Source organism: Excalfactoria chinensis, chromosome 3 (genome assembly GCF_039878825.1).
Source record: "Excalfactoria chinensis isolate bCotChi1 chromosome 3, bCotChi1.hap2, whole genome shotgun sequence".
Taxonomy (NCBI): Eukaryota; Metazoa; Chordata; class Aves; order Galliformes; family Phasianidae; genus Excalfactoria; species Excalfactoria chinensis.
In genome coordinates, this window is record NC_092827.1 from 68,740,163 (window position 1) to 69,028,520 (window position 288,358).

The 288,358-nt window shown below is 42.6% G+C and overlaps 4 protein-coding genes and 1 long non-coding RNA gene across 8 annotated transcripts; 3 read left to right on the forward strand and 2 right to left on the reverse strand.

Annotated features, from left to right (window-relative positions):
* Positions 1–35,938: 35,938 nt before the first annotated feature.
* On the forward strand, positions 35,939–39,345 carry LOC140250504 (uncharacterized). Its single transcript, XR_011903187.1, has 3 exons — positions 35,939–36,045; positions 37,709–37,788; positions 37,905–39,345. It is a non-coding gene; the product is annotated as an uncharacterized lncRNA (long non-coding RNA).
* A 1,202-nt stretch (positions 39,346–40,547) lies between these two features.
* On the forward strand, positions 40,548–184,269 carry SLC35F3 (solute carrier family 35 member F3). 4 transcript variants are annotated; one of them, XM_072333368.1, is made up of 8 exons: positions 40,548–40,824; positions 40,979–41,208; positions 152,052–152,376; positions 178,171–178,390; positions 179,744–179,869; positions 180,048–180,240; positions 181,433–181,522; positions 182,620–184,269. In XM_072333368.1, the coding sequence occupies exons 1-8, from the start codon at positions 40,772–40,774 to the stop codon at positions 182,862–182,864; spliced, it is 1,482 nt and encodes a 493-aa protein (XP_072189469.1). In that variant the 5' UTR covers positions 40,548–40,771; the 3' UTR covers positions 182,865–184,269. The 4 variants fall into 4 exon arrangements, with proteins under 4 accessions (XP_072189469.1, XP_072189471.1, XP_072189472.1 ...); XM_072333370.1 differs by having other exon boundaries at positions 40,548–40,706; XM_072333371.1 differs by having other exon boundaries at positions 182,657–184,263.
* Positions 184,270–189,124: 4,855 nt separating this feature from the next.
* Positions 189,125–190,077, forward strand: COA6 (cytochrome c oxidase assembly factor 6). The gene is made up of 2 exons (XM_072332171.1): positions 189,125–189,331; positions 189,610–190,077. Exons 1-2 carry the CDS (start codon positions 189,188–189,190, stop codon positions 189,703–189,705), a joined length of 240 nt encoding a protein of 79 aa, XP_072188272.1. The 5' UTR covers positions 189,125–189,187; the 3' UTR covers positions 189,706–190,077.
* A 540-nt stretch (positions 190,078–190,617) lies between these two features.
* On the reverse strand, positions 190,618–220,042 carry TARBP1 (tRNA guanosine 2 -O-methyltransferase TARBP1). Its single transcript, XM_072332170.1, has 30 exons — positions 219,206–220,042; positions 218,086–218,183; positions 217,142–217,211; positions 216,419–216,567; positions 215,848–215,900; positions 215,191–215,288; positions 214,428–214,563; positions 213,438–213,534; positions 212,222–212,311; positions 210,989–211,127; positions 209,366–209,462; positions 208,896–209,071; positions 206,530–206,627; positions 205,670–205,831; positions 204,380–204,573; positions 203,397–203,655; positions 203,127–203,315; positions 200,130–200,329; positions 199,920–199,991; positions 198,940–199,060; positions 197,723–197,833; positions 196,440–196,589; positions 195,814–195,900; positions 194,870–195,066; positions 194,425–194,506; positions 193,740–193,911; positions 193,306–193,497; positions 192,471–192,595; positions 191,662–191,798; positions 190,618–190,986 (listed from the first exon to the last, which is right to left on the reverse strand). Exons 1-30 carry the CDS (start codon positions 220,032–220,034, stop codon positions 190,821–190,823), a joined length of 4,746 nt encoding a protein of 1,581 aa, XP_072188271.1. The 5' UTR covers positions 220,035–220,042; the 3' UTR covers positions 190,618–190,820.
* Positions 220,043–273,603: 53,561 nt separating this feature from the next.
* Positions 273,604–278,385, reverse strand: IRF2BP2 (interferon regulatory factor 2 binding protein 2). The gene is made up of 2 exons (XM_072333096.1): positions 277,252–278,385; positions 273,604–277,073 (listed from the first exon to the last, which is right to left on the reverse strand). The coding sequence occupies exons 1-2, from the start codon at positions 278,261–278,263 to the stop codon at positions 276,358–276,360; spliced, it is 1,728 nt and encodes a 575-aa protein (XP_072189197.1). The 5' UTR covers positions 278,264–278,385; the 3' UTR covers positions 273,604–276,357.
* Between the last annotated feature and the right edge of the window lie 9,973 nt (positions 278,386–288,358).

The window sequence follows — 288,358 nt, forward strand, 5'->3', positions numbered from 1 at the left end:
TGTCAGCTTTTATCTGAATGGAAATAGTTCCTTTCCCTTCCTGTGTTTGTTGCTCATATGTAATCCAGCCCTCTCTCTGTCCTCTTTTTATACCGCTACACGAGACAGGCTATTTAATCTGCCCTCACAAGATTAATCTTGTCTCTGCATGATCCGTGCAGCCCTTTCCCTGCTTGTCTGTTTAATGTACTCCTTTTGTAAGGCAGGTGATGAGCAGTGCGTGCTGACCTCTAAGAGAGGCTGTGACTATGCCTCAGAGCTCAGCACCGGGTCCTTTCCTGCCATTGAGGCACATTTCACCTCATGCCCCCTGGCTCTCCAATACAAGTGTGTGTTTCACCATGTGTCCAGATCAGCTTCCTCTGGCATCCCTTGAAAACATCCTATCAAGCAGCAACATACCTTGTTCTTTGACCTCAGGTAAGTTATGCCACGCTTATTCCATCACACTTCATACTTCCAATGACTACAGGACTGTATATTTCTTCCTGTAAAATAATGCAGCTATCCATTATAAACACCTGCCTTGTCTTGCACCATAAACATCACGGGAACTGGGCTGCTTTGTGACCTGAGATACCTCTGTGTGCTGGTCGTGCCTCTACTAATTAATCTCCTTGGAATACCTTTTTCCTCAAGCCTTTGCTCTCTTTGTAGCTCTCATAACACCTCCTACTTTTACAAACAAGTCCTTGAGAGTCACTGCACTGAATTCTTCTCTGTCGATGTGGCCAACGGATCTGTACTGATTACTGAAAATCTCTTACTCTGCCATTGTTCCATCCATTACAACCATCACCTCAAATGTGTGCAGCTTGGCTTGTGAGGGGCACATCCAGCTTTTTCCAGGTTGGAGGATGTCAGTGGTTTAAGCAAGTTTGTTTTACTGTGCACAAAGGGGCTCGCTCACAGATGGGTATAGAAGGGAGAGCGGTCACTGGTTTCTACCTGAGAAGAGGCAGAGACTGGCCAGTATTCTCACCCATTTTGGTGTGGTCACAGTTCTTGAATGTGGTGGTGTGGGAAGGTGTGTGCTGCCATGCCAAGAGATGGAGTGTTCGGAGACAGCCTGTGAATGACCTCCCTGGTGAGGCAGCCTCCTCAAAGGCAGTGAATCCTCAGGGGAGACTCTTCATAACTCCCTGAAGGCAGCTATGTGACCCCATGCACCCACTGTATTGTTTGTGGCAGTTCATGGAGTGCCCTGGAGATGCCTTCAGTCCCCATATACCAATAGGCTTGTATGGAAGATTGGTAATCACAGCCTGAACCTCTGATTAATCAGCTGAGGCAAGTGTGGGGTCAGCTGTGGGAGCACAGGTGAGAGTGATGTAGCTGTGCTCCTGGAAGGGGTGGAGCTCGACTCCATCCTCTCTGAGACCTCATTTAAGGGCTGACTCCCACTGAGGCAGCAACTCTTGGAGATTGCTCACCAGTGAGGACTGCCCCAGCTTCTTCAGCCAAGGCACCACCACTGGTGAGTTTTCCTTTGCTTATTCCTTCTGTACATTTGCTACCATCTGTATATTAACAACCAATACAAGGCTGTATCTCACCTCCTCTTGTCTACACAAGGAACAGCATCCTGGCCAGGGCTGGCTATGTGCCCATAGCTGCTGAGCTCTCTGGCTTCTCACATGGGGGGAGGATCGCAGATGGGTCTGGAAAATCAAAGCTCCTTCCTCACCAGCCCAGCCCATCTCCCTGCATCTTTATTGATAAAAAATATTCATGTTGCTTCTCTCAGAAAGGTCAAAAATACACTAACTAACAGCTAACACCAGCTCATTTCCCCCCAGTCATTGCATGCATTGATTCACTGGTGCTTCAGCTCTGCCAGCTCTCCACGTTTCCCACAGAAAAAGGCTGCATCTCCACACTGGTTCTCCTTAAACCATTTCCTCCTCAGAGTGGGGGTTTGTTTGTTTGTTTGCTTAATCATCTCCTGCTCGGTTGTGCTGAGCTCTAGCCTCATGCCTTCTGTTATTCCTGGCACCCAACTATCTGGTAGATAATCAGCCTGTGTTTTACAGACAGACGTTTGTTCCACTGTCCACTTGCATTTCAGTTCCTGCTCTGAGGCTGGCTGCTGCTCTGCTCTCTGCCTGCAGCTTCAGTTGCTGTGCCATGTGCTGCAGCACTTCTATGTGTGTATAGGGGCAGCTCCATGCCCAGAGCTGTGTCCCTGCTTCCTGCACAGATATTGTGGCAATTGCCCTCTTGCATCTGCGGGCTTATGTGGTTATCCTTCTGTATAGAATATTTATTAGTTTTAAGCCTAATATGATTAACTATTAAACAAATGCCTCCTGACAGGCATGTTCATACATTATAAAGCAGCAGCCTGGTTGTTTTAATGTAGAGCTGTTTTTGTATGTTCTGGTTTTGATAATCAAAATCCTAAAAACCTATTTCACTCAATTCACGCTTTTCCAGATCTGTGATTCGTTGATCACTAACAGTGTGTAAGTGTAGCTGCAGGAGCATTCATGTACGTAATGGCTATGCTAGGCTTTGGCATGGAGGTGTCAGCCCACAGGACTGGATCAGGCTCTGTTTCTTGTGGATAAGACCACAGTTAAAATAATCTTTGGAAAAAGCTGGTTTCTAAATGTCATCATTCCACCTCTCACACTCAGAGCTCTCTAGGTCACATTTAAGGCAGCCTACCTATTGTCTAAACAAATACCTACAACATGGAAGGCACCTTTGACCGCCTTTGTCGGGGGGGGGGGGGGGGGGGGGGGTTGAGGATTTCATCATCCAGCTTACAAGAAAAATGTCCTGAATAGGGCTGTGCAGCCAGGAGGAGCACTCCAAGTAGAGAAGCAGAACAGTAAAGCTGAGTATAGATTGTTTTCTAAAGAAGTTTCTCAGATGTAAGAAGCACTGAGCTAAGCCATTAAAAATCAAAGGAGAACCGCAATTCTTTCCTTTTGATGTTGTGACTAAGGATGAGATAGAAGAGTTGACAAAGGATAAAATATTCTAAAAGAGATAAGATGTAGCAGTTCATTTAAAAATAATTAAAGAAGACAGCCTGGATCCCATGATAAGGAAATTGAGGATGCAAAAGGCGTTGTGAGCTCAGTGAGAGTCTGGCAGCTCTTTTGTGTGGCCTGATGTGTTTTCAGAACTGGGTAATATTGTCTGTTGGGCAGATGCTGATGGAGGGTAAATATAGCTGTATTTTTAGCAGCAGATAAAACAGATATTATCTTAAAGCGGGAGTAATTATTCCTCAGTGGACCAAACCCCGCCCCCACCCAAACCGTACTCTATGCTCTCTTTTCAATGTTGTCATTTTCTTTAAGCTAAACCTGTTCACTAACTTCAGCAGATTAAATGTGAGTGAATGAATGAGCACAGGGCGATCTGCCAGGCTCCTTAAAACAAGGAAATGTTTCTCCTCTGGGGGTCAGGCAGTCCTGCCTGGAGGTGGGTTGGGCAGGCATGGGCATTCATTAAGGCCAGGAGAGGCCTGCAGTGCATTCAGAGCAGCTTGTCCTCTGAGGAGGGTCAGGCTGGGAAGGGATGTCACAGCAATCTAAGCGGAGTGCAGGGGAGCGCCACCTGGCACCACTGGTGGCCTTTGCTGTGAGCAAGGACTTGCAGTGCAGAGTGATGGCAGCTGTTAATGGTGATGGCAGCTGTTAGCTGTGCTGGCAGGCTGCCTCTCCGGTTCAGTGTAGCTGTGTGCGAGCAGAGGCTCTGGAGGAGGAAGGCAATGGCCAGGCCTGCTTGCTGCACCTTTCTCCAAGCTTAGGGCTGGTGTTGCAGAGCCCATCCTGCTCCTTGTGTGTTGCTGTGCCCATTGGGGTGTGCTGTTACTTAGGGCAGCTCTGAGGGCTGGGGATAGTGCTGGGAGTGGGACACGAGGTGGGGGGAAGGCAGAGGGCTGGGCTAGGGACAGGTGTGAGCCGGGGGTCTGCTTCTGCTCGGGTTTTCATTGGTGCTGTTTGGAGACCTAGGGAGAAAGGCTGAATATCCTTTTAAGGGATGAGTTCTTTTTTGTGGCAAGGCAAGGACAAAACCCTCACTAGGAGAGTAGCCAAATATATTTCTTTAACTTAGCTGGGTTTAAACCTCATCCATATGTTCATTAATCCCATTTTACCTGAGCCATATGCCTTCTTGTATCTGCATTTCTCTTAACATATAGCAATGGAAAAGACTCAAAATGCCTAAAGCATAAAATCCCAGCTGCCACTCCTATCAGGGTTATAAGTACATCACTGCCCAAAGTCCTTCTTACCCTACACTGGTTGCCCACTCCTTGCTCCACTTAGTCCTTTTTTCCCCTTTACCTACAACTGATCTTCTCCTAAGAGCATGCTCAGCTTGGTTTACGTCAGATGAAATCTCACAGAGCAAATATGTTTCCTACATGCAACAATCTGAATGCCTTTCCTGCTTGGTGCTAGCTGGTACAAGTAGGACAAAAGAAACTGTGTTTTGTGTGTGGAGCCTGCAAGGAAGTGGTCATTGATTAATGAGTCTTTGAGCATACAAAAGAGCAAGTGTGCGAGCCAGGCTGGGTATGAGCCAGTATGAAAGTAGCACTCAGCTGAGTGCTTCACTCAGCCGAGGGAAAGCACCAAACCCAACATCTAGTGGGGTGTACATTAGGAAGATCATTTATGTTAAAGCAGTGCTGAGTGCATCTTTCATCCCCTCTCACCCTCTGGACCCCTTTGTTATCAGGTAAGCAAGCCAGATGAATGTGGTATTGTTAGGACAACAGATTTATTGTGTGGCTTCAGGCTGTCTTGATCAGTACATGGATGTGACAGGTAATCTGTAGAACCCCAGATGGAAGAGTTGCTTTTTGTAGTAATCCATTTTCATGTCTTTTTCTTCCTCAAATAAACAGCCTGTTTCTGTTTTATCTTTTCCCATTGGTCCCAGATATGCTGTTTTGGTCTTAGTGACAGCCACTAAGCCAGCATCTCCCAGTCTCTTGAGATTTCCCCTAAAGAGTGTTCCTAATACCCCTCTTTCATGATCTGAATCTCCTCATAGCTTTTCCAGTTTCTGCTTTGTTAGTGCACTCCCAGGTGTGATCAGATGGCTGCTTTTCCCTTCCTTCATCTGCAGTATTTGGCTATTTTCCACGCTGCTCTCCTATGAATTCAGCCTTGGGTCAGGGCTGGCCATCTGTATGCATACCTTAACGGCTGATGCTTCCTCCTGGAGACTACAGAGCACAAACCCTTTCTGACGATGCTCAGGTTTGTTGCTTTCAAAAATGACAAAAAATGCTGCTGCGTATTTCTTTCAACCTCTCTTCTTCCAAAATGTGGGCCAAGTGAAAGGAAAAAAGGCAAAGGAATACTCATCTCAATCTTCCGAATTTCATGAGCATTAAGCCAGTGTCTCACAAGCTGTTCACCTGGCACAAGCTTGAAGCACTTTGCTTCAAGGTTTCACACATTTGTAATTTCGGGGGGGCTATTAATTATACTTCCCTTCAAGTCCACATCAGACTTTGTAGTAAAGATTTGTTTTGTTTTTGTTTTATTGGAAGAAGTAAGATCCCTTCAGGCACGCAGCTCCAAGTTTTCAGCTCACCAGTGTCTGGGCTGTTTGACTTTGTGCCCTGTGTGGCCTCACTTGCTCTTTGTGCCCTGCCTTTGCTGTGAGCACAATTGTGCCTCATGCTGTCAGCAAGTCGGCTGGGTGCTCAGGGACTGTTCAAGGCAGAATCAATTGTTTTGATTTTCGATCTTGGCTATGGGTTGAGAAAATCCACTCTCTTGACTTTCTGCCCAAGTCTGTAACAACTCCAAATGTTGATTTACACTCTGATGTATTTGGGCTCAAGCACTGCAGGAAGTGCTGGCAGAGCTGGGTGAAGTCCTGTGTGAGAGTCCAGTGTTCTGGAAATCTGGAAATCATGTTGCTTTGCCTAGTGGAGAGATGCAGTTAAGAAGGTGTTCTGAGCCTATGAGAGAAAGCTCCCTGGCAGTGAAATGCTGGCATCAGTCGAAGAACTGCCCACAAGCTTTTCCACCCCGTACTGTGCTGCTGCCTGTATTGCTGCTTTGAGGCTGTGTGCACTCTCAGGAGCTGTCAGAGTGGCCTTATTTTAAAATTAGCATGGACAGCCACTTAGTAAGTGTGGCATAGTTACTTCTGCAAGCCATCAACAGAGCCATAAATAAAGCTTTGTCTGCATGCTTGTGCCATTACTAGGAAGCATACAAGCATACATCCATATTCACCTGGGTTCTTTCCAGGCTGACATATTGCAGAGCCTGCCCCCTCCTTCACCAATGATATTATTTGTGTTGCTGCTCCCATACAAAAGCTGACACCCCTCATTTTGCTGTGCAGACAAATCCTTTAATATATACCTCTTTTCATGGTGTAAGACTTATGAAAGCACTGAACACTTAAGCACACAAATCACACAGCTAGGAACTGGGCTTCAAATCTGGAGGTTGTGCCAAGATGATGTACTGCTGGGCTACAAGAGGGATAGAGCATGTAAATACTGCAAATAATATCTATAAGGTAAAATCCTTTGTGGCTCTTCCAGCACTACTATTTTGTCTAGAATACCTCAGTTAAGTTCAAGCATCACCATGTACCAACCATACCTATTGTTACAGAGCTATAGAATTATCACGTGTTACAAGTCCATGTAATGTAAGTGCTCTCAAAGGAGAAATCCTGTCTGTCTGAAGTTGCTAATGCAGTGAATGGTTGGTCTGACATTTAAATTCCTTGGTCCTGATCCTCCATCTCTAAAAAGGAAGAGAAAGGAAGAGAGTCCAGCACCCCTACAGTACTGTGACAGTGAGCATACACTTGTTTATGATATGTTCAGAACTTACATGCACAGAAAAGTACAATAAAAGCAACAATTCCCTATCATGAAAGAAGAGACATACTGTGTGGTTAGACAAGGCAATGAAGGTAAGATAAAGATTTGGATAGCTGTACTAAGTGAGCTCCTCCTTTATTCAGTGTACAAATGAGCCTTGAAGAGCAAAGCAAAATAAAAGCAAAAAGGATCCTGTAATCCAATACATTGTTTGAACAAATTACCTTTACTGTGGTGTCTCCTAGGATCTGAATAGTTCAAGTAGCATTACAGGACCATTAATGTCATAGGGTGTGCTTTATGATACTCATAATCTGAGAAAAGGGAAGGAGAAAACATATTTATCACAGGCACGTTTGGCAGAAATTCTGTACAAAAGTACATGGTTGGGGTTCCAGGAGATGGCCTGTCTTGAATTTATGGCACTCACCCTAGGATTGTAGGACTGAACAGCAGCAGCACTGCAAATGCCATGCATTATGCTGCTTATTTGTCATAGTGCTTAAAAAGAAGGATATAAACAATGGTGACATAGACAAAACAACAGCCTAACAGAGGGTGCACAGGGGATGGTGAAGCACTGGAACATTTTGCCCAAGGAGGTTGTGGATGCCCCATCCCTGGATGTGTGCAAGGCCAGGCTGGATGTGGCTCTGGGCAGCTTGGTCTGGTGGTTGGTGACCCTGCACATAGCAGGAGAGTTGAAATGAGATGATCATTGTGGTCCTTTTCAACCCAGGCCATTCTATGGTTCTATGGTTCTGTGATTCTATGATTCTATGAGCAGGATTTTGGAAATGGATTTCAGTGTGGGAAAGCATAGGCTGACAGAAGGTGTAGGGGAAGGGACAAGGAAAAGATGGCCATGGGCTTGGTTTTACTTTCTCCTGTTTATCATTCAGTTACTCTACATGGTCAGTTTTACACAAAGCTCCCTCATGCAGAAGGTCATCATCTTTTATCCTTTGTGCTCAGCTAAGAGGCTTTCCTTATCTGTTTGATACAGTTAGGCTGAACAGTCTTCATGTTGTCTGTCCAGAAGAGCATGGTTTACAGTATGCAGGATATTAAAGTAGTGTAGGGTACTTGATATGATGGACACAAGTGGATGACATATATTATCCTTACATACTTTTTGCCTTACTTCATAATCTTAGGTGAGGTGCATCTACTGATAGACAAGGAGTTCTCCTACTGAATAAAAAATGGAGGTGAAGACATGCACAATGTAGAAAGCTGGAAATAAATAGCCAGCAACTGTGTTCATGCAAATATAACGTATAAAAGTGGTGTGTGGAACTAAATAGAATTTATAAATCCAATTAGCTCCTGAAAGAACAGCCTTCTGGGATCACAGAGTCTTGATTGCAAACTTCATTGTATTTGTCACATAGATGAATTTTCTAATGCCTCAAGTAAGAAAGAAAGCAGCCTGGGGTTCAAAAGCTCCAGACCACTTGTGGTTTTCAGAAGTCCAAATAGGCTCTTGAATGCCTAATGAAGATTTTGAATAACAAACTCTAATAAACAGGATGTTCTGTATAATAACATGGAAATTCTTGCATAAGTCTCCTTTCCACTGATGTGGAAAAAGAAATCCAGTAAAAACTGCATGCAAATAGTTGTTATAAAGTCTTAACATGCTGTGCTACCTATCATCTTCAGCTGGACCTAAATCTGAATGCATAGTGGAGTCGTGATTTCTTTTTTGAAGTATACACTCTCCGTGCTAATAAAGAAATTAAATGAGCCCCCAGTGAACTGCTGCCTGGTGGGAGGCAGAAGGGACTGTCACTTGGCATAGGACTACTTGCAGTAATCACTGACAAATGGAAAGAGAGAGCATCTGGCTGGATGGGGTGACCTGCTGCCAGAGAGCGCTACCATGCCCAGCCATAGGAAGGACCTCAACAGGATCTCCTTCACATGCAGACAGGACTTGCATTATAGTGGGGAAGTTCAAGTCTGATGAGTCCTGCCGTCGCGCTGTCTCTATGAATAGCAAAATGCATGCTTAATCTCTAAATATATTGATTTTCCAAAACAAGTTATTTCCACTTGCTCAGAATTAGTCGGTGTCTGTGAGATAGATTTGTCTCTAAAAATGTTCCAAATTTAATGACTAGTGCCTGCAGCTACCTATAAGCAAGGCGTGATATCAATGCACCTTCATGGAGGAACAGAGTGTGGTTCTGGTGTTAATCAGAGAAACTCAGAGCTGTGCTCAAAGGACAAACATGCTGAAGGGAAGCTGAAAGGGTGAGAAATGTGGCCAAAATAAAGACTGCTCAGTTACTCTTTTGCTATCTAAAAAAAAAAAAAGTTTTATTTCAGAATAATATGTACACAAGCATATATTTCACATACACCTATTTACATGCATATATTTATATATGTATATGAAAACGTCTTTGCTTATTAAGATATTTACATAATGGAAATAGAGGGAGTATTCAGTCAAGACTTGAGGCCAGACAGAACGAGGCTCCAAGCAACCTGATCTAGCTATAGGACCCTGTTCTTGCAGTGCAGTTGGTCTAGATGGCCTTTAAGTGTCCCTTCCAACTCAAACAGTTCTATGATGATTCTGTGATAAGATATTAAACAGACCTTTTTTGTCTTCTGTAAACAGTAATTAATTGTTAAATAACAACAGTCTATTGTTGATTGATACTAAGGACCAAAAGAGGAACAGGGACTAGATTAATTAAGAGGTTTGTGTTTTGTGAGTGATAGGGAATCACCCAGAGCACTGCACTGCTCTGTGATAACAGAGCATCCGCCTGGCACGGTGTAAGAGGATACGTAAGCAGGGTAGTATCACATGAGCGTGTTGTTTCTGAACAGGATAATAATGTCATCCCCACAGGAATATAATGGCTTGCTTTAGGGCTAATATTTTTTCTCTGTGTGCTTTGTGCAAAAGGATGCAAAAAATATTTTTTAACTGGAGGAAAAGATACCAAATTTTAGCTATTCACTTACAGCAGATGAAGGTTAGGAGGTGGTCTGATCACAATCCACGTGCACATGAGTAAGAGATGGAGCTGAGTGTTTAGAGAGGAAAACATCAGAAAGAAACCTTCAGTGCTTTCCTGATAACCCATCACATCTCTACTGTCTCTGCTCAGTTTGAATTCAGAGAACGTCCATATTTGACCTGAAATGTGGTCATCCAGACGAAAAGAGTGAAGGCCTGTAAGTTAAAAAGGCCTCAAAACTTTATTATGAGCATGTGCTTACTCGATTTGCTCTGCAGAAAGGTTCTGCAGCCACTGCCACTGCAGCAGAGCAGCCAAGTCTTCATAAATAATATTGCAAAAGCAGCAATAGGGAAGAATCTGAAAGTGAAAGACTTTTCTGAGGAAAGGGGTGATACATATAAAATAAGTCACTAACTTGAGAGGAAGTGGTTATTAAAAATGGGTCTGTGTGGCCAAGGCCTGCTGAGTGAGAGCTGAAAAGTCCCCTGCAGATAAGCTGGTAAGTTCTGTAACGCCTGGATGAAGAAGCACTGCAAATGTGTTCCCTAACTTGTGTCTCATTTGCCAGGAAACAGGATAACTTCTATGCATATATTTAACTCGCCTTGACAAAACCAGCTTCTCTATTCAGTATTCAACCTTTCACACCCTTTTCAGTGATTGTAGTGCAAAAACTCAAATAACTTTAAAACCTGCAACAGCTCTGGTAACTTGTCTCAGAAATGTACCAATACAGACCCTGCATGACACATACTTCATCCTACTCAGATGCAGGGAAGATGAATATAAGCAACACAAAAGATTGTGGTAGGCTATTTTCACTGGAGCTACACTGTGTATATCTGGTGGATCTGACAGAAAGTTCTGTTTTTCTGTCATGAAATATAGATATTTTAGGCTCACTTTTAGGTGTTTCAGGCTCAAATTTTATCCTTTCAGTAGGTTTACAGCAGTCAGCACGATTACTTGTGGCAGGGATCATTTTCTCTGCACACAAATGCTTTGTGAAAGAATAGACCAGATTATCAGTCTTATCTCATGTGAAAGTGCTAGCTGTTCATTACGCATTTTCAGGCTGATACATATGATCCAATGCTAATTAAGCCCCTGCGATCTCTGCTACTGTGAAAAGTGACTCCCTGATGTTTCTTGCTGTCTTTCATTTGCAATTATGGGAACTCAACAGGAATCAGCTTTTTTTCCCCTTCTTTTGTATCACACAATTTATATTCTTAACTTGCAAAATGATTATCTGCAGAACTGTCGTGATCGCTCTGAAAATTGCACCTAGCTCATGAATGCTGCAATTGCTTTAAAAATGGTGTCTATTGTTACTTCCTGCAATCTCAGAGCAGGCCTGAATGCACTACACTTTGTCTAAATTTACTGGGCAGCTCTGTAGAAGTGCCTCATTTGCTGGAACCAGTGGTTTTCATTTGCAAATTTTAATGAATCTGTGACCTCCCACAGTATCAGCTTGCATCTCCTAGTCATACTAATAGGAGTTGCTTTGAGAGAGTAATGGCTTTGTAAGAGTATTTATGTGCAAGGATTTTCATGTAGCTATTGAATAAGTCTTCTGTGCTGCATTACCACCAGCGATACCCAAATAAATACAGTTCAGTAAAGTGTTCCTGTTCAAATTGATTTCAACTCCTTTTCCCTTTCATCCAATGGTAGTCATGGTAGCCCACCCTGTTTCAGATCTTCAGTCTCCTTTGTCCTACTCTCCTCTCTCTTAGCAACTATGGAAATCTGAGAGTGAAATGTTACCATCTCAGTCTATGTGGATGTGTTATTTGTGAACAATTATGTAGAAGAATTCAGGCAACCTGCAGTATAACTCAAGATACATCTCTCTGATGTCTTGTTGAAAAACCTTAACAATAGTTAAGTTAATAGTGAGTTAAATACACCTGCCAGTGAACTCTTCTCATCATGCTAGATACTACTCCCACAGTGGAGCCAGCAAATAGCTAAAAACTGAGTGGCTGAGCTTATCACTCAGTCAACATGTCCACTGACACATTTGATCTGGCAAGCTTAATGCTGCTGTATTTTTCCCCCTGTCAATGCATAGCAAAACAGCATATTTATATCCCAGTGTGGAACTCAGGCTTAGTGCAGTTCTGGTAAGTGTGATGCTGCAGTTGTTGCCTGAGCTGTAAATACAGTGTTTTGTAGAACAGCCAGTTATTTCTCCCTTGATGAGCTGAAATGATATTTTGATGCAGTGTTGGGTTGTTTTGTTGTTGTTGTTTTTCATCAGCATCTCCATGAAGGTCAAAATTGCTTCTCTCATACTACTCTGGCACTGCTGCAGCAGCCATTTACATGAACACTCAGTGCAGTGACTATGATCCTTTGCTTGCCATCCCAAATGAGCTACAGACTGTTAGGAATGAGCATTTTGTGTTTGATAGATCAAGATCCAAGTGTGCTGGTGATGTAATGGATATATCCAGAAAGAGCCATACCCCCTGAGTCAAAATTACCCATGTGCTGTACATTCTCATACATGAATTTACTGCAGTGGGGTAGAGGGAGGTGATCTGCCCTGGTGAGGCCACATCAGCAGCACTGTGTCCAGTTCTGGGCTCCCTAGTTCTAGAAAGACAGGGAAGTGCTGTAGAGGGTGCAGGGGCCTGGAGCACCTCAAGTATGAGGAAAGATTGAGCAACCTGAGAATGTTCAGCCTAGAAAGGGAAGGCTAGGAAGAGATCTTATCAATACTTATAAATATCTAAAGGGTGTGTGTCAAGGGGGCAATGGGCACAAACGGGAACACAGAAAGTTCCGTGTGAACATGAGGAAAAACTTCTTTACTGTGAGGGTAACAAGAGCATTGGAAAAGGCTGCCCAGAGATGTTGTAGTCTCCTTCTCTAAAGATAGTCAAACCCACCTGGACACTTTCCTGTGTAATTTACTGTAGGGAACCTTCTTTAGCATGAGGGTTGGGCAAGATGATCTCCAGAGGTCCTTTCCCAGCCCTATGTTCTATGATTCTGTGAACCAGGGATCAGGACCAGCTTCAGGGTGGAAGGACTCCTCTGACACCTGGCTATAAACAGCTTTTGTTCAAGGCATATGTGCTCCCCTGCATGGAGTGCACTAGGCTCTGGCTCATCTCTGTGTGCTGGATCAGTGTTCATAGTCCCATTTACCACTTGAAAAATGCTGAGGAGACTGCACTGCGCATAGTCTTGAGTGATCATAAGGTTCAAGGAAAGCACAAAAAATTATATTGCCTATTATCTTGGAATCTACACAAAAGAGGAAAATTAATTTGGAAATAAGTCACATTAGAGTATTCTGATATATATATTGAGTACTAAAGAGCTTTTGCCATTGCTCTATGGATGGTTATGCTGCAGTTCTTTTCTCTTAGGATTATCAGATGTGCCCTGAATGAACAACCAAGGCAGTGCATGAGCTTGTAAAGTAACAACTTTTATTGCACATGAGTTGCTAGGAGCACGAGTTGTTTGCAACGTGATTCACAGATGTGATTGCCTTGAAAACTCATACCTTCCAAGAAAAGGTGTAACATTTCCAATACATCTTTCACAAGTCATATGTGACAATGCACGTGGGTTAAAGCTCAGCCTCTTTGATAGTGCTTTCTTCAACAACACAGACTCTGGGCAGCCAACTTAGCAATTTCAACAGCAGCACATTGGTATAGTTTGGCTTTTGTGTCTGTTTCTGCCAGTCTCTACATTTACGAAGGTGAATTTTTGAATGCTATAACTGTACAGTGCCTTTTTAGAGCTTTTTAAACTTGCCAGTAAAGTGAGCTAATGCCATGTCTTCTCACCTGCATACTCTTAGTCATTGTTCTTAATCTGGCTTGAAAAAATACAGTCCAGCAAATCACATTTGATCCTGTGAATCTTAACCTGCTGAAATAATTAGAGAGTGATTCAAACACTCAGATTTACACATCTACTGCATTTCAGGGCCTCCTAGAAATACCTCCTCATGTAGGCAGATGTGATTCAGATGTTAGGGGGCACCTTGACCTCTCAGAGCTCAAGGTCAGCTGGGGTACCTTCAGGCAACTGCAACAGTGCTATGTGGTGTTTAACCTCATTTAAGGTTTGGCAGTGGATGTAAGGAGATTTTGCTGGAGATCCCTGCCTACCTGCCTGAGGTCTTCCAACAGTAAGCAGCTCTTTTATTTCTGCATCCATGGCTGTGGCTCACTGTCATTTACAGTAGCCAAAGGCTTTGCCACCCTACTATTTTTATCCCATTATAGCGTTACTCTGTCAAAACTCAAATGGAACTCAAATGGACCTCTGCACACATTCTTTCCCCTGTAAGTGAGCTCCAAATCCAAGTATGGGTTTAGTGTGACCAGCTGGTCTGTTTGAGAGCCCAGAACCATTTGCATCTGAGCACTGAGGCAAACAAGCCCCCGAATCACACCTAACACAGCTCATTAAAGCACACAGAGTTGTATGAAGTGACTTGTGTCACTTCAGCCATCTGTGGCAGAGGTGGTAATAGCAAAATAGTACTCTGGGCTGCATTAATCTGTCTTACCTGTGAGCTCATCCTGTCTGACTCACCTTCTCTGCACTTTGCAGTTCCCTCAGCAGATGCAGGAGCTGTTTTCAGTCCTTTTCCTCACACAGCTTCAGTTGGTTCCTAGAGCATCCTCTGTCTGATCTGAGCAAAGGAGGTCCCATGCAAAGCACTGGCTGCAAGCACATCACAGCCCTTAATAACCTGTATCCATACACAAAACCAGAGGAAGACTACATGGGCTATATTAATTCTCCCAGCTGATTTCCAAGCACTTCCCAACTCTCTATTCTTCTACACATTCTGGTGTAAAATCATCTTAGGTGCAATTTCTCACCTTCCCATACTGAGCAGTCACTGCCACATAAACAGCCTGAAAAGTGAAATAAATTGTGCTGAATCAAAAAATGAGATCTGCCCTGCTAGGGATATGCAAGTCCACCGCTTCATCTGTTCTTTTTCTTGCCTGAAGGATTTACTGCATCCCCAAACTCCTGCTGCTGCCTCAGGAAGTGCGTGAAGAAAGACAACAACATGTATCCAGGTGTAATATTCTGTACCATAGGCAGATGGCTACAATTATACTTCTAAATATCCTTTTGTCTTTACACAGACTCAAAATTAAATATTATTCTCATATGATAAAAGTCAATGAAAACATGATGCAAGTACAGGCTTAATGCAGGCATGAAATGACTGAATGAGTCATACAAGCTTCTCTTTGATAATAAGAAATCCTTTTTATTTTATTTTTTTTCTGCCTTCAGTCTGTCATAGCTCTTTAACTTCATCCTCCCTCAGATAATGCTATTTGAATAAAGGGTTGTTTTTGTGAAAAGTCTTGTGACAGGGAAGAGTTATATTAAAATAACACAGTTAATGGTAAGGCAGCACACTCCTTTACTTTACATGTGATGTTGGCAGTGAGCAGACCCCAAGCTGGTCTTGTACTTTGGAATTGGGTGGTCTCATGGCTTAAAAATCTCGGTGATTTTCTTTCTTATTCTTTAACATATTCATAACATATTCTTTAACTCAGCTTGCTGCTCCATTGGGAGTTGTTGAGAGTTTAGATATATAGAGCTAGATCCCAACAAATTTCAGAAGGACTTAGATTGGAGAGTTTTCTGTTTGGAAAGCAGATGGGATACTGTATGGGAAATTGGTAATCACAGCCTGAACCTCTGATTAATCAGCTGAGGCAAGTGTTGGGTCAGCTGTGGGAGCACAGGTGAGAGTAATTTAGATGTGCTCCTAGAAGGGGTGGATCTTGACTCCACCTCCTCTAGACCTCATTTAAGGGCTGACCACCACTAAAGCAGCATCTCTTGAGATTGCTCCTTGGTGGAGATTGCCTCAGCAGTTCCCAGCAGACTGATGTCTTCCATATGGGTGAGTTTTTCCTGTAAATAATCTCTTGGGTATTTACAACTACTATCTTTTCATTATTGTTACCGTACAGATACCCTTCCAAAATGTTTGCTTGGCCTTCATCAGCTCAACCTGTCACAACCTGAACCTTTAAAGGGTACAGTTTCTGTTTCAGGCAGTGAAGAGAACTTGGCCAGTAAGACAGAGAATGTGTATATTGAACAGAGAATGCTTAAATACTTCTATGGACTGAAGTAAAAGCGAATAGCCATCTTTAAATAAAAACAGACTGTTTTCTCAAGAAGAAGTTTTATTTCTGCCTACTTCCTTGGATCTCCCTGATACTTCAGCTTTCCATCTGTACCAACAGGAACACCTCATTATGCACAATCACTGTGAAGTTGTCCCTCCACTTCTCCGTCTTACTTTCATTACCCAAAGCAAAACATATTTATAGTGATGTTTCCCACACAAATTCTGCAGTGAATCTCTTTTAGGAGATGAGAAAATTTCACGTGTTCCTGTTCAGTACTAACACTAGGGGAAAAAAATGTGATTCTTCAGCATATTTTATGGGTTCCAATATAAAAGATGCTGAACCTGGAAAATTCAAAGCCTTGAGATTCTTACACCAGTTTTCAGTTGGTCTTCAGGCTTCATACCAGTTTTTAATTGTTATGGACCTGAGTTCAAATATCAAAGGTATGGATCTGAAAAGAAAGAAAACAGTGTATTAGGCTGAAATCTGGCACATTTCTATCTTAGAAACAACTTGCTATGATTTGGAGGAAAAGATAATCTGGCATGTTTGGACGTAATAAGAGAACTGGTGGTAGAAATTTTGTTTTCTCTCTATCTCTGAAAGATAACTACTGAGAAAATACTTAAAACCAGGACAAATTTAGCACCTACAGATAGCACCATGTTTTCTTACACAAGGTTATTCTGCAAAATCACCCCTGAGAAGACATTTGGCTCCATGTGTATGAGCCATGACATTGAAATTGGTCATATTCACAGGTGTAGATGACTTACACTCTTTTCCACTAACACAAGTCACTGGTTTCTTGATGCTCATTGTGACAGCTTTGGCTTGCCCATATTCATGCTGCTGTCAGATCAGAGGTGTTTTACAGAGTACTAGCTGCAGAAAATTGTGGGGCACATTGCATTTGCAGTGGCTTCTTGCACACAGCTTGGGATCTCTCTGTGTTTGGGCATTTCTGCTTGCTATCTGATTTCAGAAACAACACCCTTCTGGATGTTTTGTGTCTCTGCATGTTTAATACACTTGACTAGTAATAATGAAAAATGCAATGCTGCATTAATATATGTATATTAAATATATATATATAATTTAATTCAAAAATAGTAATAAAAAAATGACCTGTGCTCTGTCTTTTCCAGATCCCTGCAGGAGCAAAAGACAGGACAACAGCCTGTTGGGGGGCATCTGCCAGAGCTCTACTGCTCATCTGGTTTTCTGTAATAAGGAGAACTGTGTTTTCCCAGATGAAATCTGCACATCCTCTGTAATGCCTTTGTATTCCCCCTTGCATACTGTCACCTGACAAGCTCTCTGCAGCAGTCAGCAGCATGTCTTTGCACAAAATGAGCATGTGTAACAAGAAGCCTTGGCCTGATCTTACAGTTTTGAGGTATGTGTGGGAAGGGAAGAAATGAAACCCTTAGATCACAGAATAAGTAGTTGAGGCTAGAGTCAACTCTGGAGATATCTAGTCAGTCTGCCTGCTCAGCCATGGTCAAACACAGCAGGTGACCTGGGACCACATCCAGATTTGGTAGAGCTTTTAAAACAAAGATCAGAATAGTCTCCAACATATAGGACAAGGGGAAATGGTTTCAAACTAAAGGAGGGAGACTGAGACTCAATATAAAGAAGTTTTTTACAATAAGTGTGATGAGGCACTGGAACAGGCTGCCCAGAGATATGATGGATTCACTGTCCTTGGAGACACTCAGGGTGAGGCTGGATGGGGCTCTGAGCAACTGGATCTCACTGTAGGTGTCCTTGTTAGTTCATTGCAGGGGAGCTGGACTAGGTGGCCTTTAAGGGTCCCTTCCATCTCAAACAATTCTATGATTCTAATGTGTGTATGTTTAATATAATTTTCATGGTTAAAATGCTTCAAAATGTTTCAGGGTTTAGGGTTTTTTTTTTTAGGTTTTTATCTTCCTAGTATTCTCACAGCCAGTTCAGAGGGCAGGATATACACCAGACCTTGATTGCTGCACAGCCCTAGCAGATGTCTGGGGTATTCCGTAGATCAAACTCACAGATTCATGTAGGTAACTGCACTGAGCCTCAATGTTTACAAAGTAGCGAAGGGAGCCTTAGTATACAGCTCATTTAGAAGTTGGATAGTTTAGGTCACCTTTTTCTCTTAAGAGATATTAAAACAGGAAGAAACAATCAATCTTTATTCTTTTAAAGCATGAAAAGAAACAGAAGGAGTTAGTTCTCTGCTCCACAAAACTATTTCAGTGCAATGCAGAGACTGATTCTGAAAAACACTGATCCTTCCTGAAAGTGTGGAGGACCCCTTGAAAACAGCCAGTATGAAGGAGCTGAATTGTGTGATTTTTCTGTTGTCAGGGCAATGCAAAAGAATGTCAAAGTGTTCCTGGAAATGCAGGCAGTTCGTATATCACACTGACATAAAAATACACGTTCCTAAATGTCTGTGTGAATGCATCTGCAAACAAGAAAAGTGATTGTTAAAACTGGCACTCTATGGAAGATACCGTGTGGCATTCTGGAATGTGTAGAACGGTTTAGTTATGAAAGAATGTAATGAGAAAGACTAATCCCTTCTCCCATTTTTATAGGCGTGTTTCAGAGATACTCCTCTCACTCTTGGCTATATTGGAGTGGGAAGGGTTGGTTTAGAGTGTTGTAGGCATTGCAGAATTGTAAAAATGTCCTATTTTAGCAGTATTTAGTGCCAATCAAAATGCTGTTTAGTCTTGGTTCTCCTTTAAGAGGGAAACAACAATCTATTTTGTTCTTGTGGAACAGAAAGATGCTTTAAATTCCAAATACTGTGAGATTCAATAGAATTAATCCAAGAGATAAACCATCAAATTCTTCCGAAGACTTTATTGTTACTATAGAAACCTGCTTAAATGCAGAACCTCACTGTGAGATAAAAAGGAAGAATTTGCTCCATTAATCATCTTTGCTCCTCTATCATTATGTGCTGGATTGGGCTCTGGAAACCACATCAGAGCTATAGTGGGATGCAAGTGTTTCCTGCCCTCTCCAGAAGAAACGGATTAGTACAGAGGCAAGTTCTTCGTTAGAGCTGGGGATAAAGGGACTCCTCTTTTCAGCAACCAGGTTGTATGTTACAGGAAATAAACACCAAAAAAGGTCCATCTCACCTTCCATTGTGAGACAGCTGCAACTTCATAGGTATTAGTTCAAGATTAGAAGTGTCAGCCTGAACCTCTTGTGATCTTGGAACACTGGCACAGCCCTGTTTTCTTGCCTCCTTACCCAAAAGGGGCATCTGATGCTTCTTTAAGCAGTTATTCATTAGCGAGTGGATTGTGCTGTTGCAGGTCAATGGGGCAAGTGCTGAAGAGAGAATCTAAAAAGTGGATGGACAATTTCATCACTAAAATTTTGTCTGATGTGGGCACAGGCAAAAATGAGTCTAAATTGTGTTTCAGGGAGCGTGGCTGCTTTCCTCTGCTGCTCCACTATTGTGCTCTGTCTTGTTTTTGCAGCACTGTACATATACTTCCACCTTGCATGTTGTGTTTTCCCAAGACCATGAGAGGTAGACCTGTATGAAGACAGAACACCTCCAAGAGACAGAGCTGGTCCATTATTACTCTTAAGAACCACGTCAGTGATCTAGGTAGAAAGTAGGAGGGTATGAGTCATGCTGCCAACCAAAAAGAGCACAAAAAGGCAAAGCAAGAGTGTAACCTGGAACGGCATGGAGACATGCAGTGGTTTGCTTCTATCTCCCCATGGCAGCTTCCAGAAGTAGGGTCATGCCAAAATGAATATCAGCAGCACTGGCACTCGTGGCACTCCTTGCTGGGGGCAAAGGCTTGCTTGCTGAGGTGACAGCTGTGCGCTCTGGTACAGACTTTTGTTTGGCTGGGGGCTGTTGGATTTGGGAGTGAGGGAGCTGGGAGCACTCAAAATATGCCCTTTGAACTTCTTGTTGAATTTGTTGTATACTCCCTGCAAAGTAACACAGCAAACCTTGCACGAAGACAGAAAAAGCCCTTTGTGCACAGTTATCTGGGGCCGAGTTAGACAGGAGAGGGTACATGCAATGATCCCTAGTGTGTCACCTGCATAGTGTCAGACAATGTAATGTTCCAGAGGGAGGCAAACGGAGCTGCTGACTCCTCTCAGCACATCCTGAAAGAAGGTAAAGGTAAGTAAAATTATGCAAAAACTGATGTGACTTCAATCATAGTTAAGCTTTCTTGGGAAGATCTTTATTGGGTTTAATAAAGATTAAACCAGTAGACTGCTTGACAAACTATTGTAATAACTACAGAAGTTAATAAGAAAAACCTTCTCTATTGAGCTATTTCAAGAGTACCAGTTTAAAACTGCCATTGGAAGGATGATTTAAGTTTGTCACAGATATTCAGTAGGCTCTAAGGATTTCTACTATGGAGTTAAAACCCATTAACTTTTTTGTCAGGCTCTCTAGGAATCTTCCATAAATTGATTAACATCCAGAACTGGAAGTACATAACATTGCTTATATTTCTACTGAGAATAAGTTTATTTCCATCTTCTTGGTCCTAAAAGCCATTTAGAAATCTACTGTTTTTCTAGAATAAGGTGTCAGAAATAAGGTTTCTGCCCAAATCACAACCAGGAGTCAAAAACTACCTTTATTTTTAATAAAATTTGAAGTATTAATATTCTAATATTTATGATTTTATAATGAAACTTTGTTTTTCTGAAGGCACAGATGTATGATGTTTTATGTGAATGATAAAAGAAACCACTGTCAAGTTATAATATCAGACATAATGAAGATGAAAACTGAAAAAGAAGGAATCCATTGACTTTCTTGGTGGGTGGTTTCTTGAAAATTATGTTTCACGCTAAGTTAAAACATGAGGCTTCTCATTTGCATTTTCTAATACATCCAGATTACAGTATTAATGAATACTGTTTGGCTTTTCTCCTTATGCAGACAGCTGAGCACCGTAGTCAATATCCTTGTCAGACTGTTTGTTAACAAAATAAATAAGCTACTTCTTAAATTATTTCACTCTGAAGAATTTCCTCCAACCCTTGAATTGCTCTGCAGCAGTTCTATGCAGTCACTTGATTTTGCAACATCCTTTGAAAGAAATGGGAATAGCTGAGCTGAATGCTACCTTGTCACATCAGCCTCACCTGCCCTAGAGACATTTTCCTGCATTCTGTTTTTTTTTTTTACCCCTCTTCTTGCCTAAATTGCCAATTAAGAACAGCTGCTTTAAAAAGAAGTTCTGAAAGCTCATGTGAGATGCAGCTGGAGATTGCTTTGCAGAGTAGGGAGTGAGAGGGACAGAGGGAGGCTGCTTAGAGAATACTGAGGAGAGGTGTTTGAGTGTAGAAGATAGAAAAGCGGTCTGGGAGAAGGGCTGATTAACGTGGTACTTGTGTGTAAGAAATGAATGTAACAGAATATGCAGCAGGGCCCTATGAAAGGGGAAACCAACTGTGTGATCTCTTTGAATACTGGGATTGGGATGCTGGTTGTCTGTGCCCCGACAATCTAGATGAGTCTGAGCACTAAACAGCTTTTCTTGGGGGATGTTGCAAGAAGCTATGGGAAAAGCAAAGCATTTCTAGATGATGAAAAAGATGGAGGTGCTCAGAGGAGATAATGTGACCACAGGTGGAAGGTTTCAGCTTTGGGTCCCTGCTCAGAAGTAGTGTAATTGGCAGAGCTGTGCTTCAGCAAGCCACTAAATTGCTATCCTAGTTACTGGCTACTCCTCATCTCATTTTAAAAAGCCTAAGTTAAAGCATGGAGCAAAAAGTGGAAGAAGAGAGCTTCTGGCAGGTAAAACTAATTACTGTTGTGGGTCTTTTGGTCTCTGTCTACCTTCACATATGAGCTCTCTTCTAGGCTGTCAGGCTAGAGAAGCCTCTGGCCATTGCCTCCTTCCAAGGATCAGTAGTTGGCATGTTATTACTCAGTGTGTGGGAGACTGCTGTTCCCCGTCCCCAGTTTATCTGGTATAAATATGTTATGAAAAATGATAAAAGACCAGGATTGAAAAGAAATGATTGACAGCTATTATCAGTTGAACTTAACATTTTGTTAGTGATCCTGGTTTTTTTACTCAACCCTGTTACTGCAAGGATCCTGCACAAGTGGCAATAGCAACTTAGGAATATTACATTTAAAATAATAAGAAGTAAAAGTTTCTCAAGCTGTCTTTTTAGGGCATATTACATTATTTGTTTTATGGATTTTTGTTGTTGTTGTTGTTGTTCTTTTGGTAATAAAGAGAATTTAATATATATGTTACTGAGTATTACTGTCGTTCAGGAGATTATTCTTTTTGTCAGAAAAAGCTACTGTGCTTCTGGCAGTGTTAGTTTGTGAATCTGTGTACAAATTGTTTGTGTGGATTCCAGAGAGACCTCAACTCATCTGTTAGGTCATGGCTTATGTTACAGAGCATTCGTTTGTTTTCTTCCTTTGTTTTTCATAACGCTCTGACAGTGGTCCAGGTTACAAAGAACTTCACAGATATACCAACAGAGATCTGCCTCTCCATCATGCAAGAATCAATTATGTATCAAGATGACTGATATTTCCTCAGTTCCCTACTCACTCCACTTAACATTTTCTGAGTATTGTACAAATTGATTAAAGCAAAATATCCTGACACTGGCTAACTTGCTGAACAACAACTACTCTCATTAAATATTTTAGTACCTTATCAGTCCATGTTAATCACATAGAGGGTAGGGAAAGATTTGAGGGACCGGAGAAGGGAAGGCTTGAACTTTACCTTTAAGACCCATGGGTTCAGTCTCCTTTTCTAATGATTCTACCTCCCTTGCATAACAGGAAGCAATGGAGTGGACCTTTGAAATTGTACACATAAAGAAATAGTCTGATGAGGTTTGAGGGAGACAACTCCATGTACTAGTGCAGTAAGGCCATGAATTTTTTTGGCTGAATGTATGCCTCAAGGGAAACAAATATGTTTGAGATGGGTGCTTCCTAGGGAGTAATATGGGTAGGTTATATATGATTTACCATAGGTTGAAACAGAGTACATATTTAAATATTTACCTTTATGCTATACATAAGATCTCTGCATTCCTTCGAGTCTTTCAAAGGTGCCCAACCAGAACAAATTCAGAATCTACCAGATGATAAGGAACATGCTTTTCTGAAGTTTGAGCTAGAGATTCAAAAGTTGTGTATTCTTTCTTTCCAGTTGACGTGGCAGTTATACGAGTATCTGAAGAAATTTTTTTTGTGGAGTTTAAGAACAGCAACTAGAATTTCGTGGCCTTATGTTGTATGGTATGTATATCCAAAATAGCTGTGGATGTGGGTTCTGGATGTGCAGAGTACCTTGTGCTCTGGAGTAAAATGAAGTCAAATGCATTCTTGGAAGTGTACCTAATTTCTTTGCTAGAAGAGAGGTTTTTATCTGGACCTCTCCTAAGGCACAGATTTACTGAAATGTGTGCAAAACATCTTCTATTAAGGATGCAGAGCTCTGCTAGAAACTGCTTTTGTTGTATGCAAGTTGGCATGCCCTCCTACAAAGAGATGATAAAGAGCTACACAATGGGGTGCACGAAAGATTTCTTCTGAGATTAGCCTCTGAGATTTTTGTCAAATGCTTCAGCAGTGATTTTAAGCTTGATTGAATTTTCTAAATGTGTTAACAACAAACCATTAAGTTTGTTTTCTAATACACTTCAGTGCTCAGTATAAAATACAGTAAGGATTGAATTATATGGGTATGTGATTATGCTTGTGAAAATGTATTGCAATAAGCTTTTCAATTTGTAAGTAGGAAATGAAGCTCTGCAATTATGGGATAACATAAAAATTAGAGCAGTAAAATTGGAATGTAGTCATTTCTTTTCTAGGTCTACTGTCAGCAAACATGAACTTGGCCCGTTCACATTTTCCCCATAGCTTTAAAAAGAATTCTGGTGAGAATTCAGTGGGAAAGTGGTAATTTAAAAGCTTCTGAAGAGTACGTCATAGCTTAGAATATGCAAAGCCCCAGCACTGGCAAACTGCTGGGTAATGCCCCATGGTACCTCAGCTCCCTTGCTGAAGCATGAGCTCAGTCAGGAAATAAGCACTTATTCGAACTGCAGTAAAGCACTACTCAGTAAAAATCATTCTGATCTAGTTTTGGAATCTGCTCCATTCTGAGCTGAGATGATGCCATAAGATGTTCTCTGCCAACTATACATGCAACAATCCTCGCTTACCAAATCAGCTACCAGTGACTCAGCCAGGACTTTAAATTGTAAGCCACAGAGCCTGAACCTGTTGACCGCTTCATAGAGCTTAATCATTATGAAAATGTGATGTACAGAATAGAATGGTGATATCAAGAGGACTTGACAGAACCACTTCCATGACATGAAATAGATCTTCATATGACATAAATAGAACAGTTTATAGAAAAATTGCGAAAAGAATACCAAACTGATACTTAACGAATTATTCATTAATTTTACTGAGGAGAAAAATAGAACATTTAATGAGAAATATGCCAACAGTATAATGTACTTTTCAGTGATAGTCTGTAAAGCATAGCTTCCTTTAAAGAATAATAGTTACTTTTGCATTTCCCTGGACCGTCCTCTGGTCTTGCTGCTTCTGTGTGAAGATGCTGTGCTATCAAAGAGTTGATTTTCAGAATAAGAAGAGTAGAGTCTGAATCACACAATCCTTAGAGCTGGAAGGGACTTTTAAAGGTTATCTAGTCCAACTCTCCTGCAATGTACAGGGGTATCCACAGCTAGAACAAATTGCCCAGAGCCTGATTCAGCCTTGCCTTGAAAGTCTCCAGGAACAGGGCATCAACCACATATTTAGGGAACCTGTTCCAGTGCCTCACCACTCTCACTGTAAAAGACTATTTCCTTATGTCTAAGCCATGTCTACCTACTTTAAGCTTGATACCATTTTCTCTTGTTCTGTCACCACAGGCCCTGCTTAAGAGTCTGTCCCCTTCTTTCCTGTAGCTCCCCTTTAGATATTGAAAGGCTACTCTCAGGTCCCCAGAGCCTTCTCTTTTCCAGGCTAAACAGCCCCAACTCTTTCAGCTTGTCCTTCTATAAGAAGTGTTCCACCCTTGAAGCATTTTTGTGGCCCTCCCCTGGACACGCTCCAACAGGTCTACGAATCTCCTGTACTGAGGACTCCATATGTGGATGCAGTGCTCCAGGTGAGACTTCACCAGTGCAGAGTAGGGGGACAGGATCACCTCCCTTGACCTCACTAAGAATGAATACACCTGCTAGGAACAGTTCATCAGCTGAAGTAATCCATGGCTACCTTTGTGAACAGAGATTTGAAAAGAAATAGAAAAATGTCTTTGGTTATGGCTGATAGAGGAGCATGCACAGATCTGGAAACCGGTGGCTGAAAGAGGCTGGGCTGCCAGGGGGACTCCTTCCTGGCAGTGTCTGCATTTGGGCTATGAGTGATAGGGATCTTACCCTCAAGCTCAATTAGGGATACACTGAGAGATACTGGTGATGGATCTAGGACAGGACTAGCTTGTCAAAAATACAGGAACGCAGTTAGTTGCTAGCAAAACACAACCCCTCTGTTTTCATTTTAAATCAGCTCTTATGAAGAGGTGCTCTTACCGACCTGCCCCCTTGTTTGTCAGGCACTGGATCAGAAGCTGGCGTGCTTTACTAAAACACCTTGTAGTTGAAGCTCTCCAGGAGTGTTTCTAGTTCTCTGTAAGATGTTTTACATGACTACTGCAAATTAACTGCTTTCTACTAGCAAACTGCAGTACTTATTCATTAAGAGGATCAATGCTGATTTTTTTATTTTATTTATTTTATTTTCAGCTTCATAATTTTAAATGAAATTTCTTTGTACTTGTGTAATTGTTCTCAGTAATTTGAGAACAGAGGGGTACTTGTGGTTCAAACACTCAGTCTTGATTAGGCTGCTAAGGGAAGTCATCGGGCACATGCATAATGCATTACTGAGCTATAAAAGCTTTTGAATCGGTGTTCCCTAACCAGTATTCTCTGTTACGCTGCTGTTAGTGTTAAGGTCTACTTGGTTTCATAGGAAGAAAGCATTAATGACTTTTTAAAAAACTATCTTAACAAGAACTCTAGATGTTCTATATTTTTCTCATGCACATTGAAACCAGCAAATATAAATACTCATTTTGTCAGGAAGAAATAGGGTCTTTCTGTCATATGGGTTACTGAATATTGGATTATAGGTGTTTGATGTGGAAAATAGAAATTGCATAATCTGTTTGTGTTAGTAATATGGAACCTTTCAGATGCCTCAAATTCTACTGCAAATGAAAGCAGACTGCACATCTTCTATTCAGATGGATCATATGTACTCAAGTGCTGTTTTGTTTCCTCTTTGCAAAAGAGGACAAGACAATCAAAGATAAATAGAGCTAACAGTAATGCATGCCAAACACTGGCAGATTATTGTTGGAGCCTTTTCTCCTACCCAGAGTAAGGGGGAGTAACACAGCTCAATTAATAAGACTTGCCTTATGTGATCTGTGTGCTCTAAATTGTCTGCAGATGCTCTAGGTTACTGTTACCACTTTTGGGTACCCACTTGAACCGTAACCTAGACAAACTGTGAAGAAACTATATCTGAATCTCAGTTTGGTTGGAAATGAAGCATAAGCGCTGTGTCTTGCAAGCTGCAGTACAAAATCAGTGAGTGAGATGTCTGCTCCAGTGAACTCTGATCTGATGGATCTAAAATTAAGAGATTTGCCTTCTAATGCTAGGGGAGCTTTCAAATAAGCTTGATAAAGGGACTCTCTATAAGCAGTCTGCTTTTGTTTTCCCATGCATCCTGGTTTCTTAGATTGTCTTCTGCTCTAAGAAAAGCAGGAGGCAGAACTGCCAGACCTCCTTGATACTGCGGTATTTTTTTCCCTCACTTCTGAAGAGAAAGACTACAGAAAGTATTTCTGAAAGCCATATAGTCTGCTGAACAAACAAGAGCTGATTTACCTTCTCAGTGATCTTAGAGGATCTGCTTGAGCTTAAATCCCAGCAATTCTACATAACTGTCACTGGACATGCTTATTGGGGGTTTTTCAGCATCCTTAGACAGCTTGGGAGTCTAGCTAGCACCTAAAGCACGATGAGCTCTTCACTGAGCCCTGAATGATTAACTGTTCTAGGTGACTGCTGCTGAATACAGTAGTTAGCCTTCTTAAATTCTCCTAAACAGGCAAGAGTACTTATATACACACACAGGAAGAGCAGCTGACTTTATAATTCCTGATTGTTCTATTTTGTTAAGGTATATATACCTTTACCTATACTCTTTAATCTTCTGGATATATATATTGTAGTTAATGCAAACACCATTTGTAACTAAACATTTCCAAAAAGTACTACTGAAGACCTAAATAAGCTCAAATACGAACTGTCTTGAATAACTACAATACTTGTCTAAATTATCCTCTATATTTGTGCTCCCTCTGTTTAAACTGTTGATGTATTTGTGATATAGTAAGAAGGCAGTTCCATTCTACCGTATTCTAAAAGAACGTAAAATAAACACTTAAGCAGTTTAGAATCAGTAAAACCATGTTTTCTTTGTTTTATTGTTTTCAATTTTAAGGGCAAGTGCTTTGAGAACCAAAAGTTGGGTCCCATCTTTGTAGCTTCAGAGTGATATTTGAGCTTTCAGCTCATGCCAGAACAGTGAGTAGCCACACGCTCATGCCATGAAGTTTCCTATAGGTTGTATTTTGTATGTTAGAGCAATTTTTCTACTTAATATATTGACATTTATTGGTATTTATAAATGTCATCTATAAAAAATGTACTTTCTGATGACATTCAGAACTTTATGAATGCTCAAGCAAATCATTTTAGAGGTGTTAATTGCACCATTCATCTCAATAGGATTTTAGTGTCAGCCCAACAGCAACAGCCTTTTTTAATTTCCTCACAGCTGATCAAAGCAATCAAGAAAAAAGACATTTTGTTGAATATTCTTTAAGGCCTTGATAAAATCTTATTTAGCTTCGGCAAGTGGATGGTATTTTGGAAAGCACTGCAAAATCAGATCTGCTTTCCCAGCTGTTTGGATGTATTTTTTCCCCATTAATGGAACAGATACGCAAGCGCCAATGTCAGTCTTGACAAGCAAAACAATTCTTAACATTCAGGTAGCTCAATACTTTTTAATACTGAGATTCTTTGTATTGATTTTTGAGTAGTAAAGCATTCTTACACTTCTCTCAAACTACCATTTAGATAAATGTAAGCAGCTTTGAAATTAGATGTCTTATCTTCAGCTTGGCTCCTAACAGGTCGCAGAAGACCAGAGGAGTTGCTTGATTTGTTTAAAAATTATTTTGAAGCGTAAGCCATGTATGTGTAACTTTGTAAGACCAACACAGACAACTTGCAGTGCACCATGAAAATGATCTGAGAACATTTCTGCTCATACCCTTCTATGTTCTGAAACAGAGCAGTTCACACCAGTTATGTGTTTTTCCTACAATGTGCTCTGCTGGAGTCTTATTCTTAAGTCTTGATTTGGGTTTTCCTGGGCCAGTCAAACAGGAGAAACAGATCTAAGCTGAGAGCCTTAGATCCTTCAGAAGTTGCTGAAGGCTCGGAACGGTTTGTGCAAGCACTTCTCACAAAACTGTTCTGTGCTCTGAGTAGGGGTGTGCTAACTTTGGAGACAAATTGGTCATAAAAGAACAAAACTTTAACATCACATTCATTTATTTGCTACTAAGCATTGCTCTGCTTCCATTTCTTAGACCAAATGTAAGGTGTCCTAAACACAATGCAACAAATATTGGAGCTTAGAAGCATACTGCTAAGTAGGTGAAAGTAAGTTCCTTTGGAACTTGCTTATTAAAGGCTCAGGGTCTTTGACTTTTAATATCTTTAAAGACACCCAGAGTTTATATTTAATACAACATTATTTAATGATTGCTGTATTCTATAATGTTTCCTAGTGTTGGAAAATTTAGACCAGTTGTCAGTTAAAGATCTTAAGGCAGAATTGCAAGTGCTGGGGAAAAGAGTACTGCAGTGTTTTCATGTTGACCCATTGTAGGTGCAAAGATAAATGAGTGCCAAGCTCCCTGGCCGTAGAAAATGGATTACAGCTCACACTGAGTTTAGCCCTGTAATGTGATCAAGGATCGTTTCTGATGTTCTTATTGAATTTCTGTGATGGACAAAGAGGATGTTTAGTCCTATTTGCAAAAACAAACAAAAAAAGAATTTGATTGCAATATTCTAAAAGCTGCCTTTACCATATTGGTGTATGTTCCTCTGATAAGAAAGGTACTTTGCTCTCTTATGGATTTTTCATTGCTTTAGGTTTAAAGTGCTACCATTCTACCTCTCCTACGTGCATTCTAGAAATAGGAGATCTAATTTTTCATATGTCTGTGTCCATAAGGAAGCTGCTGTAGGGTTTTTCCTTCTCATGCTGAAGGTAGTAGTTGAGTAGCACAGTCATCATGATAGTCCAGTCCTGGAATTCCAGGACTCTGTCAGTCTCTTGTGCCCTGTACCTTCATTTCATTCTTGCAGCTTCTCTCTCATCTTTGTTCTGATTATGTTTTTGTTTGGAACTTTACTTTCTCTGTGCTCTTCAAGCTGTTTTCAGATACTTGTAACAAATTCTCTGCAGTGAGTTGTCAAACTTTGAAATGTGGAGTTGAGCAGCTTTGAAGCATGAAAGTGTGTGTGGATCCAGGCCACTAAAGCCTCTTAACACTTTGAAAAATAACACTAGACTAAATTTCTGGTTTTACATTTCTCCTTTGCTTTGTTACATAATAGATTAAACACAAGTGCTACTCTCTACAATTTGAGTCATATGATTAACCTGGCAAATAACATCTCCCAGGTATGAATCAGTGTAAGCATGGAGTGCTGGTTTTCACAGTTGGAGTGACCTGATTCAAATCCTTGTGTGTTTGGTTCTAGTAGCCTTTGTCTTGTTTCCAGCTTACTCCAAAATGTAGATTCAATTTCTTCAGCTCTATGTAGAGCTTTGATATGTGAACGATATGAAAATACTATAAAGAATGAGAAACAGAACAACTTATAGGGACAGCAGGCAAAAAAAGCTAAAACAATGAGCAATTTAATGTAGAATATCCTGTATGGAGCTTCCTGCTGAATTTATCCATTCAAAGCTTTGATTTTGAACTATCTGGAGGTTGGAGGCTTCTTTGGTTCAAACTTCTCCAAAGTGAATGATTCTTTCCCCTTTGTCTATTAAGACAGCACACTGATTTGGTGCTATTTAGCACCAAAACTCCTTTCACTGGGATTCCTCTTTGCCTTTGCCCCATGCCACCAGAAATGCCTCTTTAAAGAATGTGTATTACATTACCAATGCTACTTTGCTAAGCATAATGGTCCTCTGCTATTTTCCCTGTGTTTTTTTTTCTGACAGTGAATTATTGTGCTACTGTTTGAATACCAAACTTTTCTCATAATCTCTTGACATTAGATGAGGTTGCCCGAGGAGACCACTACTTATGGAGCTTTTACTTTTTTAGCCAAGTTAAACAAACTGATCCTATAGCTGAGTGGACAGGACTAGCATCAGCTCCAGTGCAAAGTGTGTGTATGGAGCTTCACTGCCATTTACTAGTGAAGTGAATGCATAAGTGCTACAATTAAGAACTGGGTTTTCATTTCTGTGTCCACCACAAAGTTTTGATGATATTAATTAAATCTCTATTATACCACATTGTCACCATCTTAAAAAACAGAACTGAAACTACCTACAGTAAAGAGAAATGTTGTTTTCATAGAACTGATTCTTGTACAGAAAGTGTCATAGAAGTACCAGTGATGTAGAGTCTGCCAATTCCCAACACCTTCCAACATGAAGCATGCACAGAAACGTGAAATAAAAATTCAGAAATTGCTTCAGCTCACCTTAAGCATATCCTGAAGAGGTTTTTTTCCTGCATCTTTAACTAGGTCCTTAATTACCTGCATCTATGACCTGTCAGCCTAGAATTGTAAGGAAGTTATTATACTGAGTATAGTGAACAAGCTGCCCTGGGATGGATTTATGACTTTAATGAGCCCCAAAAGAGGTGTTATCTTGTGGCAGATTAGCTAGTACTGCTAATTCATTAATAAATGTGGATAATGCTTCTAATTGCCTAGAAATTATTTAAACAATTTTAAAAGCTTGTTTCTAGAGTGAAACGAAATCTTTGTTTTCAGCTAACACCTTCCACCAATATAATGCTTACAAAAAAAAACCACTAACACAAGCGTTTAGCGATAAATGACCTGCCCTTTTTGAAATGGGCTAATTCCATTTATACTATATAACCCATGAAGTTAGAGTGTGGGAGAAAGAAGGCATTATTTTCAGAAGCTTCCTTGTAGCTTGACAATCCAGGCAGTAAAAAACTCAAGTTAGAAGCTGAATAATGAATTGCTAATGCTTGCAAACCTTCATCTGAAGTGGACCTGAAACCTTCAGGTTGCTCTGTTAAGCATGGAGGCTCCCTGGCCTCTTGCCCAAAAAGAACAGGTCCTCCTCAAAGGCTTTGGCACTTTCCTGCAGAGAACAGACTCAGAATGCAAGCTGTCACCTGCCCATAGTTCTGCAGAACTTGATACCATTTCAACTGATGGTAGCTTAGCATCCCTAGTAAATGTTGTTATGGTGACGGTGGAATTCTAACTCTGAGCACTACATCTGTCTGCTTATCTAGAAGTAACAATCCTGCTGTGTACTACTTCAAAAGGAAGGGAAACTGAGTTGTTTTTTGAACCTCCTCAATAATCAAAGAGAAGGGATTTAAGAAATTTTCTTTCTTTTAAAAATTTAATGCTGGAGTTTGATCTCAGGACAGGAAGGAAGGGAACATAAGCCTTTTTATACACCTTTACAGCTAGGCTCCTTGCTTACTTAAGGCAGAGTTTTGTTCCTGAAGAAGATGGAAGAATACTCAGCCCCAGTGTAGGCAACCTTCAAAGGGGCTGATGACTGATGCAGCAGTGTGTGCATGTGCATGTCTGAGAAAATGGCATACTAGTAACTGTTGCTGCTGGCAGACACCTATAACCCTTCTTGTCTGATACTTCAGCAATCTAGAATCCATGGTATTCAAATCAAGTTCATAGGGATGTTTAGGGTTGTCATATTTTTCCTTCTAGAGCCTCTTTTCCCAGTTCTAAGCAGTGTCAGGAGGTTCTTTGTTTCTACTGGTACTTTCTACTTGCACTGGAGGCTGATGAAATGACAGTTAACATTTGTCCATGTAGTGGAAATGGTAGGTCATGTCCTGAAGCAGTGATTGAGCACCTGGTGGGAAGGCAGGGCCAACCCAAAGGAGCTCAGGTGTATACAATGCACCTGAGTGCCAGAAGGGGTGGAGCCAGGATCCATCCCTTTCCAGACCTCCCTTAAGGGCTGGCAGTGGAGGTGAGGGTATCTCTCTGGAGATCCCTGCATACCTGAGGCCTTAATGGTAAGTAGATTCTTTCCTTTGTTTGTGTGCCTATGGCTGTTGCGTTTGAGTATATCCTTACTGCAGCCTAAGACCTTCCTACCCTACTGCTGTTGCTGTGCTTTCCATCATACTACGTCACAACAGTCCAGAAACTGTTCCTTTGTGATTTTTATTTCTTTTTTCAGTGGGTCATTTTAATGGTTTCCTTTTGCCTGTGTCCAAATTGCAGCCAGGGAAACATACAAGCAGTGCTTCCCCTTGTGCCCCTCAGCACTGCAGCTGCAGGGAAATCATTTTGTGTTTCATCTGTATACTTAGAAAATATCACCAAAAGATATCTTCAAAATCTACAGAGCTACAAACTGCCTTTCTGAAAGGCACAACACAGATAATAGTCTCTGAAGCTCTGAGTTGGGTCGCATGAGATAGAGCTTATGAAAACCCATGGGGAAGAGATGAGAATTGAGAGTAACTTAATTTTATCAGATGAAATGATAGCTCAGCTCTGGGAGGGGGAGGGATAGTGGAGAAGAGTTCATTTTTAATGAGAGAATAAATATTCAGAAAAGGGAGAACAACTCATTAACCAACCTCTAGGATTTAGTTCTTTTTTGACAATTGAAATGTAATAAAAAGGAAAACTAAGCTGCTAATGATGAGGTAGCTACTGACTAATACAACAAAACATCATGTGCAATTAGGAGCAACTGCAGCAACACTTCTCCAGAAATCTAGTATAGTCCGTGTGTTTTCTGGTGTGGTTTTGGCTTGGCATGTGAAATAGCTACTGCTAAGTGAGCAGTGAACTCTGAAGCATCCATTGTGGAGAACAAAGCTGCACAGCTTGGGATTCTTTCCTTGACAGATACACATTTAGCTTCTCAAATACCAGTGGTGGAGGCTCCAGCAAACTTACTAAGTTGTATTAGACAAAGATTGGTTCAGTATCTAAATTGAGAGGTCTTTTTGCTGGGATGAAAGACCCTTATTTCTTCGCCTTTCCTAAGCAAACAGGAAGATTAATGCGCTGCCTCTTTCTCATAACAAATAGCTTTAAGAGTTTCATGCTAATCTTCCTTTTCCCCCCACAGCCTAAAAGCTGTAACTTAGTTAGACTGTGTGAAGATGACATCTTCATGCCACATCTATTTATAATCTGATCTGCCAACTCAAGTAAAAGATGTGACCCTGTGCAGTGCTATTGCCCTCAAAAAAAAAACAAAAACAACTGAAAATAAGTTTTCTTTTTTTTAATCTCCCTTGAGTGATAACTATTTCCTAAATAGTGAACTTAGTGAATTTGCTATGATGAGCATGTAGAATCATAGAACCCTTAGAGTTGGAAGGGACTTTTAAAGGTTATCTGTTCCAACTCTCCTGCAGTGAACAGGGGTTATCCATCAAGTTGGCCAAAGCCTGATCCAACTTTGCCTTGAATGTCCCCAGGAATGGGGCATCCATGACATCTCTGGACAACCTGTTCCAGTGCCTCTCTGCCCTCACTGGATAAGACATTTTCCTTCTATCTAGTCTAAATCTACCATCTTTAAGCTCGCAACCATTTCCACTTGCCCTATCAAAACAGACCTTGTTAAAGAGTCTATCCCCTTCTTTCCTGTACCTTCTCTTCAGTTCAATATCCGGCTGCTATCAGGTTACCTTGGAGCCTTCTCCAGGCTGAACAGCCCCAGATCTCTTAGCCTGTCCCTTTACAAGACATGTTCCATCCCTTGGATCCTATTTGTGGCCCTCCTCTGGATGTGCTCCAACAGATCCAAGACTCTGCTGTGCTGAAGCCTCCATACCTGGATGCAGTACTCCAGGTGAGGCCTCTCCAGCACAGAGTAGAGAGGGAGGGAGGATCACCTTCCTCATTCTACTGGCCACGATCCTTTAGATGCAGAACAGGATGCAGTTGCTTTTCTGGACTGTGAGGGCACGTTACTAGCTCATGTTCAGCTTCCTATCCACTAGTACCCCCAAATCCTTTAAAGCAGAGCTGTGCTCAGTGCTTTCATCCCTCAGCTTGTATTTGTTGTGGGCATTGCCTCAATGCTGGAGCAGGATCTTGTACCTAGATTTGTGGAACCTCATGAGGTTCTCCTGGGCTTACTGCTCACGCCTGTCTGGAAACACTGTATTTAAAGTCACAAGATGTTAATTGTAGTCATGGCTGATAGCTAAAACATGATTGATATAAACTTGTGAATGCTGGGGGATGGCAAAATGCTATATGAAGTTCAGTGCTCAGGATGTAATGACTGTGTTTTATAGGTGCTACTATAATTCACTTCCACTGTGTACAAAGAATACATTGGAAGTTATATAAAAATCCCATGCAGGATACCAAGGACACAAACTGGTTTTCAACTGCATAGTAAAGCATAAAATACTATATTTTTTCAACTTATTGTGTGAAATCACAACTGATCCATCTATATGCCATGTACTGGGGAAAATAATGAGTTATTCTAATTATTCATTCCTCATTTATTTGATATAATTAAAATGGATATTTCTGGCTGATATTACAGACTTCCCTAATATGATTTTTTTTTAATCTCTTTTTTTTTGTTGTTTTTTTGTTTTTTACAAATTCTAAAAGCAGAGTGTTTGTATTATTTGTATAGTATTTGTATTTCAAGTTAGTCAAAGCAATTGTCTCTTTTCCACTGAGCTTATCCTAGTATGAAGTAATCTCCTCTTCACCTTCACTACTGGTTACATGTTTGCATTTGATGTTGCTGATATGGCTTGATTTCATGCTTGGGAGGAATTCCTCAGGTGCCCCTATTTTTGCTTGACTAGAAATCTTACACAGGCCAACAAAGGAAAGCTTACATACATGGGAAACTTAAAGCTCAAAACCAAACATGGTAGCCTAGAGATAGGAATTTAAAATACACTTTAGAAGAAACATCACCAGTAATGGAACTCAGGGCTTACAGATTTTTGAGAAGTCGTGCTTAGTTTAAGCAAAGTTGGAAATTAAGGTATTATAGTAGAGAAAACATCTGTTGCAGCCACGTTTCTATTGAAAATATGATTGTGATCACAAATATCATGCCACCCTTCAAAATAATTGGCTACCTATATAGCTGTACGTTGGAGGCAACTCCATTAAACTAGTAGAATTCCTCCAGTATGAAATAATCCATCAGTCCAGGTTGGTAGATAACACCGCTTTAAATTTTAAATCATTAAAACTTGTCTGAATAGTACTTCCTTTGACAGATGCTGTTGCTTTTTTCTACGTACAAAAGACTGTTTTCACATAGAAAATCAGTTGTAAAGCATATTTTCGTTATTTAAAATGCACAATACAGAATAAATACCCATTGCGAGTAATCTAAATGGTATTTTGAAAAGAGTTTGAGTTTGAGAACAATTTCATAGGCTGTTCTGTGTGAGAATTATGAAGCAGTTTACTTGTTAACTTTCTGTAGCTGTATTTACCATACGTGAATGATTTTAAATAGCAGTGATAACATTCATCTTGATCTTTGTGATGTTTCAGTAGGCATGATTCTGCACAGCTGCTGGCGCTTTTCATCCATTTTCTCCATGTCCTTCTGATTTGTAAATTTTAATGCAAAGTGTGAGGCCCTGCTGAAAGCAATGTGGTGAGTCTGACAGGTATTGTACACAAAAATTTGCCTTTAGACCAGGTGACTTAATTATAAACTAGGTGATGACAGTATATTTTCAGCTACTAAAAACCCTAGGGAGTTCTAGCATGTGTAGCTTTCTCCAGCCTAAGCTTTTGTATCTGGCTTCCCCATCAACATTCACAGCAAAATCAATCTATATGCATTTAAAGCAGCCTTATTATTTAATGTTGTTCTGTTAAGTAAGTAGCTCTAGGATATGTGGGGAAGGGGGAAATTCTTCTGGACAGTTCAGGACTACAGCTTTTGCAAGGTCATCTTCTCTTGTCTCAACCTTTAAGAATGATTTAAAAGCTTTTTGACTTTCCTCAGCAAATACCCTTTGGCAGGATTAAACTGTACTGTTGCCAATCCAGCTTACTACCAAGCATGTTAATGAGGCGTCTTGGCCTTTTTATTAATTCTACAAGCAAGGTAGTCCATTCAGCAGTGACTGAGAAAGTTTAATCAAATAATCTCGTTGTTTCTAATTTATCACCACAATAAAATACTCTACTAAAGAAATAACCCATTTTCCAATGCTATACGGTTTCATGCAGAGATGCAGTACTGCTTTGAGGCTCACTGTATTGCTTGCACCAGCCCTGATGTTTGTATACAATTAATACAGATGTCACTGCGTACAAATGAATGCTAGGAGGGACATGCACAGCACCTCTGTGAATTGTCTGCCTGTAGTTCTTAGTGTTCTTCTTCTCGCTGCAAACTTATATTGTTAACAGATTTATTTTTAATGAAGTCTTAAAAAGAAAAAAGCTGGAAATAAAATGCAGTAAGATTCTAATATTTCACGTATTTGAACAGCTACAAACAGCTGCCATTAACCCTATACAATAAAAGCTGCCTGTTTAAATCAGTGTCTAAGCCTTCAGAGATTACCTTGCTGTGAAGGCTGCACTGTCCAAGACTACTGATGCATCAAAAAATGGTAATTTTAAAAGCCACCTCCAAAAGTAGAGAAATAAAAGTTTATCCAAAGGGTGAGAATGATCAGATTTTATTTGGGGCTGGCACACTTTCCAGATAAGCAACTTTAAACACAGTATGAATGTCATGCTCTGATTCACGAAAGCAACAGCCTTTCCTCAGCAGAAATCCATTAAGTTTTCTTTTGCACTCTATTTATAGTCTTTCGCTGAATCTTTGTGGCTGCCTTTCTATTTCTTTCCATGGGATAGCCATGGTAGAGAGCCATTGCTATCATTTTCCCTTTTTCCTTATTCCCTGGTCATTTGGCTCTCCTTTCAGTCTCAAACACATGCTATGGTCAGCGAAGTGAAAAGCACCAAGTAGAAATGACAGGAAAAAATAGAGAAACTTTTATGATTGGTAACTAGTCTTTCCTTTATCTTTGTTTTGTAGTCCATTATTTCTGTACTAAGTTACTTGACATAGCAGAATGTAGTGCAAGATACCAAGTCCATACAGAGCGCAGATTGACTTTGAGATTCATGCCTCAGGCATTTCTTAAAATACAGGATATTGAAAAGATCTACTGTTCTGTATTTTCTGTCTCTGACACCTCCTACAGTCCTTTTGCGGTTTCCTGCTGAAGGAGGAAAATGAGGAAGGGGATGCTATTGTTTCTCAAATGGCATTTTTGTGTTTTGCATTTCAGTTTTCTGTTTGAATCGGGAAGAGACGAAGGCAGTATTCGCACACTACAAAGAAATGATGAGATGCCCTAAAAAGTAAAAGGTGTGTGGGTTTTTTTTCTGAGCTTCTCATCTAACAATAAGTAGCAAAACAATCATTAGGTCTATTTTCAATTTCTAATGAAAGGCACTTTTATTTTCTACTGTTTGACAAAGAAGAATACTGAAGAGTTTATATTCAACAACACTGAAGTGGCAGATTAAAATCAGCTTTATATAAAGCACCTTACCTCCCAGAAACCAAGACACAGGCACTGCATGTCCCTTTGTGACTACAGCAAGCAACTACATCATAGTTTTCAGTGCTTTCTGGATGCTTTTAGCAAGGAGTCATGTCTGAAATCCTGATACTTGTTTGGTTTTGCCTTCAAGTTGCAAGAATCTAAGAGCTATTCAGGAATTTACATGAAAGATATGTTGCAACTTGTCTTAAAGTCATCCAACTGTAATTGCTGAAGCAGGTTCCCTCTCTCTACTTGAGGAAGTGTGAAGTGGTTGACGGTGGTTGGGCTGATTTATTTGGTTTTGCATTTGGATATTTTCTGTCATCTCAAGCAGTCTTTCTTGGTTTTCTGAATTTATTTAAATATAAAGATAGATAGATAGATAGATACTTCAAAAAGTGAATGCAAGCAAGATGACCTGGGGAAAAACTCACAAGTTTTCAACTATGGCAATATTTTTTGTTGTCTCTTCAAATTTTGCATATTAAATAGATTATATTCATCTAATCAGAATAGCATACGAACCTTAAGTTAGTCCTGCTGATCTAGCTGGAGCCACTTGACTATATGGTAGCATTATATTCATGTGGATGTCAGAAATGCCCCAGTAAGAGAAAGTAATTTTGCCATAGAGGTGTTTCCATATATTATGTGTGACTTTTATCATGTACATTGTATTTCTGTCTAATATCCAACAACCGTTGGGGCAGGAAAACCAGATTAATGGCTCAGGGGTACACCTTCAGTAATGAGGATAAAAACGTTAAGGAGTGAGGACATATATCAGCGTACTTGCTTAAGAAGTGGGCTGGAACTCTGAGTTCCTACAGCTGTTTGAAAGTTACTAGTCCTGCATGTGATGGAAGTAATATTTCAGATATGAGTAGTATTTATCCATCTTGGATAAACTTTTACTAAGTCAGTTAATAATGGGAAACGAAAATAGAGTTTAGATGACATTTTCCTCTCACATAGCGTCACAGTGTCAACAATGTAGTACTGATATGTCTTGATGGGTGTATTTAAGAGCTGAGTAGCAGTCAAGCAGGGTGCAGCTAATAGGACAGTAAGTCACCGTACTCTGCAATAAATACAAACTGTTCCCTCTTACAGAGCTCTGTCATTTTAAAAAGTACACTGTTTCCTAACTCAGGCTTGATTGTAGGTGTTTTATTGATTTAGAAGTCATAAAAGGTTCAGAAAAGCCGTTCATAGCATCACCAGTTTGGTGCTACATAGAACACGGGGTGGCTCCTACCTACACTAACTCAAATCCCGCTCAGTTTTGTTTACTGAATAGTCATTATACTGTGTATAAATATATAAAACATCTACTAAATGTTTTCTCTTTATCTTGCTGCTTACTCTTGCATAGCATTACTGGCTTATTAGTTTTTCTCTCCTTGTATTAAAAGTTGTAAATCAGCTCCACAAATCCACAATAAACTGATGCCTTCTGCCTGTGGTGGAATCGCTGTCCCTGGAGGTGCCCAGGGTGACATGCGGATGTGGCACTGAAGGATGCGGTTAGTGGGCATGGTGGGATGAGCTGGTGGGTGATCTTAGCAGTCTTCTCCAGTCTTAATGGTTCAATGACATTCAAAATCATGTGGATTTATCTTTCGGCATTCAATTCCACGCAGCGTATTTCAGATCCAACTACAATACTTCAACAGGATTAAAATAGTAGACAGAAGAGTTCTTCCCTGAGTATTTGCAGCAGCTTTTAAGAAGCAGCATTGTTTGTAGCAAGATTTGGTAAGATCTGAGCAGCTGTAATTTTGAAATGCTGTTTAATTAAGCATCTCGGTACATGTTACATCATTCTCTCCCATGCATTTCCTTTTCTCTCACGAGATGCATGCTCACTTCAAGCCTGCCGGCAGTGCCACTCAAGCTGTCCCAAGTCACTCAGCGTCTGCATGACAGGGGAAAGTGTTATTGCACATCTATCATCCAATTTACACCTTGAAATGACAGCAGCTGGCAAAGAAGAAAACAGCAGCAAAACAATCTCTTGGAGGAATGAGTGTGGAATGAGGTGATTCTGGAATATCAAAGTGGAGAAACATGCAACAGGGGCTCTGAATTCCGTGGCAGCTCTCTGTGAACGCATGTAGAATGAGACTGGACGTTGGTGGTCTGAGTGAAAAGCCTAATCCCGTTCTTGCTTTTAACCACTACTGCTGATCTGACCTTCTGAAGGGGCTGACGTGAAGCTGCTCCTCTCTCACCTGCACCTGAGCACAGGTCATATATGTTTGTATAGAGCGCACATCCACAGAGTGCACATCCATACTGACGTTCATTTAAGCTTATATATTAGCTGAGTGCATCCGCAGGCCTGCTTTGATGCGTCAGGTTAGGCTGCGTGTAAAACTCGTGCTCGAGAGACGGGCCGGCTGCCGCTTCCCTCACGCTCCCAGCTCCCGGTCAGCGGGCTCCCCCGAGGCGCGGCCGGCCGACAGGGGGCGCGCGTCGCGGCCGTCACCCGGCGACTGGCTGCGCGCGCGGGGCTCCCCCTGGCGGCGGCCGGCGGCAGAGCGGGGGGCGCGGGGCGGCGGCGGGGGCCGGGCAGGGCGCGCTCCGCAGCCGGCAGCGCCTCGCAGCCGGCAGCGGCGGCCCGCCCCTCTCTTGCCCGCCTCTCCTCGCCGGGCAGCGCCGTGCCCGGGGACCCTCCGCGGTGGCCGCCGCCTCCTCGCCCGCTCCGTGCCTCCTTCCCTCCTGGTACCTGCCGGTGAGCGCCGCCGGCTCGCCCCGCCGTGAAGTCTGGGCGCCCCGCAGCCCTCGCTGCTTCTCCCCATGGGGATCCGGGAGTTCCCCAACGGCTCCGCGCGGGGCAAAGCAGCCACTCTGTGAGTACGGCCGCGGGGCGGGGCGGGAGGGACCGGGACACCCACCCACCCCAGCCCATTTAGCGGCACCTGCGGGGAAAGTTGTCGGAGCCGTGGGGCCGCCGCGCGTGGTTCGGAGGGCGGCGGCCCCTGACGGCCCTCTCCCGTCCCCCAGCGGTATGCGGCGCTCCCCCGATGTCAGCCCGCGGCGGCTGTCCGACATCAGCCCGCAGCTGCGGCAGCTCAAGTACCTGGTGGTGGACGAGGCTATCAAAGAGGACTTGAAGTGGTCCCGCTCCGTAGAGGATCTCACCAGCGCTTCGGTGGGGCTCACCTCCATCGAGGAGAGGATCCTCCGCATCACCGGCTACTACGGCTACCAGCCCTGGGCCGCCAGCTACAAACGTGAGTTGAGGCGCGGGGCTGCCGGGGTGGGGGGGGGTTGAGTTTGAGCCTGTAGCCACGAGTTATGCTGCTGAGAACGAGGGACGGGTACTGCTGGCAGTGCTGCGGGCGCACCTGGGATGCTGATCACTGTGTTTGTGGCGGCTGTGAAAAAGCCCCTCTGCGTCCACCCGCACGCTGTTTTCCAAAGTGATGTTTTAGGAGCCTGTCAGGTTTTCACAGTGTTTAATCTCGGTTTTTTGGTGTTTTGTTTTGTTTTTTTATGCCTTTCTTGTGCCTATGGATCTGTTTCTTCCATATGCTTACACTTGAGCAAGAAACTTACTACGCTATCAGCGAGGAGAAGCCCAGCTGTGTGCCCCATAGGCATGACTTAGAAAGGCAGCGAGACCTCAGGGGGGCTATGATACAGCAGCTAGTGCTTTTTGCATGTAACGCTCCCTGTCGCTTGCCTGTCTTTTATCTCCACGGGGATAGCTGCATGACTTCAGGAGTTCTAAAAATAAGTTGCCCATTAATTGAAGTCATAAAAGTGTGTCTTTGGTTGTTTTAATGTTGTTTGTGCCGTCACAGGGCTTTTGTTGTTGAAACGATCGGGCTGTAACAGAAACGGTCGCTTTGCTGGGCATGTGAGCTCTGACCAAGTGGTTGTTTTCACGTTGTGCTTTCCTAAGTACAATGTGTAAACATCCTGAGATGTTTGCTGGTGGATGATCTCCTTGTAAGTGTGCTTCATCATGAAAGTGATGCAAGAAGGAGTGTTACACAGTATTTGCTCCATTTATCACCGAGAAAGAGCTACTTCTGATTGCTTGATAAATAAGGCTTTACTGATGGAAATTCTTCTGTAAGAGCCCTTTTTTTTTTTTTTTTTTTTTTTTTTTCCTTCATATTTTTCAACGCAAGTATCTGATATTCACTACTTCACTCATAGGGAGTATGGGATTTCTGTAGGAGCAATTTCATTGCGTGGATGGGGACCATTCTTGAGAGTAAAGCTTATTCAGGTCAGTTTTCAGGATCAGATGGTGTGTTGGTGCCAGATTCAGTTGGTTATTGGTGCCTGCATCTGACACAGTGACTAATAGTCCAGCTGAAGTCTCACTGAGCCACTGTGGCAGATCCTTCTGAAATAATAAAGGTCATGCTAACTCCTCAGTTACAACTTTGTGTTGAAACTGTGTCTGAAAAAGTTGATTGCAAACCTAATCTTGCTAGTCTCATTATGTTTTCTCTTGGAGCTCATTCTGAATAACAAAAATGCATAGTGGAGTTGAAATGGAACACAAATACCCAAATTATCTGAGTCTCTTAAGTTTGTGCCTAACAACAATAGGTGATAGGAAGTCACTGTCAGTTTTAAATCTGGGTTGGTAGAGATGTAGGAAAAACAACAACACCACACTCAAAAAAGAAGTCTCATCTCTCTAGCTGATATGAGATGGCATGGCTGAAGCAGAGCTGTGTTGATGTACATCAGCTGAAGAGCTGACCAAATGCCTGTAAATGGGGTGAATCATCTGAAGGGGGAAAATAACTTTGGAAAAGCTACTCTTTAAGTAGTCCATCAATTTGGGCTTAGGCAGTTAGGCTTGGGATATGGATTTCCCTCGTGACTTTCAATTTAAGAGGTTTAATTGGCCCAAGAACTGCAATCAAACAATTTTTATTAAGCTCAAATTGCTCCCTTGTGCTTTTTGTCATCTTATTGTGTTTGCTTGTAGACGTTTGTGTTGTTGGCACTCTGTAAATAATGAGTGTAATTAATGAATTGCATGAATAATGAGCCTGCATTCTGGAAAACAAGTCAGTAATCTTGTCTGATCTGATCAAATGCTATCTGCATTTTTCTATGACGTTATTATTGCAATTAAATCACATGAAGGTCTAGACCTCTTTTTTTCCACACAAGGCAGTATTCCTCATATGCGTCATTTAGACTGTTTATATGTATTTAAAACTGAGACATACAGGAAGCTCTGCTAGTTTCTAATGAAACTCCATAAGGGTAATCACCAAAAGGTAATCAGGGAGTATGTTGCCATGATCCCCAAATTGTCTTGGAGACTACTTCTGTTGGGGTAGAGGATGGACCTTTTGAAACAGATTGGGGTATCACTATGTTACAGACCAACTCCTGTGTTTAATATACTCATAAATAAGATGGAAGAAGGGGAGGAGGAAGTGAAAATTTGCTGAAATCATAAAATATAGATTGGATAGAAAAGGAAAGGACTCTGCATTGCTCTAGGAGAACTGATTGAGTCAGATGAATAGCCCAGATGTTAGCAGACGACACTCAGTATCACAAATAGAAGCCTCCTGTTCCCTGGAACTGCTAAAATGACCAGCGCAGCCTATGAAGTTTCACATCACTTCATCAGCTTGTGAGAGGGAATAGGCTGGGACTGTATGCCGCTCAGTGAAGACCTCTGCTGTTTGTCTGTACTTGCAAACCAGATTTTAGGAACTGGAATAATGTTATGTGCTTTTGTGTCATTATGACGCCTTCAGAGAATTTAGTGGTACAGCCCGGTGAAATATTGTGGAATATTGGTTATTTTAAAAAAAGTAAAGATTAAAGAAGGCTCTGAGATGAGCAAGGGAAAGAATACAGTCTATAAAGAGTCTCGAGAGTTTTGGCTGTTCATCTTAAAGAGGTAAGGACAGCAGTGTGTAAGGTACTGGTGCATGTTACTCAGGCCTACAGAGAGTTTTTCTTCTTATTGCTTCATAAGAGGAAAAGCAGACGGATGTTCAAGCTGGAAAGCCTTCAGTTAATATGAAGAAAAATGTTTTTAAAGGAACACATCAAATACAAGGGACTGTTGATTTTGCCACTGCTGTAAGTTACAATAGTTCGGGAAAATACTGGAGAGAACATTAAGCTTCACTGTTCATAATACAAATCAGTGGGAGAGGTGGGCCATATTCTTCCTGAGGGTCTCTTGCACTTTCCTCCATAGCCTCTGCCCATCTTCAGAAAGAGGATAGGAGTGTGGCATTATCCAACGTAGCAGTTCTTTCTTTTCTGAATCTCTTGCTACTGAGTTCCAGTGTAAGGAAATATGGGAATAACTGCTCTTGAGTCTAAATCAAGTATTTGTAATTTTTCCCATGGGGATAGTTTGCAGCATCTGACTTAAATTCTCAAGATGCAGTAGAATCATAGTCTGATACAGGTGCGTCAATGCTAGAACTCAGTATTTATGCAATCCTTGATATCAATGAGAAGTATGGTAATTGATGGTTGTTTGTTTGTTTTTAACAAGTACACAGTGATCAAAGAATTAAATTTAAAAATTAAAAAAGCAAACAAACAAACAAAAAAACACAACACAAAATTTGTAGCTTCCAGTGACAGCCTATTTGTTGTTTGGAGATCAAACCATTGTTAGAGCTGTATCATCAGTGCGGTTCTCTTTCATGGGGGTGAAATAAATTACCATGGCTTCTCTAAAAGCTTGTGAGTTATGTTTGACAGAAAAGACAAGGTGAACAGCCGTATTTTAAGTTTCCATTTGGCACCACTGGGAATTAGGCTTCTAAGTGTTTTTTAGAAGTATATTACCTAAGAACTTTTCTGCACTTGAAACATGCAGCTGTCACGGAACTGTTGAACTGTCTTGCTGACCGTGTGGAAGACTGTCTATTAGAATTACTGTAGCAGTTGATGGGAAGCTTGTTTCCACCTGAAACACACACAGCACCATTATCAAGTATTATTTTCTACGTTGGCTAAGACTGTCCTGTAGTTATTTAATATCACAGTCTGTCGTGGTGTGATTGGTATTTTAAATACATTCATGTGGATTTGAGTCAGCTATCCCAGTTTTGCAGTCTGCCCATTCCTACAGATCATCTACAAACATCTGCTCCTTGTTTAAGATTAGGATCTGTCACCTAAAGGAGGGACTTTTGGGTATCCTTAGGATGTGTTCTTCAATACATTGACAGACTCATTACAGACAAATCAGAGTTGTTGTTGTCCCTCCTTTCAGATGCCTGAGAGACCTCTTAGCATTATGCTTCTATTCAGTTTACATACATCCAGGTCGTTGCAGTGACTCCTTTTAAGTGGCCTGCTGTTGTTCAAGTGGAATGGAAAGATCACGGCCATCAGTTTTGAATACTTCCTGCTCTACTCCTCCCTACTAGCTAAAGAGTGGCTCTCTATTTTCAGTGTTTCTCTATTGCTACTTCAACAACACAACAAGCTGTGTGGTTTTAATGCCCAGATTATCAACCTACTATTCATACAGCATGTAGCACAGAAGGTCTTGACCTGAAGATGGAATTACTGCTATTACCAGTGTAATATAAACAACATGTTGGAACACATTAGCTTACAAATCTTTAGAATGTTTCTCAGAAAGCATGAATGTCTGACTATTAAAATGTCACAATTACTGAACTTAGATACCCTTTCAAGGGAGTATTGGTTTCAACTAATTAAAAGTATGAGATTTTAGCCAAACAAATGGAAGCTATACAGCTGAAGACCAGTGTTTACAGCTGATTCTCTTTGTGGTCTGCTTTTCACATGGAATTTACATTAAATGCTGTAATTTTCACAGTTGTTAAAAGCAAATCCAATGGGGTTATGAATCAGGATAAAAATATTAATGTGTGAAATCTGTGAAAATACTGTTTTTGTAGTATTTACAGCTGAGTGAGAACTTAACTTGTTTTTGAGCTGGCATACAGGAATCTCCAGAAGTTGAAAGACAGAAACTGCGGAGCAGTTCTCTCTGGGAAAAGCCATCTTCAGGCCAACTGTGAACACGTAATTTGAAACTGATACTTGTTTTCTGTTACATAAATATAAAAGTCTTATTACTCTCACTCTTATATATGCTCTTATAACTGATACAGTACTTTGAGGATACCCTTCATGTTGCTGTTCCTGAGCTCAAGTGATTACGTGGGAATTGTGGTTTTCAGGTGAAAACAATGACTAACTTCTAGACATTTTACTCTGGGAGAACGACTTTGATATATGTCCTGGTGTCAATTTATAGGTCAGAATGCCCCAGGAGTTTAAAAGAGAAGTAAAAATATGTGCCTTACCTCATTGTTTTAAGCCAGATTTATGGTTTTTAAGGCTTAATTTGTTTTTTCTTCTTGATGCTCTTTGGCAATACTAACAGAACTAATTGTTCCATTAGCAGATAAAGCTAAACAAATCCTGGTTACTCTTACAGGTGAAATGAAAGAATAGTAATTGATTACATTGCAACTTTAAAAGTATTGTGGCATAGTTGACTCAACTGTCACTTTAGTTGTCTGTTACAAGCTAAATGTATATGTGATTTTACATAAACCAGGACTGTTACTGGCTTACATCCACGTGACAGCTCACGCATAAGGTCCTGGAGCCATTTCCCCATATGTATGGCACTCACTGTAGCTGAGAGTAACTGTTCTCAGAAATAGTTTATCAAAACACAGCAGAGACCCGATCCTAAGTTTGCAGTGGATGTCCCAAAATGTTAAGGGAGACTCTTCTTTCTTTTATGTTTTATTTTTCTATTGGCAAGAGAGCTCCTTGGCTCCTATGGGCTTTAACACTCTGGGTGGCCTTGCAGTTGAAAATGAGAGTGGAAGAGCAAAATCTGGCCAGAAGAGACAGGACAAAGGAGTACAGGGAGTACTGCTGAGCACCCACAGAGATTCTGTACAAATATTGAGGCAGAGGTCAACCAGCCTGTTATAAGTTTCTTCTTCAAGACAATTCCAATGGAGAAAAGACCTGAGGTTTCCTGAGATTTTCAGGTGGTAAGGAAAATAGCTTTGGGTCAATGCTAAGCAGAAAGCTACTTCCTCTTATAATTTGGCCTTCATTAATCATGGATTTCAAGTTTTAAACTGTCTATGGGCTAATCAAGCAAATTGCAATTAAATCTGATTTACTAAACATTTTGAATTATTTAGTGAATGTTTGGCAAATTGCAAATGGTTAGCGAATGTGTTTACTAAACACATTGTAGTTAAGTAAATAAATACTGCAATAGTGTAGTGTTACCACCACTTTTAGCTAGGCAGTCAAGTAATCTTTTATATATATAGAGAGAGAGAGTTTTTACAGTGAAGAAACTAGAAACTGCAACTCCAAAATGCATACTTTGTTGTTTGTTGATTATTTCAACAAATTAATTGGTTGCATTTTTTTTCTTCTATGCAGCTCTAATTAGCATGCTACACATGGCATGTACTTATGTATAACAGTTCGTGGAACAGTAATTAGGGAGCTCTTGGCTTTCAGCATTACCTTTATATCCCTTAGCATGAATGTTACCAATGAATGTTGGTTTGTTTTTTTTCAGTGGAATGTACCACTGAAGTTTCTATTGTGAAAAGCTATTTATGTTAGTGAAGCCAGGGCTCAGGTTAGCAAGTTTGAGGAAGTGTTAACTGGCATTTGAAACTCCTTTTACTGGTGAACTGTGTGTGTATGTATATGTAGATATGTGTATGCTTATATTTAAAACAGAAACCCGAATGTGTTGAGTAATCAATGTCTTGAATCCATAATAATGGGTTATTAGTAAAAAGACAGCCTATTGATATAGAATAATGAGGGAGTAAACTAGTTTGCTTGAACTGTATTTGGGAACTATTACTGGTTAAGCAAACATTTATTTTTGAAGCAATTTTGCATAAAGTTTTTGAAGCTGTATTTGTCTTTATTGAGGAGTCCTTCCTATGTCAAGGACATTTCTGCAGTAGATCTGGAGTGTACCATCTGATATGTGTAGCAGCATTGCAAGCTGGCTGCAAAGTTTGTGCTGAAATATTGTAATATCAGATATTGCTGTGTAAAGGGAATATTACTGAAAGACAAAAAGATAAGGAAAGGACTGTTGGTTCCAGATGTTTATCTTCTTGAAATTGCTTAGTGCATTGCCTCTGAAGCCCATTAGCCTCAATGGTAATTTCACCAGATTCTAGTTGCCATGATCTAATCTGTCTTAAATATAATGAGGTGTTTTTGTTTCATAGTGCTGATATAAATCAGAAGCTACTAGTACCTGCTGCCCGCTAATGGAAGTCAAATACTTTTCAGGATGAAAAGAAGGAGATGTGGGGATGATGTTCCCTGAGTTCATTTTCTTTAAACTCTGGATGCTGCACTTGGCATTTCCCCTTATGAAGAAGAAAAGTTCATTTTAAGTGATTTCAGACTCCTCAGTTTTCTCCTGACCTTAAGGATCATAGGGTTCATTTCTGTACCAAATGTTTTATTTTACATCCAGTTGGATTTTTTCTCCTATTACTATTTCTGGTCAATGTAAGAATCAGGCTTTTTCTGACAATGCCTATTTCAGTAGTTTAGGGATTTAGGTGCCTTAACATTTGGAAAAATAAGGATGACATCACATAGCCAACAGGAAATATTAGCTCATTAAGTCTGTCATACAAGGCAAGGTAATTTGATTCTTTGAGCTCCTCCAGAACCAGGGCATGTAACTGGCTGCAAGTTAAAAAGTTGCATTCTTCCTAATAAGGCCTTGATCTTGCAATTAACTTATTCTCATTGCTGTAATTGGTTCTTGTGCAATAGTTTGTGAAAACAGACCTTAACATCTAAACAGAGCAACCTTGTTTTCCATTTTGAAAAGTATTGCAAAATCCTGACAGTCCTGCTGCTATATAAATAATAGCTAGTAGAGGTAATCCAATAGTAATATTCCAAAGAGTTTTATCTTTTCTTTCTCTGCTTTGACATTGGAAATAGGACTGATTTGGTGCTCTTCCTCAGTGTCTTCTACACAGCAGCTAAGGTACCAAAGTAGTGTGGAAGTTGAATTTGTCTGCTTTCTGTCTATGCTGGAGCAAGCCTGTATATTTTACTTTTAACTTGGCTGCCAGTGATGCTGTTTGTGAGCCCCAGCATACTGTGTTGTGGCTTTGTCAGGTCCATGTAGTGGTATGAATGGATCATGGGCTTGTACTCAGGTGCAAAGTAAACTAAGAGCCCACCTATCCCTTCTGAGATCTTGAGCTTACAAAATGCTGTCTTAATGGTCATGTCCTGAATCCTTATATTCAGTAGGAGTAGCTGCTTACAGACTTGAACGCTAGCTGATGTAGTGCCAGAATTCAGGTCACTCATCTGCTACTTGCACCATTACTTGCCAGGAAATAAGGATTCATCATGGCTTTATGACTTCATTGGTTCTCCTTCTCACTTCGTGCAAGACTTTAGAAAGCTTTGAGGCTGATTTGTTGAAATATAGAACCATTCATACCTGTACTTTTTAGGGCAAACTAACATGGTAATATAGTCTTTCTGGTAATTATCTTAAATATGTCAGTGTATCCAGACAGTTGTTATCGCTTATGGAATATACTGTCTGAAACCATGGAGCAGTAATTAATAACAGCAAATGTGTTTTTCCTTGTCTTTCTGCTGAAACTGTTTTTTGCTATTCAGGGTTTGACTTTACAATATCCTGCTGTCCTGGTGACTTCGCAGTTGAGGATCTTTCTTCCTCCCAGAAACAAGAAGCTTGTAATGTAAAGAAGTGCATTTCAGTTGCTAGCTAAATAGGAGAAATTGCAAAGTACTGCCTAGGAAAAGGTGGACGTACTGTTGAAGTTCTGCTCTAACTATATGAGCATGCGTTTGTGTACATAAATTAACACGGAAAAATAGAGCTACCATTGCACAGCACAAGGGACTTCAGGTGGCTATCTGACAACTGGTCAGTTTTTCCAGCTTGCCATGTTATCCTGAGAGAATGTATGAGGAGGGCTCCAATACATCATGTATAAATCATGTATTTCCATGGTTTGCTTGTAAGGCTTATAATAATCCTCTTAGAGGTGCAACACAGAATTTGACCTCCAGCTCCTGCTCATAAAATTATTTTGCTTTCATTGGAAGTCCTTAATAAAAATTGCCCCAGAAAGCTAAAAATCAAAGAAGAATTTTGATATTTTATTGTTACTTTTTTTTTTTTTTTTGCAAACAAAAACAAAAGCAAAAACTTGTTCAAAGTTCTTTCCTAGCTGCAATGTTTATTTAATAAACAACTTCTGTATTTGCTTTTCTTGTGTCACATAGAAAGGAAATATATTTTGGTGTTGTAAACTTTATACCCTAGTTACACGTCATTCAGAATCTGTAGAAAATTATTCTGGCAAATAGGGAAGTTAACAAGTAGGAGGCTCTATATGTGTTTGGACTTTGTATACTGAGGAGTATTCTTCTGTTTAATATTTCTCCAAATAGAAACAAAAATGGGATGTAAAAGTGGGGGTGTGAAGAATTGCGTTCTCAGCAGAGAAATATAGGGACAAGAAACAAATACAGATCACAAGTATTGTACTGGGTTCAATACTTGGGACCTTCTGTTTTGATTAATTGTTCTTTAGAAATTGAATCTCACTGGAAATAGTTCTGGAAACAATATTAGGCATCCCGTATTTATTCCTAGAAAGTTCAGAAGATGAAAACATTTTTGCATGGCATCTTCATAGGAATCTTTTCTAGCGATATTACTTTAAAATGACATATAGCAGATGATGATTTCTTTCTGCATGTCAAATTGTTCAACATCCTACGCTTCTTTAGAAGTGCGTTATCTCTTGTCTACATAATAAAAATGCATTAGAAGTAGGAATTATATCAGTATCTCCAGAGTGTAAACCTAGACTTTCTTATGACTCCCTGGGAATGTTTTGCTTCTTGATGAAATTACTGCACAAAGGAAACTGTGTTTCCACTAGAACACTTCTGGCTCAAAGTAATATAATATTCAGCTCTATGCTCACAAAAATGAGAAAATTAGAAAAACTGTATGAGATTAATCCCTGCCAAGTCTGTGACGCTTTTTGCACGAGCCTTATTCAAGCCGGGCTCATCAGGTTTAAGTCTTTGAGTTTGTCTTTTAAACTGGCTTTCTGCTTTATGTGCTGATCATCTGTTCCTAAGGCAACTGCATCATATTACACCTACCCATACATGGTCTTTATTGTATGTTCCTGAGGACTACCGAGAAGCTCTGTTTAAATTATAGAATAATGATTTCTTTTAATAGATGTGCAATTTTAATTTTCCTTCATCTCAAAGTTAGTATTTAATTAGCACTTAATAGCTTGTCCCAACATGGGTAGAAAGCATCTACAGCAAGTAAGAAGAGACTATTCTATTTTTTATTGTCTAGAAAGCCAGCTACTCAGAGCAGAGTGTTGTAAGGAGGAAGAACACATCTTACAGCCATTTGTAGTTTTAGGATTTGAGGATTGACACCTCTAAAAGAGCACACAATGGGAGCAATGGAACAGGAGGAGAAAGTCCAGAAACAGGGCTGTTACCAAACAGAAAATAGCTCGTTCCCTGGGCCCAACTCCTTCATTTTTCCTAAATGCTAAATCACTGATAGCGTCTTTCCACTTCAGAGGAGGACATGTGCTAGCTTGGGGGACAGTGGATGGATTTGGTGCTGGAGCCTTCTGGAATAGTAACAGGAAGGCGTTCTTGTTTATCAGCAAGGAAAGTGATTAGGCTTTGATAACTCTAACTCAATCAATTTAGGTGTGAGAGAAACACACAGAAACAGAGCTCCATGCAAATATAGGCACAGAACAGCGTGTAGTATTTTCCTGAAGAAATGCGAAGTGACACTGAAGTAACAATGTTCAGATTAGGTTTCTGGTGGTTGTTAAAGAACCCTACTGTAGAAACATACAAGTAGCCTACAAAATCTTGAAGAGACTTCCTGGTAAACTTCAAAATCTATCTAACAAAGCTGGTTGGTTGGGTCAACTATTTGTGTCTGTTTTATTTTCATAGATTGAAATCACAAAGACCTCTTATTGGTAAAAGTCTGAAAGAAGCCAAGATGAATTTTGCCTGACTAAAATGAGCAACTAATGGTCTGCTGGATACTGCAGCCCTGAATGGAAATTAAGGTTCTGATCTCAGTGTGGTTGTAGTAGGTCTGTAAAAACTTGGCAGTTTGTTGAGCTTGGACACTCTTACACTTCCAGATAATCTCAGGAGTAGTAAACTAGCTGAAGTATTTTCACAAATACGATGTGCTGTCCCAAGTTCAGCATCTTCTCTATTCTAATGCCTTTTTGCACTTTTCAAATGCAAGTGAGAAGTGACTGGATCTGGTCCCAGCTTGCAGCTGAAAGCATTCCCATTATAACTGTTTATGTAAGCACGTACAGTAAATTCATTTTCAGCTAAATTCACTTCCATCATAGCTAATTTGTCAGTCCAATAAATTCTTTTGTTTTCTTCACTTTGTTTCCATGCAAGAGGCAATTCAACAGTGTGTGTGTGTGTGTGTGTGTGCGTGTTTATGTGATCCCCAATTATAAAAAAATGACTTCCTTATTTAAGGCTCTTATATTCTTTTCACCTAGCTTACCTCTTCTTGTTTTGAACCAATCTAATCATAAATGTTGTGACAAATCTGATTTTAAACTTCTGGAGTTTTGACAGAAACTTAGCCCAAGTAGCATGCTTAGCTGTAGGAACTGTACAAAAATTAAGAGATCTATACCAGGAGAGTTGTTATTAGTCAGTACCTTGGATATGAACTGCTCCATCTGAATCACTGTGCATTGCCATGTAATTGGAAGATACAAAACCATCAGCTCATTGCAGAAAGGCTTCTTTCACTTTAAATGTGTATTTCTCAGATAGCACAAGGTAAAAGCAGCTGCACTGTGATCTGCTTTCTGCAATGGCAGCTAATTTTACTAAAAACAAATGAGTTGTACAGGGCTGAGCTCATTGTTGAAGCTAGACAATTTATCTGACAATAGCCAACCTTTTAACACCTAATCTTTCTTGCTTTTTTTGTCACTGTTTGTTTATGTCTGATAGATTAAATAACTGCTATCTCTGAAGTATATTTTCATTACATCCTGTTTCAGAGTTAAAATTGGAACAATTCCTATCCATTACCTACTTCAAATAGTATTTCTCAGCATTGCTTTTATAAGCCTTGGAGACTACCTATTGAACAAATTTTAAGCCTTAGTGTAGTTACTTTTCATCTCTCATCATTTTTAATGTAGTAGTGTTACACTATTAAAATATTAAGGACTTAATCCAGTAATCAAGATAATAACTGAAATTACCTGTGGGTGCAAGTACAGAGTAATACATGTGCTTGATACTTAAAGGATAGGTCTTCAAATTCCTTTTTTCCCATGGTTAAATAACTAGCTGGTTTTATTTCCTTTGAGCTTCGGAGTTCTGAGGAAATGTTTCTGCAGCTATTAATACATGAGCTTCAAGCCTGGAAAAGAAGTATGTGCGAGTAACTTAAGCTTCCTAGCAGCTGTGACTAAAGTTGTTAATTTGTTTCTGTAAACTTCTAGTATGCTAATTATTTCTATTGCTCCAGATAACTGATTTCTACTGACTGTTAGTGATACAGTTTGTGGAAAATACCAATCTATTATTCTTCATTACACAAAACATTGTTTTTGTTTGTCTGTGGTAATTACAGTAATCTAGAAGATTTCATCATTGTTGTTTTGTACGTATTGAAAGTCAATTTCTGTGTAAATAAAGCAAATATTTTTTCTGAGCACACGTAACTGATTTAATTGTGGTTCAAAATAATGCAGTTCTCAGTTCATTTTGTGCATCCCAACATAATAACACAATCATTGTTTTTGCTGTTCGGTTGCTTTTTTTTTTCTTCCCAACAATCTGGCCTTGTCAGTTTTCCAGAATATAACATAATCCAAAGTAATTCACATGTGTAGAGAAATTAAGTTTGATACAACAGTCTGTATATAAGGAAAAATCCTTGCAAAGGGGGTTCTTTGCAATTTATTTAATGCAAATTAGTAATTTATGAAGAAGTTGATGGATGCTTGAGTTACGTGAGGGGAAAAGTATGTTTTTCTTGGTAGTGTCTCTGAGTAATTAGACATAGCACCAAAATTAGGCCTTTGATATCCTGTTTGTAAGAAGTTCTGTTTCCTTAGGTGTGAAACACTCTTCAAACCAAATACATAATTTGACTTATTTAAATTGATTCTCTGTTGATTTCAGTGGAATCAAATACTACTTGAGCAGTAATCTACAGTATTCTCTCCCTTCCTTTGCTTACTGATTTAGTCTGTACATGCATAAGACCACGTGTCCAAGTCAAAATTGTAATCCTGATGTTACGGTACTCTGGACTTTTTCAACGTTTTGGGTATAAACACGTTGATTCAAACAAATCTGTGTGCTTGCAGTGCTAGCTTGTGCTATTAGGATTCTAACAGTGCTACCTTGGTAAAAACTGTCTGTGAATAGAAACAGTTAAGTTTTCTCATAACAAGTACCCTGAGAGAACATTATGTAATGATCCACACTGACATGTTTGGGTAGTTTCTTTGCACTGCCTGATTGTTCTTACAGCCCATTTTCCCTCTCCCTTTCTAATCATTTAATTCATTTGCTTGTATAAAGCCCATTAGTTTTGCACTGAATTTATTGTCTGTTTCATAGCTATAGATTTGTTCATCTAAGGCATTTTACAGAAGTCCTAATTTAGCCTTTTCTGTGGTTGCAGCACTGAATATTGTGGGTTGACAGGCAGTTATTTCGAAATGCATACAGCACTCCTTGGTTTTATCCAAGATCCTTGTTTTTTCAAAGCAAAAAATGGAAAAATGAGTAAGGAATCCTGAAGTCTATGTAATGTCCTTACTTATTACTTACTTACTTATACTTACCTTACTTATGCTTGTCTAGGAAGGCAGAAGGAAGGCATCAGAAAATAACTGTGCTATTTTCCTATGACTAAACCTTAGCCTGTTTTAGCTGCTGTGCTAAGAAGTCTGTAAGAATGTACAACGTATTTAAAATGGCAGAAAGTTCCCTGGCTTGAGTACTGAGTAGAACTCAGAGGCAGATGTTTTAATGCAGAAATGTGCATTGAAAAATGATTTTAAAATACTCCAGAAGTTTTTGTGACAGACACAATGCATAATGTTGAATGTGAGACGGATCAACTTAGTATAATTTGAAATAATGCAGTGATAACACTGGGTGATAATGTGCCATCGAGTATGAAACACAGAAATATAACACAAGCTACTTCCTGAAAGGGAAGAATGTCTTGCTCCAGTTACATAAACACCTCTTTCAACACAACCTAAGGGGGTTTTGTGTGCAATCAATTTATAAATTTATATTATATTAAATATATATTATTTATAAATGGCTTCTTGTTCAATAAGCTCTAGGATCCACAGACTGGATACTGGAACTAAAAAGTATAATTTCAATGAGCTCATTTGCCAAATCCCAAATCAGACATGTTTACTCTGAGCTGGTATTCCTGTAAATCTAGACTTTATAACACTAAGATATAACTGCAGCATTTTACTGCAGTAGTATTATTTCTGGGTAGAAACATAACTTTTCCACTACTTGGGAATTTCCATGATTGATAGGAATGTTTTGGCAGCTGATGTCTCACGGGTTTGGATATAGCTTTAAAATAATCCGATTGCTTGACTGAATGCTGTGACATAACAGAAAGGTACTGTATAATTCATGATAAATGAAATGGGATCATTTGCTTTGGCCATGCAAAATACAGGGGAGATTACAGTTGAGTTTCCCATTGATTCACTTCAGAATGACTGAAAAGGTAGAATGGGATTTAGATAATGATAGCAAATTGGTCATGAAATGATATTTTGCTAATTAGTATTTGCTTTGCAACTGAAGTGATAAACGAAGAATAACAGAACATGGTATCATCCTACTTGCATCTTATAATAACAAACCAACCTGTCTGAAGTAAGAGCAAGAAAAAGTCATCCAGTTAAAGGAGCTTAACCTAAAGTATTCCTGTATCTTGAAAATAAAAACAAGTGCCTATACTGATAACTAGGCATTTCATGTCATTTTGACGAATGCTTAATGAACACAGTCTAACAGGATTGATCTTAACAAGCAACACAGTGTTGTAGAGTTTTGAAAAAGAAATGTTCATATAAAGCTAGTGGCAGACACCTTTGGAAAAAGCCCAAACCCACACGTTATACCTAAATCCTTGTGCACACATACCCTAATTACAAGAAGCACCTCTACAATATTTCTCTTCCGTGCTTTTTATAAAAGTATTATAACCTGTCCATAGAAAGAGGCTTTGAACATTGCTGCTCGCTTGGCAGGAATAAGGTATATTCTCTTTATTTTTGCCATTTTCAGCCCACCTCTTTTCAATCTGCCATTTTTTTATACTCTTTCACATTGTTTAACTTGTTTGCTATCAAGGGAAAGTACTTCAAAGATTGGTGTTTTAACATATGCAATACTGATGGTTCCAGTTTAGCTGGGTTCTGATAACACGTGCCTACAAATCTTGCTGCTGAGGGTCAGTGTAGTTCTGATCTGGCTCAGGGGAGGCTGTGCCTGCAGGACAGTACAATGAGAGCTCTTATGACATGTCTGGGAAGGGAGGACTGTTTGTGGTTCCATACTAACGTGCAAAAACATTGTGGATTTTCCTGGCTTTCCTGGAAAAGAAACATCTGTATTAGTTGCATAAATGTTTCTTGTTTCTTTACAGAAAAAGGTACTTGAGAGAACTTTCCTGTTTATAACATCTATAAATAGGCGATTGTTTGGGTTTGCTGTAGAAGGCTATTAGGTAGTGAATAGCAGTACAGTACTAATGTCTTTGTGGCCTGTGGGATGGCTCAGACCTTCATGTTATAGCTCAGGGGAGATCTGATGGTCACATTTCTGTTGAGGGTGACCTCAAATCAGTGTGAAAGCTGGGTCTCTTTCACCTGCATATGGCTCGACAGTCTGTCTTTTACAGAGTTCTTAATTTTGCTTCTCTAATTCTAAAGTGACTAATGCGTTCCTGTATTAATTAACAAGCAGTATTTAACAATGCATTCTTTCCCAGAGTGGAAATGTAAAGTGCAGGAAAACAAGTCAGTGCCTTGTGCAGTCAGGCTCTGAGATGTGAAGTGGCCAGTGAAGAGATAAAAGAGAATCTCATTTTTTATGAGTAAGCTAAAGCACATCTGTATTTGCTGTGAGCGTAAGTTCAAGAGAAAGGGGACTAAGTTCAGCAGTGACTTTTCCTTTGCTCCTAGCTGTTCTTGGCAGGATTTTTTAACACCTGGTCATCTGGCCTGCAAACAGGTATGTTCAGGGAACCGGGGCAGCTTAGCATGGGAAATAAACAGCTTGAATCATAGACTCTTCCATCTCTGCCTGTAGCTGATGTCTCCCGTCTGTGTGATTATTATTTTTTTCCCCTGTGATTTAGTTCCTACATGCATTGCAAAGGTAAGAGAGCACGCTGGGAATTATCTTCCAGGAGGATTTCTTTCTTTGGACTTCATGCTTTTACAAATGATAGCATCTAGAAAGAAGACATCTCATGTTTTTTGTATCAGGTTTGACTAACTACTGTATGATATGGTTGAAACATATTTCTCATTATGTGTTCTGCAAATTTAGTCTTCTTAGGGATGTGCATGCTGAGGCAATCTGAAAGCTGTGCAGTAACAAAACGGCGCTTCAATTCAGAAGTGTGCTGAGACAGTATCTGAAAGTGGGAGATTGCATCAGTCTGGATAAAATGAACAGACTCGTTCAGTTAGCGACGCTGCATTGCATTTTCTTCCTTCTACAACAAAGAGAGATTTTCAAAAGCCGAAAGTGGTCCTGACATCTCCGTTTTTTTTGTTTATTTTTGTTTGCTATTGTTTTAGCAGACTGTATGCTACGCATCTTCCCTGTGCCCTTGAAAGTTTATTGAATCATGTCACTTTCTTAAACGAAATTGAACTGTGCCTTGACTCCAACTTCAGAACTGTGGGTTCTTACCTTAATATTAGAAGTGTCAGTGATGGACATGGTGAAAGACAATAAATTTGCTTCTATATAATCTTAAAAGAAAAAAAAATCTGTAGCTTTCATTATTTAATGTCATATCATAGGATGTCCTGGGTTTCAACCCCCTTGCTATGTGCAATGTCACCAACCACCAGACCAGGCTGCCCAGAGCCATATCTAGCCTGGCCTTGAATGTCTTCAGGGATGGGGCATCGACAACCTCCTTGGGCAACCTGTTCCAATGTATCATCACCCTCAGGGGGAAAAATTTCCTCCTAATATCCAATCTAAACCTCCCCTGTCTCAGTTTAAAACCATTCCCCCTTGTCCTGTCAATGTCCACTCTCGTAAACAGGCATTGTCCCTCCCATTATATATGATCCCTTCAAGTACTGGAAGGCCACAATCAGGTCTCCCCAGAGCTTTCTCTTCTCCGAGCTAAACAAGCTCAGTTCCCTAAACCTTTCCTCATAGGAGAGGTGCTCTAGCCCTCTGATCATCTTAGTGGCCCTCTTGGAACCAATCTAAGAGCTCCATGTCCTTCCTGTACTGGGGCCCCCAGGCCTGGACGCAGTACTCCAGATGGGGCCTCACAAGTGCCGAGTAGAGGGGGACAATCACCTCCCTCTCCTTGCTGGCCACCCCTTATTTAATGCAGCCTAGAACATAGTTGGCCTTCTGGGCCGCAAGCACACACTGCTGGCTGATGTCCAGCTTCTCATCCACCAGGATCCCCAAGTCCATGTCCGCAGGGCTGCTCTCAAAGGGTTCTTTTGCTCAGTCTGTATAAACACCTGGGATAAATGTACTATGAAAGAATCCCTTTAAGTAAATAATAAGAAAATACATTATTATCCACTCAGATAATTACAGGTGAATTTCTAAAATACAGTAGTTAGCAGATTTGTTGTTAAAGATTTGAGAAGTGTCAATCAGGAAAGAGTCCACAGTTGTCCTTAGCAGTGGCAGTACTTTTTTCTTTTTCTTTAAATAGCTGAGCCCACTTTTGGTGTTTGTAGTCTTTTCTGGATGAGTAGAAAAACTTTCACTTGATTCAGTAAATCAAATACTAAGTTCAGAAGCAGAAGATAATGTGTTTTTGCTGTTGTTGCTTTGTTTTAAATTTCAGTTTATGAAAGAAGATGCAGCCTGTGTTCTATTTTGGTTGTTTGTTTTCCAAGAATATACTTGCTCTAGATTCTCAAACGAGACAGTTCTGTTTATGACAATAATTTAATTTCTATGCAGAGTGAAATGTTTTAAAATTCAATATATGTTACGAGAAATTAGCTTTTTGCCCCACAGAACCCCCCTTCACTTAAGGTATTTTAATTAAATGTAACAGTGAGATTTTTATGCTAGTTTTGCAACTTCTGCATCAAATTCCTGTTTTCATCCAACAGCATCATGATGAAACCATAACATAAAAGATTAATCATCATAAATGTCAAGCAGCAATTCTATTACTAATTAAGAATCTGAGTAATTTACATAATTATTTAAATTACTATATATATTTATAACTTGTTAAAGACATGGGAAATGTAAAGGTCATCTTTGGTATTTTCTTTTTTAAAGAAGTATTTTTAAAGAAATTTATCAGAAGTATACTGCAGCTTTAACCTGAGATGACACAAATTAGAATTAGGTGAGAAAAATGAAACAATATTAGAAGGCTACAAAAAAGATCATTAATCTGATTAATCTGATATTTCCTATAAGTATAGAATTATTTATTCCATGTTCAATTAAATGGTCAAGGCAACAACTTTCAAACAGCCATTAAAAGACTTGTTTAGATTTTTCTTTTCTTTTCTCCACCTTTGTCCTATAACCCTGGGTATGTGGAGGCCAAAAATTAACAGAACCAAGATGTTTATGGAGAATGGATCTGCTGCTAGTGTTGGTCTAGATGCAGTCTCTAATTTGAGTCATAGAATCATAGAATCATAAGGTTGGAAAGGACCTACAAGATCATCTAGTCCAACCGTCTTCCTATTATCATAGCTACAGTAAACCACTAAACCATATCTTGGAGTTTCTCATCCAGACGCCTCTTGAACACTGCCAGGGATGGAGACTCCACCACCTCCTTGGGCAGCCATTCCAGTGCGTGACCACTCTCTGAGAAAAAAAGTTCCTTCTTATGTCCAATCTAAACCTCTTCTGGTACAACTTGTGACCATTTCCTTGGGTCCTGTTTGTTGCTTGGGAGAAGAGGCCAAACCCTTCCTCATCATAGCCTCCCTTCAGGAAGTTTTCGAGTGCAATGAGGTCTTCCCCGAGCCTCTTCTTCTCCAGGCTAAACAATCCCAGCTCCTTAAGCCACTCCTCATAAGACTTGTGCTCCAGACCCCTCACCAGTTTTGTTGCCCTTCTTTGGACGTGTTCCAGGATGTCAATGTCTTTCTTGTTGAGGGGCCCAGGTAGAGATGTTCCCAAATAGCAGCTCAGAAGCTGCCTGGAGCTTACAGAAGGCATGGCGAGAAGCATGGATGATGTCCAGACAGAATTGTAGAAGCGAGGTAGAAGTTGGTAGGGCTGAATATGACAGTGATTGAGAAGGCTTTGCTGTCCAGGGGAGTCTGAAAATAGAAAAGGGCAGCTCTTCTCTGCTGGAACGAGCCAGCAGCAGGCACTGCTGCACTTTGGCTGCCTGTCAGTCTTTGTCCTCACTCACTGGTGGCAGTTTGTAAGCCAGCATCACTTAAACCATTGTCATTGCCTGTTTTAAACTGGAGTTCTTCAATCTCTTGAATCAGAAAAGGAAAATGTCTCTCTGGTCCTTTTATGTGGTTGTGTCTTTTGTTTTCAGTGTATGAAAATGACCGGATTGGAGGGTTGACAGTAAAATCCAAAGAGGAATATGTTGTACCTATATACCTTCGAAGCTTCAAAATCTCTCACTCTCAAGTAGGACTTGGATCAGGGTATCCTTTTATTTTCTGGTTGTTTTTTTTGTTTGTTTGGGTTTTTTGTTGTTGTTGTTGTTTGTTTTTTTTGTGTGTGTGTGTTTGTTTTTTGTTTGTTTAGTTGTTTTTTGTTGTTGTTGTTTTTGTTTTTGCTTTTTGCTTTTTGTCTGTTTTTGTTTTGTTCTTTAGTTGAGGTTGGTCAGGGTGACTAGGTTGACTGCACTGGTTGGAGGACCCCCGAAGTATTGTGAAGATTAGTTCACAGCGAGTGATTACCTTGTTGTAGCAAGTTTATATTAAACAGGTTTAAGCAGAAAATAAAAGTAAACAAAAAAATTTAAATAACCTGACTTAATGTCTCTTTCTTCTTAATGAGAAGCTGCAGAAGTCAGAAGCAGCTGTACTTTGTTCTGTCATGATTTCTTGCTCCTATTATTTTTCAGTTATCCAGCAAAACACAAGGAATGTAGAGCTATATTTAATGAAAGAAATGAGGAGAAACACCCTTCATGGTCTGTTATTTAATACCTCCTTCAAAGTATCCTTCCTTCTTTGGAAAGCAGTCACCAGCATTATTTCCTTTGTTTGCTTTCTGCTATGCTAGTTATCCCTCTACCAGTTTCTTTTTGTCAGTACCTGAAAATGCTTCCCTTTCAGACTCAGTTGTGCAAGTGATATTTTTTTTCTTGATAAGAGGACTTCTATGGGTAAGTACAGATAGATTTAAGTGCTGATTTACAGGTTGGATTCCTTGTTTCATTCTGCCTTTTCTGGGATGTTGAGACCCTACCCATTTTGTTGGTTAAAGCAGCTACCTACAAAATGACACTTACTTGCACACTTCACTGCAAAGCTTTGTGAGCAGCGAGTAAAGTTTGGTTTGGCAAAATCAGTTTGAATAAAATTATCAAAAATGCTGGTGAAGATAATTATGTGGCTTTCCTTCAGTTTTTGTGTACTGCTAAAATATAAACTCTGTCATTGATTTGGTACGAGAGAAACAATGGAATAGAACAGTGAATCCAGTTAACTGCTGTACTTGCTCATTAAATTATTTGCTTTTTATTCCCTTGGTTACTGGAATAAATTGACTGTGAATATATGTTTATCTGACATTGGTTTTGTTCCATTTCCTTTTTTAAAAATATTTTTGCTTTGTTGCTCTATTTTAGATTCTTCTTAGCCCCTTCTGTTTCTCTGCCTCTGCACATTTCCTTCTTACATAAAAGCATGGATAATTTCATTTTTTGTTAGTTCCATTCTGGACCTAGGATGTAAGGTTTTTTTCTAAATGAACAGGGAGACAGGAATATCTCTAACCCTAATGGACTTTTTAGATGATCTATTGAATTACTGATACAAAAACAAAATAAATTTTCATTTAGACTTTTATCTGCAAGTTCTGGCTTTTTTCCCTCTTTCTTCTTAGACTAACTCTGTTTCTTCCATCATGGTTCCTCTTAATACTTAGGACCTACTGTACGGTTTTTGTCCTTTAATTGTTCTGCATCCAAAGCAGTAAGATATGCATAGAGCTGATTTTTTTGGATAGGTTGGGGTCCCAGCAGTTAGTTATGTGCCTAAATCTGTCAATTTCCAGAAATGCTCTTACTTGCGCTCTTTAAATGGATCTTAAACATCATGGCTACTCCCCTATTGCAGCTTTCCTGCTCTTCTTCATAAACTGCAGCTGACATGACGTTGTTGTTAATCTTTGGTTTCAGTACATCTGTACTATTAATGCAACCAGAAGGTCGGAGCTGCTTGTCAAATGCAGGAGTCTAAATTACTTCTTTATCACTTGAGATTGTTGGTACCATTATGCTTTCCCAGCAGTACTGTTCTTTACAAGCGCTTCAAGGTTTTAATATCATTGCTTAATTGAATATTTATCAGATGCCAACCCAAAATATTGTGTAGAGCTTCTATAATTAAGTTTTAGAACTGATGAAATCATCTGCTTACAATTAGTGTAGAGGAATTGTTTATTTTGCATAACTTTACATATTTTTGTTGCAAGCATGTCAAGGGGATTTGGAGGATGCATTTCTGTGATGCATTCAGATTACATTCTTGCCAAATTGTGTGTGTGTGTGTGCTGGAAATTAGTTTATGTATTTTAAATCTTATTACACAATCATCAGTACCTGTGAAGGTGTTCTCCTAATTGAGCAACAGAAAACAATTAATGCTGCAATGGCCAACATTTTGAAAGGACATTGTCTGCAAAAATACTAAAGTTGTTCTCCTGGCAGAATTAAACAGTTTAATTTAGAAAAATCCCAGAATGGTTTACGTTGGCTTTAGGTTTAGTTCACACATCTCTGCCATGGGCAGGGATGCCTCCCACTAGACCAGGTTGCTCAAAGTTCCATTCTGCCTGACCTTGAACACTTCATGCATTTTCAGCCAACTTGGAGCAAAGTCAATTGATGCCATGATGGAACTGAACTGAATATATACTTGGTTTGGTTATTGGTGGGTTCTATCAAACCTGAGCAAACCCAAGGGTAGAAACATATTTGTATTAGGTGACTGGAGGGAACCAGCTTGGAGTGAAAGGTAACAAGATTGACTATTTTTTAAACATTATTTAGCTTGATTAAAAATAAAGAAAAAAAAGGACAGAAGGACAGTTTAGCATTTACATCACGTGGAAGTAGTAAAGGGACAGTGATTCTGCCATTTTCCACATATATTATCAGAATCAGTGTTGCCTGAGGAAAATGCATTCAGTAGCATATTGGATGTGCTTTCTAGCCTGTGAAGTATCACACCTATTGGAAGGAAATATTTTAGGAGATCATCTTGGAGTTGAATGTCTTTGGTCAGCTGGCAGACACCACATCTTCTGTAAAACAGCTGCTGAGCCCTGCACTGTGTAGGATCATAGAATCATAGAATTACTCAGGTTGGAAAAGACCTTGAAGATCATCAAGTCCAACCGCAGCCTAGCCAGTAGCCTATCTCTTAAAAAACAACCACAAAACAATACCACAACAACAAACCTCTGCTAAATCATATCCCTGAGTACCACATCCAAGCGGCTCTTAAACACATCCAGGGATGGCGATTCAACCACCTCCTTGGGGAGCCCATTCCAGTACCTAACCACCCTTTCTGTAAAGAAGTTCTTTCTAATATCCAACCTAAACTTGCCCTGGCGCAACTTGAGGCCATTTCCCCTCGTCCTGTCACAAGTCAGTAGTGAGAATAGACCTGCCCCACTCTCACTGTAAGAACCTTTCAGGTACTGGAAGACAGCAATAAGGTCTCCCCTCAGCCTCCTCTTCCTCAGGCTAAACAGCCCCAGCTTCCTTAGTCTCTCCTCATAGGGCTGATTCTCCAAGCCCTTAACAAGCCTCGTTGCCCTTCTCTGGACCTGCTCCAGTACCTCCATGTCCTTCTTGTGCTGAGGTGCCCAAAACTGGACACAGTACTCGAGGTGAGGCCTCACCAATGCTGAGTACAGGGGCAGGATGACTTCCTTAGTCCTGCTCACCACACCATTCCTGATACAAGCCAGGATGCCATTGGCCTTCTTGGCCACCTGGGCACACTGCTGGCTCATATTCAGCCGACTGTCCATCAGCACACCAAGGTCCCTTTCCGTCTGGGAGCTTTCCAGCCACACCTCCCCAAGCCTGTAGGATTGCCTGGGGTTGTTATGACCAAAATGCAGGACCCGACACTTGGCCCTGTTGAAACTCATTCCATTAACCTTGGCCCATCGATCAAGTCTATCCAGGTCTCTCTGTAGTGCCCTTCTCCCCTCAGGCAGATCAACACTCCCTCCCAGCTTAGTGTCGTCTGCGAACTTACTGAGGGTGCACTCAATCCCCTCATCCAAATCATCAATGAAGATGTTAAACAGAAGCGGCCCAAGCACCGAGCCCTGGGGGACGCCACTTGTGACCGGCCGCCAACTAGATTCCACTCCATTGACCACAACTCTCTGGGCCCGGCCATCCAACCAGTTCTTCACCCAGCGGAGCGTGCACCCATCCAAACCACGGGCAGCCAGCTTCTCTACCAGAATGTTATGGGGGACAGTGTCAAAGGCCTTACTGAAGTCCAGGTAGACCACGTCGACAGCCTTTCCCTCATCTACTAAGCGGGTCACCTTGTCATAGAATGAAATCAGGTTAGTCAGGCAGGATCTACCATTCATAAACCCATGCTGACTAGGCCCGATCCCATGGCTGACCTTTAGTTCGTCCATGATGATACCTGAGATTATCCTTTCCATAACCTTCCCAGGCACCGAGGTGAGACTGATGGGCCTGTAGCTGCCAGGATCATCTTTCCGGCCCTTTTTGAAGATAGGCGTCACATTTGCCAGTCTCCAATCCACCGGGACATCCCCAGTCAGCCAAGACTGCTGAAAAATTATGGACAGTGGTTTGGCGACCACATCCGCCAACTCCCTCAGAACTCTAGGGTGCAACCCATCCGGCCCCATGGACTTATAAACATTCAGCTTTCTAAGTAGATCCAGAACCATCTCATCACAGATCACGCAAGGCTCTTTTGGTTCCCCCTTCCTGTCTACCAGTGTAGGGGGCTGCGTTCCCAGGGAGTTACAAGCATAACTATTGAAGACCGAGGCAAAGAAGGTATTAAGTACCTCAGCCTTGTCCCGATCCTAAGTGACCAAGTTGCCCTCAGAATCCAACAAGGGATGGGGATTTTCCTTAGCCTTCCTCTTGGTATTGATGTGTTTATAAAAACATTTGCTAACCTGAAGAGGAGTTTTTGTACTACTGACAACATGTCTAAAAAATAGGTTATGTGCTGTTTGCAGGTGTGTAAATAAGTTGTGCCTTTATGCAGAGTCTTATAAGTTATTAAAAGGCAGCGTAAGGAGTAAAAGATGAGATTTATGTCCAGGTGGCATAGTCTAACACAAAGCAAATAGATCAAGGACATTGAAGGTCTGAGTAATTCAGAGGAGTGAGCCTCCCTAGACGTTTGCTGCATATAGCCAAGCTTGCTTTATTTTCCAGGCCATTTAATGTAATGAATAATGACTTTTTACCCATAATCAAGACTGATGGCAGACCTCTTTGTCCTGAGGTTGAGTCCAGATGTTATACTTATTGCAGTCTTGCAGAGGTTACCGATTGCTGTAGTTCATTCCCAAACAGTCAAGTTATTTTTGTAGTGAGGCCTGTAGATATTGCGGTATGAGATGCCAGAGCCACTGTTGTGTGAAGACCCCATACCCATGCTATGGAAAACATGTAAAGAAAACTGTAGTAGACCTAGAAATGGCTTGTGTTGTTACCAGGACCTGAAAAATGTCATATTCCAGAAGAAGGAACTAATTATCCTGTTGCTCTCCCACTCCTTTTCACCTCTATCTGCAGCTTAAAACTTAAAGCAGTCAGGTTTTGTTTGATTCTTTTTGTGTTTCATATCTACCTCTTTTCACCATTTTCAAAATGTGTCAAGGGATTTCTGTGAAAGGCAGAAGAGGGGACTGAAGACATTTACCTTCAGGAGACATGCCTGCGAGGTGAATCCTTGTCTCTTCTAGAAACTGGGCTTAAACATAATGCAAGTTATGTTTTTCCTCAAATTCTGCCCCAGCTTGCCTCTTAGTGCACTAGACACTAGGAACAGTAACTGCGTCTGTATTCTGTTTTCTCCAGAAGGACTGATGTCTACAGCAGCCTTATTGGTGAACATTGTCCTGTGTTCCACTGGCACCAACCACTACAGCTAATTAACCTAGATTAATTGCTCCCAACAGTTAATATGCCTTTTGCTTGAGGTTCTTGCTTGTATTTGATTCCTAAAGATGAGCTATTATGCTCGAATGCTCATCTCAATTTACTTCCCCCCCTCCCCCTATACTTATAAGCATAATTTAATTAAATCAGCATTCTCTAACAACTTTGTTGAGATTTTACTTCTGGATTGATATGACAAAGAACAAAGAGGAGGATACTGTTGTACGTGATGGGCCATCCAGCTGCACTGAGATATGGAAGTTTTCCATAGAAATAATCGCAACCTTTGTGATCTTGTAAGAGTTATCAGAAATCATTTAGGAAAATTAGGAATGTGGTCAAAAATATTTGTTTAGGAAATCTCTGTTTCCAGTGGGCTTTTCCTCTTTCTGAACAAGAACATTTAAAATAAGGCTTTTTATCTGAAATGTATTTCTAGTCACTGGCTTCATTTTTAATTCAGTTTCAAAGCTGAACTTGTGATTGTTCTTAAATGTCACCTTTATTTTAAATTGAAATCTGTTCTGGATGGTTGTCATTAGAACAAAATACAGTACTGGAAAGTTCTTAGATCAACTGAGATCGTTTAGAAAATGCTCACATTTTTAGTACTATTGCTTCTATTTGGAAATCATTGTAAGGAATATTTTGTTTTAATCTTACTTCATTTGTTCTTCTTTAACTTATGTTCTGCAGCACAAATTATGGCATTATAGAACATCCTGATTTGAAAGGGACCCACAAGGATCATAGAGTCCAACTCCTAACTCTGCACAGCACCAATTAAAATCTAAACTCTGTGTCTGAGAGTGCTGGCCAGATGCGCCAGCAACTCCCCACTACCCTGGGGAGCCTGTTCCATGCCCACTGCCCTCTGATGAAGAACCTTTTCCTGACACCCAGCCTGATCCTCTCCTGATGCAGCTTCATGCTGTTTCCTTGGGTCCTGACCCTGTCAACAGAGCAGACATCAGCATTGCCACTCTGCTCCCCTTATGAGGAGCTGTAGACCACAATAAGGCCGCCCCTCAAGCAAACACATTCATCATGTCAAACCAGTAACTCCTGCAACTTTTTTGAGCATCTGTATGGCAAGTTTGGAAGATCAGTTACTGTGTGCACCTTCTCAGCTCTGCTCCATTTGCAGTGTAGTTTCTTTGCTCAAGTCCACTGTCACTGGCAGTTTCAGCTCAGGTGCCTGAAACAAAAGCAGTATGTGAGCCATAAGTACACGTTTGCTGCTGAGCCTAGGAAGATGGGGGATGAGCAATGTCTCTCCCCTTTCAAATGGTGTTAAAACCTTTGTTTTTTGCCACGGTTGCCTCATCTACTGTAATTTCAACCAACTACCTATACCAGAAGCTTATACTACAGAGTAAAGCTTAATTATACCCATCTGAAGAAAAGTGTTGATGAATCAGCTCTTCACTAGGCTGAATATTAAAATGGCTCCAAATAAAATATTTCCTGCATTTACTAATCTAAAAGGTTTGTTGGTTGCTTGGCAACCTGGGGGAAAATGCAAACAGAACGCTGCTTTTCAGTAATGGCAGGGCATGCCAGTGCTTCATTGTCACAGCTGTACTTGAAAATGGAACACCACACCTACTAATCTATGTTTCTGCCCAGGTGAACGCATCAGCCTCCTTCAGGACTTACCGACCCTCTCAGAAGGCACGCACCATCAGCTAAAAGATTAGTCACTCATAGAAGCCCATGTAGAAACTGCTGGTTGTGTAGCAGTTCTCTTTTCTAAGGAGAATGTGAGGCAAAGGAGTCATTTTAGAAAGTCCCTTGGACTTCAAGCATTTTCAGTGCCTCTAAGCATTTAACTGTGCTATACCCATGCTTGCACATTTTAGGGTGATGAGCAGTTGATAGCAAATGTCAAACCTGGATTGACTGGGCTGTGACTGAAGCAGTCTTCTTTATATTCCTCTCCTCGTGGACTGAGGATCATTATTCCCTTCTCCCCTTGCAGCAGCTTTTCATGTTTTACCAGAGTGATAACATGTTCACCAGTCTCCTTCTTATTTCCTTTTTTATTTCCTTCATCCCGTTAGCTTCTCTATAGCTCTCAGCTGCTACATTTTTGATTGTTCCTAATGTTCTGTTCTGGACTCTGTCCAGATGCTTCACTTTGTTCTTGACAGCTACTGCAGCTATAACCACACCTGTGCTGAATGCTTGTGTCTGCCTAGATTTCATGACTGCCTGTGTGTGCAGGTTACTGTGGGTGGGATCAGACCTCGGGTACAGAGTAATAGCTTCCAGAGAGCACTGCTGGTGGGTCACTCCATCTGCTATGATACACCCTCCTGGCTGTAGCCCCTCCACAGAGGATAGCACCTGAGCACAGTGGTGCTAATGTTGATACCCCTATTATATCTCCAACTCTTGTTTCAGTACTGTCCTCTTTATACATCTCAGGCACAGCATGTTCTTGATGAATTCTGTCACTTTATGATGCACATCAGTCCCCTTTTCCTGCAGAAATACTTCAGAATGTTTTTTGCCTGCTTGATGCTCAGTGCCTCCTGCTGCCATTGTGGTGGTGGACTGTAAGTCTGTAATATGTGTAGAAAGGCTTTGGTCACCCACTGTAATTGATATTTGATGCTGACATCAACCATCGTTTCTTCACTTTCAATTTTCTTTATATTTTTCATGGTAGGGTAAGGCAGCAAAGCATGCTATTGTTTTCTTCCTTTAGAGAGTTCTTTTCCTGGTATGGAAGAGAAGCATCAGAAGCTTTCATAATTTTCTGGATGATACTCAACAACTAGCTTCTCAAGAGAGTTCTTATATGTCCCTGGCCTTGTGATGTAGTCTTTTAAGTCTGTTTGTCCTTTATATTTTTTGGTGAATTCCTTTCACACTTGCACAGGCTGTATAAAATTGATTCAAAAAGAGAATCTGCAGACTGATTATTTTCTGTATTTCATAAAGTAAAATATGGAATGTGTATATCTCTATATTAATTTGCCTGTCTGTGAAAACCTCAGATTATATATCACTTTCTAAAACTTCTGATTGCATGGAGAGTTTTTAACGATTAACTTTTGTCTTGAAGTACTTGTCTAGGCTTCAAAATGTAGGTCTGGTGCTTTATTAGTATCCTTATCACAGAAATGGTATAGAGAAATTCGAGAAACAAATGGTCTGGGCAGTATCCTGTATTTGTGCATGGCAGGGAAGCTGATGATTCACCATTCTACAGCAAGAACTGCAGCTGAAAGCTTCTGTGTTACTGAAGTGCTTTTGGAAACTTTGCATTGACGTGTCTGAGTGTGAGCTCAGGAGCCTCTTGTAAGTTCCTAAAGAATTTTGTCCTGCCTGTATTTAAAGTTTACTATAACTGCTAAGAAGTTGAAAGCCAAAATTACTTCCCTTTAAGGCCGTGCTGTTCAGTTGTGATGAAACTTGGTTTTGTGAAAACCAGACACAATCTTAGCTCTTGATGCTGCAGTAATTATAGACATGCTTAATTTACAGTGCAGAAGTAGTTTGTGGGAGACTTCAGAAATAACTGTGAGTGATGTTTCACGCTGTTTTGCCCACAGGCTTTTTTTTTTCCTTTGTAAATTGAAGTAACGTTATCCAACAATAGCAACATTCAAAAGACACGGCCTTTTCAATTTGCTTCATTCTAGAAGTTTATCTAGAATTGCAGTGGTACAATTGTCCATATAATTTAAAGCTCTGAACAAAATTAGATAAATTGTTTCTTAAAAGTGACATAAATTCAAAACTATTCTGGGAGGTGACTGGGGACAATTCCTGCACCTTGATATTTTTGGCCATCTCCCTCCTCCATCACCTTGGTTTGGTTTGTTGTTTTTTCCCCGCCATGGCTCTTTTTCCTTGTCCATCTATTCTCCACCTACTGTATCCATTCTTAGCTTAGTTTTAGTGTTCATCTCCTGGCTGATGTGGTACTGCCAGCTCCTTTGATCTGCTTAAACTAAGCACGCTGCAAAAGCAGCCCCTATCTGATACAGCTTTGATTTGAAGACATGGATCCTGTCTGAGGCCCCACTGTCCTTCAGCATCAAGGGCTGGGAAGTAATTTAAGGAAATGCTGCTGAGCAGCTGCAGCGTGTTATCTATTATGACTGGTCAGCAGGATTTTCCCTTTAGTCTTCTACCTGAAGGCTCATAAACTTTTTTTATAAAGTGTCTGACATCTGCTCACAGGAAGGTGATTTGGGGATAAGCAAAAACTCTTCTGGCTGATGAAACTATTTGTAGGTGTTTTTTAATAGGTCATCTTGTATGTTGAATAGCAGATGTAATTAATTGTGCTTTTCTCAATGGTGGAAGTATTCCAGCAGCAGAGATAATCAGTTCACATTCACACTTAGAGCAGATGTAACTGGGGTGCTGCTGCTGATTTAATTTTAATAACGTTGCCAGAAAGCTCACAGGGAATTCAAGGTGAATAAGCAGACCTGCAGGGAGTAGAAGCTGCCAGGTCTCGCTGTGCAACCCGCTTGCTCTAGCTTGGACAGAAAGTAGAGGACGTGAGTCAAGGTAATTGGTTACCTGTCAGAGCCCAGATGTAGGCTGGGACTGCCCAGCCTCCTGCCATGCCAGGATAGCTCCAGGTGCTTAGAGGGGAGAGGAAGGTCCTGGCAAAGCACAGAAGCTGCAAGGGCAGAAGGCACTGTGCAAGATGCTAATCTCCTGAGTCATGGTTGGTGTCTGGGAGGTGAGCCACCAGCAGAGACTGGGAGAATACATTTTTTTCTAGCATGCTGAAGATAAATATTTATTCAGGTTAGCTCCCTCTTGCTGTGCCTTTGCTTTCAGATTTAGTATTAATGATGGCATTAATATTGAAACTGTCTACAGTGGGGGATAAATGTAGACTTGGTGGATAAAATATTTTGATTCAACGTGGTTGGCCAAGCAGTGTAACTGGCAAGGTAATCTGAGCGTGGCTGGTGCTTCCTCAACACCTTTCCTATGACAAGCACAGGGCAAATACTGGCCATTTGTCCAGAGTGTGTCAGGGTGTTTTGCCAAGGTGGGCACCTGGAGTTTTAGCAGTTCTTTGCTTGATGGAGAAGCTGTACCATTCTACACATGAGTGCAAACGTAATTGTGGTCAAAGCCCTTAAGAGCAGTAATGATATAAAATGCAGAATGCAGTTTGAATTAGACTTAAATGCCAGCAAATCCAGCAGGCCAGAAGAAAAAACTGATAGGGATTTTACAATCAAAAAGCCAATTAAAGCTTTACAGAGCTTATAGAAGAGGTTTAAGCTTAAAGCCCCCATGAAAGCTTGCAAAACATACACCAGAGCAGAAAATTAGCAACAGTTTGCAGTAGCTAATTCCTTTATCCACAATGAACTCTGGCATTTTAAATAGTGGCTGTTTGTCATCTGAATGAACTACTGAGAGTACACTTGTTAGAAAGGAAAAGCTGAGGTGGGGTAGATAATAGGGACTTACACAGGGAACTGCATGTGACCAAACAACAAAAATAAGTAATCTCCCTCTTCAGTTGGTGGCATAAAGTCAAGTTCAAGGATGACACCAGATAGTTTTGCTTTAAAAAACTTCTTGCGTTAATTTTTATTTGGGTGCTCTGCTCACAGCTATATCAATCTAAGCCTTGTTAAGATGTGCTTCTTTAAAAACAGTTTATGATGCTGTTCCAGGGTGAGGGATGGATTTGTGAACTGAGAATTCATAATCCCTGCACTTTGAAGATCTGTTTTTCTCTTTATCTGTGAGAAAACATTTGGAACCACAGAGTATTTCATAGCTCTTAGAGCAACTGTTTGTTGGTATATGAGCTGTGGTGCTGTAGTTGCAATCACTGTGCCTATTTTAAACATACAGAGTTGAGGACGTTGACATACAGATGCTTCAGTAGGATCAGCTTTTCGTTGGATGATCTGCTCCTGTCACCTGCTGTAGCTATTGAGAACAACTGAAGATGTTTCAAAAAGTTTTGGAGGCAACATCTTTTCCTGTAGGAAAAGACTACTTCTGCTCACTGTGTGTGTAGAATACCTAATAAAATGTTCTTTGTCTTATTAGGTGTAAAAAATATGATTAATATTAGTAGCAACATGTGGCTAATCAAAGAGTTTTTAACCAAATCTACTGGAAATAATGTCTCTATGGGTCTCTATGATGCATTTAAAACTTTTTTAGCTACTTATTTGAAACAACCCAAGGGTAATTCTCTGCAGGAACTCTAACAAATAACAGATTTTAAGCTTTGATTGATCTCCTGTTCCTTCTTGTGACTGCTGCTGGCTTTGTTAGGGCAGATCAGTATATATCCTGTATATCTGAGTAAGCTGTGTGAGTTCTGGGGGAGCCTATCTGAAATGCAATGTATACATTACCCTTTTTCAGTAATTATGACAGAAGCTCAGATGATAAATCCAGAATGACTGCCCCAGTATTGCGTTACTCCATTGTCTCTAATTCTGCCATTTTCCTTCATCTTTCCATTGTTAAAAGCTCTTGCATATCATCAGTAACTAAACAGATTAGATTAGATGCATTTGCTTCTGTCTAAAAATTGAACTTTTAAATAAATACACTTTGATGTGATACACACTTATGAATATGATGTGATATAGACTTAAGAATATATTTCTCTAATTGTTATACATATTGTTTTTATGAGATAAAGGAAGGACTGGGGTTCAGAGAACTAGTTAGCAGATCTGTTACTGAGGTAGCATAGTCTGTGGAGACAATTGCTCGTGGCCCAGCCTAAGGAAAGTTAGACATGAGGGCAGTTCTTGGGGGGGGGGGGGAGGGAGGAAACCAGAAATGTCTGATTCTGGTAAAGTACTCTCCATCTTTGATTTGTAAATGTATTCCAGGAATTATGAAGCTCAGTATACTCAAAGTGAGCAAATTGCTAACTCTGAAAAGATGTGCGTGCCTCATGATCTTGCTGTCCTAATTACGTAACTGATTTCAGTTCTTCCACCAGTTCAAGTAGCAGGCATCTCACAAGATTGATTTTAATTAGCTTGATGAGTAAGGCTGCTTTAGAAGTAGATAAAATAAAATTAGTAAATAAATACTAATACCTTAGTACTGGTTTCCTGCAAATGAACCAAATGCTGTTCAGTTCTGATTTTTAGTGCTCCTTTGGCATGCAGTTTTAGACACTCTCCAGTTTGGGCAGAAGATAACAACAGAATGGGTTCTAAGTCTGACTAGGCTTAATACAAGTGGTAGGAAATGATTTTATGTTTAGGGATAATTTAAAATGCGTTTTATTCAAATCCAAAAAATGTGGTCAAAAGACAAAAGTACAAATTCCAAAGCCCTTCTGTTCCTCCATATGACCCTGTCAAGTTTAGAAAAGTAATGAGCCATTGTGTGGAAATCAAGGAAAGTGTGGGAACAGTTATATTTGCAAATGTGAAGGTGTAGTTCTTTAGAAAACTTTTTAAACAGAGGTTTCTTTCAGTCTTATGATTGTCAAAGTAGCAATTACTCTAGAAGTGTACCGCTGAGTAATTTGTGCTGAACTGTTTTTCATTCCTGAAGTCTTAGATTGTCGCTGAAAAAAAGTAACTGAATTCATAATAGCTTTTTTGTATTTTGTTGTTGTTGTTTATATTACTGCATATGTGTGTATAAAAGATGTGTTTCTTCATCTTCTACATGCCGAATAATTACTTGTTCAGGGACATAGAGTAAGTGAGAACAAAAATTCCAAGGAATGTATCCTTCTATTGCAACTTAACTCGCTTCACACTGCAGATAAATTTCTGTCAGAGAAGAGATGGCAAACAAGGACAATGGAGAAACTGAGGACATTTTAACATGTAAATCTTTAATATCTCACAAATTAAGAAAAAAGTAATGTGTCTGTGGACCTTATAGTTGATAGAACTATGTATTAATTACTAGAAGAGATGACAAGTGGTTAGGAATAGAGAATACAACTCTTAGGAAAACACAGGATAATAGAAGGAATTAGAAAATGAATACAGTGGAAGCTCTAGTTAATCAGATGAGATGAAATAGTAGATTCCTATATGCACATCTGCAAATACATTGCATTAATTGGAACATGCCTGAGGCTTCTTGTTATTTTTTTAGGCAAAGTAAGTATTAAGAATATTTTGCTAGAGTAACGCTAGTTTTATGATGAAATTATTCACACTTTTTTTGTTTTGTTTTTAATATGTGTGAGTGATAATATGATGCAGATGGACTGGATTACTACAAATAGCAGACATAATGCTCCAGATTCTCTCTCTCACTTGGTATTTGGTTAGAAATAAACCACAACTGGACAGAACTTGACGCTCTCATATTAGCATTCTATAAACCTCTCTGTTTATTTGTTACCAAAGGCAACGCAGCCTATAGCTGTGCTCTGTTTGTGACCCTCCTCTGGAAAGCTCCAATAACAAAGCTAAACTTCAGATGTTCTGCTTGACAGGCACGGACAACACTGTAACAGAGCTGGGGGTTATGGTTCTAGTGTGAAAGCTCTGTTGGCACAGCATCCACCCACACTAGGTCATACTCTTGTACTTCCTTTCATAAATGTCCCTGCTTCCAAGATTCTTCAACAAAGTTTTTTTGACATGTATTGTACATCTCATCTCACCCTCCAGTAAAACTTCCACTTAGTGTAAACAGCAGGCAAGTACAACAGCATTCTTCCTGTGAAGAAGATGATGAATTCTGACCTCAGGGAAGCACAGCTCAGCTGCAGGCGATGGCAAAACTCCAGCTGACTTGAGTGGAACTAGGAGTTGGTCCTTAGTGTTCAGCTCTCTCATCTCCAACTAGCTACGGACAGAATAAGTCCTGGAAATCCACATGTTTATACTTGGCATTTGTTCATCAGCTAACTTTGTCTATTCCTTAAATTCTGTGGTGTTCTTCTTTGTTCGTTTGTTTCTGTTTTTGTTTTGTGTGTGTGTGGTTTGTTTTTTTTTTCCTTTTAGCTCAGGAACTTGAATTACATCCACATTCATGCTTGGGGGAAAAAAAAGTCTTTCGGTGTGATTGTAAACTGAAAAAGGAGTACGTGAGTGCTTTATAGATCAACAAATAGCTGCATTGTTGCTGTAGGTGTTCTAGCAGTTAGAGTATGTTCTTTGTTTTTGTTTCATTCCTTGCAGTGTCTATACACACAGAAGTATGTGTTCTGTCCTTCATTGACATCAACAAGTCTTTTTTTTCTTCCTTGTCTCTTGTAAACTGTCCTCTGAATTCCAGTGGACTGCTCACAAACTCCTTTAAACCATGAGATGAGGACAAAGAGATTGTACAATTTCAGTGAGGCTCAGACCTCCCTACCAGAACTTTGAAATAGACACACTTTCTGCAACTCCACTCTTTTCCAGGCAGCAAGAATGTGTCTGTCTGAGCTAGGATGAGATGAAGTCATGCACGCACGTTGGAGCTCTTTTCTCAAACTGTGCAACTCTATGTTGCACAGATGCCTATCTGTGGCTAGGAACAAATCATTCCATGCATCTAGGCTAGCAAGATCATTTCACAGGAGAAGAATTTTATCATAGAAGTTCAAAAGCTACGGCTCTAAACATGCCTCATAAAATGACAGTCCTCCATTAAGGTTGTGCTTTGGATGGTAGAAGCTGAAAGTTGTTTTTCATTTGCAAAACAATCATAAAAAGTTTTTTTGAAAATAAAGATTATATGGGAAAGAGTACATGACTGACTATGCTGTCGTCTTCAAGTACCATTAGAAATACTTACAAGGAATCAGTTTGATTGTGTATGGGAAACTGTTGATCACAGTCTGAACCTCTGATTAACCATCTGAGGCAAGCAGTGAGTCAGCTGCAGGAGCACAGGTGAAGGTAATTCAGCTGTGCTCCCAGAAGGGGTGGAGCTTGACTCCACCTCCCCTAGATCCCATTTAAGGGCTGACCACCACTAAGGCAGCATCTCTTTCTGGAGATTGCACCCTTGTGGAGTTTTTGTGGTGAGCCTTAATGTTGGTGAGCATCCATCTCAACTGAAGGCCTCAGAGTTGGTGAGTCTTTTCTTAGGTACCCTCTGGCTAATCATTTACTCTGTAATTACAGCTATACTTGTATTATTCTAACTATACAGATAGGATATAGGGAGAGGTTAAGGTTTTCCTTCAAAGGGTGTAGTTTATCACAACATCAGTGGCTTAAAACTTTGTACAAAAAGAAAACTTAAATTGAAGAACTTCCCATTTTATCTTGCTTGGCTTCAATGCTGTAGCTCTAGTCTTGTAGTTTGAAAGGTGGGTGATGTTTTTGTTTTTCAGTATTTTTCTCAAATTATTATTAGCAATCTAGAAGCACAACCTAAAAAGCAGCTAATAAAAAGCACACACACACAAAAAAAACTTTTATAAAGCTTTGTCCAATTTGGATGTTGAACATTTGCTTCTGACTTTTATTAGGTGTTTTCATCAACTGATCAGAGCATATAGGGGGAGAGTATTGTTTAAACTGTTGTGGGTGTCATTGTGACCTCTACTAGAAAGACTGAAGAATGCAAACATCAGTAAGGGGAAGGATAATATGGCAGAAAATGAATGTTTTAGTTATTACAGTATTGCAAATAGGTAAAAAAAAAAAAAAAAAAAAAGGTTTATTTCTTATAAAACTACTCTGGAATAAGTTGGTTTGGGAGAAAGTGACCTTAAAGATACCTCAACAGTAGTTTTCATAAGAGTGCTATTACCTAAAATGCTTTGTTCCTTTCCTGCTTTATTTCTAAATCTTTGTCTCTTCCTCCTTCAGATCAGTCCACTAAGTTACTGGCCACACTCAGTCTTACTGTCAAAATATTACACAATGTACATGTTCCTGTATGGTGAATTTCCATGTGTGTTTATTCCCCTTGTTACAAGATGAAGTTGTGGGAGAATAAATGGAATTGAATGAAAGTGTAAGCAGGGCATTTTATTGAATGGCACAACTGGTGAAAGTATACTTGAATAGGAAATTGTGGTTAGAAGGGAGTGCTAAGAGAAAATAAGAGGGTAAGAACACAGATGCATGGCAGCGCAACAGAAAAATTACTTAGCTAAAAATGCAATAGAGAACTCTTGTTGTCTTAAGTTTCAGCTGAATAACAGAGAAAACTGAGGATAGCGAATATTTTTTTTTTTTTCTTCCCCAAATATACTTCTTTCTACCCTGTTATTATCTTTCTTTGTTCTCAGTATCTGTGGTAGCAACAGAGCCTGTATCCTTAGTGAAAATATGGTAGGAGCTGAGCCCAGAAAGTCCAAGTGTTCTAGAAACTTTGAGAATAAGAGAAGAAGGAAAAAAAAAAAAAAAAAAAAAAAAAAGGCAGTAGTAGCTGTAGAATCAATGGAGAAATTAAGAAAGGAGAAATTATATCAATGCAGGTCATGACCTTAATCTAGCCATGTTCAGTTTGGGATGATAGTTTGAAATCCCTGAAGGAAGAATATGGTCTGGTCTTTAAAGTAAGAGTTTGGTTTAAACAGCACAGCACCAGAAGTGCTTTGTGGATTGTTAACCTACAGACAGTAGACTTAAAGGTTAAAGACCGAAGCTAAGATCTTAGGGAAGTTGTAACATCTATCTTCGACAGATGTCAAGTTTTACTACTGAGGCTCAACTAATCAAAACAGTGTAGGATAGACTTACTCGCTCCTCTGTATGGAATTGCGCAGATAAAAAAGAGATATATGTTGCTTAAGCAGGCATTATAGATTTGTCAACTGTGAAAGCTGCACAAATTGTTTTGCGGAATGTGGTGTGCTCCAAAGTAATTTGAATATAGAACAGATATGGCTGAGTGTCTATTCCTGTACTCAAGAGCCTACCAGCAGCACGAGCCAAAGACCTCAAAGGTGAATTGCACAGTATTAAGGCAGCCTGTGCATGGAAGTAAGCAGCTGCTGTGATTGCAGGTCAGTTTTGTAGCAACAGCAATTCACTAAGCAGCCAGACTGGCAACTAAGGAGCATCATGCTGCAGTGATCAAGTATGTGATCAACTAGTGGTGGAAAGTAAAAACAGAAGCTAGCACGAAGTCTCTGAGTCTTTCAAGTGCATGAATGGCAATGGGAGTCTTAATAAGCTCTGAAACCTCTGATAAGGGGGTAAAACATGTCAGAATAATTCAGGTTAGACCTTTGATAGGACTCTTTTTGAATGTGATTTATCAGGGCAAACTATTTTATCTCTTGGATTGTTTACATTCCTTTTAAACTTAATACTTCCGTAAACATTCTTTTCGTCTCCATCTCCATTATGTACTGTAGGCATTTATAAGTGTGTAAATCTGAGGCCTAAGTAACATGTTTTTGTTGAGAATAAGATTCTTACCTGGCATTTTGCCACTGAGCTCAGCGAGATCTCTGTTCTCCGTGCTTTCCTCAGACTTTAGAAGTAAATCTCTGCAAAATGATAGGGATTAATAAACAGAAACTGTATGTTAAAATTAAATGAAAGAAGTATTTTTGTGTGTGTGTGTGTGTGTGTGTTTATTACTGGTGGTTGAATACAACTGAAAAATATTTTGAGGTATTCCAGTAAAACACCAGGTTTTTGATATTATGTTTAAGTCTACAATTAGACTGACTCATGATAGCTACTATACATGATGACTATTAATTCACTGATGTTTCTGAGAGATATCCAAAGGTAACCAAGAGTGACTTAAATGTTAAAATAGCCAGAAATCTCTGAATTTGTTTTAATGTGTCTGCAGCGAACCTTCTGCAAGGGAAAACAGCCTTCTGTATTGCTTTTCAGAGGAAAAGTGTTTGTAGATTTTGTATTTTTAATTTCGATATGATGTCTAGTTATAACATTTCATGGAAATTGTATGGCATTGGAATGAAAAATATTTAATTTGACTAACGTGAATTTTGACATTGTGTTATGGTCGGCTTCAGTCTCTTATAATAGCATGCGAAAACAAAGTTGATATTTATTAGAGTTTTTATTCATTTTAGGAAATCTGTGAAGCTGCCATATGGCATATGAAGGTTATTTGCCTGTTTTTTCTTTTTCTGACACTGCAGAAATCAAATTTTTTTTTTTTGTTATTGCATAGGTACAAATCGTATACATTTGGAAGGGATTCTTACATGGGCATCAAGCTTAGGATATGCTTTAATGATGGTTCAGTGGTGGGAGGGAAGAAAGGTTCTAATCATCAGTTATTAACATGGCAATGTTTTCTGTAGTTTATACTTCAAGTAATGTTCAGGAACAAAAGCGGAAAAAAATGTCCCACTACTCTATTCAGACAGAAAGCAAGAGCAATCTGATGGTCAAGATTCGGTCGCTCCTGAGGGGAAAAATAAATAAATAAATAGATTTGAGATCTTTAATGTGGTTTGGTTTTCTGATAAGCCTAAGTAATTACTGTCCCGAAAGACCTGAGAGTGACAGGTATTTGTAAATGTGAGCATAGACAGATGATAAATTTATCAAGAAGAAACTGTATTTTTCAGTGAAGATCTGTCTTTTTTATAGTGTTTTTTGTTTTCAGATATATAAAAATACATATATTTATCCTTTTCAAACTTCATAATCATCTAATATATTACGTCTTTTGTGCACTCTGTATTGGAAACTGACCTGAGGATGCTTTCGCAGTATTTTTTCAGTTGTTTGCTACAACTTTGAAATACACTGTAGAGCTATACAGAAAGAAGTTTGTAGTTTGTGCAAATCCATCACATGTTTTCTAACGTACTATTGCATTTCTGGAAATGCTAGATCACAAATCCATCTAACCAAGCATGTCATTTCTTGGAGTGGGTGTTATCAGATACTTCAAGAGAGAGGCAAGAACAGGATAGCTATAGAATAGTGTTTTTTCTCATAGGGAATTACTTCCCAGCTCTTGAAAGCCATTTGCTTGTGGTGTTGGGGTTTTGCAATGAAGAATGCACCAGTATCATTACATAAGCAAGAGGAGGCAAGGCAACCCTACGGTGTCAGAAGGGACAAATGGCTGATGGGTAAAAAATCAAAATAGCAGAACCCTCTTGAGTATAGAATAGACCACAGTCTGTTAGGTGCTGTGTCTTTTCCCTGCTTGGAGTCTTTGTGTGCTTGAGGTGTCTAATAGGTGAGGCTGACCAGCTGTGCTAGCACAGGTAGTGACAGAGCAAAGACGACCATTGTGCACACACCAACTGGTTCCCCATTGCTGCCCATGCAAGATACCATAAGTCTACTGGTGTGTCACAACTCTTTGTTTTATGCATCTATTCTCACATAAAGCACGAATACTTGTCTGTAACAAGAGACAGTGCCCTACGTACATGCTACAGGAAGTATTTTTTTTATGTGTGGCTATCTTCCAGAAGTTTAAGTCTGCATATTATAGCTACACCTTAAAAGGCTTCATTTTGCATCAGATTTTAGATTACTGTTTCCTGGCAACAGAGTGGTCAATATTTCTTGTCTTTATATCTCTTCAGAAGATAGATTTTCCAGCCAGGCAGTGATCAACAAATAGATTATTTTATGGAGGAAAAAAAAAAAAAAAGCTTGTGCAATCTTTTTAGAAAGCTATATTCTCAATTTAACTTTTTTTCTTGTGTAACTTCTCATTTTGAGTACTTATGTGCTAAAGCGTCTACACCCTTAGCCAAAGGCAAAAGCCTAAGCAATATCTTGAAAATAGATAACGACTGCTGTCTGTAATCTAACTGCGCAGGATTAATTACATCTCATCAGTAGACATTCTCTCATTTTCTGCTGAATGTTAAATGTATACAAAGGGATAGACTAAATTGAAACAAAACTTAGCTGCAGACAAAAGCATAAATATATTCTGTATTTAATTGTGTAGGATGTCTAAATGTACAGTACCTGGCAAAATATTGTTTTTTTAAAATGTTGCCTTTTACTTTCTGGCTGTTTGGTTGTTTTTTTTTGTTTTTTTTTATGTTCAGTGGTTCTGTTTCTGCCCACATGTGGGTGAATGAAAGAGTGCACATTCAGTGTGTAGCATAATCCTCCTTGGGTATGTATTCTGTGGACCAGAAGGACTCTACTAGGTCATTTCAGTCCATGTCCATATACTCTATCAGTGACTGTAAGCGGTTTCCCAGGGAGTGGTAAAATAAATATTAGCCTGTATTGACACCTCTAATCCTCCGCTAGATCCAGTATCTGCATCTCAACAACTTCCTGGTGAGATGACACTTCATTATGCCTAATCATCTTTAACAGAAACTTTACTCTGAGTTTACTGAGCTTCACTTTGAATTCATTTAAGTTTTTTTGTTTGTTTGTTTTTTGTGTTTTGTTTTTTTTTTTTCATACCACAGTGTCCTTTGGCAAAGATTTCTACTAATCTACTATGTACTATGTGGGAAAAAAAAGACTACAGCTTTTTTGTGCACCTAGTTCCTTCAGGCTTTGTTTCATTCTCCTGCTACTTCTTGCAATGGACACCAATACCTGTCCAGTCTTTTCATGACACTTATAATTTTGGTAGACCATTTTCATGTTCCCCAAAGTAATTCCTATTTCTGACTGAAGAGGACTAGTTCAGACTCATGTTCCTTGAATGGAAGTCATTCCATATTCCTTTTGGCCTTCACTGAACAGTTTCCAGCTCTAGAATGTTCTTTCTCAGATTAATCGCATGCGGTATTCAAAGTGTAGCAACCACAGATTTTCACAGTGACACAGCAATGTGTTAATCTATTCCCTTGCTAGTAATTCTAAACATTTGATGACCTTTTCTTCCTGTAAGTGAGCTCCGAGCTTTTTATGAGCTCTTGTGACCTCGGAATCCTATTCCTGGATTATGTGGAGCACAGAACTGTTCATTTGCTGTGAAGCTAAAATTCTTTATTGACAAATACTTCACTGAAGTACATGAACACATATAAGCTGTTGAAAGTTTAGTCCTCTCCAGTAATCTTGCAGATCTGTCTACTCTGGTGAAATAAGTTAACATGAGTTTAGAGTTAGCTAGTTCATTTTTATCTCTTACTCAGCATCTTGGGATATTAAGAAATGAACACTTTTAATTAAGTTGTTAGGGTCACTTGGATTTTCCAAAATATTTGCCTCAGCTCTCTAGGATAATGGTAATTTTACTGAAGAAGATGACTATTAATCTCAGGTCATTAGTAGTGGGCAAAACACCAGTTCTCAGCCATACACCCACCTGTATGTCAACAGTTCTATTGTCTGATGATTTTTATAAGTCTATCAGTTGCTGTAGTGTACCATGGATTAGTTATTTTTCTTGTGATTCTCTCAGATTTGGTTTGGAAGAGAAACTACTTGTTGTGTGTTTTGCTTCTGCTTTTTTCTTAACACACTTTGACCTAAATTTTCATTTATTCAAAATCCACATTGCATCATTCAGCAAATGTAATTGAGGGCATAAAATAAGCATATGTGTAATTTAAAGCCCATTTGGTACCAATATTGTTTAAAATGCTTTTGGTATAAGTGATAATCAGAGTCCTCATTTTGAACATAAAAATAATTATTTTCTCTATGTCTTTAAAGCAAAAAGCACAAAGTACAATTGCATTCTTATGCGTAATCTGAGGCCACTTCCAAATGAAATTTGCAATACCATGAAAGAAGTACTGCTATTCATTTGTCTGGTGTATACTCTTTTGTTAGATATTTCATTAGAAATTACATTAAATGAGCACAGAAATATTCTTTCCTTTTGAATGTATTTTATCATGCTATTTTACTCTCGCTCTTTATTATGACTACATCTACAGATGTAAGTGTCCTTTACTGTGAAGTACCTGCCCACATCTGCTAGTAATTTTCAAGCTCTTGAACTGTCTCATATCTTTTCTTTTATTAGTTGCATTCAGATTCACCATACTGATTTATTTTTTGTTATGTTTTGCATGACATTTATTCTAACAGGAACTATATAATGATGTTATTTGATGAACAGATCGCTTTCCTTCTATAATGAAGTCTGCTCAAAAACAAAAAGAGAATATAGTGAATGTGTTAATCCTTCCTCCCTGCTGGAAAGAACACGGCAGGAGACAACTGACCCTTTATTGCCGAGCATCTAGACATACATAGCATGCTCTCACAACTTATTTGCTTTCTTAGGACTCAGTGTAAAGTTATTCACTTCTGTTTCCAGGGCTGCTTATATTTTTTCAATAGGAAATAATCCAGCTTTTGATGACTATTTTCTACATATTTAGACAGATGAATGAAAAAGTAAATATGAATAGTCTTTGGAATCCAGGTATCTTGTCATGTTATATGAATGTATAGGGTTATAAGAATACATAGTCTTCCCTAGCCTGTGCTCCATTTTCTGTATTTTAAGGGACATGACTCTGTTCCCAGAAAATGCTAAATTCTTGCAAGTAGGAATGGAAAATCCTCACCTCAAACCTAGATCTGACTATAAACCAAAGTCTAGACTTTCTGGGTTGTGATCTGGGATGTCATTTCCATTTGGATGTGCTGAATGCAGTAACAACGGAACCACTGAGAGCCAACACCAGCTCATGCTGTGTTCTCTTCTTCCTTTCAGTTACTACTTAATTTCTGGAGTCAGTGCCCATCTGTATGTCTCATTCTTTCCATTATCTATAGGCTTAAACTGGATTCCATTCTGAAACCTAGTATCCATTTATAAGTCAAACTGTGACTCTTGTTTTACATTCTGAAAACATAATTCAAGTTGAAGGTATTTTAAGGCCTCTATGTAAAGTCAAGAGTGGACTTAAGTGTTGTGGTCGAGCAAGAGTTATTTGTGCCAGTTTGATATCTTACAGTTAATAATGGACAATCTGTAGACAGCAGATTATTTTTTTGTAATTCTTAGGACTGAGATGTGAACTCTGCTGGTGCGGAACACGTCTCATCCTTAACATTAAAGGAGAGAAAAAAGCTTCAGACAGCTCATTAATTCAGATTTCCAGGAATCAAAAAGGAAGGTGAAGTCTTTTCATTATGCATGAAGAAAACTTAGGAAGCATCCATTTCTCACCCACTTCAGTCTTTTCTGTTGTACTTCTTTTCATGAGGGAGTGCTGCTACACTAGGGATAGAGTGGGTGTTCTGTGCACGCAGAGGCTATTTGATTTACTTTGTATTTCTATATTCACAACCTAGGAATCTCTAAAATTTGCTTCCAAATATTACTCACAGATCAATTTTGCTTTAGATGTTTTATGAACATACAGCTGAGACGGTGTTGCCTGCAGTCAGAGACCTGCGTAATCCTTTTAATTTTGAATGTAGTAAGCATTTTTAAAATGACACACGAGTTTTTGTCCATGGTCCTTCCATTTTTAACTACACTCAAAATGACGTTATCATATGTTACTGAAAGTTTCAAAAGCACTTTATGATGGAAAACTATGTCCAGGTGAATTTTAATCACTAAAAGTAATTTAAAATATGTATCTTTCATTAGATTTGCCTAAAAAATTGTGACTTTAAGAAAATCGGTAATTATCTCTCTTTAACCACTTAAATTAAATCACAGTGCACATCCTGTTCCACAGGACTCATTCCTTTTCTGAGGGAATCGTGACTCAGAAGACCCAACTGTTGAGCAGCTCATTAAATTGTTTCTTATCATGCTTCAGTTGGTGGTTTCAGGACCCTTTCAGTAGATAAACTCATTCACTAGACTTGCATCCAAGTGCTTTTCCCACAGTGCTGCAGAGAAGCAGAGAAAAACATCAGACAGGTTTCCTCTTGAGTGTGAATTTAAATAGTAAAACTTATGACAACTGCTACACAAAGTCTGATTTAGGGTCCCCCATATCCTCTCAGGGTTGACCTTCATGCTATTTCTAGAATTTTTAGCAAATCTGAAGAGCAGAATGGGAATTAAAAAAAAATAGTATTACTAATTAAAACCTATGAACCTCAGTTACTGTAGTCTACTTCTCGGTGACATCCATATTTCTTTATCATAGTTTCCTGTAAGGAGTCAGGAAAATGTCTTCATGTTAGCTGCTCTTTCACTGCCAGCATTATCCATTGACCTTTATTCTCAGTCTAGCTGTTCAGAATGAGACACGACTGGAAATCTTTTTTAAATCCTAATTTTAATTTTTCTCTTCATTTCAATTGGATGTTTCAAAGTTGTTTCCTTTCCCATTCTTTCCTCTCTAAGTATCCACTGGCAGTAACCTGTTTCTAATAAGAATATGAAGGTAGAAATTTGCATGTCTCTGCTATCGTAGTGCTTGTTCTTGTTTTCTGTCCTTTTATTATTGTAAACACGTTAGGGAAAGATTTTTGGCCTTTGTTCTGTAATTTGACAGTTTAAATATTGATCTAAACATACTGAAGGTGGTAATATTAGCATTTGGTGAGCTGACACTTCACAGTATGACTTTTGGAAATCTGCATGCTCATTTTCTTCCCCTGTAAGGAATTTGCAGCTTTTATGTGTGCAGGAGAAGCAGCCAAATGCCCACAGCATAAGAGTAAATACCCTTTCATCTCCTATGCAGGAATGGATTCTTAAGGTCAGGAGAAGTTTTGGTTCAGTTTATTCTTACTAAATTTCAACTTTGGGATTACTGAGAGAGATCTTCATTAATGGATCAGGTGAGACTGTGAGATTTATCCTGCTTCTGTTTTGCATTTCAACAACCTCAGGGTGAAGGTCTGACCAAAGCCATCTTGGTCTAATAATTTCATAGTCAGTCAGACAGCCAACGTTATTCCTATGTGTGAAATTACATGTACAAAGTAACATTTACTCTCTTCCCCATTCTACGTGATTTCTTAGCTCTAAGTCTTTTCACAGAAAATCAATCCCTCTTCTTAAAATAAATGTTTGTGTAACCATATCCCTTAAGTTTACCTGATAGATATTTTATTGTCAATTCCTGAAACTTAAATTAATGATAGTTCCAAATCCTTGACTGCACTCATAACCTTACTCAGTATATTGGTTTATCTTATCATCCTGTTCTGTCAGACTATCGGTGTTAGGGGATTCCCTGTGTATGGAGCCTGAGTATCCCAAAACTGTTAATAGCTGAAGATCATAGTGCAAAAATGTGGTTCAGAGTGGAGAAATGGTGACCATCTTTCTCCTGCACTCTTTTCCTTGCTAACAATTGTGGAAGTGTATGATATGAGGGTCAATTTTACTAACTTCAGTGTCAGCCTCCAAAACCCTTGTTCCATAGCATGTTGAAGTAGCCTAGAGACAACTCTTGATTTATAATGTTATTCAAAAGACGTTTGTTTCAAGATTACATTGTGATTAAGTTATTAGCTAGATTAGCCTTCTTAAACTTCTGTCTTATTCACTACATGCACTCTTTGTGTGTATGGCTTATACTACCCTGTGCACTCAATAATTTTACAGATGCTGGCCAGAGGAATTAGACTTAGGCTTCATTTTGTAGCTGAAATTGTGTTTTGTTTTGTTTTTTCCTAACACCAGCAAGATTTAAAATCCCAATTTCCTTTAATCTACTTGTAAATATTTTTCTGTTCTTCCAAAGCATATTTTACTTTTTTTTTTCTTTTCTTTTTTTTTTTTTTTTTTCCTTTTTTTAGATTCATAACTTTGCCAGAGTATGTTAATTCCCTCTAGTCCTGTCACTAATGACATGAGAGAAGAGGCCAACCCCCAGCTCACCACAACCTCCCTTCAGGAAGTTATAGAGAGCAATGAGGTCTCCCCTGAACCTCCTCTTCTCCAGGCTGAACATTCCCAGCTCCCTCAGCTTCTCCCCATATGATCTGTGCTCCAGACCTTTCACCAGCTTTGTTGCCCTACTCTGAATAAATTGCTTTCAAGGATAAAAAGACAAAACCACCAAGAATCAAATCTGCAAACAGCAGTGGAAACAACTGACAAAGCATCCAGTTAAATGAAGGTGATTCCATGTTAGAAGAAGCTCCTTTTTTGGAAGTGAAGTTAGAGCCAAGAATATCTTTAAAAATAGAAAATTGTTTTGAAATGTGACCGTGCTGCGCTCACTTAACTGTATGTGACATGTCTTTATCTTCAGGGATTCCTCAAACCCTAACCATTTTAACTGTGCATTCATTTCATGCCAGTCAGTCTGGCAAATTGTTGATTGTCACCATTTCAGAGACCATTCTTCCGCCATTCAATCGAAAGGTCTGGCATGCTGAAACTTACTGCTCAACCCTTTCACACTCATAATGTCACACATTTAAATTACATTATTTTATTGTTGTTTTGTTTCTCTAGTATTTTTGGTGTCTCTCACTGCAGCACCTGTAGCACAGGAGCTTTATACATTGACAGAAAGCCTTTAAGGCTGAGTTGTTCTGGCAGCATTTTTAAAAGGAAAAAGTAGCATTTGTGGCATGATAAAAGGCTTTCAGGAGGAAAAACAAAAAGGAAAAAGGAGGGAAGAGAGAAGGAAAGCAGTTGTTGCTCACACGAGGAAACAAAAATTCAATTGATAAGAGGGCTAGGAGAAGAAGTGTAATTACTCTGAGCTACACAGTTTTTTATACAGCTTTGAATCAGGGAAGAATAAGATGTGAAAGGGGAATGATTAATTTTAAAGAACAGAATCCAAAGTCATCTATTTTAAAAAAAAAATACAGGATTTGAGGATTTGTGCGTTGTGAGGTTGTTTTTTTTTGCTTTGTTATTTTAAGAAAACACATAATGACAGCTTTTGTCCCTTCTGGCATTACTTTTAATTTGTGGATTTACTGTATCTTTTTTTTTTATACCAGTATCTTATTTGCATATTTATTTTCACGTGCGTATGACAGTCCAGTTTATAATGTGCAATAATTTGATATCACATATATATAGTCTTGGATGTTGCTAAAAAACAAAGCCTATGGCATTATGAAATACCCTTCACTGAGCAGCTCCACAGCTAAATTGCAGGTTGCATACAAGCAGGAGGCCAGACAACAGAACCATGGTTGCAAACCCAAAGACCTGTTCTGTAACAGTATTTGGTATGATACACATCGGCCTTTAGAAACATGTAGTTTGCTTATAGTGTTTGCTAGATAAAAGAATCCTGGCCTCTTCTGACAGACAATGTCATAAGCATTTATCAGCTAACCATAAAGGCTAAAGATTTTTCATTTCTTGCAAAAGTTGGGACTGTGTTTGTGAAAGGGAGCCAGGCCAATTTAGGGCCAAGGAGATACTGCTGGGATTTGAAAGCATTTAAGCAAAGAAAGCACCAATTCTCTTTGAAGCAGTGTCTTTTTCTAAATTGCTCTACATTTATCTTTGCTTTCTTTCATGCGTCAGCTCCTTCTGTGTATCTCATCTTCTCCTCTGCTCAAAAGACCATGAATCTGTAAATCACAGTCCTTTAGAGGATCTTCTGTCCCCTTGAGAGCTTCAGTCTCAAGTGGTATTCATGCAAACAGCAGAGTCTCATCACTTGCAGGTCCCTTTATGGAGGATCGCTTTGTTATACAGTGTTCAGAACTATCATTCTTTATCTGGATACTCCAGTGTGTATGGCTAAGAAAACAGAAAACATGTTTTGGTATTTTGTTATTTGGACCTCTGAGTACTTGAGTGGTAAAAAATGATTATGCAAATTTGGTAGCGTACTAGTATGATTTGTATTTGATGAATAGCCTGATGCAGGAAGCTAGTGGTTAGCTAGAGGAATTTAGTGGTGCCTTTTCACAGCTGGACTCATAATTTGTGCATAATCCATGTGTACCTAAATCTCTAGAGCAAGAGGCACTAAAATGTACTGAAAGGACTTGGCCAGTTACATTTGAAAGTCTTCTTCACGCTATTCAGATTAGTGAAATTACTGAGTGTTCATAGATGGAGGTAGCTGAATAACATCTCAGAAACGGGCTGTGAATAGCCTAAAGACAAAATGCTCAAGAAGTGCTGAGAATTGCATTAAGGAGGAAGTAAGAGCACTTTTTACTTGTTTGGGTAATATATTGCCAAAACCGATCCCACCCACAAAATACCTAATGAAGGGAGATATTTTGTTCACTTGTGTTCACTTCTTGAATACAGAAAAGATACTTTACAGAAATCGCATGCTAAATTTCACATCAGGCAGTTGATTGATTTAGTAGTGAGAGCTGGTAAAATGTCATCACAGCAGACTTACAGAACAGAATACAGGAATATGAACTTAAAGGCTGCACTATACACACATTCCTTCTCTTTAATATAGTGACTTAAATTGGAAGGAAGAAACTAATTTTACATGGTCTTGATTTAAGCAGGATTCCACTGAGAAAAATGTACTGCTGTAGACTTAAATTAGACTGGTTTCACTTGCTAGAATCTGTCTTTTCAGATTACATGGAGATACTTTTGGGACCTGAGGAGTCTCACTAAGGCAAAAAACCATTAGGAGTTGCTTTTGGTTCTTCAAGTCATTGCATGGGCTGGTTTTGTCCTCAGAGTTTACTTGCATGTCTGCACTTTATACAGATTGCACTCAGCTCCCAGGTGAAGCTAGTGCTGGTGAAAATGGCCAGGTTTGTGTAAATTCTTGATCTCCATTTGTTCTTACTGAAAGGCACAAATGAAAAAGGAAATTCTGTGCTGAATCTGGTGATAAAAAGGTGTACTGCAAATAGAAATTTGAATCTTTAAGTCATAGAGTTTGGTCATTAGAGCTCCAAGTTTGTCAGCCAGATTTCGGAATGACTTCTCTGGAAATGGTCATGGATATTTTTCTAAAAGCCACACCACAAATGATGTCATTCAGTAAAGAAAAAACCTGCATCAGGACTCAAAAGCCTCAGCAGTTGAGGTTTGGTCAAGAGTAGAAGCCTTATAAAGATATTTCAGCTTAAGAGAATTTGCAGGTCTCAGTGACGTCAAGGGCTTCACTATAAAGAGTACTCCAGCATGAGTACATCTCATTGTACTCCTGAAAGGCTCAACTGAGACATTTGAGGTCTAATTTTTCACTAAAACCCAGCTGCTTTTTATATTGGATTGAGCTTCTTTTAAGAAAATGAATTGCCTTAGGCTGCCTTAAAACATGACTCTTCTGGATGCCAGCATTCCTTAAGGGCTGGTGGAGGGGGGCTGGGGAGGGGAAGGTGGTAAAATAAAGTTGATACCTAGGTTGGCTGTGTGGCTCTAGGTTGGCTAATGCCTCTCCCCAGAACTACTGCAAAACCATTTCCTGCCCAGCTGCAGCCTTGGACTGGTGGGAGATTTGCTTAACACTTGACGAGGGATACATCCTATTTATTATTACCTCAGCATACTTTTTTATTCTGAAATAATAAAAGACATGCCATTAATAAATGTAGGTAAAAATGCACCTTTTTAATGAAATATCCATAGCCAAAACTTTGGCAGGACTCTTGATAACGGGACGTTTCTATTAGATTATATACAAAGGAAGAATGGTAGTGGTGGGAATACAGGCTCCTAGGTGTTTCTCAATTTTGAGTTGCTGTTTCTGCCTCCAGTCAGCTGCAGGTGCCAACTGTCCGCCCACTGCTTACATCTTTCAGACAAGCACATTGTTCTTCCTCCCATGCTTGAGAGGTGCAAACTGCCTCATTATTTTCATTCTCATCATCTTTGATGTTCTCTTTTTTTCTGTCATGGCTGCAAAACTGTCATCATCAATGGCCAGATTGTGGTGTGCCAGAACTGTTACCCATCCTGCTGACCAATAGCAAAATCAAGTATGCGGCCTTCCACCTTTGTCCATTACCTTCTGTTACTCTTGCCTTATACATAGGTTTTAATCTAGACTGAATCCAGCAAATCTTTTTTTATTCCCAGCAACTTGAGTTGACAGCTGATGAGATGAATTGCTAGTAAGTAGGGATTCAGGTAGGCTTTCAGGTTCTGCAAACTCCTCTTGAGCTGACTTCAAGAGAGATATCCAGCAATGTTATTTGTAGTTGCTCTCATGACAAGAAGAGGGTACGTTCACTTTCCTTGTATGAGTCATGATTTTTCTGTGCTTCGTTAAAAACTTCTGACAAAAAATGGTCACTGTGCTTGTGTTGCAGTAGTATTATGTTTGGATAAGCCTTGCAGCCGCTATTAGCCTTGAGGCAAATAGTTCTTGTCCATTGTGTGGATCGGCAACATTTGACAAAAGTAAACGTTCCACGTGAAATGTTATTCTGCCTTTGAGCATTTCACTTCTTTGGCTTCTCTTAAGGGTACCATAAGCCTCCATCCTTTGAGAAAAGATGATAATTGCTGTACTAAGTGCAGTATTTATGCACTTTGGAAATTTCCTTGTCTTCAAGTTCTGTCTGCAGTCTGGTGTAGAAGTGGATTGCGTGACAGCTCACTGGCAGAACTGTCAGCTCTCACAAGAAAGGCAGCAGCAACATAAGAAAATGTTTCGATATTTGCATGTGCATCTTCTGCTACTGAAGCATATTGTGAGTAGCCTGTCAGCGAGAAGAGCAATTTTTCATGGTTTACAGATCAGCTGGAGTAAAATCAGTGGTTTACTGAAAAAAACACTGTAAGTTCCCTAAGCTGACGTAGGACATTTTATAGGAACTATTATATTCATGATGTGAATAGGTAAAAAATATATTTATCTTTCTATGGAAATGATTTAACAGTCCCATTTATCCAGCAAATGTAATGGCCTCTGCTGGGAGTATTTAACATCTAGTCAGAAACAGTGGCAGGAAAACCTTCATAGAGCAAAGCTTGTGGGGCATTTCATCTTTGCTGCCTTGCATTGGGTGGCATTTAAGTTTTCTAGTGATGTACATCCTGAATTCACTGAGTTTGTCCAAGTTGTCAGGGAGGCCTTTAAAGTATTTTTTGAGAGCTGTCCCAGCGCGCACTGAAGAAGCACTACATAAACTGGGACTTTGAGAAAACTGATGGCTGTTGACCATTACAGTCTTTCACATTGAACTTCTTTGTGTTTCCAGCGAATAAGTGTCACTGAGGAAATACTGTCCACTGTGCTATATAAACATTCATCCACAGAAAGATTTTTATATACTGCTCTGCTTATTTCTAAGCCTCCCTTGGGAGCCAGATTCACAGAAATCCATCACACAGTTCTAGATGGCTTCAAATTGCCTTGGATGTCATCACTGTTAGAGGTTTCTTCTGACAAGCCTGAATTACTGGCTCTATCAGTTGCAAGTGAAAAGGGATTTTTCATCTTCTCAACCAATTTTGCTAACAAGTGTGGCTTGACAGCTCCATTCAGGATGCTGATAGCTTTTATTCTAGGCTTCAGAATACAGTCCCCCAGGGAGCACTCAGTGAACTGCAGCAATTACAACTTTTAACTTTGCTTTCTTTGCCTCTTGGTTTCAACCGCAGAGATTATCTGGAATAAGTATTAGCCTACATCAGGCAATGTATTTGTTTTCCAGGTTCTGAGGTTGCTGCATTTGGCATACTGGCACACAGTTGGATTTCCTGGCTCAGTGTTAAACAAATTGTTTGCAAGTTCCCTGGGATAGTGTAGGTACTGGAAGCCCTACAGCTGTATTTACAGGGTCATTTACCCTGTCTCTCAGTCAGGTTGTTAGGCTTAAATGCTATATTAAAGTGCCAATGCCATGCCCAGGACCTAATTTAGCTAATTAAGCATTAGTTCTTAGGCCTCCATTAAACTGCATCATGCTGAGTAGAAACTCCCTCTACACTTACATAAGTTTTGTGGGACAGAACAGTATATTGAGTATTTCTCATCAAGATATCCTAGAATTTTTCATTTTTACTTGTCACTTGTATGTGAGCATACATGTGCAAGTATTTCTGAGTAGAAAATTCTTTGTCATGATGAAATATCATAGGAGTTGTTAAGTAATGTGTTTTGTTCATATTTTTCATTTCCCTTGAGGGTATTAGGTGGTTTTGACTTTCGTTTTCCTCCCTGGTAGAGAAATGATTCAGTAATGCCCCTTGAGCAAGAGGGAAGTTACTTAGATGAGTTAATAGCTGCTGCTTTCTCAGGCCAGCAGGTTATGTGGTATCTTTAATTGTCTATGTCTGGCAGAGATTCTAATTGCTGGTACAAACTATCAGAGTCAATTATTATGGACTATTTGTCCTCTGCAGAGTTCTGCATTTCCCTTGCTTAAGCACGTGGTCCAGCCGCAGCATGTGGGAGGTGATAGAATTGGTGGACCTGAAATAAAAATATTCTATCACAAGATCTGTGCTTTTATCTGGATATGACTGTGTACTTCACGAAGTACTATCCAAATTAATAGTGGAGACATTCCTATTAAGTATGACTCTGTAATATAAAGTATTACTTTCTCTCATAGCAGCTCTATTAATGACACTTGCTCTGGGGTTTTCATACTATATTAAATCTCTCAAACCTGCACTTCGATACTGGCAGATGATAACAATACTGTGACCCAATTCTGTATTGTTTTTTCTACTATCTTCACAAAGTTTGTGACTGTGAGAATTTTCCTGATGTTTATTTTCAATTTTATTCCCTCTTTTTTTTCCCACTTGACGCTTGCTGAGGTAACTAGGCCTGGTCTTAAGGAATGTTAGATCCCATATGGAAATAAGAGTTTTAATATATCATGGTCCATCAAAGAAATAAAAGTTTTGCAAAGTGTGCCTTTAACCATGCAGGGTACATCATTACAGGTCAATCCAGCACCATGCAGAGGGCCTCACAGGAGTGAGCCTGCTCCAGTCACTCAGCACAGTGCCATTCTCAGCCTATGTGACACTATGGAGGGATGGGAATACTAACTAGTCCGCTAACAGAGCAGTCACTGGTCTCACCAGTTACTTGTGCATTAGTCCCTGTTAATTCAGTAGAAGTAGCATTCTGTTTGGTTATGTCCAGAACAGCGTTCACCTCTTTACTCAGGTGTACCTGCAGAGAGTTTCAGGGCAGTCCTTGTAACCCACACAACAAAGCAGAGTATAACGAGCATGTTACCTTGCATGATGGCCCATGTTATGTTTACCAAAAATCTCCTTTTGACTTTCCAACCAGTGTTCACAGAAAAGCAGAGTGCACAATCTACTACTAAATAATTGGAAAGGCGAGCAGGTGGCAGGTGAGAAGAGTACAGAGTTAAAAAGAATATTTTGAAGACTAAGCTGAAATATGTAGGATTTGTCATATCTCCTTAATCTTTAATTTCCTTTTTACTATATAATCTCACAGTATTGCTTTTGAGGAGAGTGATATTGATAGTGGTGTGGAAGATAAGAGCTGAGAACAAAGTATATTATGTCCTATCAGAAGGCACAGATAATCCAGACAGGCAGAGCTGTGGTTTCATTTTCATTAAAACTCCTTTGTGTAATTCTAGCAGTGTGAAGGAACTTCCGAAGATATTTTCACATGAAATTTATACCCAGAGAGCTGGTATTAAGATGTTCAGTGGAGAAATGGTTCCAACTCTTCAAAGTTCTTCACAGCACGCCAGTGTCAGCTTCAGAGAATCATAGAATCATAGTATTATTCAGGTTGGAAAAGACTGCAACCAAACCATACTACCTTAACAACCTGCTTCTTAGATTCTCCCATCCTAAAGATAAGTTCAGAGCTCAAACTGTTTACTTCATGGAAGAGGTAGCAGCAGCACCGAGAGGGGAAAAAAAGCTGCTGTTATTTTCATGCCTTTTCCTCCTGTGAGGAATTCCTTATTCCTGCAAGAAATTTTGAGGTTGGTGAGGCAGCTGCAGAGGCATAGAGGAGATCAATGCTCAGCCCAGTGAGCCAGAAGCTGTGAAAGGCAGTGGTGGGAAGGACAGAGAAGTAGCAAGGGAGGGTACAGGAGAAAGGCCAACATGAAAAGCTCAAAGACTCTGCTTGAGAAGAAATAATGACAAATCCTTCAGCACATTTCTGTTACTCAGCGATGAGTTTGTTAACTCAGAAAGATGAGCTAACCTAAGACTTTAGAAGTCTCAGCAAAAGTAATTTGATACAGTCCATTGTGATTTATGCTGAGGTGACTTTACAGCATTTTGACAGTTTCAAGAACACCTTAAAATTGATGGAGATGTTCATTTTTATACTTTTTCACTTTACCAGAGCACTTGGAAATGAACTCAGTGTGACTCAAGATCAAGTACACTTCTTCGTGCTCCAAGCTGGCAGCCAAATGACTTTTCCGTAATCTGAAGCTGTGTAGGTTCATGTTTCTATTCCCAGTCACAAAAAGGAGATTTCTCCTTTGTTTTAAGGATAGCAGCACTGAATAACTGGCAAATGTTACTCTGCGACACATGAGCAAAATGTTATGCCCTTCCAAACTCCAAATCCATTCTTCTAGTATGACAAAACTGACTGCTGGAGCAAATCTTGGATGCCCCTTGCTATGGGATTACTGCATGGTTTCTGTTAATAATCACCTTTCTAGTCAGATGAAGTGAAAAAGTGGGCTGGTTATGTATGTTGTGAGACTTGTGTACAAAGTAATGGAGGATTTACAACTATTTTCCACCCAACTTCTGGCTGTTAGACTGAATCAGCTGACTAGGGTGAAAAATTAGTGAGAGAATGAGGAGGAGCGTGTGAGTCATTTGAATCCTCATACCTGATGAGAAACCTTGCTATCCTGCCATTACCTTTTCTTTGCACTTCCTATTTGGGATGCTGGGAATACTTCTAAGAAGACCTGCATACTGCTTAGAGGATGCTTTTCTTTTCAGTTTCTGGCTGATTCTCTGAGGAACTTGAAGTTCAGCTTGTGGTGAAAGGGGAGGTATAGATTTTTGTTACCTTCTCTCTGTTGGAGAGTAGAAGCCTTCCTACTCAGCTGTTTTTCCAGGCTCAGATTTTTGGTAATATATTACTCAGGCCTCCATTTCATTTTACACCACACCAGTAAATTCAGTACCTGCTGCTTCCTTGGATGTTCAGTATTTTAATTGCTAAGCTTTCTGGAACTTCCAATTGGAAATCCAGTATGATGGGGGCTTGAAAATTGCCAGTAGATTTAATAATAAAATACAATTATATTGCTCTTTATTTTACCTATATATTTTGTCTTCTTGCTGCTGAGATTCCAGAATACATTTGCATCAAATTTTCATACTTTCCCACTAAACAAATGGGCTTAGAACAGTTATAAAGGCCTTTCAAATTCTCACTGGGATATATCTGCAATTATGGTGGAGAAAGAATAGCAGGTGTCTTGAGAATCTCCCCCAAATGAGGAGAATTGACAATGCTGTAGATTTCCCTTGAAGCCTGAGCTTGAAGAAATTGGTATGATTCTTAGCACAAAAATTTCATTGTGTTTATTGCTGTGCTGGGATTTTTTGTAGCCAAAAGCACATGCATTTTTTTTTTTGGTACTGTGCTGCAATGCCCAGAGATACGTTGATGTGTCCCTCTCTTTCTAAGCTAACCAGCCAGTTGTTGCTTTTTTTCTTTTTTCTTTTTCTTTTTCTTTTTTTTTTTTTTTTTTTTTTTTTTTTTTTGTTTTTTGTTTTTTAACTTTGTCTTATGAAATGTCTTATGTTTTTTTCCAAAGGTGTACCTCACAGGCCCCACATATTGGAGGCAAGATGATGATCTTGCTGTAATACTTACTACTTGTCTAATTTCTAGCAGACAAGACAGTTTAGAGCTTTCTCACACCTGGGACAGTATGGTTTTGAGGCTATGACATCAGGGTGGTAGGTCAAGCCTTGGAGATTATAGCTACCCAGGCCAGTTCAAAAAGGCACGTATAGAACCGTTGTGCAGAAGCTGAAATCCAGAAGATCATTCAGTCTGTAAACAGTATAATGGTGTTAGAGCTCAGCTGAGCCCTTCAGGAGATGCACAATGACCTGAATTCAAGCCTCAAGCACAGGCCCTGAAATTGCCTTGCCAGCTACTGCTGTCTGGCCCAAGTGTGGTTGCTTCATCTGTCCCTACCTGCAAAAGGGAGATGGGGTCAACAGTCATCCCTTTTTGAAAGGGGTAGAAATGGTCAGCCTCTTCTTAGGGGGAGGGAAACATACATATGCATAAGTATATGCATGTATGTATATATATGCATAAGTGTATTTACACACTAAGTATCTAGTACTTCTGGATGTACTTTGTGCATGGATTGAATGTCGTAACTCTAGTTGTGATTTTTTGTGTGATTCTGAAGCAGCCGTAAATCTGGCCTGATTTTGATCTCATATTTCACATTAATTTATCTTCTGTTTCCAAGCACTGTATGAAGAGGATTTTTCCGATTTTTTCAAACAGCTTCCATAAATTATTTAGAACCAAATACGTCATATTAGAAAAATAAAAGCAAATAAACAAGGCATCTTCTCTGGTGAAAGAACTCTTAAGTATAAAAGCAGAGGGGTTTGTGCTCCCTCTTCTGGCCATGGCCGGGCTTTGACCACTCACGACGTTATTCTCAAGCCCACTCAGATAGCAAAATCTCTGGTGAGACTGAACGTTGAGAGTCACTAAACGTTGAGAGGGTCAACATATAGAGAGACTTTCCATACTCCAGGAATAAAGGTGGGGTTTTTTTTGCACCCGCTGGTTAAGGTTAAGGAGGGAGAAGCTTTCTTGCAGGAGTCTGCAGTTCCATTTGGATTGATCTGCAAAAGGAATAGTCAGTGTATGGATTCAATATATTACAAAAGGCAAACAGTAATGGAATTTTGCTCGTTGTAACAGGAGTCCATAGAAAACAAGCTCAAAGTATCTGAAGGCTTTGAAACTTTGATCTTATCCCAGGTCTTTTTCCAATCAACAATTCACAGAATTTAATTCACTTACAGAAATCTTGTTTTAATAAACTTCTCCCGTTCTATGGAAAGCACTGAAATGCTGGTGTGTATAATATATCCATGCATGTCTGTAGCCTTCATACATCCTAAATTTAGAATTTCATCTTAAGGAATACGATTTGGTTCCACTTTCTAATAAGAAAACACTGAAAACCTTGAAACTTTCCTTCCAGAACTGGCTTTTGAACTGTGGTAGTGGGGTTTTTTTAATCCCACGCTTCTTTAAAATAGGTGTGGTGTTTGTTGAAGGAAAGGCTTACTCTTCTACACTTCAACAACTCAAAGTCTTCTTAAATCTTGAAAATCTTCATTTGCACTCTGGTGTGAAGGAGAGCAAGAACTGCCAAGTACTGTGTGCTGTCTCAGCTGCTAGGGCTAGGAATGCTCTCATCAACTTTCCTTGTAGAGGTGATGAAAGCCCTGGAGATTCACACTGTGACTTTACAGCTAGGGTAGTTGATGACTGGCATAGAATTGCCCAAAGAGATTGTGGAGCCTTTTTCTGTTGGAGATCCTCGATACATGACTGGACATGCTCTTGCGCAGCCAGCCATAGCTGACCCTGCTTGAGCAGGAGTTGGACTAGCTGTTCTAGCTTTTCCAACCTTGGCCCATTAGATTTTACCCAAAGTGGCCTTTTGCACTCCGGAACTAGTAATTGAACTCGAGTCCTCCAGTCTGGAGGTGGCATCCATTGGACTGACAGTATAGTGAGATTATGTAGGCCCTGAGATACAGCAGGTCAGCACTTAGCGGTGTCCAGCGTTGTTCTTTGCGTACCTGGTGACAGCCAAAGTAAGGCTGCTGGGACAGTAGCTCTGTTACTCCTGCCTCCAGCTGCCTGCAGCCTCCTGCTCTCTCTCCTGACCATCATCACTAAATCACAGCATGTCACAGGCAGAAAGACTGGCAATGCTAGGACATTAATGGGCTGCACCAGGTGTACTAGTATGCAGACTATTAAGTCAGTGGCAGGGAAGGTACTCCTGAATAATGTAAAATAAGAGTTTTAGAAACCACCGCCTTCAATTGCGTATGTTGTTCCCCAAAACATCACCCAAGTATCTTGGCATCCTGAAAACTGCTTAGTTACCTAAACCCTTTAAGAAGACTCTCTAATCCTAGGTTAGTATGAAGTGTTGCTCCACATTTGATAGCCATACTACATGGAATTAAATGAAGTTCTGGGTCCTGCCAAACCACTGGGAGTAACGGCAGCTTACCAGGTCTGCCTAGTGCTTTGTAGATGCATTTCCCACCTGCAGTTTAGATACACCATTGGTGTCTGGGCTATCTGTGGAAACCATGTATGCTTGGTAAGTCCCTGAGCTGTGGTTATTAAAATTCTTTAAAAATCCATTTAAATGTAAATAATATAAATTTATAAATAAGTGTGTGGTGCTTTCTAGATTGAATAAAGGAATGTAGTTCCCTATGATATTGAAGAAATGATCACAATATGTTTGCCTTCCATTGGAATTCTCTTTCTTGTGCTGCAAGTTTCAAGGTATGTACTTTTTAGTTATTATTTCCTGTGCTTTCCTCTGGGATGCCATGGTATTCTGCATGTTTTCTATTCTAGAATAAAAGTGACCTTTTCTAGTGTTGAACTGTGCAGGGAATGACATCTATTTCTCACCAAAGTTTCTGCAGTTAGAAATGAGTTGTTTATAAATTCCCATACTCCTCTGTGTAGAGAGAGATTAAATTTAGATCTATACTTGTATATAAATCTTTGTGGCCTGTTGTGACCATATTAAGGTAATTCACTTGGCTGCGTTTTGCAACATCCTTTTCCTGAAAGTTTCAAAATCCATCAAGTTCATCCATTCTTCAGGGACTTTTCCTGTTCACTGGTTTCTACTGCAGCATTCTGACTGCCAACTACTACTGCAGTGTGACATGTTCCCCAGCTCTAGGAGGGTCTGACCTCTGAACTGTGCTCTCTGGAAGAGGCAATTCCATGTAAGAAGGTTAGTACTGACACATGTGAGGAATGGCTTTTGTGACATCCCAAGAGATGGCTCGGTTGTTTAACTAGTCCTACAATGGATCACATTCCAGGGCTAGAAGGCTTCATTGGCGCAAATAAAGACTTGAGGGGTTGTTAGGAATAGAAATCATATTTGAACACAAGATGGCACTGCATGAATGGATTTTATACTGTTTAATTCATCGCCAAATTTAATAATCTTATGGGCTACACTGTTTTTGCATTCATGTCTATGTTTTTAGGACTTTATTTGGGCATGTTTACTGTAAAATGTACAGAAGCAACCATAGCAGCGTTTCTCTAGAGTTTTTGGACTGAAAATCCTGAACAAACACAATGCAAATGTAAACCCTTTCCCTACTCTACAAACTCTTTCTTTGATGTTCGCAAAAATATGAAGATGTAGAAGCCATGGAGCACCAGGGTGCTGACTTGTTAAGATGTGCTTATTTCCATGGCCTTTCTCATCAGTGTGCTGTTTCTCTTTGCTTCTGTTTGCCCTACACACAAAGCATAAAACCATTGGGCCAGAGACATTATTTGCACTGCCTCACAAGGCTCTCCAGGATGTGATGGGACTGTAGTATCTATTAAAATGGACATTAATTGCAAGTGAAAATAAAAACAACTTGCTTTTTAGCATTGCTAGTCTCAACAAAATTATCTCAAGGATGATATATATGGAAGCCAGTTAAAAATCTGAAAGTAGAGGACAAACTTGTTTTATTGCCAACTCAGGTCTGGTGATTTGAAATCTCTTTCAGTTGCAAATGTAGCAGGACAAGATGTTCTGTAGACTCTGCAACTGGTTTTCTGAAGAGCTTCATTCTTTCATTGCTGTCTCACATGATGCTTATGAAAACTCATCACTTTTTTTCTTGCTGGATGGTATAAAATGTAATTTGCACATTCAGGATTTGGGTGTATTATTTTTTTTTCTTATTTTTTTTCCTCAAGTTTTTCGTGAATACTGCTTTAGTTGTTAGAGGCTGGAATCCTATCATTAGCCGCAAGCACTCAGAAGTCATGAATTGCCCTTCACATTCAAAGAGTTATCTTAACAGCACAGTATGCCTATTTCTTCTTACAGTCCAGAGCCAAAATATTGTGACTGTGTTTTCTGAGCTTGATTTACATGGATATGAAGTATATGCTTAAATTTCAAGCATTTTTTCCCACAGTGTTACAGTTTAGGAAAGTTTTTTGTTACAAAATCTGAAAAACCTATGTGATCAATCATTCTAAGAGTGGAAAATGAGTTATAAAATAATGATAAAATCCAAAAGCAGATGTTCAAGATCTTGTTCATAGAACTGACACAGCATTAGAATGTGGGCTTGTGAGTTTCACTGCATTTTTCTAACAATATACTGTAGCTACAAGTGATAGCCTTCAGACAATTAGTGGGTATTTTAGTTCTCCATAGTTTTTAGTGGTGTAGGGTAGCATTTCAGTTGTTTGCTCTTTACACTATTGGCAAGTGCATAATTTTTCCTATTAGTCACAGTAACCATTAAGTTAAATTAACACATCCTATATGCTAATGTTAGCAACAATGAGTTTTAGGGACGTTAGGTTCACTTCACTCTTTGCTACCTTCAGCTGAGCATTTCCCATGACATCCATTTCAATCTGCAGCATTTCTGCTTTCTGAACAGATGCCTGGTTATTAAGTAATAAAACTTGAAATATGACAGCAGTATGCTTAATTTACAAGGCTTTTAAAATTATAGATAAAATGCCAGCAATCGGATCATCTCAGAAATAAATAAATGAATAAGAGAGAGAGTGTCTGGAAAACAACCAGTACAGATAATCAGTACAAAAGGGTAAAATCCATTTTGTCCTGATTTTGGCTAGCAGGTGTGCTAGGGTGAGGGCAACAACAGAAGATACTGTGACTTTAAAGCTGTTCTAGGGTGAAGGATCTGCTTATTTTCTGAAACCAACACCTTATGAGTAACTTAGGAAATGGAACGTGCATTTTCACATCTTTGTCCTTTATTTGTAAAATGAAAGAACCCCCTATTTTTAAGAGATACTGCAGTTTGCTTGTTTTTGACAGAAAATTACCCTTTTTTTTTTCCCATTGGCACAAAATGGCATGGAAATATTAACCTAGAACAGAAGCATGCATTCAAGGCAGCTGGGAATCAGTATTTGAGTATTACACTGAATCTTCAGCTTTTCATATTGCATCATTCTGTAGGTAGTAAAGTTGGATTATGGGTTGTGGGGGGCTTTCTTGTCTCCATTCACTTGTCATTGAAGGGTCTTGGTTCAGTCTTGGGGTCTGACTGATTTATGGGATGACTAAAACAGCTTCATTACTCCTTGGCCTTTCAGTTTGATTTTCTTCTCTTATATTGATTGTAGTTGGGGCAAGAGAGCTCTTTTTTTTATGCCTGCTCAGTCTTTGGCATGTGTTTGCCTTCCAGGAGAGCACCAATTTGATCCAGTTGTGCTGTAGCAATGTGATATATGTGTGTGTGTATCCACTACAAACTACACCAAGCATCTGGTTGTGGAAGGTGTACTTTATTAGACAATCTACTTTAGGCACAGATCTACTAATCCTTCTTTTACTGTAGGATATAGCTTCCTAGTGCCTCCATTGGCTCACCTGTGAGTCTGCAGAAGGGAATTCTCTCAAGCTATTCAATTTAAACTCTTTTATCCTGTATCCTTCTCTGGCTTTGGTACATTTTGGCATAGGTGTACAAAGGTGAATAATTCTGTTTGTTCAAAGTGCTTGTTTGCTATCTCTTCTATATGTTTAAAATTCTTAGCTATTTGAGCCTTTTATGTTAGATATTTAGTTTCTTTTTTGGAACTTAGTGGTTGTGCTCAAAATTTCAGGAGAGGAGCAACAGAATTCCAGCCATGAACTCATAATAGCCAGCACTGCTAAAAATGAGGCCGCTCATCTAGGAGTGACAGTAGGGAATAATGGGTATAATTTGCCTTATTACCTGTGTCAGTATCCAGTTCTCATGCTGTCTGTCAGCAAAACTCCACAGTGCTTTAGCACAGTGAAGTAAAATGAGATAAGCTCTTGAATGAAATTAGCAGATTCTTATCTGTTTTTAAAACAGAGAATGGTATGGAATAAATGAGCCAGAGTTGTGTTTTTTAATCTTTGAGAGATCAGAGCAAGTTATATGGAGAAATCTCACTACATAAGCTGTAACTGCCTAGCAGAACAGGGCACTATTCAGATCCAGCCCCTAGAAAGATAATCATTAGCTCATTTTTGCTGAGATGTTTACTGAATTTGTACATTTTGAATCCACAATCAATTTGGGAAGGCTTTGAATCATAGAAGATAGTTGGAGCTTCTGGGTATGGGTAGTCTGTAGGCATTTACAGCAAATTGACATCACTCAGAAAGACAAAAAGTATGAATATTGCTTGTAACAGGAGGTGTGTGGTGATGTTATAACTGATTTGGTTGTGAACCAGCCAGACAGTCTTCAAGTTCTGAAAAGTAAGGAGAATCTTCATTTTTTTCTTTCATATAGTCACTCATGCCTCAGGACAGTGAGGATCTGTTCTAGAGGAACAGAAGCTCCCAGTCACTGCATTACATGCCTTAGAACTCTCCAGGTCAGCCACAAATAGGCATGCAGGATAAGCGAAGTGTCAACCAGACCTGTGCAAAATTTCTTTGGCAAAATATGGTTCAAAATACCTATTTTTGTTTGGCGCTGTAGTAAATAGCCCTTTGTGAGTATTCCAGTATAGAGGCACACATGCAAAAGTCTTTCACTATTGAGTTAGGTGTTGCAAACATGGCATATATGAGCACTGTGGGGTTATAGGATGCATTGTAACTACCCCTCTCTTTTCTTTTGCCCCCAAAACACTGACATTTTACTTTCATTTTCAATTATATATGTGTTGTTTGTTGTTTTTTTTTTTCACTTTTAACATGGATATAAGCCCATAAATTTCTAAATATATGTATCAGTTGTCTAGACTCTTATAATAATGTAAGAGCATGTTCATGGATTTGATGATCACATCTTGATTAGCAGGGAAGAGTGGTTGTCATATGAATCTTTTTAGGTAATCCATAGTATGAGGTGAGCAATACTGTGATGATGTTAATGTTACTGACGTAGAACTATTACATTTAGCAACTCAAGATTTGTTTTGAGGAGTTGATCCACAAGGTTACTGGGGAGGATAAAACAGTAAAGAAAAGAGGGAGGCCACGAGCTCTGCAGCTTTAGCAGCTAGAGTACCACTTTTTTTTCCTCCTGGATCATTTAAAACACGTTCCTCTGGTGTGTGTTCCAATGTATTTGCTTTAAACTTAAGAATATCAGGCTGTCTGGAGGCCTGGCTGAATAAATGAATGTGAATTAGAAGCTCTTAAGAAGCATCTTAGACAGTTCTAAAGATATATTGGAATTTCCCTCCTCTAGAATTCTCTATTTCAGTTTATTGGGTTTTTCTCTTCTTTCACAATCTTTCTTAGAAGCTATTTTGTTTACTAGGTGAGAAGTTCATCTCTTTGGTGCCGTGCTGCTCATTTTCTAATGAGTTGTTACCCTTCTGTATCACTTAATTTCCACTGTTTAAATATTTTCATTAACGTTGATTCCTAAGGTGTATAAATGCTTCTTACCACACACCACATCAAACCTAAAAGATTTGCCTTAAGATGGCCTATTTTCATTTTCTTTTACATCTGACTTCAGTGGTGCTATATTTCATAGCTCTTAAAATACTCATTGTCCTGGCTTCAGGATTTCCCAAAGTGTAAGCCAACTTACACTAGATATATTAGATATATATATATTCAGGCTCTGTTAGGTGACTGGTCTGGTAGCCAAATGTTTCCCCTTGAGATTGTGTATGGTCTGTCCATTCTGACCTCATCCAGGTGCATTTGTGTGCTTGCGTGTGCTAAGGCAGTCTTTATAATCTGTTGTGTACTTGGCTGCGAGTTTGTGTCGTTGAAAGCCTGTGTGCTGTGTCCTACTCAGGGATCTGCTGGTGGTATTTTGACTGCGTTAGGGCACAATAGGATTTAGAGAGTTTTCATGAGCTGCTGGAGCAACTCAAAACCCAAGGCAGTGTCCCTGCTCCTGGCCTGCAAATTGTCTACTGCATGCACATGAAGGCTGCTGAAAGTACGTGAAGTCTCTGGCAGCTGATGAAGCTTCCAGAAGTAGTGCAGCTGGGAGAACCTCATTCACACCAAAGAGTGGTGGTTTGTAAAAACAAATAAAATGGCAAATAAAAACAAATGCAGAGTGACTCTCTGAAACTCAGACTGTGCCTGGTGACTTCCACAGAACTAACTGCTTTCTAGAAAGCCCCTCCCACGTGGTTTGAGTTTTAAAAGTTTACCAAATTATGTCAGCGATGCTATTTATGCTATATTTAAATGTTTTGGCTGCAAATACTTTGTGTTTGAGTATTGCACCTCGGAGAAGTCACTTCCAAAATTATTAGCTCTAACAACGCTCATTTCAGAAAGGACAGGAGAGATCAAATCACTTCCTGAATGCGTGTTAATTTCTGGTGAGTAATGCTTCAAACAGCGACTAGTGCTATTTTTGCATCTCCTATAATTGATCATAATTAAATTCACCACCTAGTGCCAGTCACATTCGGATGTATCCATAGCATTGCAGCTTTTGCTTGGTAAAACTAGCTGCAAAGTACTGTAAGCCTCTCATGATATGTAATCAATTGTTATTAATCAACTGCATTTCTTTCCTTTGTTTTGGAAGATGTTTTGGCACTCCATTGCTTTATTTGATATGAAATCTGAGATGTTAATGATATAAAATGGATATGAATGCTGCCATTTAACTGAGCTTTCCAGAAGTGCAAAGCCCTCCATTCTGAGGCTGTGGTGTGTAAGTTCAGCATGAAATCTAAGAGAAATGTGAACATGTGAGAAGTGCAGCCTTTTGTGATTTACATGGCATGTTACAACAGTGCTGTGAGGGACCTTGGCGGGACAGCAATTTCTGCACAACAATGTAGTAATCCATTATCATCTTGAATAGCAGCCAATCTGTTGCAAATATCAGAATACAATCATCTCTTATTGCGAAATTGAAGCATTTTGTGAGCATGTGGTGATGTATCTACTTTTAACTTGTGTGAAAAGATTGTTTTCCTAATCACTAATCCTAATCACTTCCTAAGGAAGTGTTTCCTTTGATTTTGCTATTTAACTTAAAAGTTTAGAGTTTTGTTTCTTCTTTCTTCTTTCTTTCGTTCTTTCTTTCTTTCTTTCTTTCTTTCTTTCTTTCTTCTTTCTTTTTTCTTTCTTCTTTCTTTTTCTTTCTTTCTTTCTTTCTTTCTTTCTTTCTTTCTTTCTTTCTTTCTTTCTTTCTTCTTTCTTTCTTTCTTTCTTTCCTTCTTTCCTTCTTTCCTTCTTCTTCTTTCCTTCTTTCCTTCTTTCCTTCTTTCCTTCTTTCCTTCTTTTCCTTCTTTCCTTCTTTCCTTCTTTCCTTCTTTCCTTCTTTCTTCTTTCTTTCTTTTCCTTCTTTCCTTCTTTCCTTCTTTCCTTCTTTCCTTCTTTCCGTTCTTTCCTTCTTTCCTTCTTTCTTCTTTCTTTCTTCTTCTTTCTTCTTTCTTCTTCTTCTTTCTTTCTTTCTTCTTTCTTTCTTTCTTTCTTTCTTCTTTCTTTCTTTTTTCTTTCTTTCTTCTTCTTCTTTCTTTCTTTCTTTCTTTCTTTCTCTCTCTCTCTCTCTCTTTCTTTTCGTTTCATTTCGTTTCTAACTGCAGTCATGATATTTTATTCTTTCCTGATGGGACTCTTTCACCCAAGGTTGGTATCATTTAATTAGTTTCCAGTTTCAGCTCAACATTTTTGTTTGGCTGTTTTTTCATTGTCTCTCTGTGTTGCAAAATATCTGCTCCATTATTCATTCAGAGATTCATATTTCCTGACCTCTTTTTGGTGCCTACAATTCCAGGATTAAATTGCCTCATTACTTTTGCTGTGACGATTCAAACGTAGCCCTGAATTCCAAACTCAGAAACTTCCTATTCAGTCTTTTTTCAGATTGACAGCAGCACACAGAAATATTCTTACCTGCTTAAATCTCTAAGGCTTCATAAATAACATAGAAAGGCTAAAAATAGCTTAGGATTTCAATGGCTATATTTGGAGGCAGAAAGGCCAGCGAGTGATTTCTTCTTAAGGTGTACTTTCATAAAATGCTAATCATGTGGGATAAGATCCAGTCTACCTACCTGGCTTGTTTCTAGGTATTGCAAATCTACATCTTACTATTAAATTTACATCTGAATTTGAGATGTCCAGTGAAGAAAGCCTCCTATAGAACCTGCATTCCATTCCAAACATATGGAAACCTTTCCAAAGAGGGATGCTTTCTGCTAAAGATCTGTTCATGCAACGGTTATGCCACTGGCATGTATAGAAGGGAGGGTTGGATGTGATCTGTGTGGAATTCCATCCAGAAGCATTTCCATGGGCTATTCATCCTGTGGCATCATTGGCATAGACAATTTAATAGCAGTTATTTTTGAAAGCTTGCTGTAGCTGGAAACAAAGAGAACTTCTTAGAAAACAGATACTTTTTAAAAATACTGTTATTTATATCAAAGGAGTTAGGACTTTTTTTCCAATTCAGCAGCAATACCTCAACATGCAACCTTCACATGAAAAATGTCAAGTTTTCTTTGTAGCAAGCTAAAGAGAACAGTGTCAGCGGTGAGAACTCTCTACTGTAGTTACAGATTGATGGAAAAAAGAGATGTAGGGCACTGTTTGGTGTTATAATCTTGCTAATTTGGAAGCAACTTTTTAGTAATATTTTCTATTTAGAGATTTGGGAGTTCATTCTCAAACAAATGAGAAGCAAAAAGTAGGTAAAATACAGAAATGAACTTACCATCTTGAGGACAAGAGGCAAGCATGTTTTTCTAAAGGCGATGGGCAACATGGGTATCTAAGCAAATTATTTTGAGTAGATTTCAGCTTGGCATGGGTTAACATTGTTAAGTTTGTGGATCTGAAAAGAACAAAATTGAGAATTAAAAATTACCATTGCCAGAATGTGTCTGATGTGTTCCTGTTACTGCAAACAGGTTTTGGTACACAACTTTTTACAGTAGTTCTTCATCTAGAAGTAGGTTGGCATCATATGTCCATAAGCATAACAGAAGATGAAAGATTTCCAAGACCAGTTCTAGATTTCCAAGACCAGTTCTGCATGGACACAGCTCAGCCTATAAACTGCCCAAGCTACTTTGGTAGCTATTTATGGAAAGGATGATAGTTGATTTCTCAGGCAATGTGGGGCGTGTTATGTTTTTTTCTCTTCATGTATTCAGCTTAAAATGAAAAAGATGCTTGATTGAATTTCTTGTAGTGGAGATTGATATGAATCAGTTACAAGTTGCTGCCTAGTGTTTATCCAAAAGCCTCCTGATTTGGACACAAGTGTCATGAGCTCTCAACCAGTTTGTTACTCTTCCTGTTTATCTCTTGAATGGGCAGGCAAGGGCATATGTGTTGGCAAGCAGAGTGGCAGGGCTTATGAACCACAGCCTTATAGAGAATACTATAAGGTCTCTTGTGAGGACCCGCTTGGGATACTGCATTGAGTTCTGGGGCGCCCAGCACAAAGAAGGGAGCCATGGGAGGGAGACCAACTTTTTACGTGGTCTGATAGTGACAGGACACAAAGGAATGGCTTTAAACTAAAAGATGAGAGGTTTAGGTTAGATGTTAGGAAAAAAAATAAAAATATTTACTCAGAGGTTGGTGAGGTTGTCCAGAAAAGCTGTAGATTCCCCATCCCTGGTGGCATTCAAGACCGGGTTGGATGGGGCCCTGAGCAACCTGATCCAGTGGGAGGAAAACCTACGTATGACAGGAGGGTTGGAATTGGATGATCTTTAAGGCTCTTTTCAACCCAGACCATTCCATGATACTATGAACTTGTGCTGCTTTTACTATTGCTTTGTTGATGTGAAGGCAAGGTCCTTATTGCAATTTTGTGTTGCTTTCAGATGAGAAGTAATTAACTTTTAATCCACTTTCAAGGTGAAATACAGCATGTTGTTTACTTTTGTCATTCTACATTTCTTTGAAGTTTTCAGTGTTTGCTTTTGCTTTTTAAAAGAAAAAAAAATTAAATGATTTTGCAATAAGCGTTTTCATTCCATAGAAATATACAATAAATCTATAACAAGTCAGTTGCAATAACACATATGAAGCATAAAACTAATGATTTGAAACGTTTATTGAGAAAGAAGCTAAGATGACATATGGAAGTTTATGAATTATGGATGTTTCATGTAACTAAATATTGCCAGTAAGCTTAATAATTCCTCTTTTACATTTCAATTCCTCTTTTCTATATTTCATAACACATCAAAGGATTTAGATAACATAAATAATTTCTAAACAGGAAATTAATCTGTATGTAGTATTTTGAGATGAATGTCAATTCAAGTGCAGAAAGCAGCAACAGTTAAAGAGGATTACGAAAGTCAATATTTAGACTATAACCAGTGTCTAATAAAGCTGGTTCTGGAATAACTTTTAGTGGATATATCAACTGTGCTGAAGCAACAGGCTATTTGTCTACATAGTGGATAAAAGCTGGAGGGCACATATGATTAAAATAGCCATTGCTATGAGAGTCCCTTCTGCCTGAAGATGCATAGGCTTAAAAACTATTCTGTTAGTCCTAAGTATCTATCTCCACTACCACTGAAAATCTTGCCCTTGAGTTATTACTGTTTTAAGTAACAAAGTGCTTGGTGTTTAGTTACTTAACCTTGGCAGTTCTTACTTGAACTTAGCCATTCTAATTATTATGTTTTTCAAGATCAGCATGAAAGTTGCAATTACTTATCTTACAGCATCTCCCAAAGGGAAGGTAAATTACTAAGACACCAGTGCTGAGGTTTTCCTCTGCATGTCCTTCCCAATTCCTTATGACACAGCACTGAGTAGACTGAAGGAGCACACATTCAAATTGCAGTGTGAGTTGTTCTTGGGAGGCAGCGTGCACCTGTCTGTGAGCATGGTCAGGTACATGAGTTAGAAAAGAATAATAGAATCACTAAAGTTGGGAAACACCTCCGAGATCATCCAGTCCAACTGATACAACATATAGCATACTTGCAAAAGTCTAAAGACTGTGTATGTCGCTACCAGCAGATCACAGTCATAGTGCTGAGTTTGAAGTATCTGGTTATGGATTGCTGTCGGGAACTTCAGAAAGGAACTTAGCCTGTAGGTTCAGGTTGTGCAACTTCTCAGCATATTTGCTGAAGGGAAATCTCTCTGTTATGGCTGGCATAAGCACAGGCCTAGGAGCCAGGAGGTCTGGGTCTATTTGTGGCCTCTTGCTGTGACCTTGGACAAGTCAAGTGAACCTCTCTGAGCTTCTGCATATCTAGTTTTAGATCTATTATTAGACAAATGCATTGCAAAATGTTGTTATTCTGGTCACCATTCTTCTTCTGAGAGCATCACTTTCATGGCAATGGGAATGTTAAGACAAGCAGGAGAAAATTTGGAGTTTTTTTCCAAATGGAAACTGCATTAGTAACTCCTCCAACTTCAGTGTGCTCAGCTTTAGTGTTACAGGCTTTCCTCCAAGGAGTGAGTGTTACCCTGTATGCAGATGGATGCAGACATCTTTCCATCTACTTCACATCAGACTCTGAGGAAATACCACTTCTCCCTCTTTATTGGGCATCTCTTTGATTCTCTGCCCAGACCATAGTCAGTCAGGACACATAACCTACAGGCTTCTTCTTGAACTCGATGTGTCTCTGTGCGGGAGGGGGATGTGAAAAGATAGCTTATAATGTTTTGCACATAGGTCCCCATGCAGAGAGAGGATCGTTGCTAGACTGCTAGGGACCTTAACAAAACATCCCAGGTGTCAGTGACCCCTACGGACCTGGACACTTTCACTGGGGCTCTGCTGCTCTCTCCATGCAGAGAGACAGGGTAGTGACGCACTGGAATAGGTTGACCAAGGAGGTTGTGGATGCCCCATCCCTGGAGGCATTCAAGGCCAGGCTGGATGTGACTCTGGGCAACCTGGTCTGGTGGTTGGTGACCCTGTGCATAGCAGGGGGGTTGAAACTAGATGATCATTATGGTTCTTTTCAATCCAGGCCATTCTATGATTCTGTGAATAAGCAAGGTCTGCCAGTGGGATGCCAGGCCATTCCCACTAGTTTTCACTCGATTTAATGAAAGTATGGCCTTGATGTGGCAGCTGCAAAGGCTGTTCACAGCCGACAGCTGAGCACTGCAAGCTTAGCACATGGTGCTAAGAACACCGTGCTTGCTTTTCAGCAGCAAACCCACTTCCAAAAGCCCCTGCTGAAAGAGAGGTGTGGAGATGAAGTGAGACTGTCCGCTCTCACTTGTGGGCACTAGAGGGCAATACAGTCCCTTAAATCTCAGTGGTAGCACTTGCGGCTCGAGGGTTGTAATTCCGATTGACACTGCATTTACAAGAAATTTTAGCAGTCCATCCACTGCTAATCATACGGATTTCTGATTTTAAATACCAAAAATATGGGTTTGATGTTACAGACGGCATGACTAAGTAACAGCATTGTGTCTTAAAGAGGCAAAAAAGGGATTGCAGGTGTGTTTGTTCTGTTTGTATTGTGGCTCACTCTGACCCCTTCCCTGAGCTGTGAAGGAGAATTTGCACAGAGGTAATGACTGCACGTTTCCTTTCCAGCCACAGGTGGAAGTTAGTCAGTATTTCACCTCTTCTCTGGTAATAGCTATGTAGAAAGCCAAAAGACAAAAAAACAAACAACAGAAAAAAACAAGTCAGGAATCTTTGAAACCAGCTGGAAATGACAGACAGTGTTCTTCTGTGCGCTCTGGGGGTGGTTTTTATGCAGGAGGTTGTGGGTGGGTTTGATTTTCTGCTACCCTGGCACAATGAGAAAATAATAGTTGGAACATGAAAATGAAGAGCTGTTTTCTTTACTGTCTGAGACAGGGAGCTGTGAAATTCAGTCAATATCACAGGGGGCAGAGTGATGTTTTTGTTTGGCCGTTCTCCTGTAATTTTTTGTTTCCTGTAGCAGCTCTGACAGATAGAACAGCAGCAGGAGGTAGAAAAATAAAAGGAATTAACCCAAATTCTTGCTGTAGGGTTTCACCACAGAGCAGCAGTGGGAGCAGAAATAACCAGGAGCACGTTGCCATCGGGTAGAAAATTAATAACGTAGAAAACTGCGTAAGATCTCAAATGTTTGATGTCACATGCTGTGTAATAGGATCTAGCTGTCCCTGGAGCTCATAATTTTCAAAGAACAGCTGAGAAAAAGTCCCAGTGCCTCAGATCTCTGCAGACTCTGGTTTTTCAGCTGAAAGCGAATGATGGAATTGATATCTATGTGAGTATATAACTGGAGTCCTCAAGTATTGCTGTAATTCAAGAATGAGAGCCTGCCCTTCCAGTCATACCTGTTACTGTCTATGCTCAGCATTTTGGGGGATTTACATCTCTGGCACTTCACAGTTCTGTGAACAGTGAGTTGAATGAACATTTTAAGTTTGGATTTAAAAACAGATCTCAGTCTCTCCTTCTTTGGTGAGTGTTGAATTTGTCTCTAGTAAAGAAGTCTTGCAGATGTGGTTGCACTGGCAGACTGCAACCCTCTTAAATTTACTGTTTAAAACCCAGGTGTTTGTTTTGTTTTTGTTTTTGGTTTTTTTTTCCCTGTACAGCTTATATTAGAGAAAAAAAAAAAGCAAGGTAGGTCAGCAGAAGCATTTCCTACTAGTGTAACAGGTGTCCTGGGCTTTTTTTCTGGTAAAGTTTTGTGCTTTACAGACAAGATGTTTTTTTCACAGAGCTAACTGGTTCAGTTGTTCTAGTGAAATCTCAGAAGTGCGGATGTAGCAAGCAGTATCAGCTGCCGTGCTCCACCAAGACCTGAGCTAATAATTACAAGGCAAGGGAAGGAACAAGCTAATTTTGTCTGGTACCACAGTTTCTACTTTAACCATCACGGGGCATGTCCATACATCAAATGAAGGTGTGATTTTAGCTGTGTTAGTCAGCTTGCTCCAACCAGCTTTGAAAACATGCATTTTAGCACATACTAGCAGCCAGCCTGCCTGCCAGGATTTCCAGATGCTCCTGCTCCTATGGCTAGCTGGTACAGGAACACCCACTATTGCTGTCTCTTCCCTGACATGATCTCCCAGACTGGCACATTTGCTCTGGCCCCAGCATCAGCCAAGCCTGCCCACACTCAAGGTGTCAGCAAGGCCTCAGCACCCTGCCTGAAGGGGAAACAGCCTTCCATTGTGCCTTCATGATGCCACAGTTTATAACTTCTGAGCCCTGTGCATTTTAAAGATTTGATACCTGATGCTGCCCTCAGATAGCCCATTTTTTCCTCACACTACCTTGCATCTCACCATTCTCAGGCAGACTTACTCTCATTTGCAACCTCTTTTCTATCCCAGTGGGCCTAATACTGATAAGCTCCATTGTGCCTGCTTTGCCAGCACAGTCTGCTACATATTTACCTGCCCTTCTAATTACAGTTTAAGTATTTTGTTTCACTGCTGGTTTGTTAATAAGTTTTGAAGCTGAAACCTTTTCTCAGGTGGTAAATGTTATTTCAATTGTACACTAATTCATTAGTGGCACTTCTGGTGAGGTGAGATCACTTGCCAATGAAAAATGTTATGTACAATAAAGATGCTTAATGGATGTTGGCATATGCAGCATCATAATGTTGTACTCACATGACAGTCAGTGAAAACAAAGGTAAGCAGCAAAGGTTTCTTCCTACCTTTGTCTCCTAAGGGTGCAAGCTTTTGCTTGGGGCCTTCATGCTAAGGAATCTTTGACTTCTCTAGTGCTTGAAGAGTAGAAACCATTAAAAACAAATGATCATTAAATGTCTATGGAGAAAACTTAGCCAAGATACTGGATTTACCATTCTGCCCCTCACAGTCTTCTGACGTGCTGCGTTCTCAGTAGTACTAAACCATCATCATTTTATTGCACAGAACCTAAGAGTGGAGCCTTCAGCTGGTGTGTGCACTTTTTGGTTGCTTGAACACACGCAGAGAGAAGCCACAGCAGCAGAAATTAGTTATTGGGGAAACTTGTCTTGGAGGGCATTTCCTGAAAGCACCCTCAAGGTATTTTCCTTGAGCTAAGTGAGTAACTTCAGTCCCTTCTCTCTCAGCACTTCTGTGAGATCATATTCTGCAGTGAAGTTTTGCTACCAAGTATGAGGTGCTACTGTTTTAATTCCTACCACGAAAGAACTGCCAAGACTTTTCCAAAGATGTTCAAATACTCAGATAAACTTAGACAGGAAAAGCGAGTTTTCCAGACAAATGCAAGTTAAGCAGTAGAATCACCAATAGATTCTCAAATTAACTGTGATATGGTGAGTATTGTCCAGGCATGCTTGATGTTCTGAGAGCTTCCAATGTGTGAGGCTTGTTCCAGTCATCATCTCTAATTCATTTTCCACTGAAAAAAACTTGACTGAGAATAGGACGTAGCTAAGCTCATACTGTGGGGATATTTCTTTCAGTGAATCACTGTTAAAAGACCAACAATTGGAAGCTGTATATCTTGAAGTGTAAAAGAGTATAGCAGTAGGCCATATGGAAACAGTTGTGAGTTTTATGAACTGATAGGATACAAATGTCTTTTTTTGTCTCTTCCTGTAGTAAACACTTAGGGAAGGAACCCAGCTTCAAATCCTACACTTGCTTTGTTTTAGCAATAAACAGCCATTTGTTAACAATGATCTGTTTTGATAACTCTGTTCTTTGACATTTCAGGGTTTCTTTCTTTGAAACTGTTTCTCCATGCTACCCCAACTGCAGTTAACCCTTCTTAGGTCCCTGACAGAGCATCTAGGAGCTGTTCTCTTCAAATTTATTTGTGCTTCCCTGTATCCACAATATTTAACATTCTCAGACTTAACATTGCTATCCCAGAGTAGTTTCCAGAGCATACAGCAGTACTTGTTTGCAGCCCGGGTATAAGGAAATGTGGCTTTTCAGCCTCTGTAGACTGTGAGGACTGGAGGATGAGAGGGCCAAGGTGCAAAATTATTGTCTTGAAATTAAGCTACAATGAAGGAATCACAAAGCATAAATCTGCAAGGCATTATGGACAGCTGTATAGGTGCTTCCTTGTGAATGATCTCTTGTTGCAGCTTAGAGTCCAGAAGGTAAAGCCTGCTATGCTGACTGCAGCTGAAGGCAACAGCTAAGGATAGGCAGTTGTTCTGGAGTGTATAGCCTCCACTATGAAGTGCTTGCCTAGCAGTATTGCAGAAAAAAAGCAGAGATATATTGGAGAACTGTTTGGCATCTTTTCCTTATTTACACAGTGACCAAAGCTGGTCACCCAAGTTCTTGTGTGTGTTTCATGCTGATGATCAGCCCACCATGGTAACTTTTAACAGCATTTTACTGTGTTAAGAACACACACACGTTTCACAATTTCATTAAACAGTTAAGGAATAAGGGAATTTTTATTTATTTCTGGTTGAAGGGTGAAATCTTGAACAGAACAACATTTACTTCCTCTGTTTAAACTGCATTTGCTTTGTTTGAAACTGAAGCTCAAGGCAGAGGGCTTTAAAGCTTACCTTTGGCTGGTTATTTTAAGCATTTTGTGGGCTGCAGCAGAGTAGGAGGGTATCACTGGCAAATAAGCTTTGTATTTTTGACAGGGAGTCTTGTGACATTTCAGTAAGTCGAATCCTTATGCAGCAGTAGGACTGATATGTGTAGCAGCATTTCTAACGTCTGAGCTTCTTCATCTGGAAAATAAACTTGTTCTTTTGATAGCAATGCAACTTCTGGATCATCCATGCAGGATCAGATGGAGATACCTACTGGGTCACATCCTGCACTGATGTAAAACAGTATATCCAAGAAACATACTGTTGATTCTGCCTGAGGATTTGTTGAGGCTGTTTTAAAATAAGAGCAAGACTGATACTGCTGGGCAAAGCTTTAACTTAGGACAACAGTATTTTAGGGTTTCAGTGAACTTGAATGTGTCAAGAAAATGATTCACTTTCTCAGGGAAAGTTTCCCCTTCCTCCTCCTCTCCAAAATAAATAAAGCCTAAAAGGGGCTGAGCTGCTGCTAATCTGTTGTTGAATCTTCCCTGCAAGTTCTGCAATGCTTCCAGCTCAATGTAATACATGAGAGAAACTCCCTACTAAATTGATACTCAGAAAGTTTACATGAGAAATATGTTGCTGGTTTTGCTTTCATAATAAAATCACTGGCATATTATGCAGGAAAAAGTTTGGCAGTATATGATACAACTACCTACAGTAAAAAAAAATACGTAATGGAAAGTATTGTTGATTGTGTTGTTGATTGAATGTATTGTGCATATAAGAGGAAGGTTTCAAATTGCTACCCTTTAAAGCTGTGCCAGCTCTGCAGAGCTAAGAGAATTTCTGGCTGGCATTTTCACATGAAATGAATGAGAAATAGGACAGGTGTGTGTATTTTAATAATCATTTTGCAGTGACTCAGTAATAACAGATGGGGAAAGTTAGAGATGGATTTGAATGCTGGGCTTTGCACTGTGCCATGGCCTGAAGACAGGGAACAAAACCAAGGACACTTGCCAAGCATGGAGGGCTTGAGATATCTGCACCCGAGTGCCACTGAATTTAAGAGTCAGGTGCTCTCATTTCTAAAACCAGAATTTGGTTTGTGATCATGTGCCTTTTAGGGGCTCACTGCAGAAGGCAAGAGATGGCAGAAAAGCATACCACAGAGTATTCAGTCTATCCCATCTATTACACAGTGCACTGCTTGGCATCTTTTAGCCTACAGACCTTTCTTGAAATCATCCTGTTTTTTTAAAGCCTTGAAAAATGTGAGTCAAAATATATTTTTTAGCTGGTTGGTAGGAAGTTGAGGGGATTTGTTCCTATCCTGTGTATTTGTTTTACATTTCGTGTTTTTCTTATTTTATAAAAGCTGTCAAAGTTACGAATGGTGCTGCTAAAATTACTTTCAATTCATATTGCTTCCAAAAATACCACATTTATTTTTGTTTTAAATATAAAGCTGGATAACTAGTCCTTAGTTTGAGGAGTAGAAAAACAAGCTGTGTATTCAATATTGCACTTTTCAGATCACTTCCTCACTCACATAGTTTTCTTAGTGAAAATATTACCAGCTCTATAAGTCGCTTAAGCCTGGATTGTTGATACCTGGTTTGGTGTGGCATATTAAGAGAAAGTTTCCCAGTACCATATTGCAGGTGTCTACCTAATGTAGCAGCTCTTGTGAAAAAGATCTTCATTATGAGCTCCTGATGGTGTCCTAGAGACAACTAAGTGAAAAGGTGGGAGAAGGAAGGTATGTTAGTTCCCATCTGAAGTGCTCACTGAATGTTGATTGGATGAAATCCTTTCTCTTGTGACAAATACGTTTCATCTCCTCTCCAGTGCAGACGCAGATCTCACCCAAGAGTTTTTTCCATTTATGCTAGTTAACTTTGCATCATACTGCAAGAAAATACTTTCTTGGGAGGCAGCAGAGAGGTATTTTTCCGATGCTAACAACTCTTCAGAACAACTAAAACCCAGGTCCCACTTTACACTTTACTTTAGTATCATCTTCTGATACTGTCAGCAATTGAAGTGTTTTTACCTTTTGCTGCCTTGTAGCTTACTTGTAAACTAATTGATGAACCCTGTAAAAGTCTGGAAAAACAAAGCTCTGCTGCTGTCTGTCTTTGCAAGGAAAAAGTTACTCATTCATCCTCCAGCTCTACAAGTCTGTCACCTTTGGCAGATTGTTGGAATACATGTAAATTTCCATGCAAAGATTTTGACTTGAGGGCCAGTCAAGGTGATAAGTGATGTCTTCCTTGCGTATCTCAGCCTGCAGAGCCTTGGATAACAAAAGCAGGGCTGATTTTTCCCTGAGACTTAGAAGCTGGTTATAAGCAACCCCTTGTGGACACACATACAGATTCCAGGCTACAGGCACAGGGAGGCTGTTGGGGAAGAGGTTCTGCATCACCACTTGGTTTGGATTCCTAGCCACTATGGAAGTAAAAGAAGCAAGGGGCCTTGGTTTGTCCCAGGTCTGTTTCAAATATCAGTCTAAAACACAGACAAGGCATTTATTCTTGTAAGGATAAGACTATGGATGGTGAGGAGGGAAAACAAACTAGAAAACAGCAGCCCATAGCATTTCTGCATGGCAGCTGAAGCTGAGTAAGAGCTTGGCAATAATAGCCAACATTTCCTTTTAGGAACAAACCCCTGCCTGTGGAGTGGGTCTCTAAAACTGCCAAGCAGAAGAGGCAAATTAGCTTGCCACTCTGATTTCATTTAGCTGGAATCTACTCTATTCCACTACTTAGGATAGATTCTCCTTTCCTGCCTGTCGTCTCAGTTCTGCTGCCCAGCAACAGGTAAATTTGTGCTTTGGTGAGAGTGCCTGTGGTGAGGCAGCATTTTTCATTCTTCTCTGACACCAAGCTCTGAAATTAAAAAATGCAAATATAGCTGGTGGGGCTTTTCTTCCTCCCCAGGTACCTCTGTTTTATAATCCTGCTGTGTTTCTTAATTATCACGCTCCTTCCAGCTTGAATGTTTTTGCATTTTTGTATAATAATATCTCTGCTAGTTACTGATGGTAACTACATTTCTAGGACTGCAAACATATAAGTCACGTATACGAAATGTTCCTTTTGCATGTCCTAATAATCTCACAGCTTTCTGTTTCTTTTTGGGTTATTGAAAGACTGCACACAGTGTACATCTGTACAGTTAGCAGTGCTCTTTCCGTGCACCGTCCTGACCCCACTTTTGTCACAGACTCACCCCCATTACAGTCTCTGCTTAGGCGGCTCAATGTTAACAACAGCCACACTTCCTGGCAGCAAATGTCAAGTATGCTTCATAGTACTGCAAGCAGAATTACTTGTCTCAGCTCTGAAAGGCACAACTGAGAGAGCCAAATCAAAGCAGTCTCCAAGTGATTGCAACAACCAGACAAAGGGCTGGATAAGGGAGAAAAGCCCTATCACATTTTGTGTGAGCATATAATGCATTTTGGTGACTTCAAATCTAATTCTGGTGCTTTGGCAAAGACCTTTTTGGAAAGGCAGGGCAGCAATTTTTATTGTTTTTCTGACGAAGATCAAGCCAAAGAGAAATATACTAGATTGGCCATATATTACATGCAAAATCAGTTACTTCCGCAGTCTGAAATAAGTTTCAATAGGATCTTCTCTTATTTGTTCAGCATAATGCACCAATTACATACAAATGCAAGGACATCATGAAGAAACAAATAAAATGTTGTATCACTGGAATTACTTAAATAAATTAACATTTTTTTCCCTCTTGTCCTTCAGTTCTGCAAGACAATGGTGAGTTTTCTATGAAGTGCCTTAGTATAGAGTTTTTGCAATATACTTTGTGATGTATGTACAAGTTATAAATATGATGTTCTGAAGACCTACACGTTTTTTTTTATATTGTTCCTATATCTGTATTGTATCTGAAGATCAGGTGTCAGACAGCTGTTCAAAGATGAGACAAGCCTACGTACTTTAATCCCTTGCTCTGCTTTTCATCCTTCGCTGAAAATCTCCCACATTCCCAAGGCTGCAGTACGATATTGAGATGAAATCATAAGATATTTAGTGAGTCTATTTAATACTAACACAGCTGCTAATGCTTTCTCTTCTCTTTCTTACTGTACACCATGCACTTTCATTCCTTTCCCATCATTTTTTGGGTTGTTGTTGTTTTTTTTTACTATTTATTGGATTTGTAAGTGATTTCTCATTTGTATTTTAGCAGATTTTGATGTTTGTCAAATGTAGTGACAAATTGTGCAACCATTGTCAGTGTTTGAATGTCAGACCTGTTTTGAGTGCTGATCAGGTCACCTTAAGTAATAGCAATACAGAAAACAGAGCTTCCATAATCTTATTTTCACTGAAATCCTTTTTGTATATCAATAAAAGCAGCTGAGAGAAGTACTCACAAATTCAACCTAAAAGCAGCATCAAATCCTGCAGGAGTCCCAATGTGTTTACCTGGGGTGTCTGAGTGAGGCTTGGTGGCATCTCAATATTGTACTGCATATACAATGAGCTTCTGTGCACTACTGTATCAGTGTAGGGGTAAGCCTACAGCTGGATAGCACAAGATACATATGCAGTATAAATTTGTTCCCTATATGAATGCTTGCAAAGGGCTGGTGTTGATGTACCCATCCTTAGCCTGAAGAGCCAGGGGATGCTCGTGTTCTATCACAGATTATCTACAGGCAGTGTAAGGCTCCTATGCAGATACTTTATAATTTATTTCCACCATTTTCTACATGCATCAGGTCATCCACATCACTGAGCTGTTTCCACATCTGCTGTCATTGAGAAGATGGAGCCATGTCTTAGTTTCCAGAGTTCAGCTGCACTACTGCTTTCTCTGAATCCATTGCATTTGAGAAAGTAGTGTATTTGTCTTGTTGGATTTAACAACGTAAAATAAATGAAAATAGATCTTCTCAATCAAAACGATTGGCTACATTCTTGATCACAAACTTGAAAACAGTTACAAAAAAAGAAGATTAAACTAAAGATAAATATTAGCTAGCTGTGATCTAAGCCTTTTTTTTGAGACATCTCTTACTATAACAAATGCTAATCAGATCAAGGGTGCTGCACTGTAGATTATTCTGGGCTCTATGCACACAAATGTCTATACTGAAGATTCTCTCTCATATTTAAGCCATTGTCAGGATGGCAAAATGTACAAATGATATGTCAAAGCAATTCTAGGACCTCTACTTTCTTAATTATCAATTTAGGGAAATGTATTTGCCTGGCTTGACTGCTAATGTGATCAAAACATGAATATCAGTGTAGTGTCTGTCCTTGTAGGATTGTTCAGGCATGTCTAGGTTGGTCTGTGCAAAGCCTCTTCTCAAATCAAAACAACAGTATTACAGTTGCTGATCACCTTGCAGTCTCTTTCTGTCCCAGAGACACAATGATTTGTAATGTGAACATTTTTGTAAGAAAATTTAATTTGCATGTTATGAAAGCATTACCTTTATAGTGTCTTGCTCTTGCAAGTACACTTATAAGATACATTGTTGGCTGTCAGGGATATGGGATTAAAAGCATTAGAAAGTGAGTTAGTATTTTTAAGTCCCTTCTTTTCTTTCCCTAACTTTTGTCAGAGTTATTGGCAGGACATATATTGTCAGACAACCAAATTTAAAGGAATATTTCACTGCATCTTCCTGGTTCCACAGTTTAGTAGCATAATACCCTGTAACAATAAATTCTTAGTTTATTAGAAGGGCTCCTCCAAAAGTAGTGCCTCTGTCAGATGCGGATGTTGGTAGTGTGGCAGTAGAGGTTGAACCTTCCCACCAGTATTCCATTACATGTTGTTGCTGTGTGACAGATGGCAGCAGAGGGGCAGTCTGATAAAATGGTGTCTGACATAGAAGCGCATATGAAGCAAAGGTGTGTCACTGGATTCCTCCATGCTAAAAAGAGTGGTGCTCATTGACGTTTATTGGTGCTTGCTGAGTGTTTCTGGAGATCAAGTAGTGGCTGGCATGATAAGGCACTGGGTGATAGATTTTATCAGGCAACGCTGACCATCGGTCACCTCTGCTGGTACAGATCTTTGTAAGAGCAGTATGCAGGCTCTTGTTCATCACTGTCAAAAATACATAGCTACAAGTGGCAACTGTGCTGAAAAATAGTGTTTTGTAGCTGAGAATTTGCTCTATCAAATATTGTTATTGTGCTCTTTCTATCGGTTGTAGTTTCCCTAAAAGTAAATAGGAAACATTACTTTCAGAGTGACCTATGTATGTATCAAAAGAAGTATGTAACTTCTGAAAGGAGTAGTTCAATTGTCATTGCCCTGGATTCAGCTGATGAACATCCAGTTTGCTGATAACATGGTCGTCATAGGTAGTCAGGGCACATTACTGATACAGAAGATAAAAGGGGATAACCTACAGTGTGCTAATTTATGTGATTATAATATAAATGATTTTGTGTTATCCTCGCTTTGTTTCTTGTGAGTTTAAAGCTCAGTTCTTGGGATCCATAGCAAATCCTGGGGTCTCCTTCACATTGCAGTGTATGCTGAGGAGAGAAAGTTTGAAAAGAAACTGAAAAACACAACAAAATATTCCCTACGCTACAAAATAGGCCCTTCAACGAGATAAATACTAAGCCATTCTGGTGCAGCCTTTTATATTATGTCTTACCCACAGTTATTTTATCTTTCACATCCAGGCATATTTTGACTCCTCCTCTTTTTTCAGCTCCTCTGTAATTTAGGCTCTGGATTCTCAGAATTTTCCTTAGTGCTGGGTGGCAATTTTTTTTCCTGGAAGCCTGGAGAATTGTCTCTGTTCCTTTCATCCATCGGTACTATCTGCAGCATAAGTAGCAAGGATTCTAATGATGAAATTTCTGTAGACATTAACGTTTTATGAATCAGCTTGTTTCTTCTTTGTCATGGTCCAATTCCAGCAGCAGATCATTTCACATTCCTCTCAATTAATAACAAACTGGTAAGTATTTGGAAGTCTGAATGCAGTAGAGTTGCAAAGAACTTGTGTTCCCCATTCAGTATGTTTACAATTACCGTATCTCTTTTTTAAAGAGAGTAAATGTTTGTGCACAATATACAGGCAGACAGGAGAATTTCAGAATGTTAATATTTAAGTGACAGAGAAGTAGTAATGATTTCTGTTTGCTGTCCAGCAACTTTCACCCCAAGTTTAATATCCAGGCAGGATGGGTTTCTGGTCCAAGGCCAATGGGATGAAGTTCAACAAGACCAAGTGCTGTGTCCTGCACTTTGGCCATAACAACTCCAGGCAGTGATACAGGCATGGGAAGACTGTGTAGGAGAAGCGGACCTGGGAGTATTGGTTGATGCTCGGCTGAACATGAGCCAGCAGTGTGCCCAGGTGGCCAAGAAGGCCAATGGCATCCTGGCCTGTGTCAGAAATAGTGTTGCCAGCAGGAGCAGAGAAGTAATTGTCCCTCTGTACTCAGCACTGGTGAGCTACACCTTGAGTACTGTGTGTGGTTTTGTACCCCTCACTACAAGAAAGACATTGAGGCTCTGGAGCATGTCCAGAGAAGGACAATGCAGGAAGACATGTTACATCTTCAGTTAATAACTCTTTTCAGGACATTCTGTCAAAAACAAACAAACAAAAAAAAAGGAAAATAATAGTAAGAGTGGTAAAAATCACTGTGAAACAAAATATACATTTTCTTATTTGTTTTTTCCCACTTTGCATACAGTGACCCTAGAAAGAATTGATAAGTGTGAATGGAACATCCACACCAAGGTCAAGTCTTTTTCACTGACTACATACTACCGACTACTAATTCTGGGGGCATTTAATGATTAGAGCATGTGATAGGAAGATGACACCATTGCTTAAAGGTGAATCCTGAGATAGATTCTTCCTGGTTAGTGATAAAATATGACAAAGTGTTGTTTGATAAATCTTGGAGGAGACAAGAAGGAAATGAGGTTAAAAAATGTATCTGTTGGCTCAATATTAATGCATTTATAATGATCAGATAACGTGTTATTGTCTAGGAGTTGTCTTCACTGAGAAATAATATCTGCTTGAGCAGGTGTATGATCCTCTGCAAGATAAAGAAGGCTGCTTTATAAGCAAAAGGACTTAAACCAATAATCCTCCTACTGCTTAGGATTTAGACAGCATTAAAACGTTAACTGGCAGTTAAATTGGGTGAAGTGTAATGTAGGTGGTATAGATTGAATCAAGTGCAAACAGCTTATTTTCTTATCTCTGTACATATTATATGCTGCCAGAGGAGGGAGAGTGGGTCAGAACTTTTAAAAATATTTAACATTAACTTAGATGAAGTGGTGAGTATTATTATTATTTCTGATTTATGTATACTGAAATACAGGAATTAAGGATGGCATTTCATGTAAATGTATTAGAAGTTAAGAGTTGTAGTTGGGGAAAATTCTCTGTAGTACTTTTGCATTTAAGGGAAGGAGACTGGCCTATGGGATTCACATCTCAGTCCTGTTCAGACAACAGAAGTTTAAGATATCTTTTTAACTAATTTCTAAGTAATTCTTTATACTCTTTAAGTAATGAAATGGATGCAAGCTATCTGGGACTATCTTTTGGAATGAGCTTCTGCAGACATAGATGAACTAGCTTGCATGCTGAGAGTTCATCAAGTTAGTCCTCCCTTTCCGAAGTCTTAGTATTGCACTAATAATTTCTGTATTCTTCTGAATACCTTTGAACAGCTATCTTCAGTTGATGCCCTTTGTCACACACGTGATATGAGTATATGAGTGATATGAGTGATATGAGTAGCTCTAAAATGTTAGAATGACAAAACCTATTCTGAATTCCTGGTTAGCAAAACCAAGCATCTTTCCCCTGCTTGACTGTCAACAGCTTATCTCAAGCTTAGTCTTGCAATGGCATTAGCTCCTTGTAGATTTAAAGCTGTGTGAATCTTTCATCTGCCTCATGCAGTCCTTTCTGTTTTTGTAACCTTCCTTGTTCATACAAACAATCTAGAATGGAGCAGGAGATAAGCTTTTCTATGGAAAGATGAGACCAAGAAAAACCTTGTCAGTTCCCACATATAATCTTTTGCCTTGGGGAGTCTCTCTCTCTCTCATATATATATATATATATATATATATATTTATATATTTTTATATATATATATATATATATGTTTAGTAGGGTTCATAAAGTTCCCTTAAATGCAGTAGTTGTGCCCTGTATGGTGATTAGAGGCTTCAGTTAATAGTCCTGAGAGTCATTATTGCCTCCTAGTCTCCTAGGAATGCATCTGTTTACTGATTTTCCCTTCTTTATGCTTATTGTTGTTGCTGTTTTAATCCTCTCTTCAGAGCTGATCCTGGAAAAATGCTATTTCAGGAGAAAATATTGGCCAAACAGTGAGTCTTATATTTACTGCTGATGGAGTGCTGGCTTACACCTGGATATGTCTGAAAGAGTCAGAGGGCCTGACTCCATCTAAACCTTTAAGTCTCCATAAGCAATGCTTAGTTTGTTTAACATTTTGCGTATATGCAAAATATTTAATACCTAGTTAATCACAAAAAAATATGGCGTGGTATTTGTGCTGTTTATTTCCACACGGTGCTATGGAACCTAGATTTATGTTTTAAAGCTTTGAGGAATTGTATGTTGTATTGCTGAAGGCTTCAATATGTTGTAGCAAAGAAAAGTGATTGAGGAAATATATGGTGCTGCCTGGATTATTACATGTATCTGAATAATAAGACCCTAGCCACTTTTGCCTCCTGCCTTTTACTATGATAAAAAGTACTTGTAATTTTAATTACTTACAGCAAAATTCAAGTGATTTGTTAATATCAACAGAACCCTAGGATGGAATTATAGTAATGTTTTATATACACTTGAGGAAGCACTGTTGGAAATAATATGCAGGGTATTAAATCTGCTTTCCTAAAGCATTAAAACTGCTTCGCAGTTCAGTGGAAATTTAACCTGAGATCAAGACTTGAATCTGCAGGGAGGGGGAGAGCACAGAAAAGCACAGCTACCCCTGGGGGAAGGTTTCATTGCTCCAGATCTCAGGGGAATGATTCTGCCATCACTGCAGAGGCTGGAGCCTGCCTAATGCAGGTTCATGCCACCTAGAGGGAGATGGGTAGGTACATCACCTTCTTTCGCTCTCAGGTTCCTTGTCCTTCCATCACTCAGGCATCTGTCCAGTTCTTTGCAAAGATCAGAGCCTCTCTCATCCTACTGCAGATGACTCTGAAAGCAGATGTGGAAGTGCCTGTCTCCTTCCCACTCTCTGATATGTCATCCAGCAAACAGATCTGTGGCTGTATCAGGCAGGTGTATTTGCTTTATGAAAGGTACAAATCAGCTGGATTTTTGTTCTCCAAAGAGCGAGTTGGAAGTCTCTTTGCACAAGAGTGCATGTTAACAGTAAACAACGCGTTATAGGACAAGAAGTCTCTGTGTAATAGAAATATGTGCTTTTGGTAGCTTGTAATTTCCTCCAGCTGAAAGGAACAGGATGAAATCTGTATTCCCTTGCTCCATTCTAATCTTGCATGGTCTTTCCTCACAATGAGCAGGTGCTTTGGTTTTTTTGTTCTGATCAGTATTCTTCTCATTTCTGGTTCCAAACTGCTTGGTATTTTTCTTCTAATGCTTATCCAAACTGTTGCTCACATGCCTTTGCCTTATCTTGTCTTTGGTAATCCTCTCTTCTCAGTCTTTGTTATTTCTACTTCTGCCCTCTTTTACCTTCCCTATGATCCCATAGCATATAGTGACCCTGATCCTTCTCATCTATCAGCTAATAATTTTGTCTACTTTTTAGTTTCCTCGTTAGCTGTTTCATTATTACTGTTTTATCAAAAGCGACAGTTCCAGTGTTGAGTGCATTGAAGCTAATGGCAAAGCTCCCATTAGCTCAAAAGAAAATCAAGTGAGCGGTGGGAATGTAGGACCACATGCATAATCTTATTACAGATATCCTTAGTACTGTTAATTAATGATCCAGATTCGTTCCCTAGAAGTATTAACTAAATCCAGTCTAGAAGTTGAGGGATTAATGATAAGCAGCAGCAGGTTTTCATAAAGAGCTGTCCTGTTATTGTGTAAAATACAAGGCTTGTAGCATAGAGTGACACCTCTTCAACGTTTATAGCTGTTGTTGCATAAGCACTACATTGTAAATTTCTACTCCAGCATTTTTATAAAGTCGTGCTTGCTTTAACAAAATCTACACAGATCGAGCAATTACTGGCTAAAAAAAGACATCCAGGAAATATTACAGTTGCTTTCTTCTCCTGTCACAAGAGAATAACAGGTATTATCCACCAATGGGACATTTGTGTCCCAAGGAAGGTTGTGAAAATTGGCTTTGTGCAGCAATATGTAAATTGCAAACTTGTAAAGGCTGGCAGGAATCAAGCTGATAAAGGATAAAAGTTGTGCATTATTCAGTACCTTCACGAGCACCACAAATACCTTGTGCTGGTGGGTGGGTGGACAAGCAGATAACTGTTGTAAATTTGTGTGCCATAGTGTAGTCCCAACTGAAAATAGAGAGCAGCTCTGGAGTGACGGAGGGAAATGAGCGTGCTTTCACCTGGTCTGTTCCTGATTTCCTTCACAGGCGTCAGGCTGTGGTTTCCCTACATTGGCATCCTATTGAGCCATCTCATCAACACTATGTCAGTGGGTATGGAATTTTTTAGAGAGAAGCTGATGTTTCCTGTCTCAAATTCCAATTTCAAGAATTAAAGAACTCCCAAATATTTTTGTTTCTTTTAGACTAAATAATCTAAAAAAAAGTTAACGTTGCAAGCCTGCCTTGTTTGTTCAAAAGGCTTTTGTTGGAAAAGTCTTCCATTTTTTCTAAGTATCATGACTTTTTTGAGTATTACTCTGAACATTTTATTACATTCTAGGTAACAGGTCCAGTTCCATGTAAGATGAGCAAGAACACAAGATTATTTGGGCTAGGCAATAATTTTTACTTCTTGTTCATTTGTCTGATGTGGCTACACTGAAATTTGTGTAATTAATCCAGTTTTAATGCTGTTATAAATCTGGCTGTATCCATCATCGTTTTATGAAGAACCTTCCTACCAAAGGGACAGAGCTGCCCTCCTAAACTTCTAGACCCAGCTTCAACCCGAAGCAAGCAGCCCACTTGCTATCTTGAACCCCACTATCTCATCAAAACACTCATGGCCTTGAAGTAGCCCAAAGGACTTAAACTTTCTCAGTAGTGGTTCTCATGTATAGGAGGCAATACACCTTTGCTGTATGTATTAATCTGACCACGTATCGATCAGCAGTGCACATACAAGGTGAAAATTATGCCATCTACAATGATTATGAACCGGTTTCCAAATACCTAGAACTTTGGTTTACAAAACGCTGTTTTCAGTGTCAGTTCAAAAACTCAGATTTAGTGTACAACTTGAAGCTTTTAATTATTCTTGCACTAGCGATACACTGCAGTAACAATAGATTCACCCTCTGCACTACTAATAAATTCATTCTCTTTATTAGGAAAAAGTGATAAATTATAAATACTGACGTTGTTATGTATGCTCTGAGAGTTTAATAACAGTGATGCTTGGCTCGGAACTTCTCATCATAAGATCTCAAAAACACATTAAGGAGGTAGCTAAGTTGTATCCCATGATACTCATGGGAGAAATGTAACTAACTGATGCTCTGTATTATGGTAGCAGCAGAGGCTGAAATGGAGTAGGAGAATTCTGATACCACTGCTCTCAACACATACTGAGAGGTGCTTTTGTATTTTATAGTATCTAGAGCAACCATTCCCACTCCAGCATTCTCTCTCACTTCCCAGAATCTTGGGGCAGTTAGTTTTCAAGGAAACAGTCTTATATCTCTTTCTCATATTGTATTTGGGGCCCAGCTGTTTCTTAGTGGTGGTTTAAAGAAGGAAGAGAAGTTCTCCCAGAGAGACAGAAGCAGCCAGTGGGCTCAGGAGGAAGCACATAGCCTCTCCAGGAGTGGGAAACTGGAGTGATTATGACTGCAGGGTAGGGAGGACATAATTACAAAGCACTTGGTGCTAAAAGGTTCACCTTGTATAATGTCTTTTAAATAAAATCTACACTTGAAGCAGGTACTCAATGTGCCAAACTGAATGGTCTCTCTGAGGGCAATCAGCCCAGCTACTTACTTAAAATATCATATAAAAGCCACAGGAAAATTAACCTGTTACTTCCACAGAGGTGACTTGCTGCTCTGCAGAATCTTGCTTGGAGCCTTGCAAGGATAGGCAGAAAATCTAGGAAGAGGTTGTGTCTATGGCTTTATTTTTCAGCCTTGTCTTAGTTTCTTCTAGACGTAGCACTGATAGCATGGCCAGGCAGAAACTCAAAATCAGAGGGTGAATAGTATGAGAACTGGAAAGTTAGAGAGGTGCACAGCTTCTGGACAACTTCAAAGCAATAAGTTGTGAGGTCTAAGATGCCTCCAAAAAAATCCCAGTTCTAGCTGTTAAGTGTTTTTTCACATTACAGGCTTTCTTGTACTAGCACTGAGAGAAATTTGACAAAGAATAGGCATGAGAAAGAAAAGGGAAAGTCAAAGGAAAGTAACACAGTTAAATAAAAACTCACAAGAAGAGGCGCAGAGTATACAGAGGAGAAGGGCAAAAAAAAAAAAGTCTTAAAGTTTTTAAAATCCATTTTTCTGCTAGAAGGGCAACAAAGGACCTGTTGGCTCTTAGGCGTATTTGGATTTTACAATGGCAGCAATTTTCTGCCTAGGTGACGGCTGGCAATTTATTTCTGTAGGCTGAAACTCCCTCCAGTCCAAAGACCGCTGGGAGCACTTACATAGTGCCTAACCTTTGTTTCCAGAAGCTGGTAGTAAAACTTACATTTAACATAGAGTCTATGAATTTCACTCCAGAGCACTGTCCATAAAGAAGGTGAGTCAAAATACAGAACGCATTTGGTCAGAAAGGTCTTTTCTGAATTATCTTGGAGTGACCACTTTCCTCAGATTTTTTGTTCTTTTCCTGCTTAATACTGCTCGGGGAGGTGGTGCAAAGTTCTGTAAGTATTCAGGTGAGAAGGAGAAACAGATGTGATTCTGCCTTCAGGTCTCATGGTCTCTGCTTGTTTGAGACAGGAAGCATATGCTCTGTCTGTTCTTAACCTTTTCTTTGAGGACAAAAGCCTGCCTCACTCATTGATCTTATTTCTTTTCTTTTTTTTTTTCTTTTTTTTCCAAGCATTTTCCAACAGGTATTTAAATTCTATTTCCATATATTCCAAATTCCAATTTTTAAGCTTATTTTTTCACAGTGCTAGAAGCATGAGGCATGGCCAAACATTGTCTCCTAGCTTTTGCATCTAGCTTTGCCAGCACCTCCTGATCAGGGATGTCACTGCAGTCGAGGTTTGGCACAGCTTACAGTTGTTTCTAATGGTAGAAATTATGCACAACTGCATTTAAATGCACTTCACATCCAGTGCTTTACACGGAAGAATGCAGAGGCGATGCTCGGTTATTTGTAATGCTGCATGTATCTTAGATAATGAGAAGGCTAAGAAATTGTTGTTACTGAATTGTGTTGATATTGATGATATAATGATTTATTTTGTATGATTTGGGGTTATAAAGGTCTCATAGTAAGGCAGCATCAGATGTGGCTGGGAAAAAAGTAATTGTCTGATAAGCCCAGGAGACTCATTAGAAAAAATGCCAAGCTGTTAAGATATGAGAACATTTCTTTCTTGTCTCCAGACAAAACTACACAGGGAACTGCTAGCTTTGGGAATCTACATCTGAAATGGCCAAAAAGTGACAAGAGGCGGAAGGAGAAGGGTTGGTGGAGTTGTCAGGAGCAGCAGTGAAGAGCAGCTTCTACCAGGCAAAACTGTTAGATCCTGCTGCTGTTTCCAGAGAATGACACGCTTTAAGAAGGCAAACAGGCATTTGAAACATTTTAATGTTTGACTCCCCCCCAGTTTCCTCAGTGTTCCCACAACTAACACCAAGAAAAACCGTATATGTAAATAGTCTGATCACTGTATAAATTATAGGTCACTGCTCTTAAAGGCAGACATTGCAGGGACTATATGGACTTGCAAAAAATCAGTTGCCACATGATGGGTTGTTTCTGAACCACCTGGTCCAAAAGGGGACATTACAGCTAAACTGCACCTGTACAGAAGCAAAAGTGCAGAGCTCGCCAGCTGGAGGAGCTGGATGGGAATCTTATGGCCCTTCTTGTACACACATCTCTGAGAGTTTCTCAGTAAGTGTTGGAAACAGTTAATATTTTAAGAGATTTGGAAATAAAATTAATCAGTGCTGTCTCCTCCTGTAGTGCTTACAGCAGTTATAAACAGAAGGTTAAAATAAACATGAGGAAGATATTCTCACCAGGACTTCACATCCACGTCTAAGAACTGCCAGCTGTATGGGCGTAGGTACAATGTGCAGCATTTAAGAACAACTGCAATTTGTCTGCTATCTGTAGTGCTGCTGGTCTGATCAAATTTGAAGAAAAAGCACTCAGGAATAGCAATAACTTCATCAGTCTCTGTTCAGTGAGGCCTGATGAGCATCTCTAGCCAGTCAGGTCTTATTCTTTCTTTCCTTCGGTGTCTTGTTCTATGAATTCAAGGCTTCATACCTAAGTAACTGCCCTGTTTAGGAACAGGGAAGATTTGGAAGACATCATCCCTGCATCTAGGTGCATATTACTGAGCAAGAAGTGTATGTGAAGTTGACAAGAATGTGAATTTGTTTTGAGTGGATGGTGGCTGTAAATGCAGACGGCGTGCAAACAACGCTGGTAGCTGGTCACCAGACAGCACACTGTAAATGCATATTTCAAAACGAGAGCTGGACAGCAAATGTCACTTCCAAAATAGCTATTATTTGTGTTGGAAAAGCATGTTTGACATGTTTTTTTTAGGAGGAAAATGAAACAGATTAGAAAGTTGTTAGGCAGTAGCCAGAAAAAACTAACAATGCGTTCAAATAAACCTAGCTCCTCACAAACAGACTAACAGTTGTTTGTGGAGAATATTCAACAAATCACTACAAATAAATGAGAGGAAAGGACGGTCTGTTGCTGGACAGACTGTGGGCAGTTTAGGTTTCTAGCTAATATTCAAGCGCGTATTTGGCTCCCGGCAGACTGATTCCTTTTGGCGTGAGCTGGAGCCTGTTAAGAAATTGGCTACACAAGTGCAAGACCTCACTCCATTTCCTTTAGGGTTGCTATGCACAACAGTGATTGCCCTCTATGGTAAGGCAAGCACTTAAGTTAATAAATGTCCTCTTAATGAGTACACTAAATAGGAAAATGTCTGAACTGGAAAAATACCAACTGTACACCTTTTTCATGTCAGTTAATCAAATTTGCTAATGGGATTAAAATCAAAGATTACAGCAGGCATTACTAAGAAAATCCACTTTTGTTCCCAAATGTACTTTTCTATGTTAAAAAGAAGTTATAATCCACAAACTTAAAGGCAGCATGATAATTTGTTAGCATCTTCGTTTATGTGTTTATCTGTTAAAGAAAATAACTGAACATCATTCTTAATCTAAACTTGAGGGTAACTGACAGCAACAAGAGCAGCTTCATAAGCCTTCTTCACACAGAAGCCTGCCTGAGCAAATTCCAAGTAGCCCATCCCAGATTTTTCTTCTGACCTTGCTTTGTTCACATGAAGTGTCCTTGCTCTGTACCAGAAGCAAAGGTCTGCTTTCTCTAGTTTTCAAGCTCAGAGGGTTTCTTCTCCACATTTGTAAGTTGTCTGCAACCCAGATGTTCACCAGCTTCTCTTCTGATGCATCTTGAACACCAGAGAGACTTTGTAAGGGGAAAGAAAAAGCCACAAACTCAACTTGTGATGTTACCAAGTGTATCAGTTTTGCATTGCTTATACTGTAAGATGCCTACTATAAATTAAATGCAATCTAGCAGCAAATGTTTTAAGGCACGGGGAGGTGGGGAGGTTGCACCATGGTCTGAGTTACAGAAAGTAGCAAGTGTGCTGCCAAGCACAGCTCTCACTTCTAGAGCCCTTGGAATACAGTCCTCAGGCATGCTATTCTACATTAAATAAACACAACTTTTTGTTACTGTGGTATGAGGCTGATTTTTTCACATGCAGAGAACAATGGAGGCCTAGCATGGATCTCTGGTTGCATTTACACCTGCAAGGGCAACAAGAGTAATCAGAGACAGGTGGAGGTAGAATGCTGTGAGATCAGGGTAAAGCACAGCTCTATCAAACTGCATGAGTCCTAAGTATCTACACCTGACACGCATTGGGCAAATGAAGTCCAAAAGCCAGCAAAGAAGTTATCAGCTCCTATTCCCAATCTAAAACTAGTGCCAGCTGGCTACTTGTTGTTCATGGTGCCTTTGAAAGTTTCTCTGGGAAGATGAAGATGAACATTGAGAAGAATCCTGAGTGCTGTGGTTATGCAACTTGTTGGGAGAGGAGGAGGATGAGAACAGCAACAGCAGCATGAGAGGCTAAGATACTTCTTGACTGCCCCACAGTGTCTACCAACAGTGCACCTGACAACCAGCATGACCTAAGCCAGTGGAGCTCAAGCCCGCCAAGGGAGACAGTTGTTGCCATAAAGTTTATGAAATTTGGAGTTTTAGCTACAAGTATGGCATTGCAAGCTTAAAACTTCTTAACAGCCCTGCAAATAGTAAACATGCCTACTACTGAGTTAGAGTAATGTGCTAGCAAAAAAAAGAATAAAAATCATGATGAAAAATAGGTGAATTATTACGTGATCAGTGCCATCCTCCAAGTAAAATTATGTACTTCTTATGTCTTAGCAATGAAAAATGAAAGCATAAACCTTGCAGAAGGGAAAAAGTGTAAGTGCCCAGCAACAAAGAAGACTTCCATATAAATTAACTTTTAATTTCTGTAAATGTTCTAGTGATGAGATGTTACAGGCAGTGAAGAAGTCTGATTTTTCTCTGCCTTACACAATCACTCGCCTGAAATTTGGCTGTGAAATACTGATGTGACAGTTTCCTGCCTGCTTTGCCCAGGTTCAGATGAGCTGGTAGCTAAACTTGGGGCAGAAGTGAGCCCAGTTTACCTGGGGTCTGCTCCTCTCTGGTATTGCTGGGACTGAGGGAGTCACCTCAGCTCTGTGGCTGTGGGATATTTTATGCCCAGAACCACGTGAGGTGAGATTTGCCTCTCTTTATTTAATGTCTTTCAAAGATCAGAAACCATTTTGGCTCCTGATAAAATAGCCCAGTGAAATAAGATGAGCCCACAGTTTCCAATATGGCTCTGATCTGTAACATCACAACAAACTCTATGGATCAGATAATCCTACCAGGATTATAACAACCTGGTTTTCATTTGATTGAGCTGGGCTTTTGTGGTCTTTATACTAAGCACACCAGTAAACTTTCCAAACGAATCCTGTGGAAGGAACCTACTGATGTTCTAGTAAAGTTCATCCCAAAGGATGATATTGAAGGAAGCATAGGAACTATAATGCAGCCCCTTGGCTCTGTCTGCCTGCAGATCAACAGATGAGACCTTTACAGGCCAACAGCCTCCATGTGATTCCCCAAGAAAGCTATAGATCCTAAATAGAGCTAAGCCTGCAGGAGGATGGTGGTGTTTTCCCACAGTTTGCTAACCAGCCCTCTAGGGCTGCTTTTCTGGAGCAAATATTTGTATAATTAAACAAATACTTTGGAATGTTTGAGGAGTATTGATGGCTGCCCAGTCTTGTTTGCAAAGTACATGCATTTTCATTTGACCAAGTCTTGAGAACTGTAGAGTATTTTCATCTTGGTCTGCTGATACATCTCCTATTTGAAACTGGCAGATGTGCTGAGGGTTTTCATATTCATAGCAGCACTCCTTAGGAGTCAACAGTGCTCGGCATCTTGCAAAATCTGTCTCTTGGCTTAGAGATGGATGATTGTTTTATATGTTTCATATTCATTCGTTAGGTTGTGTACTCTCCTGGATCGACTTGCATTAAGTCCTGCGAATTAATACCAGCTACACTTTCAGAAGGGGAAATCTACCGCAAATTGGTAGTATATATCATGACTGAGAGGGTCTGAAAATAATTTCTGGTGACGAAACAAACAGCATCACACAACAACCTGCTACACCTGAGCACCATCCAGTTGTGAAATCTCGTATTTTATTTCATTTGTGTGAAGGCACTGAAGCGTTTTTAATGCCTCCAGAAGTTAGTAAGCTGTGCTAAGAGGGCTGCAGAGCGTGCTGCTGTAAGTGTGGGAATATTATTGGTAAAATCAGCGACACGCTCTCATCTTGATGGCTGTGATTAATTCCGAGCTCGCTCATCCAACAGAAACAGCGGTGAAAAGAATGGTGGAAATCGGCACAGGATAGGGACCGCACTTGGTTCTGAAGGAAGATGCGGGAGGGATGAAATACGGGCAAATAAAAGCGGTTTGAGGTTTCTCCGGAGGTAGGCTTGAACGGCGCCCCGAAGCCGGCCGCTCGCTCCCGCGAGGAACCGAGCCGCTGCGGGACCGCCGTCCACAGCCGCAGTGCGCCCGGACGCCGCCGTGCTCCGCCGGGGGCTTCGCCGCGCCCGTCGCTCCCCCCCTCGACCCGGGGGCGGCCCCGGGAGCGCCGGGGGTAGCGCGCCGCGCCGTGACGTGTGGTTTGCAGCAGCCCCGAGCGGCAGCGGGCGGGCGAGCCCCAGCCCCCGCTGCCGCCGCCGCCCGGTGCTGCGGCAGAGGGCGGCGGGCCGGGAGCCGGCGGGCAGCCGCGGGGCCGTGCCGGGAGCGCCGCCCAGGAGGGCTCCGGCGGCGCCAGGATGTAGGCGCGGGGCGGCGGGGAGCTGCCGCCGGCGACAGGCTCGCCATGAAGAAGCACTCGGCCAGGGTGGCCCCCCTCAGCGCCTGCAACAGCCCCGTGCTCACCCTCACCAAAGTGGAAGGTAACGCCGCCGGACGGGGTCGGGGCGCGGGGGAACGGGTGGGCGGACGGGCGATGGCCGATCTGCTCGAACGCGGCCACGGCTCTTTCCTCCCCCGCGTGCCGTCGGAGCCCAGGGCGACGGGAGCGGGTCCCGAGCCTCAGAGCAGCACCTGCCGGTGGGAACCGACGGGAGGGGAGGAGGGAGAGAGCAGTAGCGCTGGAGAGCGCTGACTCCACGGGAGGGTCGGGGTCACAGCCTCGGGCAGTACCCCCTTCGAGAACCTCGTCCAGCCATCTGTGTTCTCCTCTGGTGGTCCCACCGACACCCACTGGGGAGCAGCTGGGGCTCTATGTCCCGGGTGGCCATTGAGAGCACAGCAGAAGGGAGGGCTTGTAAGCCTCTCGGGGACCGTGGGACCTCCGGAGGCTTCCAGGACCTTTAAAGAGGCTGGGCGCTCTCAGGAGGGCTGCCCAGAGTGCCCCAAAGCTCTGGGCATAGTGAGTGGGAGGCCTGGCTTGAGGAACTGTGGTTTGATGTAGACAGCTGTAGACTATGTCCAGAGCAAGGCAAGGGATGTGAGTGAGGGTAGAGAGGTAAGATAGACAGGGGTAAGTGGAGGAACTCAGAGGTGTGGGTAAGGAGGAGTTCACCTGAGGGGTGAATGTGGGGCTCGGTTCCTGAAGGGAAATCAAACAGGTTTGGGGGACCCATGGGAAGATGTGAGAGCTGGCTGGGAGAATGAAGTCAGTGTGAGAAAACAGTTGGCTGAAAGGAATGGAGGGAGGAGAAGCAGATGGGGACAAGCAAGAGGTGGCATAGAAGGGGAAGAAGGAATCCAAACAGAAAATAAAAGAGCAGTATGAGGTAAAATGTGACTGTGAGATTCCATGGAAAGATCATGAGAAAGGGGGGAAAAAATAGTCTTGAAAAACTAAAGGGAAAAGAAAAAGACAATCTGTAGTGATTTGTCTGTGGAGAAGAAAGTATGAAAATGCAAAAATGCCCAAGATGATGAGGGGAAGGAGCTAAAATCTGCAAGAAAAGTGAAATATCAGGAGTACCTGAAAGCTGTGATTTTGGGTCATGGAGAATGTAGCTGTTGCATTATCCCAGCATAAAAATCTCCTGATATAAAGGCAGGGGAATGGATCTAAATTTTCTGACTGAAAGGAGAAGTCTCATTTTCATTACATTGTTACTATAATTTTTAAGAGCCCTTGCAGTTAGCTCCTGGTGCCCAGCAGTTTGGCTCCCACTATTTGTATTGGAGGGTCCTCTGAGCTGAAAGCATGGCTTCCTCTCTCTTGGTGCACTGCACAAGCTTTATGAATCATAAATAATAATAACCCACTAGGTTCTAGCTTTGAAATGTGGGTCATCCTGCTTTTCTACCAGTTCAAATACAGTTTACTACCTACCTTATATAGACACAGAAGCAGAGCAGCCTTTCCCAGTGCTGCAGAATTGAATCTTTTCAAGCATGTCCATGTCCGCTGTGCGCATCAGCTCTCTGATACCATATCACCACCCACCAGGGACTTTGTTGACCTAGTTGGGCTTTTCCTTCCTTAGTTTAGATTCTTCTTTTGTTATCACTGAAGGCAAAATCTAAACTGGTCTGATGGTTTATCATAGAAACCAGAGGTTGTATAGAAGCAGGTAAGGGATTCCTTTGCTGTTTATTTCCTTTTAATGAAACTGACTGGAACTGTTTGAGACGTTCTCTTTCCAGATCAACCAACAACCTTTTCTTTCAGACTAATACTGGCTAATTTTGCCACCTGGTGCTTAGAGCATATGAAAAAGCCAGGATGTAGTCACAGACTACAGTGAGACAGTGGGCATGCAATGGACAGCTTTCTTTGCTTAGTCAGTATGTCAGACAAAGCTTTGAGTTGCGAGGTTTCTTTTGTAGCTGACATCCTTTGCAAAGGTGCAGCTGATGCTGCAAGACAACTTCTGCTTCATAGTTACGCTTATTTTCTTCCCTATCAACTACCACTAAAGCCTTTCACAGACCCTTGGCAGAACCACAGGGAGTAGGTTTATCTGGAGGACAGTTAGCAAAGGGGAGCTTCTCATTGATATGCATTGCTATAAGGCCTTCTGGCATTCCCCCTATATTCTCCTGGTGGTACAGTAGCTTCTTTACTTGAAAAGGAAGATAAGGACTTTGTGCGCCTTCAGGAATGTGACTGCCATTTCAAATTATTTCAGAGACTGAATAATCAGTATGCACTGAGCCTGCTGCACTAGCACTTCTAAAGACAACTGTATCTCCACGCATCACTCAGGCAGGCAGTAACCATACCGTATGTCTTCTGTGCCTGGCACCATTGCACACACTTCATATTTTGAGAAGTGTAGGCTCAGTGCCTGTTTTGTGCTTGTCTGTCTTGCTGCTGATTGTTTTTATCACCAGTTCCTATCCAACTGGCTGCTTTCATAAGCTTTGTACATAAAAGTTCCATGTACCTGGAGGACTGTCTTCCCTTCCATGGGTTTCTCAGAGAGGTGATACCATCACAAGAAGGTCCAGGACAATCAATCACCTCACCTGAGAAAAGCCATCCTCCTCTTAATTAGTCCCCAAGGACAGCTCCTTATTTTCTATCCCCAGCAGAAGGGAACTGCAGCCTCCCCATTTCCTCTGCAATGTCAGGAAAAGGAACTGGCGATACTTGAAGTTGCTTGTAATGCACATTATACCTCTTTGTTATTACACATGTATGTCTAAAGTTAGTTGCTGTGGAGCCAGATTCTGCCACGTGCTCATTTGGAGTAACTTTGTTTGCATCGCTGGAGTTACAGGAAACTTGTTACGAGTACAAATGGGAAATAAATTTGGCCTCTAATATATTTCCTGCCTGCAGGGAATTCATCACAAATGTATCAACACGGTAATCATTTTGGTAATAAATCTTTTTAGTTTCTTTAGCAAGTGCAAGCTGAAGATCCCAACCACAGCAAAAACCTCCAAGAGTGACAGTATGCTTCCTTCAGCTACATGACTCTAATTATCCTCATTTTGCAGATGGGGCAGCCAAAAAACTGCAGAATGAAGCGACTTACATAAAAAGGAGCAGCTCATCTTGTCACAGAACAGGCAGGAAAAGACAGACCCCAGCCCCAGATTTGTGTTGTGGCCTCAGGAGGGCGCTCCCATGAAGGCACATGTGGTCAGGGTGCCAGAGAACTTCTTATACTGAAGTTAATGATTTTCTGCGTGTTCCTAATTAAACTTCCCTTTTTGAGAAAGTAAATTAAAATGCTGCATAAATGTATCTCTGCATAAATACTGTGCTGCTATTAGCGGCATTCAATTGGTGTCATCTACAGGTTTTGGCAATCAGACTGTGCTTGTTCTTGCTTTGAACACTAAGATGTACCCCACTAAAACTTCACCTGGAAGTGAGCATTTGTTGAGCAAGATCTCTTTTTTTCTTATGCGAGAAATAAACTTTGTAGAAGCATACAGTGCTTGTGTAATTCTAGAAGAGGGAAGTGGGAAAGCAAAAAACAAGCTGGTGATTCAGTGGTTCAGCCATGGCTGCAGGTTTGCCTGTGCTTCCCCACCAAAGTGGCCTTTGAAAGGAATGTGTGCTGGCTCCCCCATGGAGTAATTAATTTGCAAAATGTCTGCTTTTGTTCAGCCTGTCTTCCTGCACTGAAGACAAAAACTAGCTGATTCTTTGATGTGAATATTTGTGATAAGGGCAGAGACCATCAAACCTACCCTGTGCTTGCTCTACAGTTGTAGGAGCAGCTTTCACTCTTCCTGGCTGGAGTTGAGATTAAGTGTATGGGATGAAGTTGATGGTGATAACAGAGGAAGGCTTTGCATATAGGTATGGGAATTAACAGGGTAGTAATTTCTAGCATGTCTGCTTCTCCCTTGCACCTGTCAGTATGTGCTCCGGGTAAAGCCCAAAGCAAAGTCAATGTAACTTACTCCTCTGATGGAAAAGGGGCACCCTCTTTCACATCCATGTACTGTGTGGTAAGCACATATAGGCAGTAATTGCACTCTAGTTTTACCCCATGTAAACTTTTGCCCATTTTTTCCTATATATTGCAGTGTGCTCAGTTAATACAACAGCATATCTGAACAGATATCCAAGATCTTGTTCCAAAGGAGTGAGGAGTTTCTTGTTTCATAACACCTGGCACCCTTCCCACATGGCGCAGTGCTTTCCTAGTCTTTAAACAGTCTCAAAACGAGCTTCTCTGAGCTGTGCTAGGCTTACTCACTGGGGATTCCTGCCAGCTCATCTTTGATCATGTCCCACTCGTCGTTTTCTATACCATCTTGCCTGTGCAAAATCATGAGCTATAGGTTTAGAGGTGACTCATTACTTCTGCATTGTATGTCTCCTCCCCAAATGATACAGAAATAAAAAAGACTGTAAAATGCTGATGTTACTGAACGAATGCTAGAGCAGGAGCTTTAATGCATCATGAAGCAGAAAGTAAATTATTAAAGATTTATCCAAGCTGCCTTACTTTGGTGGCTGAAATGAACTGATATGTATACAGTATGGACAAACAATATGTTCATTTACGATGACAGAATGTAAGAATAGCAACCATTGGGTAATCTCAGATTTTCATATACCACTGCGTTTTACCCATGTATCTCTAAATGGAGCAAGGTGCATTTCCTAGTCATCTTGAATCCATCTAGGCACTAGATCACAAAAAATAAGCATTTACTAATCTAATACTATTTTAATTATAGATTTCTTCCATAAGAAGGTGGGAAAAGAACTAGTTAAAAATAACTGTATAATTGGTACCAGCGTGCATCATGTGTTGCCTGGAGGCAAGGAGTGTGACAGGAGGGTACGTACGTACCCGGTACATAGCATAGAAATGCTTCAGTATGAGAGCTGGAGTTCAGAAAAGACTGGAAGTTCAACATAAACTTCTATATCGCTCAACAGATATTTCCCAGTTACAGGGCACAAGTGTAGTATCGTTCATATTGTAGCTGTCTTAGCCCATTATACTGAGCACAGCACATTCACTTACCTACTAAAGTGGTTCTCTCAACTTGGCTGGAGTACCATCAACCTTTAATCTGAAGCCCAGTTAATCTTCACTAATTATAAACTATGAGATGCCACTGCAGACCTGGAAGGCATCCTGCAGAAGGAGGAATCTGGCCAATAAGAGTGTAGATTTACTTTGTAATCGTCACTGAGTTTTGCTGGCAGTCATTGCAGCATTGGATCAAAGGCAACAGGAAACAAGGTGTTCTTAGCAGTGCAGAGATGGCTTGCTTTCAGGCAGAGATGCCCACCAATTGTGTTGGCACTGTGTACTGGAGAAGCCAGGCACCACCTCTGATGTTAACAGCCTTGTTCCAGGAACTTAAATCTGCTATTATTTGTCATAATGCAGATGAACCTAGTCTTGAAATTGTGAGAATCCTTCCTGAGGCATAAATCTCTTTGCAGAATCTAGCACTGTTTGGTTATACAAAAGTTGTGTGTTGACTCTTCTTCAAGTAACAGTAATAGTTTTTGCTCAGTATCACTATTTCTGGCCAAATAACAAACTCCTCAGATGGAAAACCTCTGAGTCCCACAAGCCCGGTAATGCAGTCATGGAGAATACTGGAGTGAGGAAATATGATCAGGATACGAAATCACCTCAGATTCCCTAGTTCAGCTTTCAGCAAAGGTGTCATTGTGTTTATCTCTAAAAAGTATGTCTTCTGTAGCTAATTAAAATAATAGAAGGTTGCAAAAGCCTCTCTTATTGAAAAGAGGACAGGGTATCTATCAGGAAGAAAATGGAAATTGGGATCCTTGCATGTAGTATTATTTTTGCTTGGAATTGTACTAAGTTTCCTCACGCCAACACAAGTCTAGCCAAGTCTTGCTTTGTTATCAAAGAAGACCCATCCTGGCTGGACTTGCTGGTGAGAAGTGAGGAGGTGTCCTCTTCTTTCTTCTGGTAGATCAGTGAGCAGTAAATTATGTGTGGAATTCCATTCCATACTATGTTGCCTTAACTGTTTTGAGCACGCTCAGATCCATGTCAACTCCACTTTCATATCTGATTATTAGTTGACAGAGAAGAGATGCTCAAAGTATCGTGCTCTTAAGTTGGGACTAAAGAAGCATCATATTTTAAGTTCAAGAGCAGATTAACCCTTTATCTCCTAAGAGAACAATTAACTGGACTTAGAATTCAGTATGTAAGGGACAAATGGACTGTGACAAATTCTTGTATATAAAACTGTGTATACCTGAACACCCTGCAGCTCAGAATTTTGGAAAGCTATGTAGGAGAGAAATAACATTATCCCATTTTTTTATAAACTGCAGCCAGCATAGCCTGAATTCATGCCAGTATGAATTCACTTACTTCTAATATAATAACTGTATATATGTACTGATATAAATGTAGTATTCATATCAGTTTAAGTAGCTGGATTCCCTTGGAATGAAACCATTGCTTAGGAAAGATGTGGCACTCAAACTGCTAACTAGTTAATAGAGCAGTTCCCCGTGGAGAGCACGGTCTTGTTTTTTTCACCAGAGCAGGCACTTAAACCATCACTTAAACCTTTGGTTAGGATGAAATTTGCATACCCTCCAGCTCATATTTGCACATAATTCCATTTTGCTCATGACTTATTTTTGTTTTAATGAAAGTTCTGCTTCCGCAAAGATGTTGATTTCAAAATAAATAGCAAAACTCCCAATTTCAGTTTTGATTCAGGAAGGAAATGCAGAATTATGATAAAATATGTTTTTCCATAATATGAATATGTATCTCATAATCAGGGTTGTTCTTTATGTCCGTTTGCAGGTGTTACGTTATAGTAATACAGTGTACTGTAATAAGCACCCGCTGTTGTCCATTTTCACTCTGGACTCCAGTCATGCATTCTGCTTAATAATGAAAAGGATGATATTTAGGGGAACTCCCCACCCTATAACGTTCAAAGTGGAATATCATGTTTTAATGAGGCTCATTTGAATGCCACAATTTTAATAGAATTTCTAAGCAGTTGCCTCTGAGGATGAATTAAGTGGATTACAGTCCAAATTGCTGCAGTATAAGATTGATAATTTATCTGCTCTCTCTGTATCACCACTAGGAATTAGAATATAGATTTCGCAGAAAGTCTTGCCTGAGTATTTGCCAGAGGAAGAAAGGAATATATAGGGAAAAGAAAAGGAATATGCTAAGCAGGAAAATTCACTGTATTCTCAACAAATATGTTCAGATCTGCTCTTTAATTACAACTCTTAGTAAGCTCAGGTATAGCATTTGACAAGGAATAAACCAAGAATTAACATATGATTATAATTAGAAATAGAAAAGACTATAAAAGTGATTAGTACTTAAAGATTCAGTAGCACCTTTTAGAATAAATTATTTGGCATGAGATAAGTTATATGGATGCTCCAGTAATATGAGGAGGAGTGAAGAGGCTGGACTGCATGCAGGCCAACAAACCAATTTCTTGCCCTGTTGAAATTAAGGTGAGATGATTAGATAAATCTAAATGTTCTACGTACATTATCCTAACATGTCTTTTTGTGTAATTAATTGATTCATATCATAAATTCCAATGGCAAAAGAGAATCTGAACTCAGTTTGTAATTCTCTTGCTTTGAATTGGTTCTTAGGCAAAGTTCAGCGTTTGAAGGTACTTCCATCCATCTTGGAATTGATGCTGTAACCTCAAGCAAATTCAAGCCTTCTGACCTAATAGTTTAATACCCTGGTTTTGCTCTTGGAAATAACCATTACTGTGTTGGTTCTTTTTATTTAATTTCCTGCTGTATCGATCATAATATCGTCATGCTGTTCCATCATCAAACTAAGCAGTATTATTTTTTATCTATTACCGTAAAAGTATTTAGATACTCCATTGAACTTCTACAGTTTCTTAAATGTTATCTAAAAACCCACACGTGCAGTGTCATTTGCAAATATTCTCATTTAAAAACTGTATTTACAAAGGTTTCTGAGGCTTCATTGTTTTTCCTTTATAATGCATTAACTGGTATTCATTTAATAAAATGTAATACTCATCTCTTTGACCTTCAGGATCTACCACAGTAAGGAAGCTGGGATAAAGTGCATAGACAAACCTAAGCACTAAGCCTTATAGCCTTATCTGCCAGCCACCCACAGGAACTCACGGCTTCCCCTTAGGAAGCCAAGAGCAATTTCCTCAACGAGCACAGAAACAGCCACCATATGGGGCCTGACCAGAGGTCCATCTGGTGCTATTTCCAACTTGGTGGAATTGATTGGGAAGGTGTATTTGTAGCCTGAGATGCATCTCTTTCTCTGTGGGTGCACTGACAAGTGACATCTCCCTGGATGTAGGAAACAACTTTTTGCTTTGTTTGCTGCTTTGTTCCTAATAATTGTTAGCAGTTAATTTGAGTTTCTGTCTGCTCCTGAACATAAGTTGCCTTTTCTGTGGAACAGCTTGGGAAGAGCTCAGGATTCCTTGTGGTAGATTGGCCAGTGCCTATTTGTTGTGTATGTAGCACGTGGTCCTTGTACTCCCACCTGCATCTCTATATTAGTACGCTTGCTTCTGCATCCCCCATTTTATTACTCAGTCATTTCATCAATTATCCTACAGTCCTGAATAACTTCATTTCATTAGGATACTGTTAGCTCATCACTTGCCCCCTTGCTACCTGTAATGACACTGAAGAGTGTAGGTCCCACAGCTGATGTCTGCAGAGCTTCAGTCGCTTCCCTCCATTGCTTTTTTCACTCCTTCCTGGTTTCCTATCTTGAACTGAGCTTTTGGTCCATTCCAGCACTTTCCTTGGCTGCTGCTTATTTTCTGTACAACCCTTTAGAGTTGTATGGGATTTTTGGGGATTTGTTGTTTGGAATTTTTGTCAGAAGCCTTTTAGAAACCTAGAAAGATAAAGTCCATCTCCTTCATCAGTGCCCCTGTCAGCTCCCACCCACAGACACCAGGAAGGCTCCAGGCTGAGTGATCTAGCCTGTCCAATGGGTACCACTGAGCAGAGACCTGATGAGTGTGGCTGAGCATGGCTTTATGTTATGCTAGGATGCTTGTTCCCCACTATTGCTTATTCTGATACTTACTGATGTTTCACAGTTGAGTTGGCAGCTAAATGGCTGAACTTTGTCTTCCAAAAAGTGGCAGGGGAGTGTGTGCTCCTCTTCCATGGCTCAGTGCATTTAGCACCCTTGCAGCTGTGGCAGCTCCACAGCTAGGAGGAAGGTGGAGCCCATCTGCTCCATAAAGTGCCCTGCTGTGCACCCCTGCCAGGGACAGGGGAGCCAGGTTATCAGCATAGCTGGTCTGCTTGAACTAGGATATGCTTTTGTTCCTTGGGAAAGCATTAAGTGGGGAGGTTGTTTGCCCAGAGAAGGAAAAAAGACATTTTAGGCTTGTTCCAGTGATTACTTCAAACAGAATCATAGACATACTGAGCTGGAAGAGACCCATGAGGGTCGCTGAACCCAACTCCCAGCTCCACGCCAGCACTACCCAATGTCTGAAAGCACAGCACAACCCTATGTCTGAAAGCACTGTCCAAACTCCAGCACTTGGGGCTGTGCCCACTGCCCTGTGCAGCCCGTTCCATGCCCTCTGGTGCAGACCCCATCCCCAACCCCCACTGCCCCTCCCCTGGCACAGCTCCATGCTGTTCCCTCGGGCCCTGTTGCTGTCACACAGAGCAGAACTCAGCGCTGCCCCTCCGCTCCCTATGAAGCTCCAGCTGCCATCAGGCCTCCCCTCAGCTCCTCTGCTCTGTGCTGAGCACACCCAGGGCACTCAGCTGCTCCTCATCCATCTTGACCTCTAGCCCTTTCACTGACTCAAATAGGGTAATCTATTCAGACTTTCAAATTGAATGTATTGGCTTGCAGTCATATATTCAATTCAAAGAAAGAAATTGATCATGTCTCTTTATCAGACTTTTGTAAGGTCTTTCTTACTAGATAGAGAGAAATGTCCCTCATTTCACAGTCACACCTTATTCATGAGGTTGGTCTTTTGCAGTGCATACATTTGTGAGCAACTCTTTTGAAGGATGAAGCATGGGAATAGTAAAATTTCATCAAAAATCTCTGATTAACACCTTGAGAGCCCCCTGACATGAATAAGTTTTGTTACTTATATACACTAAGTATATCATATATTTTCCAAGCGGTGCTCCAAAAATAATGCCTCTTGTTTTATCATGTTGTTCCATAATGTCAGATGCAGATGTAGGTAGCGTAGAAGTTGAACTTTCCCATCAGTACTCTGTTACATGCTGTTGCTGTGTGACAGATGGCAGCAGAGCGGCCGTCTGACAGAATGGTGTCTGACATGGAAGCGGGTATGAAACGAAGGTGTGGAATTGAATTCCTTCATGTGGAACAAGTTGCACGCCTTGACATTCATTGACACTTGCTTAGTATTGATAGAGACCAAACAGTGGATGTGAGCACAATTTGGCAGTGGGTGGTGTGTTTCAGTAGCAGTGACAAAAACTTAGGGTCACCTCCACTGGTGCAGATTGTTACAAGCATGGCATGCAGGTTCTCATTCATCTCTGGTGAAAAAACATAGCTAATGGTGGTGATTGTGTTGAAAAACAGTGTTTTGCAGCTGAGAATTTGCTCTATCAAACAGAGTTACTGTGTTCATTGTACCTGTTGTAGTTTCCATAAAAGTAAATAGGAGGCATTATTTCGGAGTGACCTAAGTATATGCAGCCCAAGATTTCCTCTTTACTCACTGAAGCCCAGGCAAGCCAAAAGGTCGGACATCCATACCCTAAGACGTCACTCTTTAACCTCACCAACTGTGAAGAAAATGCCTCAGCAACACATCTGAATAAATGTCAGCATTTCAGATTTAGACAGATAGTGGCAATTAGAGACGTTATTTTGTGGATTTGGCACTTACTCTCCTCTTTACGGGATGATGCCTCAGCTGTTTTTAGCAGCTTAGTTCAAAAATCCTGGACAACTAAATAATGCATAGCTACTGTGGTAGATGGAAATGGGATAAAAATACTTGAAGGAGTTTGAGAGTCTGCCACTGAGGCAAATATTATTCTCTGTCCAGAACATCGCCACCAGAAGTCATTGTGTGTGATTTTAGATATGTTGGTAAATGGTTAATTTGTGAGCTAACTGTTTACCGCGGATCTCTCCATGTTACTGGATGAAGAGGAGGCCACATAGCAGCCAAGGTTGTGCAGATATACCTTGTGTAGCATCCAGCTCTACCCCTGCACATGACACGCTTCTAGAGTTCCTAACCACTCAAGAGGATCAAGTGCTGTGTTACAGGATTCTCTCAGTTCCTTCTCCCTTATTTATTATAAGCATGCCATAATTTTGCAAGCTTTACAATCCTGTTTTCTGCAGTTCCCAAACAGCTACAAAACGTTTAAGGGGCTAGCAAAAAAAAACCAAATGCCTTGAGAATGGCTCATTTGTAATTGTCACAGACCAGTAAGGATTCTTCCTTCTTTCAAAGATTTTTCAGAAGCCTGACTCAGAGCTGTTTAATAATGTGCTTACATTGTGCTTGCATTCAAGCACATTCATAGCCTGGGGAAGCTGGTGGAGCTGTACATAATCATTAGGCACATGTTTCAGTCCCTAATAGACAGGACCTTAATCTGTTCTTGGAGTCTCTGAAGGGCTGGCAAGAGCACACTGTGCTTTTGTAGTACTTCTTTCAGTCATTTGCTGATGAGTTGGCAACAGCTAAAGCAGTTCACTGCTGACAACTGTATGTATATATATTTATCTGCCCAGCTCAGAGCCTGCCACACTATCTGTGTGGCTTTACTCTTGGCTCCTGACAGCCGTGGTTGAGAGCTGGGACTCACTTCACTCAGGCACCTACACTAGTCAATTCTGAGCTTGCCACCTCAGACTGTCTAGGGCTAGTGGAGAGAAACTTGGAGAGGGTGATTCATCTGGCTTGTTTTATCATTTGCTTTGAGATAAATCGTGCTATGGAAATGTCTTTTTTTTCTGTCTACTAACTATGCAGAATGTGTAAATGACTGTCTCAGATGCACGAGTCTGCACAGCAGATGTCTCAGGCTGGTAAGTTGAATGCCACCCTTGGTTTCTGTCAGTATTACATGTTTAACAAAGGCAGTGAGGTACACTATGGCCCCATGGCAAATAGTTTATCTGGCAAGCTGTGCACAGGAGTCTTAAGCCATTAAGAGAGGTGTAAGATTCTTGAAGTGGACTGGACAGGCTGCTTAAAAGTGATACCATCACTGGGTGGCTTTTCTCTTAACATAATGCAAGCTAGCAACTGTTGTCAGTGATAAAGGGCACTTCATCAAAGGTATATGTATATGTGCATTCCAGTGCCTGATTTCTCCCTAAACTCAGCCAGAAGCTGGGATTCACTAGCTCAGGTGTAGATGTCCCTACCACAGGTTTATGGAGTTATCTGAAAGGAGTCTCACTGTTAATGGAGGAAATGGAGAATGGCCGTTTTCTGGGGTAGCATATCCCAGTGGGAAATGACATTGGCAACAGCATTGGAGGTGACTTCCTTCAGTTGCTGGGCTGAAAGGGAGGAAGCGAGGGAGGGATGGTTCCAGTTGAGATTTATGAAACAGGAAAATGAATGAACAAAAGGGAGAATGAAATACTAAGTTTAGTAAAAGCATGATAGGCATTTTTGATCCATCTCAGCATCTTGATTTACTCTTTTTGGGGATATAGTAGCATACAGAGCAATGCGCTGCAAAGGGCAAAGGAAGGAACACAGGAAGTCTGGAGGAACATGTCCAGAAATAAAATTCTTCAAAGCCCTGCCTCATCCATTCTGAAAAAGCCATTTTACCATTTTTAAATTACCATAGAGTTTAGTGCCAGCTGGCCCTTGTGCAGTGTTACAAATAGGTTGAGAAGCTTCTCATCCATGTTGAGGGTTGCGGTCACCCCATCTGTGCACCTGCAACTTTGGTGAGGATGACTTCCTCCGTGAGAACACAGGGACTAGGAAAGGAGAGCTACAGCTCTGGATGTCATGCATGCCAGCCAGCAGGCAAGTCCTCAGCACAGTAAATTGCACCCTTCTTTAGAATCATGGAATCATAGAATTGTTTGAGTTGAAAGAGACTCTTAAACATCATTTAGTCTAAATCCTCTGCAACGAACAGTGGCACCTAAAGCTAGATCAGGTTCCTCTGAGCCCCCTCCAGCCTGGCCTTGTCCAAGGACAGGGGATCCACCACATCTCTGTGCAGTCTGTTTCAGCACCTCCCCACCCTTACTGTAGAAAGCACTTCTTATATGAAGTCTAAACCTACCAAGTTTGAAACCATTTCCTCTTGTCCTATCAGAACAGACCTTGCTAAGGAGTCTGTTTCCTTCTTTCTTATAATCTGCTTTAGATACTAAAAGGCCAATCTCAGGTCTCCTTGAAGCTTTTTTTTTTTTCTCCAGGCTGAACAGCCCCGACTCTCTCAGCCAGCCCTCACAGGGGAGGTGTTCCACCCCTTAGGTCATTTTTGTGGCCCACCTCTGGATGTGCTTTAGCAGTTCCACATCTCTCCTGTTCTGGGGGCTCCACATCTGGACACAGTACTCCAGGTGAGGTATCACCAGCGCAGCATAGAGCATCTTTTGATGCAGTCCAGGATACGGTTCACTTTCTGGGCTCTGAAGGCACATTGCTGGCTCTTGTCCAGCTTGCCACCCACCAGTGCCCCCAGGTCCTTTTCAGCAGGGCTGTGCTCCATCCTTACATCCCCCAACCTGTACTGGTAGTGGAGATTGCCACAACCCAGGTGCAGTACCTTCTACTTGGACTTGTTGAACATTATGAGGTTCACCTGAGCTCACTGATGAAGCCTGTCTAGGTGTCTCTGGATGTCATCCTGTCCCTTGGATCACACACATCACACAGCTTGGTCATCTGCAAATATGCTGAGGGTGCACTCAGTGTCCTTGATGAAGATATTAAAAAGCATCGACCCTACTGCTGACCCCTGGGGGACACCACTTGTCACTGATCTCAATCCAGGCATTGGGCCATTGACCACCACTCTCTGGGTACGATCTTGCAGCCATCCATCAAACAGTCCACTCATCAAATCCATATCTTTCCAATTTGGAGAGAAGAATGTTATGTGGGATTCTGTCAAAGGCCTTTTTGAAGTCCTGATAGATGACATCAGTGGCCTGACTGGTTTCCTTTTTGTGGTGCCCAGCTCTCCTCCTTGGGAAGCATTCCTATGGGTGTTCATGAATGCGTGTGAAGTCTTATAGTTTGATCTTACTTTGACAATGCCCATTAGAAAAGCTTGAGGGGAAATTAATAGTTCAGTCATCATTGTAGGACTTGTGTGGTGAACAGTAAAGAAGGTGCTGGCACCTGTACATACATCATTTGGTGAAGTTGAAACAATTGTACCATTGTACTGCAAATGAACCCTGACCAATCTGTGCAGGCAATAGGGAAAGAGGTGTTCATTATAAGAAGTGGTGTAAAGAAAGTGCATTAAAATGCTTTTGAATGAGCTAGAGCTTCACATTCAGCCTTATTTCATTTCTCAGTTCTCCTGATGTTTAGCAGGTAGCTTGTAAGCTTCACGCTGTATGTTGGACACAATACTGTGTTAACTTTGGATAATTTATTGGCTTGCTGATTTATCTCCCGTTATATGAAAAGCTGCCCACACAATCTTCTGTAGAAAGCTGAAGTAAGTGTGGAGATCAGCAACATCCTCATCTCTTTAAAACCACTCAAGCACCAACAATAATCTAGATGTTTATTCCATTGCTGCTGTGTGTTTTTCTTAGATCTCGAGATATCAGAGGCTGCAGTTTTGTTGTGTTAGAACTGTACTAGGTGAACTAATGATGCTCTTAGATCATAGATTTCTTGTAGATAAAGGAATAATTAAATATGTTTACCCATTAGAATAAACCTCTTCTTTGGTAATGTATTAGCTTAGGTAAATACAAATTTAAGTTAACCTGCAATAAGATGTTGTAAAAGATTGTCCATTGCCAGCACCTTTAGATCTCAGGAAGAATTGTAACACCTAGCTTGGTGTTGCTCATTCAGTCACAGCCTAGATACAGTGCCTGCTGATAGTGGTAAGACAGCAAGGTTCTAACAACTCATGTTTAAGGAGATAAGTAAAGGGGCAAGGTTTCTTTAGGAGATGTATCATTATTAAACCCAGTGCTAGAGTATGAAAAAGAGACAAGTTTTGAGAAACATAAGCCAAGAGAAGGAGGTTTTCATGGCTGTCATGCAGTTGATTTGAAACCAGAAATACAGCAGGTGACATCTTTAAAAGTGTTGCCTGTTTTGTGCTGTGTGTGTGTTTGGGATGGTGAGTGCTGAGGTGTGTCCTGAGAACTGCTTTGGTGTGCTGTGTGCTGGGATCAGCAGTAAGGTGTGTGTGAAACTGAGCTTTCGGGTGGAATCCTGAGCTCGGTTAAACAGGGGTATGTTGAAGTTAACATGCTGTGTTGTGTTTGGTGCAGAGCTAGTGTTGAAAAAAGCAAGGGCCTCCTAGTCTGAGATGTTGCTAGGGCAGCCTGTGGGCTGGTCTGATTTTTGCCACTGGGCTACAGCCTTGGGAGAGCTGGAGAGCACTGAAACGCTTGGTGATCCAAGTTCAGTGTGAATCACAGAACATACATGGCGGTGGTCATACTTAACTGTGAGATGAAACGCATTGCGCCCTTCCTCCTCCTGAAGAGCCATTCTATTGCATAAGCTGCCCAGTTCTGTATTTTCCAAGGCAGTAACATTTTGAAGTGTTGTTGTAATCTGTTTTGCTGCTTTCCTACACTCAAATCCATATTTTTTACTCATTTCCATGCCCTAACAGCATCAATTTTAAGTGATGTGTTAAATCTTTCTACGTACATCAGAACAACATGCAATTTTAATCTCCATTTACTCAGCAGCTCCTAAATCTAGAGGTGATAATTACTATTTACGTTCTAACCATGCTTCAGTTGAACCGGAGGCCTTGCAATGATCTAAAAAAGAATAGCATTTTGTGGCAAGGTCTGGTTTGTTTGTTTGTTTGTTTTTTCTGTTGTTACTGTTTGTTTTGCTGGTAAAGCTCCACCTGACTTCAGAAGGGCCCCGGGGTGTGAAAACTGAAGCGTTGCCTGGACTTCCCTAGTAAGCCTTGTGTTTTCTTCTCCCCAGGGGATGAGCGCTCCCGGGAGTCCCCAGCCCCAGCTGAAGCACAGATGCAAGCCGGGGTGGAAGGAGGTGGAAGGGTGAGCCGCTGTTGCTGGAAATGCTCCGTGACGCAAGTCAAGAAAATTTTCTGGGGTGTGGCCGTGGTCTTGGGTGTCTGCTCCTCCTGGTCGGGTTCAACCCAGCTAGCAAAACTGACCTTTAAGAAATTCGATGCGCCCTTCACTCTAACGTGGTTTGCAACAAACTGGAACTTTTTATTCTTTCCTTTGTATTATCTTGGACATGTTTTTAAGTCAGCTGAAAAACAGTCTCCGAAGCAGAGGTACAGGTATGGGAGCTTTTGGTTTTTTTCTCCTGTGGCTCTTGCATGGCGCTCTGCCCCTAAGCAGGCTTCTTATTCAATAGCTTGAGCCTGCATTTGCTTGCCTCTTCAGGTTTGTTGGAGGGTGTTCTGAATTAATTCTATCACACGCTAGATGTTGTTAGTATTCTGAATACGGTTTGACTCCAAAACTAAGAAGTCTGGGTTTGTTTAAAATACATAGAGTTCAGTTAAAGAAAGTCTGCATTTTCTGTAATTACTTCTCAAGAGTTTTCTGTTCAAACTCCCGTGGCCATCATTTTTTCATCAGTATCTTCTTCCTCTACCTTGCAGCTGACTTTCATGGTGATCTCTTGAGTAAGCTAAGAAAACTCCTTCCAAAATCAGGACTCGTGCAGTGCCTCAAATAGTCAAGTAAAAGGCACTGCAGTATTTTCCTGGCATTATGCCCCGACATCTAAGCCCAGACTCTGATCCCAGTTAAACTGGTGCAGTTTTGTTTATTTCCGGGAGGAAGCACAGTCATAACTAAGAACAGCATTTTGTCTTCAGCACACCTTATCTTCACAGCATGCCAAACCCACAGAGCCTGAAGCACTCACAGAAAGCCCTGAGTGCCCATCCTCCATGAGGGGCAGAGGATGCTGCTCAAAGGACCGCCTCTTGGTGAGCGCTCCTTCATTTCATCTTTTGGCTTAAAAAAGGCATCTGGGACAGATGGGATGAATCAGCCATCAGGACGTCCTGTGTCAGAGCCTCCCTGATACATGAAAGGATGTGAACCACGTTTTCCCCTTCTGTTACACAGTGGGACTCACAGCTTTTTAATGAAGTAGCTTAGAAAATAAACAGTAAGAAGTACACGTTTCTCAGCTTCCAGCTGTGCGGCAGTGGGGAAAAAACTCGCAACAGGAAACATGTAAGAATTCAGGGTACTTAGTTGTTTTATACCTCCAGATTACTAGGGTTAAGATTGTTAATGTTGACGTTATGCTTTTTAGCTTTAGTTGTATTTTCTTCCTGTTCTGAATTATTGAGGCAGCTGCAGATAGAGGAACTTAACACTGAAGGTTGTAGAGCAGAACCCAGCAGGTCTAAAGACGTTTTCATAAAATGCCACATTTCCTGCACTTTGTTCTTCAGCTTGTGTTTGTCATTTACTCCATAGCAGACATACAGGCTTCAGAGATGCCGGAAGAATAGAGAGTAAATAAGGCAACATCTGAATCTAGAAGCAGTAACAAATGTTAGCCCCAACATTAGTCTCTCAAACAGTGTTTAATGAATTCTAGGGTGGAGGTTGGCTGTGGTTCACCATACCCCTGGGGTTAAAACCAGAGTATTATACCCCTCCTTGCTGCTGTTAGTTGATATGGTTGGTAGCTTTATGTCTTCCACTTAATTGAATGATGACTGAGTTGAAGAGCAGGTGCACGACCTGCAGCCTGTTTGGAATAAAGGGGGACTTCATTACAAGTAAGCCTGCAGCAGGTTTAGTGCGGATGTGCATTTGTGAGTCTGAGTAGTAGACTGACTAGAGGAAATGTGCAGGGTTTTTATTGCTGTGGGTGTAGATGGATATTTGGAGATTTGGCTTTGTTTCTTAGCTTTGCTGCAGGTTTGTTTTGTGGCTTTGAGCAAGTCTCTGTAGATCTCTGATTCTTTCTGCTCTCTGGATGGGGCAGAGCTTCAGAAGGAGGACTGTTGCCTACCATGTGTACGTGTAGCATAGTTATCTGATCTAAGACCTTTCACTGGTGCTGCACAAAGAACTGCTGTACATTTCATCAGTCTGCTCCATCATGGCCGAGATCTCACTTGCACATAAGTCAGATTGTGGGCTCTAAGATCCCCTCCTAGTTATTCCCTGTATTTGTGTATGCAGCTATCTAGAGACTTTATAGGTCTGTGTGAGGCATAACCATCTTCAGGAAAGCTTGTGCTCCAGTCACAGCCAGACTTGTTAGGGAGGCACTGGAGAGGCTTCTAGACAGTTAATAGACAGTTCTGATGGGGAACTAACAAAAAAACTTCCTTAATCATTCGCTACTTTTATTTTCCACATTCATGTATTTTATAGTAGACATATCTAAACTCTCTAGCAGGACTTTGCAATGAGATAAATGAAGAGCAGGTAGTTGGACAAGGTAGAAATATGAGATCTAAGTCACCTCAGTAGGTAGTAGTAGGGAGTTGCATGCTAAGTACTATTCTGTGTAAGCACAAGTAGACATACCGGTTGTGTCTGCAGCACAGAGTCACTCCTGATTTCACCGAGGCAATGTTGCAACTGTCCAAATTGTATCCACACTAGCAGAGCCCAACAGAAAATCTCTTCCCTACTTTTGAGGTTGAATTAAGGCAAACCATAATACCCGCATTCACATACAAACTGATGCAGGCTCCCTGTGCAGCTCCATCAAATTCAAGAGTTGTGCCCAAATGTAGATCGATCCCGGACAATTTGTCCCATGCTTGCTGCCAGGGGTGCCGTGCACCCTTTGTGCAGCACTTTGTCCTTGGGAGATGACCCAGGAAATTCTAGCAGGCCACAGGAGAGCACTCTGGGGTCATCACTGCTCTTTCACTTCTTGTGCAAGCGCTCACAAGCTTAAAATAAAAATACAGTTAATTTCAACTGTTGTCCAGTCCAGAAATAACATATGTAATGATTTATGCACCTAATGGATCATTTAAGAGCACTTCATCTTGACTTCATACTTTTTGCTTCCAAACTGCTTTATAAAATGACACATTTAATCTGATGAGCCGCCCTCCATCATACTTACATTATTAATTTATGAGGTAACATAAATTAAAAGCACTGGAGAGTAAAGCTTCTTGTGTGCATGGAAGATGAAACTAAAATCCCTATAAAACCTTGTTTAGCTTTGTGTCTCTCCAGGCAGAGGAAAACATACCTTTGTAAAGATGCAGTCTGTGTGCCAGCTAGGGGAGTAGCTGAGGATTCTGTTCTCATTTTAGCAAGAGAATACCTCAGAATGCTTGTTTATTTTCACGATACAGTTTCATCTGAAGGTTTTTGAGAAGTAAAGGGCAGACTTTCTGCAATGGTCTGTATGATTATTTGTGGAATTGTTTAATTATTAATTATTATTTCATAAAGCGTTGGGGCTAAAGAAAGCACCAGAAGCTAAAACTAAATCTCTTCAAGAACCTCGAATGCAGGGGATGTGTCAGGTGAGCGAAAGAATCATCACACATACCTGTACTGACCCACAGCCACATTTGAGTGTCTTTGATGTGTTTCTTTCCACTGAATCATAGTTTTGTCTTCATGCTACCCCAAACTACTGCCTCTGATCTTTCTGAATTTGAATATTGGTCTTGGAAAAGAAGGAAAGAGCTGAGGGTATAGAAGTAGAGTTATTCTTTGGAACAGAACCATAATACTGAAAGCAGTAATAGAAAGGGACTAGCATGGTAGGTCTTGCGTATGCTAATTTACCAGCATTAGTGTCGCAAGAATCACTTTGGATTTATCTGCATAAGTGTTCAGAATTGAGACTTGGTTCTTCAGTGGCCAGATGCGATCGCTGCCAAAGCTTCACATGATAACTGAGAGAATACGGGCCAGTTTCACAATGTGTTTCATGTGTATTTCTGCTAGCATGAAGGAGATGGGGCAGTAGCTCAGCATACCCAGTAATTCCAGGTCTCCTAGTTAAATCCTGGCTCATCCCTGTTCTCCTCTTCTACAGCAGAGAACCTGGCCCCACAGGTGCAGGTACCACCTGGGCATGATGCAGCTTTACAAGTTAAGAAGGTCAGAACCTGATTTGATGTAGCGAGCTACATTTTTACTACTGATTCTCAGCATTTTCCATGCACTTTTGTATGCTCTTGTGTCTCACTTACCCAACAGCATTTAAATGTTCTAGTATGGCTGACTTTTGGCATCCTACTGATTTATATTACTAATTAGGTGGGAGCATCACCACCAAAGCAAACCACATTAGTGGAGTCATAAATAAGCTAAAAAAGCATCAAGGCATGGTGAATACAAGTGTTTTTAGCAAATGTCACCAAGTGAAGCATGTTTTCTTTCAAAAAACTACAGTTTATAAACTTTATTTCTCTAATTCACTACATTAACCTTAAAATAATGCCTATGTACTTTGTGTTCCTCAGAATAAAATAATTTTATTATTCAAGTTCCCTTTAGCTTTCTGGGGGGAAAAATCAACATCCAAAGAGCCAAGAGAGCTCTTGAATTTAGAAGGCGTAGCATCTGATTCTTGCCTGAGTTAGATACAAATTAGGAGTAGCTGCACGTTACATTGTTTTGATCTCTGTGGTTGTCTGTCAGAGCTTAAGTGTGTACTTGGGATTGAAACAGTTAGTTAAAAGTATATTGTTGATAGGTTTATTGTAGGCATGGTCATCTGCGTATCTGCTGCAGGTATCTGAATTGTTGGTGATGTGTTGTCAGCAGGCAACTGTATCACTTCTCATGTTGTTTTCAGTGCTTCTCTGCAGTAAATATCTGCGCTTTTCCCAGGGTTTCTGGCTGAAAGCAAGGCCAAATTGTACTACTGACCAAGTAGCAGAAGTAGTGACTCCTTCTGCAGAGGAACATAGTGTCTGAGGTAGGAGCAGTGCTGATGGGCATTCTCTGGCTGTCCAGCTTTCTGTGCATACAGAATCGAGCTCAGGCACAGGTACTAATTTGGGCTTAGCTTAGCTGAAGTCTAAGCCACAGAGCTGAAGGTGTTGCTGTTATCAACTTCCATTTCTCAAAGGAATTAACCTCTTCCTGATGAAAACTGTAGTATAGAATCATTGAATCACGAGGTTGGAAAGGACCTACAAGATCACCTAGTCCAACTGTCCTCCCATCACCATTGCTACCACAAGCTACTAAACCATATTTCATAGCTCTTCATCCAGATGCCTTTTGCATGCTGCCAGGGACAGCAACTCCACCACGTCCTTGGGCAGCCATTCCAGTGCCTGACCACTCTCTGAGAGAAAATGTTTTTCCTATTGTCTAATCTATGCCTCTTCTGGCACAACTTGTAGCCATTTCCTTGGGTCCTATTTATTGCCTGGGAGAAGAGGCCAAGCTCCTCCTCTTCACAACCTCCCTTCAGGAAGTTGTAGAGTGCAGTGAGGTCTCCCCTGAGCCTGCTCTTCTCCAGGCTAAATAATCCCAGCTTTCTCAGGTGCTGCTCATGAGACTTGTGCTCCAGACCCCTCAACAGTTTTGTTGCCTTTCTCTGGACACATTCCAGAGCCTCAGTGTCTTTCTTGTAGTGAGGGGCCCAAAACTGTCACAGTTGCTGTCCCTTTTCTTTTGAAAATACAATGTATCACAATGAGCTGTATGAGTGCAGTATGGGGACATCACACCCTGGAGGTGGCTCCTAGCTGCTGTCTTGTCACAACGCAGCTGTGCCATCTTATTGCCAGATTAGCATAAAAATCGTCATTTCAACTGTTTCCTGGGGGAGACTTGTTTTCTTAGGTGATTAGTGGTTAATGCCGTGGTTTCTTGCTCTTTGTATCTTCTGAAACATAATTTTCTCATTGAGCTGTCAAAATGCTCTGTGAGCTGCCCATTTTGGAAGAAATATGTAGTCCTCCAGTTCCAGAATATTTCTATACTATCTTCTTGTTCATGTGAGTTTTTTCTATACACAAGACAGTAGCAGGGATTAGATTAGCAAGGAAATAGGCTACAGCTGCCTTCTTGGTGCCACGCTGCATATACCAGCATTGCCAGCTAGGAGCTGGAAGCCCAGTTTCCTCCAAAATGCACAGGGAGAACAAATACCTGAGTAGGAGATGCAAAGGTGAGGCAATGGGGAGGGGACATGAGGTAAACAACATGATAGTCAGAGGAAAAGTCTGCTTGCTGCTGGTGAGAGCCCTCCACTACTCTTAATGTTTTCTATTGGTGAGTTTAACAAGGTTCTCCTGGACCCAAGTTCAGGGTGGTAGTTTTTCTGCGGCTGTTAGTGACCAATGGTCCTGTTTGGGCTTCTGTAGAATGCTAAGCAAGAATAAAAACTGGGTACTGCCTGATCAGGAGAAGTGCATGTTCTTTAATCATGAGCCTGGCTTGTGAAACTGTTCCAAGGATGATTCTATTAAACTAGGCTTTTTCCATACTTTTGTCTTATCTCCTGTGTCCTCGCAATAATTTTATTGTATGTTTCCTGTCAGGTAACGGTGCTTGAGGCAAAGACTAGAAACAGAAGTAATTCTTACTACCTAAAGGCAGGGCACGTGCTATGAAACAGTGTGTTTATGTAATAGCTTTTGCTTGGAAAAAAAAATGTCCTGCAGCACTGGGTGATCCCTGGTCAGCAGTTAAACTGCAGGCAAAGAGCACTTCATTAACTGACTCTTTCTCTGGTTAGAAAAGTAACCTACAAACTTCTGTACTGCTGGGGCTTTTCTCAGGAGAGCTCAGGGGTAAATACAGCTATGCTGATCCTACCTATGCTGACCTCTCTACACTGACAGCAAAGCCGGAGGGACCCCAGAGGTCTTCTCCTCCCTGCCCAGCCTCCTGCACAGAGAGGTAACTCAGTTGTATCAAGCACCTTGATACCCAGAGTACAAACTCATTAAACAAAGGCCATCCTACGTAGGTTCTACCACGTTGTTTATAACAGCAACAAAAACAACACAGCTCAGAAGGAAATGGAAGTTTAGGTTTTTTTTTTCAGCCCAGATCTGTGTCAAAATATCTCGAGGGCTGTTACCTTTAAAGCTGCTTTAAAAAGGGAAAGTGCCTGTATGGTAACAGACTTTGTAGCTGTAATTAACTGCTCTCAATAAAGATGGATGATACAGTGTGAGAAGTGTTTGAGGCTGGCAGCACGAGGGAAGTGGAAAAATCCTTTTTGTCCAGCTGCCTAGTGGTTATGGACTACATCCAGATTTCCCAGAATTATTTGTGTTTGTATTAAAAGGCAGCCTCGTATAAATTCACAAGTACCTGGCTCAAGATCCTGTTAGGGCAGGGGCCAAGGGGTCTGGCCACTCTTTGTTTGTTAGTCAGAGCTCTAGCTGGAGAAAGAGCTGAAGATGAAGGTTAACGATAGCATAGGTGTCTAGGAACAGGGTGTCAGACCCTGAAAAATGCTGTCAGGCAGTTACATATTGTTGTCTAGAATAACCATTGTTTTTTGGGTTTTTTTTTGGGGGGGGAGGGGGTGGAAAACAATGGTAAGATAAGGGCTGATGGGTAAACAGGTTAGTCTGTGCTCTTGCACGCTCATGTACAACCTTTTCTGTGTTTTCCAGTGCTAAAATACCTATCCAAATGGTAGCTTCCTGCCAGAAAATCTGCTGGAAGAATGAGAAATTGAACAAAATCCATTGTTGTTTCTTGTATAAGTGATGGTCAGTGGAAACCACTTCTCTTTGATGTTGCTATGAAAAAGAAACAGACCTTCGTGCTGGTTTGTTTTTCAGTCAGGGCTAATGCTCTGTGAGTTTAAAGGAAAAAGACTCATTTACTTCATAGTCTCACAGTCATCACTACGTCATGTGGGTCTCTTGTACTCAGTAAGCCTGTACTAATCAGGTCTGCTGTGGCCTTATTATCCACCCCCTCTTCCCCACATCCCTGATGGTGAAGTTGGTTTCAGTTGCTCGTGGCTTTTATAATTTCCAAACCACATTCTTTCTCTTTGGAGCTGGATGGTTACTTATCTGTTTGCTTAAGCTGCTTGATTTGCTGTATGTAGAGACTCCTGCAACATTTCCTTCATATCTTTGAGAGCCTTTCACTGCACCAGAAAAAGTTGAGATTCCCACAGGGTGAATGGGCCTCTGGAAGTCTGAATGAAGGATGACATCTCCTGTTTCTTTTAGCAGGTGCAAATGCTAAACCTGAGGGACATCAGGTCATTGTGAATGTCCTCTTAGCATTAACCTTCTGGTAGGAAATTGAGCGTACTTGGATAATGTGAGCCTGGGCCCATTCACGGCAACAGCACTTTTCTATATGTCATCTAGCATTTGAACTTGCATTGCCTCTAAAAACCATGTAATTTTTTCTTTTCATTTAATACTTTATTTTTTTTTCCCCCTTAATTCACTTCTCTATATCTTCTAAAAATTGCATGATGCTTTTTCTGCACTGCAACTACAGTTTTCTTCACTAGTCTGGCTTTTTATGCTTTCAGCTGGAGTACATACAGATTTCCAAGTGCAGAAAGAAAATTCTTCAGCTGTGAAAAACCCTCCTATTAAATAGCACACTAGAAAATAGCCAAAACCTCTCAATACTTTGTAGGAATACCTTGAATAAAAATGAAGTTCCAGCTCTGTAATTGTGTCTGATACTTCTGCCATCTTACAAATGGTGCTGCTGTTAGACTCCTCTCCAGGGTATCCCGAACATCAGGTTGTAATTCTGGTTGATGCAACCTGAGGAGGTCTCTTGTCCCTGTGATGACAGGTTCCTGAGCTGACATGATGAGCGCAGAGCCTCGTCATATCTATTTCTTCGTTTTGTTAGAGGTTAGTTATCTGCATGCAGTGAGACAAATATCATTATTTAAGTGTGTGTACTTTAGAGGCAGGATATTTAGATGCAGTAGAAATCCCAAAATTACATGGGTGTGAATGGTACCTCTTGGGTTGCTGTTTGCCCTTCTGTGAAAGCTACCTTAAATATTTGTGACAAGAGCATGTTGACTTCATTAGTTATTAAAATTGAAAATGTTTAAAACAGTAAAGACCAGTTAGGCCTTGTGTGGGCTGGAGAAGGAACTAGGAGGCATCAAACAAAATATACGAGATGTTCAGAACAAGGGAGAGGATTTCTAACAGTGTGTGGCTGAGCTCTCAAGAGCCTGAGAAACAGGAGCATCCCAATGGAGTGGTTAATGCATGCTTAGAAGTCAGAGATGAAGGGGCAGATATGGCCTGCTGCATGAGCAAATTGAGCTCTACCGCAGTGTAAAACTCATACAAGCAATAGTAGTTAAACATCCTCTTCTATGAGTTCAGCTGGATCAGAAAAATCATGCATTATTTCAGTGACCAGTGTGCTTAGTGGTATTGCTTGTAGGCCAAGTACATTCTTAGTTAAGGTTATTCCAGGGTCTGATGGGGCTCAGCAGCCACAGAGCCATATCCAACACCCCTCTTATGTGACTGCAGTCACGTCAGAGTGTCCGTGAAGTATTTAATCCTACCACCAACAGCTATGTTGTGTGTTAACAGATTGTTTCTTAATAAGCATGAATGTACAATTAAATTTACCAAACCGATAAGATACTTTCTTGGAATCTTTTCAAAGGGGGGCATTTAATTGGCTTTATTTTTAGATTAATAGGAATCAAAATGAGGGCATTCCACTTGGAAATCGTACCAGTTGAATGTATAGCTAAATTTGGACCTACTTTTTGGATGGCGGGCTGTAAAATATTATCTACTGCTTTATATCTCAAGAACTTCGTTTGGTTCAAAAATTACCAATTGGCTTCCCAGATATGTTTGATGGAAGAAACCAGAGACAAGTAGTCTCAAAAAACTGAAGCCAAGTTTGTTTCCTCCATAACAATTGTGTTAAAAACAAGCTGTTATCATTTTCCACTGTTATACTGCTGATATCTGGAGTCACGTTTTCCCATAAAGCCTTTGCCTGTTAAGGAAGAGTGATTAACCACAGATTTTAGACGATATAGAATCATCTCACTGGGGAGACTTGCAAAGGAGATGACAAATTGTATATTAGACTCATTTCAATGCCGTGATCTGAATGTATAATGGTAAACCATCCTCTCTCAGTAACCTGGTCACAGAAGGGTGTGCTCGGTTTGCCTTCCTTCAGTGAGAAGCTTGACTCTCCTGTGCTCTGGGCTCACAGCTGCAACTATGAGGCTCTGCCACATGAAGCTCACTGATGGCACCTCCGAGATGGTGTGCAGCTGACAGGAAAAAGATGCAATAGTTCATTAGTTTTGTCATTCTGTATAATTCAGTCATTTTCAAAAGGAATGGCGCTGAAAGCTTTGTAGTACTGAAGGTGCATAATAATCGCATCAAAATTGCCCATCTGCAGCTAAAGTGAGATAATTGCCTAGGCGTATCTGCATTTGCAGAAGAGATTTTTGAATAATAAATGTTTATAAAGCCCTTCTGTCATCATGTTATCCAGTTCTCACCCCATAAGCCAAACTCTCAATTCATTTACACTCTTTTCAAACCAAAAATAGCTCCCGTCGGTGCAGCTCTGGAGGTGGTCAGGATGAGGATCTGGGTGAGGTTGTCACTTGGAATTTGTTTCCAGCCCCCCAGAATCATGCATCAGCCAAATGAGAAGAGCCCTTGATTCTTTGCTGGTGCTATTTGCTGTGTCTTTAATAATGAAGTAAATGACTAGGTGGTGATACTGATTTTCAGTGGTACTGGCTGGCGCTTCATCCTGAGGGGCTTGTCCCAGGGAGACTCGATCCACAACAAGGCTGAGACATGAGCCTCATCCTGAAAACAGGGATAAATATCAACCTGTGGCCTCCCACCAGTGCTGCTTCCTTCTCAGGAGCCTCTCCTTACTCAGAAGTAAAGATCAGAGCCAATTCGTCTTCACAGAATGCAGGCATGCTGCTGCCAGTTTGCATGCAGGCTACAGACTGGCAGCAGCAGGTTAAATGCAAGGCCTCTCTGATGAGGTTTATCACCTCACCTGCTCCCACAGATAAGATCACTAGCATAGAATCACGCTCACTCAGGACTTCAGATGTGATCCCGCTATGTGATATGCAGCTCTCAGTATGCCCGAAGGATGCCTAGTACCTGCCTTGTGCTTTGCCTCTGCTGCAGTCTTGTTCAGTGCTCCCTGCTGGGGTCCAGCACCATGACAGGCACCCTGCTGCCAGGCCTCTGAGCGAAGGGCTTCACCTCAGCGACACTGCACTGCTGTCATTGGCGTTCTTTGTGTGAAGCGGTCTGAAAAGAAATTCAGATGCCATGCTACAATTTGTGATGATAGGAACTGCTGTGCAATCTGCTTTTTCTTTCTCTCAAGGGGCTAAGTTTATTAAACAACCTCTCTCTCTTGGCTTCGTCACAGGCCATGACGTTTGAGCCCAGCCACTGAAGATCTTTGTTCCAATTGTGTAGGTGAGGATTTTGTGGAACGAGCTAGATGTAACAGGGTTTACCACTGTACAGTCACAGTAAATGAGCCAGATTATGCCTTTTGTATGTCGGGATGTTGGATGGGGAACTTGTGAGGCACTGTGACTCTTAATGATCTGTGACTGAGGCTCAGTGAGTTGTGGTATTTTGGGCAGCATTCCTAAGGTCCTGCTGTTGGATTCCTTGCTCTTACTGATGACTGTGGGGAAACTAGTGACTTGTTTGGAAGGAGCAGTGAGCCAATAATGAAGGTTTTTGGAAATGGCTCCTTATTGTTGTGTGTATGTATATATATATGTGTTCAAGGAAAGACTGGATGTTGTGTTGAGGGACATGGATTAGTGGGAGCTATTAGTAATAGGTGAACGGTTGGACTGGATGATCTTTTAGGTCTTTTCCAACCTTGGTCATTCTATCATTCTATGATTCTATATGTATGCATGCACCTACACATGTACTAGAGGAGAGACAGGGCCGGGGGGGGGGGGGTAGGGGGGAAAGCCACCTATGTTGTGCTAACTCTAGGGTAAACGTAGGTTCATGCCCTTGTCTGGGGTGAACAAATCCCCTTGCACAACGTGTGCCGTGTTCTGTGGGTCCCTGTGGCCAAGTGTAGTCTCAAGGATCAGGCCCCAGATTGTTTGCTGAGCAAGCTGACACCTGCCTTCCTGCAGTGGGAAAGCTGTTTATTCTCAAGCACCTGTCTTCAAGCACTGCCAGCACAGCTCTGAAAATTCCTTCCCCTTTGAATTTCAGAGCAGGAGCATGAGCAGTGGTTACTCATGTGGTCCCTGTGAGTACAGCATGCTGGGCTGGCCCTCCCCACCAGCATGCCTGACCAGGCTGTAGGGTGGGTTCTCAGTTCCCCTTATGCCACCCTGCATCCCCCTACGCATTGCAGGATAGATCCAGTGCCTTAGGCAGCAGCCAGGAACCATGCCAGTCTTCTGTCAGCATGTCCAAGTGCCTGCTCTGGTTTGTTCAGTGCCCCGGGACAAAGTTGTGCCCTTTTCAAACAAGGAAGAAATAAAGCCTCTTCTTTCCATCAGATATGAATTACAGTAGGGTTGGAAGAGTTCTTGTTTGGAAAACAACACATTTTCATTTTCTGTACACCTAGTCCTTTTGTCAGATTCTTAGCTTTTGATAAATAATTCTTTCTCCATGTCTGTCTGTGCATACCATCCCCGCTGATGAAAAACTCCCTCTAAACAATGTCTTGCCACCTTCTTCTGGGCTACAGTCTTGTTGTGGTTGATGCCATACAGCGGAGATGCCAAATTTAACTGCTTTCACCTCTTTAAAATCTCTATTTTAAACTCTTATTTCGCTCACCCATCATTCCTTTTGAAATGAGTGGGTGCTGACAGTCCTCGGCCCACTGAAAAGATCAGTGTGGTTTAGGTACCTGAATATTAATTTATGCTATTAATTTGATATGATCTTCTCAGGATTTTCAGTGTGAGCATAGAGAAACTCACTAATTCCTTGCTGCTTGCTCATTTGCGCCATTTGTGGACTATTTGTCAAATTCCTCTTATATTATCTTAATGAGAAATTTAGTGAACTTCCTCAATATGAAATAATTTGTCTCTGTTGGTTTCGTTTCTGGGATAATTTATGTATACATTAAATTTTATTGCAAGCGGTTGCCTTATACATATAAACCTCAATTTTTCAGAGGTCTCTTAGGATCCTCTAAGTTTTAATTGCAGCCTTACATAAAACAGAATTACCTCATTCTGGTACTGAACATGAGAAAATCTGGAGACAGGGAACTAGCAAAATAAGTCTGCTGCTCTTTCACAAATGACTCTTTAGAACTAGGGAAAATAGCTTTTTAAGATATGCACTAACCACGCTCCTGTAGTTTGGTATATGCATCGTTGTTACAAGCATCGCTGATCATTAAGAGAAAATGTTATATATCCATATGGCAAAGAAGAACAGTAATGAACTCAATTTCGCATCAGAACTGAAGAGCAGGAATTATTAGACAGAATGTTGTTGTTTTTTTTTTCCCTGCCTTATATCTTCAAGATACTGTTCTGTGCTTTTTGCTGGGCAGCTAACATGGCTTTCTTCCTTCTCTCAGTCCTGAAGCTGCCTGCTGAGCTTCTTTCGCATGCTGGGAATGTCTTGGCGTATGGCTCAGCCCACCTACCAACTGCTGAGATGCTGCGAGCTGATTAAGGCATCCATCATCTTATACATTCCTTAGATGCCTTGTGATGAGATGAACAGAAAAGAGACTTAGATTTAGTCCTTCTTTGTCTTATTCTTTCTCACAGGCCACACGTTGGCTTAACTCAAGCCCAGACACATTTTCCTTGAAGAACTGTTCATTCATGTATCTTTGTGTTCTATTTATTTATTTCTAATTCCCTTTTTCTGCTAGCATGCGTGCTAGGTTGGATCTCCATTACCGAAACCCATGCCATCTTTGCCTGTCTCATGCAGCTGTGTAAAGTGTCATTATTGCTCAATGTTTGTTTGAAGTGAACTCCTGGGAAACCCTGATCTGCACTGGCGACTTGAGCTGGGTGCTTTCCAACAAATACCAAATACCGTGCCCATGTCAAAGGGCTTGTAGAGAGGGCTGAGGCATGTACATGCACACAGATCTGAAATCAGGTGATGAGTGATGACTGCTTCTGTTTGTGTCCATGCGGGAGAGAGCATTGGTCCCACGATACCTGCTGAGGGAAGGGAAGGTTAGGCAGAAGCCTGAGGGCATCAACTGGGACGATGCTTTTCTTGCCCCTTACTGAGATGTGTAAGCCTGAGCAACACAGAATGTGATACGATGGCACAGCGTGGCAGATGAACAGGAAGGGATGTCCTTGTAGATGAGGATGAGCCCAAGGTTTTCTAAAGACCCGATTCCTCTTTTGTTGAAATGAACTTTCTGCCAATGGAATGCTGATGTCTCACCCCTTCGTGTCACAACCTGAAGTAAGACATCTAGATCATACTCAAGTCCACAAAAGAGGAAGCCCTGTGCAAGTGGAAGGCAGCTGACAAGTCTCCCTTTGAATATCCCCACAAAGGCCTGCAGTATGGCAGCCAGCGTGGCTTTAACCAAAAGCTTTTCCTGAAATCCAAGGTCGAGAGTAATCTATGGGAGTCTCAGAAAGATGTAAGCCTGCTTCTCCAGATAACACCAACAAGTCATCTGGTTAAATTAATGCGTGCCTGCTCTTCAGCTGAGTACCGAATATGTAGGCTGTGACACATCCCCAGCAGTAACTCCGTTAAATTTTTCAACACCCCCTGCTATACATGTGTAAGAATTTGCAGGCACACCAAAACAGGCCAGCCGACTGTGCTTTTCTGCTCTGCTTTTTAGCTGCTCTCAGAGCGGTGCGGTGCCTCCTCCTTTCATCCTTTCTGCTATAAAACCGAACGTTCTTCATTCCTCATGCAGTCCTTGTACATGGCTGCAATTGCACTGACCATAACTGCAGCCAAAGGGTATCCAGCGCAAATTATGTAGCACATTCAGATAGTGGCCTCCGGAGCCACAGCTTTGGGAGAAAGCCAGAAAAGCCATTTTATAATTACAGTTTAAGTCCAGGGGCTTTATAAATCTGCTATAAAATAAATAAATAAAAACAATCACAAAACAGAGCAGGCATGCCTCCAGTTTCAGGCATTAATAATGGCTGACCAATGTCCACTCCTCTCCCAGGTTGCAAACCTGCAGCCAGGATGCCCTGTACACTGTGCTTATCGGTGTGTTTGCTCCATACCAGAAGGGAACAGGTTTTTGACTGACGTTGGTGCAGCTGCTCTGGGAGCAGAGCATTATCCTGGAAGTAAGGATCACAAGGTCGTTCTCCAAAACGAAGGAAGGAATAAGCATGTCACAGGAGCAGAAGGTGGAAGACAAATGAACCCGGTAATGTCGGATCTGGCAGTACTTGGCTGTCCTCACTGCAGCTCAGCTTTCAGGACCTGCAGGCAGGAGGGAGTCTCACTGCACAGCTCCTTACAACCTTGCTTCAAAAAGCACATTCCCACACTCCATGTAACTCCTACCCATTAATTCAAGGAAGATGCCATAAAATGCAGCTGCGTGTCTGAAACAGAGCTATTTTGCTTTAGCTAGAAGTGAATGGTGTAGAAATGGATGTTGCTGCATGCTGAGCTGATGCGTATCAAAAGAGTTTGATCTCTATAGTCAAAAACACCCAAAGAACAGAAATGACTTTTGTGACCCTAAATCAGGTTATTGTTGCTCTGGGTCTTTCCTGGTTCTCCTATGTTTTATTTTAGAGATTCTCTATTTTAAAATGATAATCATCTGTGCTACAGCAGATCACGTGGTGTCTGAACAGCTAAATGCAAGAAAACTCTTTAACAGGCTTTGTTCCAGGCAGTTTATTAAAGCCATTACCAGAGGCACATCACAATGTAATAAACGCAGAAGCAGATAATGGTCAGAACATTTCTAGCATGAAATGCACCATCTATTCCAATTTAGGGAAATCCAGGTTAAAATCTGTCGTATTTATTCAGCAGTTTCGAATGTCACATTCACATTTCTGAGACAAATACAGATATTATGCTCCTGAGTCCCCACAAGTTTACTATCAGCAGTCAGGCTCTGCCATTTAAGCGTCATAGGACCTCTCTCCATTCTTCCAGGTGCTCTTGCTAGATCACAGTATCACAGTATCACAGTATCGTGCGAGTTGGAAGGGACCTTAGAGATCATTGAGTCCAACTCCCGGGATTTGAGCCCTCTGTGTAGCAGAGCAGCATTCTGCCACTTACGCCACAGGGGGGATTCGAACCCCGGGCCTCTGGTGTTGCAAGCAGCAACTTATACCACTGCGTGTGTAATTCCACTGCAGATAGTCCTAACTCTCCCACTGTATGCTGTGCTCTTGCCCAGGAGTTAGTTTTACAGTTTTCTTTACGAGCAATGTAGTCTTGGTAAATCTAGCTGCCCCCGCAGCAGGATGGATGGCTCTTTATCACAGCAACCTGCAGGACCAGCCACATGCTGGCAAGGCTGGCATGGTCTCAGGTGAGCTGTGTAGGGTGTCTGCAGTTTAGATCGTCCTTCCAAAGACAATAGAGCAGTAGTTCAGCTCTGCATTTGCACCTAAGTGGTTCAGAGTGCATTAGTTGATTTAGTTAACTAAATTTTCATTAATTCTCACTGCCTCTGATCAGCAGGGAGTTGTGTTTGTCTTCCAGGCTGAGAGGAGCTGAGTGGGGGGTGCTTGTCTAATGCCTCCAAGGTGAATGAAATGGAAGAGTGGAAGGGGGACAAGAAAGAGTCAGGGAGTCCTGCAGAAGGGTGATGCTGGAAACAGGTTGGGGCTTGGCAAACCCAGGCAGGTAATTCCTGCATTGTACGGGTCCATCTCTTCACAGGCACTGCCAAGTCTATCCCACACTGACGCAGGATGGGCATAAGTATTATTACTTCAATCATTTTCATGCTGAAAGCACAAGTACAGCATTTGGACCAGCAGATGGTTTTCCCAGTTCATTAACTCAGAATTCTGCAGCCTGTTCAGAAAAGTTCCCGTGCTATCACTGTGTCAGATAAGGACTCCTTGCTGGTTCTAAGTCTTTTATGGAGTGAATTGGTACCTTCAGTGGTGACCGGGTTGAAATCCTCATTTATAGGTTTGCAGCCAAGATTAGGGTGGCACATTAAATGCTAGAGTGGTACCAGCTCTCTCTTCGTCAGGGTGATGTTTCCAGAGTGCTCCTCTGGACAGAGATGTTTTCCTTTTGCTGAAGATCACACAAAGCAGAGCTGAAAGAAATTGTTTAGTAGGCAATAAAAATATAAAAGAAGAAGAACAAGTACATAAAAAATGTCACTAAGAAGGAGAGCAGAGTGCGCTGTAACAGCCTGATCCAAAAGGCACTGACATCCCCCCCCCCCCCCCCCCCACATGCATTGCAGTGACAAGACCTGACTGCTTTGTGTTTTCATACTTCTGTGGTACCAGTCTCTGGCCAGAGATTTCTTGCCATGTTTTGATGATGGCTCCACCATCTCTTGTCTTGTAGGAGTAAAACCTTAAAATGATGAAATATTTCATATTTCATATAAATAACATCACATTTCTAAAGCATACAGGTCAGCACTCTGCAGCAGAGTATCCGTGGAAGGCTTCAGATTTAAAGCAAATTTGCTCCTGGACTCAAAGAACAGCTGCACATCCCATCCAAACACATAAATAATAATTGCAAGCATCCCGTTTCGAGAGGTGCTCGTGGCTTCCAGCAGTTCTGGCAATCTCCAGTGTCAGATTGCGCCACCAGCTGAACTTTGGAATCTATTTTTATTTATTTTTTATTCAATTCAGCAAATCTGAAACCTGCAGTTCTGCTTCCCTGGGATTTCTGTATCTCTCTCAGCACTCTTGTCATTTCTGGTCTTGCCAGCAGCTGCAAATGACTCTCATTTTCTTATAACCTCTCAGTAGTGAACTCACTTCAGTGTCATAATCTCCTAGTTTACTTGTGGAACTAATCAATTCTATCTGATATCTCTCTCCCTTTGTATTCCTGCTCTGTTCTTTTTAATATCACGCTTGCTTTACTTCATTCTGTATGAAGCAATCCAGGGCTAATAACCCCATTAGGTTATTTTGGGTCTTATTTTGTCTCTAATGAGGATGTTGGTTGTGAAGCCTAGAGTAACAAGAAAAGTCAACACCAAATGCGCCAGAAGTGGGAGCACAAAAGCAGCCCACATATGCACCACCTAGCTCTGCTGGTTGAAACCAGGAAGGCAAATAAAGCTATGCTACTCTGGAATAAAAAGACCCTAAGGCTTAATGACCTTGTTAGCTGCCCAGTGACAAAGTGCTCTATGCAGCTCTTTGGGTTATTTGTTTGCTATTCCTCTTGCTTCAGGACCCCGAGTTCACAACAGCATCAGCAAACAAGGCTCTGCTGGAGCTTGTCATTCCTGCTGCAGCATAGGACAAGTGCAGAGGAGGGCCACTAAGATGATCAGAGGGCTGGAGCACCTCTCCTATGAGGAAAGGTTGAGGGAACTGGTCTTGTTTAGCTTGGAGAAGTACTTGAAGGGAGCGTATAAACAGGAGGGAGAATGGCTGTTTACAAGGGTGGACAGTGATAGGACTAGGAGGAATGGTTTAAAACTGAGACAGGGGAGGGCTAGGTTGGATATTAGGAGGAAGTTTTTCACACAGAGGGCGGTGACGCACTGGGACGGGTTGCCCAAGGAGGCTGTGGATTCCCCATCCCTGAAGGCATTCAAGGCCAGGCTGGATGTGGCTCTGCGCAGGCTGGTCTGGTGGTTGGCGACCCTGCACATAGCAGGGGGTTGAAACTAGATGATCGTTGTGGTCCTTTTCAACCCAGGTCATTCTATGATCTTCCTGTCTAATGGGCTTCTTCATAGCTCTCCTGTCAGTCACCACATCATAGGGAATATACACACAGGCATGTGGCTGCTCATGTCAGGTGTCTGGAGCCATCTTATTCTGTGCACATACTTAGCACATAGGCAGCACTTCCTCCTTGTGCAGATGGCTTTATAGATCCAAACCATATGAGTCCCCCAAACTCTTCACTGCAGCTGTACCTACCTAGCTTGCCTTGAGCACAGTCTCTGGCAGTTTGAGCTGCCATGGCTCCATTTCTGTGCTTTTCAATCCTTTAAAAACACGGTGGGTGTCAGTAGTTTCAGTTTTGCCTGTCTGCTGTTGCAACAAGAAAGTACTCATATTGGGAGCCAGAAATTACATATTTCTCCTGTAGAACAAGTAATTGACTTCCAAGCCATTCTCAGTTATTGTGTGCCTTGAGAGACCTAAATGTACCAGTAACTCAGAGAGAAGTCATTTACTTACTGTTACCTATTGCTCTGTTATTATCATTTATACTAAGGTCTTTCTTACAATAAATTAATGCAGCCAGCAATAGTGTAGAACATGTTTTTTGAAGAAATACCCCATCGGGAGACATGTCAAAACAAGTAAAGCTGTTTGGAAATATGAATCTCAGAAGTGCTGTACGCGGTGTTTTATAACACCACTCTTTTGGCTCTAAAGTCATCAGCTGTACTCCTTCACTCCATGTGATGTAAGGCTGCTGTGTTTCCTCACACACTTGTTTCCAAGATCACCGTGCTCTGAAGAGTGCTGTGAAGTCTTGCTCCAGTATGAGTTTAGATGCCACCCCTATGGGAACTTGAGGGCTTGGCCCCCCTCTGCAGTGATGCTTTGTGCAAGACATCTTGAAGTTAGAGCATGCTGGATCGGGGTTGCTCTGACTTTGTGTTAAATGGACATCAGCAGTGCAATTAAAAAGGCAAACAAGCTTTGGGCAGAAAAGATTCACCTGCTGTTGATACGGGGTACTCAAAAAATGAGTGTAAGTAGAAGTATATAGAAAAACTTGTTTCCTTTATGAATCCCAGTTTACTTAATGCATCTAGCAGCAATTTGTGCTGTGTGTCAGCTTCTCTGATGTGTCAGTGAGCTCTCTGCTTTTTTTTTTTATCACTTTCCTTCTTTTCACTGACTAGATGCCAAATTGATGGTATCTCTTTCAGTAGCCCTTGAATCACATGCTTCCCTGTTCCCAGCTGCCCCAGCATCCTGTCACAGTGCTCAACAGATAGTATGTAGGCTGTGAGGTTATTTCCCTCATTATCTGTACTACAGTCTGATGCTGCTATTGAGTGAGGATTTACTGAGCTAATCACTTTTGCCTGTGACCCAAGGCTGTGGTATCACCAGCAAGAATAGCTGCAAGCTGACAATGTCTTCCCTGCTAGAACCACACATATCTTTATATGGGGTCTTTCTGGCCATTCACAGGCGTGAAAGTCCAATGTAAATGTGTGGGAGTATGTGTGTGTATGTTCTATCATATATATTTGGTTATATGTATGGTAACACTGGTGTTTGTGTAGCCAGTGTTATCACAGAGGCATTTCTCTCTTCCTAGTATTACCCCATGTCTTGCTGCTTCCCTCTCCCAAGACGCAACAGCGCTGTGCTTCTATGCAACAGCATAGTCAAAACCTGAACATTTCAGAAGCCAAGGCACCAGCTGTTACAGAGGTGTTTTATTTTTGCCTGCTTTTATGTCTGCCTGCAGCAATGGCTACAGCACCCTGATTCCCAGGAGGCCAGCTGGCCAGCTTCTTGCAGAAGCTGATTCTTCCAAAAAGTAGCAGCGGGTGCAGGTCACAGCTGCAGCATACAGGCCGGATATAAATCAGAACAAGCCGAGCTCAAGATATCCGCAAGTGTTCGCTGCACAGTTTCAGACGCCACAGGCCTTTCGTGCCCCAAACTTCCACTGACGTCAATGGAAATTTTGGCTGATGACGGAGAGCAGTGATGATGTTGACTCCGGCAGTGAAAGGCCTGAGAGCCCAGTGTTTAGGTTTCTTCTGCCTGGGTTTGTATACGCTGTCCCTCACCACGCACCAAGCGCAACACAAGTGCTCGGCTGCATTTACCTCAGCAGGCTGGGGCACTGCTGAGGGGGGGATGTGGGCCTGGGTCCTGGCCAAGCTCTATGGGAAGGCTGTGGCAAAGTTTTGCAACCAGCCTCCAGTCCTGTGCTTGGCAGCTGCTTTTCAGTATTGAAGTCCTTCACTGCTTACTGTGCCTCTCCAGCCTTCTGAGCTCACCTTTCAATTGGTGGCACCAGCACATTTCCCAGAGCTGGGGTGCAGTACCCACATGGCGGCTGGCACAGCACTGCCCCTGCCCAGAGAAGGCTGCATTGTGCTGCTCCTCACTCTGCTGAGAAGAACACTGCCTTCAGGGAGGAGAGTCCCAGTTACTTAGTGCTTATTGGCTTCATGCAGTTATTAGGTAGGTGGGATGCACTAGAACAGCCTTCCTGGAGCCAGAGCAGCTACCCATCAGCTACCTTACCAGGGTGGAAATCTGTGCAAGCAAGACCTTGGTCATGTCAGTGCCTCTGGCTGTGTGCTCCCTGTCCTCATCATACTTTGGTGAGTCCAGGCGGAAGATAAGGCCATGCAGTGCAGCCTGAACATGACTGGCAGCGTTGTCATCAGAATGGATGGTCAGCTGCAGTCGCAGCTCCCATTAGATCTCCTGTCAGTTTGTGTGATAAAAGGTAGTCATAGCTTTGGAATGACTCAGTCTGCCTTTGAGTCACAGTCTTAATATCCATTCTGCACCCTACGGGCGTCCAGTGAACGTGTTGCTTTTTCACCACAATACGAGGGTGGAATCAAGAGAGAACTTGTAAGTCAGATTCAAGGACAGAGTGAGAAAAGAGTTCTGTGGGGAACATGTGGGTTTCCAGGGGTTGATGCAGGGTTGCTGTGGAGGTCTCTAAGTCAACTACATTGTCAGGACAGTGAGAAAGAGTGCTCAGAATGATGGAATCCATTTGATTTGTTGATTGAAGAAGAAAGAATGTGAGTCCTTTCTGCCCATTCTGTTGTGACCTGATCTTGACCAAGTCCTCTGCTTGTGCTCTACATGGTCACTCTTACCAGCGTCCTTCTGCTGTGGAAGGATGGTGATTAGTCCTGGTTCAACAGGCTGACTGCACCTTGAGTCTGTGCTTTTATGTGCTGCTGTCAGAGCTGGCAGTCCTTTCCACATACTCTTTATCAGCCCAGCGTCAGCCTGGAAAGAAGCCTCTCGCTCTGACACCCTACTGTGCAAATGGGCCCATCCACTGACTCCACACAACAGCAGATGCCCACTGCTTGCACCACAGGCTCATCAGGAGCCCCCAGCCATGCACCTGGAGAGCTTCCAGTCCTCTCTGCTCTCCCTTCCATCAGCCGCTCAAGTTTAGGTTGGATATTAGGAAGAACTTCTTTACAGAAAGGGTGGTTAGGTACTGGAATAGGCTCCCCAGGGAGGTGGTTGAATCACCATCCCTGGATGTGTTTAAGAGTCGTTTGGATGTGGTACTCAGGGATATGATTTAGCAGAGGTTTTTTTACTTTGAGCAAATGTGTCATCCAAGTGCCTATTGGCCTCCAGTGGGCTGGGATCTGGCTCAGATTTAAGGCAGATGCTGTGTGCTGAAGCAAGTGAAGTCAGGGGCAGCATCTTCTTGTGGGCTCTGTAACCAGCTGCTCCATGAAGCAGCCTTCGAGCAGCACCATAAAGCTCGTCTCTAAGTATATCCAACTGTGATGTCTGTCTGGTCTGCAGGTGTTTGGAGTTTACACTTAACAATAGTGTTACACTTTATTCGTGTAAAACCAATAATCCAGAAAAGTATCAAGCAGTTTAGGCTTTTAATACCTCTAGGAAACTGCTGGGTAGTGCAGCACGTGAGAAGTTCAGCTGTCTGATGGCTCTGCACACACCGTTGCATTGAAAGCTTCTTTCTGCTCGCAGTGCTTGCTGCATTTTCCAAAATGGTATTTCCCTCCCTTGGGCTGGTGGAAGCCCCACGGCTGGCAGCATGCTGCAGGCAGGGGACAGTGCCGGACCCCTCCAGAAATAGTGCCGATGTCCCTTGGCATCATCATCAGGTGGGAAGCACTGGGAAGACTAGAGACCCACACCCCGAGGAGGAAGGCCATTCCCATATGGAAGGGACAAGGGATTAGCTGCTGTAGACATGACAGTGAGGGGCATCAGTGGCATGGGGCAGGCTCTCCTCTGTGCTTTTGCAGCCCAAAGCTCCCACTGCTGGGCTTTGCCAGGACAGTTTGCACTCTGTGACTTCTTGCAGTCTGGTCTTGTACGTTTCAACTGCTTCCTGATGTGAAACAGTTTCTCATTAAGGCTTCTGAGTGCATGCTGAGACTTGTCTCAGAAATATGTATTTGGGTGGTTTGTAAGATTTGTATTATTTGCTTCTTTCGGAGCCATTCTGGTGTACTGTGTAAATCCATAGCAAAGCATTTCCTGGGACCATTTGTTGTGCAAATGCATAGTTTGGCACATGTGCAGTGCTCAACAAAACCAATTGCCTCTGCCACTCTAGTTGGGAGAACTGAGATCAGCCTGGAGATTTTTTTGTTTAATTCCAGAGAAGGACATTTTTCTCATTTCATTTCCTATCCAAATGAGTTTCAGCAAATGAGATGGAAACTCTTGGAATAGTTGAAAGTATAAGGGCAGAACATCGGCTCCAAATTACATGTAGAAACAAGTACTGCTCAACGTCGGTAAAAGTGGTAGCTGTCTCTGGATTGGCTTCTGGGCTCAATTCTTGCATTTAATAAAATACAGATAAATACGGGCATTAACAAACCATTGGATTATTTTAAATGATGTCAATTTCTGAGGAGCTACTTAGTATCTCAGGTAGTTGGTTTGCAGTTTGTAAGCAGGTAGGTTTGGTGACAAGCTTCAGACCTACTTCTTACTTTAAGCTTCACTTCAAGACTTCAACCCCAGCTGGCAGGTTTATTTGCAGTGGTCCTTGATCTGGGACATGCCACAGGAGCCTCCTGCAGAAGACAAGACGTGACATTTTGGTCCCTGACTATCTTTTGTGCATTGAATGGAGAATGTATGACTCTTAACAGTGTTGCTGCAGACTATTTAGCCATGCAGGCCTCATCAGTGCAGGGATCAGCAAAACATGTTTTGCCTGCCAGTCTCTAATCAAGAAGCCAGATTCCCTGGCACGCCGGCTGCTTTGCTTTGCTCTGGGGAGCCTATGCTCACTGGTGAAAATCGGGAGCAATTTAGCTAAATTCAATTTGCAGGGTCACACCTTGCAAGGTCAAACAAAGCAAGAAGCACAGACTATAAAGAACAAAAAACAACCACTGGGAGCAGTGGCAGAAGAAAATATGCTTTGGAGAAGGCTGCGGTATGAACACTGACAGTGAGAAAACGGTAACAGAAGCCAGCAGGTTGGAAAGAGAAACAGCTGGCTTGTGCAAAGCATATATGTGTTCCTCCCAGGTAGTTCCTACCTTACTGCATCTACCCCAGAAATGTAATGGCAGCTTCAGTGGCTTATTCACCTTTCTGGCATAGTTTGGCTTTGCAAAGAGTAGCAAGAAGCTGAACCCCTGGGCTGGGGGAACTGCTGTGTGTGTTTTGTCTGATCCTTGTCTACCTTCCTCTTTAGGATATGGTCTTATTTGCAGAGAGAGGTGGAAAGAATTCCTTCCAGTTTGGGCAGAATTGCATGCACTCATTTGCGTGAGGTTCAAAGCAGTGAGAAATATCCCAGCTACCTAGCAATGGGTAGAGACATAACAGGCGGTGGAAGGTGGATATTGTTAAGCACGCAGTTGAGTTCAGTGGGGAAAGAGGGGGAAAAAAAAAGAGGAAAAAAATAAGAAAAAACAACAGGAGTTTTAGTGTCATCTTTTATTTGCAGGCTTTATTTGACTGCTGCACCTGCTTTCAACATGACTGAATCTTACTTACTTAGCATGCGATTTTGGCACCAACTGCTGGCCATTAACCTCACTGGGGATGCTCAGTTCCAGTGGCAGATATTTTGATAGCCTTGTTGTGCTGCAGACACGCACAGTGGGACAGAGCTAATTTGCCATTTGCTGTGGTAATGAAGATACACGTTTAAAAGATGATGAGGAAAAACAAGAGCGCATGAAGGATTATGAAACAGCAATTTGGAGTGAAAAAGAAATAGAAGCAGTGAGAACTCTTTGTTTGACGTCTTACCACATGGAAGCACGCAGTGCCAGGGCATGCCTTGACCCTACAGCAGCCCATAGAGTTATGGCCTCACTGGCCGTAGCACCATGCAATGCTGCGTGCCCATGCGGATGCTGCACGCTGCTTAAAACCATCACATCCATGAGCACAGCCTCACAGTGCTGCCCAAGTCTGCAGGCAGAGCTGGAGTTCTCTGTCCTGCAGAATAGCAAGGGGACAGCCCAGGTTCCCCATCCATCCTGCAGCTTTGGGATTCTGTGGGATGCTGAGTGCTTATGGGCTGGCCCTGGGCTAGAGTGGCTTTTGTCTTTCTTAACAAGTTACATTTTCATTAGCAGATGATGCTGTTAAAGTATTCATAGGCAGGCACTTCTGCACAGTCACGGCTCTGTTTTTGCCAAGGAGTCCCCATAAAGCATCAAGAAATACACTGGGTACAGGGTGCCCTTGTGGGCCAAATGGAGATAACCAGACAACAGGAAGAACTGTATCTAGAATGTTCTGTCAAAACATCTGGAGCTGAAGGTTGTTTCTTACAAAGTGGTTTTTGTGCCAGCTGCTGTGGGATTACAGTGTGGGTTACCTCCCAGCCCTGTCTTGCTTCCCATGACTACCGTATTGAGTCCTCCTTGCACAACAGGACCACATTTCTCTTAATGCTCCTCAGGCTTCATTGACTTACAGCCCCCTCACAGCCTGGTGCTCAATGGGAGACCTGTGCCTGAAGAGGCCTCCTGTGGAAGTCGCGGCCTGCAAAAAGCCATTCAGAATTAGTGAAGTTAGAGAAAACAGGTAGAAGGAAGCATTACTGTGGAGACCAGTGAGAGGAGATTCCCAGAGCAGGGAGTGCATCTCAGAGCCTTGATCAAGGCCCAAGCACGGCCCAAGCTCACTGGCAGCTGCTGCAGCAGGCACTGAGATCTGTTTTTCTCCTTGTCTTTAAGGTGTGTGTCTTTCTTCCCCCACAGGAAAGGACAAGGAGCAAGAGTGAAATGTGTGTTTGCTGCAGGCTGAGACTGGCTGGTGCACTAATGCTGCCTTTCTCTCCTTGTCACAGGGAGTGCTGCCGGTTTTTTGGAGACAACGGCTTGACTTTGAAGGTGTTTTTTACCAAGGCAGCACCCTTTGGTGTTCTCTGGACACTCACAAACTACCTTTATTTACATGCAATAAAGAAAATAAACACAACGGACGTCTCCGTGCTGTTCTGCTGCAACAAAGCATTTGTGTTCTTGCTCTCATGGATCGTTCTGCGGGACAGGTTCATGGGGGTGAGGGTAAGTGACTCCTTAGCTCTGTCTCCTTCTCTCCCTCTGCCTTTCCTTCCCCTTTCCCAGAGCAGTGGCAGCACGGAGACCTACAGAGCAAGGACAAGCCTCTCCTGCCGCATTTCCCAGCAGAAACGAGGTAGCCTGCTCCAGAGCAGAGCACCAGGGCTGCCTGCTGTCTCCATGCTGCTCTGAGCAGACAGCAGCCTTTGCTTGTCTCCACTGAGTTAAAGTTTTCCAAGGGAACTGGAAGCCTTGCAGCCCCCGCTGCCATTCTGGCAGCTCTCAGCACACGGTGTCCTCTGGCAGCAGAGCTGGGCAGATGGCACCTGGCATCCACCATGGTGACACAGCAGTAACCAAACCAAAAGGCCCCAGGAGTCCCTCTGGCCTCACCATACCAGCAGTCAGGTGTTAATGTAACAGCAAACACAACAGTAAGACCTATATTTTGCCCGCTGTTTGAAGAGCCCTCTGCTCATCAACTCAAGCAGAGCTTTCAGTGCCCAGGAGAGGCTGCGTACCTCACTGCTGAGAATTAACTCTGCAGGAAGTATTTCCCTCCAGCAGGAGGCTCGGACTGCCATGCAGGGTTGCAGCCAAAGGCAACTCACAGTGCTGCACAACACCCTGCCAACAGCCCAGCCCTGCCAGCTGGTGTCTGTGCTCAACCGTCCAGCTTCCCAGGTAGTGGTAGCCAGAAAACAAATTAACTGGGTTTTGCTGAGTGCATAAGCAAGGGTATCCCGAGATAGTCCTGGTGGCAGGGGAGCGTCACATTTATCACAGCTGTCCATTCTGGCTATTTTGATCACAGTGAAAAAGTGTGTGTTTTACTGATGCTCATCTGTCTTGTAGCAGTGTCAGTGAGGAATGCAGTGCTGGTTGGTCTCAGGGGAAGAGGTGTGCAGACAGGTGACCGCTGCTCTCTGCCCTGGCAGTTTGCTGTGTATGTGCTCTCTCCCAAAACCACCTCAGGACTCAGAGCCTTTCCTGCCAGCACCAGTCGTTTCTTAGTTGCGTATTATTGCCTCGCACATGCTGCCAGGACCCACTGATGGGGAGGCTCTGTGGCAGAGATGAACCCCTCTTTTCACCTCGGTCCAAGACAGGATGCTGAAGGCTGGCCTGCTGCATGCTGCCCGGTACAGCCTCTCTTTCACAGCTCTGCCTGCAGCCTGGCCAGCCAGGGGAGCTGCCAGCGAGGGCAGCATCAGCTCCTCAGGCACCAACCTGGGTTGATACTCATTTCCTACCTCAGGACAGGGATACAGAAGTACCACACTCTCACATAAAGCTGCTTTCACATTTTTCCACACCGGGGGTTGTCCAGTAACGCTGGCTTTCTTTGTCTCCAACCAGATCGTGGCTGCTATATTTGCTATTGCAGGGATAGTGATGATGACGTACGCTGATGGGTTTCACAGCCACTCTGTTATTGGGATAGCCCTGGTGGTGGGCTCTGCCTCAATGTCTGCTCTCTACAAGGTAAGCACACCTGGGTCTTCCCACAGGAAGGTGTCTGGCCCGCATTGCTGCCTACGTGCTCCCTTCACACTCCCCTTGCCCCAAGCAGGGACAGGACATGGGAAGCTGCTGGAGCTAGGCTGCCTGCCCCCCAGGGAAGTGCAAGACTTACAGCAGCCCGTGTGGTTTTGTCTTGTAGGTTTTATTCAAACTTCTGCTGGGCAGTGCAAAATTTGGAGAAGCTGCCTTATTCCTGTCCGTGTTGGCCATCTTCAATGTCCTCTTCGTTACCTGTATTCCTGTCATCCTTTATTTTACCAAAGTGGAATACTGGAGCTCTTTTGACATCGTTCCCTGGGGAAACCTCTGCGGATTTTCAGTTCTTTTATTGAGTGAGTACACAGGGAACCTTTGGGCTGCTCAGGGTGGAAGAATGTGCCAGAAATTGGCCACAGATGGAAGCTACAGCTCTCTGACATAACGTAGACAATTTGCCTTCTTCTAAGTTTTAGCTCAAGAAGTCATGGGGGGCCCATTTCTAGGTGAAAATGACCCTGCTCCTGCTGCTATGGGCAAACCCAAGCACTGAGGCCATCATTAAAAATGCTGTGAGATTACACCACAAAGCTTCTCCTTACCACTACACCTTGAGATCATCAGTACCACCCAAGCCAGAGGTTAGGCCCTGCCCATCAAGGCCAGCCTCTGGCACCTCTGCTGACAGCAAGAATCAATAGCTAATGGCCATTCCTAAGGGACAAGCACCTTTTGAAAATGTAGCACTGCCTGGCACTGATGGTCATTTGGTAGCTGGCCACCTGTCTTCTGCTACAAGGGGAACTCAGCTTAGATGCTGAATCCAGGCCTTATTGTTTCGTGATCATCAAAAGTGCGATGCTGTTCCTTGCTAAACCAGATGTGTTGGCAGTGCTGACAGCTTGTCCCTAAACTGGGCAATAGTTTCACATCACCCAAAATATTCCTTTCATTTCTGCTGGAAATAGCCCTTCTCCAGCCCTGTCCTGAATCGCTGCTTCTTTTACCTTAAGTAGTCACAATACATGTATATGTATTACCAGAAAGCTGTGCCTCAGTGCCTACTGACCAGATCAGTACAGGCCAGGATCTCTTGAAATAAATAAATCTATGAATACATCCAGACATAAGCAACTGTTTGGCTGAAATCTCCTGCAGGGGAAATATTGCCTTTCAGCAGAGCCATAGAATCATGGAATGGCCTGGGTTGAAAAGGACCTCAAAGGTCATCTAGTTTCAATCCCCCTGTCACGGGGTAGTGTCACCAGCCACTAGACCAGGTGGATTAGTATAGAAAGCTGGAAGGGCCAGGAGTCCACCCACATTACCAAGCACTGCGCTGAGAGAGGGGTTGTGCCCAGACCTCACCCCAATCCTGGCATTGGCACCAGCAGGTCAGAGCTCCCTGTGAACAGCAGCATCCTGGGCAGATCCCTGCTTTCTGTATGGAAAACATACAGAGGGAGTAAATAAAGCAAAGACATTTCAAGCAACATTCTCTTTGCTTAGTTTCAGTGCAGTAAAAAGCGGTTTTCTTTCCTTCTTCAGCATTCAATATCCTACTGAACTTTGGAATTGCTATTACGTACCCCACCTTGATTTCTCTTGGAATTGTACTGAGCGTCCCAGTCAACGCGGGTAAGGATTTCTGACTTGTGCACCTTGATGAACACATTGAGGTCTGTGGCCTCTCAGATAGTTGCTGGGGATAAAAGCAAAGACCTCCGTGCAAGACATTTAAAAACTTCCTTTAGAAACTTAAGGAGATGGCACTGATTCAAAATGTACGCTCTAATTGTTATAGTGTAGAATATTGCACAACTATTACGATTTCCACAATTGCTTTTGAAGTTACTGCCTGGAGAAGGCGGGTTATTGAGAAACAAACTAGATTTGACATCATCTATCTATAGGCTGGGATAAAACCTCTCCGATGACATAGAAATCAATTCATAATGATTTTTTTTTTCCAAGCATGCTTAATGTCAAACTGAAACAAATAGAATTGCTCACCCTCTACAACAATCACGTGTCTGCCCTGGTAAATAATTCTGCAGGTGTAGAGACTGCAGGGCTGTGAGGGCGGACAGGGGAGTGCAAACCCAGCCCACCACAGCCCTTACCTTTCTTGGATGGGCATCATAAAAAACAACAACACACTCCTATGTTACCATTTACACTTCCTTGCTCCTTAAGTGAATGTGGGACTCACAGGCAGTGCTGGCAGGAGGCTGCCTCCTGAGGCTCTAATCATGGGAGTTAAAAAAGCCTTGTAATGTGGGCAGCTCCCTCTCCTCTCCCAGAGCAGGCTCTTAAATCCATGCCTGCTGGCTGCCCAGACAGGTGCTTGCCTGCCACGTGGCACAGCTCCAGGGACACACAGGCGATCTCAATTCAAGAGCCACAGCGTATGGCTTAGTGAGGCTCTCTGAAGACCTCTGCTTAGTGCTGACTAACAGTGGTAGTGCGATGCCTTTTCACTCCAACACAATTCTGGCAGCATGTGAGAGGCTGCTGCAGGCCCCAGCTGCAGGCAGTGACCCCATTTGTACCCTGAGCCCCCAGACCTGCTGTCCACTCCCACTTGGGTTGTGCCCTGCCCCACAGTGAACCTGCAGGCAGAACGTTTTCCTGCTCACTCAGGCCAGCCTTCAGAGCCGGGGATGGGGGAGGGAAGGGGTTACTGCCCTAACGCTTTGTCCCACATAATAACACCAGTTCAATGTCCCACACAGTTGTTGATCACTACACGAGTGAAATTGTCTTCAACAGTGTCCGAGTCATCGCCATCGTCATTATCGGCCTGGGCTTCCTCCTGTTGCTCTTGCCAGAGGAGTGGGACGTCTGGGTAATAAAGCTCCTCACACGTCTCAAAGTCCGAAAGAAGGAAGAACTCCCCGAAGGGAACGGAGACGTCGCTTCAGGACTGCCCAACAAAAGCCGGAGAACTCGCCCCTCCATGTCATCCTTTGCTCATTAAATGCTCTTTTTACCAAAACTCTGCGGTTCCCTTACACGCGATGACGCAAAGGTCTTTTCTTGGGAAGAAGCACACCTGATCACCACGGTGTACATACCTGTACAGTTTTGATATGATCACCATCTAAGGCATTGAGTCTTGGCATGTCCAGTTTGCTTGTACCTTTTTCACATCAGACCTTTCACATAAGTAGTACACTGAAAAGAAAAAAAAAGAACTGCAAACCAAGAACCTCTCTTCTCTTTTTAAATGAATGTAACATATAGTCAAAATATATTTGCATAGGTTATTTTAAAGAATGGTTTTCATGAGAAGTGGGGCATTCTGTGCATTAGGTACCGAACGATGCATTGCACACTGTGATTTAAAAGAAACTAATGCTATGCTACATCACGTGTTTATTTTTGACCAGAGCTATACTCTGAAAGGTTTAAATGGAACCAAAAGGGAATCTTTTGGGGGACAGGAAGATGGGGGGAGAGTAGAAGGAAGGAAGGTTGGAAATGACTCTGCGTAGCTGAGCGCGTGCTGTGCTGGAACCGGAAGAAAATTCAAGTACTAAAAGCACTTGCACTAAAGTACTAGTGAGAAAGCAGTCCAGAGCCCAGATCTCCTTGTACTGCACATGGATGTAGTTCACGTTTAGAATCATGCAAGAGAAATCCAGTGCCTTCTACAGAACTCTTGTCTTTATCCGTGGAGAACCAGGCTCTGCTGTGAGTGGCAGCACTGCAGGCTCGAGCTTGCATCCCTGGGCAGCCCAAGGTCCCACTGGCACCAAGACATGCCCAGGCTCCAGGGGCTGCAGGCTTGCGTGCAGGGGGGCCTGGTTCTCATCTCGCACAGGTTTTACCCCTGTGTGGAGTTGCACTTGATTAACATTAGCGTGAGGAAGGGAAGTCTTGGTCATGTGTGGGAAAATCAGACTGAAAATAACAGAGCAGACAAGAGCATGGGTTGCTGATGTATGGTCTGAGAACACAAACTAAGGGGTGAATCACCAGTTGCTTTACTCCATAATTGTGAGTGTGAAGAGTTAAAAATGTAATATATTTACATCAAATGTAACACTTTTTATGAAACTTGTAAGCACCAGGATGTTTACTTACGCGATTTTGGTTCGCCATTAAATTTCTATCTGTGATAGATCACATGCTATGTAAAAAAAAAAAGGGGGGGGGGAGGGAGAAAGGTTATAGTTTACTATTTTTGAAGTTTACATTGTTGCATACAAAATGAGAAGTGTTCCTTTGAACTGCTGCCATAGCCTAAGGGTCCCTGCTGCTACCGAGGCCCTCTTTGTCACGGGCAGGGGTGGCATCCACTTCAAAACATTTTAGCAATTCAACTTTGGATTCCATTATCTGTTTGGCAAAGCTAAATAATAAAAGATTTTAAACTCGGCTTCAGGCGGTGCTGTTTCCCTCTCTTGACACTCTACACTGGCTTTGCAGTGGGCCACATCTGGTCAAAGCAATTAGGTGGGAAGGATGAGACCTACAAACCTTCGGTCTTGCAGCCCAAGCTACAGTGCAGGAGGTCTACTCCCTGCTCACACTCCCACTGCCTTTAACACAAACTCCTGCAGGCAGCGACCATCAGCACCATCGGGGGAAGCCCAGAGCTGTCCTCACCCTGCTTCCAAATTTCTCTGGGAAGCAGGAGTGGGTAAGGTATAGCACATGTACAGTGCTAATAACTAGTGTGAAGAAGCTTGATCTCAAAGCTCCCAGCTTCCAAAGTACTTCATCTTTGGGTGTATCATTTTGCCACTGCATGGTAACTGTTGAGTCACTGCCTGAACCACTGATTGAGCACCTGGGGAAAGGACCCGGTCAGCACTGGGAGCACAGGTGAAGGTAATTCAGCTGTGTGAGCAGAATGGGTGGAGCCCAGCTGCACCTCCCTTAGATCTCATTTAAGGGCTGACTGTTGCTGGGGAAGGATATCTGGTTGGAGATCTTTCTCTTCTGGGTCTCTGTCCTCAGAGATGGGTGAGTACTTTTTCATTGTAGCACCTTTCTCTTGTGCTAGTTCCTAGAATTATAGACTCAGAAGGTTGGAATGGGTCTACAAGCTCATTTAGTCCAGCTGTTCTCCTGTTACCCTTCCTTTGTTATTGCATCTCCTGTAATGCCTTTCCATTGAGTTGATCTTCCTGATAGTTACAGTCACCCTCAGAGCATCCCACATCTCTCCCCATGCTCCCTGCTTGAGGTGAGGCCAAGAACAAGTGTGTTACTTTCCATCATCCCAATAAGTGGCATTCTTTGTTATCTTTGCAATCTGTTTTATTGTGCTGTCCAAAAGACAATCAGAAATGCTCTGAATGGTGTTAAGAGCTGCATTGAATGTGCACTTAGTACAGACTTGTTAACATCCAGTGTAGATCACAGGGGAGTTCATGGTACTGCAGTGGCCAGCAGCATCAGTAAAACTGTGAGGTACCAAATACTGCTTCTACTGCTTTATCCTTCCAGAGAGCAGCCTAAGCAGAGGCACAGGCTGGGATTTCCATCAGTAATTTATTACAGTCTCTTTCTTGTGCAAACTAGATTGACCCATTTTAAGCTGCTCTGAAGTACACGCAGGCAAATCAACCAGATGATTTGACCTGTGTTTCTCCAGGCAACATCTTGCACTGAACACCTGGCTTGAGGGCAGGCAGATGCTCAGTGAAACTTTCCAGACAGCAAAGCCTGGAGTGTAACTAGGAGGATGTCAAGAAAGCAGCACATCCATATGGGTATGTGTATGTAAGTGGCAAAACTTCACAGATTTGAAGCTGAAGAATTACAAGAACTGGAGTCACTGGATCTCACTAGAAGGACAAGGTATAGGAAGGGAAAGATCTCCTGGCAAGGCACTTGGTGCCCCTGGGTCAGCTTTCAGGTAAGGGCAAGATTGAACCTTTTTGATCTGGGACCAGTAAAGAATATACTGGACATACTTGGTACCTTGGAGATCAGGGCTGAGGCAGTAGAATCATTTGAGTCAGAAGGGGCCTTTAACAGTCATGCAGCCCAACTGCCCTGCAATGAACAGGGATGCCTACAGCTAGACTAGGTTGCAGTTGACAGGGTCCCCTGCTTGCCTCAAAGACCAAAGCACAGCATGCAATCTCCACAGCACAGTGATTCAGTCCTGCTGTTGGGACTGAATACATCCCTGCAGGGCAGCACCACAACCTGAGCCTAGGAACAGTGCTTTGAGCCTTTTATGCCTCTTAAGTTGAGATGCTCCTTGGCAAAGGCTAAGACTGAGAAGCTGCCTTCATAATCTGGTCCCTGTGAAAGCCGTCCTTGCAGAAACAGCCAGCTGTGATGGATTTTGATGGACAAGTTTAATTAGCTCACTGCTATTAGAAGAGAAACAAGCAGATTTGCTTCATTAGCTGCCATGTTTTAGGGCTCTTCTGTAACAGCCTGCATCTTATTTAAAAGTCTTAAACAATAGAAAAGGAAATTAAAAAGAGAACTTAAGGAACTTTGGAAAGCGGAAAGAAGGAATAATTGAACAGATGCCTTCCTACAGCCCAAAAATCTTCTTTTAAAAGGAGATTGTGTTCCAATCCAAGGACGGGATCAGTAGATCAAACTAAAGTTTCTGAAGATTAAAAAGCCCCGTACAACCTCTTCTACCTGAAACTCCTTTGGGGCAAAATATGTTATCCATCTTTTTATGCTCATGTTTTTTCTAAGAGTGACCGTCAACGTTTTTCCCACACACATCACTAAGATGCAACCAATGTGCTTTTCAGTAATGAAGAGTGAATCTTTTAAAGGAAAATTAGAAGTCTGGAACCTGCAGAACTTGTACTAGTACCGTACTTAAGAACCTGTCAGATACAATCTCTGCAATGAGACTTATTGGAAACTTCAGAAAGCTGAGTGCAATGCTTGCCATTCATCAAAAAAGGACCAAATTGAGAGTGTGGGAAGTCACTCATCCTTAAGGCTCCATTGAGCACAAAAGGACAACTGAGAGACTTGAGACTTGCTCCCTTCCTCCTTTCCATAGGGGAAGGTGGCCTTTGCTTTTATTCAAACATTATTTATACCAAATGCAACTTCTGCTGGTACCCAAAGCTGGTTTCCAGTGGAGTCCAAGCAGTAGGATTGGCAAGGACTTAAAGATGTGAACTTCAGCTTTGTTTTTCTGCCCTGGTAGCCACTATCATACACAACGGACCAGCAAACACAGATCTGCTGTATCCCAGCAGAAGATATTGCTGCCCCTTTGGCTTCTGAAGCTGCCAAGTCCTTGATGACTCCAGCCTGGCGGGCACACACAGGAAGGTGTATAATATTGTTCTTTTGATTTTTGGTCAATGATACATTCTAAATGCTTTCCCAAAGCGTAAACAAAACCATCTCTACTCGTGTGATTTTTTTATGTGACCAAAGGCATGTTACTTGCTAGCTTGGCTCCAAGGAATGTTGGCACTGATACCTGAAACAAATAGCTACCATGTATGAGAGCAACAATGCCTTTGTGCATGTGAAGGCAAACCCATCCAATACAGCACACTTAAGCTCTACTGAAATGATAGAAAATTGTAGGATGTGTTTCAGTCTCTGTGAGAAGCAGAAATCCTTTCTTACATTTCAGTGTGTAACATGCCATGGTAATTTGAAGGCATTCAAAGGAGACTCATGACTTTCCTTCTTCCATCAAAATAGCTTTGCAAGTTGCAGTCTGTTTGTAGAATGGGGAGATTCCCATCTCCCCATCTGAGCTTTCTTACAAGAAAATGAACATCAACACTGCTGCACAGCAAGCTTGTCTCATCCCTCAAGGGCTTGGAGAATTGTTAAGTGGGAGCTAGCAGAGGAATAAGAATTAGTCTGTCTTCCTGCCTTTCTATCACCTGCTTCTGCAAAAATGCTGTTTTATTCCTTATGAAAAACTGATTTAAAAAAACAAAACAAAACACTGGCATTAGAAACAAGTGCTATAATTCACATAAATGCCTCATCACCTTAAAGAATCTTAAACAGCTGGGGGTGGTTTTTGAACTGCATTCTACATGGTACTCCATTGATGTCCATGAAAGGTTACACAGGAAAGCAAGCCTCTCCTCAGTAGGCTTCAGATCACTGAACAGAAGTCTGAAGAAGGTGAAAATGACAGTTCTGTCTATTTTTAGTTAGTTAGTTAGTTTCTATACCAGCCAGCTTCATCTATCCTTATCAAATTCCCTCCAGCGCCCTTGCCCTATTGCAGTCAGAGTGTGTAAGAAGTCAGTCCCCTTCTGTTTATGAGTTCCTGTTAAGTACTGAAAGGCTACAGAGAAGTCCCCCTGTAGTCTTCTCTTCTTCAGGCCAAACTGAAGTACAGTTCTCTCACACTATGTTTTTGCAATTAATTTTATTAAAAAGTCTTGTTGCTAAAAAACAGTGCCCTGTGCCAGGGTGGTGATTAATGGTTCTATGCCTGGGTGGAGGGTGGTAACAAGTGGCATCCCCCAGGAATCTGCCTTGGGACCGGTGCTCTTTAACATCTTTATCAATGACATCAATGACGGAATCGAGTGCACCCTCAGCAAGTTTGCTGATGACACCAAGCTGAGAGGTGTGGTTGACACAGTGGAAGGAAGGGATGCTATTCTAGAGGGACCTCAAAAGACTTGAAAGGTGGGCCCAGGTGAACCTAATGAGGTTCAACATGGCAAAGTGCAAGGCTTTGTAGTTGGGCCAGAAGAATCCCAGGCACAAATACAGACTGGGAGGAGCAGTCCTTGAGAGCAGCCCTGCAGAGAAGGACCTGGGGGTCCTGATGGATGAGGAAGTTAACACGAGCCAGCAGTGTGCTCTTGCAGCTCAGAAAGCAAATGGGATCCTGGGCTCCATCAGATGAGGGGTGACCAGCAGGGACAGGGAGGTGATTGTCCCTCTCTACTCCGCCTCTGTGAGACCCCATCTGGAGTACTGTGTCCAGGTGTGGAGCTCCCAGTACAAGAAAGACAGAGAGCTGTTGGAGAAGGTCCAGAGGAGAGCCACGAAGATGATCAGGGGACTGGAGCACCTCCCTTACAAAGGTAGGCTGACGGAGCCGGGATTGTTCCGCCTGGAGAAAAGAAGGCTGCGGGGTGACCTCATTGCAGCCTTCCAGTATGTACAACAGCTCAATGGGGCTAAAGGACTGCAGGCAAGGAGACATCTGTGGTAACTGGAAGGCAGAGCACTCCCTCAGGCCCTTCCCGCCGCCCCGCCTCCCCGTGTCACCCGGCGCATGCGCGCTGCGCCACTTCCGCGCTCCTGACCTTCGCTGCCGGTGTGGGCCGGGCCGGGCCGCTAGTCCGCCGCGTCGCGGCTGGGATCATGGCGGCCCCGACGATGGAGGAGAGGAAGGCGTGCTGGGCGGCACGCGACGAGTTCTGGCAGTGCCTGGACAAGCACGCGGAGGACGCGCCGCGGTGCGAGAAGCTGAGACGGTCCTTCGAGTCCCTGTGTCCGCAGCAGTGGGTGAGCAGAGCGGGCGGCGCGGGCAGGGAGCGCGGGCCGGGGGCTGCTCCCCGCTGTTAGCTTCAGGCCGCAACCCCGCCTCCTCTTACTGTGTGCCCGCCTGAAAGGTCGGTCCGTTTTCTGCTTCTAAGCTCCGCTCGAGGAGTGGAAGGCCGCGCTGAGCTCTGCCCAGAGCTGCCTGTTCTCCAAGCTGAACGAGCCAGCCTCCCTCGGCCTTCATAGCAGAGGTGTTCCGGCCCTCTGAGCATCTTCATGAGCTTTTTTTCCTTTTTCAACAGGTTAAATACTTCAACAAAAGGAGGGATTTTTTAAAATACAAAGAGAAGCTGGAATCCGAAGGGTTTCATCCTCCAGAATCTGCTGGAAAGTCTTAGGAACTGTGTTTATTTAAGTACAGCTACTCAGCATAGATCGGTGGCCAGAAGGAGCAGCAGAAAGCAACACAACTGCTGGAGTTCAAGAACTGGTGACCCATCCTTCTAAAATGCAGACTGCTGCTGCAATGCAATGCAAGGCCTCACCTGCCTGCTGAAAGATGGTCATGGACAGATTCTTCATGAGTATGAGACCAAGGAATACAGTGCAGGGCTGTTCACACACCCAAGGCTTAGAGTTTGTAACTCCAATCATGGTTTGCAAGAATAAACGATTCTGTGATAGCATTTATTGTTCTTTTTAGAACATGGAAAAGTGCTTTTTTTTACTGAAGTGGATCAGCTCTCCCCAATAAAGCTTTTCCAACTTTGCTTCCTTGTCAGATGGAAGTGGTGATGTGTAAGTATGTCATTCACATTTGTCACTGTACAGGTATTTCAGAGTACTTGAAAATATAGCCTAAGGCCGATAACAGTTTACAGAACAGCAGCCATCTAAAACACCTCATGCATCCCATCCATAGAAGCTGTAAGTCAGCTTTCAGTCCACTTCTAAGTAGGACCATGATTTATCTCACATTACGGCTTTCTGTGTAATTTAGTGTTTATCATTACCTTACACTGAAGCAATTCCAGTAAACAATAAGCTTGATCACAAAAGGCACTGGAATTTACTTACGCTATGAAAAATTACCCATACACCCATATCAGGTGCAATGTATATCCCTCCCCTCTCTGGGTGCTGGAGGCATTCAACACTTCACTCCGCATACAGGAAGTATTGATTGCGGTTATCAGAAGGCACAGCCTGAGTTCCAAGCACGGCTGCCACAATCTTGACTGCAGAAGAAATCCAGTAAAAACGTTGATGTTCACCAAATAGCACCGTTACACACCACATACAACATAAATGGGATTTACTACCAATGCAACAGTTTTATTTAGGGAGGTCAAATATTAAGGCATTTAAAAACCATTCTCAACTGCCGAAAATGAAACATGCAAATTGTCAGAATCCTCATTTGCCCTGAGTTGTATCTTTCTCTTCGGAACCCCATGCTGTAGCACCATAAGAAGCCACCTAGATGTACTATAAGGCACGAAACTCTTGGCAGTTATTTCTGTTGTTTGTGCTTGATCACTTGTTGCCTTGTGTATTCCCAGATCAGCAGAGCTCCACTGACATGAACATTGAGTGACCGAATAATCCCCTGCTGAGGAATTTCCACACAGACGTCCAGGTGGTGAATCAGGTTTGCTGGGATTCCTTCATGTTCGTTCCTAGTGAAGAAGAAACAGTGATTATTTCTGGGAGAAGACAGCAGATGTGAGGGTCACAATAGCGATTAAATACTATTTGGAAAATTGACAGCTCTTAAATATGAGCAGAAGTTGTTATTTTTTGTGAAGCAGGGATGTATCGCTGAAACAGAAAACCTGAATGTGCAACCTGAGTAAGCTAGAATATAGGAAAACCAATAGAGCATTTCATCTGCATTTCACTGGGTCAGCAACAGCTGAATGCCCAGCACTAGGACTCCCTCCCTGCCTCCATTTTGAACTATCCATACACTGCAGAAAGCAGCTGTAACTCAGCCGCCTACTTGTGCTGAGGTCTCGGTGTGAGGGAATGTCAAGCTCATCAGTGTCCTGCAGTGTTTCACCTCTTCAGAACAAGCACATCAGAAGATACCAAAGGTTTTCAATAACTAAAGCTATGCTTTTAATTAGAAGAGGACAAGGTGATGATGAGAACTACATTCTGAAGACAAACTACATACCTGTAGATATCATCCATAGCAAGCAAAGCCAAACTCTCTGCTGTTTCCTGATTCACTTCCAGTTACAATCCCACCTTTACCAATAACACTTGATTTTGACACGACCAGACTATAAGTAACAGAAGGGCATTTGAGTGGACAGTAAGGCTGATTGACAAAAGGCGCATGTTCTTACCCCAGCAATAACAGTGACTTCTCTGGAAAGCAGTATTCTGTAAGATCGTAACTTTTGGCTGTCTGCTCCACACCAATAGCAGTGTAGCCTTCTGTTTTCTTCTGCTGTAAATAATCAACCAGCTGAGAGGGTTTCACCTGTCCAAAAGTAGGCAAATGCACAAACATTTAAGTAGTGCCACTTGTAAAGCTTCTGAGTTACTTCGAATAAAGAAAAGCAATTTCTCTGGCCAGTTTTTATACACAAATGCGTTTTATCACCCAAGTTCTTCAGTGGTAAAAGGCACGTAGTGTCACAAAAATTTACCCCATTAATGCAGTTCAATTTCTATGCTTCTGACAGCTACAAGCCTTGAACAAGTTCACTCGAATGCAGAAGAATCCCTTTTGTGTGAAGGCTGCACGTTTGTTATTTAACCACGTTTTTGCACAAATCTTAAAGATCCATCTTGAATCCCTCATTTTTCTAAGCTACCTCTAAAAGCTGAGCACAGTTTAGCTTCAGGCAAGTTCAATGGCTGAGTAATGGACTTCGATAAATTAAGTGCGGTTCGACTCTTATAAATAAACATCACATTCTGCTGCTCCACTTAATTACAGTGATGTAAAGTTATCAGATTCTTTGTTATGAGGGTGACCCCAAAGGTCACTTCAAAATACTCTATTTTAAGCGTCAGAAATGACAGCAGGAGCTTGTTAAATAAAAAGGCTCATTTTTTTGCAGGAGGAAACAGTAAGAGACTGAACTATGTATTTGATGCGTTGAAGGCTACAGCTGAGCTTCTGAGCTGCTAAACAGTTTCCATTCACCTCAACAAGGGGGAGCCACTGCTCTGCAGAAACGCTCAGATGCTGGAACTGCTTGTCCTGCACATAATGAAGGCTGCCAACAACTAGCGCAGATGCTCCAAATATTTCACTTGTACGGCATAAACCTGCAAGGGAAGATTTGATGTCGTTTTTGTATAGTAATCAGTGTAAACGCTGAGCCAAGATATTTTAGCAAGTAAGAAGGAACAAAGAATCTGAAAAAAAATCAGTTTCAGTACTTTCTAGATCTGTTTCAAAAGGTTATACCTTTCTTTCTACCTTACCAGAAAGAAAATGTTTAGTAACTAGGCAGAAAGATGAAAATTGTAAGAGCTCTACATCTGGCAACGTGCTTCTACACTGCTAATCACACTGTAGCGGCTCACTGTACAGCCTTGTTGGGGACAGACAGAGATGGCACAGCACATTTAAGCTCTAAATCCAGTACCAGTTAAACAAAAGACTTGGGAGAACGGCACATTGCTGCACTGCAGCACAGACAGCACCAGCTTGTGGGCCTATTTTTCTGAGAACAGCAAGCACAACCTAATAAATTGCTGCAAATCACATGATTTACAGTGAAGTCCTACTTAATTAAGGCATGCTATGTGTCAGCATTACTGTATTTCCTAATACAAGCTACAGAATACTCCTGAAACAGTTAACATTTCCTTTTGTTATGTTTTTGCAGGATAATCATCTCTTTCTCTGGGTAGTACTACATTAATTTTCTAGTACCAACATACTGAATGTTATCTCTTTCACATTCATCCTTATTAGCCACCTGTGCTCCAAGTTCTACACTAGAAGTAGAAAATCATCCATTCAAGCTTACCTCCTAAATTGGTAGGTTTATCAATAAGTGATGCCACCACAATCAGTCTGCTGTTTGATTTACCAAGCTTAGCAGCACGGTCCTGCAGTACCATTTCCAGGTCTGAACTAGGGGTACTGTGTTTCCAGGGTATGATCTTTTTCTGAACATCAGTCCACTCTGTTTGGCCATCTGTGTCAACTGAACTTGAACCTACAAAAACAAGCATCACTCATATGGACGTGCAAGTGGTAGTAAAGCTAGTGCTTCAATAAAGATTTTATACACGGTAATACTGTAGACAACATTCAAGCCTTTGCTCATACAGATTCAAGACTACTACAGTGGGATAACATAAGGATCGTGTGCATGCTAAGTTCAGATTCAGTACAGAAATTTACAGCTATTACATCACAAACTAATACTTCATTTAATATACACCAGCTGTAGTTTACCTGTGTCTTGCTGAGACCAATCACTTGGTTTTAGATCAAGAAGTTCAGCTCGAGAATGATACCACTGAAATGCTGGTGGCAAAGGAATGTCAGTGAACCTCTCAAATTTACAGAGGGGGATCCATTCGTCCTCAGCAACTTCTGAAAGGCGTGGAAGAGTATAAAAGATCGTCTGCAATGTAACACAGCATTATTAGCACAGCAACACTCGAAGAAAGCAAAACAGATAATTAACCTCAGGGCAAATTTATAATGCACATCATAATGCTTGGTACGTTACAGATCTCTATCCCACTCACATTTAACAATGAAGTTCAGCAGCTTGTTGTTTTTGTTGTATTTTTCCTAAGAACAGAAGTGTCAAGAATTCTAATAACTCCTATGTGATTCAGGTCTATAGTCAGCAGCAGAACTTGTCCAGACACAAGTAGAAAATGTGATTAACTCCCACACAGATGGGCATGTTTGTCACGCTCACCTTTTCCTAACTGACACAGGCTTTTAGCACAGAACTAGAGAATTAAGCTGTATTCTTAATGTAAAACCCATGACAAATTAGGTGAAGTTACTTTTAAATGAGTAACAGTTGATCATTATTTCCCCTACATTACAACATACAGAGAGAGCTAAAAATATACTTGTGGAACCATGCAAATATGATAACAATGGTGGTTTTTAGACTTGCCTCTAGACTATAGTCCTCAAGTGGATGAAATGTTGCAAAGAAGAAATGATCCTGGATTCGCTGCCAGTTTCTTCTAGCATTCCTGCAGTTGCAGAGAGTAATGCATGATGCACAACAAAACAAATGCAACGTATTGAATTTTCTTAGTAGTCAAATTGGGAAAGGGCAAACTGATTGTAATTACTATATATTGTATGGAAAATAAATGTTTTAACTGTTAAGGGCCAATTTTAAAGCTACAGCACCCAAGAAATAGGTTTACATTTCAAGAAAGATCTCTAACATCTCTCCAAACTCTAACAGAAGTCAGTCTAGAAACAAAGAGTATCTCATCTACGTCTCACAAGGAAACTGAATGTTAGCCCACAGCCTATAGCTGAGAGACTTTTGGTTACCAGAGCCCATTATAGCATAAAAAGCCATAGGTCAGAAAGCTGTTACTAACCCTGTACCATGCATGTTTTCCACTTGTTGAAGGCTCGATTCAATAACTGGTGTCAGGGCTTCAAATTCTTCCACATCCAACATCCTGCACATAGCCCAGATTTTTTTAAGCGCAACCAGTGCATAAAGTCGGACGCTGAAATTATGGTTGAAACACCACTGCAGAACTATCAGGAGGGCTTTCTTCACAACTGGCTTCTACAAAACAAAAGACTTTCATTTCCATTAAGTCCTGATGTTTTGTTTCGAGCAGTAAGTGGCCCAAGAAACTGGGTTCTTTCCTCTGAAAACAGTCTTTCAATCCAAAAGCTTTGACAGCATCTATATGTGCAGATACGTAATTTCCTTCTTTCTGTTCACTATGGTACAAACATACAAACCCACGTGTGTTTTGAAGATGCATTGGGTTGCTTTAAAGATTACTATTCTGCATATACAGAAACTCTCACATAACTTGCTGAACTTCTAGTGCCCAGGAAGCTTATCTCGCAAATGTACAGAACTGCAGAATCACCGAGGTTGGAAAAGACCTCTAAAACAGAACAAAGCTTCCAGATAAAACAGAATCTAAAACTAATGTGGACTAGCTATTTCTAATGAATTCCATGATTATCATTACGCTTCCAGGCTAACTGCATCTTATTTCATGCAAATTAAGTAAGAAGAAGGAAAAACAAACCCAGGTGCATCCACCGCATGCTTAATTGAACTGGAATAACTGTTCTAGAAGAACTCACAGGTAATCAAGGCCCTGTGTATCCAAAACACTTACTGTTACTAAATGTTGGCTAAACGGCATGTTACAGCCATAGCCTGAAGAGTTATTTTCCATATCAAAGGTTATCCGAGGAGGAAGTAATACAATATTTTTGAAGACAACAAAAAGGGGTTTTACTTCACACATTCCAGTAAGTGCAACTGAATAAACATTTCAATAAACCTTACCTTCTCCGGGGTATTTTGAAGAATGGTGTCAAAATGTGAGAACACTGATAAAAACGTACAGATGCTTGTTTTAAGCTTTTCTTCATCCTAAAGGAAACAAGAACTCAACAGGTAAGAGATACGGAGGTACGCCTCTTATTAAGTGTACGTACATGCTTTCACAGCAGGTTCTGCAGCTGCAGTATCTATAGTTTTATATCAACACTTATAAAAATACTGCTTCCATGGCAAAGCTCACTAAAACACTAAGTCATCATATCAGAATCACATCTTTCCTAATGCTGTTTTCTTTTCACAAACACATGAAAGCTTCCGCAGAGCTCCCTAAGCAACATCTTCCTGTGTGGTGGAGTTGGTGCAAGCGTGTGTTTACCTACTCACCTCAAATGCACAACACTAATATACATTCAAGACCATTAGAACAGGCTATTTACTATTTTGACAGATCAAATCTTAAGAGTAATTACTTCAAGAAGTATCCAAAGACAAAACTGAAGCACTAGTGAGTCCATTCCCCACTTTATCCTTTCCTGACTTTTGGGTACCATGTGCAAAATCTGCCCAAAACAAGACTTCATGCTTTTTTGTTCAAATTCCTTTAAGTGAATGCCAAAGTTCTTTCTTACATAGCAAAAGCAGTCCCAGAACTTATTGAGGAACTGTGGATATTTATGTAGACTCAAGATAATAATCCATTCTATGAAGTACTTCACAGATGCTTGATTGTTACCAAATCCAGCCTGAAAGACTTTGTCAAGGATTCCACACATGAAATTCTAAGGAAGAAAAACCAACAGACAATCATTTAGTAGATGGTTAGAGTAATTTCCATAAGATTTTTTTTTTCTAGCTCTATAATAATATTAGAAATACTTTTGATAATCAAACTAAAAAAAAATAAATGTAGGATTTTCTAATTTCTTTATTACACAGAATCGTAAGTGTTGGAAGGGACCTCCAGAGATCATAGAGTCCAACCCCCCTGCCAAAGCAGGTTCCCTACACCAGGTCACACAGGTAGGCGACCAGGCAGGTGTTGAATATCTCCAGAGAAGGAGACTCCACAACCCCCCTGGGTGGCCTGTTCCACTGAAATTAGTTAAATTATGCAATTTAACTAACACGGGTAATACTCACAGGCAAAAGGCTATAAACAAGGCTGGGATCAGACAGCAAATTGCTATAGAAGCTCTGCTACAGCACAGGTAAGCTAAACAGTGCTCACATTAGAAACACGTACCACATCATGCTCTATTCCTCGTATGGAAGAACTGAGGAAAAGAAGGCTTGGTTGGTTTTTGTTTAAGAACACACTCCTCACAAAGCATATTTAACATTCATATTTTTAATTGGTGCATGGAGACTACTAGAATGACCAAACTCATGGATACTATTGTACTGTAAGACAACAGTAGCACTATAGGAGAAAATGAATGAGTCACAAGGCTGCCACAGTATGTCCTTAGCACCCGCTAACACTATTCACATTGAAAATTAAGAGCTATATCTAACACCCACAGAGACACTCAATATTTCATGACTTCATGACATTTATTTTTCAAGCATTTTATTATGAGGATGCATTATGTGAAACTAGAACTTCTGAGTTCTCTGGATTTTCACAAAGTAGTAGCATTTCTCCTGAAAAGCCTGAAATCAGATGATGAGCAAAAAAGCCCTAGCGAGGCTCAGCAACCCAGCCTTCAATCTTCACAAGTGCAAGATTCAAGTTTCAGTGACCTCCGAAAATGCATTGGCCCAGAGTGAGATTACATGAAACTTATATGTCAGCCACAGAGATCAGGTGTCCTTTATACTCTGTTGTAAATTAATGCATTCAGTATTTCTCAAAAGTAGAATAAAAAACCAAACAAACACATTTTAAAGAATTTAAAGTGAAAAGTAATACCTGATCCAGCTTCGGAAGAAGAACTAGGAGTGTTTGCCATACCCGGTTTTTAATTCTATGCTGTAATGAGTTTGCATAATAGCGTGTTCTAGTTCTGGACACCAGTTCATCCTGAGAGTAAAGTAAAAGTATTATTACATATCCTTCCTTTAAAACTGAAACATATTCAACTGTATTTAAAGAGCATCTACTGAACAGCTAGTATAAGCTTTATACACGATTCGGACAAACACATTAGCCTCAGTAACATAGAAATAACATTTTGGGTCTTTTTCATGGGAAGCAGAAGAAACAGACAGTCCCACTCTGTGTTTTTAGTTAGGAGCATTAATGTTAGGTGCGGTACTGAGAATCTTCACAGAACAGAAAGATGAAGATTTATGTGGGGCGGCACCTATTGCATATGAACAATTAAACCAACACTGGATAACCTGGGGAATTAAGACTCAAACTGTCACATAGTTTCATGAAGCCAGAAGTGAATATCCTAGGCTAAGAGATCAATACACAAACTAAAGCATTTCTGCTTTAGTCTACATTTCAAAAGGGGTCACGATAGCCTGTAATTGTAAGAGAGGAGCCTGTAACTGCAGCTCCAGTTCTGGGGCAGAAACTGATATTTGATTTTGCTTTACAAATCTCATATTAATGTTGAAATGCATTTTTTTAGTTTACATGCTCAGCATTCACATTTGAGAAAGAAATGAAATCTATTTTAAAGCTCAAGTCACGTTTTCCACTTGCTCTTATAACACCAACACTATCAGCTACTCTCTACTGCAGGGAATGAATAAAGGATCACCAATTTCTTGTTCTTCAGATAAAAGTAGAATAAAACACTACCAGAATGCATGGGTTATGTAGTCAGTTACCAATGATTTTACGCTAGTGCCAGTACATAAGCAGTTATAACAAATGAAAATCAGACCCTAACCTTCTCCATTAATATGATTTATAAGGGCCTTCTCGCTATTCCAAAAGTTCTTTGCAGTTGTTGAAGTGAAATGAAGCACTCTGAAATGCAGGCTAAAGGAATGTTCTTCATGGAGTAACAGCTACAATTTGGATAATACTCATTGAAGCTAGAACATCCCCATTCTTATAGGACACATTCATAGAGACTATACAAACAACTGCAAATAGGCCCTTTTAGCTGCAAGGACTCAGCATTTCAGTAGTTCCATTAACACCACATTTACATGCAAGGCGAAACTTACTTTCTCAAGTAGTTTGATGACAATGTCTTCCATAAAGCTCTTATGCAAGATATTTGATCCATCCAGCAAGCACAGAAATTTAACAGCACAAATCCGTACATAGTGATCATCTCTGTTTGTACTGTAAGATATTAATTTAAAAGTCATATGTTTTGCTCAGATAAATTCTAAAGTAGGAAATATAAACAGTATCCTCAGCATGCATACAGTGCTCACAAATGTGAGAAAAACTGGGCTACGCAAGAAATCAAAGCTCATCTTTTAAGATGGATGCATTTTGTCATTTGGGTAGCACCAAATAGACTGCCAAATTCTGAAATGTACTGTAAACACTGCAAATAGGTTGGGAAATCCAGGAAGTGGAACTAGAAAGCAAAACAAAGTAAGCAATCCATTTCTTATGTGTAATCTTAGGGCTGTGGTGTTGTCTACAGTGACATGACAGATGATGCAAACAACCCAAACCAGAACTCTGAGATCTTTCCATCATTGCTTATGAAGAAAACATGACTTCCAGTTAACTTGCCACTGCTTCTGTGTATGGGGCTTTAATATCATATAAGTGCTTGAAACAATGTTCTTCAAATAGCAGTCTCATTAAAAGGTTTGGTAAGTACTGTGCCTACAACCAATGCTGAGAAGACGAGCTCCAAATGTGGCTGCATTAATTAAACCCTATGTTTAACTGCCACGTCTGCCAAAACGAGTTACATATCAGCACAGTATGATAATCTATCTGCATCCTCATGTACAACTTTTCTGAGGTAAAAAACAAGGAAACAGTTATTTCAGCCCCCTTCAGGTTGACAGATTATTTTCTTGAAAATACTTATTTTCTATATTCGGTATTCGAATGTGATGTGATATCACTGCCTGTTACTTATATTTAAATCTACAGATATACTACCATCTATCCTCATGCTGTAATCAGCATCACTATCAATTAAGACAATCCACACTAAACACCGTAAGATACATACCTCTCAGTAACAATGTTTGCTGCACACTTTTCTCCAAGATTTTCTATGAAGGCATGCACATCCTGGATAAGCCTGAAGAAAAAAAAAGACAAAGCAATAAAGTTTGCAGAAAAGCTTAGAAAATAAACTTCTCAAAAGCTAAAAGAAAGCAAAGAGCACAAAATTAGAAGAAATAATCAAGTATGTGGATCTGATTAATTGTTTTTATACCTTTGATCTCTTCTAAATACAGTTCCGAAGACACAGCCCTCAGTGATAAGTTCACAGTAATTCCCAGCATTTAAGAAAGCATTTCTCTCAGCACCTCTGTTATCACACGTTGGAAGTATCCATGATTGACAACAATGACTAAGGACTACGTTGAAGACTCCAGTTTTTGTAGTGGACATATCTATGAGCTTGAGTATTATCTGAAAAGAAGAAAATGAAGATTAAAAGTCAAATTTCCACAAAAGCTTGTATTACTATAAACTACTACAGTATTAACTTATTTTTTAACTAAAAGAAGGGAGATTCAGATTAGATGTTAGGAAGAAATCCTATACTCATACGGCAATGAGGCACCAGCACAGTCTACCCAGAGAAGCTGTGATGCCCCATTCCTGGAGGTGCTCAAGACAGGGTTGAATGGGGCCCACAGCAGCCTGAGCTGTTAGAGGGGCTGCCCTGTCCACAGAAGCTTTAAGATCCAACCTAAGCCATTCTGTCACCCTATTACTGCAGGTGTGAGCCCCTCCTGCACCTGAGATCCCCTTAGGTTAATGTTGTCTTGAATTGATTTACAGTTCTGTTTATACTGACAAGTGAATGGGTAACAACTGGCCCAAGATGCTTATGTTAAAAAGACAACCAAACAAATGGTTATACAAACCTAAGCAGACTTTTCATTAATCTCCTGGGAAATGCAAGAAATGCAGCTGAGCTTGCTTTAGTGAGTACACAAAGCCTGTGCTTCCAAAGCAAGTCAGAAAAAAACATTCAGTAGTTTTTTTCCTTATATGTATCCACATCACTAGTTCCCTTTAATAACGATTACAACCATGTTGAAGTTCATGCTTGTATGTAGGAAATTTAGGAAATCTGATCATTAGCACAATTAACATTTGTGTAATTATAAGGTAAAAGGAAAAAATAATAATAAAAAAAAAGCAGAAGAAGAAATGAAGCCTAAAACCACAGTGCTTTGGGTAGCTCTTTGGAAGACCTTCTGGATTATATTTAGCAATACTTCCTTTTTGGCTCCAAAGTATTCCTTCATACCACCGCCTCTAATCGTTATGAAAAGTCAAAGCACCGTGGCAGACAAAATGACACTCCTGTAGTCAATCAGCATCAGGCACTTCATTTTCTTCCTGTCTCTTTACCTAAAACTAAATAGCCATTGCACTATGGTCAATGGCAAAGAAAAAGGCTGCTGAGGAATGGAATAAGAATATATGTAAGTAGACATTTGCTTGGCAACTTTATCTTTACTTCCTTAGGAAGCAACAAGAAGGTGGCTCAACCAGATCCCCTTTGCTGATTACAGGAGATCTTCATTACCTCCCAATACCTGAAGCTGTGGTATGCCTCACTGCAGACAATGGAATAGCTGTCATGGAGATTCAAGTCTCAACACTGGCAAAATAAACCTCACTTAATCATAATGTCTGAAATACACTGAAGTTTAAGACAGTAATTCTTAACATTAAAGAAAAAGAAAAAAAAACAGCAAAAAAGAAAAGTTACCTAGCTGCAGCTCAGTTGCCACATACAATTGCCAAATAATCATTAAAAGACAGATCTAACAAGTTTCTAGAACTTACAGGTATTTACCTATCTTTGTACACACATTATTTTGGCTTGGGATCACATTAAGGCTCCAAATGCAAAGCATTATTTGCTGCTTAAAACAGATGACAGCAATGTTCACTTCAAGAAAGTGAGATGAAAATAGAACTGATACATTATTTATTGTTTACAAATACGAGTCTGACATCAGGACACAGTTCAAGGCAAAACTGCAATCCGATCCAGTGTAACTTCTGTGCTAAGTGAAAAGCAACAAAAGACAACAATACTAAGCATACATATGTATGGATAGCTAATTTATGAAGTATTAATGCTCTGGTAAATGTCTTGTTGCTCTGCACAAACATTACTTTCATGGCCAGAGGAAAAGCAATAAAAGAAACAAAAAACCCACATGAAGTGTTATTTAGGAAATAAATATTCTATGCCTTCCCAAGATGAATCAACATCGCGGTACTGAATACAGGGGCTCAAAATGACATAAAAACCACCATGACAAAGGGAAGGACTTCTGAGCTACAGAAAAACATGTATCTTCCAAATAAAAATAGTAAAATTCTTTGTTTGTCTTCTAAAATATGGAAGCAGTTCTACAAGGTGGTGTTAAATTCCATTCTAAGGTGAGTTTATTCTGTTGTTTCTTACACCCGGATACTTAGGGGAAAAAAAATAAACACTGTATTAAAAAAAACCAAAAAAGTAGTTAAGTAGTTAAAAGATCCCTTATTTAATAGCATCTATTTAAGCTTTAAAGGGCTGCAATTTTCCATCTAAGGAAATATTTTCTTTAAGACTCTTAGAAAAATTTCCCAGAATAACAACAGCTTCTGTCGGTGGCAGGTGGCAAATCTTGAATACAAAAGTTCAGAGCAAGTGCATAACACAAGTATAAAACAGAGCGAAAAAAAAACCCTATGCTTTAGTGAACATAAATCTGAAAAATGTGAGAAACGCTGCTTTCTTTTTCTGTGCTACGTGAACAAACAATAGATACATAAAGTCTTTCATTTAGAAGCCTTTACTCTGAAACTGCTCTAGCTGGCTAACATCGAAAGCTAACAATACCTTAAAAACATGCACTCTGATCTTTTGTTTGTATTGCACTGCAGATACCCTCCAACTGTTTGCTGTTACCTTGAATAGTGGAAGAGAAAAAGCAGACTGAACATGAAGGTTTCTTTTCACTTTCCCACACAACAGAGCTAACACTGCTTTTTGCTTCACGTTCCACTTGTTCATCCTCAACCTAATTCTCAGATCTTGATCTCCTATCAAACCAGTTTCTTTAAGAAAATGAATATATATATATATATCTCTCACCATAAATGCTGAAGAGAAAGTGAAAAGTAAAAAAACACATTTTCAGATCCAGATAAATTTTATGTTTATTTCTCACAAAAGGGTTCTTAAACTGACCTCTTTTATCTTGGCATATGCTTGGCCCTTAGCACTTGCAGCAGTGGCTAAAACGTCATTATCGAAGACGAAGCGAACAAAAGCTTTCAGATTGGACCAAAATATTAGCTGTGTATTGCTCAGAGAGGATATGATTTTCCAAGCCAAATTGAACGCTTCTATGCAGAGAGACTCCAGTGAGTTCAGAAGCTGAGAACAAAAGGAAAAAGCGTGTTAAATTTAACAAAACAAACACACCTTATAGTATCTCGCAGTTGTTTCATCTTTTACCTTGGGAACGAGGACTTTCATGCAATCAAACACAGGTAAAACTTGGTCTGAAGGAAGAATAGTTAGGGCTTCCAATGCAGACTCCAGAATTTCTCTTGACCTTTCAGCGGTTAACAATGACAGTTCTAAAGTTCCTTCTTCATACTTTTGAGCCAACATTGGAAACTTATTTAAAACAAAACGCAGGCAAATCCACTGATCACGTACATAGCGTGCAACGATTCTTCCCCATCCCTGAGATGATGTTTCCTCACATAGACTGCAAAAAAAAAAGCCTCCTTAAAAACGTGTTGTATTTAATCATTGTGTATGTTCCTATCTACTATGAACAGTTTTACTGTACTTACTATACTTAAGACACTGAATTTTTCACAGGTTAAACGGGAGACTGGACAAAACCATTGACAGAAATACAAAAATAAAGTTTCCTAAACACAGAAAAATCAGTTCTGAGCTCAGGTTTTCTCATTAGTTATAAACTCCTGAAAGAGTATTCAGAGGAAACATCACCACATGCTTTCTGTACTTTTATTTTCCTCAAGTATTTGCTTTTTGACCCTGCAGCTTGCTCTGGACTTCCCTCCCTTTCCCAACTGTAAATAGTTTCTTTTTAAACTAATTTGCGTACATGCTATGGCTTTGTGCAGTGTACAGATAGGTAAGGTGGCCTAAGTATCAGCAACATTCAAAGCTACCTCTGGTTATATAGTACTAGAAAAGTGAAGTGCTTCAACGGCACTGAACTGTGTTAGAGAACTTTGGGCCTGAAACACTATGGCTGTTTCAATGCTCTAGATACAGAACAAAGACAGAAGAGCAACTGAAGGGAATATTTGTGCTCAGAACTCTTCGTTTTTACTTTGGTGCAAAGTAATCAAAGAAAAACAATACAAAAAAAAATAAAAAAATAACATCTTAATCACTGCTCCACCCTCTAAGCAAACTTATTCTGGACTATTTCTCAACCTGCATCACAGACTTACCCACTTTTTTCTTCAATGTAAGATGGTTTCTTTAATACTTCATTAAATCGGGAAAAGGCAGTAAATCTCTTGAGAGCATCCACAGAAGGCAGATCTTGAAGGTGTGCTTCAGGTTTCTGATCCACTAGCTCACAAACTACTGTGAGCGAGGCTATGCTAGTTACTTTTCTAATTTGTTCCTTAAGCTTCAGCTCCTAATAAGACCAAATTAAAAACAAACAAATAAACCAATCAAACACGTATCCATTTCTTCTCTAATACAACACAAACAACCAGCTGATACATACGATAAGAAAACAAAATGTCTTAGGAAAAAAAATTGTCAATAAGCACATAGTTTCCTAATAGTATTAAAAGCTCATTGTTGTTTAAATATCTGCAAAATACTTTCAGCTGTCCAGAGGACAGAAAACATTTTCCCATCTGAACTGACCGACATTGGATCTTTTTTTTCCCTACTTAAATAAGCCTGAGCTGAAAAAGTCCTGTATCATCATGACAATATAATTCTCATTGAATTCAAAAGAAGTTGTAGAGGCCCCACTGAACACTGGCTGAATCAGAGAATGTTTGTTTTGAAACTAATGGAGTATTATAATTCATGTAGCCAAAGTAAAGAGGTTCTGTCCTTTCTTAGAGAAGTAAACCTGGCGAATCCAAACCTTACAATGTTTTCACTGCGCTATTAACTGTTCTTGATAAATCATTCAACCCAGAAAATAGCAAAGATTAAAACAAGTACTTGGTGGGCAGAATCATCTTCTCCTTTTAAATGATAATAATGACTTCTTTGCCTTTTGAAAATACATTTTGGATCTATTACCCTAATTAAATACAGCTACATGACAAAGAAACACAACAAAAGTCAAAGCAAGGCTGGGCTCTAAAATACCTTCTTCATTGTGTGTTCAAGCTAATGTTACAACATACCAAAGGCATTTTTGTTTAGATATAACTTCCCAGGAAAAAACAGCTCATATTTGAAGAAAAATGCTTTTGAATACATACAGTCCATGACAGTGAACTCCAGTTTTCAATTAAGTTGCACCAACTTTTTTTCTTTTTAAGAAGCAATTTAAGAAAATAAACCTAATAAAAATCTCAGTTACAAATATTTTCTATTGACACTGTGCTGCCAACTACTTAGACGTGTTGGGAAGTATACGCATACACAGGCATATTACTTCATCTTATAGATATGATTATAATTCCATGTACTTATGTTAATCAGTAACTGCTGTCTTATTTACTTTGTATCAGTATTTACTGCTCTAAGTAATACTGAATTACCTCTGTGGAATTTGTCTCCCGAAAATTATGAATAGAGGCATTAGCCAGGGATGAGATGAAATTCTTGACAGTCGGTAACTTTTTTGAGCTGAGCTGCAAGCACAAATTCACAATCTCTGGAATTAAAGCTAAGTATAGGTCACAACGATCCAGGTCACCAACCTATGAGACAGGATACAAAGGCAAACTGAAGCATTAAGAGGAAGAACCAAACTGAAAGCAGAAAACTAATGCCAACAGTGATTACAGAAGGAAAACGACAGCAGTCACTGCAGCTGAAAAGCTTTTCCTTTATTATCATTTTTAAACTCAAGGAACTGTACAACAAACAAAAAAAAATCCTTTAGTTTTAACAGTAGCACCTTCGCAATTTCACCATCTTTCAGACTTTGAAATTCTTATGATTCAGCTCCAACACTTGCTTCGACGCAATACCACTTCTCTTATCCTTCTTCTGTCACACTTGCATTTCAGGGACTGCCTGTCAACCTCTCCTTCTTCCTTCGCATTTCCCTTTCTCAGAAGAGTATGAAAAGCATGAATTGAAAGCAGCCTGGAGCCGCAAGCTTCTGTCCTTTGTTTTTGCAGAAATGGGCACTTGTGTTATCGATACTGCACTGTTCTCTCACAGACTTACCTTTTTTTTCATCTCACCAAACACAAGAAGTGACTCTGACTTCTACTATCACTCCTGTTCATTTTTCTATATATATTCCTCCACAAATTCCACCTCAGCCAAAATTGTTTTTAAGCAAATTGACTTTTTAGGCATTAATAAAGTTGGTATGAAAGCTCAGACGCTGGTAAATCAAATTACCAAGCAAAACCACACCAAAGGAAGCCTCCAAATAATTACTTACCGTACTCAACTCATTTGTAGTAAGCCGCCGCAGTATAAATTCAAGAATACTCTCCACAGGCATTACTAGAGATTTCCGGATAAAAGACAATACCTCATCTGTGTACAAAGGAGAATAGATATGTTAGCACAAAGAAGCACACTTTCTTAAGGAAATGACACCATTCAGATTTAAGTTACAGCGCTGATATTACACAGTAGTAAGTATTCAAATACCTGAGAACACTTAAACATAGCTCTGTAGGCACACACCAGAGTCCCAAGAATGAAGCCAGGTGATGTCCTTTCTTTGGATTTAATAGGAATTAAGTAACAAAACCAAAAACACACACCCACACCGAACCCAAAGACCACAGTGATATTTGCCAGTTTTTATTGCACACTCATTCTGGTTCCACCCCTGTGCACCACCACCTTATTGGTGAACTTACCCCTTAGTAAGGAATAAAGTTAGCATGTACAACAATCTACCGTAACAAAAATGCAGCTATCCCCTTCTAATATGTACAGGAGTTAAAATGGTATGGGTTTTGTTTGCTTTTAAATTGTTTAGAGTTCCAAATCAGTGCTGTGCTTACCTTCAATGCTCTATATTAAAATAGCTTATTGGGCTGCATTTCTAATGCATTATGTGTACAGAACAAGCAGGTTAAATGTCACATCATTAACATCGTTTTTTTCTAAGTGTGATTTAAGTTTCAAGTTGTTATTAATTGTTCTGCAATCAAAATCAGAAATTCTTGAGATAAACATTTAATACAACAAAATCCATTTCACTGTCAGTGGATTTCTAACACTACTAACAAACAAGAAATAGCAAACAGCAGAAGTAATGAAGCCTGCACAGACACCAAGACCTCTGGAAGAATGCTGCTGCTTTCAGGATGTGTCTATCCCCATTACAGTATCCCTAAGCAAAAAACATTCAACTTGTTATTATTTTTGTTTTACAAGCTTATAAAATCCCCTTTTTCTTCCCTCCCATTCTCTCCTGTTCCCATGACTGAACTGCTCACCTTGTTTTTAATCAACTTAGCAGCATTCTGTATTCTGCAGCATTATATCCCACCCCCCAAGACAGTCAGTTCATAACTCAAGAAACAAGACTTAATACTTGGCTCTCCTGTGCAAGATGGAAAAACATCAGAATTGTAGGAAATGATGCAGGGAAAGCAATCCTAGTTAACCTTAACACAAAAATACAAGTCCAACTTAAAAGGATCTATGGGAGCATTCAAAAGGAGGCAAACACCATGATGCTCAGCCTTGCAATAGCTTAAGAACTCTGGCAGCAGAACATGAAACACTAAGTTGGGCATCTAAATTTATGAAGAAGCAGAAGGGGGGAGGGCTGTGGGGAAAGGAGGGAAAGTGACTGCATAAAGCACTTAAAAGAAGGTTTTACATTTACTTCAGGTCTGCATTAAAACATCTTGACAAAGCCTGAATGCAAAATACCAAATCATTTTTTTCCCCCATATTAGAGTATAGGTATTTGGGCACTGCTCCAAAGATCATCTCGTATTTCATTTTATAAATAACACACTGAAGAATAATCTGGAGAGGAAGAAAACAAACACCAAGATGTGTCCTGTTCAAGTTTAGCATCCAAACTTTGAAAATTATATTGCAATTCCTCACTCTCAGGTTACAAATTGACAAAGCTTTATGAAGAGGAGCAGTAGGGACTCTACAGTTGCTGGACTCCATAGTTACAAGTTAAGATGCTCGGCTTGCAGCACAGGTCAAACCTCCTGGACAGTCAAACAACCACGCTTGTGCTTAGGGAGCACCACTTCATCTTCCTGCTTTTAACCAAGACCAAATTAAATCAAGTCATTTGAGCATGCCAAGCAAAACCACACCAAATAATGTGAAATAATCAGGGGCTTCCCAACTTTTGCAGTCTGAATAGTGTTAATCGAAGCAAAAGTATCTGCACAATCATGAGCTCAGGGAAGGCTCCACCTGAACATGGGGTGACTAAACAGGCCAGGCTGGGTTTCTATACTCATTTATTTTTGAACTGTCTAAACAATCTGTGAAATTCAAAGACTGGCGAAGAACAGGCCTACAGATACTTGCAACATGTAAAATGTGGAGAATGAACCCACAACTGCAAATCCAATTTAATGGATAACAAGTGCTTTTTGAGAAAGGTTCCACATTCTCAATTCCCAGTCCTTGGGACACCTTCAGAAGAACCTCTGTAGGACTGCACCTAATTTCATAAAGGACATGTCAGATTTTCCCATTTACCACTTCTAGGCTTGTGTTAAATTGGCAATAGTCTTAAAACATGAAGTACCTTAGTTTTAGTTAGACTGTAATTAATATAAGACACAGTATACTGAAGATATCACTAACCATCTTGTGTTTTGGAACATTTTAACGAACGGGTCTGCAATAACTTCAAGAGAAGCTGTAGGCTTTTATCTGTTTTCAGTGTTGGTATGTAAGCATTACTGCCAAGTTTCATCAAGACATCCAGAAGAGGGTTCAAGAAAGCCTCTAGTTCAATCCATTTTATGTTGCTTTTTTCACTACACAAAAACAAAAATTAAAAAGAAAGTCTTCTTCTGAGTATCTGCCTTAAGTGCTGAAGTCACTTATGGAAATAAATAGCCCGTAGTTTTCTGTGTCACTTAAGTATCTATGGAAATGATACCCAGTATGTTTGCAGTTGGACAAGGTCTACAAACTGTCAAGCTGACCCAAAGTCCACGGGGAAAAAAAGGACAACATCCTGATTTAATCAGACTTCTATCAGACCCTTTGAATGTCAGGGGATAACAAAAAAGGAGAGAGAAATGCAAGACAAGGTAGTTCATACTTACCTGGATTTATTCCTCATCTGTTCCACATCAGCAGCCAACAGAATCATTGTTGCAACAAGCTTAGCTTCAAACCAGTCAGGCATAAAGCAATTTTCTCCTGATCAAAGATATTTTAAGGTTTCCACAGCATTTAGAAAATAGCATTGCATTAATTTAACAAACTATTGAAAGAACAGCAACTAGTGTTAACAAGATTATTTTCTGCCATCTTTTTTCTATATACAAACTCAAGCACAAGTGTTTTCTTTTCTACACCTCACAAAAGTTGATCCCATTTGCCTCTATGCCAAAATCAATTTTAGAAAATACACTGTAGTAGCAGACACACAACACACTTCTCTATTGCTTTTAAAAAGAATACCGCATATTCAGTGAAGTTAAACAAGAATGCAATCTTGTAATGCTTCCTCAGAAACATCAGCTGTTATTTTAACTAGCAAGAAGCTACAGTCAGAACTACCATATTAGAAGGAGATTTTAAAAAGCTGAACTGAGCTTTCCTTATTGAACACTTAACTGTACTTACAAATAATTTCCTACACAGAACTTAAGGTGGTGTCAGGGTTTCTAGCTTCAGAAGTTCAGAAAGCAAAACAAACTTCAGAGGTTAAGTTCAAGCAGCTGGATATAGCCCTTTCCCTTCTCCTTTCCACCCCTCCCCTTCATATCGCTGCTTATAAACTGAAATTCATATCAAATCAAGATAAAACAAACACCCCTTTTAAAAAGCATGCCACGGAATTACAGATAATACAGATAAAGTCCTAAAACACTTCAGGCAGCACAGAAGATCTGCTAAAACCTTTTAGTAAAGGGTTTATCCTGGAAAACTAATCAACAAAGTTTCTTTACAGTCTCACTGTCTTATGATTGGGCACTATGTTTCCTAGGCTGTGTAAAGCTTCTGAAGCTGTTTATCATACACAAATCCTGACCTAGCGTTTGTGTCTTCTACAGGTAAGTATCAAAGAAGTGAGTACCACACAAAGTTAGACAGCATTCTAAACCAGTCAAATTTGATACTCATTTCAATGTACCTGAAAGAAAACTATAAAGTGAAGTTATAATAAAGTAAACTGCGGTAGTGAAGAAAGAAGTCCCTTCTGAATTTACCTGCATGTCTATACAAAGAACCTTCCTTAGCAAAAACGCATCACAGTTCACCTGCTTCTGGAAGGTGTGCGATGAACTGCATAACCATGCCAATTCTCTCCCCATAAATACATCAGGTCATTTTACAAAGCTTTGTTGACAAATGCTACAGATTTTCTTTCAAGACTACCAGACTGGTATTGATCCAGATTTGTTTGTGTTTTCCTCTGCCACCATAGTCTAGCATTTCCATGCATCCCCAGAAAAGTTACAGAAGAAATCTAATGGACTAGCATCACCACAGCAATAAACTGAGCATTAAGGCTTAATTTTCAATTAATATTGCAAGGCTATTTTTTATGATGAAAAAATTAGACTAGGAAAAAAGTATTTAAGAATAAGTGCCACATCTTTGGTAGAATTTGGATAGGTACAATATAAATAAGTTAATAACTCTTCTAGAAACACCAAAGTGTTTTGTTTTTTTTTTTTAATTATCCTCAAACCATTCTATATTAATATTTAACTTACCTTCAGATGCAGGTGTCTTAAGGTACTCGCCCACAAGACTGCGCACATACAGACATAGTGATGATATCTCCTGATGCTCAAAATCAGAGCACACAGACTTCCCAAAGCATCTGTCATTCACTTGCAGCCAACTGCAAAGCTAAATTAAAACCAGTATGTTGCTATTTAACACTGCCAACTCTGTGCTGACATCACCAAGATGACAGCAGTATGTTAAAGCACTGAAACAAACTGTTACATCAGCAAATCCACACCATAGGAGGTATACTCTGGAGCTACCAAGAGGCTTAGCATGCTACTATCCACACACAGAAATAGAGTCATTCAGAGCAACTAAAAAGAGGAGATTATTGGTCCTAACATAAGGGAATAAAACAACTCTGAAATTTAAGTAATACTGGTAAAAACCCCTTATCCCAGAAGAGGCTTCTGAATGTCATCTAATGAAAATTGCACTGTTTATATGTATATATAAACAGTGCAATATATATATTTATATATACATATATAAAATATAAATTTATATATATACATATATAAATTATATATACACACACACACACATATATATAAGAAAGATATATATATATATAAGAAATAAATCAATGGAATAGGATGTATTGTACAGCACACATAAGAAAACAACACTGCAAAAACCTTCTTCTGCACAACCAGCCAAAGCTATGGCTACTTATTAAGTTGCTTCAGGTATATCCTATACACAAAATGATTTCTTCTTGGAGTACTTCTAGGCTGAGAACTGATTCTGATATGCATTTGCATTTCACTATGCTTACATGCAAAAACTGCAGTACTAGATATATGAGATATACTAGATATACGAGACCATTTGATACACAGAAACTCTGAAGAAATTCAAAAAACACTCTGCCTCAAGAAAGACTTTTTTCTTCATGCAGAAGTCCTCAATTCTGCAGAGGAGAGAGAAGTTACCTTCTCCTCTCCTATTACCTTCAACAGCTGTGATGATACAGCTTAGAATTCCTTAGTTTTGAATCTGCTGAATATATATTTTTTTCTATGGTTAACATTAACCCTTCTATGGCATTAAAGAAAAATCATTTTTCAAGCAAAACCCACATACAGAAAGCTCAGAATAAACCAATGCAAACGTTGCTAACTAGCTTAATTACCGCTTGTGCAATACTTATCATGCATTTCTATAGGTATTAAAAAGCGTTCAGTGAACATAAAAGTAGCTTTGGTTCTCACCTCCATCCACAACACAGTATCCCTCCTTAGGGACTCCTCTGGCCTAAGGGACAGAAGAAAGCTGGCAACTTCTGGAAGAGACACCTTCTCCTGAAACAATGAATGAAAACTGTATATTATGTTGACAGCTACTCAATGTGTAACATCTAACTGATGATTCAGGAAGTTGCTCTCTTCTGACTAATGCTGCCAAAGAAGAAAGTGATCTTTGCTCCCCATTGAACAGACTCATTTTTGGCTCATAGGGGCCAACCTTACCCTTATTAAGGAATATAACTGAGTTCCTCCAAGCATTAAAATCATACAATGGTTTGAGCTGGGAGGGTCCTTATAGATTATCTTGTTCCAACACCTATCTTCCTGAAATCTACCTGAAAATTAATGAATGACTAAAGAACTATGCTATCCATTATTAACACCTTTTAAATGAATGACATAAATCAGTCACTCATAAGCACTACTTCTCTAGTTCTGAGAAAAAACAATTCTCTTCAATATGGAAACTCATAACAGAAGGGTAATGCTTAGAGTCCACACATCTAAGCAAGCATGTTATAAGCAACCAAAACATGAATAATCTGTCTACTGAATGAAATTCTTGCTCATTTAACATTTACAACAGTGTTATCATTCTGATATTAATACTTTTATTCTTTTAGGCATTCAGGAACTAAATGAGCATATGTAATGGTTAAAATAATAGTTTATACAGTATATGTCATTATAGGGTACTGTTTAATAACTAGCGCACGAAAATCCTACAGGAAAATATCAAGTAATAAATGTAATAAAATGCCCTCATCTTATGAAAATTAAAATTAACAGAGGCATATCTGTATTTAAGTACTTTTTATTATTATTATTAATGTTAAAAGTAGTGAAGCACTGCAACAGGCTGCCCAGAGAGGAGGTGGATGTCCCAAGAGACATTCAAGGTCAGGCCAGACAGGACTCTGAACAACCCAATCTAGTTATAGGTATCCCTGTTCATTGTACGAGAGTTGGACAAGGTGACTTTTAAAAGAAATCCCTTCCAACTCAAATGATTTTACAACTTTTAAGTAGTTGCTAATAAAAAACAAACAACTGCGGGTCTAGTAAAACCAATTGTTCTCTTTTCTATCTAGGTATTTTGTAATACTCTGTTTATCCAACAGAAGCATTGGTGCGTTTCTACTACATCAGGAAGAAAAACAAAACAAAACCAAACCCTCACCACATCTGTCAAATGCATGGCTGTTTGAAGAAGATAGCACTGAGCAGCTCCACGCAACAGAATCTGATGTGTGATCATGGTACATTGTAGGACATCTCTGCAAAGAGAAAAAATGTGCACTGTACAACAAAACACTGAAGAAGTTCACAAGAGTCTTATTCTTGCTAATTACTATTTTCAATATATGAGATCGCATTTAGCAAACACGTTCTACTCAGTACAACACAGTCATTGGACGCTGTCTGACTTGGGCAACCTGAAACAAAGAATCTCTGTGGTCACATCAGTTCAATCTGATAATTAAATGTTTGCATTTATTTATCTGTTGGAGGTAGAAAATAAATACGCCATCAAATTCTTAAACTAGCAGTGAAAGAAACTGAAGGAAATCCGCTGCTCTCATCAGCAGATATGTCTTTACTTTGTTCTTTGCAAATTACTTCTAATCAGTATTCCTTAGGCTACAAATAACATTTTCTTTCAAAGTTTACATTCACTTAAACTGGAGTAATCGCTGACTTTTAACAGGTCTTGAAAATGAACAAAAGCACTTACCAAACATCAGTAGATATAAGAACAAGGTGTGTGCTAAGAACTTTAGCTAACCTTTTATTTACAGGTCTTTTGGACTTCAGTTTTATGGGCTGCCCTTATGTAGCCTCACCTACCATTAAACAAGGTTTTAATGTAATTAAAAGAACGTATCAGTTAGGAAGTAAAGACATCTAAGGAAAAACAATGCCAAAAAAAAAGAGTGATGGCAATTGTCTGAAAACACTGATTTTAATCTTTATTTTAAGACACACTGCAATATGAATACTTTGTTCATCAATTAAATTCTTCTGTGAATTATGCATAAAGGAGATAGAATTTTCCATCCTCGTGGACAACCACATCATCCCAGAAGGGATGAATTAAATTCTGGTTCTAGGTGTTCAATATATATTCTTACAAGAAGTCTCTAAGAACACAGCGCAGCATGTGTTTTACCTTAAAGCATGAAGTCCATCAGTGCCCAGTACTTTACAGGCAGGGACGTATGCTAGAGCCATAGAAAGAAACAAGATGGGAACAGCACACCAATGCCGATTTGTCATCTTCTGAATAAACTTTAACAGGAAACCACCTTAAAATAAAATCAAATAAAAATCAAATAAAATAAATCAACTGTGATTTCCTGCTCCCAAATGCATTTACATGAGAAGGACACAAAGAACATCAGTGTCTCAGAAATCTTCCTGCATCTAGATCCACAATGGAAGAATCCTTATTCAACTTCGGCTTTAGTACTCTGGTTCTTTTGAACATCTCGCTACACAGACTGTGATCAGAAAGGTCTGGCAGTTAGTTTGTTATGATAACTCAACCTAACAAGACAAAAACCCACACCACAGAACGTCACAGTTCTAAACATCTCTTTGAATAGTATTGCATTATCCAAACTGCAAAAGCTATTCATCTCCACAACTAAAGTTTGGGGTTTGGTTTTTTTTATGTTTGTTTTAATAAAATGAAGTAAGTGTGCTTCAGTTCTCCTTAAAACAATTCTGTAGTTTGTTACAGCAGCATCCTTCAAAATCTTTGAAGAATTCTCTCTGCCCTGGAAACTCCACTGTCAAAATGAGAACTATTACTTTTTTCCCCTCAAGTAATATGGAAAAACCATGGGAAATACACATGTGGGATATGGAAAATGGGTCTGTAGTTTTAATTAGACTTCTTTATTTAAAAGGAAAAAAAAATTGAAACATACCTTTTTCTTCTTCAGGAAGAAGCATCAGATAAGTAGCCAAAAACTTCTGCAGCTTCATTCCCAAAGAAGGACAGGCTCCCATTAGCTGACCCGGTGTCCTGTTGGGTTTTAAATAGGAAATACACAACTGTCATGCTAGCAGCTACAAGTAGGACTGACCCTAAACAAAAATAAAATACAGCTCAGAGGTAAATTCACAGCAGAGACCATTCCAATAGGCCACTGAGATGGAGTGCGCCACCCTGCTCCCTCCACTTCACCCAGTGTTTCAACCGCATCTGGCAAATACAGAGAGGATGAAGAAGGTCACCAAAATGCCAATCTCCCTGGCCACCTCCAAGCACATAGTAGGGTATCAGCACACACAAGCATTCAAGCACAGCCCCTCGTTACTCAAGCTGGGATCACCCTGTGTTAAGCACACATTAAGAAACGGCACCATGGATTCAATGTTGTGCCTGTACATGCGGTATGCTATGTGAACCTGCTTCAGCTTACAGCCACCCATCCTTCCGGAGAATTTCTTTACCCATGAGTTTAGTAAACACCATTTATTTATATAAGTGTTTTTCTTTATCCAAGATTTTGCTAACATGCTGAAATGAGAATTATTAGGACAATTCCAATAAACACTGCATTTAATAATCAGTGGCTTACCTACTATAAAGGGAACTTTCTGAGAGGGCATCCATTAATGGTCCAATAACAAACTGATAAAAGAAGAACAGTGGCTAAATGTAGACTTGCAAAGCACCAGTAGAGACAAACTAGGATTACTTCATTTCAAAAGTAGATACAGAGTCAGAATCCTTAGCTAGGAGGTGCTGCACACAGACCTAAGTTCACTTTTTATTCTGTTCAGCCAATTAATAATGATCAATAATTTTGGAGAGGTTCAGGGTCTGTGGAAATATGAAGCATCAGTCCTTCTCCTGCTAATTTAACTTCTAATAAGAGTTTCAATGCATTGGTAACTTTAAAGAATATCAGTTTGATACATGAATGACTGCACATAAAAATGCACTTCCCTCTAGCCGAGCCATTTAACATGTGATATTATGTTTGACACCAATTAAAAATACTGCTGTCATTCACATGGCTACATAAGAGGGTATTTATACAGAATGTATTTAACTGTAAAGCTACTGATGCAACTGGTGTTACAACACCAGTAACAACACAAATTAGAACACCTGCTTGTTCTGGCAAGTAATACCAAGCCTCTTACCTCTGAAAAACCAAGCGAATTTGGAAGATGCTTTGTTTCATAAAGCTCCAAAAAATGAAGAACTCCTTCTTTTGTCAGTGATTTATTCTCACTCTCAAACATTCTTTTATAAATGCACATATGCCACGATGGGTGAAACAGCCAACAACCTGTTACAACAGCAAATTCTTCCAAATTAACATAGAAATGACAGTGACACACCAACACACTCCATATACAACTCCACATTTTAAGGAACTCTATTAAATACATGACATTGATGTTCTGGATAACATGCAACAGATTTCAAAAAGACCATTACAGCTATTAGATCTATAAAAATGCCCAATTAAATCCCTCATCATTTCATCCACCATGCTGTCTTAGTGCTCCTTTTATTCATTCTCTTTCCTCTTCCACTGACGTTTTCTTTTCCCCTTCCTCTTCCTACAGAGTTGTACAGGTGACATGTAAGATCTGCCCTAAGAATTCCTGACTTTGCATTGTTTTCACACTAGCTCAAGTAAAACAGAACACAGCAGGAAAGGACCTTTTAATTAGGTTTAGTAGCACGAGAAGTTAATATGCAACTCTGTCATATGGTAGGATTTCTTGTTGTTGCATCACAGAGCAGAAAGGCACTGCCTGTAAAACTTAATAAAGAGCTGCTATAACAATGCCAAAGAAAAAACTGAGACTTAATTCCCTAACATTTAGGAGATGTGTCAGAAAACGATGTCTTACCTTCTTTTCCTGATATAGCAAGCTCATATAAACTGTTTAGTTTAGGTAAAACTGGTTTTATGACATGGATCTGAAATGTAAATCAGATGCAACATAAGTAGTTTGTTTAATAATCAAGCCTAAGAATCAGCACTTAGTCCTGGGCTGGAATTTACTATCAATACATTAACACAGCAACTGATAATATAAACAGTGTCTGTGCAACTGATTCCAGGACTGGTACATAGCACTACAGTGCAGCCTGCCACTTAAGAGGAACTTACATCCCCACTACTGTATCATCAAAACAAGACTTCCCACTAAACAACTATTCCATTCATCAAATCGTAATGAAAAAGTTTCAAATACAAGAGCACAAAACTCTAAAGATAAACATTTTGATAAATACCATTTCACTCAGATACAGAAAATAATAAATAACATATAAGTAAGCTACAAAGAGATGGTCACAACTGACCACTGCCATAATATCACACAACTGCAGAGGCCCCGGTAGCACTCTTTCTATTCAGTACACTGGACCCCGAATCAAGAGCAGAATTATTTCTGTCCAAGTTCACAAAGCACTTTACTACGGAGATGCAGTGCCCTCTACTGAAAAGAAGCTATCGAGTGCAGCAGCCTGAATTGCACTATGGAGCAGGTTAGCCATGGTCCTGAAACAAGTTACAGCCCAGACTTCCCTTACTTAGTTCAGTCCACAGCTTTAATCAGAATTCTTTCAAAGATGGAATAAATTCAGAATTTTACTCTAAATGAATCACACTTGCTGTATTTCAGATACTGAAAGTAAAAAGAGCTCCGTTCAAGTTTAGATACCTTCCATCAAATATTTTCAATAACCGAATAAATAAATAAATCAACAACAAAACTATATTGCTTGTGTCAAAAGTAACACGTCACATACAAACTGTGGTTAAGCACAGGTTCTGAGGCACCCTCACCTGGTTTCCTTCCAAAGTTTCCATGATCAAAATGTAAGTTTCCCAGAACTGCAGGAGTTTGTCATTCTCCTCAGCAGACCACCAAAACAGACTTGATTCTAAAAGCAACAAAAAACACGTATTCAGGCACGTTTCCTTTGGAACCCATCCTGCAAAAGATTAAACACAATATCCTAAGATAGAAAGAGAGCCTTTCTTCACCCCAACATCTACAGAACTAAGTTTTGAATGAGCAAGGCCACCACAACAAACTCTAGAAGCCCACAAGCCTTTGGTATTAATTCAATCCTCACATGACTGGTAGAACATATCCAAGTGGCCTCGCAGGCTAACAAGCAAGACATAGTATGCCACAGCATCCTGAGATGTATTAGAAGAGGGTTATAAAAACAATCCAAGGGATGGAACACCCTCCCCATAAGGGGGGAATGAGAGAATTGGGGCTGCTCAGCCTGAAGAAGGCTCCAGGGGGACCTGAGAGTGGTTCTTCAGTATCTAAAGGGGGCTATAAGAAAGGGACAGACTCTTCAGCAAGGTGTGTTTGGACAGGACAGGGGGAAATGGTTTCAAACTAGAAGAGGTGAGATCTGGGCTGGATACAAAGGTTTTTTACAGTGAGGGTGGTGAGGCACTGATGGAGGCTGTCCAGCAGGGTGGTGGATGTCCCACCCCTGGAGACATCCAAGGTCAGGCTGGAGGGAGCTCCTAGCACCCTAACCTAGCTGGAGGCGTTCATTGCAGGACAGTTGGACTAGGTGGTCTGAGAAGGTCCTTTGCAACTCAGACTATTTTATGAGTCCAACCTCCCATCAGATCAACACAAATCAAGGTCTGGGACTCATCCGATCCAGCCCAACCACCCTGTGACAACGTTTAAAGTTGGTGCAAGCCTAAAGCACCCAATTAAGCCACTACGACCCTTCTGAAGCTGTGTTAGCTCGCTAACAGGGGCTCAGGAGAACGTCCTACTCTTCCATACAGACACAACCTTAAGGCCCGGCCCTTCCCAGCCGCCCACCACCACCTGTTTCCCAAGGAGAGGCAGGAACGAAGAAGAGGGACGAAGGCCCTATAGGGCCGGGTCGCACAGACGCTGATCGCGGGCGGCACGGGGCCGTACCGTCTCGGCCGTCCGGGGGGCAGCGCAGGCAGGCGGCCTGACCGCCGCTGAGATCCACGGCGCGCTTCAGCAGGTAGCGGGCCCTCTTCCGGCACAGCCCGTCCCGCTCGGTCAGCCCTTCCTGCACCAGCCGCCAGAAGCGAGGACACAGCCGCGCGTCCGACACCGCCCCCGGGCCCCGCGGCATCAGCGCGTCGGACAGCGCGCTCAGCGCCAGCAGCGCCCGCCCGGCCCGCGGCGCCGGCCCGTCGCCCAGCAGCCCGTCCCACACGCGTCCCAGCGCCAGCCCGTTGCCGCCCAACGCCGGCAGCAGCCGCCCGGCCACCAGCGCGGCCGCCGCCTCGCCTTCGCCCTCCTCCCGCACCAGCGCCAGCGCCACCGCCGCGCAGCGCCCCGCTAGCTCCGGCTCCTCCAGCAGCGGCGCCGCCGCCGCCAGCGCTTCCACCGCCGCCTCCGCGCCCGGCCCGCCGCCCGCCAGCTCGGACAGCGCGTCGCGGGCCAGGCGGGCTGCCAGCGGCGCCCCGCAGAGCTGCACGCAGTGCCGCAGCGCGCCCCGCGCCGCCCGGCCCAGCCGCAGCCGCTCCGCGCCGCCCGCCGCCCCCTCTCCGAGGCGCAGCAGCGGCCGGCACCGCTCCAGCGCTACCTCCCAGGCGGCCCGCCGCAGCGCCTCGCTTTCCGCCTCGCCCCGCGGCCCGCTGGCGGCCAGGCGCTGGAGCAGGAGGCGCAGCGCCTCCGCGCGATCGGCGGACAGCGGCGCGCACACGGCCCGCAGCAGCTCGCCGGGATCCCCACCGCGGGCGAGCAGCGCGTCGGCCAGCACCACCTCCATCACGGGCGGGGGAGCCTCTCTGCGCAGGCGCGAGCGGAGCCCGGCGGGCGGCGTGCGCCTCCCGATGGCCGCGCCCAGTTAAGGAGCGAGGGGAGGGGCGGGATGCGCGAGTCGGAGTGGGGGCGGCTTGCTACCTACTCCAGGAACAGATCAAGGAAACAAAGTGATACAGTGAAACGTAAAGTAAAACACTTGTTTCACTCACACAGAAACACTTTGCAGAAGAGGAATGGCAGGATGTATGAAGTAACAGAATGCTAGCAGCTGAAAACTCTTCCATGCTGTAGCATGTTTCGTTTGCTTGTCCAGTCACTCTGATGTCTTTAGTAACTCCTGCATTTGTTACCTAAAGCATGCAGTCAAGATGTATTGTTGGCACTTCTTGTAACAGGCCTGAATAAGTCCCCAGAAGTCCCAGGCACACGCAGTACCTAGCTAAATTAAGCTTTAAAGGTGCGTACGATGGGTACTAATCAAAACAGCAACACATCAGGTGCTTTGTTGTTCTCTGTTATTGTCTGGATTCCACCTTGCCTTTATTTTTATCACAATGGGTGCAAAACCTTATCAGCTGAAACACAGCATTTACGTTTGAACTGCATTACTGCCCGTTGTCAAGCCCCTAAGTGACCCCTGCAACCTAGACAGACCTTCATCCACATCATCATTTGCTTGTCCACCAAGTTCCAGGGTTCAAGCACACTCTGTAACCCTACACATGAGCGGCTGCATGTTCCCAGAGCTGGGATCTGTGTCTGGACAGCCACGTTGGTTTCTGTGCACAGAGAGGCTGCAGGGGATGGAGAGGACACGGCTTCCTGCTGGGTGGGTGCCATGCCTGGAGCTCCTCACAAGTGGGTGCCATGTACATGTCTTCTAAGTTTAGATGTAGCTGAACAAGATGGGTAGAAGTGGAAGCGCTAGAAATCCACTAGAAAGTACCATCACATTAGAAACTTCTGCTGTCTGCTAAGGGATAGGAAAAAGAGGGATGAGAGCGGCAAAGAAGAAAGCCACCTCATATAGATCAGTTTGTTCTTTAGTCCTTGAACCACTGGCTAAGAGGGATAGAGGCAGAAGTGTTCCACCTGGAAGAGAAAATAAATAACATCTAGCCAAGTAAGGTGGTCAGATCATTTCTGTAAGTTGGCTGTGCTTTTATTTCCTAATCCTCTCTATCCTGCTTCATTTCCTCCTCTACACTGCTTCTAAACCTTTCTTCTAGCTCTTTTGGGTTGTGATGCAAGTGTACTGTAATCGTTCCTCCTCTAAAGTGAGATTCAGCTTGTCTCCTCAGCTATCGCCTTCTCTCCCTCCTCTCTTTCATTTCTGAGCTTACTTCCCACTTACGGTGAATATGGAGTTTGTCTGATCCATTTCCATTTCGGACCTTCACTGACCAAGTTTCCCGCAGTCAGCAAGATTTACTTTCACTAAAGTTTCCAGCTAAGGGAAATCCAGCATAGTGTGCTAAACCAGCATCCCCTTCTTCTAGTTATCCCTTGTTTTGTAAGTCCACAAATACCCAAAATAATCTTTGACTTTATACTTTCCCATCCTCTTATCAAGTGCTAAGATATTGTCTTTCACACTGACCTACCCAGAGCTACCAGTCCTAATTGTCCATGCACTGGACTTTCAAGCAAGTACCTTCATGCTTCATGTTTCTATTCATGCTGAACACCACCTTGTTTTCCTCTCTCATTCCACAAACATGGCTTTGTTTTAACACTGACACAAATCCTAGGCTATCTATGTGAACTAATAAGGTGGTCCCCTGACTGTGCTTATCTTCTCATCCATTTGGGTTGCAAATTTCCTAAAGCAAAAATGACTGCCTCCTGCTCCCCTGAGGGCAGTCAGAGCAGTCACATGTGTCGAGAAGAAGGATACCACTAATTGCAAGAAGCAAAAATAATAATAATGAAAATCATCAACTGGCAATATATCAAGACACGGGGAACAAAATTGTAGTGTCAGTTTTGCAACTGAGTTTTTGCAAGGGGGATAATAAAAGGCAGATTCAAATGTTGCTCCAGGGATAAGTGGTATGAGAGCCGAAGCTTTTGTAGCCTTTCATACACCCACGCTTCCCCACATACAGTCTGACTTGTTCAGACACTCAAGCTCAGAAAGAGCTCCACATTCAGCTGCAAATCCAGGAGTCTCAACCATCCCAACCACTGGAGGACTCAGGGAAGCGTGAGAGAAGACTGTATAACCTGTGCAGACAGAAGATGGTGCTGTTGTCACTGACATGTGCCTTCCACTTTTTTTTCCTCTTTTTTTTCCTGATGGAAAGCATGCGACTGCAGAGAAAAAGAAAAGGATTGGGAAAGGTATCAAAACAACAGTAACTGCCATTTCCTGTGTGTTTAATTGGTGAAATTAAGAGACTTAAAGACTGCTAAATGCAAAGAAAATCAAAAGAGCCAGCTAAAGGAGAGAGCAGACCTGCAGTTTTCAAGAGGTATTAGAACAGAGGAGGATGTAAAAGAAATTAAAGCAGGCAGAGAAGCGACACAAATGCTATTCTGGATCACACCTTCCACATTGCCTTCAAGACACCCTGAACTCTGATTTTCACAAACGTGTACTATGTGGATTGTCACTATGAGCCATAGAGGGGAAGTTAAGCTGGTAAATCTCTGGTTATACTTGAGTGCAATGGAATGGTCTGGAAAAGATGAATTAGGAGAAAGAATTAGATTTAATCCTTTGCCATCTGTCTTTATTTTGCTAACCTACTCGACAGGGCACTGCTGAAATCTGTAGTCATTTTTTATCTGCTTCATGTAGCTGAAGATCATTTGCTGTGCAGACTGGAATTAGAAAGCTTCCCAGTCACAGCCTGCTTTCCCATTTGTTGGCCCTGCTTGTTTTCTTGTTTTCAAAAAAAATTAGGACTTTCCATTCAGCCATAGGCTACACCATTCATTTTTAACCTTTCCCCTTTGGCAGGACTCAGAGCCAGATGGAAAAGCTAAAATGGATTTTACTGTTGGCTCAATAGGGAAGTAAAAGGGCTGTTTAAATGTTCACAGCCCAAGCTTCTTCAGCCTTCAGCTTGAAAAGCATGTGACTCCTATATGAATATCTACTAGCTGCAACCACAGGAGCTGTTAGTCTTTTTAAATGCCTGGTGACATTACTGGGAATAGAGCCTTACGGCAGGAAAGCAGATTAAAAAAATCCCAGATATAACCAAGTGTCAGGGTCCAATCCAGTTCTTGCTTATTTCAGTGAGAACAGAGCAAAATGCCATTTTATTTTGGAGAGGACGGAAAGAAAGAAAAAAGAGAAGGCGCGGGGAGGGAACTTTCACCTTGCTTACAACTTTTAGGTATCCTTATTTGCAAATGTGAAGGTTTGGAACTTAGTCTGTTTTCCAGATGATGAATATGAAGTGTTTCCTGGTGCCTTGGCTTAAGAAAATGTAGCATAGGTGAATAGCTTTTCACTGGTGAGCTGTTAGAAGCTCACCAGAAGCTCACTAGAAGCATAGAGATAGCTTTCCACGTACACAGTTATCTTTGATTTTCAGATCAGTGGAGAAATTGGTCAGGCACTGATTGAAAGCAAAATTATTTCCTCAGTGGGAAGTTTGGTATTGAAAGACCCAGGTTACTGCTGCCTTCCACCTCTGGCAGTCTTTTACATCACTGTAAAGCAAGGGAAAATGGCTTTAAAATATTCTTCCTCATCTTCCATAGCACTTTAGATTACACTGGCTTAACTAACTTCACAAGGAAAAAGCAGAAGTTAGCTGTGTCAAGATGTACTTTTAACATTTCGAGCTGTCCATTAGACTTCTGAGAAGTTCTTCCAAGTTTATTCTGAGTTTCCTATACTAAAAATAAAGACAAGGCAACTCATCAATTTAGCTGAGAACAGCAGCTTTGAAAGCTTTAGGCAAGAAGCACTGGTGTTTGGAAAACACCTCCTAACGCTGTTGTCTTTAATGGGGGTGGCTAATCCTCCCCGCATTCTCATATTCCCAGTGATTCTCTCCAAGTGGAAGCTTGCCAGTTATTCTGCAAAATTCCTGACTCACTCCAACATCATTTAGGGCCTTCTTAATTGATCGCAGGGTGTCTTCAAAGTCAGAGCAGAGCTCTTGTTAGACGCTGTGAAAGCTTTTCCGAGAGGTTGCAATCTCTTCAGTTTTTGCAACATACCTTAAAGACAGTGGGATCCAATGACAAACCCCGACATCAGCTCAGTTTTAGAAGCACATCTCCTTTGCAATCTCATTACAAAGATGGGGAGTTCTGCTGTAGTTCTGAACTTGGCTTTGGAGGTCTAATTTTGGTCCTTTTCCTGCCCTATTTACAGGAATGATAAAAAAGAGTCATTTGTCATATTGCCACAGCATTGCTTCACTCCTCAAATCTCAATCTTGTAGCAGCTCCCTACACATCTGTGAGGTCCTCATTTACAGTTCATTCAAAGCATTTTATAGTCAGCAACGTGGGAAGCCTCCAAGCACGCTGCTGGGGCACTTGTTACCATTTTTTTTTACGCTCAGGAATATGTACCACAATAGCTACACAATTTGAAAACCAAAATAACTACTGGTCAGCATGTGGACTGTAGATACAATGTAATGGGACCCAGCATTCAGAAGCTGGATCATTTTGTGATAGGACAACTATCTTCCACCAGCTGCCCCCAAATAACCATCCGTACAGGAGATTTTAATCTTCAGATGTTTTACTCCCTGTACACCTCCCACCAAGACATCTAATTTGTTCTTTTTTTCTTTTTTTTCCCCCATTTTTTTCTGTTTATTTTTGTTTAAATCAGTATCAAATAGTTCTTAGAATTTCTCACTATATTGTAAAAACAAACCAAAAAGCCCTGTTTTATACAAAAATAAAAATAAGTAGAAAGTGGAGATGGCATTTTCCAGAAGTGTTTAACCTTAGCCCAGTTCTCTTCTGGTTTCCATTGAAATTACTACATGAATAAATTCTGAGCGGAGCTGTTTCTTTGGAGATCTCACGATCTTCTCTTGTGGGAAACCAGTTTTATAGCACACATTCGCATTGGAGTTACATTTGGAAACCCACCCTAGAGATCCCTGACAGTTCTCTACCAGCTGTGCTTCAAAACAAAAAAACCAAATGTTTTTTACAGATCCCAGTGCAGTCTTGTCGTTGGAAAAACACGATGAAAACAAAAGCCACAGAGAAAACGCCCAGCTTTTGGTTAGCTCTGCATGTAAGTCCTCAGGCGATCTATAATAGTAAGAGCCTACTTTAAACACAGCATCACTACCAGGCTGAAATCCTGTTCTTTCCATGAAATCACGCTCTTTCCATTCCTTTTTGATAGATCTCCTCCTGCACCAAAGCTGTCCTGACCACCAGTGTTGCCGCATAGCTTTTGACACTGAATGAGTGAACACCAACCACTTCCGTATTCTGGACTGTAAGGCAGGCTAAAATATGCTGCTGATCTGAGAAACAAACCTAAAAATAGAGTTGGGATGTGCGCACATGCAGATGTGTGTAGAAGGGGAATTTAGCATTTCCCACCTCCTGATTATTCTGTGTAAAGCCACCATGTGAGTAACAGAAATAGGAAAGAGTCTTTTAGAGACAGGCCACAACTTATTTTTGTCTGCAAAATGCTCTTTTACATTAGAAAGAAGAATATCAGTGTATGACTTCTTTTTATATTTGCAACAGCAGATTAAACTCTTCCTTTCTCTCTCTCAAAATAAATAACAACAACAAAAAAAAACAGCATTAAAACCTTTGTATCTGGCAATACTTCGGGTAAGATATGACTTTCCATTAAGACTCAGCAACATTTATTCACTGCCATTCATTCAGGGCCTCAGAAGTAGCAATATAGACATGAGAATGAGGAAGATGAGGGAAGGGGGAAGATTCAAAGAAGTCATCATGCCCTTAACATGCAAATAAAGCAGTTCTCTGAGCGCTGACTCCTGCAACAACACTGACAGTCCAGCAGATGGTGGAAGGAGACCACCATGTGGAAGCAGCACTCGACATTTTGATGCTGTGAGCCCTTGTGGAAGTTAGTTACTATTCATGATGCACCATAGCTGCTCACAACAGAAATAGGACCAGAATTGTTCAGACTTTTTGTGTCAAAAAGCTTAGGTGAGATCATGTAAGACTTTGACTTAGGAAATATAAAGATACGATTTGTAAGGGTGGAGCTCAGGCTTTGCTTGAAAGCCAACTGACATCACTGTCAGTCCAAAATTACTTAACTAACAAACCTGCTGGTGGCTGCCTTTTTTCAATGTCCAATAGTTGAGGAGGAAGGAGTTAATTTTGTCTTCTTTTATTTTTCTTCCTTTATGTACTTATCGGCAAGCATTTTGATTCCCTGTGCAGCTGGTAGCTGAAGACCATTCCTGCATTATCAAAAGCTGTGTTAGGGGGAAAAAAGTACTTTCCAGCCATTATTTCCTCCCTTAGTGCAAGCCCCTGCAGAACTCTTGTAGCAAGCAGGTTCTTGCCATGAGTGCAGTGACATCAAGGATCCACCAATGTCAGCTGTAATCTCAAGAGATGCAATCTAGGGTCCCGACATCTTGCTTTATCAGGTTAATTCTCTAAATCTCTCTAACTTCTGTATCTTACTTGTGGCATATCAAGATATTAAACACCTGAGAGATGATTTAGGTCAGGAGCATCCTGAATTTTCTGTGTAAATGCTCAACACTTGCAGGAACAGAATTAGTGCAGAGTACAGCTACAGTTTTGGTGGCACTTTCATTAACCAGAATGAGCTTCAGAAATGCCAGGACAGAACTGCAGGCACTCGGGACCCCCATGTGCCACTCTCCACAAGAGCACAATGTACCTCCGAGGTCTCCCATGATGGTCAGGCATGTCCCTCATACCACCCTTTGCAGCAAGTAAGGAAAGCTGACATGCCAACCTACTACACACAACTAGACGTGTTTAATATCTGTCTCATGTTGTAGATAATATACTGCTTTCTTCTCCTTTCACTTCTTTTGGGAGCAAAGACATTTACCTCTATCTGAAGGAGCTGTCCTGCCATGCTCGAGGATGCACTGTCCCACCTACATTTGGAAGGGTCATGGTTCTGGACACAGAGTGTCATTCACATCTGTGATAGCACTGGCAACTGTCTTTTGGTTTAGTTTCCCAGCAGCCTGTTCCCAGGTATTGCATCTATTTCCACAGTTACTGCTCTTTTTCTTCTGTTTTCTTCTTTTTTCTTCTGTCCATCAATTCAGCAGAGTGCATAATTCATTGCTGTCTTCGTGTCTTTGTTCACAGCAGGTTAAAGTATTTAAGATTTCATGGAAATACATGGTTGCAAATAATATATTACATAAGCAAGAATTTATCTATTCAGGAAAAGAGTTTGCATTGCATAGTATGATATGTTCAGAGAAAATAGTTCAATGCAAACTGGAGGTGGCTCTGGTAGGTCTTTATTTCATCATTCAGAGGAGGCTTTGTCTTTCACTTGCTTCTTCTGTTTGCCTGTGATTCTCTTCATTGCTGCTAGTCACATTAATGATGCCAGTGCTCAAGACATCAGAAGATGTAAGCAGACTGAGCTGGGCTTTCCGTGAGATTACTTCTCCATTCACAGATATGTATTTTCTTCATGTTGTATGGCATTCATAACATTTCATGCATGTGAAGTGCTGATTTGGCTTTGCCATTTGGTGGCGATGCTGCAGTAGAAATCTAAGGATGGATTGCAAGCAAACAGCTCTGTATTCCCATGTGATATTCTTCTTGATACAGTACCTCATTGCTCTGAACCCCTCCACTTACTAGCAGCCTGAGTGGCAGTCCATAACAACTAGATCCGGAGCGAGGAGAGGCATTCCTATACTCCCCATAGATGGTGGGGAGAACAGTGTGTTTCCTCTGTTCCTTTTGCTAGTTGTCCTATGCAACAGACCATTTGTTGGATAGCTTCTGTCACATGCGGCCAAGACAGAGTAACACTGGCTTTCTGCACACAGACCAGCTCCAGAGAAGAGCTGGGCCATTCACAAAGAAATACCCATTCCCTGCAATCTGGGTATTATGTTTTCCTGCACATTCAGCCTGTCTCAATAGATCCAGTACTCTTGCAAAGAGTGAAGTGACCACATGATTCAACCCTGGATTTCTTCCAAATCCTTCAAGTGGTGAACTTGCCTTTACAGAGCCTTACAGTGCCTTTGTATTGTTTCAGTCCAGCTTACATTCAGCTGCCGTATTTCTGGACTGTGTGCAGTAGCACACGATCATAGTCTTTTCCTTGGTTTTGGATACATAAAGCACAGCATGAATGCACCAGAGGCTGCACTGAAGGTGATATGATGCTGCCAGAAGCAATCCAGAATGTTTACCAATAGTTTGTGATCACACTCTGCTTAAGTGATTTTTGTCATACTGATGACATTTCCCACTTGTAGATATTACTGAAAGATACAGCATTTCTGTTTGGGTATCCCTCCCTGTTCTGCTGGAGACACTAACACCAACATACAGGTTAGCAAGGGGAACTTGTCTTTTTCTAAGGGGTAGCAAATCTCATTAGCAACAAGTTACATATCTGCTTCTTTATTAAAGGTAAGATAATTTTTATCTGCTCTTTCACACCCATGATAGCTGCATCCTGTGGCAATTCCAGTTGTCCATGCTGCATCTTTGTTCAGGAGCTATATGTGAAAACTGTGGGAGAAATGTTGTCAGATAAGATACAAATCCCAGTAGACTCTCTCTGGATGGATTCTGTGCATCTGAGAGTAGGAACTGGTCATGTTGCTTCAGGCTGCTGAGGTCTGTCCCAGCCCTGGGGAGATCACCAGATGTCTCCTACAAGGTATTGCAAACAATCCCAACACCATTATGGCTTTATTCAGCTTTAGATCTATTCCCTGACTCTTTCTAACTGACAGAGTAAGATGGAATCATGATGTATCACAGCTTCTGCCACACAACCTCTGCTTCCATGCCCAGAACAGCAGCAGCCATTACACTGATCCCTCAGAGTCCTCTTAATACATCTTGCTGACAGCGTTGGTGCTCTCCCACCTCACATCTGATCCCAGCAGTGCTCTCAGCCATCTGCCCCTTCTCTTTTCTTGGATGTGGAGAACTAGTTTCTTTCTTTATCCAACAACTCTTGTCATTATCCACAGATATATTAATTCCTGTCAAGCCGAGTCCTTCCTCACTTGCAGCCACTCAGCCGAACACTTACAGGGCTTGTTGAAGTCCCTTTTGTTTTTGGAAATGAGGCAGGTTGCCTGGCCTCTCAGCAGCAGCCATACTGATATGTGACTCCTGGAAGCCCCTGACATTAGGAAAGATGCCTTACTTTTCCATCCCCTCTACTGCTCCAATTATTTTCCTTTAATGCTGTAGTTACTCCTGGAGGCACAAGTTATAGAGATGGAAACAGATGAAGGCAATTGTATGCCTGGAAGACATCCTCCCCTTCAAACACCTCTTGATATGTGTCTTAATAGTTTCATTACAGGGATGCTGGTGAATATTACTAGCTCTGCATACTTTTATTTTTAATTTGTTCTGCTTACCTTGACTGCATGAACTGTTTGCTTCAGACTTCGAGCACCTGTGTGATGAGGAATCTGCTGTGTGCAGCTTAAAGCAAAAGAGTTGGTGTTGCCAGCAACACTGATTTGACTTGCAATTTACTCTGCCTAATGGCACGGAGACATTGCACTGCTTTACTTCAGCTTTGCATGGCTATGATTCCTTTCCATCTCTGACATAGTTCGAAGGAAGGTTTTGCAGCCTAACACATTTAGTCATGTCCTGCTGTCTCCCTAGCATTCATTCTCCTGACTGCGTGCTGCTGCTGCCTCTTGGCACGCAGCTCAGAGTTTTATTTTTGCCCTTTTGCACAGCATTAATGTCATCACCACGCAATTTTTCTTTTGCCGTGCACATTTTTCTAACAGCACCAAAACTCTCCCCTGATGTTCTCTGCTTCATATTTATGCAATTGCTTTTGATGGCATTTTATGCTTCTCGGTTCTACCTGACTATGCGCGCTCCACATCTGCTCTGTTTTTGGCTGTGCTTTTGCAGCAGCTTTAGACACACCTGCAATTTACCAGCAGTGAGGACAGCTTTTCTTTCAGCAGTCTCACTGCACTTTTTTTTTCCCCACTCATGAGCCTACCACTAATTACTTCAGGCCTTAAGATCTCATACTGACATGAGTCAGCCATTTTCTGTGCAGTCTGGCAGCATACCAATCTATTGTTTCTCCAGCTTCCCTTGATTACACAACAGTGGGGCAGATACCTTCTGTATGTGTCATTTTTCTGAGGACTGGAAATGCTTCTGAGACACTTCTAGGATTCGGCATGGGGCTCTTCCAGTCCGCCATTGGTATACATCCAGATATATCCAGCAGCCAGCGCCAAATACAGCCAGCAGTGTGAATGGGCTGATTTGGGCTTCCTGTTTACCCGAACCCATGGCAATGCGCTAGATTTCCCACGTGACTCTAAAGAATGGCTAACAGAGCTATTGTTGATACTTCCCCTTTCATTTTCTGCAGCCTGGGACAAAAGCCCCATAGGAACCCGTGATGTCTTCTTTGTATCTCTGTGTTCTCGGGGAGTGTGGGGTGCTCTTGTTTTTCCAGTCCTCACAGCTGCCTGTGACACGAGCCCAGTTAATATTTTGTCACAATTCTCAGTGTCCACACTGAGTGTGAACCTGACACAGAGAACCAGGGAGCTGAGCTTCTCTCTTTCCCCTCTTCCTCCGGGAGCACTATAGTGCTAAGGAGCTTCCCTTGCTTTGAAGGAGAGCTAGTTCCCCTTCTGGAGCTCACACAGCCCACCCCAGAAGGAAGCTGCCATCTTTTCTCTGGGGTGTTCCAGAGGGCTCGGGCAGACTCTGAACAATTGATCAGGGAAGGACTGTGGCAATGGAGACTGTGGATTTTGTGCAGGAGTCACAGCAAGAGGCAGCTGTGCAGCCTGAAAGATGATCAGAAGATAAAATGGCAGAGGCTGAATTTCTAAAGACATTCTAATGCCAATTAGAGGCCTGAAATCTTGCTGGCTTGCCCTGCCCTAGTAATTCAGATCAAATCATGCACTGAGTTATTCCCACAAAAGGAACTGGAAATTCAATAGGTCAGATTGCCAGCTAGAATAACTCCACACACTCTGTCATCAGAGAACATGGTCCCATGACTGTGAGCTGCAGTTTTTCCACGTCTGTTTCCTTGGGACTTGCATCATCAACCCACAAAACAAGGAGAGCCCAAGGTCCCAGTGTAGGAGAATTTTTAAGGAAGCAAATGAAGAGACCCGACTAAAGCTCAAGTTCAGGTTATGCCTCTGTCGTACCACCTGGTTTAGGAGACTTTTGGAGCAGTACCTTCACACAACCTCAAAGGCACTGTGATTGGTGCTACATCTTAGTTGGCAACTCCCTCAACTCACATCAGGAATGGGGAAAGCCAAAGACCCACAGAGCAGCTGTGCCATGACTTTGCTTCTAGCCAGAGCCATTCTTTCTGTGGCTCAACACTTACCGAATCAGGGCACAGGTAAAGAATGCCTTGAAAGCTGACTCCAGATCATCAATATAGAAAGGAATATTCTTTCTCTGAGCTCTGCAATGAGAACCTCAATCATAAAATAACATGTACTTTTTCTAGGACAAGTAATGCCACTGGAAATGAGTTGGAGAAATTCTGCCCAAATTCTTGCCCCTAGGCAGAGAGCCCCCGGGCAATTCTGTGCAGCAGCTAATAGGTGTTAAGTCGCTCATCCAGCTGCATGTGTGCTGCTCCATCAGTGAGATTCGGCTGAAAATCACGGTTTGGAAGAAGAATTTCAATGCTGCTATGAAGAATGATTATTACCTAATGCAATTCTCTTTGCAAAGGCATGAATTCAGTGATTTACTAGTTCTTTCCCATTACTGACTACTGTGATATTATACACTGTATATCACATGAACAAAATAAGAACCTTGGTGTGATCTCTCCCTGTCCCCTGCTGTCACCCTGAATCTTTTATGTGAGGACTGAACATTTAAATTGTTTGCTTAAAAACTGTCAGGATTGTAGGAAAAATAATACATTAAAAACCAAACCAAACAAAAAATTCTTAAAACGAGCTACTAATTATTAATGTGAATGCTTTTCACATCCATTCCCTACTAACTATCTCAATGGAATGATACAGTTGAACACTGCACTGGGAAAAGATCCATTTGTCATACTTCTTTAATTTTTTATCCATTTTAAAGCATCCTGAAACCTAGCCAGCAATAAAACAGCAAAGAAAGTGCCCAAGGCACCCTCTCAGAAAAGCAGTATGGGCTGGATTCTGTTCTGGCACCGATCATTCTAAATCGGTATCCATTCCATGATGTCAGTGAAACTGAACTGCTGAATGCAGAGAAGAATCAGGCCTCACAATGCAACTCCGTGATGGAACTGCTAGAGTAAATAATGACTGGTGCTGTTTGGCTCTTTCCACTCCTCAAAAGTTCCTTAATGAATAATGAATTTTATGAATAAGCTTTAATGAATGACTGAATACATGTCAATGGCCTAACTAGTGAGAACACTTCTCCTCACTTTCCTCTTCTCCTATAGGCCCGTTGCCTTCCTTTGCTTCTTCAAAACAGCAAATCGCCCCTTTAAACCATCCATCAGTTGCATAGAAAGCTACCACATCCTGGCAGGGAATACCAAGCTACGAATTGGCCAGGTCATAATTCCAGGAAAGACATTTTGTTTGTTTTAAACATGCTACTTATGTACTAAAGTGCAAGTGCCGAAAAAGAACAAACTTTTAAGCATTTAATTCCTTCTTTTTTTCCTCCTTTAGATTAAAATCCATTTGTTTCCATCGGGCCATTCAGAGAAAGGCTGTAAAATGAACGACACAATTAACCACTTAATAAAACGCACATGGAACTTTACTTCTAGCTGAAAATCACAGAGGCTTTTCTAAACCTGCTAGCTGACACAAAAAAAAAAGTAGTGTTATTTGAAGACAGCAGTTCACTTTCGTGTTTGCCCTCCCAAGTACTTAAAGTATTACTGAATAAATTTTCTTGACTTCCATTAGCAGAGAACAAATACATCAGCTGAAAGAAATCGGGAACAGAGTGAGACCCAGTTTTGCAAGCTTACAATGCAAACGCAAAGAGCAAAGTGTTTGCTCATCTTACTAAATACGATAGAAATTGGTTTGGGGGAGCCTTCCAGGTGGCTCAAGTACAATGTTCAAAAATGGAGGCACTCCCAATCAGGCAGTGCATCTGAAAATACTTAGTCATGCACCCAGAGTCATATGAATAACATGCACCTGGTCTAGCAGCAGTTTTAACCGAGTGCCTTCTGACCAAAGCAATGGGATTTTATGGGCGCGGCTTAAAAATTAATCCCAACAAACAAATAAAACACCCCTTACAGGAGAGTTAGAAGGCAAGTGGGCCGTTTGCTCTCAGATGAACTTGACTGTCTCTGTAACCAGTCCCTCCTGTTCTGTCCTGCTGGCCACCCATCCCTGCTCTGCTTGTGTTGACATTCTCTGCAGGTTTTTTAACCGTGTTACTGAGTCAGGTAACACTAAAAACTGACCCATTAGCCAGTTAGATTAAACAAGAGACACAAAACAGCAGATAATAGCCAAAGGGTAGGGAATGTGAACAAGTCAACATTACTCAAGGGGGACAGCAAGATGTTCCAAAATGTAATCTCAGTGTTCATTTAGCTAAGTAAATACTCAGTCAGCCCCCATTTGCACAAGCCTTGATCACATGAAGTAATCATTTCTAGGAGAAAAAAAAACACATTCCACCAGCATGGATTTTCTGTAATGAAATGATCTCCCCCAAATGCACTCTTCCCAAGGCTTCGCTACTGATTTCATTTACCTGCAGTTCTTTTACTTCCCCTTCATTTCTCTCAGATCCATATGCTCTCATCTCAGGGAATGCAGCAGGAAATGCCACGGTTTTGTTATGAGAAAAAGTCCCAAGAAAATGCTGGTGAAAGAGGGAAAGGTTAACAAAGCATGTGCTTACTGTGTTGAAATCCCCTGGCATTAGACTACACCCCAGATTTCCTCAACTGTACTCTCTTCTTTCTATTTTTTTTTTCTCTATTTTGTCCTTTTTGTGAGAACCAAAACAACCATATTAAAATATGCCCACCACTATAAAGATGGTTCTTTTTCTGCTTTCTTTTTTCTTTCTTTTTTTTTTCTTTTTTTATTTAGTTTATTTTATTTTTTTTCAAGGACTGGACTGAACTTTGCAAATCTGATTTGCTTTTCATACTTTGGTTTTAGATGTGGGAGGCTTTTTCCATTTCTGGTTTCTCACTTTGTTCTGAGTGAGGGGGCGATGAGGAACACCCTGATCTGGAGTAATGGAAACCTTTGAGAGTTCCCTTATACCACACTATGTTAATCACATGCACTTTACTAGTTGCACAGCTCCAGTCCCTGTGACATTGTTGTCATCTGCATCAGGCCCACCTAGTCAGAGGGGAAGAATTAAAGATGAACACTCTCAGCAAAGCAAAGCAGCAGCAGGTGTATGCAGAGGTTAGGAGCATCTAAGCTCTGAAACGTCTTTGGGCCACTTTCCTGAAGAACTGTCTGAGCAGGGCAGAAGGAGTAAAGTCTTGTAGCACTAGTGGCACACACAAGATGGAAGATGTGCACCACAATTTTGGCTCTTTCTTCCACACCCCATAGGCAATGAGGGTCAGCAGAGTTGCAGGCTATTCAGGGGAGAGGTACAGGCCTTGCGACACTACTGAAGCCCCTCTGCAGGACACTTGTGCAGGAGCTTAGGCCAGCAGTTCAGAGCCACGTGCCAATCCTTCACTGTGATTTCTACAGAGGATTGATTGGGAAAGAGAGGGGAGAGGCCCAGTTTTTCCAGTATTCCAGCTCTTGGCTTCCTGGGGACTCGGTGCTGAGGCAAGAGCCACTGCTCTGATCCTTTGTGTAACCACTCTGCTGGCCTTGTGCTCAAAGTCCTGTTAACCCCTCAAGCCCTTCACATTGCAGGTCTCCAGCACAGTACTCAGCTGCTGGGCTGCAGATCCCAATGTGAAACGCAAGTATTTAATTTCCACTTGTTTATAAACGTCCCATTCCAACATCCTGGCTTCACATAACAATTGACAAAATACACCAGCAGGCCTGCACACAGTTAAACGGACTCACTGCAGAATTAAACTGTGTAAGACCTCTAAAATCATCATTTCTTACTTGAGCCAGCACAGAGCCTGGCATCAAGCTCTGACAGTCAGCACATTTGAAAGCAAATGAGGGATCTGCCACTGATGTCTGGCAGCCTTGGAAGTGTAATATTACAAAGACTCATAAAAGTGCATCTCAGAGTGTCTTGCCTCCTTGCACCACTTCTTCTTTCTTCTTCTTCTTCTTCTCCTTCTCCTTCTTCTTCTTCTTCTTCTTTTTCTTTTTTTTTTCCCTTTAGTTATTTGATGTCTTGACTGCAGGAAACATCCCATCCCCTTACCCCTCTCTGGAACAAAAGCAACTGTGTCACGGAGTTCACACTTCCTTTCGGGGTTCATCTGGTTACAACGTTGCTGTCCCCCACATCTGGGCTGACACTGCCTCCTTTCTGTGTGCCCTTCCCAGTGAAGGGATCACCTTGGCAGGATGCTGCCCTCCATCCAACGCTGGTAATCAGCCGTAATGGCACCCATCCAAGAGGAGGAACTGATGAGCCATCACGTTTCCCATACAGTAGCAGCAGGGCCCTGGTTTGATTGCCCTCTTGAAAATGCTGGGGCCAGATGGAAATTCCCACTTGGAGAAAGCTCTCCAAAATGCACGTATCTGTTGGATGTTACTGGGCAAAAACAAATAGAGGAGTCTGTTTATGTCTCTAAAGCCTGTCCCTGCTCTAACTTGACTTCAGGCCTAGTTATTCCTGTTGTGCTTAGTGCAATAGGTTAACACTGTCAACATGAGGATTTATCAGGGCAGCCAAGAACCGCCTGACTCAGCACAGTCAGGGCTTAACAGCTGCATGAGAAAGGACAGAGGGAAATCAGCACAGAGGATGGCATCACCATTGTTCATTCCAAAGTGGCTGCAGAAGAAGCTCCTACAAAATAAAATACAGCATCTGGGGAATTTAAACTCCCCATCCCAGCTAAAACCACTCTGCTATTCTAGATGAAGTTTGAAGGTTGTCTATGCCTGGCTGGTGTTTAACACTCCCTGATTTGGTCTGTGAGGTGCAGGAGATGTGCTACATGGCAATAGTGGGCATTAACATCTTCTTTTCACATAGTACTGACCACACTTTGACCTCCACAGCACACTTCCTGAGTGGGTTAGACCCACTGACTTTCTCTTCTCCCCTCCACGTTACAAACCTTCTGCAATCCCCTCACCTCCCGGCCTGAGCTCAGCAAAGCGAGGATTAAAAAACAAAACCAAAAAAGCACCTTCTGGCATGCATTCTCCAATACACACGCTTCTCATAATGGCAGGGGTAGAGAAAAGCTGCAGAAAAGGTGTATGAAGTACTCTCTCCTTACTGCCTAGCTGGAAGGACGCTATTCCAGCATATTTCCCTGGGCTGACATTTCAAACATGATTCTTTGAGTGGGATTTGTCTCACCCTGCTTTAGAGATCTGCATCTGAGCCAGTCACCCTTCATATTCAATGAAGAGAAATAGGCATGTCTGGGATGTGAATCATCCGATTGCTTTATACATCTCCTGTAGACTAAGATGAATCACACTCCAGAAGTGCTTATTTTTCTCTGTTGACTATAAAGGGAACCGAGATGAATATTCAGATACAGACTTCTACGTTTGGTCAGATGAGTCTTACTCTGCACCTTCTGGGAAAAAACCCCAGGTAATATCCTCTGCAGGAGCAGACACTGCGCTGCCCGTCACTCACACACAGCCTAACACAAGGACTGACGTTCACTCACATCACGACCCCAAAACCCACTGCACACCCAAAGCCAGCATACATATCTGGAGAAACTGAATTCACCCCAGCAGGGATCCGTACAGACAGTAACTGGTAGGGCTGATTCCTGGCACGTTCCCAACTGCAGAGCGCTGATGTGCAGAATGCAGGGCAGTGGCAGAGGCAGACCGCCTGTTGGCACAGTACTCCACTGCAGCCATCCTCTACCCACGCTACACCAGGACATCCATGATTTATGGCCTTTCCCCCTACAGCACACACCCATTTCAACCCATTGCTGCCAGCAGCCTGTGAGTTCTTCTGAAGTCCAACCTTGACTCATCTTCTACCTGACTTACACTCATATGGTATCCCTATTGATCGACTTTTGTAGATAGTTACATGCTACTTATATTTATTGCAGACAGGTTGGTTGTAAGATTTCACTGAGGATCAGCTTGCTTCACAAATGTAACACTTGGCACACACTGTGGTTGTTCAGTGAAACCAATTAGAATCATTATCTTGCTTGTGATACACTCCCTAGCCACAGCAGCACTTCTCATGACACCTCCCTGACACAAGGCTTCCTTGATCAATCAAGGTGTTTTCAATAGACATCCTTTGTAGTTCATAAAGTTCAGAAATCTTGTCTCCTGCTCCCATCCATGCCTGCAAGAGTACTCACTTGCCCTCAGAGGTGTCCAAAAATACAGCACTTCTCACATGAGGCACATACAAGCCAGAAATAGCTAGTGTTTCCATCAAGCATGGCTATCTACCCTTTGGTCTTCCAAGCATCCACTGTACATACCCACATTCTGCAGCTACGCAAGGGAACATTCACTTGCTCCTTTTTCTAGCCCAAGTATCCAGCAAGAGATTTCTTAAGTCAGGGCACAGGAGGACATGCTGGATTTCTGAGCACAACAGTGGAAATCATAGCACTGTTGCTATCTGCTAGCAAAGACCAACAAAACATCCAGGACAAACACGACTCCTGCTTAAAAACAAACAAAACGGATCTTTGTAATGTTGATGAAATATCAAAAGTTCATTTTATTTTTACAAAGGTAATTCAAAACATCTGGAATCTCAAATGAGTCTCTATACGCAACATTTCAATCCAGGTTCCGTGACATTCATGGAATTTCCCCTGTGCTTTACTCCTAACCAAGCTGACTGGCTGAAGGGAACCAGACTTCTTTCCTCTGTTAGGAGAAACAGCTGGACACCGAATTTCTGCTTTGTACAGGCAAATGCTAGTAGCCTAGGAGCCATTTTTAATGTGAGTGCTTGGCTGAGTATCCAACCCCAAACCAGGCTCAATTCCTAAATTCCTCTGGCATCACAAAAGGACAAACAATTCCCTTCTTCCCAGGCCTGGCATAGCTCCCCTGGACCACTCTAGCACCTGTCACTCCTGTGCAACTTAGGAATTGATTCACCTGGAGATGACTTGTTTCAAACTATACTCTGGAAACGAAAGGCAACATGCCCAGTGCTGGGGCTCTGCTAAGCAAGTTACCCCTCTGCAGCCACTTTATTTCCCATGAGAGAAGGAGATGGGTGAAATACAGGCAGCTCTGTCTTTCAGATTTCAGCCTGAGGACCTGTGTGAGCCATCAGAAAGCCACACCTTCCTAACTCAGTATTTCCGTGGGCTGCATCTGACTTTCTCTGCTTGCAGCAGCAGAAAGTTGCGCCATATGTCACCTGCCTGGAATATCAAGCATTTGGCTTAAAAAGCACAGAGTCATGGGAAAACAATGACTAACACCAAGTCACCGTGGAGTGCAGTCCCAAGGGGAGTACCTGCAGACAGTAGCGCAAATTGGTATGGATGTACATTAGCTTGCCAGAGCTGCATCCAGTGCTAATTTAATAAAAAGCTGCTGCAGTACTAACAGGGGCAGGGATATTGTCCTCCAACGACTGGTTTCAGTGAGCTGTTTCAGACCACCCTCGTTCAAAACTGCTCCAGCTGAGCTGGCATGCTTAGATCAGAAGAAAAACATGATTTGACAAATCGGTGCCAACTTCTGAAGAAGGCTTTCTTCCAACAGTCAGGCTTAAAGCCTGGTCAGCAGAGCTCCAGAAGCCTTTCTCTGTTATTCTGACCCACATAGGGAAAGAGAACATCAAAAATGCAGCGTACGCGGATGGAGCTTCATAGATTGCTGTGTAGTATAGTGCAGCGTGCTGTGAGGCTCACTCCTGTGTTGGCTGAGGTCGGTGGTGAGGCTCCTGCCTTCTCTGAGAGCACAGGCAGCAGGTGTCCACCTGCTCCCAGTGACGGGGAGGAAGCAGGGGAAGCTGATGGGACAAGCACAGCTCAGGAGCAACCCAGCACTCACCGCTGTACTCCTCAGTGACTGAAAGTTGTACTCCTGCGTGGCAGAAGTTACAGGGACTCAGGCATCACTGGGATTCTTCAAAGCCTCCCTCTGCAGTACAAAAGACCTCATCTTGCAGCTTTCTGGGACTAGGAGACAGTTCATTCACAGCACCATCAAAATTCAAACCTATTCAAGAGCTGACCTTCGTTCAGCTATCTATTTGAATAATAACACAGGCAATCAGGATAGAGCAATTATGTTTTCAAGGCTCCGCTTCTGAAGGTTTTGCCATGTATTTAACTTCACCTCAGAAAATGCCCTCTGCCACAGACAGAAATCTTGTGTTAAATATAGAAGTGCATGATAGCAGCAGACAGAGAGGAGCCACGGGGCTGACAATAGCAAAGAGCCTGGGCTATGAGGGAAGACCTGAGGCTTGTCTTTCTGTGTGAGAGACCTAGGGTCTGCAGCAGAGAAAAAGAGGGAAGGAGGTGATTCTGGAAGGAGGATGCTCCTCAGAGAAAGAACCATTTCCCTTCCCCTTGCCCCTCTCTGCCAGTGCCACTGGGCCTGCTGTGGGGCTCCCCTTCCTGCACAGAGAGACTCTCCCTCAGCAAGGCAGCCATAGCCCTGCAGCCTCCCTCCCACACCAGCCTCTTCACCAGCCCGGAGGCAAAAGCAGCTCCAGATGGGGACAGCCCTGCCTCGGGCACCTGTGTTCACAGCATCAAGCCCAGCTGCTCAGCTGGGGCTCGCTCCTCTCTCTTTCCAGGCGGGTTACGCTCAGCCAAATGCCCCTGGGTTTAGAAGCCAACATTCTCCACCTGCCTCCAGCACATGACCCTGTCCCAGTTTTGGATTACCCCTGTCTGTTACATTTTTTCCACCTCTCTCTCCCAGGGCAGGCAGAGGCAGCACAAGGACAAGTGTAGCACAGGCGCCCAGCCGTGCCTGGCTCTGGCGCTGAGAAGCAGCAGGGGCCAGGGAAGCTGGCATTTGGACCAAGTGGCTGAGCTGCGTCTGTTGCCATGCAAGGCTCAGGGGTTCTTCAGCAAGCACCCCAGGGCTGCGGGGGACAAGGCTGCTCCACTGGGTGTCTCCCTCTCTCCTCAGCCAGTGATGAGGGCCCCACGCTCCCCCAGATAAGGCAGAACTGAGTCACCAGTCCTGGGTCTATCTAGAGCAAAGCCAGCCCTGCCAGCTGGAGCCCTGCCAGGTGGAACCCTACGCACATGGCTCAGGCAGGAGCCTCGGTCCCCTCACAAATGTACGTACATGGGCGGATGCGAGAGCTCTGCTCACAGCCTGAAGGCCAGCGCTGCTAATTCGGGTTGCTATGCTAGGTCGCTCAGAAAACCTTTTCCTGCCCCTCTGCTCTGATGCAACAGCAGGCAGAGACCTCTTGGCTCTGCTGGGACCCTGCACGCCTCCCCCTCCCCGCCCCGGCTGCTAGAGCTTCAGGCATGCTGATGCCTTCTGCAGCCCAAGGAAACAGCACTGTGTGGGGTGCTACGCAGGAGGTGAATTCCGCCACTGGGATCAAATTCCTCAAGCAAAAAAAAAAATGGAAGTCCTTCAGTGTCGGATAAAGAGTGCAACGTAGCATTGCTTGCAGCGCCTTGGAGGAGCAGGGCTTTAACCGGCAGTGCTTCCCATCTGACCTTCGTGGCCGGGGTTGGTGAAATGACAGTGATACATTCCCAGGAGCGCTTAGTAACACTCCTTGACCAAAACCGAGTTACTCACAAAGTGATTTCTTACAATGACGTCTCCTCTTGCTCTTCGCAGAGCATTAAATTACACTGCCGTGATTAATTACTACGGCAACTGCCAGGCAAACTTGAAATTGTCACCTAAGAACAAAAGGTCTTTGAGATAGGGGATGTTTACTTTCAGCTGAAAGGGCACACGTTCAAATTTGGTAAACTGTATGTTGCTCGCATTTAGATTCCTCAGGCAGAAATAGCAGCTGGCTGCATGGAGAAGCAGAAAGGTGAAAATGTCATTGGAGAAAACCTCCAAGTATTTCTCACAATTGGCACTAACAAATGGCTTCCGGAAGCTAGAGGTCACTGCACACACAGTCCTGCAGCTTTCAGGCATTAACCTGAAGTTATTGTATTTAACTTGCATTCCTAAAGCAAGGTCAGATGGTTTACCCCAAATGTTAGCAAATTCCAACAAGTAATCTAACACAGACGCTTCCACTCGCTCCAGTGGGATGATTCGGAGGCAAAAAAGGAGTGGTTTCGAGCAGGGCTGCCGCTTTCCCAGCGCACACAAACAGCAATTGCACTGCAGATGGGCTTTTTGCTTCCCCCAGAACCGACTGTAAATCCCGTGGCCCTCCCCCAAGAGATATTAAACCCAGTCTACAGAGACAGATCATTTTTTAATGTACCAGGCAGCGGGAGACACTAGCTGCTCTGTCACCTAAGTGTTTTTGGAAGAGGAAAAAGAGCTATTCAGCATTAAAGATTCAGGAATGTCTGTTGACATATTAAGGAAACAACCTCGGGGGACAGCTGACATGGCTCCAAGAAGCATTACCAAGGGAACAGTGACGCAAATGCCTTCCATTTTTACAGGCTGGCAGCTAGCCAGGTTCCCTCGCCTGATGTCTGATGTAATGCTAATCCCTATCTGGGTTAGCGCTCGCATATCAACCGCAGCAGCTCACTCTGCTGCAATCAATACAGCACACTTTTTTATAGAAGAGCATGTTAAAATAAATAAATAAATAAATAAATAATAATAAAAAAATCTGCTCTGATCTACTAGGAATACGTACAGTGGAGTAACAGCAGGGGGTGTACACGTGTGCACAGGGCACTGCACAGACCCATGTACACCCTGAAGCACAGTGAGTCCAAGCGAGGGCCACGCGCTGTGAAGGGCTGGGTGTTCAACAGGGGAAGAAGAGCCTTCCAATTGCTCCTCTGAGTGATACACAAGTAAAATGGGGGTGGAAAATAAGATGGGCTGTTGGTAATAATATGGGATAAAATGTTTCTTTGTGTACTAATGATGACTTGTTGCAGTTCTCTATGAGTTCCCAAGGGCTCCACGGGGATTAACGAAGTCTCACAAGTCAGACAGGAGAACCCGGATACACGGCGCCAAGGCTGGGTGAAGGACTCCCAGCCAAGCATGGCGTTCAGCAGTCAAAACACGTCAGCTCCAGAGTCAGCAAGATGATTTGTCATAGCGGACACCAACAACAGCACCTTGAGAAAAGAAATGTGCAGGGGAGTATCCAGGAAATGAATCCAGGGATCCTGAATTACTATGCCATTATCTAAGCTGTAATTTGGCTTGCTTAGAGGAGAAGAACGATGAAATCTTGAGTAACCTCCATTGAGTATAGTCTCAGATTTACACCATACGTCAGGGAAAGCACTTCCAGTCCTTAACTGCACCTCAAAACCACTCCAGGGCACCACTTTGCTGCTTACTGATAGTGCAGCTCACAGGGTCACCAACCTTGCAGCTCACAGGGTCACCAGCCTGCATCCTGTCAGCAGTAACCTGTACCACTTTATTTCCCACGATGTTGGTATCCTATCTGTGAAAGCTGCTAAGCTTGTTCTTGTCCCCAAGAAAACCTTGAGGTGAACATTGTGGGTAATAAAATAGTTGCATTCCAGCCTGCATCCAATGCCTAGTCCGGCTGGCACCTTTGCAAGCCAATGCACCATTTCCTTCTATTTCACTTTTGTCAGATAAAATTTAAAGCGAGTTTTGGGAAAAGAGCACTTCAAAATAAAAGTTGTTTCAGTACTATTTGCTCTTGTGTTAACTCCTGGCAGATGCAAAAAGAACACTGACCTCATCATTCAGGTTTTCCAGAGGGAGTCAGCTTCACAGAACAGCCTGAATGCTGGGTTGGTATTTTGGGTACTTACAAGAAAAACCATTTACAGGAAGATGAAAATGGCAACCCTCCCAGGCCTCACTCAGGGCAACCATTCCACAGCAGCCAAAGTTGATTTGACTGAGTAACTGCCCTTACCTTACAAAGTAACCCCCTTACCTAACCTCTGGCACTGAAACCAGAGGACATCAGTGTCCACCCTGTTAGCTCGAGCAGCCACATGGCATGAAGCTCCCTGGGGATGCTCACCATCACCAGGACACAACCTCACACATCTGCCAGGTGCTGCCTTGTATTCCTGCCTCCCTTTTGCCAGCAGCCACCATGGCATGACGTTGTTTCTGCTCCCCACTCTGTTCTTTGTTCTCCACCAGCTAGGCCCTGTCCAAAGCAACAATGGCTCTGAAGACAATGTCTGGCCTCATAACTTCTTACTTGACAGCTCCCCAGAAGCCATGACCCCTTGCATTCACCCTCCCCACACAGGCACACACTGTTTCCTGTTCTGATATTAACACTCTTCCCTCAGCCCCACCATCAGCACAGCTCTCAGCGTGCATGTTGGTTCCTTCAGCTTCCACACCTCCTCAGTGGGTTCAGTATGCACATTCCCACTGCAGTGCTTGGGCAGACAATCTCCAGCCTTACCCACCCTGTAGTTCTTCAGCCACGCGCAGTTTCAGCAGCATCCCTGATGGAGCCACGAGCAGTGTGCCTGAACTAACTAACCCCTCACCTTGGAGAATTTCCATTCTCTGATGCTGACAAGAAAAGCGTTCTCCACTGTAATGCAATGTTTTTAATGACCAAGTAATTGCCTTCAGTTTTCATAAAGAATACGCTTGATGTGGATGGAAGGTCTTGTTATAACACCCTCATGAAGCAGGCCAGTACAGAACATTAAAACAGTAACGTTACCCTCTCTTTGACTCATGAAGAGACGAGATGTTTGATGACCAAGGAGCCTCTATTCTTAAACAAAGAGCTCGGCTGGTTTTGCTCACTTAAGAAGAAGCAAGAAAGAGGCATACAGCTTAGGATACATTTGCAAACACCATACACATGGCAGTGCTACAGTCATGTCTTCCCTTTGCAGCCCTTGCACACATGGTGGGGGGGAACCGCAGGCCCATTCCTCCACAATGGCAGTTACTAGTGACCTCGTGGAATTATGACACAGTGCCAATGGGAAAAGAAAATCCAGTCTTTTCTATACAATCCAGAGGATATTTGCACAATTTTTAACATACGTGCTTATATTTCCTTAATACTTAATGAAATGCTTAAGAACAAATGTTGATGTAATTACAGTTTGTCGCGCTTGAATTCTGAATGGAGAACAGTCTCCATGATTTTTTCCACATGCTCGTATGACATTATATTAAAAGCATATTTTACTCAGTCAGACGTGTCGTGTGCACACTTTGCACAGTTGGAAACTTTAATATTTAGCAAAAATCTGATCGCCATCAATACAACACAGAGAACCACCGCTGCAGTCAATGGTGTGAGCTCTGACCACAGTGGTTGATCACCAAGGGCTCATTCATGAGGACCCCAGCCAAAGCGATATACTCTGAATGTGCACACAGCTCAGCTGGGTTCCCCAGGACTGCTGAATTGTGGAATCCCTTCTCCAGACAACGCACAGCCTGAGCAAAAAGTCTCCAGACAAATTAATACTCTTGTCGAGGTGGAGTCATATTGTTAGATTTTAAAATACAAGATACGTATCAGCCAGTGTCAGTGCCCTGACAGCTTCACTGCCCTGCTGGTGTGGTCCAGTAACCTCTGACAGTCCAATTAATGTGACTCAGACATTATCACACAGTCTCTCTTACTGAAACCACCCAATTCTCTGGCCTATTCCCAGACTTATTCAGAGAACTCCAGAAAGATCATCGTAGTGCCTTTTTGAAATGTTCACGTAAGGCTGATGTTCATAATCTCTAGTGACCAATTAGTAAAACTAGGCCATTTTTAGGGCAAAACCCTCAGACAAAATTCACAGGAGTGGGTAGATGCCAGCTTCTCACTCTCAGAGCAAACATGGTTCTGTATTCTCAGTGCAAGAATCATCCTTACCCAGGCCACTTCATGCAACAGCTGGGGATTTCCATTTTTTCCTGTGCATAATCACAGTAAACCTTGGGTGTTGATCGGTTCCGTTTTCAAACCCTCTGATTCTGTTCCAGAATGAAAGGCCCCTCAGGTGCAAAATTCCTAACTGGAATAATATGTGAAGAGTGGCAGACAGAGGGTAGATGGATGCATTCGTGCCAATTCCACAGTAACGTAAGGGTCAGAAATAAAACATCAGCAATCAAAAGCATTACAGGAACGTTCCCTTTATGATGTATCATCCCAAATATACACCCACAAATACACATTGGCAGCTTGCGAGAGATACAAGCCTGCTCTTATGCTTTAATGCCTGATGACATCTTGACGTGACAGCGACATGGTTCTACAACACACAGGAAATGCTGCTGATAGAAATAGGCATTTGATAAAGGAAAAGTAAGCCCGTCTTTCCCTGAAGAATACTGAAACAGGAGCATTCTTTCATGAACTAATGGGAATGCAGTTCCTTTTATTCGTATCAGCAACTGTGTGGCAGTTGGTAATAGTTCACCTCTCCGGTTTTCACATTGAGCTCTCTTTTTAATATGCTGTTGTCTGTCCCAGACACATGTTAGTTGGGGAGTAAGGTGAGGTGTGTGAATCCCCACTAGTCTTGTGCAGAGCAGTATCTGTGTTCCTCATCAGACAGTGTGGCCACAGTCTGTTCAGGTTTCCTATTCCTTCCAGCTTTATGCTTTCAGAACAGGCCTGTATGCAACCCAACATGTTCTGCTGGATGGACACACAGACTCCTTGGATTGCACAATGTGAGGACCACATAGCACAGGGTTCTAAACAATTCTAAACCTACTGAAGAAACTGCGTTAGCCTAGGGCACAGGGTCTGGGTTTGATTTCACACTCCTGCTCAAGCGTAGTTTAGCTGGAGAGGGAGTTTTCTGTTTTGCTACAACTTTTGCTTCATGCAAAAGTGGAGGGACACATCCCTTGGTCTTAGCAGCATCTCCATCTAAAGGTGCATTTCTTCCTGTGAAAAGAGCCACCAAGGAAAATATTTAGCCTTGTAGCTTTAAGTGAAGACTGAGCTAGATGTGAGCTGGCCTAGTGACCAACACATGCTTAGGGAAGTCGAAGAGAGTGGCACTTCTTCATCCTACCTGCTAGGTCTTCTTTCTCCATTCTGCTGTGCACAGCTGTGCAGCCCCGACCACTGAAAGAGCCATACACACACCTGACCAGCTAGAATCACTCCACTCCTGGGTCATTTCAATATTCAGTTTGGGCTCTGTACTAAAGTGACACAATAGACATGAGAACTGAAAGCACAAAAACTACTAACCTCTGATCCTATCTCTGCAACAGAATCCCTTGGTGGCTTTAGGCAAGGTACTTAACATCTCCGTCTCAGTTTTCCATGTGCAGAAGGGGCCTGATAATACTCAGCCACCTACTCCACAGGGGAGCCCTGAGGATTCATTTCTTAATGTAAAGTGGCTTGAAGATGAAAACCTGCGTGTAAGTGCCAAGTGGTATTACAGTTACCCAGCTTTAGCTTCAATTTTGGAGACTTGCTTTCCTTTCTAAAATGAGGGGAAGTATGCCCCTTAGTCTACTGAGATTTCTGTCTTGTGCTGTGTTTCCTACAGAACAGGGATGGAGGGTTGGGAGTGTGGAGAAAAATGTGTCCCCTTGAATTTCAGTCTACCTTTCACGTCCTCTCAGGAAATCGTTTTGAAAGTGCCTGACGCTTGCTGCAATATGCTGCAGTCACAGGGCAAACATTTTACTCTTTCAAGAATGCTTTATGAGCCCCAAGAATAACTCATCTCTAGCAGGGGTGGTTAAGCATTATGTTGAGAGTCTATGATTTTCCCCAGAGGCAGAGAAATCATTCCAAGCTTTCTTTCAATTTGGTCATGAAACTTTAACAAGAAAATACCCAAGGCCGTTCTGGCAGTCACTGGAATATGTACATTAAGCCCAAGTGGTGGTGGTGTGGGGGGGGAGGCTGGTTTGATCCACCAAGTTACGCCCTTCTATCTTCCGTGAACTAAACGTTTAAGCAACAATTTATGTATGGCACAGTATTTTCACAGCAATGCGATCAACACAATGCTTGGCCAGCATCTTTAAGCAGGCTGGCATAGCTGCAGTGGACAAAAGCAGTGATGGAGAGCAGAGGAACCGGTTGTTCTAGCACTGGTTGCACTGAGAGCACGAGTGCAGAAAACAAAAGGACTGACCCAGTATTTGCAAATGCTAAGATTATTGGAAACAAAGGAAATAATTTTGTCACTGCAGAAAAAAAAAATAATAATATGGTCTTTCATAATTGTTCTGAAAAAGCCACTTCCATAAACTGCCGCCACTCCTAAGAATTCAGAGCATGCAGCTAATGCCCATGGCTCTACTTCCAGCTTCATTAATACGAGATTTTGGCACTGCAGGAGCACCTCCCTGTGCATGCTGGATCCAGATCTGACCTAAGCACACAATTACCTTTCTGTTGAAATAGCCGGAGCACACAATGTGGTATTTATGCCAGTTTTGTGCTGACTGGCAGACAGACGTTACCTGGCTCGGTATGATGTCTGCCAGAATCTGTCAAACATATTTGAACCAGTGCAGTAAGTCTGTGCTAATTCAGTGCTTGGCAGCACCTGGCTGTGATGTCCTGGCCCAGCACAGGGCATTCTAAGTTGGATTTGCTATCCCGTGGAACCACTGCTTAAGACATGAGAAATAGTCACACGCCTTGCTTATATTAATCCAACGGCCCTTCCCCTTTATTGTAAGATATTGTTAAGATATTGTTCAGTTATTCCTTATGCATAGCAGGGATTATATAATTCCAGAGAGAAGGGCTTCATGTTTCTTAGTGGTGCAGTAATTGCCAGGCCATCCACTTCCTGAATTTAAAATGTTTATGTCTCACTTCAGTAAGTAAATGAAAGACACAAAGTATAACATAAGCAAAACATGGAAAGAAAAGAAGGGTCAGATGAGAACAAAAACCTACGGCCTGCTCCTGCTTTTCTGACTTCCCATTGAGTGGTGTGTGGAGCCAAGCCACCATGAGCTCTGAGTTGCTCCACTTTCAACAAATGTTGGTTAAGTCCTGCAGGATCAGAGCCAGCATTGGGATTCTCAAGCATTCTGGCAAGAGGTATCTGCTGGGATCCTCCCTTCCTCATCGTCCCTCCCAGGCAGAACAGAGTCATTTAAAACAAAGTGGGTGGGAGGGCTCAGAAACCTTTGAGCCCCAACAGCTTGCCCAGGCAACGTCGAGGATGGCCACATGCACACTGGGGATGTCAGCATCTGAGTTATTTTCTAGAAACAATTCCCTCTGATGGGAGCAGTCCTTCAGACAAAGCCTTGGGACACATTCTGGTGATTTTTAGGCAATTTTCTCTTCCTTTTCTTATAATTGTTTTATTATGGAACTCAGAATGATCAGCCAGAAGTAGTCAAAAGAACCACAGAAACAAAATGCCTCCTGGGACATTGCAACACAATACTGAACCAGTAAGAAGAAACTTCACTTTCTTAAGAGCAGCAGGAGTCTCTTTGCTTTACCTGTTTTTTCCCATGTCTCTTACTTGTCCTCTTTTCACCTCTGATATATTTGTCTTCTCCATAACATTCTCTTCTCTCCTGGTCTGTACTCTCTCTTCCCAAAATAATTCTCTTCCCTCTCGTGCTCCTTTTCTATTCACAGTGGTTTTACCTACTTCTCTCTTTTCTCGTTAGCCATTCCCACTCATTCCTGGCAACTATCCTCCTCAATTTCATTGCTCCTGCTTGTCAGTTCTCCCTCTCCACCCCAGTTCTTCCTTCCTGATGTTTTCTTTTCTTTGGTCTTTACCTCCCTGAGGAAATTCATTTCTCTCACTCCAAGCCTTGCAACTTCCTCCTCCCCATTCTTGTAATAACAGAATCACAGAATGATTTGGGTTGGAAGGTACCTTAAAGATAATCACATTCCAACCCCACTGCCATTGGCAGGGACACCTTCCAGGTTGCCCAAAGCCCCATCCAACCTGTCTTTGAAATCCTTCCCTTACATACACTGTGAGTCATCCTCTCTCACCTCATTGCCCTGGAAATATTCTCTGTCCCTACCCAGCAAGATGTCCCTTCCAAGCTTCAGATGTCACTACAGCCAAGGGAGCCGCCATCATGGGAAGGACACTTACAGACTAGGTTGAAAAGACGCTCTGCTTGTGTGCAAGCTAACTCACGGGGAGGTTATTAGTTGTGAGTATCAAAGAGTGGGTCAGCAGACAGGAAAATCCCCAGCTTATCAGTTTCTCCTTTAGAGAGCTATGGCTGTTGTGTGGCTGTTGTTAATCCTCTGGTGCTGAACAGACAAAAGGCTGCTTGATACCCCTTCCCTTGCCCTTCTTGGTAGCAGGGAGGGTTGCTCTGGTCACAGGCACATAGCGGTAGAGCCAGATCCCCTCTTCCCCTTATGCTGGTATGCAGCTTGGAGGCAAGTCAGCTCTTTGGATGAGATGCGCTTTCCTGTGGCTGGAAGTTGCATCAGAAGTTCACCACAAAGGACAGCTAAGACACCAGGCAGTGCCAGCCAGCGCCTGGCAGGGGGTTTTTGCACTCCTTTTGTGGGCCTCACCCAGGGACTTCCCCATCGCGCTGTGAGCTGGCCCACCGACAGGAGAGACACACTGAAACGGAGCGCTGGAGCTGGACACCAGCCATATAGAAACTGTGCACAGTGTGATGTTGAGTTGCTGTGCTGAATCCCCTCTGCTCATGACCAGCTTCTATGCTGAATGCTCTTTTCACTGAAAAAAAAAAAAAAAAAAAAAAAAAAAAGAAAAAAAAAGAAAAAGAAACTGGCTGGGCTAACTGTTTCCCAAGGGTACCGTCACTAAGTCAACAATCTTGTGGTATAAATATGTGTGTCCCATTGTTAGAGCGGGAGAGCCAGCGCTGACCAGGGTTTGTAAGGAACACCCACTAAGATCCCCAGATGCTGAGCAACCAAGTTTAAAGCTCCCAGGGCCAGTGCCTTGCAAGAGCAGGAGCCAAGTACAGCGGAGCAACAGATGAACGTTCGCTTTTCTGCTCCATATCCTTCCCAGTGCTTCCCCTAAGGAACATAGAGGATTAGTGATTTTGGATGCAGAACCTACATGCATGCAAATACATATGAAACCATCAAACACTACCTCTATTAAACCCGCAGAGGAGCTTGGGTCCTGATGGGACCCACCTCTGAGGGCTTTGCTGAGCCTCAAAGGAAGGCCAATGCCATCTCAGAGCCAGAAACAGAGCCCAGACCTGCTGGCTCCGTGCTGCAGGCCCCAGCGGCAACACCTCTTCTCTCTGCCATGGTGCTCGCCACGAGCTACATTGGCCAGACCAGAAAAGACGTTCAAAATAAATAAAACCCACTTCTGGTGCCAAGTTTTTAAAAACATTTTCTTGTCATGGCGGGTTGTTTTTCTCCTGCTAGACGCTAGGCAGTCTCCACCGAGTGAGACAGCTTTCCTTTCTTCTCCAGGAAGCACAGTTGTCTTCCACATGTTGTACTTAATGTAGCTCAGGAGAATGTTTGAGGAAATTCCCCCTAATTCAGTGAAATCGTTAGCTTGGCAGTGGTGCTCTGGAAACAGGACCCAAGGATTGCATCGGATTTCTTTTCTTTTTCTTTTTTTTTTTTCCCCTTTTTAAAGTGCACAGGAGAGCTCGGGCTCAGAATGGGCTGCTGAGGAAGAGAGAAACTCATGTTACATATAAAGGATTTGGCAGGCCTCGACACAGAAATTTCCAGAAGTGTTTGCGTGGCAACAGCTCCATGCCAATCCACATTTTTCAGCTATCCTGGCCGGCTGCCCGGCCGACAAGAAAGTCTTGTATCTCCGCACAGCTCGCTGGCTTCCCTGAGGAGTTTCCATGCTGCATGGCAACGTTGGATAATCTTATTTGCGTGCCAGAAAAACTCCTGCTACTTACACTGTTACTAAATACCAGATGTGCTTAATAAAGAGTAAGTGGAGCCAAACCTAGGGTAATCACATAACCTATCATTAACATTTTCTAAAAACAAAAATGCAATTGGAACAGCAGATTACTGTTTTGCTTTGTTTGCTTTACGCCCTATTACTGGAACCCCTGGGGTGCTGGGAACAGAGCGCGGTAGGAGCAGACAGCTCTGGCACGGCTGATGACATTGTTTACAATCACACCCCTGCACATCTGAAACATGTGTGAGAAAGTAAGGGCTAAGCAGATTTCCTTTGCGCTCCGTGCAGGAGCCAGCAGGGAGGGAGGGTTGAGCAGGAAGTCTGCTCTGAGCAGCAAAGTGCGGGGGTCGTGTTTCTTTGTCCCGTGGAGGCAGCTGGGGAAGGAGTGGTGGTGGCGGGGTCCGATCCTTCTCTGTCTGCACATCCCCAGTGGAGGTGTGGGTTTTGTTCCTCAGAGCTGAATGACAACACAGATCCTCCAAGCCCATTTAAAACACTTTATTTTTTTTTCTTCATGAGTCTGAGGCCTCGTCATTGCACAAAGCGTGTGCGTGTGTTTGTTATGGATTTAAATGGATGGTGCACATGTGCACATCTGACACTGACCAGGCCCTTGAGGGAAATGGTTTAGTCACGGCAATGAAAGCGAGCTCTGCTGGGATAGGCTCTTAACGGAGAGACACAAACACACAGCGATGCGATGCGTATGGCCCCTCTGCAGCCAGTCTCTCCGGCAGCTGTTCTGTGGTTGATATGCAGGAATGGAGTTAAACGACTAGAAAGTTTTTGTCTCTATTTTGGTGCCCACTGCTACCCAGCTGGAGGAGAAGCCTGGCAAACAGGCGCTCACCAGCTTTCCCTGGGGATGGGTCACCCCTCACGTGTCTACTTGCTCAGCACAGCGAGAAGGAAGGTGCCTGGGATGAGGCCCATGATGTGTGCAAAACTGAGGAGCAGTGAGTCACTGCGTCACACCACAGCTAGCAGACACAACTGTGTCCCTCCAGACAACCCCTGACCCAAAGCAGTGGGAGTCACAGCCATGCGGGGCTGGAATATCTGATCCCAGGAGCCAGGCCAAGGGCAGGGTGTGAGGAGGTGACTATGGGCGTCAGCCTGCCACAGCCTGGGGCTGGAGGGTGGCCACCTCCCAGAGCTCACATGGCTACCAGCGTGACGGCTCAGCCTTGCCCACACTGCTGAGGAGCCTGCAGGAGGCTGGGAATGCTGCTACACACCCTGCTGCTGTGCCACCTTAATCTCTGGGACCTTTCCTGTCTCCACCACCATGATTTCCTGGCTGACTGCAGTGCTGGCTGCTAAGCAGCCACCAACTGAGGTAACCCAACTTGGGCACCCCTAGGTTGCTGAGGGAGCTGTTTGTGACCTGCAGACCACAGTCACTAAGAGCAGTAGAGCAGCAGTGTCCTCCACCCACCCTGCAAGCACACAATGATCAGCTTTCCCAAATTAAAAACATGAGAGCAGCAAAGCAGCCAGCAGCTTACTCCGTTGGTGTGCCCACTCCCTGTGATCCAGATGACCTGCTACCAGGGGAGCTGCTGCTTCAGGGAAGCCTCACCCCACCAGCCGTAGGCGGTATATGGTACAGCCAGGAGGAAATTAGGTAGTGCCTCCCCGGCTCCGCATCACTGTTTCCACTTCAGGCTTTATAAGGATCTTCTCAAAGAGTCAGGAAACAGCACAGAGGAACAATTAATCCGCTGCACGGAGGCACTTCTTCCACTCACTGCTGCCTGGGGCCCTCGGCCCCTGCCCACCTCACTTTGTCAGCCGCCTCCTCTTGGCCTCCTTGAAGAGCCCATGGAGATGCACCAACAAGGCCTGCCAGCTGCAAGGAGCCAGGCGCCCAGACATGCCCTATCACACCTGCCCCTTCCACACTGCACTGCACAGGGCGTGAGGTTCAGTTTGCAGAAGTGCCAGCCAAGAGATGTTTCCCTACAGCTGTTTCTAGGTGCCCGGAACATGTACTGTTCTTTGCAGTCTGGCTTGTTTGTTGTGTTTGAAGGGAAATCCATCAGATGGTCCTGAAAATGTACACTGAACACCATCCCCAGTTGGCAACAGGAAGGACCGAGATCTGCCAGGCAGTCACGAGGCATTCCACAAACAATTTGCTTCACCTCGCTACCTGCAAACAAAGCACACTGCCATCAGGAGACTTCAGACTGCAAAGTGAGGATGGTTCCTCCAGCTTCAGTTCCCACAAGCCAGGCTCATAAAAGCTCAAGCTCTGCTGCTCAGGATCTTGATAACAGCTTTATTTCTCAAATTTTGAGCCTCTCTTTGCTGAAAGATGAGTCTTTTTTAACCAGTTGATGAAGTTTTTTCACTGTCGCTGTCCAGTCACGTTACTCAAGAGCTATGGGGTCCCGTGTACACAACAGGGCCAATCCATGGGATAAGCCCAGCCTGTCTGACAAAAAGACAAATGCAGTTCAGAGCATCTTTCTCTTGAGCTTTGTGGTAGGTTTGGATGCAAGTGAAGTTTCTCTGTTTTGCTCTGTACAGACTTACGTTTTTGCATGGCATTTTACAGATCTGAAACATGGGGCAGACCTTGATGTGAAAAGCTATCTCTAGACAAACAAGACAACAAGAGGGTGTGAACAGGGAAGCAGAAGAAACCAAATGAATTTGCAAATACCATCTCCACAACACTATGAACATGATCTATGTGAAGAGGGTTTTGAGATCAGTTTTGGGGGCTTTATTAGGAGAGGGTAAGGAAGAGTCACAAGAATGACAAGGGCAGGAAAGAGAAGGCAGATGAGATGAAGCTGAGCAGAGGAGGAAGGGGGAAGACAATCCCCACAGGTCCCACTATATCTTATTTTGTCCTCCAGCAGCCAAGAGATAGAGAGTGGGGCACAAAACGCACAGAAAAGGTGCAGAAGGTGACCCTGCTTCATGGCTGCAGTTCTCACACCAGTGAGCTAAAGCTGACCTCATCTTTTCCTTGTGGTGGGACTGCAAGTTTTGTTTAAAAAACTTCTGCTCGTTTCCATCAATCACAGCCAAAACTGGACAAGTGGGCAACACAATGTCAGGGAACAAATACAGCCTAATGCTCATGGGAAAGATCTGTGAGAGCTCTCCAACACATTGACAGGTTTTATCTTATCTGTTGCCAGGAGGGATAGAGAACTGGAGGGACAGTGAAGGTCAATCAGGCACTTAGGAGAGCTTGGAACAAGGGAATGGCTGATTATGCTGAAGGGCATCACATTTACAATTGAGGCTGAGCTCCAAAACCACACTATAGGGAAAGTAATCTGTTTCTCCTCCTCAGCCCAGCATAAAAAGGCTCTCCACTTGCCACACCACAACGACACTGGAAGCAACATTCCCCTTCGTTAAGCCCCCACCATGCCCTGAGTGAGAGAGGATGAGCAATAAGCCCATAAGTATTAAAAAGAAAAAGGTTTAGCACAAAGTGCTTCTGGGCACAGCTCTGCTGCCAGTATAAAGCATGATGAAAAGCACACTTTCTTTGATAAAGCCTCAGTCGAGTGGCGCATGGGTAAAGGTGAATCTAGTATATATTGTGTTTGTCTGATGGCAAACAGGGACCACTTGTGAAATCCATCTGACTGGATGTTGTGAGAAAATCTTCACGAAACATCTGTGAGCTTTGAATCACCCCATTGTTGTCAGGATTTCAGATGGAAATTGTTCTGGATGCGAGAGAATGGTGGGTCACTAACGGCTTATTTCTTATGAAATGCTTTGGATTTAGGGACTTTGGGCATACGTCAATACTTTCCTCGTTTGCAGATTCACATGAAGCAAAATGGCACGTGAAGAAATATAACAGAGCAGTTTGTCTTTTGCTCAAGTGGTAAAGAACTGGGTTACAGCCCTGTTGTGAAACTATGCAAGAATTGGTTTTGATCCCCTTGAACAGAACAGCCATGTTACTGATGGTGATGAACAGCCCATGAGATGCGAGTGCTGGGGCCAAAGAAGATGTGCACTGTGATTTGGCCCTGCAGAGAGACTCAGCACATCTGGCTTAGCCTCCCGGCTCTGCCGCTGACATTCTGCTGTTTTATCTCTGTTGCTGTAGCAGAGCGATTCAAGAGCAGCAGAACAAATTGGTTGTATTTCCAGAATGGCCCTTAAATCCTCCAGTGTGAAGCAGCAAATATAAGGTACCCTCTGCAGCGGCCAGCCTGGAGAGCTGCTTCATGCTGCAGGGAGCGCAGGGGGGATGCAGACCTGTGTCTGCTGAACACCCATCTATCACCTCTGCTCATGAGCAAAGCTTCGCAGGTTATCTCTGAGGTCTCACCGGAGGGAAGAAAATAATGATGGTACACCTAATTGAGTCACCCCTCTGTGGTTTTCCCTCTGCCCAGGGCCACCCACTGGTGTTGGTGCCAGCCCTGCCTGCCCTGAGTTCAGCTTTTCCTCCCTTCATTTCCTCAGCTGCTAATGATGCTGAAGGCACAGGCGGGATGTGTGCAATGGGACTTGACTGCACCAGAATGAGAACCTCCATGAGAACACCTCCTGAAACAAGGAGGTGTGTGAAGCAAACTGGTGCACAGGCAGTGCCAGCTATCAGGACCACTGGATGTCTGGAGATGGCAGCTAGCTGCTTCTGGCAGCTACCGATATGAACAGTATGGTTCTTTAATTTACAGCCTCACTCAGAGTTTCCTTGAGCACCCCACTGACACAGGGTGAATTTCAGGGAGCAGTCTGTCCTCCTTCTTTCTGGAACAGCAAACATCTGGCACTACTGAGATACCATCACCTCATTGCAATGGCTGGCTGTATTCCTTAATGAGCTTTTATGTAACAGCTTCACAGTGCTGTTCCAGGGAGGACAACAGTCTCATCTATTACCTTACTTCACATATTTCTCTATAGAAAGACATTTTACGCTGAAGCTCTAGAAAGAATTTCCTTCTGTGCTCTGTCTCTACCTTTCCCTGTTTAATTCTTCCCAGATGTCTCTCTGGTGTTTAACCTGCAGGTCACCCCGTTCACCAAAACCAAAGCAAAGTGCTGGTTTGAATAAGCTTGAACTTATTCATTTCTGAATAATGCCATTTCTGAACATTCGCAGGTCGCATGATACTTCCAACTGCATTTGATCTTATTTGCTGGTTCAGCCTGAACTTTTCAGGGGCAGGTTTTTCCTCCTGATTCATTATTGCCCAAACCCACCAAGCAATGCCTGTGGAGCGGAAGCCTGAATGAGGTTGTTTAATGAGCAGGCCAAGTCATTCATCTGCTCCTCATGGTTCTGCAGAAGGGCTGCATCTCCCCCCTCCCAGCTTTCCTTCAAGGCACCCCTCCTCGTGGCATGAGGAAAGCAGCTGATGCCGGCATTGCTTGGGACACAGCAGCCTCACTCACAGCAGCCTCCTTTAAGCCTGCTGCCTACACTCACATTCGTGTTGGTGCTGAGCTGCTGCTGCAGCTGTTCTGCTGCACCGTAGCAGGAAGGTGGCCTGATGGGTGCAGCCACGGAGCGTGCAGCCATGCTGTGATCCCAGCACCTGCTGGGTTTGGAAGGCACGCCATGCCTCAGGAGCTGCATGGAGCTGGCTTACACCCTGTGGCCGAATAAGGGCTTGAGCCTGCAGCTGGCGTCAAGCAGGCCATGGAAATTCGGTGGAGCCTTGCCAGGCAATGGCAGCTGAAGCGCTGGCAATAGGAGCTATTTTTTATACATAAAACCAGCTGTTTTTTTGCACGACCTTTGGTTTCGTAGCAAAGCATGCGGGCTGCCTTTCCCCTCCGAAAGTACGAACGTTTGCTGGACGCTCACATCACAGAGGCGTTTGGTGCAGATAAGCACGAGCATCTGTCAGGGTGCCATTTTTGCACTGCGCAGCAGCGTGGGAGCACTCCCTGTCCCCCTGCTCTCCGCCTGCTAAAAACAACTGAAACTAATTACATACCAGGAATACCAGCGTCTCCCGCAAAGCGGCTCTCCCTCCCTCGCTCCCTTTTTTCCCTTCCGCCTGATTCACCAGCGCTTTGGCTGCACTCCAGGGCTGAGGAGGGTGGGGAGAGGCAGGAGGGCTCCGGAGGGCAGCGGCTGCCTCCTGCACTCATTTCCACTTCACAGCTGCTGCCGAGCTCTGCCACAGGGAGACAGGTCCCAGAGGTGGGAGGGAGCGTGGCAGGGAGGGAGAGGATGAAAGCGGCAAAGAGCTGCATTTATGAGGCTGTTTCTCTTTCGGTGAAAAGAAGCATTTATCAGTGATTTCATGTATCATGTGAGAGGTGGCTTCCTGCCAGTTTTCGAAGGACGCAAACAACCCGCTGACATCATACGCTAAATATAGAGCAGCTCCCGCTTTAGGTGGATAAATAATGCAGTTGCACGAGCCTGGGTCTTCGGTTACAAACTCAATAGGATCGGCCTGTCAGGTTCGTACAATCGAGAGAACACCATCCAGCTCCGGAGCGGAGTGAGAGGTGAGGAATGCAAAACAACTGCAGACAATGGGTGATTAGGCAGATTTCCTTGTTCTCTGCTCCTTCTTACAGCTACATTTCATGTCTGCAACACGCCATGCTGCAGCTTTTCCAGCACGGCTCTCCTGCGTCCCTCCCTTTTCCTTGAAGCCAAGCCCTAACGACAGCCATGGGTGGGGAGAGGCTGAACAATGAGCCAAAATGTGGAAATTTCCCCCGGCGCTTAGCGGGGGAAAAAAAAACAGAGGAAAGAAAAAGGCAAAGCAAGGGCTCTGATCAGACTATGCAAGCAGTAAAACAGCAGCGGCTTGGTATGAAACAGAAGTTTTCCATGCCACGTTAGAAAGAGGTTTTAATTAGGGTCTCCCCGTGCCGAACACTCCACTAGTGTTTTTGTGAGGCACCCGTTTTAACAACCAGACGAGCAAACCTGTGTCTGCCCTGTGGCACGCTGCCTTACGGTTTCAGAAAGTGCTCGGAGAAGGATTAGGATTCATAACGAAACCCAATCGATACTTTCCCCCTTCCCTTCGTTCAGATCAAAGGCGCTGTGCGGGAGGAAGAGTCCAGAGCCATTCCCACCAGAGGAGAAGGGAGACCCGAGAGCAGGAAACACAAAGACAATGCGCCATAAAGCTGCCGCAAGGTGTTGGATCGATGACAACATCTGCATGAATCCTTCCCCTGGCAGTCAGGGATACAATAGAAGCTGTTCCTATGGAAACTGGAGCAAAAGCATCGGGCGGGAGGAAGAAGGCTGCAATTAAAGGTGGAAAAGCGAGAGAATATTTTTAGATTGCTTCCGAGGAACGCTACAAAATGACATCATCCTATCTTGTTATTTGCACTGGGGCTATGTAACATATTGTGGCGTCTGCCCCCGGCCGTTAAATGGAAAAATGTTATTATGCGTGTGAATTATAAATACTGCGGTGAAATCCGAGCTCAGGAGTTATTAGACATCGCTGTTCTGTAATAAAGAAGAACATTTAATACACTGCACTGCACGGATTCACTGTTCGATGCAAGAGGCATTGTGTCTAGGATTTTAATGTTCCCAGAAGGTAATTATGAGTCATCCTTTTATTGTTATTAAGAAGCGAAGTGCAAATAATTTTACGCATTTGATGTCCCTCACATCAATGAGCCTCTTGCACTGGAGAAACATGGCCTAATTTTCCAGAGTGCTGTGTGCCAACGTGCTCCGAGTGGATGTGGCAGTAGTTGTAACTGCTCAGCACTGCCAAAAACTCACCCGTCCATTTCACACGTGAACGTCTCATTCATTTCAGAAATACAAAGTGCACATTCCGCCGTCTGGCCGGACTCCACTAAGAGTTAAGGACCTGCGGCATACAGCCCTGAATCAAGGGGGGAAAATTATTCTGACATGTTTGTGGTAGCTTTACTAAACAGGGGGACCTTCAGCAGGAGCATATCTGAAATGAATCAGATTCCCCAGCTAAGGCCCCACAGACACATGTGTAGGTGCGGCAGCATCCATGTATGCCAGCTCCCAACGTCAGCCCCGACAACGTGCAGGACTGGCTCTGAACATGTACCCAGTGTGGCGGGCCGGTATCTTGCAGATAGTGCTCTCCATTGACAGGAGAGGTGAAGCAAGCAGGGACTCGCCCACCTCGCAGCAAGACATGGGAAGCCAGTGCCCACCTCACTCGAGAAGTGCAAATTGCTACTGGGGTCACATCACCGCCAGTAACGTGAGAAGGGTAAACCCAGAGGAATGTGCTTCTTGTGACTGAAGAGCTTCAAAACTGCTCTCTGCACTGGAATAATGATTAGCAAATGCCACACTCAGCAAGAGAGCGTGCTGTCACCGGAGATGGGCAGGGACTGAAATTCCCCATGCAGATATCTACTGACGCTGCCAAAATATCTGCGGGTGAGTGACAGGGCTTGCCCTAGCTTCTGCCCTGTGTGAAATGAAGCACGTGGTGCTCAGCCATTTGTTTTTGCACTGGGGAGGAACCTCTGTGTCAGCAGGGAGGCGGGTCACAGCAGCCGCCCAGATGCCAAAGGAGCAGGCAGAGGCCCAAGCAGCCTTGCACAGACCCACAGCAAGGCGTGGGCTGCCCTGATGGCTTTTTGCAATGCTCATCGTTGGTGGGCTAAACACACCCCTGGCAGCCTGTCCACACCTCCCCTTCCCTGTATCTGCAGTAAAAGGCACTGGTGCAGCCTGATGGGGCAGTTGCCAGCTGGGGAAACAGCAGTGCATAGCATAGAGAGGATGGTGGATGGATGTGCAGGCAGAAACAGACAGGCAGAGAAATCACTTAAAGCAAGGGCAATAGCAGCAAAGCCATGTTTTAATTTTCCTCTGTGCCATCATTATGTGCTACCATTCTCCCAGTTTCAGCTCTCTCTTCCACAAAGAGTCCATTTTTCTTTCCACTTCTAGTCCATTTTTGGGCAGGAGTAGATGAACATCAACCACCACCGTGTAGTTCAGGCTGCAGGGTACCCACTGAGCAGAACTCAAAAGGGTGAGCAAGTTGACTTGAGCCTGAAATAACAAAACATGGAAACATATTTTGGTCTAAGCACAGCCTTTTAGCTCTAAGATCCCTAAATCTCCTGACTTAGATAACTTAGTGCCTGAGAAAGCAGCCTTTTAATGACAGGACTGACTAAACTGACCTACTGTACATACCGGCTTCACTCAGCTTAACCTCATCCCTCCTTCCTAGTTAAGCTAAAGCCCAGCACAACACTGGATAACTTCTCCTTTCTTCCTAGTTGCTCTTTTTTGCCACGTCTCTTTTTATTTATTTATTTATTGGTGGGGAGGAAGGAGGCAGGGTTCTACGTCTTACAGCATTAGTGTTGGATATGGATGAAACATTATTTCATACAACTTATCGTTTCATTTGTATTATATGTTAGCTTTGGCAGTGCCAGCATTGTAGTCGTGCCAGTAAAGAAACTTTGATCTGAATGAGTGTAAGACTCAGCCAGGCTTGAAGTAGGGCTGCAGAAAATAATTTCAAATATTAAAAAGCACATGTGTCTGGGGAGAATGGAGCTGCTGTCAGTGCCCTAAATAGCACATTTTACTTCTTTGCAAACCCAAGGACCATTTTAGGACAACACACAACCTGAGCTGAAAAATCACTTTCACAGCTGGAATTCACCGGACATTTTAGGCACTGTCCCAACCTGAATCACAGCAGCCATGAAGGTGTGTAAGGCTCAAGGGCCCTGCAGAGGTTGTCCAGGACCTCTTGGCCTCCCCTTCCCTCTCTTCCTGTCTTCCTCAAATGGTATTTGCTTAACCTTTTACAAATACCATTGGTGACAGGGACAGCCCTCTGCTAGGGCTTGCCTCTCTTGGTGGTTAGACATGTTTTTCCTTCAGACCTAACCCAGGTCACTCTCACTGAGCTCACCTCCCTCTCTCACTATCTAGAGACTAGTTGGTCTAGTGTCAATCCTTACATATCTGACACGTTTCCAATCTGCCCTCATCCTCCACTCTTGCAGACTGGACAAACCAGTTCTCTTAACCTTTCCCCGAGAACCACCTCCTTCAGGTTGCCACCATTCTCCTCTCTTCTCTGGCCTTTCCCTCATTGGAGCAGGACGGCCGCTTCTCCCAGGTAACAATGATAGGGCAAGAGAGAATGGCCTCAAGTTGCACCAGGGGAGGCATGGATTAGGTATTATGAAAAAATTCTTCTCAGAAAGAGTGGTGAGGGACTGGAACGGGCTGCTCAGGGAGGTGGTGGAGTCACTGTCCCTGGAGCAGTTCAAGAAGCAATGGATGCGGCACTGAGGGATGTGGTTAGTGGCCATGGTGAGGGTTGATGGTTGGACTAGGTGATCTTGGTGGTCTTTTCCAACCTTAGTGATATTAAGAATGCTGCTGTGTGGGAAGGCTGTACTTTGGGCTTGTAGCTAGCAGACAGGCTGGGCCTGGCTTGGCTCTGCAGGACCGCAGGAGCTTGGGCTAGCAGAAGTGTTTGCTGTGTGAGTCTGTGCAGCTTCAGCTCAGGCTTGCCAGGGACCCAGCTGAACAATTAGAGGAAGTATCAGTGCAACTGTGGGCTCTGTTTGCAGTATGCTCATAGCCCTTCCTTCTATGAATAAAATTAATCATTCTCACTGATTCTCTAATCAACCCAATCCTCAGAGGTGTAAAATGCACTGGCAGATGTATAATCAGGAAAGTTTTCCAAATTAACCTAAAAAAAAAACCCCGAAAACCAAAGAACTCAATCTCTCAATACTGTCTGAGCTAAGCAAGAAGTATCTGAATCAATGACAGCAGCAACTGTGCCCTGCAAAAGCCAAGGAAAACATCACCAAAAGGACCATTCCTGATGAGGATGTGGGCATGGCCACCAATCCATGTCACCCTTGCTGTCATGCAGCCTTGACTTGGCTGTCAGATGGAGGAGGATGGTGACATGGCAGCCTCTGTGTTGTTTTGTCCTCTCACTGCTTTCTGTGGTCACACTTTGGGAAGCACATGTGCCCAGACCCATCCTGCCAAGCACCATGGCCACCTTGTTTGTACTCCTTTGAGATCTGGATTGAAACAAGTGCACCACTGTGTGCTGAATAACAAAGAAGAGGAGAGGAAGTAAAGGTTCATAGTATCTTAAATTTGGTATTGGAGCCTTTAAAGGAGAACAATGAAGCAAAGCGCCAAAACTGGAGTTGCAGATGTGTGGGACCTGGTGGCGCGAAAAGAGTCAGGACAAGGCCCTGCCTGCTGCTTTGTGTACCCACTGTTTTACGATGTAGAACAAAAATAAAATGGATTCCAGAAAACAATGGTAAATATTTGATGATATAATTATGTCTTATTAATGCAAGGTTCTTTATTTTGCAAATTAAATTTTCACGGGAATTCATCACCCATTTCTTCTTTATTATTTAGGCCTTGAGTGTGTCACAGTTGTTTGTTTTGTATTTTCATAGCCATTTGATTAATATTAAATGCTTAAAATAAAAACTCCATTTATAGTTTAGTTATAATGGCCATGCAAAAAATACTATGAATTCACACCAATATTTATGGCGCGCATTAGTTCTTAGCACTACTTTTGATATTTTTATTGCCATGCAGGACGCACACAGTTCATTACGCATGAAGAATAGTTTAATTTCCAGGAGCTCAGCCACCATCTGTAAAACAAAGGGAGCTCACGGCACTGCTGGGGCTCCCTCGCAATGCACTGCTGGTGGCCACTGGGAAGAGGAACCTCAATCTGGGGACGGAGCAGCATGCTGCCTATGCCCCCTGTCCCAACAAGGCAGCTCCTGTCCTCCTGGCTTTCAAACACGCAGCACGGCCAAGCAGGAATTGGGGGGAGTGTTAACTACTGGTAATTATTCCGTAGGTCTGTGAGACATCTTTCATGCCTGTTGGATGTGGTAATAAAACTAACCCTGTGTGTTTTGTAATTGCCCTGTGCAGGAAAGCTGCTTGTGGGTGCAGAGGGAGGCTGCAGCTGGCACCGTGCATTGCTGTGGGTTTCATGCTCTGAAGAGCCCTGGTGTGAGCCAGCTTTTGACAGCATGGGGAACAGCAGTGTGAATTCTGCAGCAGGTCGCTCAGGCAATTTCAAGAGTTCTAGGATTTTTGCAGTACTAGAGAGGAGTGCTGTGGTTTCTAATAAAACCAATAAAAAGGACCAACAACAGAAGCAGGCAGAAAAAAATAAATAAAAACCCTCAGCCCTCTGCCCTCCACTCTGAACCCTCTACTATGAACTTAGCAATACCGTGTGATATTTCAGGATGCATCAAAAATGCCACAGCCATTACTGTGTGTATGTAGGATGATCATCCCAAACCAGGTACCTACAAAGGCCCCACTTTCTGTTTGCCACACCATCTTGACATCCTGTGGAGAAAACAGTTTTATCACCTCCCTTGCAGATGCTAAATGCCACTATGTCCCCCTACCACTTGTGGACAGTGTGCACACAGAGCATCTTTCCATCTCTGGTTATGGCGGATCTTGCTAGTGTGCTGAATAGGGGAAAAAACAGATCCTAGAATTTGCTAAATGTGCTGACAACAGCAGGAGATATGAGGCTGCAAAGGACAACATCCTGTCCCCAGGACAGCTTCCATCACTGGAAGATTGCAGGGCCAGGCTTCCTGGGGAAGAAGGGTGCAGCTTCCTTTGCCTGGCTTCCTCACAGGGTCTGTGAAGAAACTGCCCATCCCCTGGCTTTATTGGGCTTTATATCAAACACAGTGGACTCTTTCCACATTGCTTATAGTCATTCTCAGCATCACGAGGTGAATGCAAGGCCTTGTCCCCATGTCCTGGTGGCTTCCTGTCTCACTGGCAGTGCTGTGGCTGACTGCTCAAGGCAAGATTTAAGGCAAATCAAGATTTAAGTATAACAAGTAAAAGTAGCAGCCTCCCTCCCTCTGCCTGCTCTCAGGAGCTTATCCTGATGTGTGCTTCACCTCCAGAGGCAAATCAGAAATGGCTTTCCAGTGAACTGAAACCTCTTGTTTTGGGTAATGTTTAGCAAAATATTTTCTTTCTGGAAGTGGGGATGGGTCTGCTTGTACAGGCCTGTACTCATTTTCTTCCCGGGGTTGGGGGTGTGTGTGCAGGAAGCTGTCAGAGGCATCACCCAGGTGGGCACAGCCATGTCTGGGACAGGGTTTGAACGTTACAAAGCCTCATTCACCCTCTGATCTCTGGGCTGCCGCTTCCCAGCATGGACGTATTTCATACCTACCTTTGTGAAACAGACTAGGGACAAGGTATCAAAGAGGGAAGCTTGATTAATTTGGCTTGAAAGCAACAACTGCCGTGCAAAATAGATGGCTGTTCGGCCCTTGGGTCCCATCCTGTACCTCTGCAAACTTGAACCAGAGCCCATTTTCCTTGATTCAGAAACCATGCTTCCTCTGGCTGGGGGATTCAAAAAGAAATAGAGCTCTGGTATGGAAACCAGCAACATGAGCTGTGGACAACAGCTGAGTTGTACCATTAAAAAAATCAGTGCTTTGAGAAAACTGAAAAAAAATATAAAATGTAATGGCTGCTTACAGAGCAGAAGAAAAGACACGGGCCCATTACCACCTGGTGCTAGGCAGTGCACGCTGGGGATGCAGCTCATCAAGTCCCTTCATCCCTGTGTCATTCACAAAGTGCAGAGTCTGGCTGTTTACTGAACTGCTGCCTTGCCAGGGCCACCAGGCAGCCTTCTGCAAGCTCTGCTTGCTTCTGGAAACTGAAATACCTCAGCTTCAAAACCATTACAGGAGAAGGTGCTTTACTTGGGGCTGAACTCAGAGCCAAAATCTATTCCTGGCAATGGCTTGAAGGTCACACACACCAACAAAGAGCTCCTACCCTTTCAGTACATGCTGTCAGACAGATGCCTCTCTTGCTCTTTTCTGACAGTGACAGATTCTAGGCTCGGTCTGCCACCCTTTCATGGGTGTGTTTGTTTTCTCCTCCAGCCTGCATTGCTTTCCTAATCCTTGCCCCCAACTTGGGTGTCACCTGCTTCTGCCTTTCCCCAAGAGGATGCAGTTAGGCCTAGACAGTGCAGATCTCTATAATAACATCAAGCTCATTCCTGCCTACAGATTTGAGCAGTGAAGAGGTGGCAGTGCTGCTTTGCAAGACTGCCTGAATAGGCTCAAGTGTTTGAATCCACTGAGTCCTTCCCACACAAATACTCTTGCAGCACTCATAGGAGGCTAGGGCCCAGGAGGCCCCAAAGTTGAACCTGATCAGGCAGCAAGATGCCCTTGGGATCCAGCACAGAGATGGGGTGCTGGAGGATAACTGGGGTACTGTGGAGATGTGCCCCAGAAGAATCCTTCCCAGCTCTGCATGCTAGGGTACATCATGGGTAACTTAGGGGAGCATGGGCCTAGTTTGTGCAATCAAGGCCTGGATCCCTTCCTTAGATACACAGCAAAAGTCCTCTACCAGATTAAACACAGGTGCAGTGTGTTGCCCAGTCTGACCATTTCTACTTGCTCTTCTTTGCAGTACAACACTTATGTCCCACTGGCTAGGACAGAAGGGAACAAAGCTCCCAGGCCAGCTGTACCACTACCCCTGCACCATCCATGGTCCTGGCACCTCTTCATCTCAACAGGACAGTGTTTATTAAGGCAACTCCCAGTGGGTGTTTGGCATATAAGCAAACTTCAGAGGGAGAAGCAACGAGATGGGGACTGTGAATGGTGGCCATTGGATGAGTGAGGAAATCAGAAGTAAATTGGGTCTGAGGAAAGAGGTGCCTGACACTGCTGATTTCCATGGACAGAGATGGATTAAAGCAAATGGTTGCCTGTATTTGTAACCTTCCCAGCATGTTGCTGTGCCCAAAGGGGAGGCAGGAGGAAGGATCACAAGACCCTCACTGCCTAGGGCTTGGGAAAGGAAGTCTCTGCAATGCAAACTCTGAACATCCCCCTGAGGTCAAGAATTTCCATGGTGTCACCACTACTGTCACATGCAGGAGGAGCACCCTGGTGGCCCATCCCTGCTCCTGAGCCTGCAGGAAGGCTTCCCAACAGCCCAGAGCCAACCTGAGGGGAAGCAGCCTGAAGTCTGTCCCCTGGTCCCAGCTGCCGCTAGATCTGGCAAAGCAGAGAGGTGCCTTATGAGTGCAGTCTTTTCCAGGGCCTGTGTTTGTGTTTACATTTAGGAGCTAGAGACGGTGCAGATGGCTAATGTGTTTGTTTGGTATTGTTCTTTCTAACTGCCTAGAGCTGTTTCTGTACTTCTGTACTCGTCATGGTTACTGCATACACAGAATCTTAAGCACCTCCTTCCCTTGCAGTGAAAAGCTTGCTTGCATCAGTTGAAAAGTCATGACTGTTGGGGAGGGTTCTCTCCATCCTCTTGCCCCTCTGTTGGTTGCAGAGGTTTCCTAGCACACCCTAAGAGCATAGGTACCAGCCTGCGTTTGATCACTGCATGTCAGTGCCCAGTTGCTAGAGGGTGTTCCCAGAAGGAGCCAAGGCTGATTTCTGTGGTGCTCCTTGCTATGGCTTGTAAAGACACAAGCATGTAGAAGCCTGGAGGAGGCACCGCCTCCATCTCAGCACTGAATGACTCCTATTAGCACAATGCTCCAAATCCCTTGTAAGTCCTCCCAGAAAGGGAGAGTAAATATAGTTTGTCAAGCAGTTATCTTTAGCACACTGTCTCGTCTGCCAGCAAAGATCTTTCTGCATGACCTCTTCCTAAGTCACAGTGATGTCTGCTTGTTTGCTTACTCCCTTTTGCCATGCTGTGCCCAGAGGGGAGCCTGGGCTCCCTGGGGCGCAAGGCAGAGACCATGTCCTCTCCTGCCCTTACCAGCAGCACGTACAGACAAGGATGGGTTACTGATCTTCAAAACTAGTTTCTCCCCCTCCTTTTATTTTATTTATTTATTTATTTATTTTAAGAAAAGAATATCAGATGCAGGTTAACACAGAGGGGTGGTGAAGAAAAGAGGAAAGCCCACACCTCTGCACTAAGCTTTCTGTAACCACAGAATGGAGATGGGGGAAGAAGCAAAGATGGGCTCTAGAACAAGCTGAAGGCAACCCCATACCACACTGCTGCTTGTCCTGATGACTGTTCCCTTCCTTGGTCTGTTAGCTAGTACTCCCCTTGTGCCACCCTACTGCACACATACATGCATGGTTTTCCATCAGGCCCAGTGGCTCAGCACATATTAAGTAGGGGCTGCACTGCTAAACTGGATGCACAGCATGCCTTCCCCAGCACAAGCAATGCCCAGCAGCGTGGAGAAGTATGCTGTACATGGCAGCAGGTGGGGACGTCCTGCCTCACTAAAATCTGTATGTCCAAGCCACAGTATTTTAAACTAATTATTTCCCTCTTTTTGTTTTAATAATCTCCCTGGGGTCTCGACTCTTCTGGAAACTGCTACAGGTGGTCAGTGTAATGCAAAGCTGGGTGAAGGTTCAGACAGAATGAAACAGAGGAAGTGAGGCATTAATGACCACAGCTGCTGCTACTCTGCGCTGCTCTGCTGGCCACGAAGCATCATGTTCCAGCTCTCCTCTCCTGCCACCCTCCCTGCAACGCTGGGGAACTCTCCAAAAGAACATGGCAGTTTCATTGCTGTCTGCCAAACTGAGCTAACTGACCAAGCAAACCAAAAGAGACAGTGCTCATTCATCAGGAGACCTCTAGCTTCCTCCAGCACCACCAAGTAAAACTCTTCCAAATACTCAACAGCCAGATCCTTGGTGAGCCTGTGGTGACCGACACCACAAGGACTCAGGTGGTGAAGGAGGCTGGGCCAAGCCCTGTGAGCTGTGCAGAGAGCAGCTGGCACCTGGGGGCCTGCATTCAGCAGAAATGGTGATCGTGGCCCAGCGACAGGGAGCGAGCTGGCTTCTTGCTCAGCATCAGGCAAAGGAAAGGAGGAACAGATCTGTCTTGAGCATCCTACAGGCTGCTGCAGAGGATTAAGCCCAACAAACTTCCCTCTGTGGACAGTAATCAAGGATAGCTCCATTAAATGCACATTTATAAGAAAACTGTTAGTTGGTGGATGACAATAGCCAAATGGAAGCCAACATCTGCATGCCAGACATACGGTACGTAACTGCTCATGCTGGGTGGCCACCATGAGCACCTTACTCCAACTGGGTTGTGTGATGGGCTCTGGGTGTGCTCCTTCCTCTGCTGGCAGCACCATCCTCACACAGGCTGCAGCCCTGGGCTCACCCCCTGTCCCTCTACTTCCCTGTTCTTCTGAAAACGTATTTGTGGAAAGGTTCAGGACACAAAAACTTCCCTCTTCCCAGGCCAAGGGAGCTCCTTTGTCTCATCGACACATACCAAGTACTCTGACAAGACCAACATATCTTCTGAATAATTTACGGTGTATAGAAATGATCATAACATAGACATCTGCTATGATTTAGTTAATTATGAATAAGTAATAAGGTAATGCTAGCAATACATTTAACTGAAAAACTATTTATAACAAAAGGATTTCTTATAAATAATTAGAGAAAAACCGTGCACTGTAATGCACTACCCACTCTACATCCTATTTCTGGTGAATGTTTAAAAGCATCTTTTTGACACTTCTTTTTGCAGTGAAGTGTATCTGGTACTTCCACGAGGCCTGAGGCACTGACAAGTCTCCTGCAGTGAGAAGAAAACTCACTGCGCTTTGTCTTTCTCACCTGCGAGAAGCTCTTGCTGGATCGGTGCTGATACTTCTTCCTATGGATAAAACATAAGAGTGGTGTTTGGCATTTGATAGGCCAAAACATAGCTCTGGAGCCACAGGCTGTACCCTCGGTGATCATCAGCAGGAGAGAGGCTGCACAACAGCATTGCTATGGAGCTGATCAGGAAGGATCTGAAACCAGCCCTGAAGTTGTGCCTAGCAAGGACAATGAGAGTGACCGAAGCCTAACCCTCTGAGATATCCATTCCCTTCAAGCATCCCTGAAGGTGCAAAAGCGATGCCATCCTTGTGCAGCACAGCAGCAGCTCCCCAGGGAGCCAAGAGGACATCTGCCAAAAGAGTTACTGGTGCTGCTCTAGTGCCTATTGGACTGTTACTCATGAAAAGCAGCACTAAAATTGGCACTCTTTGTAGGAAAGGAAGGGATCCACCCCAAAACTTTAAACGTCAGGAAACTTTTGTGACACAGGATGAAGAAATATGCAATACTGCTGCAGTTAAGAATGTCTCTGCTGGGCAGACAGTGTGGAGGCAGCCTAGCATGGCTGGTCCATACTTTTCAGTGGTGTGAGGTTCTGGTCCCACTTAATACCTTCATCAGTGATCTGGACAAAGGGATAGAGTAGAGTCCACCCTCAGCAAGAATACTGATAATACAAAGCTGGGAGGAGCAGCCGATACACCAGAATTCTGTGTTGCCATTTAGTGGGATCTGGAAAGGTTGGAGAGCTGAGCAGAGAGGAACCTGATGAGGTTCCACGAGGACAAGTGCAGATTCCCACACCTAGGGAGGAATAATTGCACCCACCAGTACAGGTTAGGGGCTGATCTGCTGGAGGAGTTTGTGCAATGGGCACAAACTGGAAAACAGGAAATTCCATACAAATATGAGGAAAAACTTCTTTACTGCAAGGGTGAGGAAGGATTGGAATAAGGTGCCCAGAGAGGTTTCAGAATCTCTTTCTCTGGAGTCTTTAATCCCACCAGGACCTTTTTCTATGTGACCTTCTGTAGGGAACCTGATCTAGCAGGGGGGTTGGACTAGATGATCTCCAGAGGTCCCTTCCAGTCCCTAGGATTCTATGATTCTGTGAAGCCCACACAAAGCCAGCGGGTCTCTGAGTTTTGAGAGGTGATTGAGGGGTAATGATCTGACTGCAGCATGCAGGGTCCTACTGGGAAGGCTGGTGTCTAATGGGAAGACAGACAGGAGTCAGGCCTTGGCACTGGCAAGCTGATTTTAGCATGGTCAAAGAGGTCCACAAAATAAGCCATAGCAATCTGAATGAACAGCACTGATAAGATGAAGCAACTGGCCGGACTATAAAAATACTACAGGGGGTAAAAAGTAGCCAGTTCAGTTATGGACACAGGCTAGTTGTCTCTTCAGAGTAAAGGGAAGAACTTGAAAAAGCATAGGGGTTCTCACAATGTGAACGAAATCATCAAAAAGGCAATATAAAAGCACAGCTAAATGTCATTGCTTCATGCTGTTTATCATCATTTGTTTCCTATGGGAAAGCCAGAAGGCACAGCCTACATGTCTAAGCACAAATTGTGAACAAATTATTGACCCTGATGCTGTGCGTTAAAGCTCCAGCAGGGCCCATGTAAGCCTACTTCTTCCAAGGTACAGGGAGGCAGAAGCCCATCACGGCTCCTGCACAAAGTGTTTTGTTGTCCGGCATTAACAAAGATAGTGCGGTGCTTTCTGCAAGAGAACACTCCTTTTATCCATTACTTCTGAGGGTGGCTTTGCCCTAACTGTGCTCTCACAGGGATAACTGGGTGAGCACTGTTCAGTACCTCCACAAAATCACAAGAAAGCTAGCGAGTTTCTTCAATTATTACAGACCAAATAGGTCTTAAATGTGTGATGGAAAAGGTGGTGCTTATGGTGGGTTGGCCTCACTGCAATGCATGAAGGAGAAGCTGCAAAGGCATGAGTCAGTGCGTAGCAGCTGATCTATTTCCTGATTCTTCTGACATGAACGCTCCCACAAAAGTCTTTCATGGAGTAACCTCATTTCTGAGCTAACCGCTTGCTGAGGAATGATGTATCTTAAAAGAGAAAATTATTTGTTCCTACTGCTCAGCAACAGCTGAGTGCAGTAAGTCAACAGAAATAAAACGAGTTGTAAATAGTCTGGGCAAAATTAAATGCCTCACTCCATTATGCAGTTATTGCTTAATATCTGTAAGTTCTCTTACTACTGGAGGGTTGGAGAGTAGGACGCTGCTATTAAAAAGGGTTGGAGAAAACCTGGTTCTCTTGAGGGAAAAAATGAACTGAATCTATTTGTTTCTACTAAAAAAAATACTTGGGCCTCCTTCAGCTCTGAAAGATGAAAAACACAAAAGCACAAAACCATGGGAAGAAGAAGAGGATAATCCGGTTGACTCTGCCATGCTCCTGAGCATGCGGGTGGCATCCCCAGGCCCCCATTACTAAGGAGAGCTCCCACACTCTGCAGCACCCCCTGCCCAGAGGCTTTGGGGCTCATCTGTGGCTGCAGGGAATTGACCTGGTGAACCAGTAACCTCTTTCATCTCTGTTTACTCATCTTCTGTTTGTTTTCAAGTGGTTGCCAAAGGGAGGGGAAAAAAAAAAAAAAAAAAAAGGGATGAAAGGGGAAGTGTTATGTAGTGGAAGATGGTAAAAGAAAACACATACTTTGCATTCTTCCAGAGTCCATACTGAGTGAACGGTGGCTAGTCTCCTTTCCAATGGCAGAGGCTGAAGTCGCCTGTGAACCAGAGACTCCCCTATGTTCTTTGGGGCAGCTCCAGCACCCCACTACTCACCTCAGATTGCTGGGAGCACCCAGGATTGCACACACAGCACAGGACGAGTTCTCCTTGCTGCCCTGCTACCCATGGGGTGGTGAGAGGTGATGGGCTGCTTGGAGACCTTCCAGAGGTAACAGTGGTGGGAGAGGAGCAGGCCATGGGGGGAAGCTGGTGCCAGATGCTCTTAGTTCCTCTTTGAGCACTTGGTATGTGGGGCTTCCACCTGATGCAGCATGTGGGGTTTGGCCTTCGCTCTGCTAGATCCATTACTACAAAAATGGCTCTTGAGCAGCACAATAAGAAAGCAAGTTTTAGTGAAGTGTGTGTAAAAATGTGTGCTTACCACTCTGTCTGGTGGGCTCCAGTGTACCTAGGTCAGCCAAACAAGATAGTGGTATGGACTCTAGCATGCACTTTGGAGATTTGTAAATACTCTATGCAAGATGTGTTTCTTCTTTCCCAAAAACATGCTGCCAACGATTTACACCTGAGCCACCAGCACAGGGCATGCTGCGGTGGCTGCCTAAAGGCAGTGAAAGAGTTAGCTTGGAGCCATAGTGCAGCTGTGCCTCCATTCATCTGCACAGCCCTTCAGCAGAGGAAAGGCTTCTGGGAACAAAGGAGGAGGGAAGCAAAGAAGGGTGACTCAGGAGTCCTGGTGACCTACATGTCATCCACAGGGCAGTGCTAGCCCTGGCACATAGGGTGCGGAGGGCTGCCCCACAGTGCTCACCGGTGGCAGAAAATGAAGCTATGTGTTGCCCAGATGCTCTTCCTGCTTTAACTGCCGTGTTCAGGAAAAACACGTTAGGAGGGAATGTTTTTTCTAATTGCCTCCTTATCTGTAGGAGCGCAGACTTGAAGTTGCAGTTTATCTCCAAGAGGATAAACAAGCCGAGTCCATTTTGGGAAAGGGCTTTTTTCTTAATATTTTTTAATTGCTCCAGCTGGAGATAAACACAAACACTTTGGGAGGTGAAACATGCAATTCTCAGGACTAGAGCCTTCTCAAGCCTAATTGCTGGGTACCTCTTACCAGCAGTCCCACTGTGGAGGAGCTGAGGCTGCAGCAACCAGGACTATAACCGCTTCCATTCATGAGCTCAGCCACTTCTGGTGCCATGAACTTATTCACAGTCCAACACTTTCCCTTGGCTGACACCACTTTCATGTGCCAGCTGCCCTGACTGCCCCACAGCAGCGCATGAGGAGCTGGGTGGTGCGGGTGCCACCAAGGCAGCGGGTGCCATCAGGACTGGCCCAGGCACAGAAGGAAAGGATCCAGGGGCTCTGTCGACATAATAAACCACTAGAGAGCACTCTCAAATGTATTTATACCCTTTTCCTAAGTGCTATTTCATAAAAACACGCGGTTGCCATGGCCTGGTTTACAGCACAGCTAAAAAAGGGAGTTCCAAAACAGGCCAGGTTTCCTGAGGCCACCACAAAGGCCATCAAAGCCACCATTATGCTGCGCCATTCCAGCGGGGCTCCGTGCCCCCCTCTGTGCTTTAACCTATCCACAGATCAATGACAGAAACAGTACTTAAAAATTAAAATACCGCGCTTTGACAACTGCAGCTTTTTCTGGTTTTATGTATATATTTTATAAGTATATATAAAGTGTGTGTATATATATATATATATAGATATATTTAAAAGCAGAAGTGTTTAAAGCTCTCAGCTTCCTTGTATTTTGTGCCAGAAGTGAAGGGGGAAAAAAGGAGTGAAAATTACAATATTAGTTCAGCAGCTATAAATAAAAGTACCTTGTGCACAGGTGAATTGCCAGCAAAAAAGAAGAAAAAAGTATCTTAAAAAAAAAAAAAAAAAAAAAAAGTGATGTAGGTTCAAAAAAAGAAATATAAATCACTCACTCTGAAGTAAAACATGTTTAATACTACACAAATTACAGTATCAGCTTTTAAAAAGTTTAAAGAGTAAGGTAAGTAGCACTGTTGCAGCCAAAGCACTTAAAAAACCAAAAGAAAAAAAGCCTGTAGCCCAGGAAATAGTGAAGTGTTGTAAATGGAGAATCCACTGGTGTTGTAACTCAGTAACACAGCAGAGAGGAAAAAAGCAACACTGAATTTGAGAAAAAACGAGATACAAGAATAAAACCTCTCAGATTTCAGCTTGTTTCCTTTTGCAATCTTGCAGCTTTATGGTGACCAGGCTTAGAGAGGGGCCTGCAGCCCCCCAAGCCAGCACTGGTACCGGACCCTCCGTCATCTCCTCCACCTCAGGGGCTGCAGGAGGCATGGGGAAGAGGGTGTTGACTTCAGGACCAGCCATGCCTGTGTCAGTGGGCCTTAAGGAGGCCCTGTTTGTCAGAGCAGGCCCAGCCCTCATGCTAGGCCGCCATGTAACTTAGAAGGGAACTTCTGAAGGGATGTGTTGGTGTTTTCATTTTGGTTCAAAGTAGAGATACCGCCTTAATCAAAAAACATGAGCTCCACACCACAGAGGTATCATGCCAAGCAACTCTGAAGAACTTGTTACCCATCTGTCAGCTCAAAATCCATTTTTCTTTTTTTAATAAAGTGCCTAAATACACATTTACACAGATCATAGTGGTTCCAAAGAATCCTTTACAGTTTTTATATATATAGGAATATATATAGGTATATATATATATAATGTGCGTTTTCTTCAAATTGGCTAAATGTGTTTACATAGGACACCAATCTTGACTATAGGTATAAGGTTTAAAGCGTAATATCGACTCAATGAATCTGTTTATCATGCAAGTCTTATCTAATATTACATCGACCTGTAGTATGGAACACAATGTAGTGGGTGTGCTCATTAAACACTTCATAAAAAAAAATTACTGTGCGTGTGCAGTTCTGATCTTCAAATACTAATAATGACCATTTCTTTAGAGAGAGAGAAAAAAAGTCTTCCAGAAAAGAGCTACTCTGCATTAAACTGCAGTCTGAACATTATCACAATAAGAACAGTTGACTCAAAAGCACCCAAAATTGTTCAAATTTACGTCAGCTGAATAGATTTCTCCTGCTCCTTGGGCATCAAGTGCTCATCAGCCCATCCCAGGGCTGGGACGACCTCACCACCCCTTCCTTCGCTCAGAAACAACCTCTTATAACCCAGTTATAAACACCTCAACAGAAGGGCTCATCCAGCTGCAGCGTTGCCAACGAACTATAAACAGCACAAAAACATCACTATAAGACTCAACTATTTCTAGTAACCAATGATTTATTGATTTTAGAAGTCTGCTTGGTGATGCAGAAGCGTGATCAAAAGAAGTGGCTTTACAAAAGAGTTCTCCAAAGTAGCTTAAAAGTCAGGGCCATGGCAATTATGTGAAGCCCTAATTGCTTTCATTTCAACCAGTTTATGTTTTCATTTTCAAAGAATAGCAGTAGGTTTGTTTCAAGCACACGTAATAAGGAAATTGCAGGTTTCCTCCACCCACATTTGGGCTGTCGCTGATATGCCTGCAGGCAATCTGGCAGAGCCTCAGTTGCTGCTGTCATTGTACCACGCTGTACCTGCCACTACTTGGAAACAACGTGTCAGCGATAGTAACAAAAGCAACAGTACCGGAGGTGACTGATAAGCAAATTCAAAAGTCCACCTGCGCTATCTGAAAATTAAAGTAAAATTAGAAAGGAAACAAAACAAATCAGCCTTTCTCCCACCTCCCCAGCATTGTCCAAAGACAAAAAAAAACAACCCAATGCTGAAGGCCTTCAGAGACGGCAGCGCTACACCGGTGCAGTCACCAATCATGTCATAAGGTTGGCTATCACAGTTCCACGTTAGAGTACGCAATTGGTCAACAGGCGTAGTTCTGTAATCTTACAACTGATCACGTGAACTGCGGTCAACTTTGCCTTAAAAAAAAAAATACACAAGAAAAAAAACCCCAACAGAAACAAACCAACCCAGCAATCCCTAACTCAACAGCGCCTCTCCAACACCTCTCCACATCCTACTCCAAAGGCAACTTCCCTTGAGAAACACGGAGGAATTTTGGACTGGGTCCGGCACGGCCACACGAGGCGGACAGCCGCTCCAGGGAGGAGCCCTTAGTGCTCCATGCGCCCGCCTGCCCCCAGCACCTCGTGCCACCAGCCCTACAGAAGCAGGGGGCAGCAATAAGGAAATCACAGACAGTAAGGCGATCTTTACAATGTCAGAAAGTGTATTTGGCATTTAAAAAAAAAAAAAAAAAAAAGGAAAAAAAAAAAAAAAGGAAAAGGAAACAAGTGCATACAAATACAGCTAGAAGCATTTCTCGTTTGCCAAGTGCTCTAAAAAAAGCAGCGCAAGTCACAGCCTACATCGAACAGTAATTGTCACCAGGGAAGCACAACAAATAGTTGCTATAACAAAAGGGGGGGGAAGTGGGGGCAGGGGGATGAGGGTAAGGACGGGAGGGAAAAAAAAAGAGAATTAGAAGAAATGCCTTTATAATAAGTACATACCTTTTGTCTTCAAAAAATATAGAAACACAATGTATTCAAAAAAATCAAAATTATACAGCCATGTTTATGAAGTCTACATTTCCCTTGTCTTGGAGATATATATATATTTATATATATATATTTATAGATATATACAGAACCGGAGCAGTTTGGGCGACGGGCGGCGCTGGGCCAGCACAGTCACGAGTCTCTCTCCTTTTTCACTTTCACATCCCCGGCCAGGATGGTGGCGATCTCCCCCTGCATGAAGGCCCAGGGCACGTTGGAGCCGACCAGGGGGCACTTCTCCCCGCTGGGGCAGTACACCTCTCCGCTGGCCCCCTGCTGCTTGATGCTCTGCCGGGAGCAAGGGAAGCAGAACTTGTGGGACGGGACCGAAGGGCACTGCACGAAGTGGGTGTCTTCCAGGCGCTCGTGGCACAGGGTACAGCACAAGGGGACGCTGGCGGCGAGGGACGAGTCCGGCAGGCTGGCGGGGTGCACGGGCTCCAGCCCGCCCGCCGCGCTGCCCCCCTGGCCCGGCACCTCCCTGCCGGGACCCAGCCTTCTTTGGTTCATGGCGGAGGGCGAGGGGGGGCTGCTGCTGTTCCTCCTGGTGGTGGAGTGGACCTGGTTGGCCTCCTTGGAGGCGTGGTTGCCCCCGGCATTGTCCGCCACCAAAATGAGCGCGGCCATGGGGGACTGGCCGTTCTGGGCCGCCTCGGGCGGCGTGGTCCGGTTGGAGTGGGGCGATGCGGTGGGCGGCGGGGGCGACATGAAGGAGGTGGCCGTCAGCGGCATCTTCATCCCTTCGGACGCGGCCGGCAGCCAGGACTGCGCCTCCCCGTTGATCTTGGGGGGTCCCGCCTCGCCCTCCGGCTCGGGGGACGGCTTCCTCTTCCGGGCTGCGCGGGCCCCTAGAAAGGAAGGGAGAGCGTGAGAGGGGCGAGAAGGCGGCCACGCACCGCCGCGAGGCACCGCCGCAACGCGGCCGCCGAAACGTGCGAAACCACCGTAACACGCGCGGACACGCGGCCCCGTCCGCCCCGGCCCCGCGCTCGCCCCCCTCCGCCCGCCCCGGCCCCCGCTCCTCACCCGGCTTGGCCGCGGCACCGTTGCTCTCGTAGCCCAGCAGCCTGCCGCCCGCCATGCCCGGCTCCTTCTTGAACTTGCTGTCGAAGGGCGGCACGGCGTGCCCGCCGTGCTGGTGCAGGGCCAGCAGCGTGTCCCGCACCGTCTTGGGCTTGGCCAGCCACTCCTCGCCGCCGGCCCGGCTCTTGCCCTCGGCGCCCATCTCCGCCGTGGCCGGCACGCTCTCGGCCGATCCGCGCTTCTCCTTGCCGCCGCCGTCGTGTTCCCCCGCCGCGCCGCCGCCGCCGCCCGACGACGAGGACGAGACGGAGCCGGGCCGCTTGTGGCCCAGCTCGCCGGGCTGCCCCGCCGCCGCCGCCTGCGCCGCCGCCGCCGGCTGCTGGGGCACGGGCACGGCCAGCGGGGCGGGCGCGGCCGAGATGGCGGCCAGCGAGGCGGCGGCGGCGCGGCCGCCCAGGCCGCCGATGGCGGCGGGGAGCCCGGCGCCGTTCACCAGCGGCACCAGAGTGGGCGGCACGGCGTGCGTCCGGCGCGGGTTGGGGCTCTGCCGGTTGAGCTCGGGCGGCTCCTCGGGCTTGGGGAAGCCGTTGGGCACCAGGATGCCGTTCACCTGCCGTCCGCCGCCGTACTCGGCGCCCAGGCGAGGCGGCGGCCGCTCGGCGGCCAGCGGGTAGCGCTCCAGGGGCTGCGGCGGGGGCCGCGCCGCCGCCTCCGCCGCCGCCGAGGGGTGGCCGAGCTGCTGCTGCTGCTGCGCCAGGAGCTCCTTGGCGGAGAGCGGCGGCTGCTTGGCGTGCGGCGGCGGCGGGGCCCGGCCCTCGGCGAAGCAGCCGTGCGCCCGCTTCAGCTGCCGCGCCGTGTCGATGACGAACTCCACGCGGTCGGCGCCCTCGTAGTTGACGCAGCCCCGGCAGACGGGCTCGGTGAAGTCCCAGATCATGGCCCAGGGCATGCGGGGCAGGTCGCACAGGTAGCACGACTGCCTGCGGGAAGCAGCCGCCACCGCCGCCGACGACATGTCCCGGCCCCGGGGCGGCGGCGAGCGCCCCCCGCTCCGGCTCCGGCCGCCGCCTCCTCCGCCCCTCGCCACCGGAGAGCCGACGGGGCGGCTCGGGCGCCGCGGGACCGTCGGCGCGGCCCCCTCCCCCTCGCCTTCCTCTTCCGCGCGCCGGAGCGGGGCGCCGGGGCCGCCCCGGCAAGCAGAGCCGCTCCGGGGGCCGCCGCTCCCTTCTCCGTCTCCGCCGGCGGCGCTCACAGCGCGGCGGGGACGCGCATCCTCGCGGCGCGCCTGGCGCAGGGCTGCGGCCGCTGCCGCCCGCACGGCTCCCCCGCTCGCTGGCTACTACGGGGCGGCGCGGGGCGGCGGGGGCCGGCGCGGCGCGGCGGGCGGGGCGGGGACTGCCGCGGGGGCCGGGGCCGGGGCTGGCGGCGGCGCCGTGCCGCGTTCCAGCCGCCACCGCCGCCTCTGCGCGCCGCCGCCTCGATTCTTCGACAGTGCCGCCGCGCCTGCGCGATGGGCGCCCCCGCCCCAACGACGCCGCCGCGCTCCCGGCCCCGGCTCTGCCCCGCGCCCCCGGCCCAGCCCCGGGGGTTCCGCCCGCCGCCGGGGGAGCAGAGCGCCGGCCGCGCGGAGCGCCCCGTCGAGCGGACGGCGCGGAGCCGAGCGGGGCCCCCAGCCTCCCGCTCGGCGCTGGCGGGGTTACCGCGTACGGTGCGGTCTGAGCGCTGCGGAGTCGCTGAGCTCGGTGGCCCCCGACCCCCCCTCCCGTTGACCCTGGGGCTGCCCCCGTCCCCTGCCGGGCCCGGGCGGGAGGGGCTTTGTGGGTAAATAAAACCATCGCCCGTATTATTATTTATTTTCTTTTTTATTTTTCTAACAGTTGTCACTGCAGGCAGGAAATAGGACGCTCGAGATTTCCTGTCGTTTGCAACCACAAACCCTCCGCTCTCTAAGGCGGACGAGCGCAATCCTCGCAGTGCAAGCGCGGCACGGGCGTTCCGCACCATCCCCGCACAGCGGCACCACGAGGGGCAACGTCCCCCTCGCCACGTCCCGCAGGCGGGCACGGCCCTCCCCGCGGCGTTATGTAGGTTACGGGGGAGGGGAGGGGGGGTGAGCAGGCGGCGGGGACGCCCGGGGGAGCTCTGACGTCCGCGGGGCCCTGCGGGGCGGTGCCTGCGGCGCTCTCGGGGCTGCGGGCCTGGGATGCGATTCCGGCACGGGGAGAGCCCCGCGCGGATCAGCGTCGTGCCCCCCGGCGACGCAGGGGTTAACGCGGCTGGCTCCGCAGCGCGGCCCTCCTTTCTCGTTGCATCAAAGTGCTGTAAGGCTGTTCCGTGCACCCCCTCCCGGCTGGAAAGACGCTTTATCCCTGCATGCTAAGTAAACAGATCTTGTTTTCGTCTTCCACCCACTGCCCTCTTTCTCCAGCCCGGAGCTGGAGGCGTGCCAAGGCGGTTGCAGCGATTGCTGCCTCCACACTCTCACACACACACACACACACACACATACACACACATGCACAGCCGGGGAAACAGCCGGGTTTCTCGGGTGAGGCAATGCGCCTGCAATTGGCAGGGACAAGGCAGGAATTGTAATTGCACTGCATCATGTGATGGCTTATGAAAGAGGAAGTTTGGATGTTTTAGTCACGTACTCCTTTGCCCTCTTGCTTTAGCCTCCAGGTTTTGCGAAGGAAAAAAAAAAAAAAAAAAGGCATATATTTATATACAGTGGTGGGAAGCCAAGGAGCTGTGTGCTGTGTGTTTGCACACTGCGCCTGGTGAGCAGAGCTCGGAGAGAACCCGGCTGTAGGGAGGGAGAAAGCACAGCTTTCAGGCGTCTGAGTGCAGGACGGGGAGCGTGACCCCTATTTATTTAACTTGGTTTCTGATGAAATCGGGCCGGTCAGAGCCCATATGAGCAGCGTTTGGGTTCTGCTGCATTTGCTGCTTTTGCATCCATTCTGGTAGAAGAGGCAAAAAACAACCGTTGCAGCTTTCGGTGTCAAAAAGGAGATAAAAAATAGTGGCGTAGGAAATGTGATTTAAGAATCAAATCACACACGCACAAATCTGCAGAGCTGCCGTTATGCAGTTACTGCACAAGAATAGAACAGATCGTGCATTTGTTTCTCGTTCCTTTTTTTCTTTCTTTCTTAATTTTTATTTATTTATTTATTTATTTTGAAACAGAAACCATCCTTTTGTTCCTGCTTTCCGTGGAACACCCTGGCGATGACATGGCAAGGCTATATATAGGGGCTCTGCACAAGCCTGTGGCCTGTGGGCATGCCCAGCCAGGGGGCCCTGGCACGGAGGAGCCCCGTGCCCTGTGGAGCCCTGACCCAGTGCCACAGTGCAGGGAATGAAGGCAGAGGTGCAGTTGGAAACCTTCTCCACACAGCCATTCCACACAGCCATTGCTGTCCCTGGATACCCACTGGTGTGGGGCCGTGGATGCACAGGCTCTACCTGCAGAACACAGCGCTAGGCCTTAGCCCCGAGCTGGGGCAGTAAATTGCTGATATGTTTGCAGGGCCTCTGCTGTGAGGTAGGAGCAGAGGTTCTCAGCCTCCCAGCTTCGTGGTGTTTCTGCTGCTTTTGTTCCTATTGGAGACGGCACTTGGTCTAGTGGGTTTTCCAGAAAGCTGAGTGTAGTTGGGTTACAGTGGGCTTCTTGCCTAGGTGTGGATTGCGTGATATTTGTGATTTTTGCTGAACAGTTCAGAAACCACTACAGCACCTGCCAGCTCCTGCTTGTAGACAGCTGCTCATTTTTGCCTGTGAGAGTCCTGGTAGCCATCTTAGAAATGCTGAATGTTCCGATTTTCATTTAAAAGTAGACATCACTTTAGAAGAGAACACCCTGTACACCACACTCAGCCTCCCTTTAGTGTCTGGTTTTTGAGATGTACCATTCAAACAGCAGTGCAGTCGAGTCCTGCTCTCACATCAGTACTGGTCCCATAGAAATATGTCTGTCCAACCATTTTGTATTCAATATGGGAAGAAAGTACTGATGTACACAATGCTGCCATCAGGAGCAGCCTGTTGACATACACGGGCTTTGGGACAAGTAGACGGTGAGCCACTGACGCTACAAACACCAGCAACCACTCCTAATGTTACCTACAGGACAATTGCTGGACAAGCAGCCATGCTCAGGGTGCACAGCATGCTGCCAACACTGCTCCCCAGTGCTGCCGACCACAGACATGCTGCCTTGTGACATGGAACAACCGCTGCTGGTACAGGGACATCAATGGAGCAGCCTATTGTCAGCCTGTGTGCGTGTCCCGGGACAGACAGGGGAGGTGGTTATTTCACTGTCATTTTTGTTATAGAAGTTTTGGACGCATGAATACACGCAAGATCCAACTTGGGCTATTCTCTGATTCTATGATTCCACGAGTAGTGGTGTGAGCAAAAGCATCAGTGCTGCAGCTTGTGCTGCTTTGGTGGGCTCTACCCGGGGCAATTTGGAGCCAGAATGGTGTGGTTTAAAAAAAAAAGAAGGAAATGATTCTGTTTTTAACTGAGCACTTGACTTCACACCCTCGTTTCAAGTAGCAGTGGAAAAAAAAAGACAGCAAGGAAAAGATGATGGAAATACTTGAGAAATTCAGAGGTTACTACACTCAGAAGGGAAATAAAAACTTCAGAGGGACGCTTCCAGATGCCAGAAGAAAGGGCAATTGATGTGGAAAATCTTCCGCCTGCTCTCTCTAGCCTGGTAAATAGCTGTTGGACGCTCCCACCGACACCGCGTTGGCTGCCCTCTGCTGCAAGCCACAATGGGCGATTGTCTGTAGGGTACGGGGGGACAGACCGACTGGGAGCTGCCTGGGCTGTGTTGGCATGGCTGGGCAACCCTGGCCCAGCACCAACAGGAAGACCAGAAGGCCGTGACCCCATGGGCGCACCATGCTGCAAGGGGTGACCATGTTCTTCTGCCCATCGTGGCAGCCATGTTATTTAAGTTTTCTGACATAACAAGAACTAACAAAAGCACTCCCCAGTCTGAGGAAACATAAAGTGCAGTGAAATTAGTTTCTGGCTGCCATCGCTGCCTCCTTCCCCATCCCACCTTTGGGCAGCCAGCATGGGGACAAAGGTGCTGCTCTGTGCTCAGTCCCCGGCCTCACCTTTTTGCTCAGTGCTGTCTCTTAGACCAAGTAAAACAGGTAAAATAGGGTGTTTTTATCAACTTGGACATTCAGTCATATGCATACTGTACTGCCGTGTAGTGACACTAAGGAGGAATGCTGACAAGTTCAGGCATCAGTGATACACTTGTAAACATCACTAGCAGAGCTGCAAAAATCAGAGTCATCCCTCTTGCATTCAGCTGCATCCCTAATGCCCCAACACCCAGCTGAGCTCCAGAAGGAGGTGCCTGCCAGGAAGCACAGCCAAATTCATAGGTGATAAAAAGAACCGTATAATAATAACTGGTACACCCATTCTGGAACTGACAATTAACCTTGGTCTCCTCCTCTGGATAACAATCATTAAACAGCTCTCCAGAGGTTGGGGCTTGCATTTCACTTAGTCTCCCAAATGGGTCTGGATGAGTGACCAAGGACTAGTCATCTTTGCAGTGGGAGCTGCAGGTGTGTCACACCCCAGTAACACTGCCTGTGCCAAGCTGGCTGCCACTCACTGCTGGTTCAGGGATCTTGCTGCACCCATGTCACCTCGGCAAGTGGCAGCCCAGTATCCCTTGCACCCCTCTGCTTGGCTCATCTCCATGCAGCGTGGAGCTCCCTGCCATTCCCTCAGGTCCTGTTTCTATCACCAGAGAGCAGAGATCAGCTCTGTCCCTCTGCTACTCTGCTGGTGGCTCTGAGCAGCCATCGGATGGTGGCAGCTGCCAAGTTGCAAGAGCCTGGGATGGGCTTCAGTTGCAAGAGGACAGGGGCAAGAGGACAGCCACCGTCATCATCCATTTGCCCTTTGCCAGTTACTATTATTGTTAAATGTAGTTCTGCACACATTGTAATTAGGTAGAAAAAAAAAAATAGACCAAATGAAAAAGGGTACAAGCTTCTCAAAAACATCTCTGTACTAGCTGCAGCCTGACTCAGCCTTCAATTAACATTCTTCCTTAAAATAGTTGTCTTCTCCATCTTCTGTTAAATCTTACATAATACCAGGCCAAATCACCACCCGAGAGAGGGGCTGTGAAAATGTGTCACTGTGTGCATGATTTTTACTTTGCACATGGGATTCGGGTATGCACCAAAGAGAAGGCCCCCAAGACAGCCAGGAGGGTACCTGTAAGCCTGATGTTGCTCAGCACCTCCAACCTCAGGGCACTGGGGAGCTCTGTGGGCACATTGCTGCTGGGGTGGCTCTGCTGAGCTGAATTTGTACCAGGGTTGCACTTAGCCTAAGGGGGAAAAAAATCAGCTGATGCAGACAGGGCTGTGCCTTCTGAATTTTACTTCATACCAAGAGTTAGGTGTTTTTGATGAATAGGTCAGCGGGGTGTGGAAACATCTCAAAGCTTTCCACATCCTCGCACATGTTTTTAGTTGGGGGGGTGGAGGGGTTGTCTACTACTTCATTTGGAAAGTTTTAAAAGCAAATGCAAATGGTAGGTAAAGGGCAGAGGTACGTTCTTGGAAATACATTTGGCACAGATTTTAGACATTCCTTTGTCATTTGTGAAGCAGCAAGAAGAATCCCCACTCAACTCCGTAAAGTATGGTAATACCTCTTTCTCTGTTTACAAGTGATTCAAAAATCACAACCTGCTGCATTCACCTCTGGATAGCACGTATAACTGTCCATACAATTGTCTTTGCTTCAGAATTGGTACAGGGCAGGTATGTGAGGAATCTGAGCTTTTTCTCATCTCCTTCCAAAACTAGCATCAGGACCAAAAGGATGGTTTCGCTTACTTCAAAAGAAGTGATTTTTTTTCCCCCTGCACACTGGGGTTTCAGGATCAAAATTATACACCTGAAATGCCAGAAAAATAATACGGCCAGAAGACCGAGAAGCTCTTTTCAGCTGTAACCAGATACACCGCCCAGCAGCCTGTAGTACTTAAAATCCTTTTTAACTAACGGCATGTCAAGTCTTGCCTGTTTCGGACACTGTTAAGACGTCCAGCCCCCATATTTTACATACCCTCCTAATTGCATTCATATGTTTGGTTTCATATTTGACCTCTGTTGCTACAGAGAGCCAAGGAAAGCACTTCTTTTCTGAGCTCTAATGGAAGAATGGAGCTGGAGGGTATCACAGACTCATAAAATGGCTTAGGTTGGAGAGGACCATAAAGACCATCTAGTCCCAACCCACTGCTGTGGGAAGAGTTGCCACCCACCAGGTCAGGCTACCCAGGGCTCTGTCCGGCCTGGCCTTGAATATCCCCAGAGATGGGGCATCCACAACCTCCCTCAGAAACCTGTTCCAGTGCCTCGCAACCCTCTGAGTGAAAAAAATAAGAAATAAAAATTTATCCCTAACATTTAACTTAAATTTCCCCTCTTTTAGTTTAAAGCCATTTTCCCTTGTCCTGTCACTGTGAGACCATGCAAAAAGTTGGTCCCCTTCCTGCCTGTAAGTTCCCTCCAAGTATTGGAAGGTCTCAGTGAGGTGCCCCTGGAGCCTTTTCTTCTCCAAGCTAAACAAGCCCAGCTCCCTCAACCTTTCCTCATAGGAGAGGTGCTTCAGCCCTTTGATCATCTTCGTGGCCCTCATCTGGATCTGCTCCAACAGCTTCACATCCTTCCTGTGCTGGGGGCCCCGGGCCTGGACACAATACTCCAGATGGGGCCTTAGAAAGGTAGAGCAGAGCAGGACATCCCTCTCCCCACCGCCTGCCCCTTTTTTGATGCAGTCCAGGATGCACTGCTAGTTCATGTGTGGTTTTTTGTGCATCAGGACCCTCAAGTCCTTCTCCACAGAACTGCTCTCAAGGAGTCTATTCCTAGTCAGTACTCATATCTGGGACTGCCTCAATCCAAGTGCAAAACCTTGCACTTGGCCTTGTTAAACTTAATTAGTTTCTCATGTGCCCACTTTTTGAGCATGTCCAAAGGGAGTATCCCTCCCTTCTACTGCATCAGTTGCAACACTCAGCTTGGCATTATCTGCAAACTTGCTGAGGGTATATTCAGTCCCACGATGTCATTGATAAAGATTCTGAAGAGCACCAGCCCCATATGGACCCCTGTGGGACAGCACTCGTGACCAGTCTTCCCTTGGACATAGAGACACAGACAGCAACCCTCTGGCTACAACCATCCAACCAATTCTTAGTCCACGTAATAGCCCAGCCTGCAGATCAGTCTCTCTCCAATTTAGAGATAAGGATGTGATGCGGGACAATGTCAAACATCTTCTGGCAACCACAGCAGCCAGTTACTTCAAAACTCCAGGATGTATGTTATCTGTCCCCATAGACTTGTACACATTTCACCTCGAGGAGGTCTCAGACTTGATCCGCTCTTACACTGGGAGGGATTTTGCTTCCCTGACCACTACTTAGAAGTTCAGGGACACAAGAGATGTGAGAAGCCTGACTGACCATGAATACTGAGGTAAAGAACTCGTTAAATACCTTAGTCTTCTTCATGTCCAAGGAGTCCAGCTCTTCCTTTTCATTGATCAGAGGGAATACACTCTCCTTTATCTGTCTCTTCTGTGCAGTGTCTCTAAAGAATCCCTTGTTGTTTTTCACATCCTCTTACCAAGTTCAATTCCATTTGCACCTTGGCTTTCCTGACTCCATCCCTGCACATCTGGACAGCACCCCTAGATTCTTCTCAGGCCACCCATCCCCACTTCCACTGCTTGTACTTTTCCTTTTTGTTTTGTTTGGTTCTGTTTTGCTTTCCCCAGCCTGACCAGCAAGTCCTTGCTCAGCCATGCTTGTTTCCTGCCTTGTCTGTCTCATTTCTTATTCTGGGGGATGGAGAGCTCTTTTGTTCTCAGAGAAGCATCCTTAAAGCTCTGCCAGGTCCTGTTACTTTGTACCTAAGGACAGTTTCCCAGGGGATTTCATCCAACACTTCCTTAAACATCCTGAAGTTGACTCTCCTGAAGTTCAGGATCCTGACTCCACTCTTTACCAGGCTCACATTCCCCAAGATCATGAACTCTACCAGGGCATGATTGCTATAGTCCAGGCTGCCTCCAATCTTAACTTCTTTTACAATCTCTTCCACATTGGTAAGCACCAGATCCAGCAATGCTTCACCTCTTGTTGGTCTGTCCAGTATCTAAACCAGAAAGCTATTGTCAGTGGACTCCAGGAGTCTCCTGGGTCACCTGCAACTGACAGTGTTGTTTTCCCAGCAGATATCTGAGTGGTTGAAATCTCCCATCCAGATGAGAACCTGTGAGCACAATGCCTCTTGCAACTGAAGCAAGAAGGCCTTGTCAGCAGCTCTCCTTGATCAGGCAGCTTGGAGTATACCCTAACCACCAGATGCCTTTACTGGTCCTGTCCCTAATCTTAACTCACAGGCTCTTAACCTGTTCCTGACTGTTTCTCAGGGGCAGCTCTTTGCAGGCTATTCACTTCTTAACAAGAAGAGAGCAACTCCCCCACCTCTCCTACTTTGTCTATTCCTTCTAAAAAGTTTACAGCCCTCAAGCACGGTATTCCTCTTGTGAGTCATCCCACCATGTTTCCATGATAGCAATAAGATTGTAGTTTTCCAATTGCATCATGGTTTCCAATTCCTCTTGCTTACTTCCCATGCTGTGTGCACTGGTACAGAGGCACTTCAGCTGAAAGTGCCAAAAGTCTCATCACTGTCTGTCTTGGACTTTTTATAGATACAGATATAAAACCAGATAAATATGAATATTTGGAGCTAAATGCATGTGCTGCAAGAGCGTGTTATTAATGAGAAAAAAGTCTGAAGGCACAGCGACTCCTAGCTCATGGCCAGCAGAACATTGCTGTTGTTTTGGGGAAGAAAATGGGAAAAGCAGAGCCAGTCAAGGAGTAGAGAGGCTACACAGGGATGGATTTCACTCCTGGCCCTTTCTCAGGCAAGGCAAGAGCTTTTCCTGAGTGCAGCCCACAAGACTGGATCCACAGCTCCTCAGCCTGCAGCACTTCAAGACTTCCAGGTTGGAGACAATACGTCTGGAAACCTGGGGTGAGCTGCACCTCCTGTGTGTTTTACTTGGACAGTAGGGTGTAAGTACCACGCTGCTGTGCTCTTACTTAGCTCTGTTATTACAACGCTGTTTGTGAAGCAGGAAGAGTAATCCTTATGTAAAAATAATAGCATTGCAGAGCTAGACAGCAGATGGTGTTATTAAATACCTGGGCAAAGTCTAAGGTCGTAATGCACTAACAATTAAAAAGATCTATTGTCTATCACTTAATAGGTAACCTCCTAGTGTAGGATGTTTGCAAGGCTGAGTAGAGAGGCGAGTAGTATCTTGTCCAAGCTCAGATAGCTCTTCCAGTTAAGCAAACACTTGGCAACAATTTTCTTGTCTAAATTTGGTGCTACCACCACGTCAGGTAGATACAGTATGATCCCATATCATCTCCTAAATGATCCCTACTCTAATCAGCTCCATTAGGTTTTAAATAGACTGCAGCTGCCTGAGGACTGGTGATAGTTGCCCGACATCCAGGTTCACTCATAAGAGCATGGAGAGGCAACTCATTGGGTGAAGTAAATGGACGTAAGCCTGCTGTCAGGCACGTCTCCCAGCAGCTGCAGGGAGATACTGGTGTGTGAGGTGTGCCTGCCAGCAGCTGTGGCTTTCCACAAGGACCTGCAGCTATGGGCCTCTCTCCCAGGTGAAACATACTTGTCTTAGTTGGTGAAGTTGAGCTGAACCTCAGTAATATGTGGCTAGGCTCTTCCTGCTGCACAGTGTTATCAGCCAGAACTCCAAGGATTAATTTTGTATTGTAGAGACTGCACTTCCTTCATTTTTCCTTTGGCGTTTGCCTGGCATCTGGTGACCTGTACCTCTCAGCTGAACCTCTCAGCTGAATACTGGCATCCAGGGATGCAACTCCTCTTCTGCTATTAGCTTGTTTTACACGCATAAGCTAGGCTTTCTGCATCGTATTCAGAGATGAGAACCTGAAATCACCTCTTCTGGGACCACAAGGAAA

Bases quoted from the DNA above. Each gene is read 5' to 3' on its own strand.
- SLC35F3 (XM_072333368.1), top strand. From the start codon at position 40,772: ATGGGGATCCGGGAGTTCCCCAACGGCTCCGCGCGGGGCAAAGCAGCC. The intron at 40,825-40,978 runs GTGAGTACGGCC...CCCGTCCCCCAG, and splicing joins CGGGGCAAAGCAGCCACTCT to CGGTATGCGGCGCTCCCCCG. The intron at 181,523-182,619 runs GTAAGGATTTCT...TGTCCCACACAG, and splicing joins GAGCGTCCCAGTCAACGCGG to TTGTTGATCACTACACGAGT.
- COA6 (XM_072332171.1), top strand. From the start codon at position 189,188: ATGGCGGCCCCGACGATGGAGGAGAGGAAGGCGTGCTGGGCGGCACGC. The intron at 189,332-189,609 runs GTGAGCAGAGCG...CTTTTTCAACAG, and splicing joins CCCTGTGTCCGCAGCAGTGG to GTTAAATACTTCAACAAAAG.
- TARBP1 (XM_072332170.1), bottom strand. From the start codon at position 220,034: ATGGAGGTGGTGCTGGCCGACGCGCTGCTCGCCCGCGGTGGGGATCCC. The intron at 215,901-216,418 runs GTAAGAGGCTTG...TTCTTTTATCAG, and splicing joins ATTCGCTTGGTTTTTCAGAG to TTTGTTATTGGACCATTAAT. The intron at 194,507-194,869 runs GTTAGTAACAGC...CTGCAACTGCAG, and splicing joins GAAAACATGCATGGTACAGG to GAATGCTAGAAGAAACTGGC.
- IRF2BP2 (XM_072333096.1), bottom strand. From the start codon at position 278,263: ATGTCGTCGGCGGCGGTGGCGGCTGCTTCCCGCAGGCAGTCGTGCTAC. The intron at 277,074-277,251 runs GTGAGGAGCGGG...CTTCCTTTCTAG, and splicing joins CGGTGCCGCGGCCAAGCCGG to GGGCCCGCGCAGCCCGGAAG.